The 204790-nt window shown below is 38.6% G+C and overlaps 2 protein-coding genes, 3 non-coding genes and 2 pseudogenes across 7 annotated transcripts; 1 reads left to right on the top strand and 6 right to left on the bottom strand.

Moving 5' to 3' along the window:
* Positions 1 to 54383: 54383 nt before the first annotated feature.
* Positions 54384 to 54449, bottom strand: LOC131810687 (small nucleolar RNA SNORD58). The gene has a single exon (XR_009345666.1). It is a non-coding gene; the product is annotated as a small nucleolar RNA SNORD58 (small nucleolar RNA).
* Positions 54450 to 63687: 9238 nt separating this feature from the next.
* On the top strand, positions 63688 to 188131 carry DIPK1A (divergent protein kinase domain 1A). 2 transcript variants are annotated; one of them, XM_059138065.1, is made up of 5 exons: positions 63688 to 63840; positions 154875 to 155009; positions 180086 to 180193; positions 184849 to 185025; positions 186119 to 188131. In XM_059138065.1, exons 1-5 carry the CDS (start codon positions 63787 to 63789, stop codon positions 186929 to 186931), a joined length of 1287 nt encoding a protein of 428 aa, XP_058994048.1. In that variant the 5' UTR covers positions 63688 to 63786; the 3' UTR covers positions 186932 to 188131. The 2 variants fall into 2 exon arrangements, with proteins under 2 accessions (XP_058994048.1, XP_058994049.1); XM_059138066.1 differs by lacking the exon at positions 180086 to 180193.
* LOC131810304 (small ribosomal subunit protein eS25-like) lies at positions 67577 to 67942 on the bottom strand (annotated as a pseudogene).
* LOC131810303 (F-actin-capping protein subunit alpha-2-like) lies at positions 92598 to 93012 on the bottom strand (annotated as a pseudogene).
* Positions 188132 to 188368: 237 nt separating the features above from the next.
* RPL5 (ribosomal protein L5) lies at positions 188369 to 198025 on the bottom strand. 2 transcript variants are annotated; one of them, XM_059138069.1, is made up of 8 exons: positions 197882 to 198025; positions 196786 to 196855; positions 196589 to 196704; positions 195310 to 195444; positions 193620 to 193822; positions 192147 to 192321; positions 188985 to 189073; positions 188369 to 188536 (listed from the first exon to the last, which is right to left on the bottom strand). In XM_059138069.1, the coding sequence occupies exons 1-8, from the start codon at positions 197882 to 197884 to the stop codon at positions 188437 to 188439; spliced, it is 891 nt and encodes a 296-aa protein (XP_058994052.1). In that variant the 5' UTR covers positions 197885 to 198025; the 3' UTR covers positions 188369 to 188436. The 2 variants fall into 2 exon arrangements, with proteins under 2 accessions (XP_058994052.1, XP_058994051.1); XM_059138068.1 differs by having other exon boundaries at positions 192144 to 192321; positions 197882 to 198023.
* LOC131810688 (small nucleolar RNA SNORA66) lies at positions 188754 to 188890 on the bottom strand. Its single transcript, XR_009345667.1, has one exon. It is a non-coding gene; the product is annotated as a small nucleolar RNA SNORA66 (small nucleolar RNA).
* LOC131810684 (small nucleolar RNA SNORD21) lies at positions 192395 to 192490 on the bottom strand. The gene has a single exon (XR_009345664.1). It is a non-coding gene; the product is annotated as a small nucleolar RNA SNORD21 (small nucleolar RNA).
* Positions 198026 to 204790: the final 6765 nt, after the last annotated feature.

Below are 204790 nucleotides of genomic sequence, written 5' to 3'. Positions count from 1 at the left end.
CCACCAAATGAAAAAACAACCTACTGAATGGGAGAAAATAATTGCAAATGGTATATCTGATAAGGTGTTGATATCCACAAAACATAAAGAACTTATGCAACTCAACACCGAGAAAACCCAAATCATCTGATTAAAAATTGACAGAGGACCTGAATAGGCATGTTTCCAAGGAAGACATATAGTTAACCAACAGATACATGAAAAGATCCTCAACATTGCTAATCATCAGGGAAATGCAAATCAAAGCCACAAGATAACACTTCACACTAGTAAGAATGGCTAATAACAAAAGACAAGAAATAACAAGTGTTGACAAGAATGTGGAAAAAGAGAACCCTCATGCATTGTTGGTAGAAGTGTGGAAAACAGTGTGGAGGTTCCAAAATTAGAAATAGATATACCATATGATCTAATAATTCCACTACTGCATATTTACTCAAAGAAAATGAAAACTCTAATTCAAAAAGATTTATGTTTACTGCAACATTATTTACAATATTTACAATAGTCAAGATATGGAAGCAAAATAAGTGTTTATTGACAGATGAATGTGTAAAGAAGATGTGGTGTAAATACATACGCATGCATGTGCATGCACTGGAATGTTAATTAGCCATACAAAGAATGAGATGTGCCATTTTGACAACATGGGTGGTCTCAGAGGGTATTATGCCAAGTGAAATAAGTCAATGCAGAAAAGCAAATACCATGTGATTTCATTTATATGTGGAATCTAGAACAAACAACAAGCAAAAACAGAAACAGACTCATAAATATAGAGAACAAAGTGGTGATTACCAGAGGAAAGGTGTATGGGGAGATAGGTAAGATATATGAAGGGGATTAAGAGATATAAACATCCAATTGTAATATAAATAAGTCACAGAGATGAAAAGTACAGCATAAGTAATACAGTGAATAATATTTTATTGTTATAGAGTGACAGATGGTAACTATATTTACCATGGTAAGCATTGCATAATGTATAGAATTGCTGAACCCGTATGTTGTACACCTGAAGTTAATATAACATTGTATTTCAACTACCCCTAAATAATAAAATCTTTTTAAAACTTAAATTATGATGCTTAGAAATATATAAATCTTATAAACAGATAATGTCATTTATGTCTAAAAATATTTCTCTTCTATAATCCATGTGCTTTCCCTTTACTCTTTTTACAATTATTGAGGGGCAGTTTAACAAACTTTCTAAAATGAGTTTTCAAACAATCTATTTTAGTTGCAATCTCATTTTTTGGTACCTATTTTACCTTGGCTGTGATTAAAAATTTCTAAAACAATATAAACTATAAAGATTTCCCAAATTACATGCTCATATTTCTTAGATTCTCTATAATCCCAAGAAGTTCTGGTTTTAAATTATTCAGTTTTGTTTTTGAATCTTCAGTCCTTGAAAAAAATTTAATAGGCTATACCATATTATGATTTAAAAGAAACAGTGGAATGTGAATGGGAAGGGTGACCATGGATATCAGTCAGTAGTTATAGTTGATATATTTGGAGAAGTCTAGGTCTAACTTTTTAAAATTGAATTCAGTAGTCTCAATTGATTTTATTGAGAATATTTTGGTAAGTGAATGATGGTAATTTCTACCTAGATCTCATTCTTACATTCTCAAGCTTTCACTCTGATATGCAGTGAACTTAGTGTGGTGGATGAGTATATTAGATTTCACAAAAATGTGAAAATTAGTGGGCTGAATTTTGTTTTAGAGCACCAATTATTGTGGTATTTACTTCTGTTTGAATTAACTATAGTGTCTAATGTCAAAACAAGACATTGGATCCAGGAGCTCTTAAGGTAGAAATTATCCATGGGCAGATGGTGACAAGAGTGACCAATTACACTCTGGATGTATAAATACCATAAGTATATATGAGAGTTGTGAATGGAATAAGGATTCTCACAGTACTAATTCACTTTCAGCAAGCCGTGCAAATAAAGGGAGGGTAACACAATCTGTTCTATACATTTTAAAATTTTAATTGCTGTAACACGAGAAACGGTTTCTTAAGGGTAGAAACCCTCAACTGCTTTTAGACTACAAAGTCCATCAGTTTACAGTTATAGGCTTCCATCCATCCAAAATATCTGGTATTCTTATGGACAATAGTCTCACTGTTCAACTTAATAGATTTTTGTATACTTGGAAGTAAAGTGCTTTTAAGTCATGACATGACATTAGCTTTGGCCTTAAAATTAAGCCTTTTATTCAAAAGGCCTTCTGCTTTTTCTTTCTAAGGACTTCTGTGAAAGATTTCTGTTGTTAACATATATTTCTTTTTTTTAAAGCATTTTATTGATTTATTTGACAGAGAGAGAGATCACAAGTAGGCAGAGAGGCAGGTAGGGAAAAGGGAGGAAGCAGGCTCCCTGCTGAGCAGAGAGCCCTATGCAGGACTCAATCCCAAAACCCTGAGACCATGATCTGAGCCAAAGGCAAAGACTTAACCCACTGAGCCTCCCAGGAGCCCCTATATTTCATTAAAATATAACATTCGATTTTTCTCCAGTATCTTCACGAAAACAGCAAGAAAGTTTTTGTACCAGCCAATAATTTTCTCTAACACGTATTCTTTCCAATTACAAAGTATTGGTGCTATTTCTGGAAAAATATAGAAAAATACAAAGCATAAAATAAAATAAAAATTATTCTCTATCCACATAGACATAGACACCATAAACACTTTGGTATTCATAGTTCCATATAAAAGGGAGAAAGAAATATGATATTCCTTGTTCATTTAAATTGGAAGTAGGAAATGCTAGAAGTGTGGCTAGTTAGATTTGTGAATATTTTCTTTTCTTTTTTTTTTAAGATTTTTATTTATTTTGAGAGAGAGAGAGGGAGAGAGGGTGAGAGAGAGAGCGAGAGAGAGAGCGCACAAGCCAGGGAGAGGGGCAGAGGGAGAAGCAGGCTCCCGATGCTGGGCTCGATCCCAGGATCATGACCTGAGCTGAAGGCAGACGCTTAACGACTGAGCCACCCAGGTACCCCTGAATATTTTCTTTTCTAATACCTATTGTGGAGATAATGAAGAATAACTATATGATGCCAGAATAGGATATATCTGTAATTCCCATTCTGATGAAAATTTTAAAAAAATGTTTACATAAGACTAATTATAAAATATCACCATAAAGAAGAATAACAGATGAATAAACTCATTGTCAAGATGTATCTCTAAAGTGAAGAACATCAAGAAGTACAATTAAAAAAAACCCATAGAGTTTAGCAATCAATATAAACTGTGGACTTTAGTAAATAATAATGTATCAAGGTTGGTTCATCAATTTTAACAAATGTGCCACACCAATGCAAGATGTTAATAACAGGGGAATCTAAGGGGTGGGAGAAAGGAGTATATGGAAATTCTCTGTACTTTCTATTCAGTCTTTTGTCAATTTAAAACTGCCCTAAAAAGATAAATTTCACCAATTTTTTTTTAATGAAAAAAGAAGTAAAACAAAATAGTAAGAATCTGGGGCGCCTGGGTGGCTCAGTGGGTTAAAGCCTCTGCCTTCGGCTCAGGTTGTGATCCCAGGGTCCTGGGATCAAGCCCTGTGTCGGGCTCTCTGCTTGGCAGCAAGCCTGTTTCCTTCTTTCTCTCTGTATGCCTCTCTGCCTACTTGTGATCTCTGTCTGTCAAATAAATAAATAAAATCTTTAAAAAAAAAATAGTAAGAATCTGCAAACCTCAATACTTTTCTGAGGGATTTTTCACCTGCATGTTTGCTAGTTCTTCTTTGTTGGCAGAGCTCTTTACTAGTAACCATGACACCCCTTCCTCAGTCCTTTTCCTTTTTATTCTCCAGTCTATTCTTCCTCAACTAATTCATCCACTTCCATGACTTCAACTGTTACTTATCATCTATCGCTTATCGCTTAGATCCTTCCTTTCTTCCACTGAAAGTACACACTCACCCTGGGTTCCCATCTTGGATCTACCTTGACCATTTTCTGTCCTACTTCCACTTTCCATTTCAGGCACATCAGATGAATAATCTTTTTACTTACTAATCTGCCTGAATGTCCTTGTCCTTCCTTTCATCTTTCCCTGTCTTAGTCATTCTTTAAGCAAATGTCCTAGAGCAAATGTCACTAGTTTTGTGAAGATACTCCTGACTCAGCTGCTGCATTAAGTCAGCATTTGCTTATAATCACAATTGGGGTTTTAAAAAAAGGGGAAAAAACCCATCACATTGTCTGGTTCATATTGTCATTAGTTGTGTGTATTTTGCTTACTTCGTTCACCAATCTGTGACATTCTGGGAGGTAGGGTAAATGTATTACTCAATTTTGCATTGTCCTGTTACTGGAATTAAGTACTGGGTTGTTCTATTACTACGGTACTAGGAACATAAACAATAATAAAAATTTCAGTTCATGACAATCAAGCTTGAGCTGACTTGAACTTTTTGTTAAGATACCCTTCTGCTTTCACAAAATACCTGTTGAACTGACTGAAGACATTGATGGTGTTCGTTGTCTGCAAGAAACAGTCCTGAAATATTAAAATTTACATTTTCATTTCTTTCTAGTTCATTAACAAGCATCCACCTTAAAATGCAATAAAAAATAATTTATAAAATAGAGAATTATACTTTAAAAGGCCTATTGAAGTGAACAAAGACTGATAATATAGTTTTTAAATATCATCAAGAGAAATTGAGTCTCAAATAATCCAGAATAAGTAAAGTTGGGGATTTCATTAGCGTTTTTCTAGAACTTTTCATTGGAAGGGTATCTGGATAAATCAAAATGAATATTTCACACAAATCAAAACCACAGTGGGATATCACCTCATACCAGTCAGAATGGTTAAAATTAACCACGAGAGGTGTTGGCCAGAATGCAGAGAAAGGGGAACCCTCCTACACTGTTGGTGGGAATGCAAGCTGATGCAGTCACTCTGGAAAACAGTACGGAGGTTCCTCAGAAAGTGAAAATAGAGCTGCTCTACAAACCAGCAACTGCACTACTGGATACTTACCTTAAAAGATACAAATATAGTGATCCAAAGGAGCACTGTGCACCGGAATGTTTCCATCAACAATGTCCACAATAGTAGCTAAACTATGGAAAGAGCCAGATGTCCATCAACAGATGAATGGATAAAGAAGATGTGGTATATATATACAATGGAATATTATGTAGCCATCAAAACCCTTGAAATCTTTCCATTTGCAACAACTTGGATGGAACTAGAGGGTGTTATGCTAAACAAAATAAGTCAATCAGAGAAAGACAATTATCATATGATTGCACTAATATGAAGAATTTGAGAAATAAGACAGAGGATCATAGGGGAAGGAAGGGAAAAATGAAACAAGATGAAACCAGAGAGGGACACAAACCAGAAGAGACTCTTAATCTCAGGAATCAAACTGAGGGTTGCTGGAGGGGAGGGGGTTCGGAGGGATAGGGTGGCTGGGTGATGGACTCTGGGGAGGGTATGTGCTATGATGAGTGCTATGAATTGTGTAAGATTGATGAATCACAGACCTGTACCACTGAAACAAATAATACATTATATATTAATTTTAAAAATTTAGAAAATGAATATTTCACTTGGCATGAAAGCTAGTCTTCTGTGAAACATCAAATTTCAAATCTTTGTGACTACAAAGATTACAAAAGAGGGATATGAGGACATGGGTATATTTTGGGTTTTGGTTTTTCAAAAGAACAAGACTTTCATCATACCCTGAGTGTCTGGTCACTAACACGCAGACAAATATAACTGAACATGCTGCACTGAAAGTCAGCCAAATATATGCATTGATTGGGACTAGAAGACTAACACTTTATCATAGTTAACTAGCATATTTGGAGTGCTCGCTTCGGCAGCACATATACTAAAAAACTAGCATATTTGGAGGTAGAGAGAGAGAGTGTGACAACAAACACAGAGTACAAAACCAATTGCTTAAAATGCAAGTAGATGTTAATTGAGGAGGGCTGAAGTAGAGCTTCAAGATTAGCACCAGATACAGAGATATGAAAATACAGAATATGATCAGAAGCAAACATAAATCCCTGTCCCCCTTTCTTCTTCCTTTCTTCTAATAAGGCACTAACTTAGTGTTTATTATGTGTGTGGTAGCTTCTGGAGACAGAAAAAGCAAAAAGCCTTTATGAATCCTACCCTCAGAGTTAAGTAAAGGAAAAAGTAAATAAACAATTTCAATACAAAATAAATGCCGTAACAAAACAAGAACAAAATAATGTGAAGAGGACAAGCCTTTAAATTTGCATCGGAAGAGAGTAGGAAGAAGGTGAAACTAGTGTTGGGTGAGGATGCGGGGGAAGATTCTATGTCCAACGAGATAAAAATGTGAGGGTGACAGGTGGCAACCATGCTGTACCCCACTAATGGAGGTCTGTCTAACTAGAACAAGGAGTTTGTGCTGGGATAAGAGAATATGAATTTAGAAATTCAGGCAAGCAAAGGAAAGTAACTTGGGAGCAAGAGCCTGGGAGAATTTAACTTTTTCTTAACTTTTTTCCTTAATTTTTAAACTTTTTCTTAACATTTTTTAAAACTTTTCCTTAATCTGTTGTCATTGTGAAAATGGACATTTCCCTGTGCACATGGTGAGCTCCTTCCATCCTTCAAAGACCAGTTCAAATGTTCTGGTGTTCATCCCATTGGTGCCAAGCTCCTTCTTGTTTCACTTTATTCCCATTTCCATGTTTCATTTGCTCAGACTGTGACTTATTTAGATACTGATTTATTTGTTTCTTCCTTTTAGTCTGGACTTCTTGAAAAGGAATGACTATGTCTTTTCCTTCCACTCTTATTACAGAGGAGGCTCCCAAGACAAACAAGATGATGAATTAACAATTAGGAGATCAGCATTTGTTTCCTTCTTTTTTTATGAATAGAATTCCTTTTTTGCTTTTTAAATGAAATGCTTTTTCATTAGAATTAGTCTACATATACCCTTAGAAAAGCAGAAAAACCCAGCATGGATTGTTTGTTACACGTTTCTTTCTTGTAAGTTTTATTTTTTTTCCTTCCCTACTTCTATAACTGCAGATAACCTGGAAATCTTATGCAAGGGTATTCTGGAGATCATCTTACCTTAGTTCCCACCCACTCTACTCATTTCTAAAGTTTGAAGGCGTCTTCAGGCTTATTCTTACTCTTAAAACATAGAGGTACTTTTTAATTCAGACTGATGTCCTAGCCTTCTTTTCATTTGGACTATTTACAAGTCAACCATGATTTATTTTAATGGCCAACATTAGCTGCAACAGAAAGACAAAATCCAATAAAGTCCCTATAATGGCTTTTACCAAAGATTAAGTCCTTTCTTCCCTGTCTTCCACAGACAAATGCACCTGGCAGCTTCAGAAACTAGGTTTCCCTGGTATTTATCAGCATGTCTGTCTTTTTCTGCTTATTTTAGGGAAAAGGTGCTCTGCTTATCAGTGCTGGCAGACAGTAGTTTTGTGAAAGTGATCAACGCTGATTCCAAATGTTGGAGCCAGTCTTCCACGGAGAACTCTCTGTCCAGGTCTGACTGTACTCTACATATTAAAGTGTTTTAGTGCTAAGAACTTTTAAAATATTGTAATTCCTTTGAAATTAATGATCCAAGCATGACATGTACTTGATTTATGCTTGCTTACCACACTGCAGACCACCTAAAGTCAGGCACTGTCAACTATAATACCTTGGGCAGGGTAAAATTGAGTGAGTATTTCTTGAATTAAGTTAATGGAAACCAGGACTGGCTACATAATGTGCAGAGCCCAAGGTGGAGGGAGTGAAAATACTGGGTCCCCTTGTTCCAAAAGCAGGAGAAAAGTACCATAACAAGTACTAAAATATAGTGTTTGTGGCAGAATTATTTGTAAGAGTCATATTAAAGAAATATAATATATACAAACAACGCAAATGTCCATCAACTGACAGATGGATAAAAAAAAAACAGTATATTCATATACGGTATATTATTTGGCCACAAATAGGAATAAGGCACAGATAAATGCTACAATGTGAATGAAACTTGAAAGCAATATGCTAAGTAAAGGAAGAAGTCAGTCACTGAAAGGCCATATATAATATGATTCCATTCACATGACATATCCAGAAGAGGGAAATTTATAGAGATAAAAAGAGACCAGTGATTGCACAGGGCTGAACAGGGGAGAGGGATTTGCTGGGGAAAGGGGGTAGGTGTTCTTTTTGAAGAGATGAAGATGTCTTAAAATTGACTGTGGTGATGTTGTACTTAACCTGTGAATATATCAAAAACCAATGAATGGTACACTTCTAACAGGTGAATTGTATGATACATGAACTATACCTTAGTAAAGCTGTTTTTAAAAAGTGCTGAAATATAAAGTTTTTCCTTTCTTCTGAAGTCTCTTTCTGGACTTGCAGTGATGCTGTTTATTTGATATTTTACGTCATTCTAAAATTTAAAACTATACAATTTTAAATTATTAGCATGGATTTCAATGTTCACTTTTGTATTATGCACTGCCAGTTTTATTTTATTTTTTTTTAAAGATTTTATTTATTTATTTGACAGAGAGAGTTCACAAGTAGGCAGAGAGAGAGAGAGAGGACCCTGAGATCATGACCTGAGTCGAAGGCAGCGGCTTAACCCATTGAGCCACCCAGGTGCCCCAGTTTTATTTTTTTAAGAGATTTTATTTATTTATTTGAGAGAGAGTGAGTGAGAGAGAGAGCATGAGGCGGGTGGAGGGCACGGGGAGAGAGAGAAGCAGACTCCCCCCAGCTGAGCAGGCAGCCCGGGTCCTGGGATCATGACCTGAGCCAGTCCTGACCTGAGCCAAAGGCGCACAGACACTTCATTGACTGAGCCACCCCGGCACACATGATACCAGTTTTAAATGTAAATACAAGAACAGTTAACTCATGCAGAATTACCAAAATCACACAATTCATATATCGTAGTTCATACATATGCATGTATTTTTTTAAAGATTTTATTTACTTATTTGTCAGAGAGAGAGAGAGAGAGCAAGCAAGCAGGGAAAGCAGCAGGCAGAGGGAGAAGCAGGCACCCCACTGAGCAAGAAGCCCAATGCAGGGCTCAATCCCAGGACCCAGGGACCATGACCTGAGCTGAAGGCAGGTGCTAACCTACTGAGCCACTAAGACATCCTGCATGTGTTTTGTTCTTACCAGAACAATGGAAACACTGTATAAAACAAACTCAACTGTTTTTATTTCACTTATACGATGCACACATTATATCTGCACTATCTTCAGCCTACTGCTAAGTGAGAAAGAAGTGAAAGGAAAAGAACCACAGGTTGCTCTCTTTCTCTTTCCTTCTTTGTCATCATTTTCAGCATAAGTGCTTGGCTAAGACAGGTAATTGACATGAGTAAGGAAGGATGGGATGGGATTTCGGAGTCATTTGTGTTTCTCAGGATGACATTGCTTGCTTCCTGATTCAGAGCAAGTTCTGATTTGAATTGAAAAAAATGGCCTCTCAGGGCCCCACTTAGTTTCAGATGTAACATGCTTACCTGGTGCTTGCTTTGCATCTCGCTGAACTCCCAGGCTTTGTGGGTCTCCACCAGAATTCTGTGTTCATGGGGCAAATCTAAAAAATTATATGCAAACTCAACAGCAAAGAGTAGAGGACACATTTATCTCTACCCATGCCACGTTGTCCCACCAGACTTCACTTACAAGATCTTAAGTTCAAAGTTCAAAGATAAAATAATTAAACCTCTCCAGATGGAGACACCAGAGCATTAAACCAAGTGGGGGGCACTTCTGGGCATGAGCCCTAAGTGACTGCACAGGTTGCATGTCCACCAAGCCAACTCTGATTAAAAAATACTTTATTTCTAAATGATTTTAGATACATCTAGGGATAAGCAATGCATCTGAGGGCAGAAAACTTCCTGAGTTCTAGCCTTTTTTTCCAACTGAGTGGCTTTGAGCCAATGATATTTTAATCTGCAAGCTCTCAGAATTTAATTGGATGTTTTCACATCTCCTTTGTACTCTTTTGACCTAAAAGATCTAGAAGAGTGAATCACTGAGTCTTTTTTCTCAGCTCCTCCAGATTCAGTTTAAAGAAATGTTTGGTAAAAATATATGCCACAATTACATAGATATCTAAGCATGAATCTGAGTGGGAACAGATTGCCCTGCACAAAATGTTTTAACACCCAAGAGGGCTGTGGTTGACTGAAGGAGCAAGGGAGGGGGTGAGAAGTTGGATGCTGTGGGGAGCATGGTTTTGGTGCATTTGGGTACATACCAGGTTCACTGGGGTACGCAGCAAACCAGGAGAGGTCTAAGGGAAAAAAAGCTCATCAGCCCCCAACTATCTCCAGAATAAATGAATTGAAAGGTAGTTTGTAAATTACAATTGCAGTTGCCCAATGATAAATATTAAATAGATTTTTATTCACAGGTAATTTAATGGCCTTGATAAGTAAAGGTCATCTATACAAACTGCCTAATAGAAATATCTGAGTTCTTTATTTATTTAGATTTTATTTAAATTCTATTTAGTTAACATATAGTGTAATACTGGCTTCAGGAGTAGAATTTAGTGATTCCTCACTTACGTACAACACCCAGTGCTCATCATAACAAGGGCCCTCCTTAATACCCATCACCCACTTAACCCACCCCCCATCTACCTCCCTCCATCACTTCTCAGTTTGTTCTCTATCACTAAAAGTCACTTATGGTTTACTAGTAATTCAAAAATTTTAAATAGTGACATTACATTCAATCTAATCTTATTAACATTATATTTCAGTGCTTTCAAGATTTTTAAAACATTTTCTAGTAAGACTAAATATATTTAATACCCTAGTAAATGTATCCAACAATATAAAAAGCACAAAACAGATTTGTAGATTTCTAATATTGTACTACAAAGTGCATGACCACATGCAGTATATCCTGGCAAAGTCGTGGAAAAGGGAAAAGACGACTGTGGTTGAGTTCTAGTAATAAGTAAATAAGTAAGTAAGTAAATACCTACATACATACATACATACAGAAATAGAGATGACCCGTATTATATCTACCAGCAATACTGCAGACAAAATATATGAAAAAATTTTCAGACTAACTCAGGAGGAAGATGATAATGGCTGGGACTCTTATAATACACCTCAAAGCCTATGGGAGAGCCAACCCAACTGACTGTGTAGTCTGAGCGTATTGGGGCTTGTTTTTTTTTTTTTTAAGATTTTATTTATTCATTTGTCAGACAGAGATCACAGGTAGGCAGAGAGGCAGGCAGAGAGAAGGGGGGAAGCAGGCTCCCCGCTGAGCAGAGAGCCTGACGTGGGGCTCGATCCCAGGACCCTGAGGTCATGACCTGAGCTGAAGGCAGAGGCTTTAACCCACTGAGTCACCCACGTGCAAGTAAGGGTCTTTTAAATGAAGATTTTAGAATTGAAGAGCTCTAAGTGCTTGGAAGATTGAATTCCCAGAACATTGTACTTATAGTGCGTGTGGTGTTTGATTATCAGTATATACTATTTTCTGACCAAATACAAGTCCAGATTTTATTTACTTAGTTTCTAGATTAAGACTTCCAAACTCCTCACTATATAATCAAAAACATATTTCTGTTTAAGAAAAAACTTGTTTTCATCTTGTCAAATAAATAAATAAATTTATTATTTCTCTAGATGCCTGCCCTTTTAAGGTTATAAAGTTCACTTTTGTTGCCTTCCTGTGTCACAAGCCCTGCTATCAGAACAGCATACTTTAAAAAAAACTGCATGATGCCAGTGTAAATTTTATCCCTGTGCAGATGGTTGATACACTACCTTTTGGTGAAGGGATGTGGAGGTAGGAGAAACAAAATCCCAGACCAATTTTCACAGCATTGTTCAAGTATAGAACAATCAGAGAGCCCACCTGCAATCTTCTACATTAAGAATACTCTTTCATGAAAATAAATAAAAAATAATTTTCTTGCTTGCAAAGATGCATCAGCCTAACCTGATGCATTTAGCTGTTATTATTTTTTAAATATTTTATTTATTTATTTGACAGAGAGTGAGAGACCACCAGCGGAGAGAGGGGCAGAGGGGGAAGCAGGCTCCCCACTGAGCAGAGAGTCCAATGTGGGACTCAATCCAAGGACCCTGAGATCATGACCTGAGCCAAACGCAGATGATTAACCAACTGAACCATCCAGGAGCCCCAAGAGTCACATGCTTTTCTGACTGAGCCAGCCGGGTACCCATAGATCATGATTTTAAAGGGGTCTTTTTTTAAAGCATAACTTCACTCAAGTCTAATATTTACAGAAGACAAATATATTCAATAGATGAAAATACGATGGCTTTGGTGAAGGTGAGAAGTAAACAAAGACACTTCTACACACATGTAGGTCTATCCAGAGCTCAGTGAGAGCACTACTGAACCAGGTTACGAATACTAGCTAATTTCTATGGGACTCACTCTGTGCTAGTCACTGTGCTAAGAATTCTGTATTATCTCCTATAATCATCACTATACTTTCTATGAGAAAGAATCCCTTATTAGCTCCATTTTAAGGATAAAGAAACTAAAAGTCAGCACTGTTATTAATTGTTAAGTTAATTACTGGTCACACGGTCGTAAATCATGGAGCTGAGCCTTGACGCCAGATTCCCTGACTCCAAAGCTCGGGCTTTTAACTGCCATGGTATTTGGCCTCCTAGGAAAGCATGTATGCAGCAGGTGTCAAACATTGGGCAGTACAGGGAGGTGAGAGGAACAAGAGTGGCCACACCCCATCCAGCCAAAGTACACTGGACTGATCTATATCTGCTTTCCTATCTCTTACCTCCATCTCGTTTCTCCTCTGCGTGTCCTCCTTTCCCACCTACTCGTTTGTGGCTTCTTGTAGGCGGCAGCATCCCTTGATCAGATCTGGCACCTTGTGGTTAAACACAGGCTTCCCCCTAGGATGTTCCTGTTTCTTCTCTGATTGGATCTGACACTTACTTCTGCTTTCTAGGAGCCCAGACATCTGTTTTCAGTTTTATGATACCCCAGGTGTGGCCACCAAAATGCCAGATGTGGGGCAACTGTTGGCCTGGGAAAACTAAGAGAGCGAACATCAAATGTATTCTCTTTCTTTTACTTAGAACGAAAACACAAGTTGCTTACATTTTGAGGTGAGATCAAGTGCTCTGGTTCCCACACTTACACGTGAACATCTTTCCTAAAAACTCACTACCTTGAACAAAAATATTTCAACATTGCTTTGAAAAGGAAAAGTTTATTTATTTGACACCAGCATGTAGTCACTAAAGAAATACTTGGCAAGAAATGTGAGAAGCTTCACTGTATCTCGCTCTCTCCCTCTCCTGCTCCCTTTCTCCCTCCCTCTCTCCCTCTCTCCTGCCTAGTATATACCTCAAAAGCAGTAGGCAATTAATATTTGTATAGAATTGAATGGATAGAAAGAATCTTTCTGTAACAATCAACAAAAATGCTTATAAAGAAAAACAATTGGTCTTCAATGAGAATTAGAAAAAGTATATCACTCTGACCCTTGCAAAGTTCTCTTAATAATATGATCCAAAGGAACTATTGGGAGCAAAGAATCTGGGTTGCTGCAGGACACTGGCCTCGGCCCTTATCACTTCAGCCGCCTAGAACAGGGGCCTGCAGGGACCTGAGGAGTCAAGATGCCCAACTGCACCTATATCCATCTCACCCTTACCCCACTATCCCTCATAAATCTCTGTCAAGGGGTAGTGCTCCCTGGAGCTTCTTCAGCCCCTGTGTCCACCATGATCTTAAATATTCCTGTAATTCCCTAGGCGCAGGGAAGTGCCTGCCTCTCTGGACAGACTTCAGAGTAGGGAGGCACTGCCCATTTGCTTGCCAAAGCCCTAGTTTTGATACTTTCTGTTGGGCTTTCAGTTGCAATATCAGTAATGTCTCTAGAGCTGGGGGCTAGGTAAGAGAAAGATGCAAGAACTGGGCAGTTGGGGATCAAAATATCACCTTGATTTCTGATAAAGGCTGGTTTGGAGTATGTGGTTTAGCAACAGAACTGGACAGACTGCCCTACCCACTCAGACAGTCGTATAAAATTCACAGCATAGAGGAACAGCCCAGAATGTATGTTCTATGCATGAGGGCAGATTTCAAAGAGAATCAAGGAAGGAGCGTGCTCATCTTCTTCAAAACCTACCAGTCAGGTAATTCTCTCCACCCTCATGGGGTGGTGTGGAAAGAGAAAAGATCCAAGGTGAAAATATACTCAGTCCCCTGGCTGCAGCCCATGGAATATAGAAAGTCAGGAATATAGAAAGAAAAGGACTGGAAGATTGGAGGCAAGTAAGAGAAGCATGTGGAAGGTCATAGAGGGTAGGCACTAAGTGTGAGGATTTTTGTATCATCTGTTAATGCCAACCGGAAGCATCCAACATAAGTAACGAACAGAGCAAACAAGATTTCTCAGCTTATTGATGTTACCCAAAGATTGCCATTATCAGCCATGGAAGAGGCACAATGGGAGAAGCACGAGCAGACTAGCTATCGGAGCAGGGATAGAAGCTACATATTGGCCTTAAAGCATGGATTTCCACTTGTTAGGGCCAGCCCAGCTGTTGCTGCCTCTGAATGTGAGTAACATAGACCAGCAGTGGAGTCCACACATGGAACCGTTCTGCAAAGAGACCAGCTTAAGTGTCTTTTCTATCCAGTGGTTTATCCTCACATCCTCAGCAGTATTTATTCCAAGTATGGGTTTGCCTTTCCTGCTCACAGATCCACAACAACAGCACCATTTTCTGGAGGCGTCCAGGAAGCCTGACCCACAGACATGAAGTCCCACTCAACATAGCTTCTGACCAGGGAATCCATTTCATAGGGAAGAAGAAGTGGGAATGGGTCCATGACTCCATTTTCTGTTTGAATGGTACGGTCAGAAAATAGTTGAGGTTTTTCATTTGGCAGTACCTGAGTAGACATTGTAGGGTGGTTAACAATTGTTTTTCTTATATGCCATTTCCAACTGAATTGTGGCACCTGCAAAAATCATATGTTGAAATCCTAAGCCCCAAGGACACTTGGGTGGTTCAGTTGGTTAAGCCTCTGCCTTTGACTCAGGTCATGATCCCAGAGTCCTGGGATCGAGTCCCACATCCAGCTCTCTGCCCAGCGGGGAAGCCTGCCTCTCCTTCTCCCTCCACCTGTTGCTCCCCCTGCTTGTTCTCTCTGACAGAGAAATGAAAAAAATCTTAAAAAAAAAAAAAAAGAAAGAAAGAAAGAAAAAGAAATCCTAAGTCCCAGGAAGAAAGTTGTTTGTTTGTTTTTTTAAAGATTTTATTTATTTGATATATATAGAGAGATCACAAGTAGATAGAGAGGAAGGGAAGCAGGCTCCCCGCTGAGCAGAGAGCCCTATTCGGGGTCAATCCCAGGACCCTGAGATCATGACCTGAGCCGAAGGCAGAGGCTTAACCCACTGAGCCACCCAGGCGCCCCGGAAGAAAGTTTTAAAGAGGTAATTTAAGTAAAAGGAGGACATTAGGAGAGAGGACAGCCATCTATAAGCCAAGAAGAGAGGTCCCAGAATGAAATCAACTCTGCTAGCCCATTGATGTGGTGCTTCCAGCCTCTAGTACTACGAGAAAGTTAACTTCTATTGGTTAAGCCATCCCAGTCTATGTATTTATCATGGCAGCACTAACAAACTAATCCATACGCTGTTTATAATAACTAACATTTGTAGTGGTTATAAAGCACTTGCAGTTACATATCTTATTTGAATCTCATAACAACTCTGACATGGCTCTAAGTTTCAATTAGGAAATTGAAGCCACGGCATTTCCTAAGATCACATAGTAAGTGACAAAATTAGGTCTTGAGCCTCAGAATGCTGAGTCCTTGTCCTCCTCATCAAGTGGGACATTCTCTCTTGAAAACCCAGCAGTGGCCATGTTCCTTATTTAGAATGGTATACCCGGTCCTTCCCCTTCCAGCATGCCCCCGCTTTCCCACTCTGGGCATGACCATTCACCTCCCTTCGGCCTCATGCTTTATCAATACAAGATCCTCTCTCTGCATTCAACACACCTTGTTCTCTCATGCCATTGTGTGAACTGTTTCTCCAGCTGGGACACCTTTGATGCTTTCTCAACTTGACAGATTACAACACATTCTTCAAAACCCAGCCCAAATGTCACCTCTCTGTGAACCAACTCCACATGGCTTTCTCTTGTGTGTGCTCCCATGTTTTACATACCCAAAATTACACTTACCTCATGAGCCTGGGAAGCAAATTAGAGTGAAAAGGGCCAGAGTTTTGAAGCCAGGCCAACATAGGGTCAACTTCTGACTCTGTCATGTTTCATTCCATCAAATAGCTTTTATTGAGTATACATTACAAGCAAGGCATTGAGCCATGTTCTACGAGTACGAAGATGACAAAGCTGTGTGTGCCCTGAAAAAATTCAATCTTAATATAATCTAGTTGATTCAGACAAGCAATAAGTTAAAATTTAGAGGGACAAGTGTACTGCTAGAGATATGTCCAGGGAGCACTGGACAAGGCATTGACCCTTTTCTAGGTCAAGGAAGACTTTTTGAAGGACAATCAGAAATTAGATGAAGGCAGGGAAGAAAATTCCAGGCAGAGGAATTTAATAGATCGAGTGAGAGACCAGCAAGCTAATTCTCTAAGCCTTGGTGTCTTCATCTGCCAATGGAGAGATATGCACCGACCTCGTAGGGTTGGTGGAAGGATTAAATGATACATCATATTAAATCAATGAGTAAAGTGCCTGACTTTGAGTAAGTGCTCAAAATATTCGGGCAGTTATTTTGTTGGGGTTATTTCAGCTTCTGTCTCTCCTGCTTGACCATGTAAATTTTTTGAGCGTTGGGAACAGTCTTGTTCATCCTTGTATCTTTAACTTCTGACCCTGTACTTGGCACATAGTGAGCATTCAATATATATTTGTTGAATAAACTTATGAGTTAATGAAGGACTGAGCAGGTGTTTCAGGATCTCATCTATTCTAAGACAGAAGTAAGCAGTTTAAAAAAGGAACCAAAAAGCCATAGCAGCCCTTTAAAAATCTTCAAACTTTTCATAATTTTCCATTTTTCAGTTAATAGAATAGTGTCCTTCTTGTGCTTTATATCTCCTGACTTACCAGAAATTATCAAAAATTCTGCCTTAAAAGAACTCAAAGAACAGCAGACCTAGGATAAGTCCATTTTGATGTAAAAAAGAGGAGTAATAAGTATAAGTATAAATCCATGGGGCTCCTGGTTGACCCAGTCAATAGAGCATGCAACTCTTGATCTTGGACTTGAAAGTTCAAGCCCAATATTGAGTGTAGCGATTACTTAAAATAAAGTCTTTTTTAAAAAGTAAGTCCAAATTCCCTGATCTTATTCCTTTGACAGTATATAACACTTTATTATGGAGGATTAAAACATATTTTTCACTGAGAAGTTGGTCAGCGACAGAAAGTTGGGAGACCAATGTCTCAGGAACTCTTTCTTTCTCCTTGACAAGTTCTAAAGGGTTCTTGGGGACATGGTGAAAAACGCTGTTTTAATAAATTTTATAAATGCCATGTGTGTAAATAGGAGCTTGTAGGTCTTCGTTACAATCATTCATTTTAGCACCAAAAAAATGTTAAGATAAATAGACATCATTCTCCAAGGTCAGATTCTCTTGGAACAATCCCAAGCTATTAACTGTAAGTGTAATTAAATTGTAATCAAAGCACATTTTAAACAGGCTAACAAATCTTTGTCCAGTCAAGCATTCCTAGAGGAGATCTTGTACTTCTGCATTAATCTTAAAGGGACCCCATCTGAATGTGTACTCTGAATTTTTGCCCCAAATTACCAAATCCAGATACTACTTTCCATTTTTCAATCTATTTTCTTCAGTTGGTGCGCAGATTCTGCCAAGCAGGTGGTCTGTAGCTTGCAACAGACAACACTTACCAGCTGTTAAATTTACACATTGCTGTAATTTAAGTGCTTAATTGCTCTCAGTGCACTCAATTTACAGCTCATAAACCCCTCCCAAATGGCCCCCAAACCTCTCTGCCTGTGATGGATTCAAAGTTAAATGAACCATAGCGTCCCTTGGTGGGAAAATGAAATATCTGATTAATCTTATACTCTTTAAATGTTTCTAATTACTTGTCAGAAAAAAATAATATATGGGTGTTTTCTCTAAGTTAGTTATGGAGAGAAGTCAAAGGTTAGCTTCAGTAACTGCCAGGTCTTCTATTAGTCCCTCAACAAACATCCTTGCTCTTTGAAACCGGAACATAAAGATGGTAACTGACGTAATGTCTAGGATGGTATCTTGACGTAATGCCTAGGATGACCAGGGAGGATCATAGGAATAACAAACACTTTGTGGGCAATGGCTACATCATTGCAAACTGTTCTTGTGTCAATGGCATCTAAGGAAGGTCAAGAATATAGGTGCTGTTTCACAGTCTGGTGCCAGAGTCTTTTCTACTCTCCACCTGCTCTCTTGCCTGGGAAACTGAATACTGACTTTGAGAGACCTCATCATATTTAACCTTAATGTTTTATGTATGAGGATACAAGGCTACAGAAAGTCCAAGTGGTTTGCCTAGCTACTGAGTGACGAAGGGCAGGACTGAAGCCTCAGGTCTTTGCCGCCTTAGGCAGTTATCTTGGTCATTTGACCACCCAGCCTCTTTCGTCCCCCAATTATCTGCCATCAATGGCAGCAAGGAGAAAGGACAGAACAAAAATAAATAAGCAAAACTTTTGAAAACCTTGCATAAGATACAGAAATGGATTTTTTTTTCAACCAACAATACCCAGGTGTTTCCGGCTTTAAGCCAAATCACATATGAAAATAGAGATTTATATACTAGGTGAAATTACAGAGTGCTTCTTGACTTAATTGAAAAGGATTCACTATTGGATTGCCTTAAAATCTGGCTTGCCTACTGAATTTTAAAGTGGCTTATACTGGCCTCAAGAACACATCTATTATGTAAAATAAGGTATTTATGCATTCAAACCAATTAGCAAGTGGTGTTTATAAAGTACCTAACTGTGCCAGGTGCTATATAATTTTTAAAAAGTACCATATAAGCCATCTTCCCTACTGACAAAGGGTTTGCATCTTCATTGTGGGCACAAGACAAGCAAATGAAAGAACCTGAGGGACGCCTGGATGACTCAGTCGGTTAAGCATCTGTCTTCTTCGGCTCAGGTTATGATCCTGGGGTTCTGGGATGGAGCCCCATGTCAGGGCTCTGCTCCTATCCCCTCTCATGCTCTCTCTCACACCCTCTCTCTCTTTCAGATAAATAAGTAAAATCTTAAAAAAAAAAAAACCTTAAAATGAAACAGTATATAATAAAGTTAAAATGTACAGTATGGAAAATTTGTAGGATTGGATAATAAAAAATAAAGTGAAAAAGCTTTATAACACTTAAACAATCTCTGTACTAAATATATTTGTATTTCTATTTATGGGTTATCACATAGAAACAGGTTAAAAAGCACTGTAGAGAAACTAGAACCAGTCATTTGGCAGGTTTGTAAGAGTTTTGACGCCCCCTAGTGGTCAGTCATAACAGTATTGAAAGTCTGAATTTACTGTTAAGGAGCAATTTTTGATGCCTGAAAACAATGGGGGAGACTTTAATTTTTTTAAAGATTTTATTTATTTATTCGACAGAAAGAGCGGTCACAAGTAGGCAGAGAAGCAGGCAGAGGGGGAGGGGGAAGCAGGCCCCCTGCTGAGCCGAGAGCTTGAGGCGGGACTCCATCCCAGGACCCTGAGATCATGACCTGAGCCCTCCAGTGTTCTGAATTTTGGGCATTGTAATAGGTATGTATTTCCTTGTTGTTTTATTTTCGTATCACTGATGATATAAAATGTAGAACATCTTCCCATGTTTATTTGCCATCTGCATATCTTCTTTGGTCAGGTGTGACTTTATTTTTTTAAGAGTTTTAGATTTACAGAAAAATTGAGAACATAGTCCATAGAATTGCCATACATCCCACACCCAATTTCTCCTATTATTATCATATTATATGTGTATTGCAAATTTGTTGCAATCTATGAACCAACACTGATACACTATTATTAACTAGAGTTCATAGTTTATTCAGAATTCTTTAGTTCTTATCTAATGTCCTTTTACTACCCTAAGATCTCATTCAGGATATCACATTACATTTAGTTCATAGGTCTCTTAAGCTGTTTTTGACTATGACGATTTTCAAAAACTTCCCTTGCTTCTGATGCCCTTGGCAATTTTGAAGATGATTGGTCAAATATTTTTTAGAATGTCCTTGGAGTTTTTTCTCATGATGAGATTGGAGTTATGAGATTTGGGAAGGAAGATCACAGAGGCAAAGAACTATTTTCATCACATCATATCAAGGCCATATAATATCATCATGATTTATGACTGTTGGTGTTGACATTGATCACCTGGCTGATGTAGTTTTTGTCAGGTTTCTCCACTGTATGGTTATTCTGTTTTCCTCCCTTTCCACAATCTTTGAAGGAAGAAAGCCCTCGTATAGGGAGTAGGGATGTATGCTACCTCTCATTGAGGACAGAGAGTCTTCAGCATGGACAATTTATCTCTTTTTTCCTTCATTTATTAATTTATCCAATCACTTATTTATATCAGTATTGACTCATAAGTATTTATTTTATACTTTAGATTATTATCTAATATCACTTTCATCTATCTACTTCTTTATTTGCCCAAAATGTCCCACCATTTGTCACTGGAAACTGTTTCAAAAAGTTGGTTCCTCTGCCAACTTTTTAAAATCACATCCTTGGGGCGCCTGGGTGGCCCAGAGGGTTAAGCCTCTGCCTTCCACTCAGGTCATGGTCTCAGGGTCCTGGGATCGAGCCCCGCATCGGGCTCTCTGCTTGGTAGGGAGCCTGCTTCCCCCTCTCTCTCTGTCTGCCTCTCTGCCTACTTGTGATCTCTCTCTCTGTGTCAAATAAATAAATAAAATCTTTTTAAAAATAAATAAATAAATAAAATCACATCCTTATTTTCTGGCACTAAAACATGCTCCAGGCTCACCTTGTCTAGTTCCTGCTCTAGTCTTCAATCATTTCTCCAAAGATCCCTAGTTCCTTTTATTGGAGAATGATATTAGAAACCAAGATCCGGGTGTTAGGGGTGTTTGGGGTAGTGGTGTCATTTCTTCTAGGACCGCTCTGTTAACAGATCAAAGAAATATATGTGTGTATAGTAATCAGTTATATATACAAATCTATAAATATTCCTATATGAAACCATATTCGTCTATGTTAGCTAAACCTGAGCTCCTAGTAATGTCTCCAACTGTAATCCATTACCACATGGATTATTCTAGCCTCCTGCTCCTGCTCATCTATAACTTCTCACTCCAGAAATGAGATACTTGGCTCCCACCATCTGCCATTCCTTTACTCAATTGTCTAGTTCCAGTATACATGTATAGTGGTATCAGAATTGCTATCCCATTCCCCCAAGTAAAACAACTTTATCAACTAGAGTTTTTTTAAGCAGTTTCTTTTACCTTCAGTCTTACAGATTCCACTCATTTCCCGTTTTACATTTCCCCCCACCTCCTCCAGTGAGGTTGTTACATACTATTGTTAACACAGTTGGGGTCTTCATCATGGTCTGCTTCTTTTCCTGGAGTTCTCTGACCTCCTAAATGATTTTATGTTAATTTTCATACATTAAGCTTCACTCTTTGTGTCATACAGTTCTACAGGATTTGATAAATGCATAATATCACATTACCTACCATCAAGTGTCCTACAGGGGCGCCTAGGTGGCTCAGTCAGTTAAGCATCTGCCTTCAGCTCAAATCCTGATCCCCATGTCCTGGGATAGAGCCCTGCATCAGGCTCCCTGTTTCTTTTCCCTCTATTTCTGCCCCTTCCCCTCTGTTTCTGCCCCTTTCCCTCCTCCCTGTTCATGCTCTTTCTCTCTCAAATAAATAAACAAATAATCTTTTAAAAAATGAAAAAAAAAAGTATCCTACAGAAGATTTTCACCTCTCTGAATGTTACCTGTGTTTCAATTCCCCATCCCTCCATCCTGAAGCCCCAACAACAACTGTTTGTATTGTCTCTATAGATCTGCCTTCTCAGAATATCCTATAACTGGAGTCATACGATGTGTAACCATTTTATTTCAAAAATTTTTTAAAGCTTTTATTTATTTATTTATTTATTTGAGAGAAAGAGATAGTTTGGGGGAGAATTGGGGAGGGGAGGGAGAGAGACAAGCAGACTCCCCCGCTCTGAGAGTGGAGCCTAATGCAGGGCTGAATCTCATGACGCTGAGATCATGACCTGAGTCAAAACCAAGAGTCGGTGGCTTAACTGACTGAGTTACACACAGGTGACCTGTGTGTAACCATTTTAGACTGGCTTCTTTCCTTTAGCAATATGCATTTAAAATTTCTCCATGTCTTTTTGTGGCTTGGTAGCTTCTTTCTCTTTACCTATGAATAATATCCCATTGGCTACAAGTACATTTATCTGTCAAGCAATGTTTTAATAATTGAAAATGAAGAAATAAAGAAAGATTTATTCTTACCCTAGAGAAGCCCACTTCCATTGGGGCTGGTGACCCACAAATAAATTACAGCATGGTAGGAACTATGTTACATGGATAAGCAAAGAGCTGTAGGTACCCATGGGAGAAAGTGGGTATCTACAGGGAATGCAGTGAGGTGTGGGCCTAATGAAAAGTTGGTATTTTTCTTGGGTCTTGAAGAAAAAGTAGGCCCATGAGGGGGAGGTGGGAGAAGGAAGATGACTGGTGAAAAGAACCTGTCAACAAATATTGCAAGAAGATGAGAGAGATTATCTTAGGTCCTGGGTAACAAGTGCATTTTTCTAATCTGCATGGGTGAACCCAGAGTTAGATTTGCAGATCAGGAGGAAGGGTTTTGTGGTGCCCCTTCCCTTGGATAATAGCAATAACAATGGCTCAGACTTCATAAGCACCTACTACCACATGCCAGGCTCAGTGGTAGGCACTTTACACATATATTTTTCCCCTCACAGGACTGGACTGGTGTGTGTCTAGCACACATGTATGTAAAGATATGGAAGGTCTTCTTTCCATTGAAAGCTGATCCCACTGATAATGACTGCTATTAAGGTGTGTGCTGGTGACCTTATAGACATTGTCTTACATATATAAAGAGAAACTGCCCTTTGATGTCTCTCCTTCTTTAGGCCCCTTTAAAAAAGCCATCCCATCCCTTTAAAATGCAAACTACTGCATTCCTTGGGAGTGCCCACCTCCTCTCTTTGACCCAGGCATCAGGCCTCCAGATCAACTCATTTTCTTCTTTACCTCTAAGATTTTATATTTACCTAAGCAATTCCAGAAATGAGTGATAGTAAGAATTGGGATTAGAACTGGAGGACACCAAGCTTTTCTTTGAAGAACGTAACAAAACAAGGTCAGCTTTCTCTGGAATCTGCCCCATGTAAGTTTCCTTAAGAAAGTCCAACCAAACCTTTTGAATGGTATTTGGGCTGTCTGCTTCTTACTCAGAGAGTTCAGAACTGAACTTTTGCCCCTCATGTTGACTCTACAATATGTGGCAAGGTCTTGAGATTGGGCCAACACTCCATGGAGGCCATCAGAACAGCACTGTTCTGGAACAGAGCTCTCTAGGGCAAAGAACTATAAAAATGTGGCAATGGGAAGAGTAAGAGCTGCCTCAGTTCCAACTCTGTTTGATCATCATGACTTTTGGCACTGGAAGATGACATATCGATTTGTACCAAAAAGCAAATTACCAGTCTGGGATAATCTTTGATGAAGGCTTGGCAATCATGTTGATGCTGCAGATCCTTTATATATTTCAGCCAATGCAGTCCGCCAGGGAATGTGTGCTGAGTGACACATCACACAGATAAAAATAAAGCAGCAGTTAATTTGACACCCACAACTAGATGACAAAAATGGAACCTACAAAGTGACTCAAATTTATATTATTTCCAACACTTTAAATACTGGTGATTGGGTCTCTTGTATTCATTTCCTGTGACGCAAACTTTTCCAAACACGAAGCTTAAATTTGTTGTAGAATAAAATTTTGAGATCTGAGGAATTATAAATTCACAACTGTGCAAATATAAACATGTGTCCTTATTCACATTTGGCTAGTTAGCATTCAGTTTGTAGTCCTTATAAATGATTCAGTATTATAATCACACCTTTCCGTTTAGGTAAAAAGTTATTTTAGTCAAGTTAAACTAGAGGAGGTGGTGTAGTCTTCTGCTTCAACCAATTCTATTCTTCAACCAATTCTTCTACTCAACTGAAGCATCCCAAAGGCAGATATGTGTTTTACAAGTACTTGTACCCTCCATGCAGAAAGGCTTCCAGTTGTCCTCCAAAATCATGGTACCCCCTGCCCCCCAGTTTTTAAAAAAGTTTTTAAAAAAGTGCACTCCTTAATTCCCATCCCCATCTCACCCATCCCCCGTCCCACCTCTCCTCCAGTAACCATCACTTGGTTCTCTATGGTTAAAAGTCTATTTCTTGGTTTGCTTCTCTCTCTCTCTCTCCCATTTTTTTCTCCCTTTGCTCATTTGTTTTGTTTATTAACTTCCACATATGAATGAATCATATGGTATTCGTCTTCCTCTGACTGATTTATTTCGCTTAACATAATACTCCCTAGTTCCATCTGTGTCATTGCAAGTGGCAAGATTTCATTCTCTTTTATGGATAAATAATATTCACATATATATATATATATGTGTGTGTGTGTGTGTGTGTGTACATACATATATACATATGTATATGTATATATGATCTTCTTTGTCCATTCGCCAATTGATGGACACTTGTCCCGACCTCCAGTTTTTAAGTGGGTCACATGGTCACTTAGAAAAAGACCACATTTCCTCAGCCTGCCTTACAGATAGGTGTGGACTGATAATTAAGTTCAGACAAATTATATGTAAGAATAAGTGTCATATAGCAGTCCCCAGGGACCTCCCCTACTTTAGCTTTCTTCTCCATTCCTGCCTTCTTCCTCCTGGCTAGATGGTAAGTGGCTAACTTGGACCGTGAAGTGATTTTAGAACAGAGGCCAGGCCTGGCAGAACAAGTTGGCCTGCCTCACTCTAGACTTTTATGTGGGACAAACTTCTATCTTGTTCAAGCCACTGTCACTAGCAACTGAACATAATTCTAACTGATGAACCTTGAAATTTCTAGCATTCCCTGGCATATCACTACCGAGGCAGAAGATATAGTAATAAAAGTTTATTGCATAAATGCTGCAAATTTCAGGGTTTACATTGTTTTTGTTAACCCAGAAATTCCTGGGCTGAAATAGGAGAACAGTGAGGTTATCTCAAGGTCAAAGGGAAATGAGATCAAGGAACTCAAGCAACCAGGAAAGTAGCCCATGTCAGACAAATAGGCAAGAAACAGTCAAAGCTAAGTCTCCGTAAAAGAAAACATGACTCAGTCAGGGGGACTTGGACATTACAGGAGTTTGCAAATATCTCTAGACTGGAGGATAATGAACAAGTAGCTCAGGATCTGTGTCAGAGGTTCTCAACTGGGAAAATTTTGCTCTTTAGGGGACACTGGCAATATTTGGAGACATTGTGGGCTGTCACAACAGGTTGGGGGAGGAATGGAACTGCGGGTGTCTAGTGCATAGAGGTCATGGTTGCTGCTGGAAATCCTACCATGCACAGGACAGCCCCCATAACAGAGAATTATCCAGCCCCAAATGTCAATAGAGCTGAGGTGAAGAAATCCCAGTCTATCTGACTATAGCCGTAGAGGTTAGACCCCCAGCTCCTGCTCCTCTTGGAGTTCAGGCCAGAGGTCAAATGGATCATTTAGCCAGCCTGGAAATAGACAATCCAGACTTTCTTGTTCAGCATCATTAAGCAGACTTTGTGCCCAAGCTGAATTCCTGCAAATTGCTCCTAGAATACTGAACAGCTTATACTTTGAAGTTCCTTCCACAACACAGATAATTGTGCCCTACCTAAGGCTGAGACTGTGACATGCTCACAAGCCACGAAGAAGAGTGTGGAATATAAAGCAGGTATGTATAGAAGTTATAAATCTCTTCCCATTCCAAATGTGGGGCGAGAAATAAAACTGACAAGCAGCTTTCCCCTTTGGGTCTTAAATGTGGTGTCTTAAATGTGGGAATGAGCCCACATTCCCAAGGCCAGAACTCGTGCAAGAGACCCATGCCAGAGTGGCTGAGAGGGCAGATCTATTCTTGATTCTGCAGTTGATTTGCTATTTGAACTGAAATAACCCTCTGACTTTTCCAGGTATCAGTTTTCCTTATAGTGTGAAAGTCAAAATTATCATTAGCTGGAGGGGAGGCCTGAGGGAAAGAGAGAGGAAGAGCAAGTTGACTGAACTGCTCTGGCTGTTAGGTGCTCTCTGCATAAATCAGCCCACTTCAACCTCAGAATACCCAGTTAGCTCTAGGGTGACAATACTGTGGAAATAAAGTCATATTTATATTCCTGCATCTGTGTTCCCGTACATACATCTTTTTTCATATTAATTGGATTATAATAATTACTTTTGCATCTCAGAAATTTATTTGCCCAATTGCATTAAATATTAATTGAATGCTTATTATACACAGAGCACTGTTCTTGGTGTTCTACGGTTCCTGCCCACAAAAGGCTTTCATCCCAGTGGTGAAGCAGACATTCACACAATAAATTATAATACAAGGTAGAAAGCCATAATGCCATAAAAGAGACATAAACAAAGTGTTATGGGCCCATAGAGAGTGGAATAATCAATTTCATTGGAAGAAGTGGATTCTGCTGTTCATTATTTTGTTTAAAACATATCATCACACCTCTGATACATGTCAGGCTGTCTGCTAAATTGTTATAGACATTCAAAGATGAGAGAGACCAAAGAGCTTAGCTGGGTGGGTAAGAGATGTATACTGGAAGTAACATTTGAGCAACATTATGTTAAAAGTTGTTCATAGTCCTTCCAAAAATCAGATAGGTGAGTGGGGGGAAAGGGGCGGGGTAATCCAGGCAAAGGGAAAGCATGAGCAACAACTCCTGGCACCAAATCCACTTCCACATAGCTCCCGATCACTACCTAAATCCCAATTCCCACCCGTAACCACACCTGTTAACACCTTAATTTAGGAGCCGGCCTCTCCCTAAATCTTCTCTGTAATGTAAATCCTCCACGAGGAGTTTTTTCCTTTTAATGGATGTGCAATATTTCTTCCATTAGCAATTATCCATGCTATTTCTACTTGGAAACTATTAAAGTGATACAATAAACACCCTTATACATGTGTCTCTGCATACTTGTGTGAATGTGTCTAAAGCTTTAATGGGCTAAATGGACTACAGTTTTAAACTGGGGTTGTAATAAACTAATTTCAAGGACAAGTCACCAATTGACAGGGATCTCAGAGTCCTGGAGAGATGAAGTTTGTATGAGAGAGCATTGAGCCTCCAAGAGAAAAAGGCAGGAAGAGAAAATGGATGTCTCTCAAGACAAACTTCACCTGCTTCATAATCTTGCATGAAGACAACTCTGTCTATAAACTCTGTCTATAAACCCTTCTAATATTCTGATTCAATGAGACTTATTTCTATGTGGGCGTGCTGAGCATTACACCAGCATGCACTAACAGAGGAGCAGAAGTGGCAACAAAAAAATTTTTTTTTAAGATTTAATTTATTTATTTACAAAAGTCAGGCAGAGAGGGGAGGAAGCAGGCTCCCTGCCGAGCAGAGAGCCCGACGCGGGGCTCGATCCCTGAGATCATGACCTGAGCTGAAGGCAGAGGCTTAACCCACTGAGCCACCTAGGTGCCCCTAAATATTTAAGATAAAATTGGGAGAAACTTAACATTGACAAAAATATATCCATTAGCTTTTTTCCCCTGTGATTTTAAAAGATAAGCCCTGTTCAGTTTTAGCTTTTGAAGATCAGTGCTTTGAGAACTCTAGGTCTGATGTAATCATCAGAACCCATGTGGAGATCCAGATCCTGTTACTCCTGTGGTCCTAGTTTGCTGAAGGATGCAGCGAGGCTGCTAGCGCAGAGGTGAGAGGAGGGCAAGGAAGCCACTCCTGCTCTTAAATCCTGCCAGGAAAGTCAACAAATGATTCAATCTTAAAAAAAAAAAAAAATTAGACATAATTCACATACCATAAAATTCACCAAAGAATATACAATTCAGTGGCTTTCTGGTATATTTACAAGGTTGTACAACCACTGCTACTATCTAATTCCAGAAAATTTTCATATCCCCGAAAGAAACCTCATATGCATTGCCAATCTCTGTCCATCTCCCCTCCCACAGCTTCTAATCTACTTTAAATCACTATGGTTTGGCCTATAGTGGATATTTCATATAACTGGAATCATACAATATGTGGTTTTATGTGACTAGTTTCTTCCAGCTGCCATAATGTTTTCATTATTGCTAAGAGGTTTTACTAAAATAAACTGATGGAAAGAATAGCTTAAGCACTTTTTCCCCTGCAACCCCAAAGTCAGATTCTTGCAGTTTCTAGGCCCAGGATTATTTCTTTTAAAAAATCATTTCTTTTTGAATATAGTGCAAGTATTCTGAAAATGTATGGAGAGGAAAGATGTGAGTATGATCTCGTGCCACATCTCTACTTTCCAGAGTCATTTTAGATTCAGAACTGATTCCATATTATTTCTAACTGGCACAGTGATTCAGTTCTTTGAAAGAATAGAATTTTAATGTCTCTTTCTATTAATAGCTTGCATTTTAATGCTTCATAGATTAGATAAGTTTTAGAATCCAGAAAATCTATGGTAAATCTTATTTGATCATGAAATTTTTTGCTGGATCCAGTGAATATTCTCCACACCTCTTTTTAGCATTCAGAATTTTAGCAATCACGTGATTGATCTTGTCTGAGTTGCAGAATCAGCCAGGGCAGGGACATATGTCTGCTTTCTTCATTGCTATGTATTTCCCCAGTTTCTAGCACAATAGGTAGGTAGCCTAAGAAGTGCCCCATAAATGTCTATTGAATAAGTAAATGGATGTGAAGCATTTAAGAAATTCTTACTCATGTATTGTCTAATTTAAGATTTGGTCTAATTTCTCTTCAGGTGAGAGTTTCTAACAATATGCACCATAAAGTGCCAGGAAATGGGAAAAATGGGGCACTAACCTGATCAGACTTGGGTTCCAGGCTTACTCGGGGTGGGGAAGGGGGTTTTAGGTGGGTGTATTAGGACTTAGGTGGGAGCAGATTTGCTAAAAAAGGGGAGTTCTGTTATCAAAAGAATAGGAGACAGAGGATTGGGGGAAAAAAGCAACGGCTGTCTGCATGGTAGTGCATGAACTCATCATAAACTACTCAATCACATTACATATTCCCAGAAAGAAAGCTTAAAATGAGAAAGGAGAAACTGCTTGGTATTCCAGCAAGGGGTGGAGGGAAGTTAGAGGAAGAGAAGGGAGGCAGAATGAGTGAGGCATAGACAGGTAGGGATGGAGAGGGAGCTTGGCAGTAGGACAGGCTGCAAAGCTAGGATTCTCTTCTCAGTGTGGTAGAGGTGACATGGCCCATTTATGCATTCAAAGATCATTCTGGCAGTCCTGTGGAGAATGAACATGGAGAGGTGGCGAGAGGGGAAGTCCGGAAACCAGTTAGGAGTTTATTGCCAACGAGGCAAGTGATGCTGATGGCCGGGACTAGGCTGGTAGCAGGCAAGGTAGCAAGATGTTAGATTACCCAGACACTAAGTGACTGCATATACAAATAAACAACTTCAATTGGTTTTCATGCTACAAAGGAGACGAATAAGGCAACTTGGTCTGTCTGTGGGATGGGAGAGCAAACAGGTGAAGTTTCTTTGAGCAAGTGACATTCAAGTTGGGACTGGAAAGATAAGTGAAGAGAAGGAAAGTTTCAAGACCAAGAGTGCAGGTGGGAAGGCTTTGAGCCAGGAAGAGCACGGCTCATTCCAGGAACCAAAAGGCCGCTAGTGTGGCTGGAGCTGAGAGTGAGGGGAGCCATTACATGAGATGAAGCTGGTGGGGTCAGCAGGAGCCAGATCTTGTAGGGTCTTCTAAGCCTTATACGCCTTGTAAGACTGTACACCTAAAAGCAAAGGAAGCCACAGTGGGATTTTAAGCCTAAAGGGGATATATTGGTTTCCTCTGTTAGCATATATTTACTAAACCTCATCAACATGACCATCACCTACATGGTTAGATTCACAGCTTAGAAAGAGTACTTTAACTGCAAGTATAGGAAGTGAATAAGAGGAATTAAGAATGAGTGCAGAGAACCGAGTGGTAGACTTGTGAAGCGGGTGGTAGAAGATGGCTGTGTTTGTACCAAGGAGGTGGCAGTGGTCATAGAAGGTGGTGGATGGTGTGGGCATTGGCCAGTTGGGGGAGCAAGGAGGTAGGAGAGGCTCAGGGACTGGGCACTGTACAATAGGCATTGGCATATGGGGTTTAGCAAAGAGTTGGGACTTGTATTAAGTTTCAAGGAACACCTAGTTAGTCCCCAGCTTCTTATCTGATAGCATCTTAGAATGTCTTTAGAGGACTGAGATCAAATTTGCAGAATGATTAGCAGGAAATAGATGGCATTCTTAACTTGGAGTGCTTCTAAGTGAGCTTATTTACAAAGGGTTGCTTACAAAGATGTGGGCAGGGTGTAGAAGCATCACAAAGGATTACCTTACGCCCCAAATAAATGTGTTAAGTTTCCAGAACCAAGCTGGAGAAAGTCCTATAGAAAAGGTTTCTTTGACCTGTGATCTTCAGTCAAGGAATTCACAGGGAAGAAGCCAGGGGAGTGGAAATTCTCCCGGACTGGCTTTCTTCCCTGTCGTTAGTCCACTTGCCCCGGATCCCCACTGGTCAGCCCAACCAGAAGTTTGGAGAATCCCTGGTGGATTCAGGTCAGCCTCTAGATGTTAGTGCCGCGCGTGAGGGGTGAAGGGAAGACCTGGAGGGGCAAACAGAAGTCCATGCTGGAATCCAGTTCATCAAATTACCAACTCCAATTCTCACCTCTTCGCCTGCACTGAAATAGGATTTCAAACATTTAAATTGGGAAACAAAAATAGAGGAAGAAAAATGTGCTCAACTGTTGGAGGAGGTCCCTCCACTCACCCTTATCTATTACTCAGGATGTTTAGTTGTAAAATCTGATGAAAATTCCCTTTTGGGATCTGCGGCTTTTGCCAATCTTTCAGCAAGCTCTTCAAAAACACAGTTTGGGAAGTAAAGGATTTTACGGTGAAAGTTCAAAGGAATTCGGTTTGCATCCTGCACAAGTGTGAGTTGTTTTCTGCAACCTAGGCAACTCCCTGGAGCTTAAACACACCAGAAGCAAAGAGTGCTGGCCAGATGACAAAATTATTCTGCCACATCATGGATCTGATCAATCCAGGCTTTCTGTCTTTGTTTTCCCTATTACCCAAGTTACAGCAAATTCATTTTTCTAAGCACATTGTCTTTTTAAATCCATGACAAATCACGGAAAAGTCATCCATTACTTCAAATTCAGTTGGTCAGCACATTTTCCATCCATGATTAGTAAAACAGGTTAGCCAGGTGTCCTATTTCTTTACCCTCTAAAATGTTATGATCCTGGAACAGGCTTTTAATATTTTTCTTAATGGCTCCAGTTTCCACCGCAAGTTAACAATGATTATTTGTGGTCTGACAGTTCCCTTGGCATTACACCAAAAACAGAAGCAAGAAAGCACGTTCTCCGCCAGAGAGGCTTAACATCCAAGCCAGACATTCAGCTGTGAATCCAAATTTCCTTCTCTTCTATACTTCTTCTCTCTCTTGGGTAAAAAATGTCATCTGGCAGGTTCTTTGGTTTTACAGTTCCAGGAAGCTATTTGAGCCCAGCAATATCCAAAAATGTCACAGCATTTTCAAGTCAGTATAAATGTCAATCTGTTTTCTTAAGTAGAAGATGTGTGTCCAAATTAAAAGAAAGGAAATATTTTTTTTTTCTCGATTTAGAAAGTTGGTTATCAAACATTGTCTTGGGGCGGAACTGCAGCCTGAGACTAGGAATGTAGACAGGTCAATAGCAAGTGGAGAGGTGCACAAGGCAGACTGGAAGACTGTCCCTCTTTCCTGCCCCCCCCCCTGCCCCTTCCAGACCAGCCCCACCCATAACAGCCCTCCAGCTAAGAAAGGAGAGAACAGCAGGGATGGGAGGGCCAGGGGAAGGCTATGTGAGGAATTCAGGATAGCTTTGTCTCTGAACACTTTCACTAAAAGCTCGGTAACAACAAAAATGTTTTAATTAAAAACCTCAGAAATGAAAGGAATTTTTAATTTTTAATTTTTAATTTTACCTTTTAGGTTTAAAATTTAAGACCAGGGGACCAGAATTCTAGTTAACAAAAATAATTAATTTTAAAAGTCCAGTGCTAACCAATGATCACTTAAGGGCAAGATGTGATTGAGAAAGACAGGTAACCACCATTTTACTCTCAGCTTTTATGAGTTCAATCTTCTTTTAGATTCCACACATAAGTGAGAGTATACAGTATTTGTCTTTCTCTGTCTGGCTTATTTCACTTAGCATTATGTCCTCCAGGTTTATCTTGATAGGACCTTATATTCTGCCCATACACCCCTCTCTAACCTGTTAAAAACCAATCTCCACACTCCCAGAGTCTTCCAGTTTCTGAGCTGACCTCGGAAACTACATCACCCTAACTTCTGTTGACCTGGTTTATAATTAATCATTCCTTGCTTTGCATTGGCCTCTAATATTTGTGGGCATTTGAATAAACATTTTTTGCTGACTAATTCCCCAGTTTAATAAGTGATCCCTGTCTTTTTCTGAACAGCAAATCTAGTAGAATAGCCCAGGCCTCAAAGTTAGGCAGATCAGAGTTTGGGTCTCAAACTGCCAACTTTCCATCTGTGTGATTTCTGTTAAGTTACCTAATAACGCTGAACTTAAATTTTCTCATTTGACAAATATGGACCCTGGGGCCATTGTTAGAACTATTTGAGATTTCATATGTAAAAAAGCACAATGTCCGGCAGATAAATACTTTTCATTCTCCTTTCTTTTCAACCCATCCAGTAGGGAAAAAGTGAAGAAAGAAGATACGGCTTTGTGGGTATCTAAAGTTCTACTTAATATCTCACCAAAGAGAGAAATGGGCTTCTCTGGGTTTATGAACAATCCAATGACTAAAATTCCTGGCAACAGATGAGTCTCCTAATATTTCAGTCCCAAGATTTAGAATTATGAGAAAAGAAGTGGTATTTGCAATGTCAATGGCATTATTCAACACTCTTTGGATATTTCAGTTAAATCTCAGCCGTGATTTTTTTGCAGTAGGCCTCCCCTTTTTTTGCTTGGCAAACAATCCTGGCCTCATTGTTAGAAAGGGAGGGGGACAGGAAAAGGAAAGCTCTGAATATTAATCAGTTTCCATGCTTATAAATAGTAAACAGAATTAAAACTGCCTGATAAAATCAATCTATTAAAAATTCTCTTTCATAAAAGCCCCTCCCCCCAAAAAATTCTAAAAAAGCAGTAACAACAAAAAAGTGTTTGGCATAATGTGCCTCTCAAGAAATCTTCATTTTTCCAAGCAAGAAGGGTGATGGCAGAAAAACAACGGATAATTAATCAGAATAAACATGGTTGAGACAAAGCTATTTGAGAAAGGAAAAACCAGGAAGCAAAGGGAAACCCAGGCAAAGGTTAAGTAATAAATAACAAAAATGATCAAGGGACTGACATTAAAAAAATAAGTGGCCATCATCAATGAGTCCCAACTCAGGAAAAACAATGATTTCAGCTGTGGAGATAATCCCATGATCTACAGATAGATCTGCTGAGTGATGGGCACCTGGGAAGATGGGGAAAGTGTGTGCTTTAAACAGGCACCTTGACAAACTAGCATCTTTCTAGCTTTCTTATGCGGAATCTTATTCCAGGCACAGGACCTAGGAGTCACTGGGCTAAGCTTGCTAATATCCTTGTACCCATCTGCATCCTTCCAGAATGTCTGAGATTTGCAGTAACTAGGCCAATATGCACCTCCTCCCATCCACAGAAATCCCAGGGCTCTTCTTAAGCCCTTATTTCTGCCCCCCATCTTGGAATATAAAAAGTGGCTAAGCGAGTAAAACATGCAAGAATCTAGCCAGCTCATCATACAGCTGGGTGAAGAAATTATGCAAAATCTGAATCTATCTGTGATTGCCTCACAGAGGGTCATGGATTTTGGTTTGCCTCAGGCTTTCTCCACCCAAACTGATTTTAATCCACAACGTAATTCTCAAAGCAGCCAGCCTAACCTCCCCGAACCTGCTGGGCTAAGAAGGTCAGGACTGGCCTGTTCCAGATTACGGCAGAGGACATTGGCCCTCCCAGTTTGGGCCTGTGCCCTCAGGACTGACCTAAAACTAAATCACTCACCAAAATATTTGCTTTTTCACAGTACTGAAGACCAAAGGCAGGAAAGATTAGATAATCATGTCAGTAATAATTGAAGCTTGCTTCCCTCCCTGTTCTGTTTGTTCTTACTTCTTTATCAGGCAACGTTAAATGGTGAGGCCGAGAATGGGAGTGTACCAGAGGAGAGCAGGGCAGGAGGCAGTTGGGAAAAGGGATACTATAACCATTAAATCCCTTCCTTGCTCCTTATCTCTTTCCTCTGAATATATCTTCTCCATTCCTCCAGAAAAATCTAGGTCCTGTCTGCCCAAGCATCTAGGTTTCAAACGGTTCGCTCTTTCTCTCCTGTGAGCCCATCAAGGCTTAAAAATGGGCTTAAATGCTCCTCAGTTGAGAACCACCCTAAATCCCACAATGACACTCTCAACTTGAGACTCTTAGAAGCCTTGTTGAAAAGAAACAAGATCACCCTTCCCATCTTGTTGGATCTCCTGGCTTTTCCGTCCTTATACTGGCCCTGTAGGAGAGATTTCTACTCTAAGCTGTATGTAAAAGGCAAGGTCCTGCTTTCCCACCTCATTCTTGCTATCTCATTTCCCAGGAGCAGGCTCACCACTAATTTGGGATAGATTACCTTGAATAACACAACTCTGCTTAGAATTTAAGACCAGTTAAGAACAGTGAGGCCCATAAACACAGCCTGTGTGTGTGTGTGTGTGTGTGTGTGTAAAAAATTGTCTTGGATCAGAAACAATGTTGTATTGTATGCCATACTTGTGGATGAAGCATGAACTAGGAACATGTGTAATATTTCTGGAAGATATATGGTAGGCAAGAAAGATTATCCAGAATACATTTCTATCCCAATGAGGACAAATTACCCAGTTCCTTAATCATAGAATAGAAGGGACAAGAGCAATACAATAAATCTGCCACCAGGTGGCAGTCTCTTCTAGCCAAGTGTAGTACAGAATTTAGGGATCAAGGAAGGTGGCACTGAGGGCAAAAGGTCAGGTTGACCTTCAGGAGTGGCAGTAGCCAGATCAACCTTGTTTTTTTTTTTTTTTTAAATATATATATATTTATTTATTTGACAGAGAGAGCGATCACAAGTAGGCAGAGAGGCAGTCAGAGAGAGAGGAGGAAATAGGCTCGCTGCTGAGCAGAGAGCCCAATGTGGGCCTCGATCCCAGGACCCTGGGATCATGACCTGAGCTGAAGGCAGAGGCTTTAACCCACTGAGCCACCCAGGTGCCCCAGATCAACCTTGTTAAAGGGAGCCTTATATTAAGTTCATGAATAATTTTCATCCCTGATACCATGAGCCTACTGTGCAAGTACTGAATGTTTGGGAAAAGAATCTGAAAGTTACAAAATGAATAATCTTGTCGACCCAATTATTCAGATCATCTTTGATGGGTATTCACAAACGACACAAATATTCTTGTATTCTTGTATCATTCCAAGATATGGATTTACATACATCTTCCCTAACCCTCCAACTACCAATCCCCTGATGTTCTGTTCTTTCCTCCAAGTTTCTGAGCATGTGACCAAATCCTTAACCACTGTCCTTGAATTTATATGGATCTACATTTCAGTTCATCTCTCTCCTTCCTGGCAAACTGACCATGTACTGGCCAAAGTTATGCCCACTGGGAGGATTTCCATTCCTCATTGTCTTTTCATGACATACCTAATTTGGACTGCTAGAGTGATTTTGATTTGTAACCTCATATTGTGGAAAGCCATCTGTAATCCAGGCTTGAATTTCTTCTTCCTTTGTCAATTGTTCATAGAGAATTTTCCATAAGGACATAGGTGTGGGTTGAGTGACAGATACCTGCTCATGCAGCTTACCTTGGATCTCAGAAATTATTTAAATCAAAGAAGAAGAAGAAGAAGTTGTTATTTAAAACCAATTTTACATATGCCATTTCCCCTTGAGGATAAAATGCTCAGCTTACCAAATTTATGGTTTGGTGGTACAGACAGCTCCCAATTAAGATGAGCAACTCACTTCATGCTGGGTGTCCTGAGGTCTGGTAGAAGTGGCTAGAGACCCTGGTAAGACATACAAATCCCAGAGTTGGGAGGAAAACCTTATGTAGATTCAGAGACAATCTACTTCAGTGTAGTTTTTAGGAGTCCAGTGGTTCAGGCTTGCCAGACTGACCTCTCCAAAGGGAAAGACAAATTATAGCATCTTTCACCCCTACCATAAAGAAAGAAGAAAAGAGCCCCTGGATCTCTTTGGGTTCTGGAAACAAACATATTCCACACTTAGGAATATTGCTCCTGCCCACATACTGAGTGACATGGAAAGCTGTCAGCTTTGAGGGGCCTTGCAGCAAGAAAGAGCACTCCGCCAGGTCTAAAAGGTGGTGCAATCAGCACCGCCTCTTGTGTTATACAATCCGGCAGGCTCTACAGTGATGGAGGTGTCAGTGGTAGCAAAAAATGCAGTAAGGGACCTAAGAGAACTCTGGTGGGAGAATCATAAGGCTGGCGCCTGAAATTATGGAGAAAGTTCATGCTATCCACAGCAGAGAATTGGTACTCCAGGTGCCCCTGAAGTACCAATTATACATCTTTTGAAAAATAGTTCTTGGCAAGTTATAGAGGACAAGTTACTTTGGTAGAAGCAGAATGCTTGACTATGGAGCATCAAATGACCTACGCACTCAGAACGTCCCGTTATAAACTACATCCTATCAGTTCTTCATAAGGTTGGACTAGTATATCCAGAATCAAGTCCAAGCAGGACTTGAAGGCTTAAGTCAGTTGTATGAACAAATAGGTCAGACCTTGATGTCACTTATCACAGTTGCATGAACTCCCTTCCTATGCCTTGTACTATGGCCTTGAAAAGGGTCTCACATGACTAGTCAAAATGGAGAGAAAAGCCAAAGATTGCCTTATAGTTGGGTCAACTCATTAAGTGTGTACAGATTGAAATGGATTAGCCATTTCAAAATGGGTTATAGCTGTATTCAGAAGTGGTCCTAGAAGACAATGAAAAGGAAAATCCTTCTAAAGGACAAAACTAGGAACAGTGTCTGGTCATCTGCTTTGGTGGAAAGAAAAATGACCTGAGTTAAGAATACATATTAATTCCTGGGTCGTTGGTAATGGTTTGGTTGTCTAATTGGAGGCCTGGAATGAAAAGAACTGGAAGACCAGAGTCAAAGAGGTCTGTGTAGAGGAATGTGTGTAGAAATGTGGGAGTAGGTACAAAGTGTGAAGGGTGTTGTATTTCATTTATTTTTAAAAGATTTTTATTTATTTATTTGACAAAGAGAGATCACAAGTAGGCAGAGATGCAGGCAGAGAGAGAGAGAGGAGGAGGAAACAGGGTCCCTGCTGAGCAGAGAGCCCGATGCGGGGCTCGATCCCAGGACCCTGAGATCATGACCTGAGCCAAAGGCAGAGGCCTTAACCCACTGAGCCACCCAGGCACCCCTGTTGTATTTCATTTTAACACCTACCAGAAAGCACCTACCAGATGCCAAACAACAGAGTAGGCAAAATGGCTCAGCCAGTTGATACTAACCAGACTGCCTTATCAGCAATCTCTGAATTGACATGATGGACATATAAATGGAATGTGGTAGAGTTGGAGGCTACATATGAGCCCAACAGCAGGGACTCGTATTTTTAGCAAGGCCAATCTAGTCACCCCTGTCTCTGGACATCTTGTCAGCAACAGAGACCAACATTATGCCTACAATGTAACATTATTTTTTCAAGGAAATCATCTTGGGCATTGAAACTGTCCTGGTTTTGGTTTTTTGTTTGTTTTTGAAAGAGGAAAAGCTCAGTGGAGGTGGGGGGCAGAGGGAGAGGGAGAAGCAGACTCCCACTGAACAGGGAGCCCAATGTGGGGCTCCATCCCAGGACCCCGAGATCATGACCTGAGCTGAAGGTAGATACTTAAATGTCTGAGGCACCGAGGCAATCTGGATCCTATTCTGAAAGAGCTAATGGTTCACTCTTATAAGGATCATATGTACTCAAAGTGTGAGTTTGCCTTTCTTAAGAGAGCCTGAGCCAGGATCTTATGAAATGCTGGAATCCCACACAGGATAATATTCAATCAGGCAGTCTGCTTTTGAGCAAAGGTACAGGAACAGACCTATGAATATATGGGTCCAATTGATCTCATCATATACCCATACCATCAAGATGCGGCCAGGCTCAAAAAATGCCTAAATGGCTACTGAAATACCAACTTTTTTTTCTTTAAGATTTTATTTATTTATTTGACATAGAAAGACAAAGCAAGAGAGGGAGCACAAGCAGGGGGATTGGGAGAGGGAGAAGCAGGCTTCCAGCTGAGCAGGGAGCCTGATGTGGAGCTCAATCCCAGGACCCCAGGATCATGACCCGAGCTGAAGGCAGACACTTAATGACTGAGCCACCCGGGTGCCCCTGAAGTACCAAGTTTTGTCAGCTCACTTGTCTATTTTTTTAATCTGTCAGAGTAACATACCAAAAATGCTAATAGTGATTATTTCTATATGGTAATTTTTATTTTCTTATTTTTGTTTTCCTGTATTTTTTAAAATTTCTTAATGTGTTACTATTAAACTAGAGAGGAAAAGGTAAAGAAAACTTTCCTTGCTTCAGAAAATAGCTCTAACTTCTGAGCTCTAGTATCTTTGCCTTTTCTCTCTTGAACTTTCTAAAATCTGTGTGGCTCTTTTATCATGATAAAAACTTTCTGGTGCTTTCAAACCACTCCTCTATAACCATTTACCACAGAAATCTGCATCACTGAAACATTTGTCTCCTATCATTCTGGACTTTCTGAATCTGTCATTCTTTTTCTTTTTCTTTCTTTCCTTGTTTTTTTGGTCATTTTTTTCTATCAGTGTTCTGAGTGCTTCGTATAGAATCTGGCAAAGGCATTTACCTGGTACCTTCTCAGTTCTAGAAGCCTACCAATATTTACCTCAAGTCCTAGAAAGTCCTGTTCCACAGTGAATCTGTTGCACAGATAACAATAATTTCTTATTACAAAAAAACAAAATTAGCAGTTAAAGCAATATTTATTATCTCACACAGTTTCCAAAGGTCAGCTCTTGAACAGCTTAGCCGGGTGGATCTGGTTAAAATCTCTTATGATGTTGCTTGTAGTCAATATGTCATCTGGGGCTACCATCATCTCAAGCCTCAAACGAAGTCCAGGATCTGCTTCCAAAATGACTCACTCACATGGCTGTTGGCTCCCTTCTTCACTGCGTGTACCTTTCCTCACAACATGAAAGCTGGTTTCCTCCAGAATAAGTAATCCAAGAGAGACTAACCTAGACAGAAGCTGCAGTTGCTGTGTCTTTTATAGTCCAGTCTTGGAATTAACATGTCAATTATATCATATTCATTTTGTTAGACGCAATTCTTGCCATAGTTAAGGCAGGCAAAGACTCTTGTAGAGGAGGGTAGCAATGAACTTACAGACACATTTTAAAACCAAAGAATCTAACGTTGGAAAGACTTCCAGATGTAGCACAATCTACCTATCCCGTTAGTTTCCTCTGAATCTTAAGGCTATCTCCAGGAAATTATGCCAAATTACTGAGTTCAAACCTAGTGGGGTATTCAGAAGCCTACATACCATATACACTTACTGTCTTCTTGGTCTGTGGAAGCCATCACTTGCTCCTTCTCTTAAGCACATGCGGATAACCCTGAGGGGTCATTAGATCCTTGAAATTTAAAAAAGCACTCTTAGATTGCCAATCATGCGGTTATTTTCCTCAAGTCCAGAAATGTGTTGAACTTTACCGCCACAAAATGCAAAGAAAAGCCACAGAATATAAAAACTGTAGGCTTTTCACTCAGGAAGAACCACTAATTTTATTCTAATTTTCTTCAGAGAAATCAATGTTAAACAAAAAGTCAGTTTACAGAAGTATTCAACAGTAATGTATGAAATGGGATGTTTGGAATCTGTAGGCCTAAAAAGTATGGAAGGAAAGATTTGGGTTCAGTAATCAATACATTTTGATAAAGAGCTGATTACTATTGACTATATCTCACTTCTGTTTCCAGGCATCATTGGATACACGAAATAGATTTTTTTTCTTCTGCCAGAAACAATGACAAAAAAGCCCAGAAAAAATGCTTTTGAAATTTAAAAAATTACCTTAAGAAACTAGAAAAATAAGAGCAAATTAAGCCTAGCATAACCAGAAAGGAAATAGTGAAGATAAAATACAAATAAATAAAATAGAAAATAATAGAGAAAAATCAATGAAACCAAAAGCTGATTCTTTAAGACAATCAATAAAATTGATACATTAATCTGTAGCCAGAATGGTCAAGAAAAAAAGAGAGAATATGCAAATTTCTAATATCAAATTACCAATATTAAGTGACATCATTAAAGATTCTATAGCTAATAAGAAGGTAATAAGGGGATATTATGAATAATGTTGTACCTATAAATTCAACAGCTTAGATGAAATGGACAAATTCCTTGAAGAATACAGACTACTAAAATTTACTCAAGAAGAAAAAAGTAACCTGAATAGCCCTGTATCTTTTATTTTTTTAAATATTTTATTTATTTATTTGACAGAGAGAGAGATCACAAGTAGGCAGAAAGGCAGGGAGAGAGAAAGGGGGAAGCAGGCTCCCCACTGAGCAGAGAACCCGATGCGGGCCTCAATCCCAGGACCCTGGGATCATGATCTGAGCCCAAGGCAGATGTTTAACCCAATGGGCCACCTAGGCACCCCAGCCCTGTATCTTTTAAAGAATTAAATTTGTACTTAAAAACTTTCCTACAGGGACACCTGGGTAGCTCAGTCGGTTAAGTGTTTGCTTTCAGCTCAGGTCATGAACCCAGAGTGCCGGGATCAAGTCTGACATTGGACTCCCTGTTCATTGGGGAGTCTGCTTCTTCCTCTGCCTGCTGCTCTTTCTCTCTCTCTCTCTGACAAATACATAAATAAAATCGTTGTTAAAAAAAAAAAAAAGGCACCTTCCTACAAAGAAAACTCCAGGCCCAGATTGCTTCACTGGCAAATTATATAACTAATATAGGAAAGGAGGAAGGAAATAATACCAATAAACTCTCTCAGAAAATTGAAAAGTAGGGAATTTTCCCCAACTCATTCTATAAGACTAGTAGTATCCTGATGCCAAAACTAGACAAAGACATAGCAAGAAAAGAAAACTTTGAACAAATGTCCTTTGTGAACACAGTGCAAAAATTCTAAAAATACATTTACCAAGTCAAATCCAGCAATAAATGGGATAATACATTATAGCCAAATTGGATTCATCCCAGGAATACAGGGTGGTTTAACATTTGAAAAATTGATAAATGTAATTTATCAAGTTAATGAACGGACAAAGAAAAGCTATAAGATCACCACAATATATGGAGGAAAAACACTGAACAAAATCCAGCATCCATTGCCAATAAAAACTCTCAGCAAACTGAGATTAGAAAGGAACTTCCTCAACTTGACAACGGCATATATCAAAAACCTATAGGGGCACCTGGCTGGTGCAGTTGGTTAAGTGTCTGGCTCTTGGTTTCAGCTCAGATCATGATCTCAGGATCAGGAGATGAAGCCCTGTGTTGGGCTCTTTACAGAATCTGCTCGGGTCCTCTCTCCCTCTTCTTCTGCCCCTCTTGCTCATACGCTCTCTCTCTGAAATAAATAAATACATCTTTAAAACAAAACACAAAAACCTATAGCTAACATCAAAGTTAATGGTGAAAGATAGAATGCTTTCCACCTAAGATTAGAAACAAGCCAATGATTTTCATTCTCACCACTTCTATTCAACATTGTTGAATAGCTAGAGCAACAGGCCAAAGAAGAGAAACAAAACACATCAGGATCAGAAAGGATATAGTTCACAGATGAAATGATTATGTATAAAATCTGATAGAATCTCTAAAAATCAACAAGAATAAATGAGTTTACAAAATATTAATTAATCTACAAAAATCTACTGTATTCCTCTGTTTCCAACAAAAAATTGGAATCAAAATTTAAAATGTCACTTGCAATAGTATAAGAAATATAAAATACTTCAGGTTTAATCTGACATAAGACGTAAAAAACCTGTACATTGAAAACTATAAAATGTTATTGAAAGAAATGAAACTCTAAATAAATGAGAGATATACCTTGTACATGAGTCAGAAGACTAAATATTGTTAAGATGTCACTTCCCCCCATTTGTTCTCTAGATTCAATGCAATTCTTTTTTTTTAGTTTACTTATATTTTATTTTATTTTTTTATTATGTTTAATTAGCTAGAATACAGAACATCGTTAGTTTTTTGATGTTGTGTCCAATGATTCATTCGTTTTCAATGAAAATCCCAGTCAGCTTTTTCATAGAAATTGACAAGCTGTCCCTAAAATTCATGTGGAAATGCAAACATACTTTAACAGTCAAAATGATTTTGAAAAAAAGAAGAACAAATGCAGAGGGTAAACACCACCGATTTCAAGACTTATTATATACTGATGCCATTCAAGACTGTGATATTTGTGTAAAGATACACAAATAGATCAATTCAATGGAGAAAAAGACCCACATATTATGGAAAACTGATTTTCAACAAATGTACAAAGTAAATTCAGTGAAACAAGGACAGTCTTTTCAACAAATGGTGTTGGAACAATAGTATATACAGATACAAAACAATAAACTTAAATTCATACCTCATACTATATCCCAAAAGTAACTCAAAATGTAAATATCTAAAAATATAACAGATCTGAAAAAAACAATGTAAAATGTCTTTGATTTTAACTTAGGTAGAGATTTCTCAGATATAATAACAAAAGCATAATCCATAAAAGAAAATCGAAAAATTGGACTTCATCAAAATTAAAAACTTTTGCTCTTGAAAAGATATTATTTAGGAAATTAAAAGGCAAGCCACAGACTAGGAGAACTCAATAAGAAGACAAACAATCCCATAAAAAGTGAGCAAAAGATTTGAATGTCTTCACCAAAGAAGATATATGGACAGCAAGTAAGCATACGAAAAGATGCCCAATATTATTAGTCATTAGGGAAATGCAAATTAAACCCACAACGATATACCACTATAATAAGAAAATAGACCATCTGAAGTATTGGCAATGATGTGGAGAAACAGATACTTCATACTCCGCCCTTGGAAATATAAGACAATATCCTAAGTCTGGAAGTCTTTTATAAAGTTAAATATACACTATTACATGATCCAGCCAGACTGCTAAGTCTCTACCCAAGAGGAAAGTCAACATATGCTTATACAAATACTTATACATGAGTGTTCATAGCAGATTTATTTGTAATAGCCCCAAATTGTAAACAACCCAAATGTCTATTAATGGGTAAGTGGATAAACAAATTGTGATATAGTCATACAACAGTGTACTACTCAGAATAGGACACAATAAACTATGGATACATACATCAGCATGAATGAATATCAAAATAATTATGGTAAGTGAAAGAATTCAGGCCAAAATAAAATAAAATAAGAAGATGAATACATACCGTATTATTAAAACTGAAGACAATGCAAACTGGCCTGTGGTGACAGAGACTAGATTAGTGGTTCCCTGGTTAGGGAGTACCTAGGGAGGGGTACAGGGGTACATGAAAACTTGTAGAGGCGATGAATACATTCCCTATCTTGACTGTGGTGGTTGCTTCATAGGTATATACATACATCAAAACTTACCAAATTGTACCTTTAAGTATATGCAGTTTACTGTATATCAATTATACCTTGATAAAAGTATTTAAAAATGGTAAAAATGATAGTTTAGCAAGGACTTGAAGGAAGTGAGGAAGTTAGTCTTGTGGATAGCAAATGTGAGGTTTTTAAAAATTATCATACGAATCTTTGCAGTGGACATTTATTCCCCGCCCCCCTGCCCAAGCAAATTTCCCTTCTTCTGGTAAAACAGCACCTTCTTCATAAGTATTAATTTTGGTTGGAAGTGACAGTAAATGCAAAATATTAGGAGCTAAAACAGCTAGAGTTTTGCTTTCTCTTTCCAAAAATTTGGAAAGCTCTGGAGTAGCTCCATGATAACCAGGGATCCAGATTCCTTCTTCTAATTTGTTGCTACAGCTTCCATTTCATGACCCTGGCTATTCCGGTCCAACCAAAACACTTCTATTCCAAGTAGCAGGAAGGAAGAAAGAAGCATGCCTCTCTTATTAAGGACTCTTCCTAGAAGTTGCATATACTCTTTCGTTTAGATCCCACTGGCTAGAAGTTAGTTACACACAGTCAGGGAGAACGAAGAAATGCTATCTTCATTCTGAGCTCCATGTGCCCAGATAAAAGTCAGAGATAAAAGGAGAACAAGGAGAATCATAAGGGAAGGGAGGGAAAAGTGAAACAAGATGAAACCAGAGAGGGACACAAACCATAAGAGACTCTTAATCTTAGGAAACAAACTGAGGGTTGCTGGGGGGTTGTGGGGTAGGGATGGGGTGGCTATGTTATGGACATTGGGAAGGGTATGTGCTATGGTGAGTGCTGTGAATTGTGTAAGACTGATGATTCACAGACCTGTACCCCTGGGGCAAATAATACATTATATGTTAATAATAAATAAATCATATACATCTAAAAAAAAAAAAGGAGAACAAAGATTTTGAGAGATATCTAATTAGTCTTTGCCATATCCACTCCTTTTTTGGAAAGTCCTCCTCTTCTCTTACAAAGCATGTGGTTCTAGTGAGGGGTAGCAGTCATTTTAACATCTCGTTGGTCACAGAGATGGATGGACACATGATCTCAGCTAGGCCAATGAGTCATTTTAACATCTCGTTGGTCACAGAGATGGATGGACACATGATCTCAGCTAGGCCATGGAAGATGGGAACTTGGGAGGGCCCGGAATTTATAGGACCATCTTCAAGAAAGCCAGTATGCAGAGGGCAGTGAAGACTGAACAAAAGGTTCTGAAGATGTTCCAGTCCCTGCTGCAGTCACACTTGAGGCCCACTTAAGCTACACTGCTTACCCTTCATTTATGTTACCTGAGGCAATATACCTTCTACAGCCTATTAACCAAAGAGAACCCTAATGAACCAGTTTTAGCCCTTAAAAAGCCTTCAAAGGGTCAGTTTCACTAAAGAATTAATCCTGCCTTTGAAGTTATTCACATAAGAAATATAAATAATCAGAAAACACAAAAAAACGCATAATTTCAAAAATGTCACTTCTAATTACGGAAACAATTATTAAAGTAGAAGGAGGATACTTTTTCATTTGCTTAGCAGATTGACAAAGTTTCAATAGTTCCTTAATATCTGAGCAAACAGATATTTTAATATACTTCTGTGAAAGTATAAATTGGTACTATACTTGTGGAGAAAATTTTCCAATATCAACTACAATTTCAAATGCATGTCCTTTGACCAGCAACTTAATTTGCTGGAAATGGTATGCCAGGAAATTCTGCATAAGGATATTCATTAAAGTGTTATTTCAATGAATGAAAGTTGGAGTCCAAGCAAAATATTTTTATAAAGATTTTATTTATTTATTTATTTATTTGAGAGAGAGAGAGAGCAAGCATGCGAGTGTCTGCAGGGGTAGGGGCAGAGGGAAAGGAAGAGAGAGAATCTCAAGTTGACTCTGCACTGAGCATGGAGCCCAACCAGGTCTTGATATAATGACCCTGAGATCATGACCTGAGCCAAAATCAAGAGTCTGACTGTTAACCAACTGAGTCACCCAGGTGTCCCTAAAACATTTATTAAATTAAAAAGTTTCAATACATTATGGTGCATTCATATGATGGTACATTTTAAAATAATTTTATAACAAGGTCTTTTAAAACTATGGCCTTATAATATATATATATATATAACTATTATAAAGAAAGGATGAATTTAAGTGGTAGCATGTAGATAATAAACTTTTAAATAAAAAGCAAATTACAGTGTATAAAATAGAATCTCATGTATTTAAAAATACACTTGTACAGCTTTTCAAAATTTAATTTCGAAATTTGATTTCAAAATTTGATTTCTTGTCTCTCTGACTAGGACCTTATTTTCATTTTTTTAAAAGATCACAATGAGACAAAAATCAAAGGACACTGAGAGAGAGAGTTGTAAAAGAGCTTTTGTTTTGTTTTATTGCAAGTGAGGAGTGTGTGTATATGTCTGTGTGTCTGTGCATGTGTATGATGCTTTGTAATTTTGAGCAAGCCATACCCTGATAACAGCCATGCTATCCTTGCCCATCTGCCTGAAGGTGGGCTTACTTAGTGATCTGAATGGGATTGGGCCCCAGAGTGAGTTCTTCTCACTAGCCAATGATGGTCAACAACAGGAGGGATGTCCTCTCCCTCTGCCAAACCTCTGCCAAACCCCTGCCAAAACAAACAAGTGAATGTTCCAAAACAGGAAGATGTTCTGACGATTTCTATTAATTTCCTCAGGGCAGAAGTTATGAACCCATGATAATGGTCAGTCCTGGCCTCTTACTCAAGACTCTGAGGGGTGACAGGTTTCTCCTCAGTCTTTTGTAGAAATATAAAATACAAGCATTGCTTGTTACACTAAGAAGCTTAAAGCAGGGTTTTTAGGAGTGCTTCATAAATTTTCCTTTATTGCAGATATGAGTCTTGTCTTCTTGGAAAGACCACACAGATTTTGGTGTACCTTGCTTAAGAATAAGAGACAACAGTTACAACCTGTTCATCTTACCTACTTTCCATGAAAAAGAGAGAGAAAATCATCATAGAACAGCATTAGGGAATTCGGGATGCCTTCTACCTCCCTCAGGGATTTTCTTAAGATTATACGTAGACAAAGGTCTGGCAGGAGACACAAGAAAGCATCCCTGGTTACCCAGGGGCAGTGAGGATAAAGAGGATAAGGGTAGGAAGGCTTTCTGAGTCTTTTGAATATTTCACAAGTATTTCACAATACTTTTGTAATTAAAACTCTTTAAAATTTTTTTTTTGATGCAAATTAATGCTGTATGCCATTAGGTGTGGGTATTAAAATGGATCCAAAAAGACAATCTGAGGAAAACCTTGGCCCTGAATTTTCCAGTCTACCTCCATGCAAATTTTGGTAGCCTTCTACTTTGGCATACTGATTAGAGGTTTTCATTTCATAAAGGAATCAATTCTACGTTGATTATGCTTAATTACACCATAACTTCCACACTTCAGATTCTTCTCAGAAAATAAAATCTTGAATTACCTGGTGTTGAATTGTTAACAAAAGTTTGGTTGTAAAAACCATGTTCAGGGAGAATGGCCTAAAATGGGAATGGACCCCTTCTCTAGACATTCTGAATTTTGTCAGATTTGGAGACAGATCTTGGAGAGATTTTGGGGGGCCACATTGTCTCAACATTCCTCTCCCTCACGACATGGCCCTTTTGACCTACATTTTATCATTTTGCCTTGAGTGTACACTTAGAGGTGTTTTAAGAAACAACTACATTACCTCCATCATTGTACATACTGTAGTATTGTTACTGAGAAATTGTCTATACATCACAACAATGCAGAAAAAGCTGTGTTTCTTCCTGAGCATCTTGTCCTGTTTTATCTTACTATATTTACACTGTCAATATTGTGGTATCTTTGCCTTCCCTTGGCCACTAGGAAACACATAAATATGTGTGCTTCCCAGTGCCTATACAGAAGTTCACGGATGATTTGAGTGCCTGGATATTATACACTATACTATATTGTATATTACATTAATCTAAACTCTAGGTATTATATTTTTCTACCATTTAACTTTCTCTTTGACCCCTTTCCTCATTTATGTTAGTGTATTTTTGTTATATTGTATGTATTTCTATAAAGGATTCCAAAGTTCCTCTCCCCTTCTTTTGTTGAATAAAGGGTAGTGAGACTCGCTTTCCCTTTGGAACATGTAATATGCTAAACCTCTCATGACTCAAACTTGGATTCCAAAGTCTTCTTTCTACAAGGTTTCTGGTTATACCATATTAGTGCCAGTGTTCTTGACATCAATGTTAGAGCCTGTTGTCCTAACTCTAGAGTGACCATGAAAGTCACAGACCCTTGTGAAGTCAATATTGTCTAGATCAAACTACTGTGTTTTGGTTAGTGAAAAAAATGTCCTAAGACTTGAGCTCCAGACTCAGTTAATTTATTGCTTTATCTAAATATTTATTTATTACTAGTTTACTATGTCCCAGGCATGCAGTTAAGTTCTGCAGATACAATGGTAAACAAAAAACACACATGGCCTATGCCCTCAAAGAGTTTACAGTCTAGAAGTGAGAAAAGACACTTACCATATAATTCCACAAATGTCATTACCGGTCATGAACAGGCTTTGGGAGCTTGTGATATGGGATCAGAACCTGTCTTGGGAGTCAGGGAAGACTTATTTGAATTTATATCTGCAGGACAACTATGAGTTTGGGAAGAAGATAAGGAGAGGCAAGAAGCATTTTGGGAAGTGAGAACAGAATGTGCAAATGCCATGTGGCAGGGGAGCACAGTGCAATGGAGGAATTGAAAGAAGAACCCTGTGGCTAAATGCAAACATTTGTGGGACAGTGGTGTTAGCTGAGACTAAGGCAGTACGTAAGAGCAACCTACTAAGCCACTGAACCCTTTTAAATAATGACTAACTGCATAAGCTATGGTAAATGATCCAACTTTTCTAAGCCTGTTTCCTTGGCTGTAGAACACTGATCTTTAAGTGCCTGGTGATGCTGAGCTACATACCAAGTACTGTTTAAGTTACAAGGGGATTTAAGCTAAGCTTTCTCTAGGGGCCAGGATACTGGAAATTTCCATTTACCCAAGAGAAAAGCCTCTATTTAAAAAAAGAAAAAAAGAAAAAAAAAAGCCCTTGGGTAGCTTCTTTGTTTTTTGTCTTTTAATCAAATTATGCACAGTGAAAGAATAGTCTCACATGTAAATGGTCTTGTGATGGATGGTCAAGGGAGAACAGTGTATGCCCCACCCCCTTCAGGTACCAAAGCTTTTACTTAATGGTTTCATTCATGTCCCCAGAAAACTTCCAATGTGCAAGACAATTTTAGCTATGTTATTTTGTTTAATCCACACAAGAAGCCTATGACTTAAATATCATTTTTAATCTTCCAGAGATGAGAAAACTAGTGACCAGAGAGATTAGGTAAGTTACCCAAAAACATATACCTAGAAAATTATGGAGTTGGAATTCAAACTCAGGTAGTCTGATCCAAACCCATGAAACTATCACTCACCACACGGACCTCAACAAGACTAGATATGGTGCAGAGTTGCCTGTCAGACCCTGTAGTGACGATGAGGAGGGAAAGGAAAAATTGGATCCACCAGTTCTCATTCCATGAACCTAAAGTAAAAGAAATCTTATCTTCTGAGGAAATGTCTTCAACTTCTGCTATCAACCCTCCCATGGTAAGGCATGACCAAAAAGTCAGTTATCTGTCAACATAGTTCCCCTGCCCCTTATCTGCAGATTATGTGTTCTAAGACCCCTGTGGATACTAGGGATAGTACCAAACCCCATATATACTATGGTTTTTCCTATAACACCCATCTACAAGAAAGTTTAATATACAAATTAGGCACAATAATATATTAACAAAAATAATAAAGTAGAACACTTATAACAATATACTGTAATGAAAGTTACGTGTTTGTGGTCTCTCTCTCTCAAAATATCTTATTGTACTATACTCATCCTACCTCTTAGGATGTTGTGAGATGATGGAATGTCCATGTGATGAGATGAAGTAAGGTGAATGACAGAGGCCCTGTAATGTAGTGTTAGGCTATTGCTGACTTTCTGAGACTATGTCAGAAAAGGATTATCTGTTTCTGGACTGTGGTTGACTGTGGGTAACTGAAACTGTGGGAAGTGAAACCACAAATGACAGGGGGCTAGTTCCCTAGCTTAAAAGAAGGAAATGAAATAGATTAACCCTTCTGTCAATGAAGATAAAAGATTCTGTTTCCCCAGTTGGCCTTGACAGGGAGTGGGTTCTGCAAGACCTGTACTTTATAAAGAGGAGGGAAATGTCACCAGACTTTCCTATCTGTAGAACTTGGCTAGCATTCTGTAAAGAGGGAGAATATAACATGGCACCAGCTGTGAATGCTTCTGTTTTAATAAGAAAACTACCTTTGGAACAAAATCAGACCCACACTGGGATGGAATAAGATGTCTCAGACACGAGTTCTAACTTGGTGTAGGATTATTAAGAAGCAAGCTTTACAGTCCTGCTGAGTCAATGGACAGGATCTATTTTCAGTTCTCAACTTGTCCTGAGATGCTGTAAATCTCTTGCCAAGACTTGAATCAGTGCAGCACCTGTGAGAACCAATTAAGAATGCCACATCACCTAGGAAGAGAGCAACAGAGTGCTGTGAATTCTTATTTGGATAAAAGTGTCCGAAAGTGAAGAAAATTAGCCAGCTACCTAGTCATGCAGGCAAATCTTGTTTTAACAAAAATCAAAAAGGAGGACCTGCTCTGGTGGGCCCAATTCCATATTCCCTGAGCAACTTATTTTTTTCCTTTTTCCTACTTCTCCAGACAGTACCAAGCTGGATACCATTTGGCAGGAGAATCAAGGTTTCCTTATTGACTTTTTTGTCTAGGTGGTTGGCTTTGTCATCCAAACCTCTTCCAGAGACTGTGCTCTTACCTCCTGATTACCCCTTTGCTCACTGAGTTCCTAACTATCTTCCTGGCTTTTTGGCATTCCTGGTTTCTTAAAGCATTCTTTTGGGATTTCTGGTCAATTCAGTGTCCTTGCTTGATTTCTGGCACACTCTGAATTCTGCCTGTCTTTGGTTCGTGTGTACTGATTTTTCTATCCTTTGGTTTCTGTGTACTTCTCGACTTCTGTTTTTCCATGCCCGATCGCCCACCGCCTAGCAGATATCCACCTCCAACTTCCCTTACCTGTTTGATTTTTTAAAACTTGTTTTTGCAAAGCATCACTATTGTTCACAATTCTAGAACTGACATTTTTAGAGTTTTAGGTGGAACAATCAAGAGGAAATACCCTTTTGGAAAAAGGAAATGCAGGATTGGAGACTGGGATTACTAACCTCCTTTATTTCTGAATCTCAGGAAGGCAATGATAGGGAACATAAAAGAGATATGGATTCAAAAGAAAGATATTTATTGTTGGTAATATGGGCAATAAAATAATAATTATCTAAGAAGAATTTAAAATAAGAACCCTGAGAAATCACTGATTCTTAATAATATTCTATTTTTTATATCAAGAAAATTTTTGTTCCTTTGAACTAAATGTTTTTAGCTTATTACCAAATTTTGAATATATGAATTTAGATATTTTTAAATGGGTAAATATCATTCATAAACACTAACAATAATGTATTTTAGGGTGCCAAATTTGAAACTAGTATTTAATTTCAAATCTAATTGAACTATGCTATTTTCATAGGGATATACAGGCTCCTTTTGAAAAGTTTAATTTTAGGGCTCCTGGGTGGCTCAGTCGGTTAAGCGTCTGCCTGGGATCAAGTCCTACATGGGGCTCCCTGCTTGATGGGGAGTCTGCTTCTTCCTCCCCCCCTGCTTAGGCACTCTCTCTCTCTCTCAAATAAATAAAATCTTTAAAAAAAAAAATAAAGGGACAACTCATTCTTCTTGTCCCATCGAAAATTATAAATTAATTACGTGACTCTAGAATTTTATAGTTGGAATTTTCCTTGGAATCATAAAAACAAATTCAGTCATTTCTATATTTTCCAGTATAGTATAACTTTTGTTTTATTTTAAAGTGAACCAAACAAAGCAGCAGAAATATGTAAAGACTCAGATACCCTGTGGTATCATTCTGGGTGTGCACCTTCATAGCACGACCTTGGGCAAATTACCCAACTTCTCCTTACCTGAGAAAGATTTTTAACTGATTCCAGCCCCACAGTCTATGACCAAGGTCAACCAGACCCAGGTGTATTGCTTTCACATTGATAATATCCTAGACTTTAGATCTCTTCATGTGTCCCAACTCTTATAATTAAAACTTTGCCTTGGTCTCTATTCCACAATTAATCTTCCAGTTGCCTGTCCAGTACAGTTATACCTCTAGGTTTGGAGTCCTGCCCTTTACACAGGTCGTGGTGATAGAACCTGACAATCTTCCAGTTACCACCTCTAGTCTGCTGGTCTGAATCCCAGAGAACTATCTCCCTCTGAGCTATTTGATTTTATGTCAATTTGACTCTGTGTCAACTTGACTATGTGTTCGACTACTGCCTTGGGCCTCCCACTGACAGCTGCTTTTATGAACTATGGCCTGATACCTTGAAATATTTTGAATACCTGTTAAAATGTCAGTATCCCCAAGTTCCAATCCTATTCCAGTGGGTATGCTCAAGACTGGTTCTCTTCCTTTCTCTGGTATTAGTGGGCCATAACCACCCTGCTCTCAAGATGCCAGATATGCAATTTTACGTGGTATTATCCTATAGCATCAAGAAATTGTGTCTATCAATAAACTGTGTTCATTATAATCTGTTTAATAAGACAGAAACATAGTTCAAAAAGATCTCCATTAGTGTAACAATGGTCACAATTTTTACAAGAGTTGGTACTAGTACTAATTGGTACTAAGGGACTAGTTTTGTTTTCTAAGAAAATTAATTTGTGGGGGTACCTGGGTGGCTCAGTTAGTTAAGTGGGCAGCTTTTGATTTCAGCTCAGGTCATGATATCAAGGTGTGGGATCAAGCCCCACTTTAGGCTCTGTACTCAGTAGGGAGGCTGTTTGATATTCTCTCTCTCCCTCTCCCTCTACTTCTGCCCCTCCCTCACTAAGATAAATAGATAAATCTTACAGAAAAAGAAAATTAATTTGTGTGGAAAAGTTCATTCCCCCTAAAACTCAAAAATGGATTTTTACCTAAAGCTTTTGGGGAAGATTTGTTGAAGATGTTGGTGCTCCATGAATTTGTTCAATAACAAATTTCACAGGAGTTTATAAATTTATCTATTTATCCAGTTACGCTTTTGAAGCGAAAAACTCCTATTATGGTTTTTTCTATTTAAAAGAAAAGCGATTTCATATGGTTTCCCAGCACAGCACTTTAAGCATTTGTGTATATGTAGTACTTAGCCTGCTTGTGTTATTATGTTAAGAACTTTATAACATACAGTCTAATTAAATTGTCACACAGGTTTATTGACCTACTACTACAGAGGAAATTGAGGCATCAAGATTTTAAGTAACTTGCCCAAAGAGGTCACACAGTGAGAAAGCAGCAGAACCAAACAGAATCTGCCTCCTTCAGATAGCTCCTAATCACTACATGGAAACAACAAACACTGAAAAAAATGAGAAAACACACACACACACACACACACACACACACACACACAAAACTTGGAAAAAGATAAGGAATATGCTCCAAGAAGTCTGAACACTTTATTATATCTTCGAATTGGTTGGTTCTGACTAGATTTTACTGGGGGTAATCAGTGAGGAAACATCTGGATCTCCTAAGATCTCTGCCGTCATCTGAGAGAATTGGATGTTTCCTGGATTTGGATGGTTATTCCTCACTTGAGAGAACTGGGAAATATTTAGGGCTGGTCTTCAGAAGGAAGGACAACACTACAAATCTCCTTAATAAATAGGGTTCTGGCAGTGTGCTACCAGGTCACCTCTTGCTGCAGTCTCTACACAATTTTCCCCTTCTGTAGAGAGCATGGCATATCCTTATACACAAAATAGGGAAACCAGATTGTGGAATGCTATTTGAATATAATGACATTGACATTTATTTTATAGGAGACCCTGAGACTATAGCCAGAGGCTGAAAATATTCTGTCTCAGGACAAGTTGATATCCTGCTGAAGACCACATGCACAATAACAAAATAAACCCTTCAATAACTTCCATGGGACAATTTTTTTTCCTTCCAGCAGCTGTTCAAAGAATAGTTGTTTTCATGATTAATCCAAAGGTGTTCTAAAAAATGCCATCATTGCAGGCAAGTGACAAGTTTTATATGATAATTTTTGACATGCTTGCTAAAGTCATCATGAATTCTCAATAGAAGTCTTTCGGTGCCATGTTTTCATTGGGGGAATTTCAATTTCCAGAATTATAGTATTATGCCTCGAGTCAGACAAATCCTAGCACCAAATTATTATAGGCTGTTCCTTTTCTTAAGGAACTATTCCAAAAAGCCCACAATATTTCTTCAGGGAATGTACCAATAAGAAGAAATAGAATATAGACTGTCATTCATCATTCTGTTTCAGATTCTGAATGATGTTTTTAAGTTAAAAACATCTTTAAAACCTATTCTGTTTTTGCACTTTTTGTCCTCCCGGCAGCCTCATTTATTCATTCATCCTTTCAGCAAATGTTTATGGATTACCTTCTATATGCCAGGTGCTGAGGTAGGTATTAAGGACATAATAATGAATTAGAATTTGCTGTCATTGTAATTGTAATCATTCCTTTAAATTAAATTAAATTAAATTAAATTAAATATTAAGAAACCAGACACACAAAATACCTGCTCTACTTCCTATTAAATTTCTTGTGTTCTATACTCCTAACATCATTTTATAATTTTTTGGACACAAGAGATTCATAATATTTGGTGGTGATATCAGCAGACAATTAGAGAATTATTGTATTATTTCTTTCTTTATTTTTAAAGGATTTTATTTATTTATTTGATAGAGAGAGATCAGAGAGTAGGCAGAGAGACAGGCAGAGAGAGAGGAGGAAGCAGGCTCCCTGCAGAGCAGAGAGCCCGATGCAGGATTCGATCCCAGGACCCTGAGATCATGACCTGAGCTGAAGGCAGAGGCTTAACCCATTGAGTCACCCAGGCGCCCCAGAATTATTGTATTTTTTTTTTAAAGATTTTATTTATTTATTTGTCAGAGAGAGAGAGCGAGCGAGAGCGAGCACAGGCAGAGTGGAAGGCAGAGTCAGAGGGAGAAGCAGGCTCCCCGCGGAGCAAGGAGCCCGATGTGGGACTTGATCCCAGGACGCTGGGATCATGACCTGAGCCGAAGGCAACTGCTTAACCAACTGAGCCACCCAGGCGTCCCAGAATTATTGTATTTTTAAAAAATCAATATTCACTTTGCCTTTTCATAGAAAATAAATGAATGCCTTATCTCTCATTTTAGTTTTTTTCCCTCCTTCCTTCCTTCCTTCCATCCTTCCTTCTCTCCTTTCTTTCTATTAAATTTTTTATTTTAATGCCCTGTCATTTTAATCTTATATTCTCATGACTAAGTCACAACAGACCTCGTTTTTCCTGGGGTGTAAGTTCAGTAACCACCTTGCCTTCCTGTTCTAGTGGATGGTGGTACTGAATTAGTACTCCAGGAAACAGTGAAATAAATACTTTGTCTATTCTGTTCTCTGGGGAATTTCACATAAAACAGGGGTTCTTTTTGAACCTAGATGTCCATCAACAGATGAATGGATAAAGAAGAGGTGGTGTATATATACAATGGAATACTATGCAGCCATCAAAAGAAATGAAATCTTGCCATTTGCGACAATGTGGATGGAACTAGAGAGTATCATGCTTAGCAAAATAAGTCAATCGGAGAAAGACAACTATCATATGATCTCCCTGATATGAGGAAGTGGTGATGCAACATGGGGGGTTAAGTGGATAGGAGAAGAATAAATGAAACAAGATGGGATTGGGAGGAGACAAACCCTAAGTAACTCTTAATCTCACAAAACAAACTGAGGGTTGCTGGGGGGAGGGGGGTCGGGAGAGGGAGGTGGGGTTATGGACATTGGGGAGGGTATGTGCTATGGTGAGTGCTGTGAAGTGTGTAAACCTGGAGATTCACAGACCTGTACCCCTGGGGATAAAAATATATGTTTATAAAAAATAAAAAATTAAAACTAACAAACAAACAGGGGTTCTTTTTTAATTGAATCACTAATTCAAAGCCTAATCTCCTACCTTCTATTCTCTCCACTAGTCCCTTTCTTGCCCCCTATTTTAAAGCTTCAAAGAAACTTCTGATTGTGTCTCCTTTCCCAAATCACTCACAAGGAGGTTAACTCAGAGGTTACAAATTCAGATGCCTATAGGTAACAGCCTGGAAAGAGAAAAAAGTGCTGGGGGCTGAGGCAGAAACATTAGGGAGTGAGGGGGGACTATGGCAAACTAGAGCACGGGCCTGGAAAAGTTTGTCTGTACTTAGCGCAACTCATTGTTGTTGGGTGAATGAAATGCTGAGTTAGCTGATCATCCAATTTTCACAAGAGCCAGAAATCTGCATCCTTATGTAAAATGTTCCTATCTGTAAATGTTGAACCACAAACAAAACATAGGTCCCCCCGACTACCATTTGCAATCTTGGCTCTTATTGGTATTGAATCCAAAAGACTAAAAGCGCAGTAGGTTTTGAAATGTCCTTGAAGAATAAGAGTTGAATTTGTGACCCAACCCCACACTCAAGGGAAAAGGAAAAGGAAGAGTTCTTCTCAGGGGTGTGATTTGGTATTATTGGTCTAATATTTTTGGTCTATATTGGTCTATATTTGGTCTATATTTTGTCTAATATATTGGTCTATATTTTTATTAATCTAATCAGTACATTACTATAGTTTTAAAAAATGTAATAAAGCAATCCATCTTTCATGTAAGATAAGGGAAGATGAAATATATTTTCAACTTAAAATACATATTCAGTTTTGTTTTTATTTATATAAAGGAACACTGGCACTGGAAGAATACATTAAAAATTAATGAGTGATTATCTCTGTAGGGTAGGGATAAGATAGAAAGCCATGAGTGTAGGAAGACAACTTCTCAATTTATACTTTTTATTTAGTTTTTCTTTTTGAAACAGATGAGAGTATTATATATTCAAAATTCAAATTTTTAAAATGAACATAAATGGCATTAACATGCCAAATTATTTTCATTGTAGGGAAGTATGACAGGTTGAAAAATGAATTAGAATGTGTAAAAATATACAACAGGACAAAATTCTATAAGGGAAATGGAATTATAAAAGTTAAAGAAGAAGAAAAAGGAATAATGTTTCAATTAGGATAGCCAAAGAAAAATTCTTTAACTTAATCTTTAAATGATATCAAACTGCTGTAGTATTTATAGTCCACTAACATACTTAAGACGTGATTCTTGGGACGCCTGGGTGGCTCAGTTAGTTAAGCAACTGCCTTCGGCTCAGGTCATGATCCCAGCGTCCTGGGATCGAGTCCCACATCGGGCTCCTTGCTCAGCGGGGAGCCTGCTTCTCCCTCTGCCTCTGTCTGCCATTCTGTCTGCCTGTGCTCTCTCTCCCCCCCCCTCTGATAAATAAATAAAATCTTAAAAAAAAAAAAAAAAAAGACGTGATTCTTATTTTTAAATGCCAATATTTACAATGTAGTATTGAAATTGCTTCCTTTACTATTGTTTTATTTTATGATAATAATTTTGGACACTGATATAAAAATGAGAAGGGGATAGATGTATTTTTCAAAGTTCTTTTGAGAGCATATAAACAAAAAAAGTTCAAAGATAACTGATTTGATTTTCCTATACAGACCCCTGAATTACATGGGGGCTGGGGGTGCCAACACCCCCACCATACAGTTGAAAATCTGTGCATAACTTTTGACTCTCCAAAAACTTAATAGCCTACTGTTGACTGAAAACCTTATCGGTTACATGAATAGTCAATTAACACTGAGTCACCCAGGTGCCCCTATATACTATATTCTTATAACAAGCTAGAGAAAAGAAACTGTTATTTAGAAAATCATAAGGAAGATAAAATGCTTTTACAATACTGTACTGTAAAAATCTGCATATAAGGGATCTGCAAAGTTCAAACCGATGTTGTTCAGAGGTCACTTCTACTTGAACTATTGGAGTTGCTACTTTGTCCATGGAAGGCCAAAGTTATGCTACATGATGACAAATTAGTACCTCTGGACGGTCTCATATGGATTAGTTTGGGGTTAGCTAGTTTTTACTTAGGAAAACAGAAAACTTTTAAGTTTCATACGAATGAGTGCCAGGTAAGCACATGAATTTAGGTGTTTGTAATGCAGGACCAGCATACAAGATCAAGAATTTGCAGAGCTAATGTAATGAGAGTGCAAAGGAGGGCCAAATCAAGAGGTAGAAAGTTTCCTACTCAAATTTGTGATTGGCCAACCTGCCTGGGTTCATCTTGGAATACATAAGAAGGATTTAAAACCAAAGTACATTGGGGTGCCTGAGTGGCTCAATGGGTTAAAGCCTCTGCCTTCAACTCAGGTCATGATCTCAGGGTCCTGGGATCAAGCCCCACATTGGGCTCTCTGCTCAGCAGGGAGCCTGCTTCCTCCTCTCTCCTTCTCTGCCTGCCTCTCTGCCTACTTGCGATCTCTGTCAAATAAATAGAATCTTAAAAACAAAAAGTACAAGTCCAGTGGTATGAGGACTCATCAAACCCACCTATAGTGAAGCTCCTGGTGTGGACCCTGGGAGACTGCCCTGGCCCCACGTTTCCCTCACAGGCTTCTAGAACATGTGATGACAAAAAAGACAATCCGAGTTTGAAATGAAAATTATCTAAACTAATTTTCCCCTTCCAATAAGAAAATACTAATTACATTTAAGCTTTGTTGATTCCAAATAAGAGCTGAGTAAGCATTTCTTCTCATTTGGTTGAACTTTTGTCCTTGTTATTCCTCTTTGTTATATCCCTTACCAGGAAAAATTCCAGACTTCCAGGTCACCCTTTATCTTTTACCTACTGGCCCACCTCAAGGCTCCTCACGTCACCTATTTTGAATCCTTTTCTGACTGCTCCCCAATTTCTGAGATTATTTCACTGTGTCCTCTGGAATTCATGGTTCATCACCAGCAAAATTCTCTGTATTCTCAATCTCTTCTCTGAGTATTTCCTTGACATTGCTCTAAAGCAAGCCTGGCTCACCCCCTGTAGATGGAATTGTCCCTGCAGGCTTTCCAGAGACCTCATACCACTGGACGTGGAGGTGGGATAGAAATCCTCCTTGCTGTTCATTGCTTCTTTCAGGCTGTGTCTTCCTCTCCCCTTTCTAATTTCTCCCTTTGCCCAGTATTTGTTTTGCTGTTTTATAACTCATGCCCTCTGATGTCATCACCTTACTCATTGTGGTAGTCACCTACTCACTCATGTACCACTCTGCCTTATTTTTCAAGGACTTCATCTTTTGGCTGCTTGCATCCTCTCTAGCACCTTTCCTAATTCTAAGTCTTGTTTTCAATATATACATAGATAATCCTTACTCTCTCCTTGACTCTCTTCCAAAGACACTGTATTCCTTAGGCACTTGCTGCCATTGTTGCATTCTACTCTAGACTTCATCACTTCTCCGTAATCTTGCTTTCATGTATCCCACTTTAATTACTATATTGCTGTATTCACTCTGCACAAGTAGGATGGGTTTCTCTACCTCAAATGTGGTTTGGATGTTGAAACTGATGATGTCACACACATACCAAGAGAGTTTGGAAAGTTGAACTGGGCCTGGATGGCTCAGTCAGTGGAGTGCATGGTTCCTGGTTTCAGGATTGTGAGCTTGGGCCCTATGTTGGGTATAGAGATTACTTAAAATTAAATCTTAAAAAATTTTTTATTACTTATAAAAAGGTTTCTGTGGAGAACAGGGTAGGCTCCTAAACTGGTACAAATATGGTATAAAGGAATAAGGAAAGGAGACTGCTTAGGGTTTTATGGGAGTAGGACCAGGGTGAAAATTCCCTCAAGTAGTCTGGGTCTTGCTTGGTTTATACTTTCCACCAGCACCAAAGGAGTCATCTTATCAGTTTTCCTGGATGTGGGATACTTGCAGAGAAGAGGAGAGGTGGGGCTTGAAAGCTATCAGTGAATATTTAAAAAATGGAGTCAGACTCTTTATTATACATCTATTTTTTTCAGCTCATTCCCTTTTATTCTCTGACTCCTACAGTCCCTCAAAAACTTGCAATGCATTGATTCTACAACTTCTTCTCTGTCCTTAATCTCTTCATATTCATTCTTCCCTCATCCTAAACTCCATGGAGAATCATAATCCCTCCCTTACTTACATTTTCAACTTCCTTGCTCTTCTTCCCTTGGTTAAACCTGAATTAAAAGAATTCGAAACTGGGGCGCCTGGGTGGCTCAGTGGGTTAAGCCGCTGCCTTCGGCTCGGGTCATGATCTCGGGGTCCTGGGATCGAGTCCCACATCGGGCTCTCTGCTCAGCGGGGAGCCTGCTTCCCTCTCTCTCTCTCTCTCTGTGCCAGCCTCTCTACCTACCTGTGATCTCTCTCTGACAAATAAATAAATAAAATCTTTAAAAAAAAAAAAAAAAAAGAATTCGAAACCTGTTCTGAGCCCGTGTCTGGTAGCCAATTATTACTGGAGGAAAAAGGCACAATCGCACTAACTTATCTCACTTTAATTCATGACCATGAACTCAAGTGGGCCCTTTATGGCACTTGGTAAGCATATGATTTTTCCCTAGTCCATCCATCTTCCCATCTTCTCCTAGCTAACTACTTCACACCTCTTCTTTCTTCAAGGCTCTGTTACTCTTCTGGACCTTTCTATTGATGACCTTACTTCCTCTGTCTCTGAGAAAACTGAAATGATCAGAAGAGAATTTCCAGATTCCCACCCTCCCATCCACCTGCTTCCCTGTACCCATAGAAGAGCCTGTGCTCCTGTCTACAGAAGATCCTTCCACCTGTGTGCTTGATTCCAAACTCTTTCCCAAAGACACTGCCCCAGCAATTCTCTCTTCTTGATCCTGCATTAATTTTTCATCTTCCAGATCTTTTCCAGATCATTCTCATCAAGAGCAAATATTTCTCCCAATTTGTCAGTCTGCTGTTGACTCCACTTCTACCACAAGTTACTGCTCATTTTTCGGTTCCCCTTTGTAAAGAACTTCTCAAAAGAATTATATTAGACATCCTAATTCCTTCCTCCCATTTTTTCTTAAACTCACATGGATCAAATTTTCCCCCACTGATCCACTGAAGTGTCACCAATGACCTTCATGGTATTAAATCCAAAAGTTAGTTCTCAGTCCTTACTCACATATAAGCATTTGCTCCTCCTTGATACACTATCTTCACTCTGCTTCCAGGCACTTCTCTTTTGGTTTTCCTCCTTCACTGGCTGTTCCTTCTCAGTCTCCTTTGCTAGCTTCATTCTTGGTTCTCTCCTATTTGCATTCACTCCTTTGGGGATCTTGTCCAGTCTCATGGCTGTAAATATCATCTAAATGTTAGTATCTCTCAAATATCACTAGCTTGAGCCACTGTCTTTAACCCCAGACTCAAAAATACAACTACCTACTCAAGACCTTCACCTGGATTTATTTTTAAGATTTTATTTATTTATTTGAGACAGAGAGAGCAGAAGATGGGGGAGGGTCAGAGGAAGAAGCAGACTCCCCAGTGAGGGCGAAGCCCAATACAGGACTCCATCCTGGGGTTTCAGGATCATAACCTGAGCCAAAGGCAGTTTTTAACCAACTGAGCCACCCAGGTGCCCTTCACTTGGATTTCTAATAGGTCTCAAATGCCACATGTCCAAATTAAACCTCTGATCTTTCTCTTCAAACCTACACTACCTGTGGTTCACCTCATCTCCACTGATTTGTTTCCTTTTTTTATATCCCTTATCAGCTTTATTACCCTATTTTATTTCATTTGTTGTATTCATTACTTATTGCCTGTTGCTCCCACTCCGAAAATGTAATATTCACAAGGATTGACATTACTGTTTTGTTCAGATTTATAACCCAATCAATTAGAACAATGTCCCGGTGCTCGATTAGTATTTACTGGATTAATGAATGAATGAATGAAACAGGTAGCAGCCATTCTCAGCTAACTCAAGAAATTACTGTTCTCTTAATTCAAACTGAAAATCAGTGAAAAATGGATTTATCTGCAAGCAATCACAAACGGCCCGGTTTAAAATCTGTGCCTGTATGTGGGTTGGGGGAGGGGCAGGTGAGAAGTTTATTTTTTTCTTTTTGCTTTTTCCCCCCCAAGAAATGCAAAGCACCATTGCGAGGTTTAGTTAAAAACCACAGCGACTGAGTAAAGGTTTGCTTCTGGAGAAAACAGTTCAGAGCAACAGGCCAGGAAGAGTTCTAACTGGCTACCTAAAAAACTGTGCTGGCATCACATGAAAGGTGGTATGCGGGGTGGAAAAAAAAAAAAAAAAAAAAAAAAAGCAAAAACGCGTCTTCCTTCACTACGAGTCTCTCGGATCAATAGCTGTTCTCCCACTAGGGTGGCTCTTTTTTCCCTTATTTGGACTTCACTGTCAAAAGACAGACACCACACCCTTCGCTATGTAGCCTTCCCTGAGTAACTATGCCACGTCCCAGGTCTCCTATCTTCAGGAATACATTTAATTCAGTACTTTTTTTTTTTTTTTAAATGTCAGGGTTTCTGGGTGGGGCCAGGAAAACTCTGTTTGTAAACAATACAAACTTAAATTCTGAATTTTTAAAAAAGTACATTATATAAAAAAAGTTCAAGGCCATTAAGAAGCGAAATGGCTTTGGGGGACACTCTCAGTTCAGCGGAGAGGAGCCCTGTCCGCGTTCGCTCTGCCACAAGCGCTGAGTCCTAGTCCTCAGGGGCAGCGCGCGAAGGCCTTTCGGGCTGCGGCAGACGCCCCCCGCCCAGGCCGCACCCGCCGCCGCGCGCGAGGGAGAACGAGCCCGTCTCCACGCTAGGAACCCCAAGCTTCCATTAAATTTCCGTGCAGCCCTCCCAGACACGTCCCGACTGATGGAGCACAGTCCAAAGGGAACGTCAGTCGGAACTGGAAGGGTAGCGGCGTTGGCGGGACGCGCGGCGCATGCAGCGCTGGGAGCCGGGAGCCAAGAGCTGGGTCCTCGAGGTCCGAAGGGTCGGCGCTCCAGCCCGCGCAGCACACAGCCAGCGCGACTCGCCCCTCCCCGCGTGGAGCGTGCGACACCCGGCCTTCCGCGACGCCCTCAGCCTCCTCCGCACGCCTCCCCTTTAAGCGCGAGGCGCAGTTGGATTTGTGTCGGCCGAGGCAAGGCGCGACTCCCCTTTATGGCGGAGTCGGCAGCCGCGGCTCTGATAGCCGCGGCGGCCGGGCGAGCAGAGCGGGAGGCCGAGCCTCGGGCAGCCGGCCGCCGCCACCGCAGCGGGGCCGGGGGGGAGCGCGGCGCTCGCTGCGGCGGGGGCGGAGGAGTGGGCGGGCCCGGGCGGGCTGGGGGCGGGGAGGAGGGGGAAGGCGGGGAGCCGGGTCGCCAGTGCTCGGGTCCGCCTCTGACTGCGGCGCGGCGGGGCGATGTGTGATTACCATGGCGAGGAGTCTCTGTCCGGGGGCCTGGCTAAGGAAACCCTATTACCTCCAGGTAGGCCGGCGGCGAGCCCGCTGGGCGCCCTCCCCCGCGGTGCGGGACTCGCCTGCCTTCTTCCTCCCTCCCTAGGTCGGCGCCCGCCCGAAACCCGCTGCCCCCTGCTGTCCGGTACCTGGCGGCGCGCCCTCCCCGGCCGCCGGGAGCCGCAGACCCTACGGCGGCGCTGCCCGCGCCCCCCATGGCTGCCCCGGCGCCTCTCGCGCTTTGGCCGCCGGGCTCCGGGGCCCGGGTCTCCCCGCCCGGGCTCGCGCTGGCGCCCCTAGTATCCCGAGAGCCCCGAGACGTGACCCGGGTGCGACCCTACGCCCCTAGTAGTTGAGGCTCGGCAGCTTGGGTTCGGGACGTGCGCCGGCTGCTCCCTGGTCTGGAGCTCTCCTGCTCTTCCCCCTCCCCCGTGGGCCCCGCAGGTCGGCTTTTCACGACTCTGTGTCTTCGGTCGGTGGTAGGAGAGGTGGTGTGTCATTCCACCATATTTTAGAAAATTATGGCAATTTGTCACATCAGGGTTTCCCCAGATCCCCGAGAAGCGACGTGCCTAGTGCTGAGCCTCTCGGTTCGATCTTTGCATCACACTCGTGATTTAAACAGGAGGTAGGACTCGGAAGCCCGAAAGAGGCGAATGGGTGTTTGCTTTCCAGAAGGAAAGGGGACAGTGCCGATCTCAAATACCCCAGAAATGCAAACGTAATTCTCAGTCATGTCATGTGTACTGTTCGCGTGTTAATCTTTAATGATTTCCCGTTCCACGCTCTGTGCCGCTGCCAGTCTATGTCTTCGAACCCTACTACTGCCTTCACGTACTGTTGGTCACCAGGGGGACCTAGTAGGCACCGTGAGTAGCTGAGCGCAAATCCATCACCCCAGTGGAAAAACAACTACAAATCAGTGTCTCGCGTGGGTCGGCAGTGTTGTTTGCCTTCAGAGGACAGTACTTCTTTTACCGCTTACATTAAAAAGCTTAAGGTATTGATAGATGATTTGGGGATGGAAGTCATGCTCAGTTGGCGCTTTTATAAATTATTTTAAAAGTTGAGGAGAAGCCATCAAGGGGCAAGTAAATCTTTCATTCTTGTTTGGAAATTGCATATGTAAATCGTTACCCTCAGTGAATGATGTACTGCAAATTGGAAGCATGATTTGACAACCCATGATATAGAGACTACAGGAGTAAAGCTGAACGAATGCCCTGAGTAGCAGCTTGTAGCAGCTCCAACAGTAGTAATTACGCTTGAGTACAGTAGAGTAACGCAGTGTAGAATTTAGCCCAGGCCAGATACCTCGTTGTAACCCTCTATGGGAACAAACAACAACAACAAAAGTCTTACCAGACTCTCTCCCCAAAATAAGTTTATTGGGATATTTAATTTTTTTTTTTTTTTTTTTTGCTAAAACTAGGTGTGTGTGTGTGTGTGTATATGTATTTTTTTTTTTTTTTTGATTCTGCGGCAGACTTTATTTTAGACTTTGACTAGTTTGCCTCTAAATGTTCTCCATAAATGTGGCTGTGACGTGTTTTGGCACCGTAACTCAAGAGCTTTCAGATTGGCTGAATTAAGATTAGTTTTACCAACAGTTATATTTCCATTAATCACAAACTTTTGGCAGTTCTGCCTTTCTGAATGTGCACATCATTATCTATTACTAAATTAAGGTAAACTTGGATTTTAACCATTTCAAAAGGATTTAGGAGCACAGTGATATTTTAGTAGGCTACCTCTATATAAAATAATGATTAAATAATATTAATTTTAGTATTATATTTGAGATAAATAAACTTGAAACTTGGGAACTGGTGTCTTAATGTCTTGGTATTAGTATTTATTCCCTTTATGAATTTCTTGTTAGTTGTCCCTCATTATACTATTTCGACTTAACCAGTTTTAAAAAAATTACTTAAGTGTCACCTTTTCCTGTTCCCTGTTTTCTAAATGCCTCATCTTCTGGTTTTACGATTTCTCTACTACTAAGCACTTCAACCTTGAAATTGTTTTGGGCAAAGTCAAAACATTTCCAACTGAGATTATCATACAGCTGCTCAAGTTTCTTAGCCACTGAAGATTGAATTAATATATACAGTACTCCCTTTCCTCTTTTATTGTTTTATTTTTCCTGAGACTAAAATTGTGTTCTTTTAGAAACAGCATGAGGCCTAAGAACAGAGCTGATCTTTGTTCATTTGTGCTTCTGTTTCATCATGACCTTGAAAAAGTTTCCTAACTTTTTAGTTCCATATTTTCCCTATCATAAAATGGAGATTATAGTTATTAACTGAGTATATCACATGAGCGTAGTGAAGCCAAGCTAGATGAATTTAAATCGTTTTTTTGTGACATTTTTACTAACTTCAAATAGAAAAGCATGTGAATTTAAATGGTAAGTACATATAAGTAAATATGTTGAATTCCTTCATCCAAAGGTTTCTGGCTTGCCCCTCCATTTTATTTATTTATTTTTAAAACATTTTATTTATTTATTTGACAGACAGAGATCATAAGTAGGCAGAGAGAGAGAGAGGAGGAAGCAGGCTCCCTGTTGAGCAGAGAGCCCAATGTGGGGCTTGATCCCAGGACCCTGGGCAAAGCAGAGGCTTTAACCCACTGAGCCACCCAGGCGCCCCAGTATTTATTGAGCATTTATTGATATTGACCCAGTTTCACAATGACTTATCATATTGACTAAATCATTGATTTAATATTTGTTGGAGGCCTGTCACATGCCAGAAACATTGTGAGGTCATAGCAATTCGACTACAGCTAAGCAAACATCTTTATGATCCTCATGGAGCTTAAAGTCTAGTTAGAGGCAAATGTTAAATATATGTGCTGCCGAAGCGAGCACGAGGCAAACGTTAAATAATTTCAAAAATGTATAATGACAACAGTTGGTGCAATGAAGGAAAAGAGAAGAAGCAAAAGACTACCTGTGAGTAAGAGAACAGTCTCTTGCTCTTTTAAAACCTTTTACTATAGAAATTTTTATGCATACATAAGGCAGAAAAGAATAATAATCTCTTACCTACCTATCACCTGCCCTCAACAATTATCAGTATTTTGTTTCATTTCTCCTCTCATTGTCCTCCTTGCAACTGAAGTGGGGTTTTTATTGGATTATTTTTAAAAATTTTTAATTCTAGTGTAGTTAACATGCAGTGTTATATTAGTTTCAGGTGTACGGTATAGTGATACAACAATTCTATACATTACTTGGTATTCATCAAGATAAGAGTACTCTTAATCCCCATCACCTATTTCATCCATCCCCCCACATGCCTCCCCTCTGGTAAGCATCAGTTTGTTCTCTATAATTAAGAATCTGGTTTTGGATGATCTTTTTTTCCTTTGTTCACTTGTTTCTTAAATTCCATATATGGAATTTGTTTTTCTCTGACCAACTTATTTCACTTAGCATTATACTCTCTAGTTCCATCCATGTTGTTGCAAATGGCAAGATGTCATTCCTTTTCATGGCTGAGTTATACACACACACACACATATATCTCCCACTTTTTTATCCACTCATCTATTGACAGACAGTTGAGCTGCTTCCATAATTTAGCTATTGTAGATAATGTTGCAGTAAACATAAGGGTGTGCTAATCTTTTTGAATTTGTGTTTTCATATTCTTTGGATAAATTACCCAGGAGTGAAATTAATAGATGATAGGGTAATTCTTTTTTAAATTTTTTTATTTAATAAAGTTTTTTCAAAATGTACAGTTGGTAGGATCTGTTCATGCATCTTCACCAGCAGCTGGGGTATCTCCACCCTTGGTATTTCTTGTGTAAATTACTTGAGCTCTGTGCTTTGGAAACAAGTTTCATAAGTTTTTTGCTAAGGAACTCGCGGAGGGCTGCCCTGGCTAGGAACCTTGGATCTTCAGTCTCTCAGAGACAACAGCTGAGGTTATAAGCTTATAGCTGAGAACTTCCTTACAGAGTTTGTCATATCTTGCTTTGTCAAACAAGACCAGGTTATTGAGCTTGCGCTGAACTTTGCCTTTGGATCACTTCTTTTTGGTCTTAGCCCAGGTTTTGTTCACTGGGTCTTTTTCTTTCTTGGTTGACTTTCTGGCATCTTTCTTGTCCTTGGGTGACATTGCAAAGCTCAGAGAACAACAGCCACCCCTGCAGCCTCACTAAAATACCAAATGCTATTTTTAATTTTTTGAGGAACCTCCATACTGAATTCCGCAGTGGCTGCACCAGTTTGCATCCTATCAACAGTGCAAGTGGTTTCCTTTTTCTCTACATCCTTACCAACACTTGTTGTTTCTTGAGTTTTCAATTTTAGACATTCTGGCAGATGTGAGGTGATATCACATTGTGGTTTAGAGTTGCATGTCCCTGATGATGAGTGATGGTAAACATTTTTCAATATGTCTGTTGGTCATCTGTTTGTCTTCTTTGGAGAAATATATGTTCATGTCTTTTGCCTATTTTTAAATTGGATTATTTGTTTTTTGGGTGTTGAGTTTTATAAGTTTTTTATGTATTTTGGATACTAACCCTTTATCAAATATGTCGTTTTCACATTCAGTAGGTTGCCTTTTAACTTTGTGTATTGTTTCCTTTTCTGTGCAGAAGTTGTTATTTTGATATTGTCCCAAAAATTTATTTTTGCTTCTGTTTCCCTTGCCTCAGGAGGCATATCCAGAAAAAGTTTGCTACAGCTGATGTCAAAGAAATTACTGCCTGTGCTCTCTTCTGGGATTTTTATGGTTTTAGGTCTCACATTTAGGTCCTTAATCTATTTTAAATTTATTTTTGTGTACAGTGTAAGAAAGTGTTCCAGTTTCATTCTTTTGCATGTTGGTGTCTATTTTCCCCAGAACCATTTGTTGAAGAGGCTTTTTCCTGTTGCCTCCTTTGTTGAAGATTAATTGACCATATAATCATGGTCAATTATTTCTGAGTTCTCTGTTCTGTTTCGTTGACTTATGTGTCTATTTTTGTGCCAGTACCATACTGTTTTGATTACTACAGCTTTGTAGTGTGTCTTGAAATCTGCTATTGTGATACCTCCAGTTTTTGTTTTTTTTGTTTTTTTTTTCAAGACTGTTTTGGATATTCAGGGTTTTTGTGGCTTCATACAAATTTCAAGATTATTTGTTCTAGTTCTGTGAAAAATGTTGTTGGTATTTTGTGAGGGTTTGCATTAAGTCTGTAAATGGCTTTGGGTAGTATGGACATTTTAATAATATTCTTCCAACCAGCTAAAGAATTTTGAAACAAATCTCACATATTGCATCATTCCATCCAAATACCTTATTATGCATTTCTAACAGTTAAGGATATTTTTAGACATAAATACAATACAATTATCATATGTAACAAATTTGATAACAGTTCTTTATTTTTCTCTGCCTTCCTTCTGGGTATGCATTACCTTGAGAACACTGATTGAATTTGCTATGGAGTGGGCTTCCTGTGATTCCAGAGGGTCTCTTGGCAAAAACAAAACAAAACAAAACAAAACAAAAAACTACCCCCTCACCAGCTTGTTCAGGCTGGGGAAAGAGTTCTTCTATGGAAACTAATTCTCATTTTGTGTTTTGGGAGAATGTTTTAGAAAATAAATGTCTGGTTTAAGTAACATTTTCATGTAAATGTATTATTTTAGAATGAGGATGCATTAGTTAACAGGTGTAAAAGATCTTGCTTTGTTTGGGGGATAGGGGATGGAGTGAAGAGTAGGAGGAATTGGATTTCAAAGATGTGGGGGGTGGGGGTGGGGGGGTGATGAAGGGCCCAGCAAGAAGAGAGGGAAGTTGCAGAGACCAGCTTTATACAGCTGTAATTTTATTGTTTGTCTTCAACTGGGTAAGGTGAAAAAACAGATATGTCCTGAAGTGTTTAGTCCTCAGGGCATACAAGTTCTTTTCCTCCTACAATTTACAGGGAAAAAATTTTAATCAGTTGACTTCATTATAAAGGACTTTCAAATCCTGGAGTTTTTATTGGTCCAGATAACACTGAGATAATTGATAATGCTTCTAGAAAACTATAGCATTATGCAATTAATGATATTATTTTCAGCTGTAATATGGATTAAATAGGCATTTGTGGGCTAATGTGGGGGCCTAATCACTGCTTAAAGCTTTGTTTATATAGCAGAAGAGATTCTATGGCTCATGAAGAACTGTGTGGTATATCTACATAGTAGAATATTATTCAGCAAAAAAGGAATGAAAGGGCACCTGGGTGGCTCAGTGGGTTAAAGCCTCTGCCTTCAGCTCAGGTCATGATTTCAGGGTCCAGGGATCTAGCCCAGCCCCGCATTAGGCTCTCTCCTCAGCAGGGAGCCTGCTTCCCTTCCTCTCTCTCTGCCTGCCAGTCTGCCTACTTGTAATCTCTGTCTGTCAGATGAATAAATAAAATCTTAAAAAAATAAATTCTAAAGAGGAATGAAGAACTGATATATACAATAACATGGATGAACCTTGAAAATATTAAATATATGAAGGAAGCCAGCCATAAAATACCATATATTATATAGTTCCATTTATATGAAATGTCCAGAAAAGGCAAATCTATAAAGACAGAAAATGGGTTAGTTGTTGCCTAGGACTGGGAGGGTTGGGGAGAAATAGATATGAGGTTTATTTTGGGGGTAATAGGAATGTTCTAAAACTGAGACTGTTGATGGTTGCACTCTATGAATATACTAAGAACCATCGAATTGCATGCTTTAAATGAATAAAATGGATGGTTTGTGAATCATCTCTCAATAAAGCTGTGGGAGAAAAAAAAAGGAAAGGAAATGAGTTTATCTCATTGATGTAGTCCTTTTCTCTGCCCCTTGTTGCAGATTCCACCAATGCCAGTTTTATGATGCAGGGAATACTTCTTCCAGAGAAGCGGAGCTGGTGTACTGTTTGTCTATGGGGCCTCTGTCAGCCAGGAAAGTTTGTGACCTGCAAACACTTAACTGATCAACAAGCGTCTCATGGCAAGGCATCATTCTCAGAGCGTACTACCTTGGAGTTCCATCCTTTCCAGCCAGTTTGTTGAAACCTTACCCAGAGATAGTACTTCCTGGCCTTGCTAACCATTGTGGCACACTGAATAGAGTCCTCTGTCAAAAATTATAAACTGTGGGTCTGTTAACCAGCTCAGACCATTTTCAGGCAGTGTTTTTTTCCCACACACCATTATGATGATACTACTTGTCACCCGCTGGGTGTTGTGACCCAGAATGACAACTGTGTTGATCTGTTTTTAGCAGTGTGTTTTCTACAAATTAGGATCTGCTTTGTTTAGGGTTTGTTCAAGGCTGAGTGGGACTGATTACACAGCCCTATAATTCCTTGTCTTTAGTTTAGAATACCTTCTTCTTTCTCACTATCATTAAGTCCTGGAAGAATGAAAGTGAAGACAATTTAGAGCAATTCTCTATATTTAGATTATACACATTTCCATTCTAGTCATTCTGTCTGCATGCCCTGTTGCATTGAAAAAGCTGCTGAAATTCTAATGGAGTTTGAAGTTTGAGACATGTAGGTACTTATAAAGGTTTTCAAGCCCTTTAGATTGCAAAAGTTTTATATTTCTTAAGGCATCTTCTTAAAAATGACTAACAGTTCCAATTATATGTTCAGTAGACTTGCCCTGAAGGAATGGATGGATAGCATGTTCTTATCAGAGCGTGGGCACTTGTTTAACATTTCTGATACCAGACTCTTTGGTTTTATTTGTACTGTTTCTCAAACATGACTGCTATAGATGGTTTCATTCTTTATGACTTTGTGTGGCTCTTTTGTGGGATTTAGTGCCAGATGGGGTTACTGATCTAGATTAACTGGTAGTAAGTGATGGTGTTGACAAATATGGTACTAAGGGTATTACAGCTTCTTGCCTGTTTTCAGCCTCCAGGATTATTTTAGATCTAAAGATAATTAGAGCAGGTAGTGGTTCCCTCTTCCCCCAAGGCTATAGGTGGTGTGGTTCTCATCATGTTTGTTAGACCTGCCGTTCAGAGCTTAACTTTTGCTTTTGCCTGAAACTAAATCTCTAAAACTATAATTAGCTTCCTGAGACTGATCAGTACATTGAGAGCATATGCATCCCATAATGTCTTAAATTCAAGCATAAAATTATAATGTAGCCATTGATATTACCATTAATTGCTTTTTACCTCTGTTAGGAACTCAAAGAAGTGATGAATTCTCAGACAGACTGCATCGTCACCACACTTTCGGGTTGTAGCATACAGTAACAGTGCTGGTTTCTTTATTGTAATCTTTCCAATGCTGCCATGGTTTTCACTTTGATGTATTATAGAGTTGTTTTGTATTCTCTGGAGAAGTTCTTTCTTTTCTTTTTTCCCTTTCCTTTTCTCTTTTCCTTTTCTTTCTTTCTTCTTTTTGTAGTTAGGTACATTTTAATATTTTCATTTCTTTCTTTTTTTTTTTTTTTTAAAGATTGATTGATTAAAGATAGAGTGAGCGCACATGCAGTGGGGGGTGGAGGGACGGGCAGAGCAAGAGGGAGATAGAGTCCCAAGTCAACTCTGTGCTGAGTGTGGAGCCCAACATGGGGCTGGATCTCTTGACCCTAAGATCAGAGTCAAAACCAAGAACTCAACCAACTACCAACCAGGGGCCCAATGTTTTAATTTCTTAAAGTTGCTTTGAAACAATGCTGTATCATTCTGTTAAATACCATATTTTTATATCATTTGGTTGAAAGCTAAATGTCTCACATTTTTAAACACATTTCTAGACATTCAAATATTTTGCAAATAATTTTTAAAATTTTAATCTACAAAGTATATGAATTTAGAAAAACTAAGATATTATAATGTAAACATATTAAAAAAAAACTCCCAAAATATTAGTGGATGAATTTTTCTTTAGAAATAAGTAATTCTTTTGTGGGGGGAGTTGACAATATTTCATGAAATTAAATAATTATCTTTTTTAGATGTGATTCTGGTATTGTGGTTATTTTTTTTTTCGTTTTGTTTTTTTATCGTGACTCTAAACATACAACATAAAATTCATGATCTTACTATTTTTAAGTATGGTACGTTAGTGTTAATTATGCACATCGTTGGGGTGCCTGGGTGGCTCAGTTGCTTAAGCAACTGCCTTTAGGTCAGGTCATGGTCCCAGGGTTCTGGGATTGAGCCCTACATTTGGCTCTCCGCCCAGAGGTGAGTCTGCTTATCCCTGTCCTCCCCAAGTCGGCTTGTCTCTGTCCTTCTCCATTATGCTGTCTGTTGTTCTGTCTCTCTTTCTCTTTCAAAGAAATAAAATTTATATATATACACATATATATATGCACATTGTTGGCAGCAGCTCTCTGGAACTTTTTCATTTTATAAAACTGAAACTCTGTATTTACTAAACAACACCTCCCCATTTTCCCCTCCCTGCCAGCTTGGTAACCGCATTCTACTTCCTGTTTCTATGAGTCTGACTTCTTCAGATACCTTCAGATATAAGTAGAATCATGCAGTATTTGTCTTTTTGTGACTGACTTACTTCACTTAGTGTAATGCCCTCAAGATTCTTCCAACTTGTACCATATGACTTGTCTTTGTAAAGGCTGAATAATATTTGTAATATTCTACTATATGTATAGACCACACTTTCCTCATCCATTCCTGTCTCTGGACATTAGGTTGCTTCTGCCTCTTGGCTCTTGTGACCAATGCCGCAGTGAACATGGGAATGCTAATGTGTCTTTGAGATCCTGCTTGTAATTATTTTGGACATAGACCCAAAAGCAAGATTGCTAAATCATTGGGTAATTCTATTTTTAATTTTTTGAGGAAACTCCACACTATCTTTTTATTGTGTCTACCATTTACATTCCCACCAGCAGTGCGCAAGGACTCTCCTTGCCAGCACTTGTTCTTTTCATTTTTTGTTGTTGTCGTTGTTTTAATAGTAGCCGTACTAACAGGTATGAGGTGGTATCTCACTGTTGTGTTTTGTTTTGTTTTTTAAGATTTTATTTATTTGAGAGAGAGAGAGAGAACAGAGGGAGAAGCAGATTCTTTGCTGAGCAGAGAACTGCATGCGGGGCTTGATTCCGGGCCTTGAGGTTAGGACCTGAGCTGAAGACAGGTGATTCACTGACTGAGCCACCCAGGTGCACCTCTCAGTCTGGCTTTGATTTGAATTTCCCTGACAATGAGAGATGTTGAGCATCTTTTCATGTGCTTGTTGGCCATTTTCATGTCTTCTTTGGAAGAAGTTCCTTCTTGATTTGTTGTTTCAGATTGATGTTTTTTCAATAGGGTTGTGGGTTAATATAAACTCAGTTCCCCTTTCTGTCCTAAGAACTGAGTGATCATGTTTGAGAATATTCTTGCAAGAGAGATTTATAACGTGCTGATGACCTTCTGAATTAATTACTGCATCCATTTTAGAGATGCGTGGTGTCAGAGTCATAGACTTACAGATCCTAGAGCTGGCACCACAAGTTTTACTGCCTGCCCCCCAACTGCTTGAAAATTAGAGCTTCTTATTTATATTGAATTTAAAACCTTGATCAACATGCCAACTTCTGTGCCATTGATTAGATCCAGGTTTTGAATAAAAAGTACTAAAGGGGGTTGCCTGGGTGGCTCAGTGGGTTAAAGCCTCTGCCTTCCGTTCAGGTCATGATCCCAGCATCCTGAGATCGAGCGCCGAGTTGGGCTCTCTGTTCAGCGGGGAGCGTGCTTCCCTTCCTCTCTCTCTGCCTGCCTCTCTGCCTACTTGTGATCTCTGTCAGAAATAAATAAAATCTTTTAAAAAAAAGTGCTAACGGACTTTTTTGAGATAATGGGGAAATTTAAAAATGGACTACACACGGGATGGTATTGTATCACTGGTAAACTGTGTTATTTAAGAGTGTCCTTATTTTTAGGTGGTATAAACTGAAATATTTAGGGTAAAAAAATACTGCAGTGTCTATAATTTACTTATAAATTACTGAGGAAAATTGTTTATATATACATCATGTATAAAGAGCAGGATGGTTTTTTTTTGTTTTTGTTTTTTGTTGTTTGTTTGTTTTTTTTTTTACTTTATTTGAGAGAAAGAAAGAATGAGAGAGAGAAAGCATGAGAAGGGGAAGGGTCACAAGGAGAAGCAGACTCCCCACCGAGCAGGGAGCCTGACGTGGGACACGATCCCGGATCCTGGGACTCCAGGATCATGACCTGAGCCAAAGGCAGCCACTCAAACAACTAAGCCACCCAGGCACCCCAAGAGCAGGATGTTCTAACCTCAGCACTATTGACATTTTGGGCTGGATAATTATTTGTTGTGTAGGGCTCTGTTTTGTAGGATGTTTAGTAGCATCCCTGGCCTCTACCCTCTAGATACCAGTAACACCCCCAGTAGTGATGATCAAAATGTCTCCAGACTTTGCCAGATGTTCCTAGTTGAGGATCACTGATACAGAGAAGAAGAAAGCAGGAGAGATAGAGATATTTATGTTATATCTAGAGAGAGTGACAAAACAAGCAAATATAGGACAATGTTAGCAATTGATGGATATAGGTATAAGGGTATTTTTTAAATACTATTCTTTTAAATTCTCTACAGATTTAAAGATATTCAAAATAAAAGTTTCGGGGAAAATAAATTAGGCTGGATTTCATAATAACCGAGTATTATTGGAAGATGTGTGAATTCTGTCCAAAGTTACATTAAGGGTTGAGAAAATGAGATTTGATAGAGCACATCTGAAGTCAGTAGTTTAAAAAAATGTGTTAGTTTTCCAGTGGCCCTCGAACATAGTACCACAAATTTATCAGCTTTGACCAACACCCATTTGTACCCTTATCTCACATTTCTGTAGGTTAGAAGTCTGGGCCCAGTTTGGCCTAGCTCATTCTCTGCGCCAGATTTCAGAGGTTGAAAATCAAGGTGTCACTAGGGTTGAGTTTCTTTTTGGAGCTCTGGGGATGAATTGGTTTCTGTTATCAGAATTCAGTTCCATTCTATTATAGGACTGGGGTGTCCATTTCCTGGCTGGCTCTTGGCTAGGGTGGTTCTCAGCTTCTAGAGGCCACCTACATTCTTTGGTTCATGGCTCCCTTTTCCATCTTAAAAGCTGCAAGAGTGGTAGAGTCCTCTGCATGTTTCACATCTCTCTCGTTTCCTCTCTGCCCTATGCTCTGGTTCTTCTGCCTATCTCTTCTGCTTTTAAGGGCTCATATGATTACATTGGGTATACCCAATGTATACCCAGATAACCAAGGATATTTACTTCAAAGTCAGTTGATGAGTAACCTTAATTCCAGCTGCAAAGTCCCTTTATTGCAGTACCTAGGTTGTTTGAATCAATAACCAGGGGGTAGGAATCTTGAGAAACATTTTTAGAATTCTGCCTACCACAAAAAGAATACAACTGAATTCTGACAACTAAAAAAATCAATTATTTCCTAAAGTATTTTTTTTTAAAAGATTTTATTTATTTATTTGACAGAGAAAGATCACAAGTAGGCAGAGAGGCAGGCAGAGAGAGAGGAGGAAGCAGACTCCCTGCCGAGCAGAGAGCCCGATGCGGGACTCGATCCCAGGACCCCGAGATCATGACCTGAGCCGAAGGCAGCGGCTTAACCCACTGAGCCACCCAGGTGCCCTTATTTCCTAAAGTATTCTACTAGTGTCTTCTCCATTACTATTAGGTTTAAAAATGTTGTCATAGAACAGATTTTATGAGAGTTGTGTAGATTTTATAAGAGAGTTGTATTTTTTTGTTTATTTTTTTTAGTAATCTCTACACCCAACGTGGGACTTGAACTCAATGACACTAAAGTCAAGAGTTGCCTACTCTTCTGACTGAGCCAGCCAGACATCCCAAGAGATTTGTATTTATCACTCCAATAATTACTATGGGAGGAATCATGGATATTTATTAAAGAAGAAAATGCAAATTGCTGCTGAACATCACATGCAAAAATAATTGTTTTTACAACAGATACTATTCTTAATACTTTTGTACCCCTATACAAATGAAAGTTAAGAGCATGAAAATTGTACCTTATAAACTCTAAGAATGTCTCCTTATTACTATAATTAATTAGAGTCGTTTTTTACCCCTTGAAGAAGACAACACTTGGTTTTGTTGTTAATGTGCCAGCTGACATTCGGGCACACCTTATCCAGCCAAGCCAGAGCCTATTTATGACGCTCGTCTTGTCCTTTGTCCTGAACAACTCAGGTTGTTCAGTGTAGTACACATGTGTTTACATGCATTCAAAACTAGTCTGTAACCACTCTAAGACACTGAGCTCAGGTAGCACACACTCCTGTCTCCTTTATTCTGGCACCAACACCATCTTATCACCGTCTTCCTAATTGAGGCCTTTGCCACTCCCGTGCCTTTCATTCGGCGGATCCCTCTGGCTTCCCTCCCTTCCCTATTCAGTCGCGATGCCACTACCTGTCATTTCAGCTGCTCTTACTGGCTCATTTACTACCTCCTTGTTGCCCTGACCTTTCATTCTTTCCTGATTCTCCTGCCCTTTCCTTTAGTCTCTTCAGTCCTTTGCTCCCCGCTTTCCCCAGGACTCCAGCCTTCTTTGGCTTCTCATCTTGTATAGTCTCTGTGGGTAATTGCAGCTCTTCACTTGGCTTCCAGTACAACCCAAATATTAATGAGTCTCAAGGTGTACCACCAGCCCGAACCTCTCTTCCAGAACTTTAGATCTGTACTTCTACGTGCTTATTTGTTACCTACTTGGAGATGGCACTTCATATTTCTAAAACTTTTTAAATTTAAATTCAGTTAATTAACATAAATGTATTACTGATTTCAGAGGTACAGGCCTTTGATTCATCAGTTTTACTGACGAATCCCCAGTGCTTGTTACATCACGTGCCCTCCTCAATGTCCGTCACCCGGTTACCCCATCCCTCTACCCCCCTCCCCTCCAGCAACCCTGTTTGTTTCCTATGATTAAGAGTCTCTTATGGGGCAGTTCTTATTTAGCATGTCCTAAACTAAACTCCACCCCCCTCAAAACTTGCTTCTTTCCCTGTTTCAGTTAGTGATACTCTCCACTTACTCAAGAGCATTTCCTTGATGATTAATAGTGATGAGTACTTTTCATGTACCTGTTGGGCATCTGTCTCCTGCTGGTAGGATTCTCTACTTCTCTCTAATTGGCCCCACTATAATAGCCCCCAGAATGGCCTTCCTGCCTCATTATCCCTCTGAGCTCCATTTTCCATGTTGCTTCTAAAGTAATGTTCCCCCAAATGCACATCTGACCTAGTTCGGGAGACTGCAGAGTTCTGAGCATGGCCCTTCATTTCTGGTTCCTTCCTGTCATGCTCTTTCATTCCTGGTACCACCACCTCATGCACCATTTGCCCTAATGGTCCTGAAAAACTTCCACCTTACCAAATCACCATGCTCATTTATCAGCCTGTCTACCCTCCCCCACTTTTTCTCCTTTGCCCTAGAATTTCTTTCCCCCATTTCCCTGCATTGCTCTCTACCTGGTTTATTCTCAGTTTTCTACTTCTCCTTCAGGTTTCAATTCCAAAACTAAGTGACCTTTTAGCGATCCATCCTAACCCACACACACTTACACACTATTTGTGTCCACTTCTATGCCCCAGACTGTTTGTAAGATAGGAGGCACCGACTTCTCTTTCAGCATTTATGATACTGGTTTGTCATCACTGGTTTTATTGGCTTTCTTCTGCCCCAGACTGTGATTTCCATGAGAGCCAAGATGTTAGTTGTCCTTTTCTAGCCCCTGTGCCTAGCCCAGAGCAGATGTTCAGTAAACGTTTGTTGAATGAATGAATCAGCGTAAACACTGGTAGGGACAGAGTTTTATGGGGCCGATTAGATTAATTTTAAAAAGACTGATTTATTTTATTATTTTGTTATGGCATTTTTATTATTTATTTTAGATTTTATTTATTTATTTGAGACAGAGAGAGTGAGAGAGAGAAGGCATGAGTGGAGGTGGGGAAGAAAGGGTGACAGCGGTAGAGGGAGAACCAGACTCCCCACTGAGCAGGGAGCCTGATGTGGGGCTTGATTCCAGGACCCTGGGATCATTACCTGAGCCTAAGGCGCACGCTTAACCGAGCCACACAGGCACCACTGGTTTATTTATTTTAGAATGAGAGAGCAAGCGTACATCAGAGGGGGAGGCAGAGAAGTAGACTTCCCACTGAGCATGGAGCCAGAGGCTACAAGCCACACAGGGTTGACCTCACAATCCCAAGATCATGACCTGAGCTGAAATCAAGAATCCAGCACATAACCAACTGAGTCATCTGTGCCCCTAGATAAATTCTTTATACAAAAGAAAACATGTATGCAATAAGTAAAAAAGTACAGCTGAGCTTATGATGCACATGGTAAGTCTGCCCTTCTACTTCTCTGTATCCCCAACTTTACATCTGAAAGTTAGCATCTTTGAACCTCCTATCTTTTGGGATTTCCTGGTGGCTACATCTCTAACTTCTAGATCTCTGTGTCTAAAAACTGTACACATCCTAGGAAGTATTTTGTTCTCATATACTTTTTTATATCTTAAAATGTTTATTTTTGTCAGAATAGCTGGTGATTTTCTGTTTCTGGTTCATTACTATAAGTGTTCCCTCTCCATAAAAAATTCATTCAAAATTATTCTGATACACTTTTAATGTCTGTTTTTATGTAAGTCACAAAATATATGTAATATATATTTGTAATATATATATGTGATATATATTTCCATTTCAGTTTATATGGAACATAAATAAGTAAATATACAAATGTCAGGGATTTGGGCTCTAAGATGTTTTCCTGAGAGCATTGTACAATCAAAAAGATTTGGGGCTACTGCTCCAAATAATAGAATTTTATCTGTTCGTTTTTTTTTTTTTTTTGATTGATCAACTTCAGATATTATCTGTAGACTTTCCACTGTAAAAAATGAATGTTTAGCTCACAGTCATCTCATTCTTTCTTCCAGGGTTTGATATAGTAATTGTATTATTAATTTACTTCCTCTGCTGCTTAACTTAGTAACTTTAGATAACGACAACTCTATTTTTCATTTCATCCAGTAAGACAGTCTTTGTCAACTCACCCACTTTTTAAAAAAGGGGCATTAGAACATGTGCTTCTTTTTCCATCTGTTCTTCTCACTTCCTGTCAGCAACACTTATTTTACATTGTCAAGGTTGATAACTTTTATATTTTGTCCTATTACCAAGGACAACCAAATCTCCATGTAAGTTGAATCTAAAAGATGAAAAATTATAAATAGTATCATACTGCCATGACCTGTTAATTTTTCCAGAAAGGAAAGTTTCCCTTATGAACCTGAGACCCACTGACTGCAGCATGAAGTTACTTTCTCCTTGTCAGGAAAACAGGTAGAATGAACGGACAAGGACAAATGCCTCTTGTTATTAAGCAGATTACTGCAAGGCTTTGTCCTTTTCCAGAAGCTAAATCATATTTCTGCCAGTAGGAAAGAGAACATGTGATGTTTGCACATTCCCTATAAAAAGTTCTTTTTGCTTAGAAATCATGCTTGCTTAGTTTTTAATATTCTAATCAAAGAATAAAAATTCAAAGCCTAGCCTTTGGGATCTGTAATGAAGTAACAAGAGTTATAATTTGTGATTACCACAGGCCACAATTTCTTCCCTGAGCAGTCAATATACCTTATTTTTCTGGATCGTTACCTGCTCAGCTATAGGGAGCAGACATTTCTTCTGACATCTGCCCCCAAATCCAAGTAAAGTGAGCTAGTTCTGGAGTGCTGGACCATTTGAATAATGAAAACAACTATCATCTTGAGGGAGAGTAGTACAGGTAGGAACTGGCTATCATTTGGTGCCACATTTATAGAAAATTAGAGTGAAACACTTTTGGCCAGTCTTTCTTTTAGGATCCCGAAATTTATGTCTTGAAGCCGAAGTATCAAAGTTAGTTCTGGCCTAAGATGAAGAGCATCTCTATTTATAGTATCCCCTAAAATATGATTCTATAAATATTTAGTGCAGAGCCAATTTGTGTGCTGGGATTACATTTCTTCCTTCTAGGGCTGGGTTAATGAACCCTGGACTCTCAAGATTCTGTGATCAATAACAACTATATCCTTTTTTCTCATACTCCATTAACTCCTTATAATCAGGGTACTTGTAAGCTTGCTTCATATTCAAAATGTAGCTTTTTTGTGCCTTTTTATCCCCCCAGGGAGTTTCTAATTGCCTTTCTTTTTCTTGTTCCTCCTCCTCCTCCCCTTCTACTTCTTCAGATATATGTCTTTGACATGGTCTTTCACTTCTTTATTCTCAGTTGTATTTTCTGTTCTGTGGAATCCCCCTTTGTACCCACATGCTTTTCCTAGGCCACTGCACAGCTGTCTTCCAAGGGTTTCCATCTACTCTTCTCCTGGGTTGGAGTCACTGTTCTTAGGATCTTGTGTCTCCCACAGAATCCACTTACACTGTCCTGATTTATTCCATCCTTTTACTGGAATGTATCCTGAAATGAGTTCTTTAAAAGGATATGTAGGAAATAAACTTTCTGAGTCCTGTCTAAAACTGTCTAAGTTGTACCTTCATACTGGTTTGTAGTTGACTTGGGTGTAGCATTCGGAGCTGAAAATAATTTCCTTTAGAAAATGGGAAGACGTAGTTCCATTGTTTTCTAACATCCTCTATTGCTGACAAGAAGCAATTTGTCAGTCCTTTCTGGGTGACCTGCATTCCCTGTTCAGGGTCTCCTTTTTATACTTGTTTTGGAATTCTGTGAGGAAATGTTTAGATGTGGATCTTTTATCCGTTAGTTGTATTGAGCACTCACTGAGCCCTTTTAATCTTAAGACTTGGGTCTTTCTTCAGCTCTGGCAAATTCTATTATTATTGAATAGTTTTCCCCACTCTTTTTTCCTGTTCTTGGGTTGGCTCTTTACATCTCTTATGGTCTCTTTATTATTTCCATTTTTTTTTTAATCCATATGCTCTCATTCTGTGCTTCTCAATTTTGTTTTCCAGATCATCTGTTGATTTACTTTCCTTTTCTAATCACTCTTTAAATTCCAAGAATTTTAAATTTAAAGGGTTCTTCCAAGTTCTTTGTTCCTTTTTTGTGGTTTCCTATTATTTTATATGGGTGCAATACCCTCTTGAATCTTTTGATTATAGAAGTTTTTTTTTTAATGTTTGTCTTACATCCCTTAAGTATATTTGTTCCCCTCAAGATTCTTTTTCCTGTTAGTTCTTCTGTATGTTTTTCTTAGTAGTTTCTCATGCTGCGCGTTTTCCCCATGTGCCTTGTAGTCCCTGGTGGTCTATTCGTATTTTAGAAAGCAGGACTGAGGAACTGGTGTGGATTTTCTATGCCATTTAAAAAGCTGGTCTCTTTCCCCCTAGACCTGTCACCTGTGTGAATGGCTGACTGAGCCCCAGTGTAGAGCAAGATGACTTGGCTGGCCTGCTTGCTCTAGGCCTGTTCTCAGACTGTGCCTTTGTGCTAGAGGAGTGCTCTACTATGGGTAGACTGTACTCCCACTAGATGCCTTGGCTTTCCCCAGGTCATTTGTTCTTTTAGCGATCTGGCTTTTGGACCGAGGGTTAATGCCAGGCTGCCTGTGATCTGTGTGGGGGTGGGGGAAGCAGATGGGGATGCCAGCCAGCGTAGTTTCAAGTACAGACCTTTAATTATTCCCACTGTCTGTAGCCCCACTTTCCCCTTCTCTCCTCCCTTGTACCTGCTGGCTTGGAGCCCAGAGCCATCAGGTGTCCCTGAGCAGTTTGGCTGTCTGGATTCCTTCTAGCATTCCAGCAAGCATTTTGACTTCCAGCTCCTCTTAGTTCAGCTTGTGGCTGTGTATTTCTATGCGTGTCTCCTCCATCACCACAATTCCATCTGCTTTTTGAATTTTAGAAATTTGTTGTATCCTTCATCCACTGGTGAACCCCTTCACTTCTCTTTCCTTTTGTTATTATAGGTTTGTTGCCTCTTTTGTCTCCCTTATTTGCCTGTGGTTTTGTAAGCTTTGGGTAGTAAATACACATCCTCAACCTCCCATCTTGAACTCAAAGTCCTGATATGAATGTTAAACTGTCTCCCTTATGAATATTTACCTAACCTGTTTAACTTCATGGCTGCAGTGTCTACTTAAGCATTGCACAATTGATAAATTATTTCAGTAATGTAAGGCAAGAGAATTAGAGCAAATAACTTCAGAGAGATAAAGATCTAATGGCACAATTTTTCAGAAAATAGTGTTTAATAGCAACAGTTTATTTTAGTTAAAAAAGAGAAAAAACTGCTCAGTTAAAGATGAGAGTCTTAGAATTAGCTTCAGTTTTGTGCCTCATATCTATAGGCTGTTGTCAACGAGGATGTTAGCTGGTCTGCATTAGGTAAGGGCTGAACTTAAAGCAGTGGCTTGGTAGATCTCTGCTCTCCTAGAATTCACCGGTTGCTTTGGGAAGTTTTGGGAGTTGTTTTGGCACTGGTGGATAAGTAATAAATGAATTTTAAATATAAGCAAAAAAAGCATCAGGCATTTCCGTGGACAATAAATACTTAAAATAGGTGACCTGCTAATGAGTGTCGGGACATCTGTTTGGCCAGCTGGTTGGAGAACCTTGCTGTTGAAGGGTTGGTTATCTGAGATCTGCCTAAAGAGCAGGGGACAGCCGGGCAAAAACTGGGATCTGGGCACTACCATCAGACAGCATATCCTTTCCACTGCTCAGTGCTTCCTACCCTTTGGTTTTGATCGTACTTCTGTCCTGCAAAGATTTTTATATTAATGTAATGAATTGCTTAAACATTTCTTAGCTTTTAAATAGCACTTGGGGTGAATTAAAGGTTCATGAGATAATTTATTCCCCTAGGACAGAGGAGGGATAAACAAGCCTTTTTATTCTGTGAGAGCAGAGTAGTTTGGTAAATGTAAAGGCCTTAATTATTATGCTTTAAGCAACAGCTTCATTTGCTTCAGTCTGATTCTCAGCTTTTAAGTGGGGTTCTTCTTTTGATAGATCATGTTGCTATTTCGGTGCCTGTCATTTTTTGCTCTTGCAGTTTCTCTCATCAAAAAGCATTTACTGCTTACTTCCGTGGACTCCCTGTGCTGGTGTTGATCCTGTGGATGGCAGATGCAGACCTCCCTTCTTTCTTTAAATTGGGTACACTTTTCAAGGAGTATGGGGCATAGATGGTTGGAGGGAGCCAGTCTGTAGATCTTTAAATTCCCCACGTACTTTTCCTAACATTGTTCTGCCTGAGAATGTGTTTCTGATGGAGGTGCAAGGTCTGCTCTCCTCCTTCTCCTTCACTGTTGCCCTTCTCATACCATTAAGAAAGAAAGGTGTACTGCTCTATATCAGATCTCCCAAAGGTCCCTGGATGTAAAAACCCCAGAGCGCCAAAGGGCAAAATTGAAAAGATTGGTGTCAGTGTGAAGATAGTGGATGACTAAGGGACACCAACTCACATAATGATAGATAAAAGTTCCTTTTGCAACTCAAATAGTCTCCACTTTTTTGCTCTCACAGAACTGAGAGAAGAACCTAATAGATTTGTTTGCTGATTAAGTAATATACTAATAGGTATATTTTTATGGTATATTACTGTTATCTTTTTTTAAACATCGTTCAAAAAATTTTAAAGAATTGAGAAGTAATTGCTCTAACAAGACTTCCTTTTTCTTCTTCTCATTTATGCGAAACCAGTTTCTCACCATTTAACTTTATGAAAACTAAGAGTAGGGATAGAATTGGTGCCGAACACTATCATTCTGATGATAAATAATAGTCACTGCATGGAATTGTGAACTAATTGAAGAAGAAAAATCTCACCCATCTCTTTTTTAATTTTTTAACTTAATTTTTTATGAGTTCAGGATTTTATATATTATAATATACCATGTTATAATACCTTTGAGGCTCTATGATAAAAATAACTCAGGGACATATGGAATTCAAGCTAATTGGTGTAATTGTCACAAGAAAAAAAAGCATTGCATGTGTTTCTGAAATAAGTATCTTCATTTAATTTCAGAATCTCAAAGCAGCACTGGATATTGGCCTTGTTTTTATTTTTATTATTATTATTTTTTAAACTAACATGTAATGTATTATTTGCCCCAGCGGTACAGGTCTGTGAATTGTCAGGCTTACACACTTCACAGCAGTCACCATATCACATATCCTCCCCAATGTCTACAACGCAGCCACCCTCTCCACACCTTCCCTCCCCTCAGCAAACCTCAGTTTGTTTTGTGAGATTAAGAGTCTTTTATGGTTTGTCTCCCTCCCAATCCCATCTTCTTTCATTTTTTCCTTCCCTACCCCTCAAGCCTCCCACTCTGGTCTCAAATTCCTCATGTCGGGAGATCATATGATAATTCTTTCTTTAATTGACTTATTTCACTTAGCATAATACCCTCTAGTTCCATCCACGTTGTTGCAAATGGCAAGATTTCATTTCTTTTGATGGTTGTATAGCATTCCATTGTGTGTGTGTATGTGTGTGTGTATGTATAGATATATCTATCTATATCTATACATACCACATCTTCTGTATCCATTCATCTGTTGATGGACATCTAGGTTCTTACCATAGTTTGGCTATTGTGGACATTGCTGCTATAAACATTTGGGTGCATGCACCCTTTCTGATCATTACATTTGTATCTTCAGGGTAAATACCCAATAGTTCAATTACTGGGTCATAGGGCAGCTCTATTTTCAACTTTTTGAGGAACCTCCATGCTATTTTCCAGAGTGGCTGCACCAGCTTGCATTCCCACCAACAGTGTAGGAGGGTTTCCCTTTCCCCAGCATCTGTCGTTTCCTAGCTTGTTAATTTTAGCCATTCTGACTGGTGTGAGGTGGTATTTCATTATGGTTTTGATTTGTATTTCCCTGATGCCAAGTAATGTGGAGCACTTTTTCATGTGTCTCTTGGCCATCTGGATGTCTTCTTTGCAGAAATGTCTGTTCATGTCCTCTGCCCATTTCTTGATTGAATTATTTGTTCTTTGGGTGTTGAGTTTGGTATGTTTTTTATAGATTTTGGATACTAGCCATTTACTAATATGTCATTTGCAAATATCTACTCCAATTCTGTCAGTAGTCTCTTGGTTTTGTTGAGTGTTTCCTTTGCTGTGCAAAAGCTTTGATGTTGATGAAGTCACAGTAGTTCATTTTTGCCCTTGTTTCCCTTGCCTTTGGCAGCATTTCTAGGAAGAAGTTGCTGCATGCTGCCTGTGTTCTCCTCAAGGATTTTGATGGACTCTTGTCTCACATTGAGGTCTTTCATGCATTTTAAGTCTATTTTTGTGTGCATCGTAAGGAAATGGTCCAGTTTCATTTTTCTGCATGTGGCTTTCCAATTTTCCCAACACCATTTTTTGAAGAGACTGTCTTTTTTCCATTGGACATTCTTTCCTGCTTTGTCAAAGATTAGTTGCCCATAGAGCTGAGGGTCTATTTCTGGGCTCTCTATTCAGTTCCATTGATCTATGTGTCTGTTTTTGTGCCAGTACCATGCTGTCTTGATGATTATAGCTTTGTAATAGAGTTTGAATTCTGGAATTGTGATGCCACCAACTTTGACTTTTTCCCTCAACATTCCTCTGGCTATTTGGGGTCTTTTCTGGTTCCATATAAATTTTAGGATTATTTCTTCCATTTCTTTGAAAAAATTGATGGTATTTTGATAGAGATTGTATTATTAAATACAAAAGTTGCTTTAGGTAGAATAGACATTTTCACAATATTTGTTCTTCTAATCCATGAGCATGGAATGCTTTTCCATTTCTTTGTGTCTTCCTCAATTTCTTTCATGAGTACTTTATAGTTTTCTGAGTACAGATTTTTTTTTTTTTTTCTGAGTACAGATTCTTGGCCTCTTTGGTTGGTTTATTCCTAGGTGTCTTATGGTTTTGGATGCCACTGTAAATGGGATTGACTCCTTAATTTCTCTTCCTTCTGTCGTGTTATTGGTGTATAGAAATGCAACTGATTTTTGTGCATTGATTTTATCACTGACACTTTACTGAATTCCTGTAAAAGTTCTAGCAGTTTTGGAGTGAAGTCTTTTGGGTTTTCCACATATAGTATATCATCAGCAAAGAGTGAGAGTTTGACTTCTTTGCTGATTCGGATGCTTTATTTCTTTTTGTTGTCTGATTTCTGAGGCTAGGACTTCTAGTACTATGTTGAATAGCAGTGGTGATAGTGGACATCCTTGCCATGTTCCTCATCTTAGCAAAAAAACTCAGTTTTTCCCCATTGAGAATGATATTGGCTTTGGGTTTTTCATAGATGGATTTGATGATATTGAGGTATGTACCCTCTATCCCTACACTTTGAAGAGTTTTGATGAAGAAAGGATGCTGTACTTTGGCAAATGCTCTTTCAGCATCTATTGAGAGTATCATATGGTTCTTGTTCTTTCTTTTATCAATGTATTGTATTACATTGACTGATTTGTGGATGCTGAACCAACCTTGCAGCCCTGGAATAAATCCCACTTGGTCATGGTGAATAATCCTTTTAATGTGCTGTTGGATCCTGTTGTCTAGTATTTGGTGAGAATTTTTGCATCTGTGTTTATCAAGGATATTGGTCTGTAAGTCTCTTTTTTGATGGGGTCTTTGTCTGGTTTTGGGATCAAGGTAATTCTGGCCTCCTAAAATGAGTTTTCCTACAATTTCTATTTTTTGGAACAGTTTCAGGAGAGTAGGTATTAATTATTCTTTAAATGCTTGGTAGAATTCCCCTGGGAAGCCCTCTGGCCCTGGGCTCTTGGTTTGTTGGGAGATTTTTGATGACTGCTTCAGTCTCCTTCCTGGTTAGGGGTCTGTTCAGGTTTTCTATTTCTTCCTGATTCAGTTGTGGTAGTTCATATGTCTCTAGGAATGTATCCTTTTCTTCCAGATTGTCAAATTTGCTGGTGTATAGTTGCTCATAATATGTTCTTATAATTGTTTGTATTTCTTTGGTGTTGGTTGTGATCTCTCCTCTTTCATTCATGATTTTATTAATTTGGGTCCTTTTTCTTTTCTTTTTGATAAGTCTGGCCAGGGCTTTATCAATCTTATTAATTCTTTCAAAGAACCAGCTCCTAGTTTGTTGATCTGTTCTACTGTTATTTTGGTTTCTACTTCATTGTTTTCTGCTCTGATGTTTATTATTTCTCTTCTTCTGGGTTTAGGGTTTCTTTCTTGTTCTTTCTCCAGCTCCTTTAGGTGTAGGGTTAGGTTGTGTACTTGAGACATTTCTTGTTTCTTGAGAAAGGCTTGTATCGCTAAATACTTTCCTCTCAGGATCATCTTGGCTGTGTCCCACAAATTTTGAACAGTTGTGTTTTCATTTTCATTTGTTTCCATGAATTTTTTCAGTTCTTCTTTAATTTCCTGGTTGACCCATTCATTCTTTAGTAGGATGCTCTTTAACCTCCATGTATTTGAGTTCTTTCCAACTTTCCTCTTGTGATTGAGTTCTAGCTTCAGAGCATTGTAGTCTGAAAATATGCAGGGAATGATCCCAGTCTTTTGGTACCAGTTGACACCTGATTTGTGACCCAAGATGTGGTCTATTCTGGAGAATGTTCCATGTGCTCTAGAGAAGAATGTGTATTCTGTTGCTTTGGGAGGGAATATTCTGAATATATCTGTGATGTCCATCTTGTCCATTGTGTCATTTAAGGCCTTTATTTCCTTGTTGATCTTTTGCTTGGATGATCTGTCCATTTAAGTGAGGGGGGTGTTAAGGTCCCCTATTATTATTGTATTATTGTTGATGTGTTTCTTTGATTTTGTTATTAAATGGTTTATATAGTTGGCTGCTCCCATGTTAGGGGCATAGATATTTAAAATTGTTAGATCTTCTTGTGGGACTGATTCTTTGAGTATGTTATAGTGTCCTTCCTCATTTCTTATTATTGTCTTTGGCTTAAAATCTAATTTATCTAATATAAGGATTGCCACCCCAGCTTTCTTTTGATGTCCATTAGCATGGTAGATTATTTTCCACCCCCTCACTTTAAATCTGGAGGTGTCTTTGGGTCTAAAATGAGTTTCTTATAGACAGCATATTGATGGGTTTTGTTTTTTTATCCATTCTGATACCCTGTGTCTTTTGATTGGGGCATTTAGCCCATTTACATTCAGGGTAACTATTGAAAGATCTGAATTTAGTGCCATTGTATTGCCTGTAAGGTGACTGTTACTGTTTATTGTCTATGTTCCTTTCTGATCTACTACTTTTAGGCTCTCTCTTTGCTTAGAGGACCCCTTTCAATATTTCCTGTAGGGCTGTTTTGGTGTTTGCAAATTCTTTTAATTTTTGTTTGTCCTGGAAGCTTTTTTTTTAAAATCTCTCCTTCTATTTTCAATGATAGCCTAGCTGGATATAGTATTCTTGGCTGCATGCTTTTCTCGTTTAGTGCTCTGAATATATCATGCCAGTTCTTTCTGGCCTCCCAGGTCTCTGTGGATAAGTCTGCTGCCAATCTAATATTTCTACCATTGTATGTTGTAGACTTCTTGTCCCAAGCTGCTTTCAGAATTTTCTATTTGTCACGAAAACTAGTAAATTTCACTATTAGATGATGGAGTGAGGACCTATTTTTATTGATTTTGAGGGGGATTCTCTGTGCCTCCTGGATTTTGATGCTTATTCCCTTTGCCATATTAGGGAAATTCTCTATTATAATTTGCTCTAATATACATTCTTCCCCTCAATCTCTTTCTTCTTCTGGAATCCCAATTATTCTAATATTATTTCATCTTATATTCTTCTCTAATATTATTTCACTTATCTCTCAAATTCTCCCCTCGTGGTCCAGTAGTTGTTTGTCTCTCTTTTGCTCAGCTTCTTTATTCCCTGTCATTTGGTCTTATATATCACGAATTCTCTCTTTTCCCTCATTTATCCTAGCAGTAAGAGCCTCCATTCTTTTTTTTTTTTTTTTAAAGATTTATTTATTTGACAGAGAGAGATCACAAGTAGATGGAGAGGCAGGTAGAGAGAGAGAGAGGGAAGCAAGCTCCTTGCTGAGCAGAGAGCCCGATGCGGGACTCGATCCCAGGACCCTGAGATCATGACCCGAGCCGAAGGCAGAGGCTTAACCCACTGAGCCACCCAGGCGCCCCAAGAGCCTCCATTCTTGATTGCAGCTCATTAATACCTTTTTTGATTTCAACTTGGTTAGATTTTAGTTCTTTTATTTCTCCAGAAAGGGATTTTATTTCTCCAGACAGGGTTTCTCTAATATCCTCCATGCCTTTTTCAAGCCCAGCTAGCACCTTGAGAATCGTCATTCTGAACTCTAGAACTGACATATTACCAATGTCTGTATTGATTAAGTCCCTAGCCATTGGTACTGCCTCTTGTTCTTTTTTCTGTGGTGGGTTTTTCTGCCTTGTCATTTTATCCAGATAAAAATATATGAATGGCAGAATAAAATACTAAAAGGGTGGCAAAGACTCCAGAAAAATGTACACTAATCAAATCAGAAGAGACCCAAAACCAGGGGGAGAAGAAAAGGAATAAAAAGAAATTAAAAATAAATAAATATATATTAGACTGGTGAATAGAACAGAGACACCCACTTGATTTTGGGTGTATTTTGGTCTCTTAGAAAAATTACCTCCCAAAATTTTAAAGAAAAAACTTATATGTATACAAAAATAAGGGTAAACATGATGAAAGGATGGAATATGACTATAAAGATGAAAATTAAAACAAAAATTCTAAAAAAGAAATTGATAAGTTGGTTAGAAAAAGAAAGAAGAGGAAAAACAAAAAAGGGAGAGAATGTGCTCAGGCTGGAGACTAGACCAAAGCCCTGTGCTAGATTTAGGGTATATTTTGATCTATTAGAAGAAATTGTATCCCAGAATTTTTTAGAAAAAAACCCCCTCACGTGTATTCAAAAAATAAGGTTAAATACAATGAAGGATAAATTATGACTGTAATAATGAAGGTTTAGGGGCGCCTGAGTGGCTCAGTGGGTTAAAGCCTCTGCCTTTGGCTCGGGTCATGATCTCAGGGTCCTGGGATCGAGCCCCACATCAAGCTCTCTGCTCAGCAGGGAGCCTGCTTCCTCCTCTCTCTCTGCCTGCCTCTCTGTCTACTTGTGATCTCTGTCTGTCAAATAAATAAATAAAATCTTTAAAAAAAATAATGAAGGTTTAAAAGGATTTTTTTAAAAAAGTATTGTTAAGATAAACTAGTTAAAAAATGTTGAAAGCAGAAAGAGGAAGAGTTAAAATATTAGAATAAGGAAAAAAATAAAATTTAAAACATTTATTTAACTTTGCAAGACTAAAGGATCATGGGAAGAAAGCCATGAATTACTTTCATGCCTTTGCTTTCCCCTGCTCTGGAGATCCACTGTTCTCCTTGATCAGTGAGCTTGGACTTGGCTGGATGTTCTTGCTGATCTTCTGGAGGAGGGGCCTGTTGTAGTGATTCTCAAATGTCTTTGCCCAAGGTGGAATTGCACTGCCCTTGCCAGGGCCAGACTAAGAAATCTGCTCGAGTTTGCTCTTGGGGATTTTTGTTCCCTGAATGCTTTCCGTAGAGCTCTTTTGGAAAGTGGTTGATTTTCTGTTCCTAGAATGGCTGCTCTTCTCTTTGATCTCCTGTTGAGTTTGTAGGTGTTCAAAATGGTTGATCACTATCTAACTGAACTCCTGCGACTTGATGTCATTTCAGTCTGCTACTCCTCCGCCATTACGCGTCTCCCATCTTGGTCTTGTTTTTAAAAAGTTTATTTAAACCCTAAGCTAGCTTAAAACCCTTTCAGATACACAATTGATACAGAAAATGCTTTCCCTCTAATCTTAATTTAACATAAATGGAAAAGGTGAGGGGGGAAATGGAGACAAATTTCTTCAGCAGCATATATGACTAAATCCATCAACCACCTTAAACTAGAATTTCCATTATTGATTGATCCCATTAAAAAGTGCTGGGCAAATAGCCGAAGTTACCCACTTCATAAACAATTTCAGGGTCATGATAAGTAAACTATTTTTGAAACACTTCAAAACTTTTAACATTAAACTAGAAGAATCATCTCTTACTTGTAAGAAAGAAAGGTATAAGAGAAAGTAAAAGACACTTAAACTGAACTTATTTGTAATCCTCTTTGAACAAAAGAAATGAAAAATAATGGTAAATTAGCTAAGCTCTGTGCTCTAACCAAACTAATTAATTACAGTGATTTTAAGTGGCAACAGCTCACCTGATTCGGTAGTTTGACAGTTTTGAATACTTTTGCAATGATTTTTCTTAAAGTGCAGACACTAAATGATCTGGTCATACAATGTTCATCTTGTGCATTCTGCATTTCTTTGCCAATCCTGTAGCTAAGGATCTTGTTCCAATCAATCTTAGTCATGTAATTGGCAACTGTCAAGGTAAAGCTTTAAAAGTAGTGTCTGACATCATCTGGTAATTCTCACTGGTAGTGGTCTACTATTCATTTTCTGCAGCTTCTATAATCTTTATAAATTCTTTTGCTGTTTGTGCTTCAGTAGATGCTGTTAGGAAATCTTGTATATCTTTATGACTCACTAACTGAACATTACTATCTTCATAATAATGAACCTGAATTTTCAAGATGCCAACCACCTGAGCCTGAGTGGTTAAAAAAGTGATTGGAAACTTCCACTTTGACCTCCAGTGATGGCTCCAAAAGTTTTTTCTTTGGAACTGATAGCTTTCTCTGCATGCAACAATGCTTTGCTATCCATATATATATATATATATTTTTTTTTTGGCCATATATCAGTGCAGACCCCATTTGGATAATGTTCTTTTGTATACACTCACAGAACAGTTCTACAGAAGTTCTCCATGTTTCAACACATTTTCTCTTTCATATGGTCTTGGATCAGTTGCTTCCTTTCTTAAGTGATCAAATTTGAAAGAGATTCTGTTTTGGGAATCCAAAAACTTTCCATTTCCCAAGTTGCCATGTTTTGTTATCAATATCTGATCTTTATAACCTTCAATTTTTCTGGAATAAACTGGTCCAAGTTATACTGTGCAAATGCATGAGCTGCTCCTTCCCTAAGAAGATTATCATTATTAAATGGCAGCCAAACATCATTAAACACCTCATTAAACTTTCCAGGAGGGGCATGAATAATGAATTTTGCTGCTCTGTACACCTTCTCCTCATTAGACAACTGCTCTTCCAGGTCCGCCATTTTCCTTCTGGCAACAAACCAGGTGGTGGTGGCATGATGGCAGTGACCACCTGACTTCCCCTCACACCCATCTCCTTTATGTAGTTTTCCTTATTATATTTAAGAATCTTTAAAATCAAAATTTACAGTATATTTATATTTTAATTGGTTAGTAATAATAATTGTAACAAAAACTCAAACCAGAAAAAATTGGTTTAACACTTGAAGTCTTTTATTACAAAAAATAAAGAGAAATTTATTTTTAATTTATAGACAGATTTTTTGTTGAGGAAAAATGTAACACTGTCAGTAAAAGACTTTCAAACATAAAATACATTACATTAGAGATAATTTGTATTGGAGGAATCACCTTTTCTCAAGCCTTTGTTAAAGCTTACTATATGGCCTCATTAATCAAGATAGTGTGATACTAGTGGATAGATAAACACAGATCATTGAAGTAACTTAGGGAACCCAGGAATGGAGGCACATAAAATATGCCTAATTTTTTACAAAGAACCTAAAAGCAATTCAAGAGGAGGAGAAATACCTTTTTAGTGAGTGGTGCTGAAGCAATTAGACATCCATTGGCAAAAAAACAAAACAAAACAAAAAAAAACAAACTTTACCGAAATCTTATATAAAAATGAACTCAAAATATATCATAAACACAAAACTATAAAACTTCTAGAAAAAAGTGAAGAAAATATTTGGGGTCTACAACTAGGCAAAAGATTCTTAGACTTGATACCAAAAACATGATCCATAAAAGGAAAAATTGATAAATTGTATCTCATCAAAATTAAAATCTTCTACTTTGCATGACCTTGTTAAGAGGATGCAAAGACAGGCTACAGATGGAGAAAAAAAATGTTTGCAAGCCACATATCTGGCAAAGAACTAGTATCTAGAATATATAAAGAACTCTCAAAACTGTAAAAGACAATCCAATTAGAAAATGGGAAAAAGACATGCACAGACCTTTTACTGAAGAGGATGCACAGCTGGCAAATAAGCACATGAAAAGATGTTCAACCTCATTAGCCATTAGGGAAATGCAAAATTAAAATTACAACGAGATATCACTGGAATAGCTAAAATAAAAAATATTGACAACACCAAATGCTGGCAAGGATGCAGAGAAGCCATATCATTTATACATTGATGGTGGAAATATAAAATGATATAGCCACTCTGGAAAACAGTTTTGCCAAACTGTTTCTTAAAAAACTAACCATGCAACTTCTATATAAGCCAGCAGTTAAATCCTTGGGCCTTTATCCCAGACAAATGAAAACTTGTTGCTATAGGCTGAATTGTGCCCTGCCCCCAGTCCATACGTTGAAGTTGTAACCCCCAAATCTGTTTGTATTTGGAGATGTGGCCTTTGGGAGATAATTAGAGTTGGATGATGTCAAAAGGCAGGGCCTTCATGATAGGATGATAGGATGATAAGAGTGATACATTTAAGGTGATATAACAGCTTTACTTTAAAATAGCGATATTTACAATATGTTAGAAATTACTCCTTTCCTACTACTTAAACTTACGGGAAAAAATTTAGATGTCAGTTTAAGAATGTGTGAGGAGATGTAAGGTCTTCAAAATTTTCTTGGGGTTCTGCAAGTAAAAAAGCCATATTTCAATAATGTAGCCATTGATGAAGGGGTTATATTCCAAAATTGTATTTTAAAAGAAATCAGAGTCTGGGGCTGCTGGGTGGCGCAGTAGGTTAAGCATCTGACTGTTGATTTCGGGTCAGGTTGTGGTTTCAGGGTCATGGGATGGAGCTCCGCATTGGGCTCCAGGCTCAGTGTGGAGTCTGCTTGAGATTTCCTCTCCCTTTCCCTCTACCCCTCCTACTCAGGTTCTTTCTTTCTTTCAAATAAATAAATAATTAAAAAAAAAGAAGTCAAAATCTTAATTGCCAGAGGTAGTTAAAATAAATATTAAAGAACCTGGGAGCTGCCAGTTAAGGGTGGGGTTAAAAAGGAAGAAGAGTTGTGCTGTGTTTAGATGCTGTCATTGGCCTTTAATGCCTGTTTTTTGAATTAGTACAGGTGTGTTCAGTTGCTGCATTCTAAATAGGCAAGAGAAAAAAGGAAAATGAGGCAGGGGAGGGTTGTGTTTTTAGCAGTCTGTGTTAGGGAGGGCAGAGGGACAAGGGATATTCATTATCCTAAAATGACTACAGCCATTAGATAATGCATGATTTCAGACTTCCTGTTCCTACATCCCAAAAAGAAAAACTCTCTTTATGCTTGATGATGTCCCAGTCTTAAGTAGGGGGTTAAACCTTCCATCTCACCGTTAGCTGACTTAATATACACCAGTACTTTGGGCTTAGCGAATGTCGTAGTGTAAATTAACTGCAGTCACTTGATAGATGTAAATTAATCTGATTGTTTCCTATTTGGGAGGGGAATGGAATGTGAGGGAAAGGGTTATGGAACACAAGGGGGTGTTTGGGAAGGTAGGGAAGCAGAGTTCTGCTTTGAAAGCTGCAAATAGAAGCAGAAAGTAAGGTATTTTGGTCTTGCTAATGGATTGCTTAAACATGATTTATGAATATTTTGGTTAATATTTTAAAATACTGCTGACTGCTTTATTAAGGAATTTATATCTCTAAGGGTTAATTAACCTAAAATAGATCCCATTAAATCAGACTTGATTTGCCTCTGCTTGCCTCTCTGCCTACTTGTGATCTCTGTCAAATAAATAAATAAAATCTTTTAAAAAAATAAAATAAAAAGCACATTATGACCATCTATGTTGTGTGCTTGCCTATTTCAAGAACTTTTTGAATTCAGATTAGTGACATGGCCAGTTTCTCCCTTCAAACTGTCTATTTGTTTATGTTTATGGCTACCTTGGAAAAATCAATGTATTTTTTCTTATTGACATCTGCTACTATACCCATTACATAAAGATTTCTCAAAATTGATAGGCCAGTTATTTTTAAAGTCTGCCATGTTGAATATAGAAAGTGTCATGTTGTATGATGATAAATGCTTTAACCAACTACAAAGTCACACAAAATTTCTTTTTCATTTTCTTTTTTTTTTTTTAAAGATTTTATTTATTTATTTGTCAGAGAGAGAGTGAGTGAGAGCGAGCACAGGCAGACAGAGTGGAAGGAAGAGTCAGAGGGAGAAGCAGGCTCCCTGCGGAGCAAGGAGCCCGATGTGGGACTCGATCCCAGGACGCTGGGATCATGACCTGAGCCGAAGGCAGCTGCTTAACCAACTGAGCCACCCAGGCGTCCCATCTTTTTCATTTTCAATTAAAAAATGGCATATATATGTTCCCTAATGTGGAAAAGCTTCTTCTAATATATTTTTAGAACTTCAAATAAGAAAACAGTTTACATTTCTACTTGAGGGAACGGCCTAGACAGAATAACACAATGGAGATATAGATGAATGCTCTCTGTGTTTACTAAAAAGAGCTGCATGCTCTTCCCGTATGTATAAACACTTCCAAGAGGCAGGTAGTAAATGTAAGTCTAGGGACATGAAGGGATGCACTTCATCTAAGTGGGTGGGTTATATTCAACGCTGTGTTGATCAGAACAGTATGGTGCTGGCACAAAAATAGATAGATCAATGGAACAGAAGAGAAAACCCAGAAGTAAACCCACAATTATAAGATCATTTAATCTTCAACAAAGTAAATTAAAAAAAAAATAAACTAAGGTGGCTAAGTGGATCAAACGTCTGACTCTTGGTTTTAGTTCAGGTCATGATCTCGTGGGTCGATATGAGGCTTGTGTCGCCTCCCCTTTCAGCAGGGAGTCTGCTTGAGATTTTCCTCCTCTCCTCCTACCTCCACTTGAGCGTGCTTGTGTGTATGCACTCTCTCTCTCAAATAAGTAAATCTTTAAAAAAATAAACTCTTGAGACTACATCAAAGTAAAAAGCTTCTACACAGCGAAAGAAACAATAAAACTAAAAGGCAGCCTGTGGAATTGGAGAAGGTATTTGCAAATGACATCTGATAAAGAGTTAGTATCCAGAATATATAAAGAACTTATAAAACTCAACAACCGGAAAACAAATAATCTAATTTAAAAATGGACAGAAGACATGAACAGACATTTGTTCGAAAAAGACATTCAGGTGGCCAACAGACACATGAAAAGATATTCATTATCACTAGTCATGGAAAATACAGATCCAAACTACAGGGCGATATCACCTCACACTTGTCAAGATGGCTAAAATCAACAACAAAAGAAAGAACAGGTGTTGGTGAGGACGTGGAGAAAAAGGAAGCCTTTTGCACTTGGAGAATGCAAACTTGTGCAGCCTCTGTGGAAAACAGTATTGAAGTTTTTCAAAAAGTTAAAAATTGAACTGCCCTGTGATCCAGCAATCACATTACTTCATATTTACCCACAAAATACAAAAACAGTAATTCAAAGGGATACATGCTTTGCTGTGTTGAATGCAGCATTATATATAATAGCCAAGATATGGAAGCAGCCTAAGTGTCCATGGATGATGAGTGGATAAAGAAGATCGTGTGCACGCGCGCACACACACACACACACACACTCGCTCTCTCATTCTATCTCTTTCTCAAATAAATAAATGAAATCTTTTAAAAAAAATAAGCTGTTAAACATTTGTATTCTAGGTCAACTGGTGGCATGGGCTTTCTGTCTTAACACCCACTTTTCGTTTAACAGCCCAGTCCCTCTATGAGTCTTTTTTTTTTTTTTTAATATTTTATTTATTTACTTGAGAGAGAGAGAGAGAGAGTACAGAGGGAGAGGGAGAAGCAGACTCCTACTGAGTAGGGAGCCCTATGCCTCGCTTGAACCCAGGATTCCGAGATCACGACCTGAGCCAAAGGCAGATGCTCAACTCTGCTGCCCCCTCTATGAGTCTTTGTTTAAAAAGTGTGTGTGAGGGGTGCCTGGGTGGCTCAGTGGGTTAATGCCTCTGCCTTCAGCTCAGGTCATGATCCCGGGGTGCTGGGATGGAGCCCTAAATCAGGCTGTCTGCTCAGCGGGGAGCCTGCTTCCTCCTCTCTCTCTGCCTGCCTCTCTGCCTACTTGTGATCTCTGTCAAATAAATAAAATCTTAAAAAAAAAAAAAAAAGTGTGTGTGAGGGGTTGGGAGGATGTTCAGTTCATATGTAGCCTTCTAAAGTGATTAAAGCAAAAGCCAAAGAAGATTATCATCACCCTATCCTGTAAAGTCCCCAGTATGACAATGAGGTAGGGATATAATGGTGGTTAAGGACATCAGCTTGGGAGTCAGACTCACCAGGATTTAGGTCCTGACTCTACCACATTTGTGCTGTTTGCCTTTAGACAACATACTCAGCCTGTATTTCCATAGCTGTAAAATCATGAAGATGATAAAATTGGTTCATGGAGTTAGGAGAATGAAATGAAATAATATATGTTGTGCAACTTGCTTTTATAGCTCATAATAAGAACAATAAGAAACTTATTGTTTTTCGAATGCCTTTTTAATTTTTTCAAATCAGAAAAGAGCGAATTCCTTACCTTGGACTATTACTAGACCTCTAATTCTGTGAACCTGTGAATTTGCTAAAGGTTGATCTACAGTTAACTTAAAATCAGTTTGACTATTAGCCCTTATAGTGTTGACATTTATTCAAGGGGGGCTGATTTTTTATGTGAAAGGTCAGAACCTTAACACAAAATAACAAGGGAAGGTATTGCTCCTTAACTTTTTACTGAAGTTTAAATGAATACAGAAGAGTGCATATTTGATAAAAAAAAGAAAAATAGGACCTTGGGGCCCCTGGGTGGCTCAGTAGTTAGTTGTCTGCCTTCAGCTCAGGGGCCTGGGATCAAGACCCACATTGGGCTCCCTGCTTGGTGGGAAGCCTGCTTCTCTCTCTCCTACTCCCCTGCTTATGTTCCTCTCTCTCGCTCTGTCCCTGCCTGTCAGATAAATAATAAAATCTTAAAAAAAAAAAACAAAAAACGGGCGCCTGGGTGGCTCAGTTGGTTAAGCATCTGACTCTTGATTTCCGCTCAGATCATGATCTCAGGGTTGTGAGCCCCGTGTCAGGCTGGCATGGAGCCTGCTTGAGATCCTCTCTCCCCATCCCTCTGCTGCTCTCTTTAAAAAAAAAAAAAAAAAAATTAAAAAAAGAAATAGAACTTGTCAGCATTCTCGAAGCCCCCTGTATGTTCTGTCAGCCCCAACCCCATGATGGTGCCCACTGTCCTGATTTCCAGTGGAAGAGATTGGTTTTGTCTGTTACTGTTTTAGTTTATACCTATGGACTCATGCCTTTTGGGTCTGACCTCTGTAGTTTAGCATTATATTTGTGAGCCTCTTCCTTACTGTCACAGGTAGTTAAACCTCTTCACTCTTATTGCTGTGTAGTATTTTATGTGAGCATACTCCAACTTATTTGTCCATTCTACTGTTAATGGCTGTTTGGTTTGCATCCAGTTTTTAGCTTTTATAAATATTGAAGCTGTGAACTTTTTAGTGCTTGTCTTTTAGCGAATATTTATAAGCATTTTTGTTGGAGTGGAATGACTGGGTCATAGATATGCCTACCTTCAGTTTTAACAAATAATTACAATCAGTTTTCCAGAAGGATTGTACCAGTTTTTACCACCAGCAGTGTATGTGCATTCCTTGCATTGCTCCATATCATCACCACTGCTTGGTATTGTAACTCCTCTTCATTTTAGATGTTCTAATGTGTTTAGAATAATATCACATTGTGGTTTTAATTTGCATTTGCCTGATGATTAAGGAAGCTGGACATCTTTTCAGGTTTATTTGCTATTTGGATAGCCTCTTTTGGAAAGTCACACAAGTTCACATCTTTTGTTCACATTTCTGTTGAGTGGTCTATATTTTTCTTAGTGATTCACAGAAATTCTCTATGTAAAATCTGTATGAGTCATTTTCAAATATGTTATTTTTAGATCTTCTTCCCCTTTTGTGGGTTGTCATTTTGCTGTACTAATGGTGTCTCTTAATGAACATAAATTCTTAATATAATCATATTTATCAATTTTTTTCTTTTGTGGTCGAAGTTTTTATGTCCTATTTAAGAAGATACAAATACTTCAAATACTCTAAAGTCACAAAGATGTGTTTTTCTCTGAGCTTTGTTGTCTTCTCTTTCATACTTAGAATTATAGTCCATTAGGGATCAATCTTTGTAAATGATATAATGAGAGGTTAAGACATTCCCCCTCCCCCAACTGATAGTCAGATGACCTTTGCTGAGATTTTTCAAAAAGCAGCATGAATATTTTGGTGATGGTTGGGTCTTTCACTACTAGAATGAGTTCCAATCCTAGCCCCCAAACAGAGTGAAGGAGCATTTTAAGACCTGTGTTTCTTTCTGATCTGCTGTTTAAGCTCTAGCACAATAAAGCAGGTATGGATTTTTATTGAGATTCCCCTAGGCTGAATGTCATGTACGCTAGGGTTAGATAGAAGTATGATATCCTGTAATCATGAAGTAATGCTTGCAAGTTATTCATGATGGGTTAGTCACCAGTAAATGTGCTATAAGGAAGCTGGAGTGATTGGAGAAAGATGTTTATCTGACATTATCTAGCTTTGGACTTTATATGAAAGGTTCCAAAATCTAAGCTCAATAATAATATCACCTTTCATTTATAGAACAGTTTGCTGAGTACTTTCATTTAGATCCTTATGGTAACTAGCACTGTAAGATTTTCTTTTTTCTTTTTCTTTTAAAAAATTTATTTTTATGTTCAATTAGCCAGCATATAGTATATCATTAGTTTTTTTTATTTTTTAAAGATTTTATTTATTTATTTGGCAGACACAGATCACAAGTAGGCAGAGAGGCAGGCAGAGAAAGAGGAGGAAGCAGGCTCCCTGCCGAACAGAGAGCCCAATGATGCCAGGCTCGATCCCAGAACCCTGGTATCATGACCTGAGCCAAAGTCAGAGGCTTTAACCCACTGAGCCACCCAGACACCCCTAGTTTTTTTTTTTTTTTAATTTAAGGATTTTATTTATTTATTTATTTGACAGAGAGAGAGAGAGATCACAAGTAGGCAGAGAGAGAGGTGGAGGGGGAAGCAGCCTTCCTGCTGAGAAGAGAGCCCGATGCAGGACTTGATCCCAGGACCCTGAGATCATGACCTGAGCCAAAGGCAGAGGCTTAACCCACTGAGCCACCAGGCGCCCTACATCATTAGTTTTTGAGGTAGTATTCAATGATTCAAGATAGATACTATTGTCCCAGTTTAACAGAGGGAAAACCGGGAAATTCAGAAGTTTTTAATTATCCTGGTAAATAATTTGATAAAACTGATAACCCAATATTCTTGTTGCTCTGACCCAACCACTTTTACAAGACTGCTCTAGGCAAACTGAATCAGAGGTACAGACGGGCCCAAGATATGATTTATTCTCTCAAAGGGATATAAAGCTTCAGTGTTTAATCAAAACAGAAATATTTTAGGTCTGACGAATGAGCTGGATCTTGGAGGGGTTTCAGTGCATAGAGTTTAATAATCTCACATTTTCCTGTTGTCTTCTCTTTACAGCCATCTGTTGGATTAGCTCCTTACGATGCCTTAATCCCTTTCTCTAGCACCTTATAAATGAATTTGTGTTTGATGTCTCTTAGCAAAGGGATATAGGACCTAAATGCAGTTAAACTAGACATAAAAGCTGGTGAGAATTTAATTTTATAAGTATAACTCAGAGGTCATCAAGTTTGCATGATCCTACTCAGTTGTAAAATCCTGGGCTGGTGGTTGCAGGGACTTTGTTTATCGTTCTAGTTTTCCCTAGAGTAGCTAATAGTAAATTGCATGTAATGAACATCTCTAGTCTGTAGAAACTAACAACTGTCTCAAGTAAAAATTGAAGGTAAAAGCTGTTTCTCCTAATGGTAGATGAAAAAAAAAAGATCTAAGTGCCCTGCTTGTTAGAAGTCTTGAACATAAATCCTTCAGGGCCATATATAACTGTATTCAGTACAGCAATAGATCGGGGTTCTTCATATCTGTCAGAAGTGTGTGGTACTTCTGGTAGAGCCAGACTGAATAGCCACTCTGAGCTTTTATGTGCTTCTCTGTTCCTTTTTCAGAAAAACTAGACTTGGGTTTTCAAAACTGCTTGGTGAAATGAATGCAGAAAGTGATCTAAATCACCATGAATTCAACTATGTACTACCATTTTCTCCTGATAGTGTTCTTCTCTCTGACTCTATACAGAGCCAGATCTACTGCTTTTTTATATTGGAGGTATTTTCTGTGTTTTAATTTGTTTAGTTAACTAAGTATGGATCATTGTGTTTATTTCTTTGCTCTGTTATTTGAATGTCATAAGGTAATAAGGATTAGATAAAGGTCTTATCATCAAGTTACCAAGGATTGTATTTTAAATGATAGAATTGATGCACCAGGGTGGCTCCGTTGGTTAATTGTCCAAGTCTTGGTTTCGGCTCAGGTCATGATCTCAGGGTCCTGGGACTGAGCCCCCCCACGCCATCACTCTCAGCAGGGAGTCTGCTTCTCTCTCCCTTTGCCTCTGCCTTCTGTGCGTGTGCACACACACACACACACACACACACACACACACATTCTCTCTCTAACATAAATAAATAAATCTTTAAATGTTGGAAAAGATGAATTCTTAAGTATAATGATCCCAATCCAACCTGCTTATTTTATAGGTAAGGAGGAAACAAGGCCCGTATCACACACCTAGTCATTGGCAGAGCTAAGATTTAATTCTTAGCTATGATCCTAATTCCAGTGACCTGACACTTTTAAATATATTGGGCCATAATTTTTAAAGAATATTTCCAAGTTTAAAGGTACAGAATTTCTGGGGTACTTGGGTGGCTCAGTGGGTGGGGTGCCTGGGTGGCTCAGTGGGTTAAAGCTTCTGCCTTCAGCTCAGGTGATGATCTCAGGGTTCTGTGATCGAGCCCTGCATTGGGCTCTCTCTGCCTGGCAGGAAGCCTGCTTCCTCCTCTCTCTCTGCCTGCTTCTCTGCCTACTTGTGATCTCTGTCTGCCAAATAAATAAATAAATAATCTTAAAGGAAAAAAAAAAAAAAGATACAGAATTTCTTAGATGTGTTTTAATAGTTTGGAATCCAGTTCTAGACTCATTTTATTTTGGCAACTCTGGGACTTAAAATTCACAGTCCTTTTAAAAACTATTATGTACAGGGTCACAAAATAAAAGTGTATTGCCATTTTTAGTAAAATACTGATTGAGGAAGAGCATATGACATTCAAGTTTTAGATTAAATAAAAATAGTTTAAGGGACGCCTGGGTGGCTCAGTGGGTTAAGCCTCTGCCTCTGCTCAGGTCATGATCTCAGGGTCCTGGGATCGAGGCCCACATCGGGCTCTCTGCTGGGTGGGGAGCCTGCTCCCCCTTCTCTGTCTGCCTACTTGTGTTTTTTCTCTGTCTGTCAAATAAATAAAATCTAAATAAATAAAGTTTAATATACAAGTGACACACTCTTTTAAATATTATTTAGAAAGCTAGTACTGCTTAATAGAAAGGTGGAAAGGTTGTTAAACTGGGAGTCTCAAGGCCTGTGTTTGGTACTTTCCCCAACTAGCTATGTGACTGTGGGCAAATGACCTACCTTTGCTGCACTTTGGTTTGCTTGTCTGTACAATAAGGAATGAAGGCTAGAATTAAAACTGTCTCTCCGGTAAATAACTCTCATTATTGCAGAATGTGAGAAATTAAGCAGAGCAAGTTTATTGTCAGAAGTCTTTAGACATGAAAATGATCTGTGCCTCCTATTCTTTATCTTGACACTACTAAGTAACCACAGACCAGCCAGCCAGCAATCAATCTCCATCTGTAGGGCAGCCAGTGTTGTCCATGTATAGAAGTCTGGAGAAGGGCCAGATTTTATTTTTGCCAGAAACACTCTCGGCAAATCTGGGTCCCTAGAGATGTCTGTTTAATTTTGTGGTGCAGTGCATGGTTTAGTGAAAAAGAAAAGGAATGCTGAGCTATTTCATTCTAAATATTCTCAGAGACAGCTTATGTTCTTTGTTTCCATACTATCTGTGTTTCAAGATGTTTCGAGGGTAGAGGTGAGTCAAAATGAAATGGAAAGAGGAAGGCAGGAAAACTTCCACAGTGTATGCTGACTCTGGAAATGATCTTGAACTGTATGAGTGATGTGTGTGTTTACATATATTGAAAACTTCTGATATATGTATGTAATATTAAAATCTTACACATTTGTTATTTGACTTGTGCTAATGTTTTTAAATTAGTCTCCTAGATTTAAATTACTTAAAAAGAACTTTTTCTTTTATTTGTGGCATTTCCCACAGATATTTCAAAACTATCCCATTATCTTGCCTTCTGGCAATAAAGGTAAAAGTATTTGAGTTTGAATAAATTTTCGACTGATGTTTATTCATTTGTAAAGATCCCAGTTAACAACTAGATAAAATCTACTTGTTTGAGAAAATTTGTAACCAAAAGATAAAGGCTGAAAATTCACTATCAATTTCTTAAAGATTTATTTATTTATTCAATAGGAATACATTTAGTTGAAGCTGCATTTAGTTGATCTTCCTCAACTTAATGATGACCGGGTTACATCGTGATCAACCTGTAGTAATTTGATAACACATTTACTACACCTGGCCTCGTAGCTTAGCTTCTCCTGTCTGAAAGGTGCTGAGTGTACTTACATTAGCCTGCAGGTGCTCAGAATCATCTGACACAAAGCCTATTTTATGATCAGGTGTTGAATATCTCATATAGTTTAGGGGAATATTGTATTGAAAGTGAAAAACAGATTGGTCATTTGGGTACAGAATGGTTGTCATTGTAACAGTTGTTGACCCTCGTATTTGGGTGTCACAAGAGAGGATAGTACTGAATACTGCTAGCCTGGGAAAAAATCAACATTCACAATTCGAAGTGCAGTTTCTACTGAATGTATGTCACTTTTGCACCATTGTAAGGTTGCACCAATTGACTTCGGGGACCACCTGCTGTTAAAATGTCATTGTATGTCACCATTGATCATCATCCTTCATTTTCTTAATTTTTTCTGTCTTCCAGATAACTTTAACACCCTTTTCTCCTAACTTGCATATCCACTAGTTAACAAATCCTAATAATTTTATTTTCATGATGTCTCTCAGATTTCACTGTTCATCTTACTGCATTTAGCCTGTCCTAATCAAGGCCTCTCCCTGCTGGGAGAGGTATTCCCTCTCAAAGAGTAAGCTCAAATCCAGATCAGTCTTTAAACATCACTTTTAGCAGGCTTTATATCTGTTTAGAAATCTTAAGACTTCTTAATTTAGTTCTCATATAGTATTACATATAGAGGGCTTTAAATGCCCTCTATATGTAATACTTTCTCTTCAAACTGAATTAATTTGCAAATGATGTTTTGAGCATCTTTTTGGAAGATGCTGTGCAAAGGTAAAAATAAATAAAATCTAGCTTCTTGCAGATGTACAATATTAGCATTGATGTTAACATCTCCAAGATTTTTTTTCCATTTAGAAGCTAGTTCTACTTCATTCCACTCTACTTAAACTGTTCTTGGCTAAGTCATTAGTAATCTCCTTATTCCCAGAGTCATCAGGCAGTTTTCCATTGTAATTGTTTACTTTTTTATGCCATTGGGTACTGTTGACCAGGTCTGCTTTTTTGACACTATTTCCTTCTTCAGTTTCTAAATGTAGAAACTCTTCACATTTTCTGTTTCTCTTTGGAACTCTTTTTTTCTGTACCCAAGGAGGAGCTTGAACTCATAGCCCTGAGATCAAGAGTCACATGTTCTACTGGCTGAGCCAGTCAGGAACTGACTGGAACTTTTTTTCCTAAGGAACAAAGTTTTATTTTGTTAATCTTCTTTATTTTAGGTTGTTCTCTATTATTTTCTGTATTCTTCCATCTACCTCTTTGGTTGTTTTTTTCCTTTTTTTTTTTTTTTCTGTTCTTTTTCTAACTTCTTGAGATGTATGTTTAGCTATATAATTTTTTTAAAAAATGGACTTCAGGGGCACCTGGGTGGCTAAGTTGGTTGAGAGTCTGACCCTTGATTTCAGCTCAGATCTGGTCCCTAGTTGGGCTCTGTGCTGGGCGTGGAGCCTGCTTAAGAGTCTCTCTGTCCCTCTTTCCCTGCTCCTCCCTCCCTAAAACAGACTTTATTTTTATAGCATTTTGGATCCCCTCATAGCAGAATTGATTGGAAAGTAGAGTTCCCATATATACCCGATCCCCTGCCAGATACCCTCCCCCACCACTAAGGTCCTCCACCAGTGTGATGCTTTTATTATATGTTGATGAACCTACACAGATACTTCATAATTACCCAAGGTCTGTAGTTCACATTGGAGTTCATTCTTGGTGTACATTGTGTGTCTTTGGACAAATGCATAATGATACGTACCCACTGTTACAATATCGTATAGAATAGTTACCCTGCCCTGAAAATCCTCTGCTCTATCCATCCATCCTTCTCTCCCACCTTATAATCCTTGGTTACCGCAGTTCTTTTTATTGTCTATATTTTACCTTTTTCCAGAATGTCGTATACTTGAAATCAATCAGATTGGCTTCTTTCACTTAATGATAAGCACTTAAGGCCCCTCTGTGGCTTTTTATGGCTTGATAGCTCATCTCTTTTTAAGATTGAACAATATCCATTATCTGACTGTACACAGTTTATTTATCCACTCTTGTAATGAAGGATATCTTGGTTATTTCTAAATTTTGGCAGCTGTGAGTAAAGCTGCTATAAACATAGTCTGCAGGTTTCTGTGTAGACATGTTTTTAGTGAATTTGGTAAATAACAAGGAGCATGACTGCTGGATTGAACGGTAAGAGTATGTTTCATTTTGTAAGAAACTGCTGAACCATTTTTTCAAAGTGAGTGTACTATTTAGCATCCCTATCAGCAATATGAAAGTTCCTATTGAACCATATCCTCGCCAGTTTTTGGTATTATCAGTGTTTTGAATTTTAGTCCATTTGATAAACACATAGTGGTATACCGATGTTGTTCTAATTTACAATTCTCTAATGGCATATGGTGTGGAACATCTTTTCATATGTTTATTTGCCATTTGTATATCTTCTCTGGTGAGGTGTCTTCAGATCTTTTGGCTCTATAATTTTTAAACTTCCTTTTCTGATCTGTGCCCTTAAGGCTATAGATACCCCTGTTAGTGCTTTAGCTGTTTATTTATATGATTTGAACCTTTTGAATTTTGTTGAGACAAAATTTATACCTCAGCACTTAAAAAAAGTTCCATGTATGTGTAAAAATAACATATAGGTAGCAGTGTGGGGTGAAATATTCTGTATTAAGTCAAGTTTTCAAATCATGTCGTCACATTGTTCAAACCTTTAACAGTCTTACTGATTTTTTTGGTCTACTAATGCTACCAGTTAATGAGAGGTGTTCAGATCTCCCACCATAATTGTGAATTTGTCAATTTCCTATTACAATTCTGTCATTTTTGCTTTATGTAACTTAAGATTATATAATTGCAACCTGTTAATCCCCCCATTTTTTTTTTTTTTAAGTTGAACATTCAAAAAAGCTGTGTCTGGAATTTAGTTGGAAATCATTCACTGTCCCCAGTCTATGTTCTCTGGGTGAGCTGTTCAGACCTCGAATCTTAGCTCAAGCTCTGTAACCTTCACCAAGATCCCCTAACTCTCTGAGCCTCTGCTGCCTGATGTGTAAAATGGGGATGAATGGTGAAAAACAGATTCTCCCGGCTGGGACTGTTTGGAGGACTAGGTTGTTCATCCAACAAGCATATATTAAGCACCACCGTGTGCCAGGCACTGGGCTAGGGCATAAGAGGGAACAAAACGAACATGGTTCTTGTCCTCATGAATCTCAAAGTAGTGGGGGAGACCAGCGATGAGCAAATTAAAAATTATCGCTCAGGGTGCCTGGGTGCTATATTTCATGATGATTTCTCATTTATCATTAGGATGTATCCCTTGAAGTCTGTTTTGGGTGTGTACCAATAAAGTTATTACTGTCACAGGTAGTGCCATCTATAGCCACACCAGCTTTCAGTTTATATTTGATTAGCATAGTTTTTTCCATTCTTTTACTTTCAGCATTTTTGCATTCTTAAATTTGATGTGAGTCTTATGAATAGCACGTCATTGGATTTTTGTTTTGTTTTGTTTTTATCTTTTAGAATCTTTGTCTTTCAACAGGCTGAAAATCTTTGTGTTTTTTTTACAGCATTTTGTTGATTCATATTTTATGTTGTTACTGATCTGTTTGAGTTTAAATCTGCTATCTTGTTTTGCCTCCCTTAGTTTACATAATACTACTGTGTTGGTTCTCTTCACACCTTTCTGAGTATTTATTTGCGTGTATGGGGGGTGCCATTTTCTCTTCACTACTTAAATGCTTATGATTCCCAAGATCTTATTATTTGCCTTTTATTTTTCTTACTCTATTTACTTGTCCTAGGTGGCTTTATTCACACTCATAATTTCCACTACTACTAATTTGCTGAGCTCCAGGCCTCAATATTCAAATAAATGCCTCCTGAACCTCACCAGTTGGAAACCCTGTCACCACCCCAGATTGATCATATCCAAAACCATACTTATCTTCTTTTACTCTAAAACTGGACCACTTTCTGTATTTCCTGGATTAGTAAATATCACTGCCTTTTCTCTTTCAGTATATCCTCATCTCTTCTCCCTGCATATCCAGTCTCCAGATCTTAGAATCATCTCCTTTCTGCTTCCAAAGCCTCTTTATCATAATTTGCCTAGCTCATTACAACAGTCTTGTGAATGGCCCTGCTTCATTTATTCTTACTTTACTAAATTTTACTTTCCATTGCTTTCAAAATGATCTTAAAGGGTTTAAGCAGAAGAATGTCATTAGATTTGCATCTTAGATATATAACTGAAAATTTCTGGTGAATATGACAGATAGTTATTTAAGTTTAATGGCTATGGCCTTGCATCTCTAGTAGATTCTCTAGAGCAATTAACTTTCAAACCTTTTCAACCATAACCTGCAGTAAAAAAATACATTTTATACTACAACTATAGTATAGACAGACGCACATACATACACACATACTGGAACAAAAGTTTTACTAACAATACTTAATCATCCTGCATTCTGATATTCCTTAGTCTAAGCCATTTCATTTTTTAAAATGCTGGCTCTTGGGTGCCTGGGTAGCTCAGTCAGTTAAGCATCTGCCTTTGATTCAGGTCAGAGTCCTGGGATGGGGTTCCGTGTGGGGCTCCCTGCTCAGCGGAGAGTCTGCTTTTCTCTCTCCCTCTGCCCTTCCTGCCACCCTGCCCCAGTTGTACTCTCTCTCTCACTCTTTTAAAGATTTTATGTATTTATTATTCATAAATAATAAAGAGAGCGCTCACACAGGAGCATGAGCGGGGTGGGGGTGGGGGCAGAGGAAGAAGCCGATTCCCTGCTGATCAGGGAGCCCAATGCAGGACTCTGTCCTGAGACTCCAGGATCACGACCTGAGCTGAGGGCAGTTGTTCAACCGAGTCACCCAGGTGCCCCGCTGTCTCTTTCTCTCTTGCTCTCTCTCTCAAATAAATAAAATCTTTTTAAAAATAAGTAAAATAGGGATGCCTGGGTGGCTCAGTTGGTAAAGCCACTGCCTTTGGCTCAGGTCATGATTCCAGGGTCTTGGGATCGAATCCCACATCCCGCTCCTTGCTCGGCAGGGAGCCTGCTTCTCTCTCCACTTCTGCCTGCTTGTGCACTCTCTCTCTGTCTCGCTGATAAATAAATAAAATCTTTAAAAAAATAAGTAAAATAAAATGCTGGCCATAGTCCACTAAATACCTCTACTTTGAAAAACTCTGCCCAAGAGAATGTCTCTTTCAATTGATCTTAGATCTTAGATCTTAGATGAAGGAACAAAGGCAATCCAATGGAGAAAGGATAGTCTTTTCAACAAATGATGCTGAACAACTGGACATCCACATGCAGAAACGTAAATTTAGACACTGACCTTACACCTTGTACTAAAAATGAACTCAAAATGGAGTGCATAGACCCAAATGTAAAACACGAAACTATAAAGCTATAAAATAACACAGGGAAAAAAATCTAGGTGACTTTGTGTTTTGTGATGAGTTTTTAGGTTCAACACCAAAAGCATAGTCTATGAAGGAAAAAGTGATAAGTGGGACTTCATTAAAATTAAAAATTTCTACTCTGCAAAAAACACTTCAAAAATGAAAAGACATGGGGCGCCTGGGTGGCTCAGTGGGTTAAATCCTCTGCCTTCAGCTCAGGTCATGATCTCAGGGTCCTGGGATCGAGCCCTGCATTGGGCTCTCTGCTCAGCAGGGAGCCTGCTTCCCCCCTCTCTCTGCCTGCTGTCTGCCTACTTGTGATTTCTCTCTGTTAAATAAATAAATAAAATCTTAAAAAAAAAAAAAGACAAGTGACAAACTGGAGGAGATAATTGCAAAACACGTATATAGTAGTGGATTAGTATCCAGAATATACAAAAACTCTTAAACTCAACAACAACAAAAATAATTAAAAGTGGGCAAAAGGCCTAAAGAGACACCTCATTTAAAAAGATATAGAAATGGCAAATAAGCATATGAAAAGATGCACTGTATAATAGACCATTAGGAACTTGAAAATTTAAACAATAGTGAGATACCATTTCATATCTATTACAATAGTTAAAATTCAAAATACCGACAATACCAAATGCTGGTAAGAATGAGAAACAATAGGAACTCTCATTCATTGTTTGTAAGAATACAAAATGCTATGGTGACTATGGAAAATAGTTTGATAGTTTCTTACAAAGCTAAGCACAGCCCCTTACCATAAGATCCAGCAATCATGCTTTTCAGTATTTACTCAGATAAGTTGGAAATTTATGTCCACACAAAATTCTATACACAGACGTTTACAGGAGCTTTATTTATAATTGTTAAAACTTGGGGGGCAGTGCATGGGTGGCTCAGTCAGTTAAGTGTCTGACTCTTGGTTTTGGCTCAGGTCATGCTCTCAGGGTTGTGGGATGCAGCTCTGTGTTGGGCTCGCCACTCAGCAGGGAGTCTGCTCGAGTTATTCTTGCTGTGTCCCTCCCCCAACTTGTGACACACACATGCACACACACACACTCTCTCTCTCTCAAATAAATCTTAAGGTTTAAGATTTTAAAATCTTAAGATTTTAAACAAATCTTTAAAAAAAAAAAAAACTTGGGCACTGCCAAGATGTCCTTCAATAGCTACATAGATAAACAAACTGTAGTACTTGTTAACAATGGAGCATTATTCAGTCATAAAAAGGAATAAGCTACCAAGCTACAAAAAGACATGGAGAAACTTAAATGCATATTGCTGATTGAAAGAAGACAGTCCAGAAAAGCTACATACTGCATGATTCCAACTTATATGACATTCTGGATAAGGCAAAACTATGGAGACAGTAGAAAGAACAGTGGTTATCCAGGGTTGGAGTTGGGGAAGCATAGCTAGGTGGAGCTAATAAGGATTTTAAGGACAGTGAGATTATTCTGTGTGATGGTGGATACATGACATTATGCATTTGTCAAAACTCATACAACTACACAACAGAAAGTGAACCCTAATGTAAATGGGGGTGAGGAGAGAAGGGGTACTATATGGGAACTCTCTGCTCAGTTTTTCTGTAAATCTAAAATTGCACTAAGTAATAAATCTGTTGGGGCTCCTGGGTGGCTCAGTTGGTTAAGCAGCTGCCTTCCGCTCAGGTCATGATCCTGGAGTCTGGGATCGAGTCCCCCATGAGGCTCTCTGATCGCCAGTGAGTCTGTTTCTCTCACTGTCCTCTCTCTCTCTCTTAAATAAATAAAATCTTTAAAAAAATTTTTTAATTTTTTTTAAAAGCAAAAAGTGTATATCTCTTAATTCATTCAACAGACATTTGTTAAATATCTACAAGATACTAAAGAGTGAAATACTAGAAATATTAAATTATGGAAGACATATTTCAAAGAGTGTGTTGTCAATTAGGGTGATGTTTGCTTTGTCAGAAGTATATATAGATTGTTACAGGACTCAGGGAAGGACCATTTTAGTCTAGGCTGGGGAGGAAGAAGGAGTGACCGGAAAGGCCTATCAGAGTATTTAGGGTGAATAGTAGTTGACTGGATAAAAGTTTGTGTTTTAGGGAATGAGCACCTTCAGGAGATAATACTCTGTACAGATAAAATAGTATCTGAAAAGGCACATAGTTAAGAATCAGCATGATGTGAACAGGAAATTACAAAGAATTCTTTCCTTAGTTATGGGAAAGATTGCTTCTGGAGAAATGTGGGTTGTGAAACTAAGGAGGTAGATAATATCGTGACGGGTCCTGTGTATTAAATGAGCTAAATAGGGCTTAACAAACTTTTATTTTTTTATTATGTTCAATTAGCAAACATATACTACAAAATGAGTTTTTGATGTAGTGTTCAACAATTCATTAGTTGCGTATAACACACAGTGCTCACCGCAACATGTTCCCTCCTTTTTTTTATTAATTAATTTATTTTCAGCATAACAGTATTCATTATTTTTTCACCACACCCAGTGCTCCATGCAATCCGTGCCCTCTATAATACCAACCACCTGGTACCCCGACCTCCCACCTTCAAACCCCTCAGATTGTTTTTCAGAGTCCATAGTCTCTCATGGTTCACCTCCCCTTCCAATTTACCCCAACTCCCTTCTCCTCTCTAACTCCCCATGTCCTCCATGATTTTTCCTTAATACCCATTGCTCTGTTACCCCATGCTTCTGTCCCTCTCCCTTCTGTAATCCTCAGTTTGTTTCCTGGAGTCCAGAGACTCATTGTTTGTCTCCCTCTCTGATTTCTTCCCATTCAGTTTTCCCTTCCTTCCCTTATGGTCCTCTGCATTATTCCTTATATTCTGCATATGAGTGAAACCATATGATAGTTGTCTTTTTCTGCTTGACTTAACTTCACTTAGCGTAATACCCTCCAGTTCCATTCATGTTGATGCAAGTGGTAGGTATTCATCCTTTCTGATGGCTGGGTAATATTCCATCATGTATATTAAAGGGAAACCCTCCTACACGTTTGGTGGGAATGTAAGCTGGTACAGCCACTATTAACAAAACTTTTCTTTCTTTCTTTTTATCTTTTTGTAGTTTCAGGTTTTTATTTAAATTCTAGTTAGTTAATATAGTATAATATTAGTCTCAGGAGTAGAATTCAGTAATTCATCACTTACATATAACACCCAGTGTTCATCATTCACAAGTGCATTGCTTACTACCCATCACCCATTTAACCCATCCCCCCACCAACCTCCCCTCTAGCAACCCTCCCTTTGTTCTCTACAGTTAAGAGTCTGTTTTATGGTTTGCCTCTCTTTTTCCTCTAGGTTCATCTGTTTTATTTCTTAAATTCCACATATGAGTAAAATCATATCATATGATATTTGTGCTTCTCTAATGACTTATTTCACTTAGCATAATACATTCCAGTTCCATCCACATAGTTGCAAATGGCAAGATTTCATTCTTTTGGCTGAGTAATATTACATCGTGTGTGTGTGTGTGTGTGTGTGTGTGTATACCACTTCTTCCTTATCCATTCATCCTTCCTTATCCATTAATTCTTATCCAAATGTCAGTGGACATTTGGGTTCTTTCAGCTATTGTTGGTAATGCTGCTGTAAAAATTGGGGTAAATGTGTCCCTTCAAATCATTATTTTTGCATCCTTTGGGTAAATACCTAGTAGTGCAATTGCTAGATTGTAGGTGAGTTCTATTTTTAACTACTTCCATACTATTGAGACACCAGTTTGCATTCCTACCAGCAGTGTAAGAGGGTTCCCCTTTCTCTGCATCGTTGCCAAAATCTGTTGTTTCCTGTATTGGTAATTTTAGCCATTCTGACCAGTGTAAGGTGGTATCTTATTGTAGTTTTCATTTGTATTTCCCTGATGATGAATGATGTTAAGTATCTTTTTGTGTGTCTGTTACCCATCTGGATGTCTTCTTTGGAAAAATGTCTATTCATGTCTTCTGGCCATTTCTTCACTGGATTATTTGTTTTTTGGGTGTTGAGTTTGACAGATTCTTTATAGATTTTTGGATACTAACTCTTTATCAGATGTGCCATTTGCAAATATCTTCTCCCATTTTGTAAGTTGCCTTTTAGCTTTGTTGATTATCTCCTTTGCTGTGCAAAAGCCTTTTATGTTAATGAAGTCTCAATAGTTCATTTTTGCTTTTGTTTCCCTTGCCTCTGGAGATATTTCTAGTAAGAACTTGCTACAGCTAATGTCAAAGAGGTTGCTGTCTGTGTTCCCTAGGATTTTGATGGTTTCCTGTCTCACATTTAAGTCTTTCATCCATTTTGAATTTATTTTTCTGTATGGTATAAGAAAGTGGCCTAGTTTCATTCTCTTGCATGTTGCTGTCCAGTTTTCCCAACACCATTTGTTGAAGAGACTGTCTTTTTCCCATTGCATATTCTTTCCTGCTTTGTTGAAGATTAATTGACCATATAGATGTGGGTTCATTTCTGGGTTTTCTATTCCGTTCTACTGATCTATGTGTCAATTTTTGTGCAAGTACCATGGTGTCTTGGTGACTTCAGCTTTGTAATATAACTTGAAGTCTGGACTTGTGATGCCTTTCCTTTTCTTTTTCAAGATTGCTTTGTTTTTTGGGGGTCTTTTGTGGTTCCATACAAATTTTAGGGTTGTTTGTTCCAGCTCTGTGAAAAATGCTCTTGGTGTTTTGACAGGGATTGCATGAAATGTATAGATTGCTTCGGCAGTACAGACCTTTTAACAATATTTGTTCTTCTAATCCATGAGCATGGGATGTTTTTCCATTTCTTTGTCTCATCTTCAATTTCTTTCAGATGTGTTGTATCATTCTTAATTTCTTTCAGATGTGTTGTATAGTTTTCAGAGTATAGATCTTTTACTTCTTTGGTTCAGTGTATTCCTAAGTATCTTAAGGTTTTTGGTGCAGTTATAAATGGGATTGATTCCTTGATTTCTCTTTCTGCTGCTTCATTATTGGTGTATAGAAATGCAACAGATTTCTGTGTGTTGATTTTGTATCCTGCAACTTTACTGAATTTGTGTATCAGTTCTAGCAGTTATTGGGTGGAGTCTTTCAGGTTTTCTGCATAGAGTATCATGTCATCTGTGAATAGTGAAATTTGGCTTCTTCTTGCTGATTTGGATACCATTTCTTTCTTTTTATTGTCTGTGGAGGCTAGGACTTCCAGTACTATGTTAAATAACAGCGGTGGGAGTGGATATCCCCGTCTTGTTCCTGACTATAGAGGAAAAGCTCTCAGTTTTTCCCCATTGAGAATGGTATTTGCTGTAGGTCTTTCATACATGGCCTTTATGATGTTGATGTTCCCTGCATTCCTAATTTGTTGAGGTTTTTTATTAAGAGTGGATGCTGTTCTTTGTTAAATACTTTTTCTGCATCTATTGAGAGGATCATATCATTCTTATTCTTGATTTTATTAATGTGGTATTTCACATTGATTTGCAAATATTGAAACATGCTTGTACCCCAAGAATAAATTCCACTCAATTGTGGTGAATGATACTTTTAATGTACCATTAGATTTAATTTGCTGGTATTTTGTTGACAACTTTTGCATCAGTGTTCATCAGGGATACTGGCCTGTAATTCTCTTTTTTAGTGGGAATCTTTGTCTGGTTTTGGAATCGAGGTAATGCTGGCCTCATATGATGAGTTTGGAGGTTTTCCTTCCATTTCTATTCTTTTGGTTTTGGGGGGGGGTTGTTTTGTTTTTTAATTTAAATTCAATTAGCCATCATTCATTTCTATTTTTGGGACAATTTGAGAAAAAAGGTATTAAACTTTAAATTTAAATGTTTTGAATTTAAATGTTTTGTAGAATTCCCCTATGAAGCCATCTGGCCCTAGACTTCTATTTGTTGGGAGATTTTTGATTGCTGGTTCAATTTCTTTGCTGGTCAATGGTTTGTTCAACTTTTCTATTTCTTCCTGTTTCAGTTTTGATAGTTTGTATGTTTTTAGGAATTTATCCATTTCTTCCACATTGTCTGACTTGGTGGCATTTAATTTTTCATAATATTCTCTTATAATGGTTTGTATTTCTGTGGTATTGGTTGTTATATCTCCCCTCTCGTTCATAATTTTATTTATTTGGGTCCTTTTCTTTTTGATGTGTTGGCTAGGGGTTTATCAATTCTATTATTAAAGAACCAGCTCCTACTTTCACTGATTAGTTCTATTGTTTTATTTTGTTTAGTTTCTATATCAGCTATTTCTGCTCTAATCATTATTGGATGGCTTCTTCTGATGGCTTTAGGCTTCACTTGTTGTTCTTTTTCTAGCTCCTTTAGGCATAAGGTTAATTTGCATATGTGAGATTTTTCTTGCTTCTTCAGGTAGGCCTGTATTGCTATATATTTCCTTTTTATGACTGCTTTTGCTGGAGGTTTTTGAACATCGTGTTTTCATTTTCATTTGTGTCCATGTATTTTTTAATTTCTTCTTTAATTTCCTGGTCGAACCATTCATTCTTTGGTAGTAACCATTCATTCTTTAATTTCCTGGTTGAACCATTCATTCTTTAACCTACATGCATTTTTGCTCTTTCCACATTTTTTTTCTTGTGATCGATTTCCAGTTTCATAGTGTTGTGGTCAGAAAATATGCATGGCATGATCTTTTTTTTTGTCCTTGTTGAGGCCTGATTTGTGACCTAGTATGGGATCTATTCTGGAAAATGTTCCATGTGCATTTGAAAAGAATGTGTATTCTGCTGGTTTTTTTTTTTTTTTTTTAAGATTTTATTTATTTATTTATTTATTTGACAGACAGAGATCACAAGTAGGCAGAGAGGCAGGCAGAGAGAGGAAGGGAAGCAGGCTCCCTCCTGAGCGGAGAGCCCGAGACCATGACCATGACCTGAGCTGAAGGCAGAGGCTTAACCCACTGAGCCACCCAGGCGCTCCTACTCTGCTGTTTTAGAATGTAAGGTTCTGAATATATCTGTTAAGCCCATCTGGTCCAGTGTGTCATTCAAAGCCATTGTTTCCTTGTTGATTTTCTGCTTTAATGATCTGTCCATTGATCTAAATGGGGTGTTAAAGTTCCCTACTATCACTGCATTATTATTAATGAATTCTTTTATGCTTGTTATTGTTTTATATGCCTGGATGCTCCCAAGTTGGGAGCAGAAGTACTTACAATTGTTAGGTTAGATAGACCCCTTCGTTATGATATAGTGCCCTTGTTCACCTCATGTTACAGTTTTTGGTTTAAGTCTAGTTTGTCTGATATAAGTATAGCTACTCTGGCTTTCTTTTGACATCCATTTGCATGATAAATGTTTCTCCATCCCCTCACTTTCAATCTGCAGGTGTCTTTAGGTCTAAAATGAGTTTTGGGGCGCCTGGGTGGCTCAGTGGGTTAAGCCTCTGCCTTCGGCTCAGGTCATGATCCCAGGGGCCTGGGATCGAGTCCTGCATAGGGCTCTCTGCTCAGCAGGGAGCCTGCTTCTCCTCATCTCTCTCTCTGTCTGTCTCTCTGCCTAATTGTGATCTCTCTCTGTGTCAAATAAATAAATAAAATCTTTAAAAAATAATAAATAAAATAAAATGAGTCTCTTATTAGCAGTATATAGATGGGTCTTTTGTTATTGTTGTTCTTTCGGACACTCTATGTCTTTTGATTGGAGCATTTAGTTCATTTACAGAGTAGTTACTGATAGATATGAATTTAGTGCCATTATATTACTTGTTTTGTTTTTGTCTCTGGAGTTTTTTTCTATTCCTTTCTAGTCTTTGTTGCTTTTGGTCTTTCCTACTCAGAGAGTCCCCTTTAATATTTCTTGTAGGGCTGTTTTAGTGGTCATAAATTGCTTTAGTTTTTATTTGTCTGGGAAACTCTTTATCTCCCCTTCTATTCTTAATGACAGCCTTGCTGGATAGACTATTCTTGGCTGCAGATTTTTCCCATTCAGCATGTTGAATATATCATGCCACTTGCTTTTTCCTGCCAAGTTTTATGTGGATGGATCTGGTGTTGCTAACCTTATCAGTCTCCCTTATAAGTTAGGGACTCCTTTGTCTTGATGCTCTTGTGATTTTTTTTTTTCTTTATCTCTATATTTTGCAAATTTAACTGCAATATGTCTTTGATGTTGACCTGCTTTTGTTGACTATGATGGAAGTTCTCTGTGCTTCCTGGATTTCTATGTCTGTTTCCTTCTCCAGGTTATGGAAGTTTTCAGCTCTAGTTTGCTCAAATAAACCTTCTGCCCCCTTTCCCTGTCTTCTTCTTCTGGAATTGCTAAGATACGAATGTTATTGTGCTTTTTGGAGTTGCTGAGTTTCCAGAGTCTACTTTTGTGACTCAATATTATTCTTCCTCTCTTCTTTTCAGCTTCATTATTTTCCATAATTTTATTGTCTATATTACTTATTCATTAGTCTTCTTCTTCCATCCTTGCGGTCATTACACCCAGCTGGTTTTGAATCCCAGTTATTGCATTTTTCAGTTTGGCCTGACTAGTTGTTAGGTCTTTTATCTCTGTGGTGAAGGACTCTTTGATGTCTTCTATGCTTTTCTCAAGCCTGACTAGTATCCTTATGATTATTGCTTTAAATTTTGGATGAGGTATATTTACTTACATCTGTTTCAATTAGATCCCTGGCTGTGACCTTTTCTTGTTCTTTCTTTTGGGATAAATTCCTCCATGTTGGCATTTTGTGTGCATCTCTGTCTTCTTCTCTGTGTTAGGAAAGCTATTATGATTCCTGCTCCTGAGAGTAATGGCTTTTTGAAGAAGAGGTCATATACAGTCCAGGGCCTGGCACTTCAGGAAATATCTCTGGTAAATACTGGGTACACTCTGTTGCTGTGTTTCGGCTCCTCTTTTCCTCAAGTCAGTCCTCTGCAGAGTTTCTCCTTGCCTGCAGTGGTGGCTGTTTGGACCTTGGCCAGAGTATGGCAAGTTTTAACTAGGTGTGCTCTGGTTTGGTTGTTAAATGAGACCTGATGCTATTTCCTTTAGAGCTGAAGCTTTTAGAACTCTTGTCAGTAGACATGGTAAATGCAAGGGTCTCTGTACTGGTCTTCTGGGGGAGGGTCTTACTCTTTCTCTCTCTATCTGAAGTAAGTAAATAAATCTTTTAAACAATCTAAATTAAAATAAGGTGGCAAAGACAGGCTCATACTCAGGCACACTTGCCTGAGGAAAGCAGCCCCTGCAGAGCACAGCAGATGGGGCTTGGTATAAGTGGTTTACACTGCTACCATTGTTGCTGTGCTGCTTATGAAGTAAGTTTATGCCAAGGGGCAGTGTAGAGAAATGGCACCAGCCCCCTTCCTCATCCCCTGAGGATACCCACTGCTATCTGGAAAGCCCTCCCAGAAGATCGAGCAATCCCCCTCTCCTATGTCCCAGGTGTGTCCCTTAGATTTCTGCCTTCACCCTGTCTGTGTCTGGGCCATCTGCATCTTGGACTCTATCCCAGGTAGCCCAGCTGAGTTTTAAACTCCAGACTTTAGAAACCTGGCATGGTGGAGACCCTCACTGGTCTCTGGGGAAGGGTCTTACTCTTCTGGGACTGAGGCAGGTTTATCCCAGAAGGGCAGTTGCACCAAAGTGCAGCAGTGTGGAGTTTGAAGTAGACCACAGCAAAGAGCCATTGTCCAGGTTAGGTGCCCTCAGCGGGTATCTCTGTGCCTGTGCTGAGTGGCAGGGGGAGGGAAATGGTGCTGCTGGGTCTTTTGTCCCCAGAGAAGAAATGCCACATATCCTGCATGGGCTCCACAAAGAGAGAACCATCTCTGCCAGTGCATCCCTCAGATTGTGCCATCACCCCCTGGGCTATGTTCCCTTCTCCACAGAAGCACGGCAGTGCCCTTGGAGCTCCACACCAGCCTGCCATGACCTATGAAACTTCAGTCTTTGAGCCCAATGGTTGTAAAAACTTATAAAAATCAGCTCCTCTTGTTTTCCCATACTTCAAAGAAGTGTTTTCCTTATGCAATCCCCTGGGTGCTTCTCTTTGTTTCTCTCTGTCTTTCTCTCTCTCCATAATCCGGGCTCTCTCCATTTCACAGCAGCCCTGATCTGTTTCTCCCCCAAACCACATTTCTGCACCTCCCACCTTCCACAATGTGGGCTCCTCTCCCCTAGTTGTGTGGTTTGTTCTTTCAGTCCTTAATTCAACTTCTTGGATATTCAGAATGATTTGATATTTATCTTGTTGTGTTCAAGGAATGAGGCAAGCCTAGGGATCTCCTACTATGCCATCTCAGCTCCCCTTTCCAGGACTTATGAAACTTTTAGAACAAGTGAAGGGGGACATCATTATGCAGATTTAAAGGAAGAAGAACTCTGAATAGTATTTAGTATAAGAACTCTAAGAAATTTTGAAAGTTTTCTGTTATCCTTTGTTGGTGCAGGCAGACCTGTCCTTTTTTTTTTTTTTTTTTTTTAAAGATTTTATTTATTTATTTGGCAGACAGAGATCACAAGTAGGCAGAGAGGCAGGCAGAGAGAGAGGAGGAAGCAGGCTCCCTGCCAAGCAGAGAGCCCGATGCGGGGCTCGATCCCAGGACTCTGGGATCATGACCTGAGCCGAAGGCAGAGGCTTTAACCCACTGAGCCACCCAGGCGCCCCAGACCTGTCCTTATTGAACTGAAGCATAAAAGCAAAAGCACAAGAAGGCTAGGATGAGAAGAGGGCAGTAAGGATGGACAGGTAGAGGTAAACTGAACATGCAGTAGCGGAATTAAAATATAAATTGGAGACAGTAAAAGGTAGAATTCATACTGAAGTATACTGAAGCAATGATAGTGGAGAACACATTTGAGAAATGTTCTGGGAACATAGGGAAAAATAAAAGATGAAAACTGTGGGAGAGCTGGTAGCTATGGATGATATCAGAAGTCAGAAGGTAAGCCAGTTTTCAGGAGAGAAGATGGTGACTACAGTGTGATCCCTGGATGCATTTTGTTTCATTCATGAAGATAATGGATATTCCTATGTAGCAGGGTTCAGAACCTTGCCAACAATTCACATAACCTCTTGGGAAAGAAAAAATCTAGTCGACTGAAAAACAAATCAAAATGAAGAACTTAAGAACAGAATATATGTTATGAAAGGCTTGGCAGAGTTCCTAAGCAACTACCAGTAAACAGAAGGCCGCACAGGTTTTTAGTACAGTCCTCATCCTAGCAAACCACATGGATGGAAGAGAGGACACCGATGAGTCTGAAAGAATGTGTATCTTGTGGTATCTGGATTAACTTAAAAGCAAACAATTTCCTCATGAGTTGTTATTCCCACTGGACAAAATTGTGTAATTGGGCACAAACAATTCATCTGGAAAATCTTCTCCCTCAGGCACTGTTTACCGCAAAAAATTCAAATAAATAACATTACAGTGCAGTAATTAAGAAAAGAAAAACTTCTCAGAAAAAAAGATTGAAAGGAAATACTTTAAAGTGTTAAACAAATGATTACTATGAGACCATGATTTTTAATTTTCTTTTATTTTTCAACTTTTAAATTGAGCATGTATTATTTTCAATGAAAAAAAAAACTAAAAATTTGATGAAAATGATATTGCTAAGCAAGAAAAAAGAGTGTAAAAAATAGTGGATCAAGGAAGAGCCAAAAACAATTAAGATTTCAAGGAATAGTTAAATGAGAGAATGCATATGTTATTCACAATATGGTATTAGCTAAAACAGTATAAAGGGAAACATTTAAAATGTTGACCTTTTTCAACTTCAAAAATTCTTTAATTTTAAAAGCAGACCATAAGGCAAATGTGACATCTTAATACCCTTGTGCAATGTCTTCCAACCTGAGGTAGATAGTAAGAGGGCATTCTGATGACCATTGATTGTGGTGGATTTCCAGGTAATTGGAGAGTCAAGGGGTTGAGAACAGAATTCTCTTGCCTTGTACCTTTTTTGTCAGTGATTTGCCTAGGCTTCTTAGCAACCATCCTGTTTCGACGCTTGAAAATGGAGGTAGGATCACATTGTTAGCCACACCCACACCTAACAGGCACCATCATCTCTAGTCCACTGGTCACCCCTGCTTCTCAGATAACTGAAGAGAAATGCAAAACACTGTCTTGCTGTCTTGCTGGCTCTGGATAGTTCCACTTGTTCATTCCCTGCCTGCCAACACTGGGCAACACAAGATAATTAATGTCAGGCACTTTTGTTGGGAGCCTGTCTGCTCCAGCTGGGGACTGTTAACAGCTCACCTCTTGCTTGAGGACTCCTTGGAGAGTTCTCTGTACATGCTACTTCTGACTCAGGAAATCTTTCCAGACACCTCCCCTGACCTCATCTGTCAGAATCTGGTAGGCCCTTCACTTTTTATCCAGTTCTTGACTACTGCCCAGCCCTAAGGAATTATCTTTCTCTGGACTGTGATCTTACTCCCGAGACATTCTGCCTGAGACTTTACCCCAGAGCTGCTGTCATGCCTGAGTCCAGCTCCTGGGTAGCCAGTCTCCTACCATCCTGAAGGGCCCTTAGAATGGAGCATGTTGTCTTATTTTTAACTCTCTACCACCAAATTCTCCTAATTAGCAGACTTGTTTTTGCTGGTTTATTTTACTTCAGTTTTTTTTTTAAAGATTTATTTACTTAATTTAGAGAGAGCACACAAGCAAGAAAAGGGGCAGAAGGAGAGGGAGAGAAAGAATCCTCAAACAGACTCCCCACTGAGTGCAGAGCCTGACATGGGGCTTGATCCCAGGACCCTGAGATCATGACCTGAGCTGAAATCAAGAGTTGAATGCTTAACTGACTGAGCCACCCAGGCGCCCCTTACTTCATTTTTTTAAAAACAAATATGTTTTCTGTAAATATCCTCTGGACTTGGTTTGATATTCTCATCATTGCATTCTACTTTCATTCCCTCCTTTTCTGGGAAATCTTTCATAATTCTTCTATCTTGAGTGTGTTTCTGTAGCACTTAAAAATGAAAACAATTGCTTTTCAACACAGTTGTAAACTCTTTGGTGGCTGGAATAGTGTCTCATACTTTTCTAACACATCATAGGACAAAGTAACCTGGGTTTTAAAATAATAATAATAAAGTGTCCATAAGAACAGCAAGTAGATATTTCTCTGGCTTTGCATTAGCCTCCCAATTGTGGAAACTCTGTCTTCCTCCAAACTCTTTTCCAACTAAGTCAGAGTCCCCAGAGATAGCTGGAGTCTGTCTTGGAATACAGTTTTCTGGGCTACTTCATGGGTAGCCATTTCCTCCAGCCTGGGTCTCTGAGTGTTTTTATCTCTGCCATCACATCCCACACCTCTTTGCTTCCTCTTATACTCTGGCTGCTCTGGTAAAGTCTTCTGCCATCCCCATGCTCTGATGCACAATGTCCTTTGAGATCCAGTTCTATTTGGTTCATCATCTGGTCCAGTTGAAGACAGGGTATTGCCTGCCGCTCCAGCACCTACCTAGGATTCAGTTCCCTTTAGAATGAATGAGTAATTCCCAGGAGGATACTTCAATCATAGAGCAAGTAGTCCCCTTCGCAGACCAACCCATCAACCAAACATATTAATGCATGTCTTGGTCATTTAAGATTGAGCTCAGGGACCATCTTCTTCAGGAAGCCTTTCCCGAATTCCCCCCTTTCCCCACCACTATTATCTCCAGCCACATAACATATGTGTCTTCCTTGTGCCCTCATATGCTAAATGTGTCCTGGATATAGGTTTTGTCATGTTATATGGTAATTATCTTTTTATGAACCTGATTCCTCACCTAAAATACGAGCCCTTTCAGGGAGAAAATTACGTCTCATACATTTTTAAATTCTTAGTGTCTGGCTTAGTTCTTAACACTAAGATCTATAGAGTTTCAAACTGGGTCCTTAATGTGCTTATGTGTACCACAATTGATTTGGCTCAAATAATACATTGTTTTGATTAATGGCAGTTTTTCCTTTAAGAATTTCATGCTAAGGTGTTTTATTTTTTTTTCCTTTAAGATTTATGTCAAAACAATTTATCATACTTTTGGTGAGTACTGTATGTCCTAAGACCTGCCCTACTCCCTGGAGATATGGAGATGGGTAAGACATGGTTCCTGCTTAGAGGGAGTCACAGAAACTTCCTTGTATCTCCCTCCTTCTATTTCTCCATTCTTTCCTCTCATTCTTCCTTTCCTGGATAAATGTTTACTAAGCCTGGAATTTCGTCTAATGGAATAAATACATGTAGTAGGGTAATTACAATACAGTACACTCAGTGTAACAGTAGAAGTTTGTTCCAGATAAAGAGGTAGAACAGAAGAAAGCCTCATACAGTTTTGGGGGTGGACATGGGGGATTCTGGAGGAGATGGCTTCAGAGTGGGTTATATAAAGAATGGAAAGACAATCCAGATACTCCGGTGGATAAAAGGTACTCCTATGAGAAGAAAGCACATGAAAGGCCTAGAGATGTGAAAAAGCACCATGTGTTCCAGAAACCTTAATACTTTGGTATCTCTGAAGCATAAAATTCAGCAGAATGGGCATGGGATGGGGTGGGCTGAGCTGAGCTAGGAGATGAAGCAAAGGTAATAGGCAATATTTTCAGGGCCAAGGTCTTTAACTTTGAACCGCTACTTAGTTAAGAGAATGGTAGAATCCAGAATAGCTGGTGGTATAAATAATCTAAGTGTGAAGCCAGATATTGCTATTTTCCATCCTCTTTCCTCATAGCATTAGGCAAGATTCTGTGATCACCTAGCTACATTTTAATGTTCATTGTATTGGTAGATAAGAATGAAGGGAAGCCATTTCCTGGAGTTTATGGCCTTATTGAGGTTACAGAATATACCCACACAAACAGTTTAGAGCACTCACCAAGCAATCTACAGACCAGTGCAAACTAAAATTATAAAGACAGTATGTAAGCACAATCTTGACATTGGGTTATAGGAATGATTAGGAAAGTGCAGGGTTACAAAGAGGCAACTTGGCAGTTGGTTAAAAAAAAAAAAAAAAAAAGGGAGGCAACCTGATTTTTGGCTTAAGAAAAACATTTTCCATCAGAGACAGAAAATGCAAAACTGAGGAATGGACTTGTAAATCAGTAACTTTTAATGTTCTGTAGTCTGTAGTTAAGAACTGGCCTTCTGGGACGCCTGGGTGGCTCAGTTGGTTGGACAACTGCCTTCGGCTCAGGTCATGATCCCGGAGTCCCGGGACCGAGTCCCGCATCGGTCTCCCAGCTCCATGGGGAGTCTGCTTCTCTCTCTGACCTTCTACTCACTCATGTTCTCTCTCACTGTCTCTCTCTCTCAAATAAATAAATAAAATCTTTAAAAAAAAAAAAAAAAAAAAAAGAACTGGCCTTCTAAGTTAGACCAATAAGCATTCATCTTTGAGCTTTATAGTATAAAGAGGAGAAAAATTTATTTTTTCCTGTATATTTAATATTAATTTTTTTATACTTCTAGATACTCAGTTTTCCTGAGAGATTGTTTATTGCTTATATGACATGTCTCCCTGTGTTTCTGCCAAGCCCCTCAGTCTAGAGTACCCTGAGATTATCTTAGCCTGCCTTTTCATCTCTTTACTCTCAAAAACGTACCACAGCTTCTGCCTTTTTCCTTGTGGAATGTGTTAACCCAATATCTTCTCCTTGTCCCACTGGTCATCATATCCCACAGCCCTCTACTTGGATATTTTTTCCTTCCATGGACTTTTGTCAGGCTGTAGGGTTTCTATGTGAAGCATCTTAGAACTTCTGATCATTAAATCACATTTCACACTGAGGTAAACTCAAATTTCCCTTTCTGTTTGTATCCTTTATAAGCTATTTAAGTTTGACAATGAACATTTGCTGTTTTTATAACTAAAATGTAAATGTGATTCCATTTTACAAAATCAAATTCAATAGTAGAGACTTTAGTACCATTTTATGTCTGTTAACCTGTCTATATCTTCCCACACCCATATACACCACAGTGCAAAATAGTGTTGGAAAACTCATACTAGTTTAGTATGAAACTAAAAAGTATTCATACTGTATAACCCAGAAATGCTCCTGCTGAGGAACAACCTAAGGAAATAATTCAAAAGAAGGGAAGTATAAAAATCTATATACAGCTTGTCTATACACAGAAAAATTGGGGAAAGATGACTTTAAAATCAACATAAGGGGAAGAGTTAGGAAAATAATGATACATCAACTGGATGAAATATTGCAACACTGAAAATGATTGTTATAAAAAACCATGTTAACAACATAGCATGTTTGCAGTATAAAGAGAAAAGGAAGACAAAATTATGTACACACTGATTACAGCTGTGTATAAAATGAATTACATGTGGATGATTAGAGGGGAAAAAAGAATAATGAAAACAGCTGTTGTTCTAGTGTAGAATGATGGGTGAATGGTAAAATTTTATAAACTGTCTCTTCAAATTTTTCCAGTTTTATTTATTGAAAAGTTCCAGATTGTCAATTCAGATTATTCTTGCTCTGGGACTTTTACACCAAAAAGAAGGAAGCATTCTGGAATCTGAACCCTTTCCTCTTTCTATCATTAGTCAAAGAATTAACCCATAGGAAAGAAGGAAACCTTAACTTCCCTAGGAAGTTATAAAAAAGAACATTCTTGGGGTACCTGACTGGCTTAGTGGGAAGAGCGTGTGACTTTTGATCTCAGGGTTGTAAGTTCAAGCCTCATCAAGCATGTTAGAGATTACTTAAAAAAAAAAAATAAAGAAAAAAAGAAAATCCTTTAAAAAAAAAAAAAAAAGGAACATTCTCAGGACATACAATACTGGAATACCCTCCTGGGTTGGGGGAGACTATAAACTTCATTTTTAAAAATCTTTAAGAAAAATTAGAAAATTGTTGTGGTCGATTCATTTATTCATATTACTAAAGATGGATCAAATCTGATTTTTTCAATGTGATTATTTTTAATAGCCACTTTTTTTTTTTTAATTTTATTTATTTAACAGAGAGAGAGATCACAAGTAGGCAGAGAGGCAGGCGGGGGTGGGCGGAGAAGCAGACTCCCTGCTGAGCAGAGAGCCCCATGCGGGGCTTGATCCCAGGACCCTGAGATCATGACCTGAGCGGAAGGCAGAGGCTTAACCCACTGAACCACCCAGGCACCCCCAATAGCCACTTTTTATTAAGATAAAATTCATATACTATAAAACTCACTCTTTTTAAGCATACAGTCAGTGGTGGTTGGTATAATTACAGATTTGTACCACCATCACCATTTTTTAAGCTTTTAATTTTAATTCCAATTAGTTAACGTACAGTATTATATTAGTTTCAGGTTTACAGTATAGTGATTCACCACTTCCGTACATCACCCACTGCTCATCAGGACAAGTGCCGTCCATAATCCCCATCACCCATTTTACCCATCTCCCACCCACTTCCTCTCTGCTAAGCATCAGTTCTCTATAGTTAAGAGTCTGTTTCTTGATTTCTCTCACTCGCTCACTCTTTTTCCGTTTGCTCATTTGTTATGTTTCTTTAATTCCACATACCAGTGAATTCAAGGGCATTTGTCTTTTTCTGTATGATTTATTTCGCTTAGCATTATACTCTCTAGCTCCGTCCTTGTCATTGCAAATAGCAAGGTTTCATTATTTTTTATGGCTTAATAACATTCTATAGTATATATATACACATCATCTTTATCTATCCATCAATTGATGGATAATTGGCCTGCTTTCATATCTTGGCTATTGTAAATAATGCTGCTATAAACATAAGAGTGCATGATCCCTTTGGATTAGTGTTTTTTGTATTTTGGGGTAAAAACGAAGTAATTTGACTACTGGATTGTAGGGCAGTACTATTTTTACTTTTTGAAACCTCCATACTGTTTTTTTTCAGAGTGGCTGCATCAGTGTTCATTCCCACCAACAGTGCAAAAGTATTCCTTTTTTGCCACACCCTTGCCAACACATATTGTTCCTTGTGTTGTTGATTTTAGCCATTTTGACAGGTGTGAGGTGGTATCTCATTGTAGTTTTGATTTTCCTTTCCCTGATGGTAACTGATGCTGAGCATCTTTTCATATGTTTGTTGGCCATCTGGATGCCTTCTTTGGAGAAATGTCTATTCATGTCTCTGCCCATTTTTTAATTGGACTATTTAGGGGTTTTGGTGTTGAGTTGTGTGTGTGTGTGTGTGTGTGTGTGTGTATATATATATATATATATATATATATTTTTTTTTTTTTTTTTTTTTTAATCAGACTTCATGCCAGATATGGGGCTTGAACTCTCGACCCTGAGATCAAGAGTTGCCTGCTCTATAGATTAAGCCAGCCAGCCACCCTGAGTTGAATAAGTTCTTTATATATTTTGGATAGTAACCCTTTACTCTTTGTTGGTTGTTTCCGTCACCATGCAGAAGCTTTTTATTTTGATGAAGTTCCAATAGTTTATTTTTGCTTTTGTTTCCCTTGCCTCAGGGACCTAGCTAGAAAAAAGTTGCTATGACAGATGTCAGAGAAGTTACTGCCTATGCTGTCTTCCAGGATTTTTATGGTTTCGAATCTCACATTGAGGTCCTTTATCCATTTTTAATTTATTTTTATGTACAGTGTAAGAAAATGGCCAGGTTCATTCTTTTGCTTATAGCTGTCCAGTTTTCCCAACACCATTTGTTGAAGAGACTTTTTTCTGTTGGATGTTCTTTACTGTTTTCTTAAAGATTAATTGACCTTATAGTTGTGGGTTCATTTCTATTCTCTTCTGCTGATCTGTGTGTCAGTTTTTGTGCCAGTACCAGACTGTTCTGATTATTACAACTTCGTACGTAACTTGCAGTCCAGGATTGTGATGCCACCAGCTTTACTTTCTCTTTTTCGAGATTGCTTTGGCTTTTGGGGATATTTTGCGGTTCCATATAAATTTTAGTATTGTTCTAGTACTGTAAAAAATGCTGTTGCATCATATCTATAGATTGCTTTGGGTTGTATAGGTATTTTAACAGTATTTGTTCTTCCAATCCATGAAGATGGATTGCCTCTCCATTTCCTTGTGTTGTTTTTAATTTCTTTAGTCAGTGTTTTATAATTTTCAGAGTATAAGTCTTTCACCTCTTTTAGGTTTATTCCTAGGTATCTTATTATTTTTGGTGCATTTGTAAGTGGGATTGGTTTCTTAATTTCTCCTTCTGCTGCTTCATTATTGGTATATAAAAATGCAACATATTTCTGTAGGTTGATTTTGTGTCCTGTGGTTTATTGCATTTGTTTATCAGTTCCAGCAGTTTTTGATAGAGTCTTCCAGGTTTTCTATATATAGTATCCTGTCATCTGCAAATAGTGAAAGTTTTGCTTCTTCCTTACCGATTTGGATACCTTTTCTTTATGTTGTCTAATTGCTGTGGCTAGGGCTTATAGTACCATGTTGAATAAAAGCTACTATCACTATTATCTATTTTTAAAACATTTTTAAAAGCACCCATTAGCAACCACACCCCATTCCTCCCTCCTGCCAGCTGCTGGCAACCACTAATCTTTCTGTTTCTTTGGATTTGCCTGTTGGAGACACTTCATATGAATGGAGTCATTCAATATGTGGCTTTTTTGTCTGACCTCTTTGAGTTAGCATAATGATTTCAAGGTTTATCGATGTTGGAACACATGCCAATACATTGCTTCCTTTTTGTTGTTGACTAATATTCCATTGTATTGGGGCGCCAGGGTGGCTCAGTGGGTTAAAGCCTCTACCTTCGGCTCAGGTCATGATCTCAGGGTCCTGGGATTGAGCCCTGCATCAGGCTCTCTGCTCAGTGGGGAGCCTGCTTCCCCCTCTCTCTCTGCTTGCCTCTCTGCCTACTTGTGATCTCTGCCTGTCAAGTAAATAAATAAATAAACCTTTAAAAAAATATATTCCATTGTATAGTATGCAACATTTTGTTTATCCACTCCTTGATTAATGAACATTGGAATTTTTTTTCTTGCTATTGTGAGTAATGCTATTAACATTTGTATACAGATTTTTGTGTGGGCATAGATTTTCATATAGAAAATATATATAGATAGGAGTGGAATTCCTGGGTCAGATGACAACTCTATGTTTAGGAAAGTGCCAAAGGTTTTTCAAAGTGGCTGTACCATTTGCAGTCTCACCAACAATGTATGAGTGTTCTTTGATGATCTGTTGATATCTCTTCCAGTTCTTTTTTTTTTTTTTTTTTTTCCAAGAAGCTCTCTGCCCAACATGGTGCTTGAATTCATGACCCCGAGATCAGGAGTCCCATGCTCTACTAACTGAGCCTTCCATTTCTCAAGGCAATAGTTGGCATAGTGAAAATATTGAATAGATGCCAACTATTCTTACTATTCTTGTCATCACTGTTATTAGAGGAGACTGTAAATTGCTTTAAGATCCATTGTAAGTAAAATGAAGTCACCGTATTATTTTCTTCACTAGACTGTGTTTTGGTTCTTTTTATGCTTATTAATTGGTAATGAATGATACAAAATTTTTCCATAATTATATTTTATAGGGAGAGATTATAAATTTGTGGGGGGCATGTGTATGTAAGTGTGTGTGTGTGTGTGTGTGTGTGTGTGAATTTCTTCCTTTCCCTTCAGTAAACTACTTTGACAGGGATCTGAAGTCTGTAAATATTAAGTAAAAATGTGTACTCATGCACATATTGGCATCCACATGTGGACATTCCATTTCAACATCCTGGGTCCCCAGTCCTGCTGCCCTGAAGGTGTGGTAGAAATGGAGCTGCAGATGCTCTGTGGCCTAGCACCAGGCTGTTAGAGCAAAGAATGATGAGGACGAAAAATAGAGACTGGGCCTTGAATATCGCAAACACTGGTCAGAAGTCCAGTGGGTGGGTGTGGTGCATAAACAATGAATTCTGGTACACTGAAAAGAAATTTTAAAAATTATTATTTTTTTTTTTAAAGAAGAAGTCTAGTGGAGTGTGTGGGTTGTGGGGTTGTGTGCTCACTTTCTTTCTTTTTTTTTTTTTTTTAAAGATTTTATTTATTTGTGAAAGAGACAAAGAGAGCACAAGCAAGGGGGAAGAGCAGAAGGAGAGGGAGAGGGACGAACAGATTCCCCACTGAGTATGGAGCCTGATAGAACCCTAAGGACCCTAAGATCATGACCTGGACCAAAGTCACATGTGCTTAACTGACTGAGTCACCCAGGTGCCCCATGTGCTCACCTACTTATGTGTGATCTCTCGGTCCTGTCCTGACCACCTTTGCCATATTCCTCCTCCCTCACGCTTTTACTGCCTCCCTCAGGCTTCCTGTTCCTGTATCATCTTATTTATTTATTTATTTTAAAAATTGATTTGGGAGAGAGCAAGAACACACATGTGTGTGCTCATGAGTTGGGGGAGGAACAGAGGGAGAGAATCTTCAGGTAGACTTCCTGAGTGTGGAGCCCCTGCAGGGCTCCATCTCCTGACCCATGAGATTACGACCTGAGCTGAAACCAAGTTGCTCACCTGACTGAGCCACCCAGGTGCCCCTGCTATTCCTATTTTAATGAAACATTCGTATTCAAGAGCTTCATGTGTATGTAATTGAAGTGTGGATGATACAAACACCTAGTTCAAGCCATTGTTTATCACCTTTATGCTCCCCCCCCCACTGCCACATTTCAAGAGTTTTCTTACCTTTCATGCCAATTAATCCATTCACTTGACACTTCTTTATTGATCACCTAGTCGTGTGAGGCACTGTTTTAGGTACCTGTTCATCTCCACTGATTTTTGCTCCTACTTTTTCTACCCTTTCAATCCCTTTCTTTCCCAAATGGGAAGTCAAATGAAAGAAATTGTAGGATGGAGTATCAGTGTGCATGATATTCTCTGCATATTATAATCATTTCGCTGATTTTCTCTGAGTTCAAAAAATTGTATGTTTTGCTTGAATGTCTCAGAGTTTGTATGACAAGATAACCCATTTGTGTGCACGTTGGATTTAGAGACTTAAGACTTGCCAGTTATCTTACTTTTTTTCCAGGATGACAGTGATGATTTGTTCTTTATTTTCTATGTTTGGCAAAATGAGAAGGAAGTCCTGGCAGGAGGAGAAAGAAAGATACCTTCTAGAGGAGATAGTCAGAGAGGGGCAAAATGCAAGCCTCTGACAGCAGTCACTGTGAGAGAAGTAATGGAGGCCTTGGGCTCTATGATATCTTACATACTTATATATGGCATGGTTACATTATGTTGCCCTTATTTGTCAGTTCAATAAAGTAGTTTGGTTACAGTTCATGGAACTAGAAAGAATTTTAGAGACTAAATTCTCTTATAAAAAGTACAGTATATTGGGGCGCCTGGGTGGCTCAGTGGGTTAAAGCCTCTGCCTTCGGCTCAGGTCACGATCCCAGGGTCCTGGGATCGAGCCCCGCATCGGGCTGTCCGCTCCGCGGAGAGCCTGCTTCCTCCTCTCTCTCTTTCTACCAGCCTCTCTGCCTACTTGTGATCTCTGTCTGTCAAATAAATAAAATCTTTAAAAAAAAAAAAAAGGTACAGTATAGAGCATGCACAGTACTTAGTTTCACCCTAATTGATACAAAGGGACTGAAAATAGGGAGAATAAATTGGGTATTTTTGCTATCTTTATTTACTGACTCAGAATCCATCTTTGTAGTAGTCTCAAAGCAGAAATGTTCTCCAACTAGGGAGACTAATGAATAGACCGATATTTCCCCATGTTTTTCACATTTGGCATGAAAGAGAATGATAATTTGTAAAACACTAAGGTAAACAGATAGGGTTACTCGTGACAGGAGGTCACTGGCCTGAGGTTGAGGCAACCAGGTTCTTGACCCACCTCTAACCCTAGCTCACACACCAATTGAGGAGGTTGGGAATCAACTGTATAAATCACCATTGTGCTGAGTCAGGATTGAATTTTACCCCCTACTAAGGAGCACACTAGTGATGAGCATTGGGTAATGTATGGAAGTGTTGGATCACTATATTGTATACCTGAAACGAATATGATATTGTATGTTAACTAACTGGAATTTAAATAAAAAGTTGAAAAAAAAAAGAAGTGCGCACACACACACACACACACACACACACAAGTCATTAAGGGAAGGAAGAAGGAAGCTTCTTCAAGGGAAGGAGGTAGGGAGGGAAGGAAAAGCAAGCAAGCTGATATGTTTTGGCATGAGCAAGGTGACTGGAAATAATGACCTAATTAACTCTGTGGCTCCCTATATACACGTATGTTTACATGGTATTATGGCTGGTGATATATCAGGGAAAAAAAGTGCATGTGTTTTATTAAACCTAGCTTCTGACTTGTAGCTATTCATGACCACTTGGGTTTTGGAGAAATTTTTAAAGAGGATGTTGGACTCTAGATCTTTGAACTCATCACGCCTTGGAGGGAAGAGTATGTGGGACCTGAAGGTTCAAGTAGGTAAAACACGTTTACAGGTGTCTGAGATTCTGTAGTATTTTGAAAATGACATTTATATTTTCACAGAATACTTTTTTTCTCTGTCTTTCTCCACTTAGGTCTAAAGGAATTCTTGAGATCAATAAAGGGAGGTGTTTTGTCCTCTTTAAAAATTCCATGAATGGGGGCACCTGGGTGACTCAATTGGTTGGGCATTGGCCTTCTGCTCAGGTCATGATCCCAGGGACCTGGGATTGAGCCCTGATTTGGGTTCCTTGCTTGGTGGGAGCCTGCTTCTCCCTCTCCTGACTTGTGCTCTCTCTCTTGCTATCTCTGTCTTTCTCCCTCAAATAAATAAATAAATATTCTATGAATGTTTGGCATATACACAAACACACACATACATACATACACATGTATATAAAACTGTAAAAACACATACTATAAACTATAAAACTATACTATGGTATAAACTATACTGAACTATAAACAAATGCTATAAAACTGTAAAACACACACATATATAGAAAACTATTACATATGAAACTAACCTCCAAGAACCTATCACAACTTAAGAGTTTTAAGTTAAAGTTTGTCCATGTTAATAAGTGCTGGCGAGGGGACAGGAGCCTAAATGTTTTCATCCTAAATCCAGGATGAAATCATAAATATCTTTATATTGATATGTAAAACGTATTTTTAAAACATACAGGGATTAAAACAAAGTGAAATCAGTGAGTGTACCAAAAGTTGATGAGGCTCTGGAGAAACCGGACCCTCACACGTTGCTGGAGGGGTATAAAACAGTAAAGCCACTTGGGGAGAGAGTGTGGCAGCTCTTTTAAAAACTAAACCCATCACCACCATACGATTTAGCAGTGACACTCTTGGGTGTCTGTCTCTTCCACAGAAATGGAAATTTATTTTCACAAACACCTATATAGGAATGTTGACGGTAGCTTTATCTGTAATCCTCTAAAACTGGAATTGGCCCAGCGGTCCTTCAATAAGTGTGGTTAAACAAACTGGTGTGTACATATGGTGGAATATGACTCAGCAATAAAACAGGAAGGAACGATGGAGACATACAACAGCCTGCAAGACTCCAAGAAAAGATGCTGAGTGAGAAAAGCCAGCCCTGAAAGTTTGCATACTGTGTGAGTCCATTTATATAACTAACCTTCCTCAGACGGTGGAGATGGAGAACTGATTGTTGGCTGCCAGGGAAAAGGCACAGAGGATAAAGGTGGATGTGGTTATAAAAGGGCAACGTGTGCCTGACCCTTGTGGTGATGAAACTGCTGTGTATGCGGCCGCAGCAGAAGGTATACAAACCTACCACGTGGGGTTCTTCAGTTCTTTAAAAAACAAAACAAAACAGAAATCTAATCGTAAATGACTAAATTATTGGTTCAAGTTTTTAAGAACTATAGCACATTCCTCTTAATAATAATTATTATTACATATTACTAATAAATCATGTTTATTTTATGAAACCTCGCAACAGAAAGGACCTTGAATGATGCATTCTGCTTCAAGCACTCTTGCCAGTAAAGCAGCTGTTCAATATAATCTCATTTTAGTAAGCCAAAAGGTGTTTCCCCTGAGAAGTTGTTATCTACTTAGCTTTTGTCCATAACTGTTTTCCCCTAAATTTAATATGAATAATCTAGAGGGTTTTTAAAATGCATATTCCCAGGTTTCATCACTAAGGATTCTGATTCATTAGGTCAGGCAGTAGATCTTGGCAACCAGCATTTTAAAAAATGACATCAGCTGATTCTGATTCAAGAGATCAGTGGGCTGTACTTTGAGAAATACTGAATTATAATTTTTAGGGTGAATAAATAGGAGTCCTTTAAATTCCTTTGTGGCCTAAAGAATTTGTGGTTAGGTGAGAATTTTAAAAGCAAAGTACTGATAAAATTTTTCAAACACCCACGTGTTGAAAAAAAGAATGTTTAAGCACACTGAGTTATGTATTTGCTCTGAATCAACAAGAACTGAACGGAAAGGAACTTGCCCTCAGTTCTTATTCATGATGGAGCGGTCCTGCGTCACCACTTGTGATTTATTTGTACAAAGAAGGCAGAGACAACTGCTTTAGTTACCTAGACTGCATAAAGGGAATGCTCTGCCAGGGAGAGGAATGCTGAAGTACTTTGTAGGCTCTGAAAGGAACGTACTCCTTAATTCCTTACTTTTTTAAAAAATATATATATTTATTTAAATAATCTCTACACCAAACATGGGCCTTGAACTCATGATCCGGAGATCAACACTCACACACCCTTCCAACTGAGCCAGCCAGGTGCCCCTCATTCTTTAGTTTTTGTGTATGAAATTACAACTACAGTAATTGACCCATCCTTGTTTCCTCCTCGAAATCCAAGTGCAAGCATACCCCAGAGAGACCCTGGGTTTGATTCCAGGCCAGGGCAATAAAGGGAATGTCGCAATAAAGTGAGTCAAATGAAGTTTTTTGTTTCCCAGTGCATATAAGAGTTATGTTTACACTCTACCATGGTCTATTAAGTGTGCAGTAGCATTATGTCTAAAAAAAATGTGCATGCCTTAGTTGAGAAATACTTTCTTGCTATAAAGTGCTAACCACCATCTGAACGTTCAGCGAGTTGTAATCTCTTCTTGCTGGCAGAGGGTTTTGCCTTATGTTGATGGCTGCTGACTGACCAGGGTGGTGGCTGCTGAAGGTTGGGGTAGCTGTGACATTTTCTTTTTCTTTTCTTTTAAAGATTTTATTTATTATTTTATTTATTTATTTGACAGAGATCACAAGTAGGCAGAGAGGCGGACAGAGAGAGAGAGAGAGAGAGAGAGAGAAGCAGGCCCCCTGCTGAGCAGAGAGCCTGATGCGGGACTTGATCCCAGGACGCGGGGATCATGACCTGAGTGGAAGGCAGAGGCTTAACCCACTGAGCCACCCAGGCGCCCTGACATTTTCTTAAAATAAGGCAACAATGACGTTTACTGCATCAACGGACTTTTCCTTTCACAATTTCTCTGTAGCATGTGATGCTGTTTGATAACATTTTACCTAAAGTAGAACTTCTTTGAAAACTGGAGTTGATTTATCAACTAAGCGCGTGTCATATTCTAAATTGTCTGTTGTTATTTCAACCATCTTCACAGCATCTTCACCAGGAGTAAATTCTAGCTCAAGAAACTACTGTTTTGAGACTCCTGGGTGGCTAGTCCTTAAGCATCTGCCTTCCGCTCAGGTCATGATCCCAGGGGTCTGGGATGGAGCCCCCTACTGGGCTCCTTGCTCTGCAGGAAGCCTGCTTCTCCCTCTTTCACTCCCCCTGTTTCTGTTCCCTCTCTTGCTATGTCTCTCTCTGTCAAATAAATAAATAAAATCTTAAAAAAAAAAAAAAAAAAAAAAAGAGAAGAAAAGAAACCATTGTCTTTGCTCATCCATAAGTAGCAGCCCCTCGGCTGTGAAAGTTCGATCAGGAGATCGAAGCCATCCAGTCACATGTTCAGGCTCCCCTGCTGCTTCCAATCCTCTCGCTGTTTCCACCACATCTGCTGTTCTGCCTCCACTGGAGCCCTGAGCCCACCAAGTCATCCATGAGGCTGGGATCAACTTCTTCCACACTCCTGTTCATATTGATATTGTGACCTCTTCCCATGGATCATGAATGTTCTTAATGGCATGTAGAATGGTGAATCCTTTCTAGGAGATTTTCAATGGACTTTGCCCAGGGCCATCAGGGGAATCACTATCTATGGCAACTATAGCCTTATGAAATGTATTTCATATATAATAAGACTTGAAAGTTGACGTTATCCCTTGATCCATATGGGCTGTAGAATGGATGTTGTATAAACAGGCATGAGAACAACCTTCTCCTCCCTGTACATCTCCATCAGAGTTCTTGGAAGACCAAAAGCAGTAATACCTTGAAAAGAAACTTTTTTCCGAGCACTTTTCAACAGTGGGCTTAAAATATTCAGTAAACCATGTTGTACACAGATCTGCTATCATCCAGGCTTTGTCGTCCCATTTATAGAGTATAGGCAGTGTAAATTTAGCACAATTCCTAGAATTTGCAGATTGATAAATGAGCATTGGCTTCCAACTTCAAGTAGGCAGCTGTATTAACTCCTAATATGAGAATCGGCCTGCCCTTTTGAAGCTCTGAAGCCAGGCACTGACTTTTCCTCTCTAGCTATGAAAGTTCTAGATGGCATCTTTCTCCAGTATAAAGCTGTTTAGTCTATTCTGTTGAATATAGCCACCTTCCTGAGTTTTCTCAGCTAGATGTCCTGGATATGTGGCTTCTATGTCATTACCTGATGCTTCACCTTGCACATTTATGTTCTACAATTGGCTTCTTACTGAAATATGAACCAACCTCTACTAGTTTCAAACTTTTTTTCTGCAGCTTCCTCACCTCTCTGAGCCTTCACAGAATTGAAGAGAGTTAGGGCCTATTGCCGTGGCTTAGGCTAGTATATAGGAATGTTGTGGCTGGTTCGATTTTCCATCCAGACCACTAACACTTTCTCCATATCAGCAGTAAGTCTGCTTCACTTTCTTAACATTTGTGTGTTCACTGGAATAGCACTTTTAATTTCCTTTAAGAGTGTTTCCTTGGCATTCACAATGTGGCTAAGTGTTTGGCACAAGAGGCCAAGCTTTCAGCCTACCTCAGCTTTCGAAATGCCTTCCTCACTAGGCTTAGTCATTCCTGGCTTTTGATGTAAATTGAGAGACCTGTGACTCCTCCCTTCCCTAGAATACTTAAAAGACATCGTAGGGTTATTAACTGGTCTAATTTCAATATTGTTGTGTCTCAGGCAATAAGGAGGCCCCAGGGGAGGGTGAAAGATGAGGTGGGGGTGGTGGAATTGGCTGCTCTGTGAAGCAGTCAAAACACACAGTTATTGATTAAGTGTACCATTTTATATGGGAGTGGTTCCCCAGAACAATTACAAAGATCGTTGATCATAGATCGCCATAACAAATATATAATAATTCAAAAGTTTGGAATATCATGAGAATTACCAAAACATGATCCAGAGACACAAAATGAACGAATGCTGTTGGAAGATGGTGCCGACAGACTTGTTCCACACAGAGTTGCCTCAATCAAACCTTCCATTTGTAAAAAGCACAGTATCTGCAAAGTGCAATAAAGTGGAGTGTAATGAGATATGCTTAAAATCATTGTTGTTAACTGAAAAACAGATGCAAAGAAATTGTCCTGTTCTACATTTTTGGGATGCTCATTTGGCCCCTTGTTGAAACCTTAGTGTCCTCTCCACTATCTGCTCATGCTCTTCTCCTTTTCAAATAAATAAAAAAGAAAGTGAGAAAAGAAAAGAAAAACTCTAATTTCTTAAAAAAAAAAAAAAAAAGAATTATCTACCTGGTTGTCTTTATTTTTTCATACCCCCCTGCTTTCAGCTCACTGCAGGTCAGACGACCTCTCTCCCATGAAGTTGCTCTTGTCAGGGTCAACACTGACTTCCATGTCACTGAGTCCAGTGAATACTTTTGTCACCTCTCAGCTGCGTTTGCCACTGTTGACTGCTCTCTGCTTCTTGAAATCCTCTTCCCGTGATTTCCACATTACAGCATCCTTCTGGTTTTCTTCCAGCCAGTCTGCTCCTGCATGTTCTGTTACAACTCTTCCTCATTCACCCAGCTGTTAACTAGGGAAGTTTCTCAGGGCTCAGTCCTAAACCCTGTGCTCACTCCGAATTCTTTCTGTAACTGACAGCGCATTGCTAGGGCTTTTATTACTTTCCCCATGCCTCTGCTGAGCCTTCCCTATGACTCCCTAACCTCTGCCTCCAGCTCTGACCCCCGTTTTCTGAGCCATAGACCTGTACATCCAGCCACCTTCTAAATACCACTTGCGTGACTCACAGGCATGTTTGTCTCTACATGTGCGAAACTGAACTCATCCTTTTATTCTTCCCATAATATTTCTGTCTTCCAGTGTTCCCAGTTTTAGGAAATGACACCATGATCCAGCCAGACACCTAGGAGTCCTTGATTCCCCTCTCACCATCATTTACATGTTCATTTAACCAAGAAATCCTGATTATTCTACCTCCTATCTTCCAAACCCTTTTTCTCCCGCCATTTTTCATGACCACAACTCCAGGATAGTTGCTTCCTGATTTCTTTCTGGACTCTGTAAGAGACAGACATTTTTTGGTATTTCAGTACTTGGTATATTTATTTCTTTTAAATTTTCTTATTGACATCTAATTTACAACAAAATCCTCAGATATTAAGTTGTATCAGCTTTGACAAATGCATTTGCCTAATGTAACCCTCATCCCCTATTAAACAGAGTATTTCTATCTCCCTAGAAATTTCTCTGGTGATACTTCCCAATCAGTCACCCATCAAAGTAACCCCTGATCTGGTTTAACTTTTTAAAATATATTTTTTTGGGGCGCCTGGGTGGCTCAGTGGGTTAAGCCGCTGCCTTCCGCTCAGGTCATGATCTCAGGGTCCTGGGATCGAGTCCCGCATCGGACTCTCTGCTCGGCAGGGAGCCTGCTTCCTCCTCTCTCTCTGCCTGCCTCTCTGCCTCCTGTGATCTCTGTCTGTCAAATAAATAAATAAAATCTTTAAAAAAATATATATATATATATTTTTTTAATATTTTATTTATTTATTTATTTGACAGAGAGAGATCACAAGTAGGCAGAGAGAGGGGGAAACAGGCTCCCCACTGAGCAGACAGCCCGATGCGGGGCTCAATCCCAGGACCCCGAAATCATGACCTGAGCCGAAGGCAGAGGTTTTAATCCACTGAGCCACCCAGGTGCCCCTTTAAAAAATATTTTTAAGTGTATTTTTTTTTAAATTTTTTTTTATTTGACAGAGAGAAATCACAAGTAGATGGAGAGGCAGGCAGAGAGAGAGAGAGGGAAGCAGGCTCCCTGCTGAGCAAAAAGCCCGATGTGGGGCTCCATCCCAGGACCCTGAGATCATGACCTGAGCCGAAGGCAGCGGCTTAACCCACTGAGCCACCCAGGCGCCCCTTAAGTGTATTTTTTAAAGAAAAATACTTGATATGGAGCTTAATAGTAAAGATAAAATTTCTACTATTAAGTTCAGTTTAAATAGGGAAGAAAATAATGGCTGATTTTCTATCTATAAACTACCCTATTAAGTATGATTAGAACTATTTTAGACTAACCTTTTAAGTTAACTTATAATTTCAACACTATTTTAATTATACACACACACATACATGTATAAATACAGTAATACACAGGTATATGTAAGTATACTCTCTCTCTCTCTCTCTCACACACACACACACACACACACACACACACATTCTTTACAGTTTGGAAATACTTAGAGCTGAGGAGATGGGAAAAGTTAGTCCAGAAAAAATTTTAAATTATATCAATATCTATTGAGAATCGTTTATATATAAATGTACGTAAAGCAGTATAAATCATGAATATTTTTATTTATCTTACAAAGAATTCTACATTTTTATTGAGAGAGAATGTCCAAAGGAGCCCCCAAAATTTTAAAAACTTTTAGTATTTACGGGCTATGCAATATCTTTTAATTTCTCTATTATACTATTTTCCCAATTAATTTGTTTAAATCATACCTTTAAACTCCTAGCAACTAAATATGGACATTAGAAAGTTTAAATTATTTTGTCATGTACTTGAATAACAAAGATTTACAGAAGCTAGCAGAGCCAAGAAACTGATCTCTTTTGTTTAGTTATTCACAGGATAGGTATAGTGGAGGCAGCCGAAATGGAAGCTTGTTAGACTGGCCCATCACTGGATGCATTTCTAATTCCAAGGGACCAGCTTTAAAAATAAGAGGTAATTTAGGCTCCTCCATACAGACAACTCAGCCCTTTTTCTTTCACAGCTAGGCTGGTTTGGGGTCATTAGATTCTGGATAGAGACCCACGGCATAGTGACAAGAGCAAGAGCGCTAGATCTGAACTTACTTGGGAGAAATGACCACCACCAGGCCCCAGGTACTGTGCCTTTTTTCAATGATCCCCACAATTTTCATTGTGTATTTCTATTGGGGAATTTTTTGAGCACATATCCCTGATATATGTGTCACTGTATTAATATACTTCTATGAAGAGGAATTTTTAAGTATATTTTTTGTCTGTGATTTTGTTTTCTTTTCACAACATCTGCATTTTATAGATGAAGACGCTAAAGTTCAGGGAAGTTTAGTAACTTGCCCAAGGTCACATAATTTACTGAGTGATATTTGACAAATCCCAAACCATTTGGGGCCTCAGTTATAAAATTATAGATTCCAGCTATGTGATCTGCAAGGCCTCTTCTAGCACTAAACAACTTGTGCTTCCATGCTGTTGCTAAAACTCACCCATCTAAGACATAATCTCTGGCTTAATATTTCTAAGCAGATAAGGCCTTATTATGGTCCATATATTAATAACTAGGAATTTCAGGAATTAGTGGGTTGTGGAAGAGAAACTGAAAGCTTAAATTAGTGTCAAGTTAGGTTGGTCTTTGGTATGATTTTAAAAATCCACTGGGATTTTTGTGTTTATATGTTGCATATTTTAACAATAGTCACTACAAACATAATCTATTTATAAGCTATCCATTATCCTAAGCACCCTAGGTAATTCTACCACTGTATTTTCATGAGGATTTTTTGGTCATTACTTTTCAGCATTTTCCTGTCTGCCAAAGTATTTTTCTAAGTACTTGTTTTGCAATAAGTAACTGCCAGTGTGTGGGTAGGCCCCTCACTCTCCACAAGGCCAGAAAAACATTTTCATATAGAAACTGTCTCAGTACAGTACAGCTCCCTTTATAAGTCATCTCCTTTTCTTGTAACTGAACATTGCTATGATCAAAATCACTGCCATTTGCGTTTCAAACATTTTCTATAGGTTTTGCTTTGTTTTTGTTTTGTTTTGTTTCAGCTTTCTCTGGAATTGAAAAGAGAAATGGGAAGACAATTTTAGATTAGCACCTGTCTGAGAAATTCCTAAATTAGAGATGGCCATCTGGTTTTCATGATTTGTAATATTTTAAAAATAGAATCTTACCATTCTAAACAGACTTTTAGGCTATTCTAAAATAATACTTAATTGTTTAAAAGATTTTATTTATTTATTTGACAGAGACAGAGTGCATGTACAAGTAGGCAGAGTAGCAGGCAGAAGCAGTCTCCCTGCTGAGCAAGGAGCGAAAGTGGGGCTTGATCCCAGGACCCTGGAATCATGACCTGAGCCAAAGGCAGATACTTAACCAACTGAGCCACCCAGGCGCCCCTAAAGTAGTACTTAATTTGAAAACTGCTTCACCTATCAACATTTTACTATCAAACTGAAAGGGGGATAGGTAGATGGTGATAGGTAGATTGGTGATGTTCATTCCAAGAAGGAATGCTTGTTACCTCTTCTGATATGGACAGTATAAGGTCACATTTCCCATTCATTGGACTCACATAACCCGAAGCTCCATCTTAGATTCCCCTGTGCTTCTAATTATTCTTTAGAATAATTTACTTAGGTCAGGCCTAAGGCATTTAACCACGGTAGCTCTTAGGATACCTGAATTTGTCTGAGGTCATCACTAATTTGGGGGTACTTTAAAATTTGACTAGCTTTTGCCACAACTAATAATAAAGATTCGGAGAGCATATTAAAAGCATCAAGACTGTTGTCAAAGAAATGAAACTGAAACTGTTTAATTTGCCTATAAAATTGGATGTGGGGGAAGGTAAGATAAGTGCATTTGAGAAACAAGTGAATGTTAATTGTTATAAACATTTTGGAAGGTTTTGGAAGGTATACATGGTAATAGTATGTATCATAAACCTTTAAAACTACATACCCTTTGACCTAGAAGTTTTACTAACTGAAGTCTCTCCTGAAGAAAAAATCAGATACTCCAGCAAATATTTATATATTTAATATTATAGTCAATAGAGTAAAGTTCAGGCTCTGAAGCCAGGCTGTCTCCATTTAAGTCCTGGTTATCCTGCCTACTAGTAGTAAAACCTTGCTTTAACCTTGGTATTTTTCTGAGTTTCTTTATCTATAAAAATAGTCCCCCACTCACAGAACTCTTGTAAGAAAAGAACAGTAATCTCCTCCAGTATCCATTAGCTATCACAACAATGCTGCATAATAAATTGTCCCAGAACTCAGTAACTAACATCTAGTGAACATCTAGTGAATATCAGTGACGTCTGATGAGTCACACATCTGCAGATCAGCTGGTGTTCCGCTTTTCTGGGCTGTGCCCCATACCAGGCCATGGTTGGGGTTCAGGGGAGCTGCGGTATCGCTTCCTCTCCTGGGACCAGTGGCCTACCCAAGACTGGCCTTCTCCTGGCGGTGTCTGAAATATAAGAAGGCAAGTCCAATTATATGCTTTTCTTTGTATGGCCTCTACCAACAAACATTGGCCAAAGCAAGTTACAGGGCCAAGCCCAATATCAGTGAGGCAGGCAAAGTGGGGCAGAGGGAGGGAATGAATATTTGCATCAAGGGTTGACATACTGTTTCTATAAAGAGCCAGATAGTAAATATTTCTGACTTTGCTGGCCATATAGTCTCTGTTGCAGCCACGCAACTGTGCTGTTGAAGCAGGAAAGCAGCTGTAGACAGGAAATCCGTGCAGGGGGTGGCTGTGTTATCATAAAGCGGTATTTATGAAACCAGGGGGCTGATAGGATTTGGCTCAAGGGCCACGGTTTTTTCACCCATAACCAATTTATCACCCTGGGCCATAGAGTTATTATGGAGATTAAGGAAATTAATGTGTAGAAATTGCTTATAACAGTCCTGGGAGAGTAAGACTAATAAATACTGGTTCTCAGTAATAGTATTGTTATTACTATTATTACAACGCAATGTTGGAAATAACAAAATAACAAAAATAACCATCAATAGAGATAGGGTTAAATAAATAAATTTGTTATACATTCACTTAAATTTCATATGTTTAAAATATAAGGACTAGGGGTGCCTGGGTGGCTCAGTGGGTTAAAGCCTCTGCCTTTGTTTCGGGTCATTGTCTCAGGGTCCTGGGATCGGGCCCCGCATTGGGCTCTCTGCTCAGCCGGGAGCCTGCTTCCTGCTCTCTCTCTGCCTGCCTCTCTGCCTACTTGTGATCTCTGTCAAATAAAAAAATAAAATAAAATATAAAGACTATTTAATGGCTTAGGTACATGTTTGCATTATGTTAAGTGGGAGGAAAAAAGAGAAATGATATTTAACATAAGACCCCAACTTTATTTTTCTTAAAAGATGTGTGTTTTTATACATACTAGAAAACAGTTAGGTAAGGAATACACCAAACTGGATCACTTACTTACTTTTTTCTTTCTTTCTTTTTTTTCAATATATAGTTGATGTGTAACATGGTATCAGTTTTAGGTGTCCAACATAATGATTTAATATATGTATATATTGCAAAATATATATACCTAGCTACAACTTTTTTCGTATGATAAGAACTTTTAATTAATTTCTGGGGTGCCTGGGTGGCTCAATAGGTTAAAGCCTCTGCCTTCGGCTCAGGTCATGATCTCAGGGTCCTGGGATCAAGTCCCACATCTGGCTCTCTGCTCAGCAGGGAGCCTGCTTCCCCCTAGCTCTGCCTGCCTCTCTGCCTATTTGTGATCTCTTTCTCTCTCTGTGAAATAAATACATAAAATGTTAAAAAAAAAAGAACTTTTAATTAATTTTTAAATTTTATTTTAAACTCCAATAGAGTTAACATACCATGTTATATTAGTTTCAAGTGTAAATGTAGTGATTCAGCAATTCCGTACATCTCCCCGTGTTCATCACGCCAAGTATAGTCCTTAATCCCCATCTTATGATAAGAACTTTTACAATCTTTTCTTAGCAACTTTCAGATATACAATACAGTGTTATTAACTATATTCACCATGAAGTACCTCCCTACAACTTACTTATAACTGGAATTACATAATTTTTTTACTGTCCATTTTTTTTTCCCTATACCAGGCCTATACTGTTTTCTGGTTTTAATGTACTTTGATGACAAAAAAATAGAATCTAGTTCCATTAAGGACTCTTCAAACTCTGATGTGGTTTCTATTTTATATGTCAGTTACATTTTAATTGCTTAACAATTTAGGAGTTTACCCTCAGAGATGTCTGATTAGAATGGACTATGTGAACACTTTCTAAGCTGTTCTATTTTTAACTTCAAGAAAAGTTGTTCTGTGCTAGGGCTCCTAGAAAACTGTGGCAGGATACCAACCAATGGGAAAAGAATCCCCACACCGTCTCTCAGGTCTTAAGAACAGTAGCTCCTTTCAAACCACATTCCCCTAGCAGCCACAGTCCTTTCAGTGATAAAAGGCAGAATGTTGTTGTACAGAGGTGAACAACAACACCCCTTCCCTGGCCACCCCAGTGTTCGAATATACACAAACACTTTTCTCATGTATCAAAGGGAGGTTAGGTTTCAATAGTTAATTGCCACTGTGCCTAGAAGTCCCATAAAATAAATACTGGGAAGGAAAGCTAGAGAACCCGACAGTTCATCAGTATCACAAAATATTAACTAAAATTGATTTCTTTTAAAGAACGCTTTACAATAATCAACTTTCATCTAAATTGTAATCAGTTAGCCTCTGGATTCTCGAAAGAATCCAAGATTCTAAACTGTGTTAAAAATTGGATTGTATGGGGTGGCGCCTGTGTGGCTCAGTCAGTTAAGCATCTGCCTTCTCTGCTCAGGTCATGATCTCAGGCTCCTGGGATTGAGCCCCACATTGGGCTTTTTGCTCGGCTGGGAAGTCTGCTTCTCCTTTTGCCTCGGGTCCTCTTCTAGCTCGTGCCTGTGTACGCACTCGTGCACTTTCTCTCTTTCTCTCTTTTTCAAGTGAATAAATAAAATCTTAAAAAAAAATTGAGTTGTACAACCTTAGAAATACTTATTCCAAATAAACTTTGCTCTAGAATGTGTTTCAGAATCTGAACTTGAAAGGGACAGTGCTTTTTACTCTTCAGGTTTCAGTAAAACCTAGCTAAAATTTATTTTTAGTAAGTGAATTGTTAGTGAATTTAAATGCCCAGTAGCATTCCCATGTAAGATTTGTTTGTGACTACTGTATATTTCAGTAAATTCTATACCCAGTAGGCCCAGTAGGCTTACTAAAAGGGGAGAACAGACATCTGATTTTCCCATTCTAGGTGCCAGAATCTTAACTGAAGTAAAAAGGTAATTTGAATCCTATATAGAAACTTATCTATAACCATATGTCCAGTAGTTCTTTAACTTGGGATTTGCATATATAAGCTAAAGATTTGTCAGTAGTTTTTGAGTTCATGATAGGGAATGAGAACTATATTCAGTCACTTTAAATATAAATATATACAACTAAACATACTATTAATGGATTTTAACTGCAATTTCCAATTCTTCCCCACTAAGGAAGAAAGAAGAACCCTTAATCAGATGGTCAAAAAAATTGTCTCTCTTCTGACTTTGGGCTGAGACCTCCATATTGCTTTTCTCCTCACCCATAGACTCTTCTTTCCTGATTCTGCCCTGCAGAGGTAACTAGTCTCCAGAGGTGACCCCTGGGGCTTGGTATTCATTCCCTTTGGAATACCCCTTATATTCAATCTGATCGGGCCCTGTGATACCATGAGAAGTGGGGCAGAAATGAGGCCACTTCCATCTTGGTCTCTGGGAACACTTGCTCTAGGGTTAGTCAGCCATCATGTAAGAGGCCTGACTACCATGAGCTCCAGGCCCTGAAGAAGTCCAGCTGGCCACATGAAGCCATTCCAGCTGAGGACTGGACATATCCAACCACGTCAGTCCTCCTTCACGTGCCTTCAGTCCTAATCACAAATGCAGGAAAAACTTGAGAAAACTGACTAGCTGAGTCAGTCAACCCTCAGAGCCATAAGAGATGTAAATTCTTGCTGTAAGCCACTAAATTATGGGATAATATGTTATAAAGCAATAGAAAATGGGAACACTTGGCTTTCTTAACCTGTCTTTCTGCCTTGGTATGTTGAAGAACCCATGACTGAGTTCATTTGCTGTTGCAAATGCTAATATTCCTTGTGTGTAGAGTGCTAATCGAGGCTACACTTCCTTAACACATGCTTTGTACAATGCTAGCTGTCTTCCTGCTCATAAGGAGCAGTCAGGAGACTTGTAGATCCTTTTGATATATTTTTAAATTGGTGTGCTAAGCACCTATGTATAAATATGTAGAGTTTTTTTTTTCTAATTTAAAAAGTAATATATTTATTATACATAAATCTGTATAACAGAGAAGAAAAATAAAAATCATTCATGATCCCACCACTCCTGACATTTTGAGATAACTACCCTTGATAACTACTCTGGTTTATTTCCTTGCAGTTTCTGGAGTCTATTGGTGACTTTTTCTCTTTTTTAAAAAGCAGAATTGGGAACATACCATACATGTTGTTTTTGAAAACTGATTTTTTTCACTTACTGTATCACGAATATTTTCCCATACTTTGACACTTCTTTGAAATAGTAATGTACCATTGAAACTAGCCACAGACTTAAGGATCACCCCATGCAATTAATTCCCCAGGTGTTCTTGTGTTTTTGATGCTGTCAGCCCCTAAGATAAAAAATATGAATCAGTATTCAGAGAAAATGTGAAAATTATTCACTTCGTACTGGAATTTTGTTTCTACAAGAAAATCAAAACACAGAATATGTGCATGCAAATAAAACCTTTAGAATTTAGGTCAAGGAACAACTAGGATTCTTCCTGTGAATGTGAAAATTCACCTCTTAGAAAGATGAAAAATGCTAAAACAAAGAAACAAAAAAACCAAACCTCTGACCAGTAGACTAATATTGTTGTATCACAAGGAATTCTCTAAAAGTTTTGTCATAAAAATAAGCATTTTCATGCTCAAGACAAGCTGGGGAGCATGGACATTTTTAGAACCTTTCTTTTCAGTATTTTTAACTTAAAAAAACCCAGAGTTTTCCTTGTTTGGAATGACATAAAAGGTTTGTGTGTGTGTGTGTGTGTGTGTGTGTAATGTTAATTTCAATATCATAGCCGCCTTTTGATGTTTGTGAAAGTTAACACTAGGATAGTTTACATTTGGTACATTTAGACATTTTTTTCTTTTTTTTTTTTTCCATTTTATTTTATTTTATTTTCAGTGTTTCAAAATTCATTGTTTGTGCACCACACCCAGTGCTCCAGGCAATACGTGCCCTCCTTAATACCCACCACCAGACTCACCCATCTCCCCCTCCGATTTCCCCCAACTCACTTCTCCTCTCCATCTCCCAGTGTCCTCTGTGTTATTCCTCATGCTCCACAAGTAAGTGAAACCATGTGATAATTGACTCTCTCTGCTTGACTTATTTCACTCAGCATAACCTTTTCTAGTCCTGTCCATGTTGATAAAAAAGTTGGTATTCATCTTTTCTGACGGAGGCGTAATATTCCATTGTATATATGGACCATATCTTCTTTATCCATTCTTTTTTTTCTTTTCTTTTCTTTTAAATTTATTTGACAGAGAGAGGGATCACAAGTAGGCAGAGAGGCAGGCAGAGAAAGAGGGGAAAGCAGGCTCCCTGCCGAACACAGAGCCCAATGCGGGGCTTGATCCCAGGACCCTGAGATCATGACCTGAGTTGAAGGCAGAAGCTTAACCCACTGAGCCACCCAGGCGCCCCTTCTTTATCCATTCTTCTTAATGGCTTCCCAATAGCCCTCCAGCTAGTAGTGAGATACCCTTTTAATAAAGGTAGAGGATCTGTTTATCTGCATGTGTTGTGGTATACAGTAAATATTTACCCTATTTAATAAAGGTAGAGGATCTGTTTATCTGCATGTGTTGTGGTATACAGTAAATATTTACCCTATTAAATAGTTTCTTCATATTTCTGTTTATTATAGCTAGCACTATTTTCAAAAGTACTGTCACTGTAAATAGAATGTATTTAAAGAAAAGGGTAAGAGTTATATCTGGGGAAATTTATCCATAATTTTTACTCTAGTTTTCTCAGCTAGATTAGTCCTAAATATGCAGTAGAAGTTAGCTAGCTACAATGTTGTCAATATAGCAATAAGGGAAAAAATGTTTTAAAGATTATTTTAGAGTAACTGGTAATTGAAAAACTTGAGTAAAAAGACAAACACACATCTCAGCTTTTTCTTTAGCATGATGAATGATAAAATGATTATATTTGAGTTTGTGCAAGTCATAACCTTTTCAATTTGTTATGTTTTCTGATGTTCAAGTCCACTGAATATGTTAACTGAAATATTTGTGGGTAAAAGTAAAAATATGATATTTTTTCCCTACCTCTCAAAATTAAGAATCTGTGTAGGGGGGGCGCCTGGGTGGCTCAGTGGGTTGAGCTGCTGCCTTCGGGCTCAGGTCATGATCTCGGGGTCCTGGGATCGAGTCCCACATCGGGCTCTCTGCTCAGCAGGGGGCCTGCTTCCCTTCCTCTCTCTGTGATCTCTTCTCTTCCTCTCTCCTACTGTGATCTCTCTCTGTCAAATAAATAAATAAATAAATCTTTAAAAAAAAAAAAAAAAGAATCTGTGTAGGGAATAGCAGTAAATTAAATGGGTCCATGTGCTTTATATGTTTCCAGAATATGTTGAGTATGAAAAAGATAAGCAATGGAAGTAGCCTTTAATTTTTATGCGTTGCCTCTTTATACCTGTTTTTAAAACTTAGTGTAAAATTATTAAAATAAGATCAAAGGTGTTCAAATTTCTTTTGAAATAAAAAGTTATCGCAATGAGATCAAACAATATAGAAAAGAAAAATCATCACCATTCTTTAGAGTGGAATTGGTAGAGAAAGTTTGTTTCATTATTTGTAGATTTGCCATTTTTCATGATTTTTCTCTAATATACTACTACTCATTTACTCTAGTCATAAAGAACTGTTTCTAACTGTTATTTTTCCAGGCAGATATTAAATTTTTCTAATTAGTAGTAGTTGGTGCCCTAAGGACTAACTGAATGTAAAATAAGAACGTAATACAATTTTGATTCTTTCCATTTTTTGTTTCATTTTATAATGTAACTGTAATGCAAAATTTCTCACTCGTACCACTACTGACATTTGGGTTAGATAACTCCTTATTGTGGGAGGCTCTCCTGTGCATTGTCAGATATTAACATCATCTCTGGCTTCTACCCACCAAGATAACGTGGCACTCCCCTGTCATGAAACAGTGTCACCAGACATCATTGCCAGGTGTCTCCCAAGGGCCAAAAGTAATTCCAGTTGGGAGTCACTGCCATAGTATATTTACTAAAATTCTTATCAGTTTTTCAGGAGTAAAATTGGAAATAAAGCAATGTACCATTAGTAGCTGGGCACAAAATCAGAACAGAAAAGCGGCTAGGCAGTATTTTGGATAGTTCAGCATAAATAAAAAGATCAGAAGCAGTAAGTTCATTTCTTAATCTAAGACTGGGTTGTCTAGGTAATTGGTACAGAACAGACCACTGGAAACATTTTAGTGATTACAACACAGGGAAATAAAATTAGTTAATAGCCAGAGATGTCATTTGTGGCTGTTTTTCTTCAATCATTATTCTAAAATGTGAAGCAGCAGGATCTGCAGATATTAGAGGACACATGAAGGTCCTTGTAACGATTTTGTGTTACCCCCAGATCACAGTGATTTTCCATGGAGTGCTGGAATAAAAATACCTTACTCCTTTTGTCATTATGACTACAACAGGTGATGCCCAGTGCCCTGCTGGTAACACTATTAATCTAACTTCCCTTCCAAAATTTTTGGCATTCGGTATCATGACAAGCACTCAGCAGGCAAGCCAGTTCACAGGGTGTTTTTCAGTTTAAACATATGCCAGAGAAAATTTAAAAATGTAGCTATTTGAGAGAGAGAGAGAAACAAAATGATTTCAAATTTTATTAAATTGAATATGCAGGAGAGAGAAATATACAAAAGCCTTAGCTGCCTACATGTGTTAAGCTTCATATGTATTTGAAAGCATTTTATGGTAGCTTTACTAAACATGTATACAAAAACCTGAAGGAAAATTATTGATAGAGGGCAGTTAATATCACGAGACTCCTTGAGGTAGTGTCGAGAAGAAGGTAAGATAGGACCAGCCTGGATGCTGGGCAAAACCCTACTCACTAGGTCTGTGTTGTTTTCCTGTTCTCTGTCACATATACCTGCTGTAGAGCAGGGCAGCAAGAGGAAAAAGGAAATAGTATGTCTTCCCTGATTCTTTTTAAAATGAATTGAGCTAATCTTGTTTTAAAGCCCTGCCTCAAGGGGCACCTGGGTGGCTCAGTCAGTTAAGCCTCCGACTCTTGGTTTCAGCTCAGGTCACTATGGAGATCAAGCTTCACATCCATCCCTACATCCCGCTCCTGGCTCAGCATGGAGTCTGCTTGGGATTCTTTCCCTCTTCCTCTCCCTCCCCCTCAGCTCCTCAGCCCCATGCATGGTCTCAAGTTCTTTCTCTCTCTCTCTCTCTCTCAAATAAATAAATAAATGAAATCTTAAAAACAAAAACAAAACCTTGCTTCAAAAAATTCCTATGTTTATGTTAGATTGTAACATAAGTAAAAGTAAAATCATGCTATGCTGTGGTCCTTCAGGTGACCCTCTGAACTATTGGACCATTGTACGGTAGATATATAATTTGTTCTTGCCACTGGAGATTTTTTTGTTTTGTTTTATCTTAGAGACAGCTCAAGTGTGAGCATTGGTGGGGGTGGGGGATTGGTGGGAGGGGCAGAGGAAGAGGGAGAGAAAGAAACTTAAGCAGGCTCCATGCCGAGTGCAGAGCCCCACACAGTTTGATCTCAAGTCCCTGAGTGGAAATCAAGAATTGGTCGCTTGGGGCACCTGGGTGGCTCAGTGGGTTAAGCCGCTGCCTTCGGCTTGGGTCATGATCTCAGGGTCCTGGGATCGAGTCCCGCATCGGGCTCTCTGCTCAGCAGGGAGCCTGCTTCCCTCTCTCTCTCTGCCTGCCTCTCCATCTACTTGTGATTTCCCTCTGTCAAATAAATACATAAAATCTTAAAAAAAAAAAAAAAAAAGAAAAGAATTGGTCGCTTAACTGACTGAACCACCCAAGCGCCCCAGTAACTGGAGATGGTGGTAAAATGCCTAGCAAAAGGCAATAACAATGATAGAGCAACCAATAAATAGCAGCTGAATGAATGTATGGGAAGGAGGTGTCTTGGTGTCAAAGTATGCCTTATTGTATAATATAAAAAATTTTACATCAGTAGAGAAAAACATACACAAAAGAAGGCATGCCCCCATCACCCATCTTGAAAATTGTCAACTCATGGCCAATCTTGCTTCAAACATACCCCACCTATTTTTCCTTTCTCTGTTGTTTTGAAGCAAATTACAAATATATCACTTTATTTATAAATATTTCAATATCTGTCTCTAAAATATCAGGGCTCTTTTCTTTAAAAAATTACATTATCATGCCTAAAAAATTGAAACAATTTCTTAGTGACATCAGGTGTCCTGTCTTCAAATTTTCAGTTGTCTCATAAATATCTATTTTTTTAAGTTTTTCATTGGAATCAGGACTCAAAAAAGATCCACAGATTGTGATTATTTTATATATTTATTAAATATTTTTTCGTTTTCAGCTTTCTCCATCTTCTCCTTCTTTTCTCCCATATCATTTCTGTTGTTGGAAAACTGGGTTGTTTGTTTCGCAATGTTTTCCATAGCCTGGAGTTTGCTGATTTTATCCCAATAGTGTCACTTACTGAGGTATCACTTGTATTTCCCCATCTCCTGTATTTCCTGTAAACTGGTAGTTGGAGCTGAAGACTTAATCAGATTCAGATTCAGTTTTCTTTTTGCAAGTCCAAGAAGAAGGTGGTGGCCAAATCACAGTGACAGCATCCTTGGCTTTTTTGTTCAGTGCCATGCAAACGGATTCAGCTAACGTTTGTTGGGTCTTTTCCATGTGCCTCACAATGTGCTTATGTTCTATAGGCATTCTGTCATCTAATCATATTTAAGCTTCATAATACTGGTACATACCAATTTTTGTCTGATGACTAGACCCCGTTAGTAGGGTCAAGTGATCTTAAATGTCTGTCAAACAAACCCTTCAGTGTGCACCCCATTGTCACTTATGTGATTTAATTCAGAATTCTGCACGAATTTTCTTTTACTGGATTTGTCTAGAGCTATACAAAAAGAGTTTGCATTAAAGGGATTTTTTTATATTTTAATACTAAAGCTCGAAAACCTGTCACTTCACTGTGAATTCGTTGTACTCAAGCTTTTTGGTACTGGAATTCACCATCTGTTAATCTCACAAAGACGGATATCTAAATCGCAAAAAGGGCCAACAGAATTCAGTATTTTCCTTTGCACTCATTGTCTTCTGCAGGTGCACTTAGGTCCCTTTCATCTCTCTCTGCTTTCTTTGCATGCTTGCAGGGCTCACAGTATCCTACTGTTACCCAGTGTGAGAAACTGGCTCGTGATTTTAAAAGCAAAAGTAGCTTTTCATTGTTTGTTTACATATCTATAATTTATTCTGTTCACTTAATCTCCATAGCCTCCAAATTTACCATTTATAAAACCAGACCCTTGGAGATCCAGACTCAAAAAATAAATGTCCAATTATCTTGACCAACTGACACTTTCGAAGATTAAACTTTGATATGTTGTTGATGGGCGGAGAAAAGACAGTAAGTAACCGGCCCAAGTTGTAATTAGATAGCAGAGAACTGGGAGCACAACAATGCAAAGAGGATCCCATTGTGTAGCTTTCCAAGCTGACATGCAAAGAGAAGGTTATTCTTTATATATCCTATCCCTTCTTTTCCAGTCATTTTTCCTTTAATAGCTGTAACAACATTCTCCTCAAGCTTCCAGAGTACCTATTAGGTGAAGCATTTGGTTGAATGGAAGGAACAGAAAGCCTTGGTGCATAGACCGAGAAATAGGAATGAGCAGTTGGCTTCCCTATGAGACATTAAACAAATAGCCAAATTCTCCGTTCTTATTTCTTTAAAACAAAATTATTTTTATGCTGATTATCCATGAAGAACTTGAAGATTCTTACTGGAAATCGTCTCCTGTAAGCTCATAGTATGTAGGAATCGTGTCTCTCTTTATCTGATCTCACAAAGTGCCCGGGGTAGCGTGGTACACGTGCTCGTGCTTCCTAAGTAGCTTTCGATGCTGGTGGTATTTGAAAGGTTATACATTTTAAAGAGTATTCTGTTCCCTTTCCCCTTGGCAGGACCAAGGAGCTTCTTTTCTGAAACCAGTGCTGTTTGGACTCTGTGAAAGTACACTTTGTTCTAGGAGAATTGGTGTGTGAAAGCCTAGAATATATATTGAGTTCTTGCAAGAAGGGGAGGGGGGGAATCATGTTCTAGGACAGTGAATGCTGACTTGGTGCTGAATGAATGATTGTTATTTGCTCTTTTGCTCACAGGCTCGCTTTTCATATGTGCGGATGAAATATCTTTTCTTTTCCTGGTTGGCGGTTTTTGTTGGAAGCTGGATTATATATGTGCAGTACTCTACCTATACAGAACTATGCAGAGGGAAGGACTGTAAGAAAATAATAGTAAGTATTCTTGATTTCCTAGTATGTAGAAAAACTATATTAATAATATCTTATATTTACATCTTATATACTTAGTAATAATTGTTTTCAAAAAGTAAAAGTTAATTCGACCTTAGAGTTGTATTGAACTTTGTAGCTTTTTGATGTGGCCAAGTTAGTAGGAGTGTTCCACATCTTGAAAAACCTACATTTCGGATCTCTAAATATATAATACTAGATTTGTGTGAGAGCATCCTCACTACAGACAGGGATTTAAAAAAAAATACATATAATAATTTAGTTTACTCACATCAGATGAGTTTTTAAATGTTTCGTGTATGAAACTATTATTTACAGGCAATCTTACTGGAACACATCTTCTGAATAAATGGAGTCATTCTCAAATATCAAAAAAGGACCTAAAAAATATAGTATATATTTAGTATTTATTTTCTATCCTAATGATTGGACACATCTCAGGAAAATTGCTCTATCAGTCTAAGACCTCTATCAGTCTAAGATTTCTAAGTGATTATTGGTTATACATTTGAGGATCTGTAAATTTAGCTCCTTATTTTCTTCTAATATCTTCTGATATAGATAATATTAAACCATTGCATCTAAGAAATGTATTTTTGATAATGATGATTGTTGGGGTCCCAATTATTATAATTTATTAAAGATTCTATAGTTATTAAGTAGTTACTCTTCACTTAGGCCATTGATGCTAGGTATGTGCATATAACTGGGAACAGGCTGTCAGGACCATAGGAACTTAGAGCCCAGGAGGGAAGAAAATGAATACAGTAAGGTAGGATAATGATTACAATAGCAAGTGTTATAGGAACATAAGACAGGGAGACCTGAAGCTTTCCAAAGTTCTAAGGAAATGAATATCAGCTTAACTCTAGGCATTCTCAATTAAGATAAAAAATTATTCCCCAGGAGCATTACAGCCTCATAAGTAGGCAAGGGAGGAATTACTGGTCTAATAAGCAGGGAAATGAATTAGTAAAGATGAGTCCCAAATCAAGTTCAGAGGCGTCAGTCTTATATGTCCATTTCAATTGGCCGTCCCAGATCATTAAGGAATTTTTTTTTTTAAGATTTATTTATTTGAGAGAGAGAGAGAGCAAGGATGGGGAGAAGCAGCAGGCAGGGGGAGAAGCTGGCTCCCCGCTGAGCAGGGAGGCTGACGCAGTACTGGATCTCAGGACTGCAAGATTTTGGCCTGAGCTAAAGGTGGACACTTAACTGACTGAGCCACCCGGGCACCCCCAGATCCTGGAAGGATTTTAAGATAGAAACCTCTGGGCCAGAGACAGTGTACTGCATACTGGTCAGAAACACTTGAAATAATACTATGAAAGTCCCCCAAGCCCATTTTACAAATAAACAAATATGTACACCTGAAATTAATGTAACATTGTATGTCAACTGTGCTTTAATTAAATATATATAATATGTATATATGACTAAGACAGAGAATTTGCTTGTTGATAATGGAGCCAGAACTTGGTCCTAATTCTGCTTCTATATAAAGCTCAGACTCTTTCTGCTACACTATGTCAGAAAAGACTAACAAGGGGCGCCTGGGTGGCTCAGTGGGTTAAAGCCTCTGCCTTCAGCTCAGGTCATGATCCCAAGGTCCTGGGATCGAGCCCTGCATCAGGCTCTTTGCTCAGCAGGGAGCCTGCTTCCTCCTCTCTTTCTCTGCCTGCCTCTCTGCCTACTTGTAATCTCTGTCAAATAAAATAAATAAAATCTTAAAAAAAAAAAGACTAACAAAATTATAGTTTAATAAACTAGGGAAAAAAACCCACAAAACTCACCTGCTTACCTTCAATTAAGAAGAAAGAAGCAGGGGTTATATAATCAATTATAATAACATAAAATAGGGGTGTTTTGGGTTGCTCAGTGGGTCAAAGCCTCTGCCTTCAGCTCAGGTCATGATCCCAGGGTCCTGGGATCAAGCCCCACATCAGGCTCTCTGCTCAGCGGGGAGCCTGCTTACCCCTCTCACTCTGTCTGCCTCTCTACCTACTTGTGATCTCTGTCAAATAAATAAATAACATCTTTAAAAATAATAATAATAATAATAACCTAAAATAACCAAAACTATTTGAAATGTCTATTTTCTCTTTTTCGAGGGCATTTTTCTCAAACTAGGTTTCTTGGGATACATTAAAAAGTATCCCATGGATAAAAGCTTTCTGCCATCAGATATATTTGAAAACAGCAGGTTAAACAAAGATAAATAGGTGACTTTACTGAGGACTTCCCAAGATACTTAATATATTAATATGTACTGTGCATCTCCAGAAAAAGCAAATATATTTGATTAGGAAAAAACTTCATCCCACCACAACTCCCAGGAAGACCTATTAGCATCATCTGGAATGTTAGAAATACTGTAAAAAGAGATTAAAATAAAATGAAATAGGTATGCTTTTATTGTGTATTAATACAATAATATTCAAATTATAAGGCATATGATGGTGAATATTCTGTTACAAATGAGTTATACTTGTGAAGTTATTTTTTATTTTATTATTTTTAATATTTTATTATTGAAATATTTTTCATGATTTTTCTAATAATTTCACTTTATAAGAAATAGAAGCAGAATTCTAGCATAATTTGATAATTCTAACATAATAATAATTCTAGCATAATTTAATGGTTATCTTACTAAAATTTGAAAATAATGAAAACATTTTCTGAGCCTAAAACATATCTTTCCCCTGAGGCTGGCTTTAAAAAAATTTTAGTTTCTCTGTATTTGGGATTTATGTTCTTAAAACTTAACTAAAACTGGTAATATTAAGATCAGTAGTACCAAGATAGTACTAATATTTAATAGGAATTTTGTGTTTAGAAGTAGAAAGCAAGCAGAAAAAATATTTCTAAAGTATACATTAAAGCTTCAAAGAGCTGACAAGATACCTTGTGAGGAATTACTTGGTCAAGATCTGGGAGAGGATATGGTTTGAGAAAGGTGAGCCTAGATTTGGTGACTTCGTTTGTCTGGGGTATATGATCTAACATAGAGTTTTATGGGGCTAAGAAGATCAAAATCTAGTTCAGGTCCTACCAAGAGTAGGACCTTGGTACACCATGCTGTCAGTTGACACCCTAAAGAGCAGAACCCCAACAGTAAAGGTGAACTAAAGGGACCTCAAAGATGTGAGCTGACTTTTGGAGCCTCTTTTTCCCTCAGGGTTGTTGCTGATACTGGGCATTGAGCAGAGGTCTGAGAAACAGGACTGTATACTGGGAGAGAGCTGCTGTCGGGGACAAGAAATTAGCAAGCTTTTGTAGAAAAGTAAAGGAGCCTAAAGCATACAGCCAGTTATCCTGTTGGGATATTTGCCAAATCCTAGGGTTTTGCAGAATGGGAGGCTAAACATCTCATCGGAAAGCCTTTGAAAAGCAGAGCAGACATTTTGGCAGTCACACAAGATACAGCCTAGAGTTATGAACCTGCCAATGGGGGGACACCCCAGTGAATTCCCAGGCTCTCTATTAAAAACCCTAGAGGGCTATGCTCTTGAAATGGAGATCAGCCAAAAATAGCTTAAACTTTACCAGAGCTGCAGCCCAGCCTCCATGCAGCACAGTCCCTGGTTGGTGATCAGCTACCATTCTATCTGTCTACTCAAGGGAAGGGAAACACTCTCTGGAGGCACTGTGTGAAAAACCAGAGGACATGGCAAAAGACAAGGTGACATGATCAAAAACCAAGAGATAAACATGGACGGTAGAATCAGATCCACAGATGATCCAGATATTGGAGTCATCCAAAAAGGATTTAAAAATAACTGTGTTTAAAAAATAAAATTAAAATAAAATAAAATGTGTTTGGGTTCAAGTAAATAGGAACAAAGGTAAAGAAATTAAATAAAACAATGGATTTTATTTAATTGAAATTATTGAAAATTGAATTGAAACGTATTAAGAAGAATTAGGAATTTACAATATGGTAGTTCCTTAAAAAGTTAAATAGGGAATTACCATATGATCCAGCAATTGTGCTTCTAAGTATATACCCAGAAGACTTGAAAGCAGGGACTCAAGCAAATATTTGCATACCAGTGTTCATAGTAGCATTATTCACAACAGCCAAATGATGGAAACAACTCTAACATCCATTAACAGATGAATGCATTAACAAAATATATGTAATATTACTCAGCCTTTAAAAAGAATGAAATTCTGATGCATTCTACAATATGAATGAACCTCAAAAACACAGTGCTAAATGATATAAGCCAGACGATAAATGACAAATATTGTATAGTTCCATTTATATGAGGTACACACAATAACAATTACATAGAAATTGGGAGAATGGTAAAAGGTGTTAAAATGTTTAAGATTCTTGGGGCGCCTGGGTGGCTCAGTGGGTTAAAGCCTCTGCCTTCAGCTCAGGTCATGATCCTGGGGTCCTGGGATCAAGCCCTGCATCGGGCTCTCTGCTCACCGGGGAGCCTGCTACCCCCTCTCTTTCTGACTGCCTCTGCTTACTTGTGATCTCTGTCTGTCAAATAAATAAATAAAATATTTTAAAAAGAGAGAAAAGAAAAAATAAATTAAATGTTTAAGATTTTTTTTTTTTAGATTTCATTTATTTGACAGGGAGATCACCAGTAGGCAGAGAAGCAGGGGGATAGAGAGAGAGAGAAGCAGGCTTCCTGCTAAGCAGAGAGCCTGATACGGGACTCGATCCCAGGACCCTGAGATCATGACCTGAGCCGAAGGCAGAGGCTTAACTCACTGAGCCACCCAGGTACCCCCCAAAATGTTTAAGATTCTTATCATATAGCTGAGTAAGGTAAAAGTATCAACCAGTTAATATCAACTAGTCTATTCATATCAAGTAATTAATAAAATGTTCCTCAATTGACTTTAGACTTTGTTGACTGAAATATGCCTATTGTTATTTCTAGGATGTATTCTGGAATAGATAAAGAATATATCATCTCCAAACTAATAAGGAAAAATGGAATAATAAAAGAATATTCAGTCCTAAAGAAGGCAAGAAAGTAAAGAAAAAGGAACATATAAGCAATAGAAATAAAAATACATAACAAGACAATATGTGTCTCAAATTGAATTCCCTGGGAAACATACTCAGAGACTGAGATTTGCCTGCAGGATATTTATTGGGATGGGCTTTAATATTAATTATTAATTAAGATTAATATCTGTGGGGAAGTGAGGAAACAGGATAAACCAGAGAAGTTAAACTGCAGTACAGTGGTAACAAAGACCTCAGTTGATTCTACTGGGACTTTGGAACTGGAGGTAGCCTTGGAAATGTCCAGGCATTTATACCCTGTCACTGGCCAGTCATTGGATACAGTTTTCTATCCTCTTCCACCCTCTCTTAAGGAGACATGACTTTAGGTAAAGCTGTATTCTAGGACTGAGGACAAGTCCCAAAGAAAAATTCAGCTGTCAGCTCTTGACTACTTACATGCCCAACAGCTGAGGGAAAAAGTGCCCCAGTTCTAGACAAGATATGGCTGACTTACCTTGGCATTGGCTGTAGTATATTTCTACCCAAATCTGTTGGTAATTACATTAAATGTAAATGGACCAAATGGTTCAGTTAAAAGGCAAAGATTGTCAGATTGTACTAAAATTATTTTATTTTATTTTATTTATTTATTTGACAGAGATCACAAGTAGGCAGAGAGGCAGGCAGAGAGAGAGAGGAGGAAGCAGGCTCCCCACAGGGCAGAGAGCCCGATGTGGGACTCGATGCCAGGACCCTGGGATCATGACCTGAGCCAAAAGCAGAGGCCTTAACCCATTGAGCCACCCAGGCGCCCCTGTACTAAAATTTTTAAAAAACTGTATTATAGTTACAAGAGACACATTTAAAATATAAAGATGCAAATGGATTGAAAGTAAAAGAATAGGAAAAAATTCATGCAAATTATAAAAAAGGGGGATGTTTAAAGGAAAAACCAAAGCTATATATATTCATGTAAGTTTTATATTACACAAACTATACCTCCTTTTAAAGTCTAAATCAGCGGTACCTGGGTGATTCAGTGGGTTAAGCCTCTGCCTTTGGCTCAGGTCATGATCTTGGGGTCCTGGGATCAAGCCCCACATCAAATTCCCTGTTCAGAGTCGGCTTTCCTCTCTCTTTCTCTTCCTGCCTCTCTGCCTACTTGTGATTTCTGTTTCTCTCTCAAATAAATAAATAAAATCTGAAAAAAAATAAAGTGCAAATTAGCTCTTACTGGTGTGAAATGTAATACTTTTTAAAATTTGGTTCTCCTATGTTTTAGTTTTACAGTGTCTGTCTAAGTAATTGTCTGGCCTTTTCACAAATGTTGGCAATATCCACACATACTTTTTTTGGTTCTGGTAATTCCTGTTATGAAATGTAGATTCTAAACTGATTTTCTTTCTCCGTCTATATTACTGCATAGACTATTCTCCTATTTAAGTGGACTGAACTGAACCAGAGCATATAATAAGATGGCTGATTTTCAGTTTGGATATAAAAATATAAAACTGCATTATCTCAAAACCACATTTAGCAAAAATGTGCTTGCCAAAGGATTTTTAGTATCCTGTGTATAAACTGAACAGATTTACATCAGAATCCTCAATTTCATCTTTATGAACTAAGGAAGATTGTAAAGAAATACAGAAGATCCCAAAGAGGCCCTACAAATATTTCTTGCTTAAGTTTAACAATGTGGGTTCTTTCCTTTCCTTTGTAAGTTGGCAGTTTGACTTTTAACTTTTTTCTAATTCTTTTTTTCCTATCTTTAATCATTTAATACTTATTTTTTTTAAAGATTTTATTTATTTATTTGACAGACAGAGATCACAAGTAGGCAGAGAGGCAGGCAGAGAGAGAGAGGAAGGGAAACAGGCTCCCTGCCGAGCAGAGAGCCTGATGTGGGGCTCGATCCCTGAGATCATGACCTGAGCTGAAGGCAGAGGCTTAACCCACTGAGCCACCCAGGCGCCCCTAATACTTATTTTTAAGATAACTACTATCACATAGTAATGATGTAAGAAATATTTTAGAAGAATTTTAGAAGAAGTATCAGTCAACAAGTATTTTTTGAACACCTACTACACTTCAACATGTCAGTCATTATTCTAGATGCTGGTGATATAATGGTAGGCAAGATATGCAGAGTCCATGTCTTAAGGAGCTTACATTCTTTTTTTATTTTTTTAAGATTTTATTTATTTGACAGACAGAGATCACAGGTAGGCAGAGAGACAGACAGAGAGAGAGGAGGAAGCAGGCTTCCTGCTGAGCAGAGAGCTCAGTGCGGGGCTCAATCCCAGGACCCCGGGACTATGACCTGAGCCAAAGGCAGAGGCTTTAACCCATTGAGGCACCCAGGCACCCCAGGAGCTTAAATTCTTGTAGTGGAATATGTATAATAAAAACAAAAACAAATAAACAAATGACTTCAGGGACTAAGAAGCATAATAACAAAGGATGTAATAATAGCAATATTTTGTAGACAATGGCTAGGGCATGCTACCTTAACCACAGTGGCTGGGAACGCCTTCCCTGAGAAGATGGCATTTTGAATTTGAACCTGATGGGAAGGAAGCAATTGTATGAATATCTGGAAAAAAACCTTTAAGGAGAAAGAATAGTGAGTAAATGCCCAAAGAGGGGAGTTAGAGAGGGGAGGTTAGAAAATATGGTTGGTTTCATGAATTTTATAAAAATCTGTTTCGTTACTTTAGTCATATCATGTATATTTTAAGACCTTGGATATTGAAGGTACAATTCATCAAGTAAGGAGAACTTCTTGATAATAAGCAGCTCAACCATATTATGTTAGTCTATTGGAAAAATTACTAGGCTGGACTCAAAGCACAAGACTTACCCTTTCTTGTGATGTACTTCTTGAGTTTGAGTAAGTGACTTCATTTCATTGACTTCTGTTAAGTCCACTGTACATGTAGGGAAACTATCCCTGCTTGCCTCACCTACATCATGGATTTTATGGAGATAAAGGAGAATTGAACCAGTGACGATGGCTTTCTTCACTGAATGGTACCTGACATATCTATTGAATATAAAGAAGGTTCTTTGACTTGATTCTATTTGGCCCAGGGCAAGTACCTTAATGTTGATGTTGCTGTAACTATAACATTGTAATTCAGAAATTTCCCTAGAAGATTGCTATGACTGTCCCATTCCGAGCATTACCTCCAAGCTAAATCACTGTGTAGGAGTTAGATGTCATAGGTGATCAACAGAGTGTGATAAGCAGTTCACTTGTGTTTAAGAATCCTGGTCTGTCTTGTCCTACATAGCATTTCTTGTCTGTATACCTCTGTCTTTCCTCCCCCCTCTCCATTTGCAGGCGAGGTCATAGCTATTGTGGTGGGTAAGAGCAGAAGCACTGGAATAATGGAACTTCATGTTTGAGCCCTAGCTTTCCATTCCCTAGCTGGATAACTCTGTCTTAGCCTGTGTGAAATGGGGGTTAATAATACTGTCTGTCTCTGGGGCGCCTGGGTGGCTCAGTCGGTTAAGCGACTGCCTTCGGCTCAGGTCATGATCCTGGAGTCCCGGGATCGAGTCCCACATCGGGCTCCTTGTTCAGCAGAAGTCTGCTTCTCCCACTGACTTCTCTTCTCTCATACTCTCTCTCTTTCATTGTCTCTCTCTGCCTCTCAAATAAATAAATATTTAAAAAATAATAATAATAATAATACTGTCTGTCTCACCTGGTAGTTGTGAGGATAAAATGAATTCGTCTACTGAAAGCCTTAACACTATGCTTGACACAAAATAAATGATCAGTGAATCATCATTATTATAATTTTGCCAAGCATATGCCTTTGAGTCTGACCTGAGAAGATAAGACATACACAGAACATTATCTAGACAGTTTAAGTTGTATTAGTCAAGGTTCAAGCCAAGAAGCAGAGCCCATAAGAAGTATATATTAAGAGATTTTATTTTTATTTTTTTATTTTTTTTTTTAAAGATTTTATTTATTTATTTGACAGAGAGAAATCACAAGTAGGTAGAGAGGCAGGCAGAGAGAGAGAGGAGGAAGCAGGCTCCCTGCCGAGCAGAGAGCCCGATGCGGGACTCGATCCCAGGACCCTGAGATCATGACCTGAGCCGAAGGCAGCGGCTTAACCACTGAGCCACCCAGGCGCCCCTATATTAAGAGATTTATTATTTAAGTTTTTATTTACTGTTATTTGTTAAAAACATGGATGGACCTCGAAGGCATTATGCTCAGTCAAATAAGTCAGAAAAACAAATATTGTGTGATCTCACTTATATGTGCAATCTAAAAAGTAAAACAACAACAATAACAGGAGAACAAGCTCATAGATACAGAAAACAGATCGGTGTTTGCCAGAGGCATCAGACAGCAGGGGAGACAAAGTGGGTAAAGAGTATCCAGAGGAACAAACTTCCAGTTATAAAATAAGTAAGTCATGAAGATATAACATATAGCAAGGTGACTACAGTTAACAATACTGTATTGTAGGGCAGCCCCTTCAGCTTCCCTCCTCCTTGGGAGCTTTGTACTATCACTTTGCTATCGCTCAGTAAACCTTGCTTTGCTGCCTACCAAAAAAAAATTGTTGTACACCTTAGACTAAGATAATGTTATATGTCAGTTATATCGAAAGTTTTAAAAAAGAGATTTACTGCGAGGAGTTGGCTTACCCAGTTACGGGGGCTGGCTAGATGAGGCCAAAATCCATAAGGAGTGCTGTCAGGGACAGGCCAGACCTCTTGGGCATGGACTGTAGCTGCTGTCCACAGACAGCATTTCTTCTTCTTCATCATGGGAGCCTCAGTAATTCTTTTAAAAAGTCCCTTCAACTAATTGAACCAGGCCCACCCAGATTATCTAGGATCATCTCTCATTAAAGTCAGTTGATCATGGGGGCACCTGGGTGGTGCAGTTGGTTAAGCATCTGCCTTTGGCTCAGGTCATGATCTCAGGATTCTGGGATTGAGTCCCGCATCAGGCTCCCTGCTCAGCAAGGAGCTTGCTTCTCCCGCTCCTCTGCCTGCCGCTCCCCCTGCTTGTGTTTTCTCTCTCTCTCTCTCACTCTCTGTCAAATAAATAAATAAAATGCTTACAGAAAAGGCCAATTGATTATGCACTTCAATTATATCTACAAAAACCTTCACAGCAACACCTAGATTATTGTTTGCTTTGTTAACTGAGGACTGAAGCATAGCTAAATTGATACATCCAAAGACCATTGATCAGATTAAAATGGTTTCTTTGTTTATACCAGAAATAGTTGTACTATGCAAATGTAAAAAAAGAAGGCTTCAGTGATCACAGAGATCACTGTGGGTAGAATAGCAGAGAGAGGCTTTATAGAGAACATAGAGTTTCTGTAGGCCTTAGAAAATAGAAAGGATTTGGATAGGCTCTCGAGGAGCATCTTTCTCCTTTTAATTACAAACCATGCTTGCTTTAGTGCTTTCATCATCTTTCATTCCAAAGAGCAATTTGCTGACCAACATTATATATGAGAATTCCCAGGACCATGCAGTAGTAGCCACTGAACCACAGCCTTGGTTGTTGGGCCATTTGGCTGCCCGTAAATAAGCATATCTTCCTCTTTTGTCTTTTTATAGTAAGTTTTAAAAACAAACTTAGAATGTTGATCAAATCAAATATATATTTCATATAAATTATGTGCTATGTGTGAATTGGTCTAATTGAGTAATCAAGTATATTTCTCATAATTTCAACATTGGAAATCACTATAGAACATTACTATTATTTACCTGAGATGTTTTCTCTAACCAACAGATATAATTTTTATTAAAAGGCATTGTTGTGGGCGCCTGGGTGGCTCAGTGGATTAAGCCGCTGCCTTCGGCTCAGGTCATGATCTCAGGGTCCTGGGATCGAGGCCTGCATTGGGCTCTCTGCTCACCAGGGAGCCTGCTTCCCTCTCTTTCTCTCTGCCTGCCTCTCTGTCTACTTGTGATCTCTCTCTGTCAAGTAAATAAATAAAATCTTTAAAAAAAAAAAAAAAGGCATTGTTGTAAGGTTAATGGGCATAAAGCTTGATTTATTTATTTATTTATTTATTTATTTTTTAAGATTTTATTTATTTATTTGACAGAGAGAAATCACAAGTAGATGGAGAGGCAGGCAGAGAGAGAGAGGGAAGCAGGCTCCCTGCTGAGCAGAGAGCCCGATGCGGGACTCGATCCCAGGACCCTGAGATCATGACCTGAGCTGAACGCAGAGGCTTAACCCACTGAGCCACCCAGGCGTCCCAAGCTTGATTTATTTAAGCTTCCAGGAAGCGAGGAGCCAAAACTGGAATTAATTCTATACATCATACATTGATTTATAATTTGAATTTAAGTTTCTTATGTTCAGGTTTTAATAAGAGTATCATATTTCCATAGTCACATCCATTATTTAGAGCTTGATTCCAGTGAAATGCATAATAGCCTTTTAAAAAGTAGGCTTTTGAAACGTGGAGAAGGAAATATGGTGGGGGGGAGTGTGTATCCTGGGAAGCCAAGGTTAACTTGTGGAAGTTGTAAGCACTGAGAACAGTGTTCTGCTCTTCTTTGTTTAAAGGCAGCTTTCTCTGAAACTGAGGGCAGCCACCAACTAACCCTAATTAGATGTGCTTGGAAGGATCTATTTTTTCCAGTTTGCTTTCTTCTTTTATCCACCAAGCTAATTATAATACATCGTATAATTCATTGTACATTTTCTCTGATTATAGAAATCACTAATTCACTCATTTCAGCAAGTCCTATTTGGTGACTAACCTTATAAAGAAATTTTGCACCATTTGACTGTGTAGTTTGCTGTGTTCTTTAAAAAAGAAAAATAGATTGGGGGAAGGGAGAGAAATTTTTCTTCTATACAATGTTCAGGACAACATTGCTTAGTAGTGATATTTCTGGCATGTTCCCATATGATTGAGAGAGTTTGTTTTGAGGTTCTGTCTGGTAATAATGATGAATCACCCACTGCCATTCTAATGAACCTTTGTATTACATGAGCACATGCTTTATACATTCATTCATGAGAGAGAGAGAGGGAATGGGAGAGGAGTTGAGGAAGAGGGAGAGAGAGCATCTTTAGCAGGCTCTAGGCCCAGCGTGGAGCCAGATGTGGGGCTCCGTCTTATGACCCTGAAATCATGACCTGAGTGGAAATCAACAGTCGGATACTTACCTGACTGAGCCACCCAGGCACCCCTTTTCTTTTTTTGTTTTTTGTTTTGTTTTTTCCTTTAGAGAGAGAGTACATGCTTTAATTTGGAAGCAATAAAAAATGAAAGAGCCCCTAAATTTTATTACAGTCTCTTTTAAGATCTAATTTCTAGAGACAATTGTTTGTTGGTTAAAACAACTAGCTTAATATGCACTAAATTTAGCAATATTGGGAACTATGGTTTTAATTAGATAGTAGTACATAATTATTTCATTTAGCTTTGCATTTGCTTAGGGTCAAAATTATTATTTGACTCTAGAGGTTAATTTTGTGTTTAAAAAAAAAAAGATTTATTTATTTATTTATTTATTTATTTGACAGAGATTACATGTAGGCAGAGAGGCAGGCAGAGAGAGAGAGGAGGAATCATTTTGGAATCATAGCACCCCTCATTTGCTATTATCTTTTGTCTTTAAAATATGTGGGATGAATCCACTTGGAACCTACTATTTTCAGAGTAAAAGCTTAATTTTTTCTTTTTAAGAAAAGTATCGTTTTCTTCTATGCCAGTTTGAGTTAGATTGCCAATCTCTTCTTGGTGAATTTACAGAAAAATATTTCCTAAACAAGTTTATTTCAAATCTTAACAGACAGGGGCGTCTGGGTGGCTCAGTTGGTTAAGCGACTGCCTTCAGCTCAGGTCATGATCCTGGAGTCCCAGGATCAAGTCCCACATCGGGCTCCTTGCTTGGCAGGGAGTCTGCTTCTCCCTCTGACCTCACCCCTCTCATGCGCGCGCTCTCTCTCTCTCTCTCTCTCTCTCTCAAATAAATAAATAAATAAATAAAATCTTAAAAAAAAAATCTTAAAAATATAAGCCCTTTTTTGAGAATAATGTTAACTGGTTATAGCAGCATTTCTGGTGTCCTGTGTGTGTTATGGGGCACTCTCTTGTATCATGTGATGGTCACTGTAATCCTGAAACACATGGTCTTGTTACTATTAGCATAATTCTGAGAAGCAGTAAAGACACTAAGGGTTAAAGCCAGTTTAGAAGAAACGAACCAACAGTTAAGCATCATGTTATTTTAGTTACGTGCTTACCAGTACTTGCTAGAATGGGCAGATACAGAGATAAGACATGTCCCCACCCTGAAGATGCTTACAGACTAGTAGAGGATATGGAAAAATAAACAAGAAGCTTGTAATTGAGACTGGGAGTAGAGTTGCTAAATTTAGCAAAACAGACAAACACAAAAACAGGATGCCCAGTTAAATTTTATTTTAAAATAAACGGTGAGTTTATTTTTTGCATAAGTATATTCCAAGTATTGCCAATAAGCAACTAATAATTTTTCAATATAAGCATGTCCAATGCAATATTTCACGGGGCAGTCCAACTGAGAACATCCCAGAAGACTTTCTGGAAGAGGTTATATCTTAACTGGATTTTGAAGAATAGACCATTATAAGCAGTAGGAGGCATGTGCATAGCTACAGAGATAGGAAAGAATGCTACATTCCAGGAAGCGCCTGGCCAGAGCAGAGAGCCTGAGGAGCAGCTTACGGAGGTCCCTTTTGCACAGTCAAAATCATAAAGCCCACGTATGTCCTGTTAAGGAGTCTGCCTTTTACCCCCCGGGCAGTACAAACAAAATCAACAGAAGTTTTCTTTTCTTTTCTTTCTCTTTGTTTTTATAAAGATATAATTGTTTATTTGAGAGCGAGCATAAGGGGTGAGAGCACAAGTGGGGGGTGGGGGGTGGGGGGGAGGAAGGGGACAGCAGGGAGAGGGAGACTCAGGTTCCCCACTGAGTACTGAGCCCTATTTGAGGCTCAATCCCAGGACCCTGGTCCCAGGACAGACACTTAACCAACTGAGCCACCCAGGCACCCCTTACGCAGGGAAGCGATTGGTCAGATACAGGTTTCAGAAGAATTTCATCAGTTGTGGAGGGTGGGTAGTTTGGATCGGAGACATCACAGGCAGGGAAACCAGTTTTACGGTTGTTACAGTAATACAGGCACAGAGAAGTCAGGGCTTAAACCATGGCATTGGTGGTGGGAATGGAGGAGAAGAAAAAGTTTCAAGGCTATTAAGGAGAACTTTGATTGCCAGCACTCGGTGACCAGTTGAGGGGAGAGGGGTGATGAGGAAGAAGAAGTTTAAGACAACTCCATGTTTCTTCCCTCAGATACATGGGTGGATGATGGCACCTTTTAATAAGGTAGAGAATAAAGAAAGATTAAGTTTGGATAAGAGGAAATAAATGTCAACAGCAAGCACAGACCACTGTTTCTGGGAGCTCTGCTGGAAATAGTTGGTTTTAGTTTGGTTTAAATTCTTTAAAATTGTGGTAAAATATACATAACATTTATCATCTTGGTTGCTTTTGTTTTTGTTTGTCATTACCTTTTTTTTGCTTTATTGATGTGTAATTGACAAAATTGTAAGATTTTTAAGGGTATAATGTGATGATTTGATATACATTCTGAAAGGATTCCCTCCCTTGAGTTAATTAACACCTCCCTTACTTCACGGATTTACCTTTTGGGGGACATGGGGGTGAAAACATTTAAGTTTTGCTCTCAACAAATTTCATTTATACCATACAGCGTTACCTGCTCTAGTCACCATATTATACATTAGATCCTGATACCTTATTCATCTAACTGAACATTTATACCCTTTTACCAGCCTCTCCCTATTTCCCATACCCCCCAGCCCATGGTAACCACTTCTCCGAGTTTCACTTTTTTTTTTTTTTTTCCTTAATTCCACATATAAGTGATACCATGTGGTATTTGTCTTTCTCTGTCTGGCTTATTTCACTTAGCATAATGCCCTCCAGGTTCATCCATGTTGTCACAAATGACAGGATTTCCTTCTTTTTTTTAAGCTGAATAATATTTCATTTTATGTGTGTGTATGTATATATCTGTGCACACATACCACATTTTCTTTATTCATCATTAGACACTTAGGGTTTGTTTTTTTTTAATGAGTCAAGTTCTTTGTTTTGGGGTTGGTTTTTTTTTTTTTTTTCCCCAAATTTCTCTTTAAATAACATCTTTGCCTCACATGGGGCTTGAACTGACCACCCTGAGATCAGGAGTCTCCTGCCTATCCACGGAGCCAGCTAGGTGTCCCCACTTAGGTCGTTTCTGTTATCCTGGCGGCTGTGAATAGTGCTGCAAAGAACATGAACAGATATCTCCTTGAGATAATGATTTCATTTCCTTTGTATATACACCCAGAAGTGGAATTGCTAGATCATATGGTAGTTCTATTTTTAATTTCATAAAAAACCTCCATACTGTTTCTCACAGTGCATTATAACTAGTTTTAAGCGTCCAGTTCAGTAGTGTTAAGTATATTCATTGTTGTGCAACCAGTCTCCAGAACTTCTTCATCTTGCAAAACCAAAACTCTATACCCATCAAACAAGAACTTCCTATTTCTCCTACCCTTCAACCCATGGCAGCCACCATTCTACTTGTAGTTTCTATGAGAGTATCTACTTTAGAAACCTTTAAAAAGTGGAATCACACAGTACTTGTCTTTTTGTGACTGGCTTATTTCATTTAGCATAATATCCTTAGGGCTCATCCATATTATGGCATGTTTCAGAATTTCCTTATTTTTTAAGGTTGAATAATATTCTGTTGTAAATATATGCCACATTTTTTTTTAATCCATCTGTTCATTGATGAACTCTTGGGTTGCTTCTGCCTTTCAGCTGGGAATTTTTTAAAATTTTTCTAAAGATGTTATTTATTCATTTGAGAGAGAGAGCACGCACAAGTAGGGAAAGTGGGAGAGGGAGAAGCAGGCTCCCTGCTGAGCAAGGAGCCAGATGCGGGGCTAGATCTCAGGACCCTGAGATCATGACCTGAGCCAAAAGCAGACACTTAACCGACTGAGCCACCCAGGAGCCCCTGGAATCTGTTTAAAATTGACCTCGTCCAGTTTGGTTATGCATACTCCTTAGATTCTGTTTTGAAAGATAATGGTAGCTACTGAAAGTGTTTGATATCAGTGAGTATTAACTGATTATCCCACACAACCTTATTATTAGGTTATAATGAAAATGATTTCTGGCAGACATTTAGGTATTCATTCAGCACATAGTTAATTGTAAGCAGTCAGAAAACCTTCCATATAATCAGTCTGTAAATTTATTAAAGTTCTAATTCTGTCCTTTTAGGTGTTCTGTCAACTTGCATGAAAGATTTACTCAAGGCAGAAACAATGATACTCCAGAGGCAAGCTTCTATTGCCCTCATAATTAGCATCAGGCAACTAGAAATTCTGAACCAGTGATTCTCAAAATGTGGTCTCTTTGACCAGCAGCATTAGTATTGCTTTGAAACTTGCTCCAAACGCAAAGTTTCAGCCTCTCCTAAAACCAGATGAGTCAGAAACTCTGACAATGGGGTCCATTTGTCTCGGTTCTAACAAGACTTTCAGGAGATCTGAAGCTCCCTACAGTTTGAGGATTTCTGTTGTAAAATAATTAACTCTGAGTACCTCTCCAAAGATAAAGTTTGTAGCTTCAACTGGTTCTTTTACCCCCATTATGAAAAGGTAAGGGATATCCCATATTTCAGCCAATCTACATATCTTAAATACCTTCAATTTTACCAATGACGGTCCATTTCTAACATTCACTATGACATTTAACAAGCTACAAATGTTACCAATATGACCCTTATTTACTAATTAACAAAATCCCAGAAATGGATCAATCTTGACTAGGATGTGGACGATAGAAGCATGTGTAGTAGTTGCCTCAGAGCACATACTTCTTTATTACCTGATTAGGACTCTCTAGCCCTATACATTCCTGGACTATAAACACACAAATACCACACTGTGTCTGCTGAAGAATTTTGAAGTACATTAACAACATTATAACAGAAGGGGAGGAGGGAGTGGAGAAGGTTCTTGTGTGTGTGTGCATACGTGTGTGTAGGGAGAGGAAGAGTGTGCGATGAGCACAATTAATGGCTGAGAGGAAGAATTCAGGGAAGAGGGAAAAAGAGATGTTGATGATACAGTGAGAGTGCAGAGAATGGTGAAGATTAAAGTAGCTGATGTGAAAAATAAAACAGCTGATGTGGGGAATTGGAGAGGGCGCTAACTGGACTTGAAGAATTTTCAGGCAACCCTACTCTCCTGTTTTTTCCTAAGGAAGAATTGGCAAGAAAATAAATCTTAGAAAATGATTTAAAACCTAGGATTTGGGGCACCTGGGTGGCTCAGTGGGTTAAGCCTCTGCCTTCAGCTCAGGTCATGATCCCAGGGTCCTGGGATCGAGCCCCACATCAGGCTTTCTGCTCTGCAGGGAGCCTGCTTCCTCCTCTCTCTCTGCCTGCCTCTCTGCCTACTTGTGATCTCTCTCAGATAAATAAAGAAAAAATTAAAAAAAAATAAAACCTAGGATTTATACATCTGTTCATTGTTATTGCTCTTTGAGATACAATTTTCACAGTTCACAGCGCCAGTGGGTTTTGTAAAATGTAGCTAAAGAGTGCCATCTTCTGGTACTACCAGGTATGTGCAAACAAAGGCAGGATGTATGATCGAATCCTCATAGCAATAAAATCTCACCACTGGAAAACCTTTAATATTTTCTGCTGAGTATCCTATTGTAAAGTTGAACTTCTTTATAACCTGTGTCTTTCTAGTTAGGAGATCAGATTACTAGCAATGATTATAGTTTGTGTGTATGGCCTGCCTGAAAAACAAAGCTGTATGTGGCCAACCATACTTTTCATATAAGCATATGGGAAATTTGCTTTTGGTTAGTGATAGAAGCCACAAGTTGAAGAGCCTGTTCTTTGTGACTACCTCTTTGATGCAGGGTTGGCTTGAAGACTTAGCTCAAAACAGGAATCTGATTCTTGTAGCTGAATGTCAGACTTGTCTTCACTGCTTAACGATTAACTAATAAGATACTAATTTAGTCCTTTTTTAAAAAATGTTTAATACATTATGGAAAAGTATTAATTTTATTCTTAGTAATGTTTTAAGATCAAAACTATATTTTTAATCATAGTTATTTGATAAGCATTTACTGAACATTTAAAATACTAAACTCTGTTCTGTGTGCTAGAAAGGGGAGGTTCAAAGATGAATATGACCCTGTTTCCGCCTTTGAATCACCTTACTTTCCACCAGGGAGGATAACATGAACATAAATGATGTTAGATTTGGGAATATAAGGAAAGAAGAGAGGAACGATGTGGGGTCAGGAAGGAAATATATGGCCTCCAGATTATGGATGTGGTGGAAATCTTGACCTTGGGCAGGGTTATGAGTAGAGTGTTCCTCAAGATTCAGGAGCCCCCCCCCAAAAAAAGAAAAATAAGATTCAAAAGCCAAAGATTGGGACATTTGAAGCAAATAACTCTTTAAGTCCTATTCTAGAAGCTGTTCATAATAGAATGTGCTCTTTTTGCATAAATACTCAGAATAGAGTTCATTTATTCATTCATTCGACAAGTACTTTTTAAGCACAACTGATCATGCGTCAGGCAATGTGCAAGTCCCAGGGAAAAAATAAAGGTGGAAGTCCAGTCCCTGCTTTGAGTTGCTTGTGCAGAGGGAATGAATGTGACCAGAGTCCCTTTGTAGGAACACTGTGGATGGGCATCTGACCCAGCCATTATTAAATCTGCTATACGTGCTCCTCTCCAAAATTAAGTAAATCTGATTCTTTTACCTCAATGGTTAATTAAAACCACAAGCTCTGGAGTCAGACTAACTGGCTTCAGATTCCAGCACCATGACTAACCTGCCCTGCAGATTCTTAACCTCTCTTAACCTCTCATTATCTCCATAAAATGGAGATAATGGTGGGGCGCCTGGGTGGCTCAGTGGGTTAAAGCCTCTGCCTTCAGCTCAGGTCATGATCCCAGTGTCCTGGGATCAAGCCCCGCATCAGGCTCTCTGCTCAGCAGGGAGCCTGCTTTCCCCTCTCTCTGCCTGCCTCTCTGCATACTTGTGATCTCTCTCTCTGTCAAATAAATAAATAAAATCTTTGAAAAAAAAAAAAAAGAGTAGAGTTCAGTGGTTCATAATTTACATATAACACCCAATGATCTTCCTAAATAGTGGCCTCCTTAAGACCCACCACCCATCTATCCTATTCCTCACCCACCTCCCTCCATCATCCCTGTTTGTTCTCAATAGTTAAGGGTCTCTCGTGATTTGTTGCCCTCTCTCTCTTCCTCTCTCCCAAATGTTCAACCGTTTGTTTCTTAAATTCCATGAGTGAAATCATATGGTATTTTTCTCTGATTGATGTATTTCGCTTAGCATAGTACACTGTAGCTCCATCCATGTCGTTGCAAATGGCAGGATTTCATTCTTTTTAGGGGCTGAATAATACTCCATTACACAGACACACACACACACACACACACACACACTCTTTATCCCTTCATCAGTCAGTTACACTTGGACACTTTGCATGGTTTGGGTATTGTTGATAATGCTGCTGTAAGCGTCTGTGCGCATGTCCTCCTTCGAATGTGTATTTTTGTATGCTTCGGGTAAATACTAAGTAGTGCAATTGCTCTATAATAGGGTAGCTCCAGTTTTAACTTTGTGGGGAGCCTCCATACTGTTCTTCAGAGCGGCTGCACCAGTTTGCATTCCCACCAACAGTGCAAGAGTGTTCCCCAAGCCTCAGTTAAAGAACTGAAATGAAAGCATTTTAATTATTGGATAATATTTCACTGTATGAACATACTTCACTTTATTCAGTCATCCTCCTGTTAATGACCATTTGTGTTGTTTTACCCATTTTCCACCTAGAAACAGTACTACATTCTGGTTGGCAATCTGAGGTCCTTCCAGACTATACCCTGACCTGCTGTTTTTAGAAAGAAAGATTTTTCATTATGGATTCAATTTTTTATTTTTTTCTTTATTTATTTTTAATATTTTATTTATTTATTTGAGAGACAGAGATCACAAGGAGGCAGAGAGGCAGACAGAGAGAGGAGGAAGCAGGCTCCCTGCTGAGCAGAGAGCCCGATACGGGGCTCCATCCCAGGACCCTGAGATCATGACCTGAGCTGAAGGCAGAGGCTTAACCTACTGAGCCACCCAGGCGCCCCTCAAATTTTATCGTATTGTGTTTGGAGAATACTGTTTCTGCCATTTCTACTAAGTGGTAATGTATTAAGGCTTTGGTGTAATTTTGTAAAGTGTTCCATGGACATTTGAAAAGTCTATTGTCAAGGCATATAAATCTACCCAATTAGTCAGGTTTTGTAGTTCTTCTACATCCTTTTTTTCATAGACTTTTTGATCTGTCATGGACTAAGAAAAGTGAACTAGGGTCTCCTATTCTAATGCCTTTCTGTTTATTTCTTCTATTTCTTATAGATTTTGCTTAATAAATTTTAATTCTACTTTATTTGCTTTATAGAAACTCATGAATGTAATATCTTTGTTGTGGATTGTATGTTTTAACATTATAAGGAGGGCTTTTTTAAAAACCTTATTTAATGCTTTCTCCACCTCTGACTTCAACCTCTTCTGATGTAAGATTGTCACTTAATTGTATTTTCCTTGCATTTGTTTGATATACCTGTACTGTCCTTTTTTTTTTTTTTTTCAACTTTTTTGACTCTGTTTTTTGAGGATATTTTTCTTTCAGTAGATGAGCTTATCCCACTGACATTTATAGATATGACTTAGTTCTAGAGCACATTTTATGACCTATTTTCCATTTTTAAGGATCCATTTGGTTTGGGCACCTGGGTGGCTCAGTAGTTAAGCATCTGCCTTCTGCTCAGGTCATGATCCTAGGGTCCTGGGATTGAGACCCACATCAGGTTCCCTACTGAGGAGCCTGCTTCTCCCTCTCCTGTTCCCCCTGCTTATGTTCCCTCTCTTGCTGTGTCTCTCTCTCAAATAAATAAACAAAATCTTAAAAAAAAAAAAAAAAAGATTAATTTGTTTTGTATCTTTCTCTGGATAGTGTGTATTTCCTTATTTTATGCATGTTCCTTCTGGTAATCAGGAAGGTTTGTATTCTGTATTTAGCTCTTCTAGTGTTTAGCTTTTTATGCTGTGGCTTTAAAAAATGTACTTTATCCTGTATTTCTTAAATCGACTTATTATAAGAAGTAACAAAGTTATAATTCCTTTCTCATCTCCTTTGCTCCACCTAATTTTAATCAATACATTATTATTATTTGTTTTTCTAGTGATCATTGGTATACTTTTGAATATACTTCTGTCTCTGTTATTTGATTTATAAGGTGTATTATCTTTTGACCTTGAATATTAAAGATAAAGAAATCAATCCTTTTGGCAACTTTCATCTTTTTACATCTTCTCTTCTTGGTTTTTGTTAATTTTACTACTTTTACTGGTGTAGTTTATAATATTAACATTCTGGGACACCTGGGTGGCTCGGTCCATTAAGTGTCTGCCTTCAGCTTAGGTCGTGATCTCAGGGTCCTGGGATGGAGTCCCACATTGAGCTTCCTGCTCAGCAGGGAGCCTGCTTCTCCTCCTACCTGCTGCTCCCCCTGCTTGTGTTTCTCTCTCTGTTTCTCTCTCTCTGACGAAATCTTTAAAAAAAATAATATAAACATTCTCAACAATATACAATAGTTATTATGAGAATGAGCCCCGGAACCAGACTGCCTAGGTTGAAATCTTGGCTTTATCATTTTTTAGGTGTGTGACCTTAAGCAAGTTACTTAATAGATAATTGTTTCCTTGTTTTTACAATGTATATAACAATAGGTTCTACCTCACAGGTTTGTTTTCATGATAATGAAATTATAGCACTAGAACAGTGCCTGACCTATAATAAGCATCTGGTGATTATCAGATATTTTATTAATTATTATGAAGTAGATCCCCAGGGTTGTTTTCATCCCAATCCTACATTTCAGGGGGCTTCCACATTCAGGTTCTCTTTCTTGTTCATCTGCTGGTTACCTAAAATCCATTCTCTGGTAATTCTTTAAGAGACAGTAATGGAGTTATATTTTCTAATCCTTATATGTTCAAAAACATTTGATGCCTTTTACTTGAAACAAGTTTAGCTATGTAAATAATAGTACTACTGTTGAGCACTCATTAAAATCACAGGTGATCTGTACTCATTATTATATCATTTTACCTCATATTAATGCTATAATTTTATTATTTATTTATTTATTTATTTATTTATTTTTAAGGAAAGCTCTCTGCCCAACCTGGGCCCCTTCATAATTATGATATAAGTCAAGTATTATCCATATCCCCTTTAAAAATTAACAAATTAGGATCCAGACAAGTCATACTTCCTTTCTTAAAGACTTTGCTGGCATTGCACCATTATCTACCATTGATGTGGCTGTGGAGAAATCTGAGGTCAATCTGATTTATTTCCCTTTTAAGGTGCCTTGATCTTTTTGCCTGAATGCTGGAAAGATTATTTATTTTTGAAGTCTAGTAAAATTCAATGGGATAGGTCATAAGGGTCATTCTATATGTTTTCATGGAACACATTGTGTCCTTTCTTTTTTTTTTTTTAAAGATTTTATTTATTTATTTGACAGAGAGAGATCACAAGTAGGCAGAGAAGCAGGCAGAGAGAGAGAGGAGGAAGCAGGCCCCCCACTGAGCAGAGAGCCCGACGTAGGACTCGATCCCAGGATCCTGAGACCATGACCCGAGCCGAAGGCAGCGGCCCAACCCACTGAGCCACCCAGGCGCCCCACATTGTGTCCTTTCAATTTATAAAGTGTCTTTTCACTTACATGAAGTTACCTTGAATTATACTTTGAATATTTTTTCATTTTCACTTGTTCTATTCTCCTTCATGTAGACATGCTAGATATCATGTCTTCTGTGTCTATAATTTTGCCTCAAGTTATTTTTAGTTCTTTTTAACTTTCCATTGCCATTTTCTCATTTTTCTTAACCTAGCCCTGTTTTAAGTCTGCTGTCATTTTTATCTGCCTTTTTCCCCTTCCCCACTTATAATGTGGCTTTAATTTCTAGGATTCTTCTCTTTTTCTTCCTTTCTGCTAGCTTATTTTACATTTCCTTCTGATGTCTCAGCATCAATTCTTTTGCTTTGAGGTCTTGTTTTTTAAGCTGTTTCATTAAGTCCTTTGAATTCACAGCATTATGTTTGGTCTGCTTCATGGCAACATTTTTCTGGAAAATGTCTCTTTATAACATTAACTTTTCATTTCCTTTCCTCCTTTTTCTTGTAGACTTGCTGTATAGATCTTATTTTCCTTTGGTTATTACTCATTATCGAATGAAAAGTGTTCTGTCTCGACCAGCTATTTGCAGGAAGCAACTGGAGCAGTGAATTGTGCTAATAGTGAGGCTGCTATGGCCGAGTGTGTGGGTATGTGTGTCGTGTGTGAGAAAGAGAAAAGAGGAGAAACTAGAGACAAAAATACACACACAGATCATGCTTAGCCAGTATTATCTCCCCAGCAGATGCTCATATTATATTCTCCCTCAACCTGTTTCATTAACAGACTGCCTCCAATATAGATAACATTTTTTAATAATTTTTTATTTTTTATAAACATATATTTTTATCCCCAGGGGTACAGGTCTGTGAATCACCAGGTTTACACACTTCACAGCACTCACCAAAGCACATACCCTCCCCAGTGTCCATAACTCCACCCCCCTTCCCCCCACCCCCCCTCCCCCCAGCAACCCTCAGTTTGTTTTGTGAGATTAAGAGTCACTTATGGTTTGTCTCCCTCCCAATCCCATCATAGATAACATTTTTAAGGAATTTATCATTCAGCACTGCCTTGTCCTGCTACTTCGGGATGCCAGAGTCCTTGAAAGTTCCCACAGCTTGTGCCCCTTAAACTTTCAATGTAAATCAGGTGATGGTTCTCCTCAGGTGTACTACCTCTTTAGTGCTGTGCCAACATTGAAAACTAAAGTCACAGCAGGTACTTAATCTCAACATACTCTGGACTCGGGTGTGATTTTCACTCAACTTTGTAGGCCATCCTCACTAATTGTGTCTTAGGGTTAACTTGGTACCTTATCAAAGATGGAGTTTGTGTTCATTTTTCTTATTTTCTTGTTTTACGGTGATCTCAAGGATGACCAGATGACAGAGATAATTTCATTTTGTTATTTGTAAATGTTTTGGGAACTTTTAAAAAGATTTTATTTATTTGAGAGAGAGAAAGGGAGAGATACCATGAGTGGAGGGGGAAGGGCAAAGGGAGAGGAAGAAGCAGACTCCCTGCTGAGCAAGGGGTCTGCTGTGGGGCTCAATCCCAGAGCCCTGGAATCATGACCTGGGTCAAAGGCAGACGCTTAACTGACTGAGCCACCCAGGCACCCCAATATTTTAGGGGTTTTAAAAAAGATTTTATTTATTTATTTGACAGAGAGATAGCACAAGTGAGCAGAGTGGCAGGCAGAGGGAGAGGGAGAAGCAGGGTCTTTGCAGAGCAGGGGAAGCCTGATATGGGACTCAATCCCAGGACTCTGGGATCATGACCTGAGCCAAAGGTAGTGGCTTAACCAACTGAGCCACTCAGATGCCCCTATTTTTGGTTTTTAAACTTTAATTTTTTATCTTAAAACCACAGCCACTTTTTAAAAGAGTGCCTCTAATCTTAGGGAGACCAGGTATCATACCACCTCAGACCATCTTAAGTGGGAAAAATAGCTTTCAAATTCTGTGCACACCCTAGTCCCAGCAAGGTCTTTCATCATCATATAGCTGGTAAGGACAGAGCTTGGATTCAAATTCAGGTCTGTCCAAATCCAGAGCCTGAGTTCTTTTCATCATAGAACTTCATCTTAAAGAATACAGATATCTCCTTACATTGTTTATTGTTTCTTTTTATAACATTTTTCTATTAACTACTTTTTTGTTTCCTGGTTCTTAGTGTGACAAGTACAAGACTGGAGTTATTGATGGGCCCGCATGTAATAGCCTTTGTGTTACAGAAACTCTTTACTTTGGGAAATGCTTATCCACCAAGCCCAACAATCAGGTATGGACATTACAAATAAGCATTCCAGAATGATAGTGTACTCTAATTTTACCTTAAATGAAGTATTGTTAGAATTCTTGAACCAGAGTGTTAGGAAATTTTATATACTTCAATTTTGTATGCTTTGATTCACTCATCCAACAGATGTTTATTATTAATCCCTTATTCCCAGTATATTCCAGACACTGTTTAGTTATTAGGAATTCAGTGGTGATTAAGATAGATAAGATTACTTGCCTCGTGGATCTTATATTAATTAATAGTGACTAATTCTAGGGTATGGTATTAGGGAAATGGAAACAAAAGAGTTTTGCCTTTCATCTTTCTGTGTAATGTGACTTTAAAAATGTATTTGTAGCTATAAATGCTTAATTAAGAAACAAGAAAGATCTCAAATCAACAAGCTGACTTTACAATTTAAGGAACTTGAAAAGGAACAAACTAAACCCAAATCTAGCAGAAGGAAATAAATAATACAGTTTACAGCAGAGATAAATAAAATGGAGAATAGAAAAACAATAGAGAAAAATCAATGAAACCAAAAGCTGGTTCTTGGGAAAGATCAACAAAATTGACAAACCTTTAGCTAGATGGTCGAAGAAAAAGAGAGAAGGCTCAAATTATTAAAATTAGGAACGAAGAGGGGACATTACTACTGACTCTACAGAAATAAAAAGGATTACATGAGAGTACTATAAACAACTGTACACCAACAAGTTAGGTAACCTAGACAAAATGGACAAATTCTAGAAACAGAAAACTTAGCAAGAAATAGAAAATCTGAATAGATCTATCACTAGTAAGGAGATTAAATCAGTAATCAAGAGTCTTCCAACAAGAAAAGCTGTGAGCCTGTTGCCTTCAGTGGTGAATTCTACCAAACATTTAAGTCCTTCTCAACCCTTTCCAAAAACTGAAAAGGAGGGAATACTTCCTGACTCATTCTGTGAGGCCAGCATTACCGTGATCCCAAACCCAGCTAAAGACACTTGAACAAGGAAAGAAATCGACAGACTTTGTGTACATTAATGCAAAATATTCAACAAAATACTACCAAACCAAATTGAGCATATTAAAAAGATCATATACCACAGCCAAATGGGATTTATTACTAGAATGCTGGGATGGTTCAACATACAAAAGTCAATTTAATACACTAGATCAATGGATGAAAGGGGAAAAATCCACAGGATCATCTCAGTTGAAGCAGGAAAAGTATTTACAAAATTCAGTACACTCCTACAATAAAAAGACTCAACAAATAGGAATAGAAGGCAAATGCCTCAACATAATAAAATATACATATGAAAAACCCATAACTAATATCATATTCAGTTGTGAAAATCTGAAAGCTTTTCCTCTAAAATCAGGAACAAGGCAAAGATGCCCACTTTTGCCACTTGTATTCAACATAATACTAGACGTTCTAGCCAAATCAGTTAGACAAGAAAGAGAAAGACAAGAAAAAAGCACCCAAATTAGAAAGGAAAAAATAAAATTATATCTGTTTGAAGATGACGTGATCTTTTATGTAGACCATGGGAGGTAGAAAAACATTTTATGGAGGGTAGAAAAACCTTTTATCTATGTAGGGAAACGTTCTTACAGCTAATAAATGAATTCAGCAAAGTAGCTGGAAACAAAGTCAACACACAAAAATCAGTTGTATCTCTCTGTATAGTAACAATGAACATTCCACAAAGAAAATTAGGAAAACCATTCCGGGGCATCTGGGAGGTTCAGTCCATTAAGCATCTGCCTTCAGCTCAGATCTTGGTCACAGGGTTCCTGGCATCAAACCCTGCATTGGGTTCCCTGCTCTTGGGGAGCCTGCTTCTCCCTCCCTTCCCTGCTTGTGCTCTCTCTCTGTGTCTCACATACATACATACATACAATCTAAGAAAAAAAAAGAAAGAAAGAAAGAAAGAAAGAAAACCATTCCATTTACGTAGTATCAAAAAGAGTAAAGTACTTAGGAATTAACCGGGGGAAGGACTTGTACAATGAAAGTGTACAATGAAGGTGAAGGACTTGTACAATGAAGACTTCAAAGCATTGCTGAAAGAAATTAGAGCTATAAACAAATGGAGACATAACCCATGTTCATGGATTGGAAGACTTAGTATTGTTAAACGTTAATACCACCCAAATTGATCTACAGATTCAGTGAAATCCTTATCAAAATTCTGAGGATATCTTTTGCAGAAATAGAAAAACCTGCCCAAAATGGAATCTCAAAGGACACCAAATAGCAAAACAGTCATGAAAAAGTACTATAGAGCTGGAGGACTCAGACTTCCTGATTTCAGAACTTACTACAAAGCTACAGTAATCAAAACAGTATGTACTAGAATGAAGACAGACATACAGATCAATAGAATAGAGAACCCAGAAATAAGCTCTCATGTATTTGGTCAAAAGATTTTTTTTTTTTTTAAAGATTTTATTTATTCAACAGAGAGAGAGAGAGAGAGATGAGGCAGGCTCCCTGCGAAGCAGAGAGCCCGATGCGGGGCTTGATTCCAGGACCCCTGAGATCGTGACCTGAGCCGAAGGCAGAGGCTTAACCCGCTGAGTCACCTAGGTGCTCCTGGTCAAATGATTTTTGACAAGATTGCTAAGACCATTCGATAGAGAAAGGACTGTCTTTTTTTTTTTTTTTTTTTTTTTTTTTTTAAGATGTTATTTATTTATTTGACAGAGAGAGAAATAACAAGCAGGCAGAGAGAGAGGGGGAAGCAGGCTCCCTGCCAAACAGAGAGCCTGATTCAGGGCTCAATCCCAGGACCCTGAGATCATGACCTGAGCCGAAGGCAGAGGCTTAACCCACTGAACCACCCAGGTGCCCCAAGGATTGTCTTTTCAATAGACCATGCTGGGAAAACTGGATATCCACATGCAAAAGAACAAAGTGGGACCTTTACCTAATACTACATGTAAAAATCAAGTCAAAACAGATCAAAGACTTAAATGTAAGAACTAAAAGCATAAAACTCTTAGAAAAAATATAGGGTAAAATCTTCATGACATTGGATTTAGCAAGGATTTCTTGGCTCTGATCCCAAAGGCAGAAGCAACAAAAGAAGAGACAAATTGTACTTCATGAAAATTTTAAAATTTTGTACATCAAAAGAATATCCAGGGCGCCTGGGTGGCTCAGTGGGTTAAGCCGCTGCCTTCGGCTCAGGTCATGATCTCAGGGTCCTGGGATCGAGTCCCGCATCGGGCTCTCTGCTCAGCAGGGAGCCTGCTTCCTCCCCTCTCTCTCTCTCTGCCTGCCTCTCTGCCTACTTGTGATCTCTCTCTGTCAAATAAATAAATAAAATATTTAAAAAAAAAAAAAAAAAGAATATCCAATCTACAGAATGAGAGAAAATATTTGCAAATCATATATCCAATAGAGATTAATATCTAGAATATATAGGGGTGTCTGGGTGGTTCAGTGGGTTAATCCTCTGCCTTCTGCTCAGGTCATGGTCTCAGGGTCCTGGAATAGAGCCTGGATAGAGCCTGCATCGAGCCTGCATCAGGCTTTCTGCTCAGCAGGGAGCCTGCTTCCCCCTCTCTCTCTGCCTGCCTCTATGCCTACTTGTGATCTCTTTCTGTCAAATAAATAAATAAAATCTTTGCAAAGTACTTAAATAGGCATTTCTTAGAAAAAGATACACAAATGGCCAATAAGTATATGAAAAGATGCTCAGCATCACTTGATCATTAGGGAAATACAAATCAAAATCACAGTGAAATACCATTTCATACACGTTAGGCTGGCTACTGTCAAAAAATGGAAATTAACAAGTGTTGACAAGGATGGAGAGAAATTGGAACCCTTTTGCACTGTTGGTGAGAATGTAAAACAGCAAAGCCACTGAAAAAAAGTTCCTCAAAATATTAAAAATATATTGTTCTTATGATCCAGCAATTTTACTTCTGGGCACATATCTAAAAAAATTGAAAGCAGAGTCTCCAAAAGATATTCTTACACCCAAGTTCAGGTCAGCATTATTCACAATAGCTAAAACTTGGAAGCATCCAAGGGTCCATTAGCAGATGAATAGAAATGCAAAATGTGGTATATCCATACAATGGACTATTATTAAAAGGAGAAAATTCTGACACATGCAACTGTATGTATCTTGAGAACATAATGTTAAGTGAAATAAGTCAATCACAAAACGACAAATTTTGTATGGTTCCATTTATATGAGATGCTTAGAGAAGTCAAAATTATAAAGATAGAGAGTAAAATGGTGATGCCGGGGGTGGGGTGGGAAAGGGGAACAGGGAGTTACTATTTAATAGGTATAGAATTTCAATTTTACAAGATGAAGAGTGCTACAAAAGGATAGTGGTGATGGCTGCACAACATTGTGAATGTAATACCATTGAGGTGTACTCTAAAAATGGTTAAGATGGTAAATTCTATGTTTTTAATATTTTATAATAAAAAAATTGGAAAAAGTAAAATTGATCTTGGTCAAAAATATGTTTATTTAGGCATGAATTACTTTTATAATTTAAAAGTTTACAGAAAAAAGCTAAATCTCAATGTTTTGTTACTTGTGTGTTTTTGTAAGAGGCAGAAAACATTAAAAATACGTGGTAAAGTTTTCTGCTCAGCCAAAGGACTAATTTGTCATTCTTTTTTCACGTAGATGTATTTAGGGATTTGGGGTAATCTGCCAGGTGTTGTAAAATGTCAAATGGAACAAGCACTTCATCTTGATTTTGGGACTGAATTAGAACCAAGGAAAGAAATAGTGCTATTTGATAAGCCAACTAGGGGAACTACTGTACAGAAATTCAAAGAAATGGTCTACAGTCTCTTTAAAGTAAGTATATATCGATTCACATGTTGCTAGTGTGAAGTGGTACATTCTTCTGAAAGAGTTAGCAAGACCTCATCCTAAGCCATAAAAATGTTGCTGTTCTTTAACTTATACCCAGGACTCCATCTTGAGGGAAAAATTCAAACAAAATCTGAGGAGGATGCTTACATTAACATTATTTATGCTAGCTAAAAATGTCCAGATATGAAAGGGGAATTAAGTAGACGAGCAGCTGTATAGTTTGTAGGGAAGGCCTAAAATTAGTATACATGTCCTGACTGAAAATTATTTTTTAAAAATTTAAAGAAATATTCATACAAAGATTAAATATATTAAAGAAAAAATTTATAATATTGGAAAGAATCTTTTTTTTTTAAAGATTTTATTATTTGACAGATCACAAGTAGGCAGAGAGGCAGGCGGAGGGGGTGGTGTGTGGAAGCAGGCTCCCTACTGAGCAGAGAGCCCCATGTGAGATCATGACCTGAGCTGAAGGCAGAGGCTTAACCTACTGAGCCACCCAGGCGCCCCAAGAATCTTTTTATTGGTGTCATATTTTCACTTAAAATCTTACTTTTAAATTTACATTTTCGTACTATTTTATCTTAAGAAACTTCACAGGGACATATTTTTTAACCACCATTGGAACAATACAATTTGAAGAAAACAGTTGTTAATGTATTGACTACAAAACAGGAGAAAATAATTTTCTCCTGTTTGACCCTTATTATAACTTCAGACCTTATTTGACCCTTATTATAACTTCAGACATCAGCACATTACACGGCAATTTTGCAAGTAAATGTATGAATAAGACAGAATAATTTGTGTGTTGGATATCAACAGGGCCCAGGGAGCTATAGGAGCTAGGGTGACCCATTTCTTAAATATACTTAAGTCGGTTTTATTACAATTATATAAAACATACTTCTAATTAACTCAGTAAGCATCATAAATATTTGGAGATGTATTAAGTTCCTTTATGGAGACTCAGTAACAAGATTATTACTTAGCATGGTAATCCCCATAAAGTTAGTATGTATATTACATGAGTAATTTTTCAAACCTATATTTGGCTAAATTCTTACCGTTTTAGGCAAAGTTGGGTGACCAAGGAAATCTCTCTGAACTGGTTAATCTCATCTTGACGGTGGCTGACGGAGACAAAGATGGCCAGGTTTCCTTGGGAGAAGCAAAGTCAGCATGGGCACTACTTCAACTAAATGAATTTCTTCTCATGGTGATACTTCAAGATAAAGAACATACCCCCAAATTAATGGGATTCTGTGGTGATCTCTATGTGATGGAAAGTGTTGAATATACCTCTCTTTACGGAATAAGCCTTCCATGGGTCATTGAACTTTTTATTCCATCTGGGTTCAGAAGAAGCATGGATCAGCTGTTCACACCATCATGGCCTAGAAAGGCTAAAATAGCCATAGGACTCCTAGAATTTGTGGAAGATGTTTTCCACGGCCCTTATGGAAACTTCCTAATGTGTGATATTAGTGCCAAAAACCTAGGATATAACGATAAGTATGATTTGAAAATGGTGGACATGAGAAAAATTGTGCCAGAGACAAACCTGAAAGAAATTATAAAGGATCGTCACTGTGAGTCTGATTTGGACTGTGTTTATGGCACTGATTGTCGAACTAGCTGTGATCAGAGTACAATGAAGTGTACTTCGGAAGTGATACAACCCAACTTAGCAAAAGCCTGTCAGTTACTCAAAGACTACCTACTGCGTGGTGCTCCAAGTGAAATTCGTGAGGAACTGGAAAAGCAACTTTATTCTTGTATTGCTCTCAAAGTCACAGCAAATCAAATGGAAATGGAACATTCTTTGATACTAAATAACCTAAAAACATTACTGTGGAAGAAAATTTCCTATACAAATGACTCTTAATTCATTTGGACATTGTGATTATGGAAGAACTGTAAGGAAAAATTTTGAGCATTTAAAAAAAGATGGCTTGATTCAAATCCTTGCCAGTTACACACCCCCCTTTCCCCTGGTTTTAAGAAGTCATCATCTTGAGATAGATGTTGATTGCTGAAGTAATGGCAGGAGGTATAGGATGAACAGGTCCAAAGATTTCATTTCTGCTGTTGGAAGCCCTGGTAGATTTTCCAGTACCTTCACTGTGTAACTATTTTGACTAATGACCTAAAATAATGCTGTGAAATCCTCATTCCATAAACAGTGAGAGTATTTTGTAGATTTGTTAGCCAAAATACCATTGCTGGAATTATTGTTTGCATTGAAGCTGCTGTTTAAAAAAAAAAAAAAAAAAAAAAAAAAAATTATACATATTTACTGAAGTCTTAGCATGGTAAAGTTTGCACATTAACAGAAATTAAGACTGTAAAGCAGGTAAAATTACTTACTTGTAAACAGATGTTGGGTTAATAGCATGGTTTGTTGTATTTATAGACTTAAACATTTAGACATCAAATGTTAAATGGCTTCAGAATGTTATTAGCCTCTTAAAAGTAAAAATTCATCAGAACATGGCAATACTTGGCAATATGTAATTGCAAATTTAGAGGCTCAAACTGGATGAACTTTCATCATCCTAGATTTGATGGGTCCTTCTTAGTGTCCATGAGCTCTGTCCTTCAAAACTGAGATTCTTAAGGCCATCAACCCAATCCAGATCCATTTATCTGAATTTGAGCTATGGAGAAGTGGGACATTAGGAGCCAGATTCTGAAATTATTGAACTTTCTAGTAACAATTTTCCATTTTTGAACAGTATTTCCTGTTGGCCAAAGGGCTATTTCTTAAGAGGCATGTAAATTTGTTTCATGTAAACTTGATATGCAAGTTATTATTTGCCCTTTAATGTTATTTTTATGTTAAGATCTGGCATGTACCTTTCAACATCTCCGTAACATAGAATACCTCTTTTGAAGACCCAATATATTCTGCTCGAAAGTTTCACCTGATTGAAGTGTTAGTTATGTGAACTTCACTGAAACAGCTCTCTCTCAAAAATTAAAGCCATTGATTAGCACCAGTTTTGCTTATTTTAAAATTGTTTACTCTGAAGGTACTTTTTCTTCCCACCAGCCATCTGGTTACAATAAATGAATGGAAGAAACATTTCCTAGTGCACAGTTGGTCTCTTGCTTGCCAGACTGTTTCGGGAGGGCTGCACATCATACAACCAGAGGGATAATTCCTGTCAGGGAAAACAAGCCTGAGAAGCAGGTGTGAACTCTAAGTCAGTATGTGAAGTCATACTTGTTTTTCAAAGAAAAAAAAAAATGTCAACTCCTCTCCTTTTGTATTTCAGGTTATTTCCTACAGTTTCATTAATAAGAGTTTAACACAGATAGCTGCTTGATGAATAAGTTTATTATTGTCTTTATCTGAAAAATCTTAATAGAAAATTGTGGTTTGGTTTATTAGCTCTCAGCAGCCCGCTCCTGAGCTCGAAGGAAGCTTGCCTTCTTCTGAGCTACCCGATCTTTCTTTTGAGCAAGAGACATTTTGGGACGATTCCACCTACAAAACAAAGTAAAATAAAGAGATAAATGTAATTTTTAAGTATCACTGCTATAGAGGATAGAAAATAGTTAACTCTGATTGAAAAAGACTGTGATCAGGTCAAACAATCCAAGTTCTAATACACATACTTATTTATGATCTTAATCTAACTTTAAAGATGGAGTAACTGGTAACAAACAAACAATAAATGTTTAACTGCAGTAATTGGTAGTTATACTGTACTGGGATAGAACAGGTCAGCTCAGTAAGTACCTTCTGAGGCTAATAAATTTCTATCACCACAATTGCTTTAGCAAACCTGGTTCCCCTCACTTCTGCAACATCATGCAGAGCTAGTGATCGAGTTTGCATTGCACAACTTCAATGAGAGTGTGAATAAGAAGAAACAAGGTAAGGAACTCCTTTTAACCTCTTTCTCTTGAAAAGACAACAGTAAGATGCATACCTCTTCTTTTTAACTTCTTTCTTAGGCTTCTTCTCATAGACTGGGTTCTCTCGTATAGCAGCATGAGCTTTCTTATACATCTCCTCCATCTGAAAGAAAGCAAAGCAAACAGTACTTGGTTTCACTTCACATGCCCTAAACAGTCATATAATGTGCACTGCACTCTACTACTTGTTCTATTTTTATCCCTAAACCAGACTGTCAAAAGGAACTAGGCCAACCCTGGTAGCTCTTTAAATTCTACATGTAACCCACATTTTCTTAAGAAATTACCATTGGCAATGTGAACTGACACTATTTACAAAACTCACACTCAAAAATTTGCATGTATTTCTGAGGAATTCAGCTATACTTTGAATCACTCAAGTTGAGAGCAAATGGGTTTCTGTAAAAACATTTATGTTCATTTAAGTATTATCTGACCTAAATTCTTTTATTCAAGTGAGGATTTGTGCCAAAACAAAATACTTAATATGGTAAGAGGAAGAGTATACAGGGAAGAGTACAAAGAATTGTTATAAATTCATTTTTGTTCTCCCATATTTCCCAGATTTGTATTTTCCATCAGTATCTGACAGGTCTTCCAATGCTACTCCCAGCACTGCATACCAGGGACCTCTTATATCTACTGCTACTAGGTGTCTGTGGAAACAGAAGATTTGAACTGCACCAGAAAACCCCCAAACACCATCCAATTAGATCTTAAAGAGAATTTTGTTCTAAAACTCATCAAAAACCAATGCTGAAATTCTCTGAATTATTTCAAGTACCACCTCTAAATAATGACTATTGATTCTATGGAAGATCAAGTCCTGAAGCAGCTATAAAATACCTGAACATTCACTATCCCAATCTAGTAGCAATTACATGCCCCTAAAGAATAAAGTAATCCAACTCTAAAATCATGCATCTGTGTAAAACTTAGCAAATGAAAATAATGCAAACACTGCATGAGACCTAAATCCCTCCTGAAAATTAATTTCTCTACCTCTGCACTCTATTATGACTTTCCACTGTATTTAACGAATCCATTTGATGATGTCAAATGTAGTCATTTAATAAATCTAAGCAACTCGGTCCATTCCTTCCTAAGAGACAAACAGGATTCACAACCATGTATGTAGACAACAGCACTGAGTTTTAAGTAAAGACCACTTTCCTCTTGGAGACATGTCAGATGTCAGCAGAGGAGTTTAGCAGGCATGCATAAGAGGCCTCCAAAGATCAAACTGATGAGCTAGCCAGGAAAAGTACATCAGCCTAAGAGTGGTCCAGCTGAAATATATCAAATATATAGGAAAGCATTAGAAAATGGCTTGAGATGTGAGATTTTGAAGCTTGAGATTTTGAAGTTTTTGAACAAGTTTAACACTACCAGAGCAAGAGATGTCTTAGGAAGAAAAATTTATGCAGGCCAAGTAGAATTATAATCACAAGTAAAAGTCCTATTTACCAGAGTGAACAAGGGTAATTAAATAATATACAAGTATGGGTTTCTGAAAACTAACATGCACTTGCATTTACTAATATAAACTAATGGCATCCTACCCTTTCCTAGCTCAAAAAAACTCAAGTTATGTGTTTATTAGCCCTAGACTGTGTGCTAAGCATACAAATAACAGAAAGGGATCTTTTCCAATTACAACTCTTTTTAAAAACAATTTTCACGGGATGCCTGGGTGGCTCAGTTGGTTAAGCGGCTGCCTTCGGCTCAGGTCATGATCCCAGCGTCCTGGGATCGAGTCCCACATCAGGCTCCTTGCTTGGTGGGGAGCCTGCTTCTCCCTCTGCCTGCCACTCTGTCTGCCTGTGCTTGCTCTCGCTTCTCTCTCTATGACAAATAAATAAATAAAATCTTTAAAAAAAAAAAAATTTTTTCACAGGGTGCCTGGATGGCTCAGTTAAGCATCCAACTCTGATTCTGGCTCAGTCATGATCCCAGGGTCCTGAGACTGAGCCCCCTCCCCATGCTGGATGCCTTCTGCCCCTCCCCCACTGTGCACTCACTCACTCAAAAAAAATTTTTTCATAACCAAAGAAGTGTGAAAATAGAAACTGTGCACTAACATAACAGTCATTTAATAGGTAACAATTTATTTACAACTCCATAGTTGTGTACAAGTTTTATAAAAATTAATGCTATTTTTGTGTTCTATGCCTATCTTCCATGACTACGGTGCGTTAATAGTCAAGTCTTTTTTTTTTTTTTTTTAAAGATTTTATGTATTTATTTGACAGAGAGAAATCACAAGTAGATGGAGAGGCAGGAAGAGAGAGAGAGGGAAGCAGGCTCCCCGCTGAGCAGAGAGCCCGATGCGGGACTCGATCCCAGGACCCCAAGATCATGACCCGAGCTGAAGGCAGTGGCTTAACCCACTGAGCTACCCAGGCGCCCCAATAGTCAGTCTTAAAGATACAACTTTAGGCTGATAAAATTTCCAACATTAAATTCACATTTGCAACATCAAGGAGAACTAGTGATCTAATCTGTACAACTCCCCACATCCACGCTGAGACATTCAGAAATTCCGTAACATAGAACTTATTTGCTAAAAAGAACCTTTCTTCCACATGGCTTCAAAATGAGTTTAGTTAACTAGAATCTTATATCAGACAGGACAGATGATTCTAACTATGACCACAGGAATTAAGTCTACAGATTTAGAACAGTCAAATATGTAAAAGCCACCAAAGACTTCATATTTAGATCCTTGAGACCTTCAGTAGCTAAGAAATTCCTAAAAGCATGTTGGTAAGTCTAGTTCTTTATAATTATCCTATTTGACTTTTAACTTACCCTCACTCAATACCCCAAGTTCATCTCATTGCACTTTAAGAACTGTTTATTTATACTATTAACATACTCATGTTCAACTTTTAACGATTAACCCGAAATAAAACTACTAATAAACCCACCAAAATCTAGTAGTAAACCTATAAATTGGGGCAGCCTGGATGGCTCAGTAGGTTAGGTTTCTGCTTTCGGCTCAGGTCACGGTCTTGGGATAGAGCCCACACTAAGAGCTCTGCTCAGCAGGGAGCCTGCTCCTCCCATCCCACCGTGTGCCCCTCTGCCTACTTGTAATCTGTCAAGTCTTAAAAAAAAAAAAAAAAACCTATAAATTAACTAATACAGGCATTTTTAGTTAAAATTTTTACCATGTCTGGAGTTACGTTGTTCTTTATGTATTGAGAGAATTGTTTCTTGTATGCATCTTCGTCTTCTTCCATTAGGTAACGCATATAATCTGCAACATTCTGACCCATGATGTGCTTTCGATGTACTTCTGCATTGAATTCCTTGCTTTCTGAATCGTAACCAGGGAATCGTTTGGTACTAAAATAAAATTTTTCATCTTTTAGTATTATAAGGATTAAAATCAGTTCACTAACTGGAATTCATTTCAGTAGCTGCCATCAGTCCCGTCTTGAAACAATTAATTGCATCATATGCAACCAAAGGACCAACTACTGACTGCTCAGTTAGTGGGATATCATCATTCAGCAGCTTATCTCTGAATTCCAGGATAGAAGAGAAAATCATGCTACAAGTACATTTAAAGCCATGAAATGTACCAAGTTCCCACCACTAAAACGAGTTCTCCTTATAAACACAAGAAAGGGTTCAAAACTGCTCCCTCCAAATCCTAGAATTTCTCAGTGCTGCCTCAGGGCACATGGGAATAAGTGATTTTTTGAAGACCACATCTGACAGGTGTCTTGCAAGGGACCTGCAGGCCTCAAAAAAATACGCTCCACCATTACAGAAGTTCCAGTTAGGTCACATTTTAAAGGCTATCCTCCCCAACCCCAAAACCTAATATTTTTGTTAAGGATTCACCAACCTCTAAAATATCTCTAAGAAGCTAATTAATCATTTTTAAAGATGCATCTACTCAACAAGAACAAAAACCATTAACTCAAAACCTAGGACTTAACAAATTCAAATCTACTAAACTTCTGAGAATGGTCTATAATCTTGTTTCCAGCTGAGAGCTGTCATAAGCCTTTTCTCAAACTTTTTTTCTAGAGCTGAGAGTTCCCATAAATGAGTAAACCAACTTTCATTCTGAATGAAAAGAAAACACACTGGGGGGGTGGTGGTGCGTGGGTGGCTCAGTGGGTTAAAGCCTCTGCCTTCAGCTCAGGTCATAATCCCAGGATCCTGGGATCGAGCCCCACCCACATTGGACTCTCTGCTCAGCAGGGAGCCTGCTTCCTCCTCTCTCTCTGCTTACTTGTGATCTGTCAAATAAATTTTAAAAATCTTAAAAAAAAAAGAAAAGAAAAGAAAATACACTGGGAGGGGAGTGGACTTGAGGTGCTCATTTCTAACCAAAACTAAGCTACAACACAAAAGCTAGTTGTTTCAATCCCTGCTTTCCCACTACTGGCTCCAAAACTTTGAACAAATCCTTTATCTCTGAACCTCAATCTTTTTTATAAAACACATTACAATTCCATCCTGCCCTGGCAGGTTCCTTTTGTAGAGTACTAGGATATAGCAGGTACACAAGGTACACAAGGATAGCTACGTACTAATTTAACTGATTCATCCAGTAATCTCCAAAGTCTAATCAGTTAGAAATGGAAATACTGGCAGTCCAAACAATGAAGCCTTGAATACTCTATTACCTGTGAGGGATAGACAAGCCTCCATCCACTGCTCCCTTGAGGGCCCCAAAAACTTTATTTCCAGTAGTAGTTCTGGCAAGCCCTGCATCCAAATAGCAGGTGAAGGCACCAGGTTGACCATCAATGCTTTCCACATTGTACTCATCTCCAGTCACTTCCACTTGGCCTTCATAGATCTTGTCCATGCCAAACCTATTAAGGAGCTATTAACAAAAAGCCAGTCTAAATATATTCAAATAATTCTAACATTATGAAGTCACAACTTTAGGGGCACATAGGTGGCTCAGTCGTTGAGCATCTGCCCAGAGTCCTGGGATCAAGCTGTGCATCGGGATGCCTGCTTAGCAGGGCACCTGCTTTGCTTCTCCCTCTCCCACTCCCCCTGCTTGTGTTCCCTCTCTCTCTGTCAAATAAATAAGGAATAAAATCTTTAAAAAAAAGTCACAACTTTAATGACCTGACACCTAGAAAAATTTTCCTTCAAAATTCACTTAACCCTCTGTACTAATTTACTTTTAAATACTAAGATGCTACAAAAACAATCTTCAAATATTCAATTTCACCACCCCTTTGTCTTATAGCTTCTCTATCTTTCCTACATGCCCATACTTATTTATGCATTAATCAATTAAGATGTAACCATATCTATTCAAGAAATTTATTTTCCATATTTCCTCAGTCCTATTTGGCTACAGTAACTCAAGAACCAAGTATTAAATGTTACCACATGTAATTTGATTAATTTGATTAAAATCTTAGAAGCATCTGGGCATAAGAGAACATCTTTTATGGCTCTACACTCCAAATACATTAATGTTAATAAGGGTGAATCTTCTGCCAGTACATCTAGCTACTGTTTTACCAGTGTGACTTATATACAATGTTCCTCTCATGTATGACATTGTTCCCCACTCTTACCCAAACTTGTTTACAATCAATGAAGATATAGTCCCTAACAACAATGCATGCTTAACAATTCCAATGCAAAACAACATCAGTAACTTGAGAAAAGAAAAATAAGACAAAATCACATTTCCATCTTCCTGCATATTACAGGAAATGCTGCCACCCAGAGGCAAAGATAGTTAAAACCAAATCCATTACCCATGGCTAACCCCCAATCCAAATTTAAGACATTGTTTCTCAAACTTTAACATGTATATAAATAAACTGGACATCCTATTAAAATACAGATTCCAAGGGTGTAAAGTCTGCATTTTAAATGTACACTGATTGATAGAAGATCTATTCTAAGTGGCAAAGGTCTGCAAAGTCAAGGTATCCACTAACTAGCCAGAAATGGCTATTCAAATTAAGGTAAAAATTCAGTTCCTCAGTAGCATTAGCTACATTTCATGTGTTCAACACCCACATGTGGCTGGTGGTTATCATTCTTTGGTTTAGATTCACACTGATCTAGACCTACTCAACAATGCAAAAAACAAACAAACAAACAAAAAAAACCAGAAAAATTACCTCCCCAGAGTATTAGAAAATGCACTGCTGTCTCAAATTCTGTATTTATAAAGCTATCCTTCCTGATGACCCCACAAGCAACAGCTCAACAGCAGACACTCCTCAGAAGCCACAGCTGAGGGTATCTTCCTCATTTATCAACATCTACCTTTCAGACAACTCCAAACAATGAGCTAGGTCCAAAATATACTACTTAAAGGTATCTTCTACATACCCTGCGGGCCAGCAGCAGGCCGGTACAATATGCTGCAGCATAATTTGTCAGGCCAACTTTCACACCATACTTTGGGAGTTCATGAGCATAAGCTGCACAAACTATCATATCTCCTTCTATGCGGGCATAAGCAATCTGTAAGAGAAACAACAGGTTAGTCACCTGTGCTTTCAACTGTCTGCTTACTTATTCTAGGTGTCTTCTTTTTCAAAGGACTTAAAAAAAAGTGGGAAACAAATCTGCAACACTTAGAATCTGTTTTTATTAAACCCACTCAAAGAGTTTATGGCTTGGTCAACTACTTCTGTAAATGTATGTCATAATATCGCAAAACAGAGCTAAAATCACCATATAGACTGTAAACATTGAAATGCCTTTGAGTAAGTTAGGGACTATTGTTCCTAATACTACTGAAAACAGACTCTTAGCTGCATCAGCCAATGAATCAAAGAGGCACAGTGAAAAGTCAGAAAGAAATCGGATTATTTCAAATATCTTCTGAACTATGCATATCAAAGTCCAATGTTTCTGACACTGTTTACTTATCTGAACTCAGGTATGAAGGAACACATTGTCTTCACAACCAAAAAATTAGTCTGCCCAGAAAATAGGTGTGCCTGCCCCCTGCAAAGACTCAAAAAGTCTTAACTGTAAAAATTTACTCTAGTTGTAAAAGCCCAGAAAATTCATTTCTAGGAGCTAACTGCTACTTTGTAGAGGTCTTTTATGTGGGAGAAACCTTCATACCTATTTATCAAAACCTATTTCAAAGAGAAGCAGGAATAAAAACAATCTTAAGAGCCTAATTAAAACTTCACAACTACCCACCTCTTCAATAAGGAGTGGTTATATGGCACATAAGGCTATGTACAGCAGGTCAGGAATTTAGTCCGTGACAATTTCTGTTATTCTACTGGAACTGCAATGTGCAAGAACCTTCTACTTGGCCTCAAATTTATCCTCTTACCCCTATAAAATAGCATAGTAGCCTAGATTTCTCTAATCCTCTTTCTGCCAATTAGAAAACAAGATTAAACTACTTTGGTCAGGATTGTCATACATGGCTGATTTTCAGTAGAGTATTTTCAAGTACCACCCTCCCCACTCAAGCTCTAACTTCAGACCTACTAAAAGGAAAACTACTACTCAATGTTTTTACAATGCCAGGCACCAGGGGGACCTTTTAATCCATACATGTTTTGCTTAAGTACAACTTCTCCAGCAGTGAGTTAAAGAGGTGAGGTTACCACTCATTGCTTGAATTTAGAATACTACTTACCTGACAGATGATATCTCTGTTGGTTACACGAACGATCATCCTGTATTTAGGTGTGTTGTACTTATTTTTATCTTGAATTACCAAGCGTTTCCTGGCATAATAATCAGTTTTACCCTCTGAAAGAAAAAAGTAACTTAAGAAAAGTCTATTCCACTGCAGATTCTTCTAAAATTGTGAACATGAGTAAGTGACCATACCTCGACGTCTTCTAAATTTCACTTGGTATCTCTTGAAGTAAGCCTTATTCTTGACAACTTTCACAAACCCCTTTAAGAAAAAAAAGAATGTTATTAAAACTTTGATAAATTGTTTATATTTTTGACATCTGAGTTAACTGCATAACAAAATAACACTTTAGCTTCAAAAGTGAACCCATTCAGCTGTCACTTTTGTGAAGTCCAGTTTCTCAAAACACAAGGGGTCAAGAATCACCTTTTCTACTTCTCATCAGTCACTTTTCCAAAGTGCTGGTCTAGATAGCAATCAATCTCTCCTAACGTCAGTCTGTTCTGAACACTCTGTGTCCCAGTTTGGAAACCTAACCTCCAATCTCCCTCCTACTGTTCACACACGTTTTTCCAAAGCCTAAACCACTTGCCACGAAACTCATCTGGTCAAGAGCATATTTGGCAATTACTTCCGATTAAATCAGCATTGTTTCCCACCTATCAAAGCAACACACCCCATCCCCAAAATCCTTAAAAACTGGCGCAGCAACAGTCTAGAGAAAGAGATAGGAAGACAGGAGATAGGAAGCACATACCAACTAAATGAGTTCCCTTTTGGGGCCCAGAGAAGCCACAGCCTCCAGGCTGACTGCTAGGTTTAAAAGCCACTTTTGAAAGATCCACCAACCCCACACTCTCCCGAAAAAAACCATGGAAACAAGTCAGTGGTGGATGAGTCCGGAGAGCCGCAGCCTATCTCCACTCAGGCATCTCCTCCCCCCCACCCCACCCCCAGTGTGAGACCAACTGCATGCAATCCTCCCCACTGCCGATGCCAGGTCGGACGAGCCGGCATTATCCCCTAAACTTGTCAACTTAATTCATCCCCCCCTCCTCAATCCGCCGCCCTAGCTCCTGATCTTCTCTGTCAACCCCTCCCCCAAAGTTTGCGCGGCCGGCGGCAGCCATTAAGGCCACGCTGGGAGCGGCAACCCTACTACAGCAGAACCCTCAATCCAACGCCATCCATCCCCTGCACCGTGCGAGACGGACCCTACGCTGGCGTTTGGGAAAGGACAAAGAACCCGCGTGCAGACGTAGCCCAGACTCCCCAGTATCGACTTACCATCCTGCGGATCAGAGACCGGCGTCCGCGCCTCGCCACAGACCAGCAGGCCCAGCAACACTCGGCTGGGGGAAAAGGCCTCGGCTCGTGCGCAGGCGCAGTATGTAGCACTGACGATCACGCGAGCGACGTGTGGAAGAGAGAGCGCGCCAGTTCAAGGCGTGCGTTGCACTGTCCCCTGCTGGCGGGAGGACCGATGCCGGACTTCGCCAGGCGGTAACAGAACTTGAGTGCCACTGAGTCCCCAAACTCCGGGCTGGTAATCCCCACCGGGATGGGCGGTAAACAGTAGCTGGGAGGATTATAAGAGGTTTTCAGTTTCCTGTGCTAATAAGTTGCTTCGTAACAAACATATATGATTTTTGTAAATAGGAAAAAATACTTAAAACTAAATAGAATATATTTGCTGTGAAGCACTTTGGACCCCTCCAGGGTACTACCTCCTGGACTACTCGTCCTGCTCCAGAGCATACAGAATCCCTTCTGGAAGCTTTATCCCAGCCCTTCAAACCAGAGTAAGGGGCCCCTTCTGCCTTCCCACAGTACCTTCCAACTTCCTTCAGCCCGCTGTTGCCTGTGAACTCTCTAAGGGTGGGTTCCCCTGCCCCAGTTCACCTTGAATCTCCAGCAGCACTCGTGCTGACGTTCTAAGTGCTCGGGGTTTGTTAAATGATAAAAGAACTACTCACCGCTCTGTTTTCTCCTTCCCTTTGCTTCCATCGTGTTTCTTGACAGCTTCTTTCGTTTTCTGTCCCTCCATCACTCTGAGCTAGTCAGAGCTTAACTTTTCTCTAAGTCCTTTCCCCCGCATTCTTTTAAAACTCATTCTAACAAGGGAATGAGCTGACTCATTCTCCACACGCGAACCAATCAACAACCAACCAATCAAACAAACAAAAACCAGCTCAGGAGAAAGTATGCCCTTACCAAACAGCATTTCAAAGGTGGTCTTTGGACTACTGCATGGGAATCACGTGGGTATTAGCTAAAATGCAGAAATCTGAATATCCCCCACCTCTTACTGAACCAAACTTGTTGGTTTGGAGTCCAGGAATCTGCGTTTTTAATTTGGCCTCAATCTTAATCAGTTCAGGAGGTCTCAGGAAAGCAGAAGACAAGAGTGACTGGGGGGCTCAGTCATTAAGCATTTGCCTTTGGCCCAGGTCATGATCCCAGGGTCCTGAGATTGAGCCCCACGTGGGGCCCAGGGGGAAGTGGGCTTCTTCCCTCTACTTCTGTTCTGGCTCTTGCTGTGTCTCTTTCTGTCAAATAAAATCTTAAAAAAAAAAAAAAAAAGGAAAGCAGAAAACAAATCCTGTTTTGCCCAGTAATGGAATATACTGACTCTACCAGTAAAAGAAGATCAATTACCCACACAGCCGTTTAAAATAGTACCATCCTACTTAGCAGGAAAAATTCATTGCATCAACTGCTCAATGTTAGAGCAGAAAGACAGGTCTGTCATATAGGATGACAAGCTTAAGTGGGTTCCAAAAAACTGTCACTAGAAAAATTAGAGTTATGATGCCAATTTCCTCTAGCTTCAATTTGTAACTTCTTACATAACGGGGAAAATGTACATGGAGTCCACTCTGACCATTATCAACAGAGCTCTCAAGGAGAAATGTTAAAACACTCCTTGTAAGCAAGTGTGGTTCAATCTTTGTTGAGTAACCATCAAAAGTATAAGGAAAGAAGAGGTTGCCTGGGTGGCTTAGTTGATGAAGTGTCTGCCTTCGGCTCAGGTCATGGTCCCAGGGTCCTGCAATCAAGTTCTGTTTTGGGCTCCTTGCTCAGTGGGGAACCTGCTTCTCCCTCTGCCAGAAGCTGCCCCTGCTTGTGCTCATGCTTATCTCTCTCTCTGACAAATGAAATCTTTTTTTATTTTATTTTTTAAAAGATTTTATTTATTTATTTGACAGAGAGAGATCACAAGTAGGCAGAGAGGCAGGCAGAGAGAGAGAGGAGGAAGCAGGCTCCCTGCTGAGCAGAGAGCCCGATGCGGGACTCGATTCCAGGACTCTGAGATCACGACCCGAGCCGAAGGCAGCGGCTTAACCCACTGAGCCACCCAGGTGCCCCAACAAATGAAATCTTTAAAAGGAAAAAAAGAAAAGCATAAGGAAAGATCTGTGTAATTTGTATTTATAGAAAATACTTGAAGATCTTTGTTTTGGGGGCACCTGGGTGGCTCAGTGGGTTAAGCCTCTGCTCGGGTCATGATCTCAGGGTCCTGGGAACGAGCCCCGCATCCGGCTCTCTGCTCAGCGGGGAGCCTGCTTCCCCCTCTCTCTGCCTGCCTCTCTGCCTACTTGTGATTTCTCTCTCTGTCAAATAAATAAATAAATAAATAAAAACTTAAAAAAAAAAAAAGATCTTTGTTTTGGTGGTTCATTAATTTATTAGCCATGAAAGATGCCACATGTCTTTGTCAGATCCTGCTTACCCTGGAAGCACCAGAAGGAAAGTCTCCCTGGAAATATGACCACCCCTAACTTTTGCATGTTTTAGGGCAAGAGTATGTATGAAGGCCCACATAGAGGCATCTGAATATTTAGAAGTTACTAAGCAACCTAACACATTATTGAATTAAACATATTTATCCTCCTTATCCTTCTTTCTCTTACTTATAAATCTTTCAACAAAATTAAAAACATATGTATCGATTCCCCTTGGTTGCATTCCGCAGGACGAGGGGGTTGTGGCTAGCATTGGCTGGCTCAGCCAGTGCAGTTGGTGACACTGGGAGCCAGGGAAACTTGTCTAGCACCCTTGAAGAACATAATCTTGTTCAAGTGGTAAAAGTTAAAAATCACCAGTGATGGAAAAAGTCAACTTTGTGTGCCTCCTGATATAATGCACTGAGAAGAACACAAAAGTACTTCCTACTAAATCTATGTAATTTGATCTAATTATATAATTTAACTATTCTGATACCTGATGAACCACAAACAAACTCAAGATGAGTGACATTCTACAAAGTAACTGGTCTCTATCTCTCAAAAATGACAAAATCATAATGGATAAGACTAAAGAACTATTCCAGGGGTGCCTGGCTGGCTCAGTCAGTAGAGCATGTGACTCTTGTTCTTGGGGTCATGAGTGTTAGCCCTATGTTGGGTATAGAGACTACTTAAAAATAAAATCTTTAAACAACAACAAAAAAGAACTATTCCAGATTGAAAGAGACCAAAGTGACACGACTGTTGAATGCAGTGTGTAATCCTGGATTACATACTGGACAGGAAACAAAACAGATAAAAAGGAAGACTAATTTCCTTTGTACAAAGGACATTCTCAGAACAATCAATGAAATATGAATAGACTCTGTGGATTAGGGTGCCTGGCTGGCTCAATCAGTGAAGCATCTGCCTTTGCCTCAGGTCATGATCTCAGGATCTCCCTGCTCAGCGGGGAGCTGGCTTCTCCCTCTGCCCCTCCCCTCTACTCATGTTCTCTCTCTCTCTCAAATAAAATCTGAAAAAAAAAAAAAAAAAAAAAAGAATCTGTAGATTAGATGGTAATAATAGATCAATGTTAATTTTACTTTGATAGATATACTATGGTTATGTGTAGCTGTTCTTGTTTTTTAGAAAATATACTCTGAACTATTTTGGAGTAATAGGCGTTATTTCTGTGACTTGCTCTCAACATATGGCTCAGGAAAAAATTACATATGTGTGTGTATACACATATACACATATGTATGTGTGTTTGTAAAGAGAAAGAAAATAATAAAGCAAATGTATTAAAATGTTAGCAATGGGGAATCTGGGAAAAGAATATATGGAAATTCTTTGTACTATTTTTAAAACAAATGTGTGATTTTGAAATTATTTCAAAATAAAAAGAAAACATCAATTCTTGCTGGAGTGGGAAATTTTTTTTTTTTAAGATTTTATTTATTTATTTGAGAGAGAGACAGTGAAAGAGAGCATGAGAGGCGAGAAGGTCAGAGGGAGAAGCAGACTCCCCATGGAGCTGGGAGCCTGATGCGGGACTCTATCCCAGGGCTCCGGAACCGTGACCTAAACCGAAGGCAGTTGCTTAACCAACTGAGCCACCCAGGTGCCCTGGAGTGGGAAATATTTATTACTATTTGAAATGAAAGTGAATTCAATTTTGTCAAATTCAAATATGTCAAACATATTCAAAATAGGAAATAAATCAGTGATTCTTTCATTGTTCTGATGGTTTCACACCAAAATATGAAAAGATTTCTGGGATGTTACCTATGTTTTATAATTTTGAGATAACTATTTACTGCCCTAATCAGCTGGTTCTGTACTCAAATCACCAACTTTAATAATTATGATAAAAAAGCATCCTATGTTATTTCAACTTTTTTTCTTTGCAATTTATTTTTGCTTTATTTAAATTTATGGTTATACACTGAAGGATATTGTACAAATAGTGTGGACTACTTTATGGTTGGATTCTCTTCATTGATATTAATCCATTAGAAATATTTTAAACTTCTACTTTTATTTAGGAAAAAATAATTATCCTCCCTCAATGAAAGAATAAACTTTAAAAATGTGTAAATCTGTGGTTTTTACAGAGCCAAAAGTCAGCAAAATATCAAAGACAACCAAACATAATTATGATTGCCACCATAGTTATGTCTGGATGTTCTATTGATAAGATATTGGTATTTGAATGACTAAAAAAACAAAGATATACACAATTAATGAATTATATTTATCCCATTAAAGTTCTTTATCATGGGGCACCTGGATGGCTTAGTCCTTAAGTGTCTACCTTCAGCTCAGATCATAATCCCGGGGTCCTGGAATCGAGCCCTGCAACTGGCTCCCTGTTCAGCAGGAAGCCTGCTTCTCCCTCTCCCACCCACTGCTTGTGTTCCCTCTCTGGCTGTCTCTCTCTCTGTCAAATAAATAAATACATTTTTTTAAAAAAAGTTCTTTTTTGTATCTTCATTTCAGCAAAATTTCTACATTGTTACCACTAAGATATTACATCATTTGTGTTCTACAGACAATAAAGCCAAATTGGACAGTCTTTCTTGGGTCATTGAAGTTCTTACTTAATTTTTATTAATTTCAATTAGGAGAAATTTTGTTATGCTGAAGCAATATACTATTTAGATTTGGAAATGAATCATGATTTTTACATATCACATTCCAATAATGTAATGGTGTCATATATGATAAATTATTGTTTTAATAGAATATAATAGACACTAGATATTTTGCCATGTCATATAGCTCACTTTTATTTATTTAATTTTCTTAAAGATTTTATTTATTTATTTGACAGACAGAGATCACAAGTAGGCAGAGAGGCAGGCAGAGAGAGGGGAGAAGCAGGATTCCCGCTGAGCAGGGAGCCCAATGCAGGGCTGGATCCCAGGACTCCAGGATCATGACCTGAGCCAAAGGCAAAGATTTCAACCCATTGAGCCACCCAGGTGCCCCTATAACTCACTTTTATTGTGATTTTTACTTTCTTAGGGAGAATTCACATCCACACAGGTTTTGTTATTCTTCTTCCAATATTTCAGTGTTGTGGTGTGATAAAGAACAATAAAAATATTATATTGTTCAGTTTGTTCAAATGTCTTTTCAACCAGTATATACACTGATCTATGAAGGTCAGAAAATAATCTCTATAGAAATTGATTTCAGGTTTATTTATACATGAATTTTCTTCTTCACAATCATGCAAATTTTTTTGTTTTCTTCTAATTTCTTTATATTTAATTGGAATGTCACATTTGTTGAATATTTCTCAAGCAGTTATATTCAATTTATAAAAAAGTTGTCTAAAAGTTTAATCCTCTTAAGAATTAGATCTTTTCGTGGGTGCCTTGGTGGCTCAGTTGGTTAAGCATCTGCTTTCCACTTAGGTCATGATCCTAGGGTCTGGGATGGAGCCCCGCATTGGGCTCCCTGCTTAGCGGGAAACGTGCTTCTCCCTCTCCCACTCCCCCTGCTTGTGTTCCCTCTCTCACTGTGTCTCTCTCTGTCAAATAATAAATTAAAAAAATAATAATAATCAGATGTATTTTTTGAACATCTATATTATTATTAAAAGCAAGCAATACTATGTGTATAACTAGATAGCACAAATTCAAAATTCATTTTTCTTCCACACTCTGATTTGCTCTTTATTCGAGTATCTTCTTTTCTTTCACTTAACTCTTCTACAGCATCTCATGTCTTATCTAAATCAAATCTTTTTAACATGACGAATACCTCTGGAACCAGGAAATGGAACATAAAGGTAAACAAGCAAATGGCGTTTGGGCTCTATTCAGACCTGAAACTTTGTTAGAGTAGAATTCGAGGGGTTCCTGTTATCACAAAGAAAGGATTTGAAAAGTTAATTTGTTTTCTTCCTCTTTCCTAAAATGTTTTCTATTACTCAAATCCTCCTGCACTGCAAAGCAGTGTCTATTTCAACTGTCAACAGCAGCACAAACCCAGAACCTTCATGACATTCAGATACAACTGCCTTTTGTTCCAAGGACACAGCACAAGAAAAGTGGAATAATATTTCCCTGTGGCCTGGAAGGTGTTGATTACCAAGGCAGATGCTTAGGGTTTCTGGTCAGAGGTGAATGTCAAGTCCTACATGACAGAGACAGACATAGCCTGGCATTCTTTCATAAATTTTCTTTTTCATAAAATAAATTTACTTCTCTTTGTGTTTTGTGATGTTCAGGATATTATAAAGTGCAGGGCCTGGGCAAGGGCTTGGGTCAGAGCCCCTCTTGCTGGGTCAAAGGCAAGAACTTTAGAAAGCTTCATGCCCACCAAAGATCATTAGGATCTGAAATGTCTGAGCCCCTCCTGTTGTATTTTTCTACTGGAATCATCTCAATGATTCAGACTTGACTGGGGGATTAGTGAGTGGGGATTGATGGGGTCTGTGATCAAAGGAGTG

This window comes from Mustela lutreola, chromosome 10 (assembly GCF_030435805.1).
Source record: "Mustela lutreola isolate mMusLut2 chromosome 10, mMusLut2.pri, whole genome shotgun sequence".
Classification (NCBI taxonomy): Eukaryota; Metazoa; Chordata; class Mammalia; order Carnivora; family Mustelidae; genus Mustela; species Mustela lutreola.
This window is presented reverse-complemented; position numbering and strand designations above follow the sequence as displayed.

Coding starts and splice junctions, on each gene's coding strand:
- DIPK1A (XM_059138065.1), top strand. CDS start 63,787: ATGGCGAGGAGTCTCTGTCCGGGGGCCTGGCTAAGGAAACCCTATTAC. Junction 155,010..180,085: donor AGGACTGTAAGAAAATAATA/GTAAGTATTCTT, acceptor CCTGGTTCTTAG/TGTGACAAGTACAAGACTGG. Junction 185,026..186,118: donor TGGTCTACAGTCTCTTTAAA/GTAAGTATATAT, acceptor TTACCGTTTTAG/GCAAAGTTGGGTGACCAAGG.
- RPL5 (XM_059138068.1), bottom strand. Junction 193,823..195,309: donor GCCTGCTGCTGGCCCGCAGG/GTATGTAGAAGA, acceptor TTTTGTTAATAG/CTCCTTAATAGGTTTGGCAT. Junction 189,074..192,143: donor ACAACGTAACTCCAGACATG/GTAAAAATTTTA, acceptor GCTTTCTTTCAG/ATGGAGGAGATGTATAAGAA.